General features: G+C 39.5%; 1 protein-coding gene across 1 annotated transcript; it reads right to left on the bottom strand.

Annotated features, from left to right (window-relative positions):
• Positions 1 to 13,201: 13,201 nt before the first annotated feature.
• On the bottom strand, positions 13,202 to 128,095 carry jam3b (junctional adhesion molecule 3b). The gene is made up of 10 exons (XM_041802016.1): positions 128,018 to 128,095; positions 113,043 to 113,187; positions 33,070 to 33,138; positions 32,867 to 32,980; positions 32,607 to 32,759; positions 25,754 to 25,956; positions 22,336 to 22,435; positions 22,115 to 22,244; positions 21,968 to 22,022; positions 13,202 to 17,715 (listed from the first exon to the last, which is right to left on the bottom strand). Exons 1-10 carry the CDS (start codon positions 128,093 to 128,095, stop codon positions 17,680 to 17,682), a joined length of 1,083 nt encoding a protein of 360 aa, XP_041657950.1. The 3' UTR covers positions 13,202 to 17,679.
• Positions 128,096 to 224,119: the final 96,024 nt, after the last annotated feature.

Below are 224,119 nucleotides of genomic sequence, written 5' to 3'. Positions count from 1 at the left end.
AAAAGTTTAGTGTTGAGTTTACACCGTAACTCAAGACAGAACTTACACACAGCTGGTGCAACAGGCTGCAGTTAACATGGCCCCAACCCCAGCAGAGCTTTAAGATCCCCAATCATTCATGCACTGAGTTTGTTCATTTCTACACTTTTGTGAGTGGTAATTGAAAAATATGCTTAAATGCCAGTGTTATATTTGAACACTTAGCTGCTCCAACACATGTAGTGCCTTGAATGCAAAATGCACCCACTAGGCTCTGCATGGCATTTGTTAACCCAACACGCCAATTAGACAGTTTCATATCTCGACTACATGGATGTATTTCACATTCACCTTGAAAACCTCCCATACAAAGTGTTTAAAAATGTGGTACAGTAGTACCCTGAGACTAGCTGGTGCTGCAGTTCATGAACAGTGGAGCTTGTTGGAAGATAAAACTCATGCCGAGGACTGTCTGCAGAAGTGCAAAAACATCTTCTCTGCCAAGAGTTTTCAGTGTGGTCATTTGGTCTTGTTTTAATAAAGAAATGTGGTCTGGTTCTGATAAAAAAAAAAACTCTTGCTATACTACAGGTTCACCAGCAGCTTCCACTACAACCAAACTCTGTAGATACTTTAGTCTCCTCTAAGGACGTTGATTGGTCAGGTCCATTTTCACACCTGGCACAATTATCTCAGATTGGAGCTTTGCAGGATGGGTCTGCCTGATGACAGACATGGAATCTAGAAAGTTCAGCTGTTTTGCAAGGCTAGGCCGCTGTGACATAATAACTTAAGGACAGCTTGCCGATTAAAGTTTTGCAATGTGAGCACAAAGTGAAAATGCAACAGTGAATCATTTTATCATCTAAATCCAAAGTTGGTGTGAAAGCACTAAGCAGCCTTAATTTCAGCACATGGGGTTACTGTAGCTGCATTAGTCTGAAATGAATAAACAACCCCGGAAAGCTGCAGCCTTTGTGTGAGTGAATATTAAAACCCAGCCTGAGTGTGACCACCAGGGGAAAAACAGAGAAGTGAAAATTGACGTCCAGGGGACCATTTTGAAAACAAAAACAAACAAACGACTCATCAGCGGGCCCTTTTCTGTGGAGTACAATGTGTGTTGCCTGCAGGGACCAGCCAGCGGCCCCCATGGGAGAACATGGTCCCCAGAGTGACATGTCAGGTCAGCGTCCCCACCAGGACTGGAACAAACTCACTCACACATTGATAAATCGAATAGCGTGTATCATCACAGCCGTCCTCTGGTTCAGCTCCTCATAAAGCAGTAATTATCAGCAGTGAGTTATGAAAACAGATCACAACGATCCTGGCTTCATGAACAGTTTGATGATCAGACCTGACAACAGTTTAATGACTCCCCCCGGGCTCTTCTGTTACATGAACCGAGACATAACCAGATTCTTTCATAACAATGACTCACTTTGGAGGAAAAAAAAGTCTAAAAATGTCTCTGCAGGCGTGCTGTGTCGTCTGAGCGTCGTATGGAGAGGCTCCCTCTTCTCCCTGTTTGGACAAATCAGTTCCAACTTTAACAAGCCGAGTCCTCGCAGCTGTCCTGTAAACACTCACAGCGGAGGAGGTGCAGCTGCAGCTCGCTCTGATACACACAAATATCTGTCAATGTGTCACTTCATCACATCTCACTGTGATATCGACTAAATAAGCCGCATCCTGCTGTCAAATCAGGTTTTCTCCCCTCGTTTTATACTGTCTGCTTCACGCACGCTCTGCTCTGTGGGTTCGTTCACTGCAGACAAAAACAGACAGAAAATCTATCGATAAAGTCAGTGGGTTTTATAATTAGATTCATTATCAGACAGTGCTACAGTGATGCATTAATTTAGCTTTGGATCAGGATCAGTCAGATTTATTTTGAATGCTACAACTGTTATCACTCCCATTTATTTCCTTTGAATTTGATTTAAGCTGCTCTTAGAGCCATCCTGATTCATTTCATATTTTCCTGCTTGATCACTAAACTAATACCGACAGATTTATTTTCATTTATTTAACAAGGACACGGTAACAATGGTGCTTACCCATGCACAAATCTCAGATCTCAAACTTCTAGTGTATATAGCAAAATGTGAACCTGCAACACCAGGAGTTGTAGTTTTTAAATGATTTCATTTATTTTGGGAAAAAAGCCATCCAAACCTACCCTGACCTGTGTGCAAAAGTCATCGCCCCCTAAATCTATTAACTGGTTCTTCCACCCTTGGCAGGAACAATTGCAAGAAGGTTTCTGTGAGTCTTCCACATCGCTGTGAAGGAATTTTGTCCCACTCTTCTTTGCAGAATTGTTTTATTTCAGCCGCATTGGAGGGTTTTCAAGCATGAACAGCCTGTTTAAGGTCATGCCAGCATCTTAATCAGATTTAAGTCCAGACTTTGACCACTCCAAAACCTTCATTATGTTTTTTTAAAGCCATTCAGAGGTGGACTTGCTGGTGTTTGGGATCATAGTCCTGCTGCACAACCCGAGTGTGCTTAAGCATGAGGTCATGAGCTGGTGATCGGACATTCTCCTTCAGGATTTGCTGGTAGAGAGCAGAATTCATGGTTCCATCTATTACAGCTAGTGGTCCAAGTCCTGAAGCAGCAAAGCAGCCCCAGAGCATCACACTGCCACCACCATCTTTGACTGTTGGAGTGATATTCTTTTGATGAAATGCTGTGATAGTTTGACTCCATATGGAACGGGATGCACGCTTTCTAGGAAGTAAGATGATGCCATTTTTGTCCAGTCTCTTTCTTATTATTGAGTCATGAACTCTGACCTTAACTGAGTCAGTGAGGCCTGCAGGTCTTTGGATGTTGTTCTGGGCTCTTTTAGGACCTCCTGGATGAGTCATCCATGTGATCTTGGAGTCATTTCGGTAGGCCAACCACTCCTGGGAAGGTTCACCACTGTTCTGAGTTTTTCCCATTTGTGGGAAATGGTTCTATGGAGTCCCAAAGCCTTAGTCTTTGTAACCTTTCCAGACTGATAGATGTCAGTGACTTTGCTTTGATGTGTTGGAGATCTTTAAGCCTACTTCGCTTTGTCAGACAGGTTCTATTTAAGAGTAAATTACAGACTTAACAAGTGGGCGGGGCAATGACTTCTTCACTTAGGGCCAGATAGGTTTGGATGGCTTTTTTCCCCTTTATGAATAAAATCACCCTTTAAAAATGTATTTTGTATTTACTAGGGTTATCTTAGTCTGATATTAAAATGTTTTTGATGATCTTGGATGTTTAAGTCTCCTAAAGTGAGGTGGTGGTCGGATATTCTCTATCGAGATTTTCTGGTACAGAGCAGAGGTGGGGCTTAAGGCTGGTTCATTTTCACATAGGACCAGGTAGGTTTGGATGTCTTTTTTCCACCAGTAAATAGAATCCCTATTTAAAATAACTACATTTTGTATTTACTCTGGTTATCTTCGAAAACACTGGAATTTTGTAGATGATCTAAACCAGTGGTTCTCAACTAGTCTGGCCTCAGGACCCACCAGTCTGTCTTACGACAGATCGCGACCCAAGTTTCCAAAAAATATTACAACAACACATGCTTAGGTAATTGAATATTTTGCTGCAGTTTGGAGCATGATTGGATTGAAACACCTGATAGAAAAAATGAAAAGGCACAAAACTGACAATTTTATAACCTCTTTATCCATCATTATGTGTTATTTTTGCTAATTTTCCAGAGAACTTGTGAAATCACCTCATTATCATGGGAAAAGTAGCCATTTATTGCATGAAGAGGAGACAAATTAGTTGAAATTTTGATGAGACATTTAAATTTACCCATTTCACAATAAAACAGAGTAAAATAAAAGGTTTCAATGCACATCCAGAAGGGCTTAAGGACTTTTGCCACCACTTTCTTTTTCAGACATCTAGTCGCGACCCACTGAAAACCGCTCCATGACCCAGCTTTGGTTCCAGACCCACCAGTTAAGAACCACTGATCTAAACATTTAAATGTGACAAATATGCAACTAAAGGAGAAATCAAGAGGTAGACAAACACTTTTTTAAAGCACTGTGTGTCCAATATCTATTTCAGGTCAGGTCAGGTGTGGGACCAGGTATGGGACAATGTTGGTCCTGTACTGCTCTGGTCTCCTCATGGTCATCCTCCAGGCCTGTGCCAGGCCCATGCCCCATCTGTCCAGGTATCCTCCCAGCTGACCCCTCCACAATTTCTGGACACCCAGAGCTGGAAAGTGCGCCAGCTGACCCTCCCATCCTCGCCCTCTTGAGTCCTTCAGCTTTAAAAACACAGTTTTACCAATGATACCCAAAAATGTGCCAAAGAGAAGTCATTACAAAGGAGCCAAGTTTGAGCCTCTGGCCATCAGTCGACATCCAGGCCTCACTGGAGTACAGTAAGACCGGAAGGACCAAGGACTGAACGACTCTGACTTTCGTCTGAGACACAGAGAACACTGACGCTGTTTGTAAGTGTGAGTCCAAGTCTGCAGTTGATCTCAGAGAAATTCTCATGTGTACATCACACATAAGTGATGAGGTGCTATTTTAGTAAAACTCACTAGCGTTACTACGCAATGGGTAAGTCCTTGGCCCTTGTTCGGACACCATGCACAGACTCCTGACTGTTAATCTCAACATTACGTCTCATTCTGTGGAGTTTAGCCAAGGGTCAGCCTTTGGTCAGAGTGTTATATACGTAATGCAACACCATGGACTAGAAAAGTTAACCTTTTGAATTAGGAAACCGTGGAATTTCATATGAAACAGCACAGGAAAAATCAACCATTTTAACTTCCTAATGTACTAACCCACAGTAGAAGCAAAAACAAACAGAATAATATCAAGTTAAAGCTATCTAATGTTTTTTACCATTCTCTTTTGAACTCTGGACTGTGCTCCAGAAATGCATCCAATGGGCAAGGGTGCCATTTATGTGAGCAAACCACTGTGCACACAGAGCATGGTGCAGGTGGAGTATGTGTAATTTGAGGGTGATGATTGATGCAGGTCATATTTGATTGTGCCCACTCATAAAAATGTGACACCATTATTCCACAGATCTTCTGGAGATGAAAAATAAAATGTAATCTACAAATCACTCAGAGGGCCAGAATAATTTCACTTTTCTTGATCCTCTCCTGAAGAATCTTTCAGTCCTGAGAGGTCACTAGGCTCTCTTGTGAGTTCGTTATAATGCACAGTAAAGCCTCCAGGAAATCTTTTTGTATGTTTTAAGCCGTAACTGTTGGAGTATTTGATGTTCCAGGCTGAATTTCCAGCTGGACATTCAGAGTCTGGTTTCACTGTTAGCCTTGAAAGCAGATCCTCCTGTGTCAACACGATGAAGTCTAACTGTTCTGTGGCTGACTCTTCAGACATGACAACAATAAAATATAAGTGACACTTTGTCTCGAGGGAAGATGGAGGAACAGGAACAGAGTGATGGAGTGAGAGGTGACGAAAAATCAGGAATCGTACAGGACGAGGTGACGGCTGAGGAGTGAAGTGGCAGTCATGGACTCAGAGAAAGGTCCTGGTTTCATGTTAGGAAAGGATTTTCCCCTCTGTGGTCTGTCAACAGGGTTTAAATGTGTTAAAATGGTTTATGTTGTTTATGTCGAACTGTAGATAAAACATGTGTTTATGAGATTTAAACATCACTGCATTCTGTTTTCATTTACATTTTACACAGCAGCATCCCATCTTTTTTGGAATTAGGTTGCATCAGATAAATATCTAAGTCTTATTTCCTCATAAAAACAAACTCTGCCATTTATCAGCATCATAAGAACTGTTATAGACTTGTGTGAGAGTAATTCATTAGACATGCTGTCATTTCTATAGTCTGACCCATATCCCATCTACTAACATGGAGGGGAGCATATGACCTATACAGCAGCAAGCCAGTAGAGGGAGCTCCAAATGTTTTAGCAGCAACCTCCAGTGTTGAAGCCACTGCAGAGCTGCAAAAAGCCTGCAGTTCCTTAGTTATCCACTAGAGGCTGACCACAAACACACACCATGTTAAGAGTTCTGTTTTTACAGCTGAAACAAACATGTTTACAGCCTGTTTTTTAAAAGATGTTTATGTTTTTGGATTAGTAATGTCTTTGTCATGTTATCAGTTAATGTCCAGTATTTGTTGCTGTGTTGGTTATAATAAGGATATGTTATAGATAAATGCAGGTGTGGCTAATATGGCTGTGTGCCAACGTGTTGTTGTTTGTCAGGAGACTTAACCCTCTGAGCCCTAAGCTATTTTTAAACCATTTTCTCTCTCCTGGACTTATTGTCTTAGTAGCTTATAAAACATTAACCCTGTGATGCACAGTCAAGCTCTTAACAGGACAACCTGGGCTTTAAGAATATGTCTGCTGCAGTAAGGCCACTTGAATTTTATAAAAGTTGAAGAACTTTCAGGACAAAAGAAAAAACTACATGAAAAATAAAACTCAAAGATTTTTATGTATGACACACAGTAAACAATAATGACTAAGACTTTTTTTTTTTTTTTTTTTGCACAAACCTGTTCTCCCATTTCTTTGGGACCACAAAGTGAAAAGATGAATTTTCTGTGGCAAAAAAGTCCTCGCACTTCTTTGTATTGGCTCTATTTATGCCATTATTCACAGCAGTTTCTGTCTGCAGTGACACAGAGGGCTACATCTCTGTTTCCCTTTCTCTCCATTATGAGCAGTTCAGGCCATCACCTGCATCCTCTGTTTGGCAAAACATGGCACGTTGCTCAATCTAAGGCTCAAAAAGCTGCATTAGCTACATAAACTACGTAGGTTACATAACTGTATAAGCTATGGAACTAAATTTAAGCCTAAAAAACCCACATTAGCTATATATCGTATGAAGGTTAGGTAGCTGCATAATTAACGTTGCTCAATGTAAGGCTAAAAAAAGCTACATTAGCTACACAAACTACATAGGTTATGTAGCTGCATAAATGACAGATAAATTTAAAGCAAAAAAGCTACATTAGCTACTTAAACTGCATAGGCAACACAGCTGCAAAACTGTTAGCTATATTAATTACATAAGCAATGTAGCTGCATACATAACGTAGCCTTAAATTAAAGGCTGGAAAAAAGCTGTTAGCTACATAAACTACATAGGTCAACATAGCTGCATAAATAATGTAGCCAAATCTAATTCTAAAAATGCTACATTAGCTAGTTAGATTATGCTACATCTGCTAAAACTAGACTCATTTTAGAAGTAGGTACACGATGGTGGCTTGCTGTAGCTTCATTAGCTTTAGCTAAAGCTATCATAACTACATTTGCTTATATTTGACATCTCACTAGTCCTAATGTTAAATATGTAGCCAGCGAAGCTAAGTTAGCTTCAGCTAAAGCTAATGAAACTAAAACACTGTTAGCGTACCTACTTCTTAAAAGGGTCTATGCATAATTTAATCCCAGATTAGACCTCTGACCTTTTTCCTGTCTTATTTATGAAATGTTTCTAAGTCTGTCATGTTTGTAATGTGGGTTTCATTAATATAACACCCACACTTTATGATTAAAGCTGAATTAAAAAAAAAAAACAAAACTTCTCATTCGTTGTAAAGAAGCGACCCTTCTATCTGGTCAGATATGGTGTCCCACAGTAGTGGTCTGCAAGAGAGGATGTCTGAGATCTACGGTCTGCAACCAGATCCCTCTCCCCAAAGTTGACTTCAGTAATGGGTGATGTGACCCAGACTTCATCCAGCACTTTCTACAGCTGACAGTTTGGCTTCACTTTAGGGGAGCTTTCATATCGTCCATCTTTTTAAACAATTAAATTACAACTTCAAAAAGTATCTTGCTATTATTTATTGATAAAATGTCAGCAGTAAACCTAATATCGTCTGTTTCTGATTTAAAATGGCATCATGACTCAGTTTAAGATATTTAAAGCTCCTGTGAAGAACTTTCAAAGTTGCGTGGATTTGGCGTGCTGTTTAATTTCTTGTCTGATGTCATCCTGTACAAATATAAGAATGTTGGCCAACAGCTCTGTCCTGCTGACACAGACAGGTCACCCTGTTGGTCAGGAGTGCAGAGATATCCCCTCACCTGGGCTCAGGTAATCACAGGATTACACAGAGTCAGTCTAACAGGAGGATTAACGTCGGAGTACAGATTATCAGAGACACAGTGAACTGTCTGCTCCACACTCCTGATGACGGCAGGGATCATACCTACGCAGGTGAGCTGATCACACACACAGGATGCTTTTCATTACCTTAATCTAATACTTCCTCTCTCCTCCGGACACCTGGAAGACTTCCTCCTCTGTCGTCATGGAGAAGCTTCTGATCCTTCAAACTCACCTCAGAGAGGCAAAGTGGATTAAACATTTAACGTGCATACATGAGAGCTGATCAAACAGAGCTATGCGAACAAGGCTGCAGCATTATGATACTTAAATCTTCATTTAGTTTATTCTCACACAGCTGATCTGGGTTAATCTGGCATTAATCTATTACATGTTGACTAATAGTTTGATGATAACATGATAAACACTTTCATTTCTGCATGTTCACTGGAAGACAAACTGGTGTGATTGCCCTCTCCTGACATTTCCTGTTAATATGTGCCTCACAGCTCCAGGAAAAATAAACCTATCCAAAAATGGCAACACAGATTCTGAGGAAAGCAGGAAGCAACTTTTATACGCTCTCAACAATGAATGCCAGTAAGAAGGGAAGTAATAAACACAGCCAGCATTGTACAAGCCCAGCTGCTGATCAGGGAGAGAAAGAAAAGAAATTCTTCATTATTGAAGCTTAGTTTAGCATCAAGTTGAACAGCTGTCTTAAGTTAAGTAAAATCAAATAAAAAGTAAACAATCTAAAGTAAGTGACTGCATAGATATTCAGTAGATTCACCTTTGGCTGTAATCACAGCTCTGAGTCTGTGTGGGTAGGTCTCAGTCAGGTTTGCACACCTGGACACTGAAATTTTACCTCATTCTTCTTTGTAAAACTGCTCAAGCTCTGACAGGTTGTACAGGGAACAGCACTTTTTCAAGTTCAGCCACAAATTCTCTATGGTACTGAGGGCTGTGCTTTGACTCAGCCACTCCAGAACATTCACCTTGTCGTCTTTAAAAGGTCATCTCTATCCCCGGGGCTGACCTTTGACCCCGACAGTGAGGTCCAAGCCCCTCAAAGCCCCAAAATGTCTTTAGATCAGCATATGATAGATGAAGATTTGTGTTGTTTTGCAGAAGAACGGATATTAAACTGATAATGGGCGTGCATTTTTAGTTTTATGAGTTTTAAACATAAACTAGAGATGTTAAAATATCGAGATGTTCTGGCTCTGAGTTAAGATGTTCTTCTAAAAGCCGATGAGAGAGTATTGGGTCTTTAAATCTCAGATTTAAATATTTTGCTCACTTGCCTTGCTCACTTTTAGCCAAATGAAGAAGGTCTCATATTGCTCTTTGCCTGAGGCCTCAAAACACTGAACCTCTCCAGGGCTCCTGGTTCCTCTGTTCAAATATGCGTTAATAAAACAGATGTCTTTTAAATAATCAAACCAGATGAAACACAGTTTTAAATAACCTTAGGCTGATTCTAAAGGACATGATTTGACACCACAAACACGACTGGAAAACACTCCAAACAATGAGGTGTTTTACTAGTAAATGATACCTTAAATACCCCGTTAATGTAGAGATTACAGGTTAACATCCTGACAAACATCCTCACAGATGAGCCGAGGCATAAAGAGGATGCAGAGTTAATTTAATAATGGTTGGAGATGATTCATCCTCACAGTCAGAGAGGGTTTTTTCATCCCACATAGGTGACCTGAGCTCTAATGGCTTCTTCTGTGAATTAAATACAATCGTGTCCGCTGGCCGTGCAGCACACTACAGTAATATACGATCCCTGCTGAGCTCATTGATTATAATGCTCTTTAACCAGGAGGCTGCTGCCAGTTGGCAGGGCCGACAGAGAGGAAGAAGAGAGCTGTTTTTCTCTGTAGAAAGTGGAAATGGCTTAACTCCACTAATAGATTCCGGCTTTAGATCAACAAAGATGCTGTCAGGGGGATATTTTATGGCCTTTCAGACCAAATAGGATTTCTGTGAACAGCGGGAGACTCGAGGAGGATTGAGAGAAGCAGAAATGTTATGAAATGTCAAATGACGACAGAACAGATGCAGAAGCCTAAATTTACACACAGCACCAGCAGAATTACTGCCTCTGGTGATGCGTCTGTGCAAACTGGGGAGGTTTCCTGAGACATCCATCGACGTTTCCCACAGGATGGCTGCTTAGCTTAATGAGATAGGCATCTCCAGATTTACCTGCTGACACCTGAGCTGTTTGACACGCATTTTTAGTTTCTCACACCTTTATTACATTTACAAAAAACACAATGTCTACAGATCTCCTGAAGTTCCCATTTCTGCAGGAAATACACCACTGCATCGTGTTTATAGCAGACGTTAGGCTGTGTGTAGTTTGTGCTCTCCAGTCATGAATGGTGTCAGCCACTGAGAGGAGGATGGCGGAGTCATTTTCTTATTTTGATGAAAGACCACAAGGACTTGCTTAGGGCAAGCAAAGACAAAATTTTTAACAAAAGTTCCGGATTTTTTGGGGGGGAAATATTCTTTTGCGGGATCCGCATATAATTTCCTAAAATGTAAAAGAAATGACCAACATTTTCTGTGAAATTTCTTATAAATTTAGAAAAGAAATATTCAAATATTTAATATTTTACATACCATATTTAAATATCCCATAAAAGTACCCCACAATTTCTTAAATGATTCCCCAAATGTTAAAAAAAAGAAAACTAATCATAAATCCTTTATATTCCAATACAATATTTACCCGTAATTCCTCAAAATTTCCCAGTAAATTTGATGGCAAATTCTTTTAAAATCTCTTATGAAATTCTCCAAAATGTTCAAATAAATTCCTCAAAATTCCATGAAAATTATTGAGATTTCCCAAAACATCCAATCAAATTCCCTGCATTTTATATAAATGTTCTTGATCCACACAAATCCCCAATTAAATTCCCAAATGTTACAAATAATTTCCCAAATTTCCATTAGAATTACTAATATTTAAATCAAATTCCCCCAGAAAATTGAAACCAAACACATTCCTTAATTGTCCATGAAAATGCCTGAAAATGTCCAAATCCCTCCAAACATCCAAACAGTTATCTTAATTCCCAATCTTATTCCCAAAACTATCCAAAAATTTCCCTAAAATGTCTGTGAAAATTCCTGAAAATTTAACAGAAATTACAGATAATTTCTGTGAAAATTTTGAAATATATAAATATTCAAAATACACCTGAAAATTTTGTTTTCCAAATGTCTCCTTGTGATAAGCCTGAAGATTCCAATTTCCCCCAAATTCCTTAGAAATTCCTGATTTTGATTTGATTTTTTAAATTTATCTTCAACATAAAATAAAACCACACATTCAACCTTTGGTAAGGACAATTTCAAAGTTCGAGAAGAGGCAGAAGGAAGCAGAAAGCTTGTCTAGTCCTGCCCCTACCGATAATATTACTTCACTTTTTAAGTTCCTGAAAATTTTCAAGCAAATCCCCCAAAAATTTCTTATCAAATTCCAAAGAATGTACAAATACATTTATCAAAGTTAAATGAAAGATATGGAAATTTGTCCCAAATATCCAAACAAAAAACCTGAAATTTCATTAATCTTGATATTTTTAAAAGACAATGCAACCCAATTTCTTATGAAATTCCCAAATCAAATTCCCCCAGAAAATTCTCATCAAAATCAGAATTACAAATAAATTTCCCAAATCCCCATGAAAATAAAAAAGGAAAATCAATAAGAAAATCAATAAATTCAAAGCAAACACCCCCCCAAAAAAGTGTTCAATTAACTCTCCAGACTATACAAACACGTCCTCAAATCATCATAAATATGATTTAAAATTTCTAATTAAATTTCTTAAAATATCCAAACAAACCCCTAAAATTACCATGAAAAATTCTAATTAAATTCAAGCAAATTCATCAAAAAGTTTTTAAAATCAAACTCCTAATAATAATAATGATAATAATAATAATAAATTCCCCAAATTCCATGTACTAACAGAGAAATCCGAAAACATCCAAACAAATTTCCTGATTTTTTCATGATTATCCTTGAAATGTTCAAAGGACATTCTTTCCCAAATTTCTGATCATATTTCCCCAAAATTTCCAAACAAATTTCCTTCATTTCCAGGAAAATACTTCAATTTCAAACCAAATTTCCCCAGGAGATTCTAATCTAATGAGTTAGAATAAGAATGACACAACAGAAGAGGTATTTCAAATTTCTGTCTTTTTTTCTGGTTCAATAATTTTATAGAATTAAATAAAATGTGAAAATACAATGACTTTAATATGGCCAAGCAATAATCTAAATGTGTTTGATTTTAGCTGCAAAATGTTAAACACTGAATAGAAATTTAGCATATACAGCATGTGGTAGATTTATATTTAGACACTAACTTAAAAAAATAAAAAACTATTTATGTGTGGATCAGCAGGTATAAATGTTCAAATTATGATCTTTCATTTTAGAGCACCAGGTTTTGGAATAAATGTATGATTGTAATGCAAGTATGAAATCATACTCACTTTGAAAACAAAACAGTGGTGAAAATAGGTTAAAGAATGGCATAGTTAGTTTTAAATTGCCATGAATGGGCAGAAACAGGAATAAAGTGGGTTAAAAAGTGGTAAAAATTGGTTAAAAGCAGCTTATAGGGGCAGAAGCAGAGGTGAAGATGGGCGTAAAAAGGAGCAAGAATGGGTTAAAAGTGGTAAGAACTGCTTAAAGTGTCAAAACTTGATGAAAAGTTGAAAAATGGGCATTGGTGAAAGGGGGTTGAAAAGTGCTGAATATATGTTAAACACATGAATCAATAAATCTAACAGCAGAAACCAATGATAGCTTTACACACTTGGCAGCTCCAAAATTAGGGAACCGTTAGCTGGGATGCTAGCATCAAAGCTTCTGATCCATCACACGTGCTCTGACATTATCAATAAATCACAACTAGGGAGGGTACTTGATGTTTCAGTTCAGCCCAGCCAGGCCTGTGTGTGCCTTGTTGTAATGTGTTTGCACACTGCCCTGCAGTCTCATGCCCTTGTTGCCTTGCCTTGTTGAATGAGCCCCACTGAGCTTTGTAAGAATCAAACAGACTCATGAGCAGTCATATCAGAAGTGAGTTTTATTAATCACAAATCGAGTGTCTCTAAAATGAACAAAAACAGGCCCCGCAGGCTCCAGATGGACATTCTACTGTTTCAGTTTGGTTCATGAAGTCACATGATGCACCAGACCTCAGTCTAACAGTTTCACAGAGCTGCATCAGAGGAGCGCTGCCATCTTTGATTTGAAAGACAGTGGTGAGTTAGCGTGGTTTAAAAAAAAGAAAAAAAAAAAAACAAACACTGGAAACATCTCTCTGTACCAACGCTGCTTTACAACATCAAACCAGATTACAGACGGACGTGTTCATGGCTGCCTGTGGGCTAAATGTGGGCGTCCTGCAGGATCCTCTGTGTTTGTTTGTGTCTGACACTTCGCATGAACTCTGCTTTATTAAGCGCTCACACTGCCTGAATAATCAGAGCTCCATTACAGCTGCCGACACGTCCATGGACACGGGGTCGACTCTGGGTTTGAACATTGTGTTTGTCTCTGAGAGCTGCGGCTGTTTAATCTGAAAATAAACAGCAAGGACAGATTTAGACCTGTTACAAACCAGAGCTAATGTATAAACGTCCCTGCTGTGGGTGTCCCTCTTTTCTTTTGCCTAATAGTGCTATAATGTGTCTTCTCCAAAAATAAGTCCCACTATATTTAGGCACTAATATAGTTCTATTCTCTACTTCAACATGTCTACACCATCAAATCTATGAAAAACAGCTATTTACACATTAGCAGATACGCATGTAAAGACAGGGGGTGAAGATTTGTGGTGATATCATTCCTCTCAAACGCCGTGCTTGTGGTTGAACGTGAAACCTTCGACAGTATCGTAGAAACGTCGGAGCAGGAGAGAGCATGGCCGTGGAGAGACTTTAAAGGCACTTAAGAGGAATGAATTTATACAAATGAGAGGGGAACGTATGATCTGTGTTCTGTGTGACGCATCATAAATGTACCTGAAACTTGTTCTTTCTTAGATTTGTCAGGTTTGTACTCTTTCAAATATTTTCTCTTGGTTCCTGAATTCAACACGTTGACTTAAAAAGACAGAGCAGTGTTAGTTATTTCCTGTGTGCAAATGTCGGGCAGATCGTCTCTACCATGACTGATACTCAGCGAACATTTGACCACATTTATCGCTTAAAAAAATATTTTTAACTACTAAACAAGAGCTTTACGTGACCTGTAAGGAATAAAGGAGGACATTTTGCATTCAAAACGTGAATTTTTCAGGAAATTCTCAAATTCTTAAAAGATGGGAAACTGTTAATTTACAGAGAAATACGGAGGAAAGAAAATATTTTCAGGCATGATTATTTGACCAATACCTTCATAAAATTACAGCCACCTCTTATTCCTGTTAGCAAGCTTGAATATAGAGAAAAAGCATTAATTTTAACAATATCTTAACAGTAAAAAAGCTAGCTGTCATTACTGTAAGCATCTAATAATACCATTAGCTTTATTACTGTTTGAAAGCTAACTTAACTATTACCTAGCATTTAGGCTAATATTGTTAGCTAGCTTGATTACTGTTGGCTAGCTAGTAATACAGCTAGCTACTGACAGAGTGTAAAGTTCTGTAATTGAGCTAGCTTAAAGCAGAAACGCTAACATTATTGTTTAAAATTTGAGCTAGCTAGCATAGCTATTTGATGCTGATACAGAATAGTATTAATAAAAGAACGGCATAAAAACCAAAACCTGCTAACAGTTCAGAAGCTAGCCTTTAGTAATGACGATTCCAGATACTTGAAACGAGCTCATTACTGCTAGTTTTCTTAAATTACTGTCAGCTAGCTTCGTTGTGATTAGCTAGCTGCACCGATAACAACAAGTTCTGTTTGACATTTAAGTTAACAAAGACTAGCTAGCCAACAGTGATTTGACCAGCTAATAGAAATGTTAGCCAACTAACAGTTATTTAAGTCAGGTAATAATAATGAAACAGGCTAACAAAGATTAGCTAGCCATCAATAATGTAGTTAGCTACAGTAATTTCAGCCTTTTAAGAGTTACAAATGTACATGCTAGCCAACAAACAGTACTGGTGTTAGCCAGGAGTGATAGCTGCTAACAGTTCAGTACGTATCATCTAACTGTGTCGCGTCGTTGTGGTGAAGAAGCTCTTGTTTAGAGTTAAAAAATAAAAAAATGGTAAAATGTTTTCTTTTCTCAGTCTTACAAATGGAAAGAGTTTCATGTCGCCTCAAATAGGAATTTTTTCATGTTTCACCACTTTACATAATCTTTAGAGAGAGAAAGAAAAACAAAACAAGCATCTATATACAATCAGAACAACTGTTAACCCTCCAGACCGCAGCTGTAATTATGTTTATATCACTGTTACACTGAAGATTTAGTGAAAAATCAAATAAAACAGAATAAAAAGGAAATTCAAGTTAGAAACATCAGTGAGAGTTGGGCATTAGCATGATCTTGATAGGTCATCTTGATAAAAATTTAAGTGGGTTTCATGAGTTACGCCTCTGTAAGTGGCAGGTTAAGATAAATGAAAAAAACAGTTCTTTTTACGTGAATCTGCTTGAGTCAACGTTTTTATTGTTGGCAATCTCTGCTTATACTTCTGACAAGCAGATATTAGGTTAAAGATAAACACAAAAATCAAGATTGAGGTTTGATTTAAGCATCTCAGCTCACAGCCCTCCATGTGATCATCTTCTTGATTGAGAGATAAGATATGAACAAAGTACACTGATCAAAGATTAATATGAAATTTCTGATATTTTTCATGTGTTGTTCACAACTTTTGGAATATCTAAAATTGACTTCTGAGCTTCGTTTAGTGAGGAGGGATACCTTAGCTGCCAGTTGTCCATCCCTGGAGTGGGCTTTATTTATCACATAACCACACTGCTTTGACAATGGAGTAATTTCTGCCATTTTCTGTCAGTTAATCCAAGTAATTTTCAGTTGTTAGCCTCTTTAGAAGCAAGTAGACATGAGAGTCAACACTGTAACATACACTGTGTTAAATATACTTTAATCTGACTGGTCACATAATTTAAAAACTTCATATTTTTTTACAATATTTTGGTTAGACTTGCTCTGCTAGTGAAGATAACTCCACTGTGATGCAACCAAAGAATAAAATACAACTTAAGCTGTAACTTGAATATGCACAGAATTTGTGCATGGCTGGCGCAAACGAGCTGTTTTTAAACTGGCAGCTGTTCGTCTCTGTTTTCATGATGAATCAAACCGTTGATCATCAAAGCATGAAAATACTGTGATCAAACTATTTCTCAGAATCATGTAGCACTTACACATTTATCAGCAAAGGTGGTTTGTGAAAGCAAGTCAGCAGATTTCAGCCATGATCATTAGGAGATTTTAAAATGTGATTGAAGGGGTTGAATTTACGAATTGTTTCTTTAGTGATTATAACTTTAAAACTCTTGACTAAGAAGTTCAAATAGAAAATGCACAGGTAGTAAAAATAAAATGAGAAAGTGTGACGTAATGTTCACTCAGATTTGACTCTTTACGGCCGGGTCTGGAAGGTTAACCTACAAACCCTGTTAGTCGTATTATCTTCATGATTATTTTAGTGTAATACTGAATGTATGCATGACAGCAAAACTATCCTGGAGTAAATTCAATATATACAAGATTAACAGCAAGCATAGAAGGACACTTAAAATCAAGAAAATGCAGCACTGATCGTGTACAGTGTTTCACAGCATTTGACTGGCACTCTTCAAAGACTATCTACAAACATTAACATGGAAGTCTATCACGACAGGAGCCGGGCTTTTCCCAGCGCAGAAATTAAATATGTAAGACCGCCCATCAAGAAGCACATCTGGATATGCTAAAACAAATCGTTTTTCTTTTGTTTTCTCATGATTGCGAAGGTGTAAATGCTTACAGCTCGATGCAAAGTGGTTAAAGTGTTACATATTTTTATCCACAACCAAATAAAAAAAGAAAAAACACGTTAGTACTTTACAAATATTTAAAAAAGTAAACCTTTATCTATAGGCATTTTAAAATATATTCCATCAAAAATAGTCTGACAAATTTCAACAGTAGAAAAGAAATGTTATACAAATGACAGAAGGTTTGAAGCTAATGTTGTACAGTAGAAATGTGTCATGATAGACCGACTCCTTGGGTTCTACGGCGACAAACAAAGAAATGTTTTTACTGCTCCACCTGCTTCAAAACCATGCAATAACTGTAAAGAAAATCTCCATAATTTAGTCAAATGATTTCCATGGTTGGTGATAAAAGTCGACTAATGAACCTCAGTCCTTACGTGTATGACAGTTCTAAGTTTTGTTGTCCTGTGGATTCTTGCTGTCACCTTTGGCAAACTTTGAGTGGTTGTATTTTGTCGTGCTGAGCGCTCCGAGCATGAACTGTGGCGGCTCCGTGTCAGACAGCGTGGAGTTCAGTCCCACATGTCATGTCTCTCACTCAGCACAAAGACGCTCATCCTCCTCTTCTCCTTCAGATCACAAATGATGACTTGTGTCGGAAATCCCCCTGAAAATAACACGGCAGATGGGGTTAAAAATTCATCATACTGAGCATGTAGTAGAAAAACAATATGTGGCCTTTTGAGCCAGCTATTCTAAGCTCTGTCTTAAGTTCTGCTGTTAAGTCTACACCCATGATTAAACTACTGAAGTTGTACTTAAGCGATCTCTCTGGCCCTGTACAGATTTTGATCTGTTTTGGATGTTTGGACTGCACTTTAGCACTTTCGTCCATATCATATATTTTAACAACATGCCTTCAGTGATAACCTTATGTCAGAACTCACTTGTGGCCCTCTAACCATGCTTAGTCTCCCTACATGCTGTGTGAAGAGAAGCTGCTGGAGCTCATGACGTCTTTAGCAGCTTTTCTCCCTCATCTAGTCAATAATCTGCTTTTAAAGAACACAGTAATGTAATATTTAGTCAAGAGGAGTCCTGGTTGCATTGAAATGACAACCCAATTTAAGACAATAAATTACTAGGGAGTCATGATGTGCAGTTCACAGATGATTCATTCCCAAGAGCTGGTTCTTTTTGCAGATTAATGCATTGGCTAATATTTGAGAGACTCATTTCCTTTTTTACTAATTTTGATGTTATATAGATGTGAAAATGGCTTTTCAGAAGCCGTTTGGGAGCTAAAAGTCCTGCTTTTCAAACTGAGCTGAGACAAATAATCCAGGTCTCTAAAAATAAGCACACTTCCCATCTCTGCATGGACATAAATGCAGCCATGCTTTTGTTTACTTGCAGAATATCAAATCACTTGATGGGATGGTCTTTAATGCAGACCAGCACTTGTTGTGTCTACACAACCAACCCAGAATGGACTGACCCAGACCACCTCTATGTTTAGTATGAGTGACTGGTTGCTGAACTGTTTTCAGTACACATTGAGGTGCATTCACATAAAGCATTTATAATCACCACCTGGAATCTGAATGCCCAAAACAGACATAAATCCCTGTGAAGCTTTAGTAAAAGTGGGGTAATAGTTGGGCTTCCCCACTGAGTTGTAAGGCTCATTGTAACCAAACTATTGATGCTGAAATGACATTTTAACGTTAACAAATAAGTCAAAAGCATTTTTGAAAGCAGTGTTTGTTACACAGCAGCCTCTTGTGCTGCCAACAGACTAAAGGTTGAAAATGTCTTCAAATAACCATTTTTATAAGACAAATATTGACAAAGCATGCGTAAAATATGACCAAGAGAATTTATTGAAAATGAATCATTCACTCTTGAAAAATGCTGCTGTGAAAAACAGCAATTTTGACTTTGAGTGGTGAAATGACCAACTTTTATTTTGCAGATAAAATAAGTCATAAAAGGAAAGCAAAAGTAGCAAAAGAGTCTTCTGACACTTACAGATAAAATAGAACACACTGCTGATGCCAAACAGCCGCTAGAACCCCTCTGCTCATCCTTTCAGTTATCCCCTTATTCAAACGACAATGGCAACTTTATTTTACAAAACTTTACACAGAAGCAAAGAGTGAAGTCCAGTTCAGACTAAGGATTTGGGATGAAATGGGCTGAAACTTGGAATTTTTGCAAGAGGATGCACAGTCTGAAAGTCTATCACTTAACTTTATCAAAAAATGCAAAAACATTTGAAACCAGAGGATCGAGACCAAGGTTATTATAGTTAACTGAAACTAACTAAATAACAAAAACTAAAATGTACAAATCATTTTAGTTTACTGAAACTAAATAAATCCTAAGTTTTGAAAATCAAAAACTAACCTAAACTAAATTCTGTGCTTAGAAAACTTACTAAAATAAAATATAATTAAAGACAAAGTCTCCATAGTTTTAGTCTTTGACAGCAGCATACTGACTGACATGTGTGCCTAATCCTGGAGAGAGTAAAATTCCCCGATTTGTTTGGAGAAGACTCACACAATGGTACTTGGTCTTTAGTTGTAAACAACTATCAATATTGAATAAATCAAATGAAAAGTGAAGAGCCCTGTTGGGACTTGCCCCTGACAGGTATCCGATATTGCAGAAAAAAACTAAAACTAAATTAAAACTGAACTAAAACGAAGCATTTTTGCAAAATAAAAACTAAACTAAACAACCAACCCAGAAGGAAAAACTGATTAAAACTAGACTGAGAAGTAAAAGAAAAGGCAAAAATGACATAATGATAAAAACTAATGAAAAACCTAAAACTATTATAACCTTGATCCAGACTTTGGCCATTTGATGGGGTTTCAACAAAACACTCAATTTATGCTTAGACCTTAAGGCCAGATAAATACCATGTTTTGTCCATTTTTTTTGATTAGTCCTAGATCAGTTTCTTTGTTTGGAGGAGTTGGTTGATTAACTTTTAAGGCATAGTTCATAAAGACAGGGCTATTCCTCAAACAAAATGATCTATAAACCTCTTTACTCTGTCCAAAACTCTACCATTTTTACCAGGTAACCATTTGCAAGTCTGTTACTGGCCAGCTGACTTCTTCCGTGGGCTCTGATGTGCTGATTGGCTGTTGAAACAATGATATTCTAAAACTAGATTGAAGGCAAAGCCAGCCTGATTTGAGCTATAGCATCTCAGTTTACACAGCTGCAACTGTCTAAAAAGGTCTTGTGTGTTGTCAGGAATCTTTAGTCAGGACTGGACTTAAAACTTAAGGTGTAACTTCAACCAAAACAAGTCAGCTGTTGGAAAACTCATTGGCTCTGTCTTCAGTAAGATCAACATGAAACTAGGCTACATTTGAGCTTTTACTGTTACTATCCCTCACAACAGATCAGTCTTAAATGACAGACACTTTAGAGTCAACTTTAAGCACTGAGGCAAGTTTTTAAACTCCTGTGTAGATTTAGAATACATACACTTTGTATTTCATATCGGAAAATACTGTGTACTCAAAGTTCTGTTAATAAAATCTCACTTGTTTCGAAACAGGGCCACGTCCCTAATCAGCAAATATCAGCACATCTGCTTGCTCGACAGCTTTTTGGACTCACAGAGGCGTGTGGTTAAACTGTGGTCTGCATGACTGATAGGTGTGAAAAGTTCTGGAAAGGATTCAGTAGATTGCTTCACCAGGAATGACTTCACTGTAACCTTATATCTGAAGTACACCCACTAGAAAACTCTCACAGGCTCAGGTTGAGACTGTCAGTAGCAGTACAGAATCGTACGACAGAGCTCAACTATAAAAAATAGTATAGAGATTGTTTTACTGTATGAAAAATACAGCTTTGTTTTTACTCATTACATAAATGTTCACCAATAGTAAGATGAAACTGATGTAGGGAACAAAACCTAAAGTTTAGGGTGCTTTCACACAAGACGATTGGTTTGAACCGTGCTGCAGCATCCTGCTGGCAACATCGATCCGTGCCTGCGCCCACTTGCAGATGTACTCAGTCTGAAACATAGCTGGTTTACAAACCCGCCAAGGGGGAGAAAGAAGAAGCTACTGTGGCAACCACTTGAGCCAAGACCTTTATGATTGAAGACTGTTTATGTTTAAAGCCGGCAAAGGAGTCCATCCAGCCTGTCCATCCATAGATGTTTTAAAAATAATTTTGAGACGCCAGCAACGTCCCTCTTTGTATCTACACATCTACATTTGACTCAGAGGATTAAATGGGCTCAGGCCATGCAGATACGGTGGTTTTTGAGGTGACAGGTGCTGTTTTTGCCTTTGCAGCTTGTCTTGCTGACTCAAACTTGTGGTCATCTGTAAGGTGAGTCATAAAGACCATCTGTTCACTTGATTCTGACCATTTTCACCATTTAAAATGAGAACAAACTGCTGCTGAAAATAAGTTTTGCTTTAAGGATGACGTCATATAGCTGACTCAACCCAGGCCTTGTGTCCAGGCATGATTCATTTACATTAACACTGACCAAAACAAACCAGACTTTGGGCTCAAGTGGACTCAGATCTGAGACCGGACACTAAGTGGGAAAGTGCCTTAATTTTTTTTTTTTTCACATGACGAAGAACATGCTCACAAATGTTAACTGTTTCATCTCTCCCACATTTCACCTCACACTTGTCTGATTCTACACAGAGAGCAGGTGGTGGTAGCTCTGCCTGTTTTAACCCTTTAACCATAAAGAATATAATTCATACTGTCGTTTGACTGTACATCAGTTTTAGATTTAAATTCTTAGTATGGCTTCACCTCAAATTAAACTGTTTTTGGTGGATATATGAAGAACTGATTTTTTTGTTCAAGATAATATGAGAGATTAATTTCATAAATGTTATCTGTTGTTTACAAACCTCATCATCCGTCCTGACGTAGTCCACTCCATCTCCTTTAGCTGGAACTTTGTAACTAGAAGACACAAAACAACATCATGCCTTACGGAGGACAGATCAAAGAAAAATCATGTTTGAATTGATGGTATGAGTATATTGATGTCTTACTTGTTCCCTGTCTGTTTTTGACTGGAGAAGAAGCCTCTCTTGTACGCACAGCAGATCCCCGCTGTTATACACAAGAGAACCACCACCACCACCAGCACTCCCAATATGATCCCAACCACATCAATGTCATCTGTGGGGATTACAGCAGGAATTTAGCAATCAAACATAGAGAAAGTCCAACTGACAAAATAAGACGTATATTCCTTCATGGCCACACTTACAGACTTCCATGTTTTGAGCCGGACACTCAGCGTATCCTGCATCGTTCTTTGCTCTGCAGTAGTAATCGCCTGCATCTTCTTTTCTGACTGTGACGAACTTCTGTGATGGAGAATTCACAAAGATGAACTTGATTAATGCAAAGACCAACACCTCAGGATTACTTTAAAATTACTACTGCTGAAAATTCTAAGATCATTCAGACAACAGAACACACAAAAACATTTTCCAAGACACTGAACATCCCCTGGAGTTCAATTAAATCCATAGCCAAGAAATGGAAGGAATATTGCACATGTGTAAACCTGCCTAGATCAGGCTGTACTCGCAAATGACGTAAGAAGAAGACTAGTGAGAGAAGCCTCCAAGACACCTATGACTACTCTGATGGAGTTTCAAGCTTCAGCAACTAAGATGGGAGAGACTACGGGAGAGTAGCAAAGAGAGTGGCAAAGAGAAAGATACTGTTGAAGAAAACTCAGATTCAGTCTGGACAAGAGTTCACCAAAAGGCATGTGGGAGACTCCATGGTCAAGAGGGAGAAAGTTCTTTAGTCTGATGTGACTAAAAAGGTGCTTTTTTTGCCATCAGACAAGATGCTTTGTTTGGAGGGCACCAAACACCACATATCACTACAAACACACCATCCCAACTGTGAAGCAGGGTGGTGGCAGCAACATGCTGTGGGGATGCTTCTTGGCAGCCAGCCCTGGCAGGCTTGTAAAGGCAGAAGGTAAAGTGAATGGCTTTGTATTCATGGATTGGGACACAGTTAAAATCCAAATGTGCAACATCCAACAGACTGTGTTTGGGAAGGCTGGAACCTTCAAAAAAATTGCAGGGTGATTGGGTAATAGTCTGTCATATTCATTATGGGCCAATCCGAGTGACAGAACATGTAATGTAGTAGGCATGTGCTGCTGCAGTTCATATTATAACATTAGAGAACACTGTCATAGATTATTATGGTTTTATTTCTTTTTTCTAAATGAATAAAGTCAAGAAAGGGCAAAAAGGCAGGAGAGAAGTGACATTACTGTCAGTTCATGTGGGTAAAAAAAAGAGTCACATTCACACCACATTTACATCCTTTTAGATAACTGAGAAAATGTCATTATCATGTCAGGGGAGGTTCAATATGAAAATGAAAGAGAAATGGACAGACTGCTGTCTGTGTCTGATAGAGAGAACCAGGGGATTCAGTGACAGAGCACAGGGACGGACAGTTAAACTTTACACTCTGCCTCCGTTCTGTCAGTCTGTAAGAAAACATACCAGAGACGCCTGAGGGGCTGTATGACTCCAGACTTTTAAAAAACAAAATAAACCTATTTTTATGTTCAGTATCTACCACTGTGTATGGTCCTGTTTTTATCAGAAATGTTTACAAAATGATATGTCAAATTTACACCATGGTGGGTTCTTCCTAAAGTGCAGCACTAAACACAAAGATGTTGTTATGTATGTTACATTATTTGACTCTCTGGGCAGATGATCCAGCCATTTTAACAGCATGTTCTGAAGGCTTTGTTTTATCTTTATGGTCCTACACGGCTCCTTCCAGCTGCTCTTTGTGTTTCTATAAAGCAGAACTGATGATGTACACATTATCTGTATGGCAGGAGGGGATTGTATAATACCTATGAGGAGATCTGCCTCCGCACAGTCAGCTTTTTTAAGAGAGAGCGGCTCACGCACGGAGAAAATTACCCACAATTATCAGAGACTGAGGCACAAACTGGACTGTTCAAGATTAACCTCAAATCAGAGATTAAACAACCATGTGTGAATCCATATTATCGTTTCAAATTAACCTGGCAGGCTCTTTTATAAAACCTTCTTCTTATTTCATCTGTTGTTAGACTGATTTCTCTGTTTGTATTTAAGTTGATGTTTTTTATTGAAGTGTCTTTTTGGCTTTAGATACACCTACACAGGGATTGTAGTGAAAAATATGACAAGAAATGCTTATGCATTTAGAGAAAAGTCCCTGAATGTGCTGTTTCCCTCCTACCTAATTACATTAAAGGGAAATGTTCATGTCATATATTATGGAATTTAGCAATGGTAATAACAATACTGACACTTACAGGTAAAGACACAAAATTTTGTCTCAAGTGTAGTTTAAAATGATATCATGTCTAATATATTGACATTTTTGTTAATTTTATTAAACCATAATTTTGTAGGTTTCATGTTTGTTTCCTTTTATTTTAAGAAAAAAAATTAATATGTAGTTTACCTTCATTAACAAATATAAATATAGAAATTTATACTTAGCAGCCGCTTTAACCCATTTTTGCCACTGCTCAACAATGTGGCTCTTTGGTTGAGTAACACTGAGTTAAACAATCAAATTAGAGATTTCAAATATCTAAATTTAAATTCATTCCTGCACATACAGTAGCAGAGTTAATTTTGCCAGCTAAAAATAGGACTAAAAGTATTTGTTGACAACCTTTTGGACATTAAAATGTCCAACATTTGCCTATGAAATGAGAACGGTATATCTATATTTTTATCAGTTCATTTTGAATTGATCAAAGTATTGAGAGTGCATTAATATGAGTGTTTAATATTTAAATACATTTATGAAACTAAACTATCAAACTGTGACACCAAAATGTAGACTTAACATTTTTATCTAAAGACTTAATTTAAAATAGATACTTAAACTAACACTAACAAAGCAAAGCTGACCAGAGTTTGATTTTTTGTTGGTGTAAGCATACTTAGCCAATAAGACTGATTCTGAAGCTCAAAGTCTATTCATGACATAATGTCCAAGTGAATAAGATTCCTGATTTGAAGCATGATAAACCAGTTCCATGGGTTTCAACACGTTTTACTCTTTATTTTTCATAAAGGAGGATGACATAGGAGCTGACTAGTTTCCTGGTCATACAACCTTATCTAAGCTAATTCATTCTAATTATATATTTTATAAATTCCTGTCCGTCTGCATCGTTGGTGGCCATCATTTCCTCACATGGGAGTGGCAGCAGGGAGTGATGAGTGTTTCTGTAAACGCTCTAAAAATAACCATCTAAACCAGATAAGCACAGTGGAAAAAGCTCATTACTTTGCAGCTACCACTGTAAACTTTTTCCCGTTGTTTCCCATCAGGACAAACTCTGCGGTATGTTTTGGTGCGTCACGTCTGAAAGGCGAACTGAAGGTTAACAGAGAGTGTCGGAGGCAGACCCAGGCAAGCTGGGAAGTGGGCAAGGAATTAAGGAATGTGAAAACGAGGACAGCAGATTCCCCTCGTGGCTCGAGCTCTCTCGCACCATCAACTGTCTCCCCAAAATATCCGCCCCCACCCCTGGGCGTCAGGCCACCATCCCCTGCTGCCCCGCCCTTGCTGTCCTGTGTGTCCTTGTCCAGACACATGCATGGTCACAACAGACATTCACTAACCAGAGTTCCTGTTTCTGCGTTGAGCGTGTACGAGGAGTTGAAGAATTTGAGGCTGGTCTTTGGGTCGTCTGGGATCTCCTCACGGTTCTTAAACCACTGGTACTGAGACTTGGGGAAGCCCTCCTCCTCCACACAGGTCAGCTCTGCAGACTTCCCAAAAGGCACTGACTTTGGGACGCTGCACTTTGGCACCACGGGTTTTACTGTAGAGACAAAAACACATCATTACAGCTTCTGTAGGCATCAAACAGATGGATAAACTGTCACATTCCTTCATGATGCTGCTGGATCTTTGATTAACTCTAGACCTCTAAAATAAACAATGTCACCCCGGTTCTCAGGACTGGGTACACGATTTTTGTCCCATGCCAAAAAACGCCACCAAAACATGCAGCGCTTGCTTTCTTTAGCTCTGCGATCCAGAGATGCAGTTTCAGAGGTTTCCTCTTATAGCCCAGAACACGCCTTTGCAGCTGGGCAGGTCTGGTCATAACACATCCTCGTATGTATGCCAAAGGGTTGGTGCGACCTACAACACGGTTTCATCTTACAGCATCATGAGTGTGAATCTCTCAGTGAGGTCTCATTTTAAGGGCACAATAAAGGGCGATACAGTAATAAATATAATCATGATATGGTTTTGGAATGGATCAATATCCATATTTACTTTATTAGTCATCACAGGAAATGTTAGAAGTGTCCTGATAATGAGGGAAACCTGATAATGGCAGCACAAATCAAATCATAGCAAATGTACTTGTCTCATTTCTTATAAAAAATATCTCATTGATTTACTGTAAGCCACATTTACATGACAAGTCCAGGTAAAATTCTAATTTAAAAATATATTTAAGATGTTTTTACAAAATTGAAGGCCTGAATGACTTGTTTAAAATTTTTTGAAAGTTCAACTTTTAGGCTTTTTGCCTTTATTTTAATGGAACAGAAGAGAGCGGGGGAAGACGTGCACCAAACAGCGCTGCGACTGGGAATCAACCCGGTATGCTTGGAAAAAAATTGGCAAAAAGTCTATGATGTACTTTTATTTTGAAGGGCATGCCTCTGTCTCTGCGCTCCATCACATTTTTGCCCTATTTTTCACAAGAACGTAGTTCTATTATGTAATCCCTGTTAAATAATGACAAAAAATATATAACAACATCATACCAGGCACAAATGCAAAGATGTTCGAGGAACATTTATACATTGTGTTTGGGAAGGGGTTGAAGTCCAAATATTTTGAAGGGAAGTGATTAATAAAATAAAGATTATGTGATCTATTAACACTCCATTAGAGTCTAAAATAATTCTGTTGCATTTATATCGATCAAATCTCAATTTAAAAAACAAAGAATATAAATTAATAGACTTCTCTGAACTTCAAGACAAACGGATGATAGCTTTAAACTAGAAGAATACTGTTGCACCTAATATAGGTGCTTGGATTAAAATGATGGTAAACTGTATGTTTTTGAGGAGAAAAACATACATACTGAAAAATAAATGACATGTTGCAGGACATTTGTAAACCATTTGAGGACTTTGTTAAAAACGGTGACCTAAATGAGCTTCTACATGAGAAAGTCTACGAATGAGATATTTTAAGAGTGACAGTAATAAACCACAGAAAAGGCAGAGGCAACATTTGGATCTTAAAGTTGTTGTTTATGCATTGCATACATGTCCGTGTGTTTATGCACTGTGTATTTGTAATTAAGACATAAAATGATTTATTTTCTTGGCAAATCAGTGGCTGAAAGAGAGTATCTGATGATGTCTGAAAGAAGGTGGATGGGTTTTTAATGTATTCTTTTCTTCTTAGTCAAAAACTATAATATGCTGTCAACACTGATGTGGATTATTCCACTAAAACAATAAAACATAGTTCAAAAATGTTTACGATTAAAAAATGTATGAAATGTGGGCTATAGTTTGTCATTAAGGAGGCGTTGATGGGTTCTGACTCCAGACCATTTGGGAGTCACTGCTCTAAGGATCGTTCAACACTAGTGACCATGGCCTAGATCCGAGCACACTTGACACCAAAGTCTGATTCATTTGAATCGGAGATGGGCACAAGTCCCTTATTCAAAGTCCAAGTCAAAGTGTCAAGTCTCTGAGGGACGGTCCAAGTCAAGTCTCAGGTCTCTGAGGGGTGGTCCAATTCAAGTGTCAAGTCTCTGAGGGACGGTCCCAGTCATGTCTCTTCTTGCCTTAATGAAGTAATAATAATAATTGTAAAAATGAATAACATGGATGTTACTCAGAGTAACAGAAAAACTCTACTTGCATAATTAGACATTCAATATAGTCTGCAAACATCTGAGGTGAATAATGGCACTGAATCCTAACTAATCTTTATAATGTAAATAAATATACTCTCCAACAAAAAATGATGGTAACCTTTTACCAGGTGGTAATATCACTGTTACATGATCAATAGTAAAGCTGTCACCTAAACTTGGCTCTAGCTGAAATGAATAATTAACCTGATATCTGAAATCTTAACAAACCAGTCCATCTTATTTCTAGTCAGAAAACATCTTAGTATTTAGTTTAGGCTTCATTCACCTGAAAAATCTAGATAAGCATCTAATTTTCAGATATTTAAAACAATTCCAGACTTGTCAGTGGCTTTTAACACATACAAGGATTCATTTTTGACGAGAAGTTAGTTGAACAAATTGACCAAGATTTGATATTTTTTCATTGTGGTGCTTTGATAACAGAGGTGCACACTCCTTGTTTTTTTGCTGTCAGATTAATTTAAGCTCAAGCTCAAATGAGACAGAAAGTGCTCTTTTACTGTTCAACCTTTTTATTACTGATTTGTATGGTCTCAGTCTTGTCGTGGTCTTGGCTCGTCTTGGTCTCAGTCTTGACTTGGTCTTGGTGCACCCTGGTCGCGACATGTCTTGGCCTTAGAGTGTAGTCTTGACAACAACACTACTAGTTTGAGTTAGAAGTAGTAATAGTAGTAAAATTAATAAAAGTAAATGTGTCAATGCACTTGAGCTTGTATAGTGCTTCTCAAGTTATTTCAAAATGCTTTAGGTAACACTATTACCTACCAATCACACCCATTCACTTCACATCACTACTTTAGTATTAAAGGCTTCTAGAGTGGTCACAGTATTAACTAATCCTACTGATGTGCATCCATACACCACTGAGGCATCAGAAGGAGAAATTTGGGATCATGTCTCTTGCTCAGAGACACATCAACATGTGACAACTAGGGATCGAACCCCTGACCTTTTAATTGAGAGATGATTGACTCTACCTACTAAGCCACATAGCTGTGATAATGATGATCAATCTCCTACAAGACTGTCACACATTTTCAGGTACAAGCAGTGTGCTGCTTTGAAATGTTCAACTTTTATTAACCGTTATTGTCTCTACTGCATAATTCTCTCCCCATTGCTGTCTCTCCATCTGTCTTTATCACAGGAGACATATGTGCTCCATGCAGAAGTGTATTGGCTCATCATTAAACAACAGAACCTAAAATATAAAAGAAGAAAAATGCATCATGTTGAAAATAAAAATTCACTGAAAAGTTACAGAAGATGCTGATTTATTACTCTCCTCTCTTCTTAATAATCAGAGTTCCTCCTTCTATCTGTTATTTCACCTCCTAGCTGTGACAATATGAATGGGGGAGTGAAAACAGTAAAGCAAAAAAGAACAGGAAGAAACATATATAAAACTTTATACAGTGCTTCAACAAAACAGTCTGGGTTTGAGGCAGCACCCCAGGTGATTCCCTGTATTATCTGTGCCTTGAGCTGGCCCTGTCTATAGCAGCTGCTGCTGGTGACGTACTCTCTCTCTGTCAGCTGTGGAGTGTGGCTGCTCATGCTCCAGACGTGGGTCATGCACGATGTGATGGGATGATATTGAACTTGTTCTGATAATACATTAGAAATACAAAAGAAAAGAAATGGGCACAAGTCTCAAACTATGAGTCTGAGTCGAGTCGTGTGTCTTCAGAGGCGAGCACAAGTCTCAAGTCACATCTGTGTTTGACCTAAGCATGACTCCCACCTGAGTCTCAAAGTTAAGCTCCTGTTCCTGGAGTGAAGACCAGACACAGGCATCATGCCTTAGCCTGCTTAAAGAGTTGGACTCAGGCATGGTTCATGTGTACTCATGTAAGGCCCAACTCCCACATGTACCATGCAGCTCAGAGGATAAAATTGGTCAGTGCTGCGTGGGCACAATAGCTTTTGGAAGAGGCAGGAGATGTTTAGAATTGCCTTTACAGCTCTACTCACTGATGACTACCCTGCACTTGAGCTCAGTTGTGTTCACGTCCCCTGTGCATCATACTGAGTATATATGAATCACGCTTGGGACCAGTCAGAATTTTGGCAGGTATTCTAAATTCATTCTTAGTCCTAGAAAAATCAAAAACATATAGTCCAGTTTTAGCCTCAAAATGTCCTTACATCTTAGTCATTACTTTAAATAACATTTTATTTAAAGTAATTTTATCATCTTTATTAATATAAATGTAATACACTCATATGAATACACTATAAATACTTCAAAATACATTGAAGGTAAAACTGACTTACTTGGAATGCCCTTTACCTCATCTCAGCTTGTGTTTTTACCCATTAATAGCTAATAGCTCACACAAATCTAAAATCCACAGTCTTAAAATATTAGAATATTGTGGGAAAGTCCAATTGCAAAGGTTTCCTGAGCCTTCATTCTCATTCTGGTTAAGTCTGCACAACCACAACCATGGGGAGACTGCTGACTTGACTCTTATCCAGAGGAGAATCATTGAAACCCTTCACATGGAAGGTAAGCCAAAGAGGGTCACTGCTGAAAGAACAGGCTGTTCTCAGTAGCTGTATCAAAGCATATTCATGGAAAGTCGACTGGAAGAGAAAAGTGTGATAAGAAAAGCTGCACAAGCAACAGGGATGAGCTCAGCTTTCAGAAGACTGTCAAACAAACAGACTTAAGTAATTAGGAGAGCTTCCTAAAGAGTGGACCGAGTCTGGAGTCGCTAGATTGAAAGCTGCCACACGCAGATGAGTCCAGGAAACACAATACTAAGTGCCACATTCTTCGTGCTGAGCCAAAACGGAACCATGGATGTCATAAGCATCTTACCTGGTCCAAAGTCCTGTTTTCAGATGAAGGTAAATTTTGAATTTCATTTGGGAATCAGGGTCCCAGAGTCTGGAGGAAGATCAGAGAAGCCCAGAATCCTTTAGTGCTGACGTTTAGTGATTTCAGTTTTCAAAGTCAGTGATGGTCTAGGGTGCCATGTCATCTGCTGGTTATGGTCCACTGAGCTTCATCAAGTCCAGAGTCAACACTGTCAGTTGTTGTACCAGGAGATTTTGGAGCCCTTCATGCTCCCATCTGCTAAGAAGCCTTATGGAGATACTGATTTCCTTTTCTCCTGCCCACAGTGAAACTAAAACTACTAGAAACTGCTTTACTGACCATGGTATTACTGTGTTTGACTGGTCAGCCAACTGGTCTGACCTGAACCCCATAGAGAATCTCTGGGGAAATGTTTAAAGGAAGATGAAAGACACCAGACTCAACAACACAGAAAAGCTGAAGGCTGCTATCAGAGCAACCTGGACTTCATAACACCCCAGCAGGACCACAGACGGATTGCCTCCATGACACGTAACAGAGATGCAGTCATTTGTGCAAAAGAAGCCCCAATCAAGCACTGATTGCATGAGCATAATTTTCCAAAAGGTCAACATTTGTATCATAAATCATTTTTATTGTTATTTTAATATATTAATATTTATTTATTTAATATATATTTATTTCTGTGTGTTGTAAGCTGTAATCATCAAAACTATAACAAAAATAATTTATTTTGTGTGTGATGTATCTTGAATATGGACTTTCACTTCTTTAATTAAATCACACCAAAACCAACCTTTTTCATAAAATTCCAATTTTTGAGCTGCCCCTGTACATGTGCATGAACTTGCCTTGTCTCACTATTTTGCATAAGCTCAATTATTGTATATTTCAGCTGTATTGCCTCATTTAAATGTTATGGATGCAGAAAGACTTCAACAATGTATACAGCTGTACATCCTCTCTTGTAGAACCTGCTACAAAACAAATACAGTTGTTTCAGTGAGTATTACTTAGATTTTTACATAACAAGTTGATATCAGTTGAATATTTCCACTACTTAAAAACTTTGACAAAATCAGTTTTAACAAATACTGAGTATTTGCAACTTGTACAGTTTTGCAGTGTAATCTGTTGATTTTAGCTTTTACTACTGTTTTCTTCTTTCTGTTTGAATTTTATTAAGAGGCAATATCTCATTTGAGGTTGGGTTGCTGTACTGAATATTGGCGCTGGCATTCAACTCAACATCAGTCACTCTTCAGTGATATTGCTTTGATAAGTTTCCTGCAGACAAAGCTGAAGTTTACTGAAGCTTAGCTTGTTTCTCTATCAACTTCCAGACATCGGATGTCTAAAATCCTTTAACCTGCTTAATTAGATAGTTTAACAAGACCACAAGGTCTGTAAAACGAGATCAAAGTGACTGGCAGGAAAAGTAGCTGGTTGGAAATATTTAAAGATCCAGGATGAAAGGTTAAACTGCCTACTGACTGTCTGTTGAGTTGATTCGTGCCCTGTGATAGGCTGTCTGATAGTTTAAGTGTTTAAAGGCAAAAGTTTATTTCTTATCAACAAACTTTAACAAAGTCCTTTATCATGATCAATAATCTCCTAGAGCTTCAGTATTGCATTCTTATGAATCATCTCATATCTCTGAGTACATCTAACATGAATCACACCACACAGATTAATTGATGATTGGGTTAAATCAGATTACCTCTTACAACGAGGTCGATCACAATCTCATCAAACGACTTCTGGTCATTAGCAGCCGTGACCTCACAGCGATATTTGGCTGTGTCTGATCTGGTGGCATTAGTTATCAGTAATGTGGCCGGTTCTCTGATCACCGCTCTGTTCTCCAGGGCCCCTAAGTGGACAAACATACAAACAAACAAGAAGGAAAACATGTTAAGATTAATTGTCATAAATTTCTGAACTGTAGCAGAGAAAATATGAACTTTTCTGTTTTTGTACCTGAGATTTTCCTATCGTAGTACACATAACTGGGTCCTTCACTTGTTATTTTCTTCCATTCGATTCTGGGATTAGTTGTTGAGATGGACTCAATCAAACACGATAACTCGATTCCTGCAAGACAGAAAAAAGTAGTTGTTAGTGTGTTTGGACATGTCAGGTTTTGTATTTTCTGTGAGGCTTAAATGTTCTTCATGTCTTACTGTCGAACTCATCAGTCCACGGTGAGTCGTTCACTGTTCTCAGGACCACTGCTAACACGCTGACGTAGCCTGAAAAACAAGAGAGAGCAGAGGCGATGCAACATGAGTTCCTCTGGAGCATGAATTCTCATGATACACTGATGATCTCATGCTACACGCACAACACCAGCTGATGTTCTGCGCTCGTTTTAACACTCTCCTCAGGGATGTTTGTAACACGTTCACTCATCTTAAATCCCACAATCACAATTAATTTGAATGATTTTTACACCCTGCTGCTCCGTGTGCACGCTCTGCTTCTGTCTGCCGTCCATTTTTAGTCGTATTGGTCCAACCATTGTGTGTCTGTGCTCAGGGAGGGGGTGCTGTTTCTATGCACAGTGGATAATTGCGCAGGGAGGCATGTGTCCTTTTCAGGGCAGGCTCACCATGCCAGTAGTTCAACCGCCTGACGAGCCCCCCCCTCCTTGTCTCTCGCTGCGTCTCATGCTGCTGCCCATGTGGGACTAATGGGGCAAAAGCACCCTGGAAAGATCTGTGTTGGTATGTGGTGGATGGGCGAGGGCCTTGGGAGGGGGCACTGCTGAGTCATTCTGACAGCCTTTGGTCCACAAACTAATCCACACAAAGTCACTTCCACATGAATGCTAACGGAGGAACTGGATCATAAACATGTCCACAGACTGAAAATGATGCTCTGGATCTTGGAAACAGACTCAGCTGCAAATGTACCATTTACTGACAATGCATGAGACGCTGAATAATCAGTTAGCTTTGAATAGCTTTGAATCTTCAACAAGAAATAAATTAAATGACTTTAAATTAATTCTCACATCTGATAAGGGTTAATTTTACTGAATACACACAACAGCAAGAGACTGCTTTGCTTATTATGTAGCATCTTGCTGACAGCATACAGTCTACCTCAGACCACTGCAAATCCCAGGGATCCATTTAAATACACACTGCTGGAACCTACATTTTAGCAGGTGTGTTGTCTAATTTGTGGTATTGATTACACTTATCACAAGCCACATTGGCACAAAACCCAAGATAAACATGTATCAAAATATGAAACAAAAAAAAAAAAACAAAAACTCAGTTTGCTGTACAAATGAAACATAACTTCACTTGAGCATCTTGAAATAAGACTTATAAACTAGTTTAGACTAGGGATGCGTGCAGTTAATCTGTAAAACAGTTAAAATCATTTATCAATATAGTCAGCGGGGGATTCACTAGTCGGTCAAACAAATTGCCTATAATATTGTTATGAACACGAGCCAGAAATCCCAGTCTATAATGCTCTTTTAAACTGTAATGAATCTCTTGCCACTAGAGGCCGCAGTAGCTTCAGTTAAAGGCCGCTGGCTTCCTCTCTGGTGCTTCACCAGATGATAATATAAGACTAAGCGGTGGCTTAGTGGTTAGTCTGTGGTAGGAAGACCACAGTACGACAGTTTTCTAAAGTCGTAAATGGAAATAAAGTGTCATGTAGGCTGTCGAGGGTTGAACTCACGTATAACCACTCACCCGAAGTAAAAAGAGGCCAAATATCAAAGCACGATACTAGGCTTATCTACAAAGAGGAAGGAAGGCGGGCGGCGCTAGCTTTTAGTGGTAGCCACGCTGTAGAGAGTATATCAGGCTAACATCACACACACTGGTACAATGACCCTATGAGGAATTTGACTGTTTTCTAAGGGTTTTCTCCTCTTTAAGCACTTAAGGTCACCTTACAAGAAAACAGTCAAAACAAAAAAAAATAAAATTAGTCAACAAAATATTCACAAGTTATTAAAAAGTTAAAACAATGTGTGAAACAGTGTAGGCTGGCTGAAATCAGTCAGACAGAATATACCAGTTTGAAAAGACGGGTATTGAGACAGGATTTAAAAATGGACAGACAGTTTATGAGCGTTTAGCTGAAGAGGGAAATAGATGCTTAGGAACATCCTTAGTGTGGGTAGTCAATTTTGTTTAGGAAAACTCCAGCTGAATTTGCATGACCTTATTTTTTGTGTTGAACACCTTGACATAAGATGCTTATCTTGACTTTCAATGTAAATGAAAGTAAATTTAAAGTGGGTGTAATTTGATATATTTGACTAGAATCAAGACTGGGGATGTTAAATATTGGTGTTGGCAGTAGGGCTGAACAATTTGGGAAAATAATCTGATTAAGTTTTTTTTTTCCCCTCCAGCAATTTTGTGATTAACACTTAATATCCAACTATACTTTAAGTTCCTCATCCTCTGTATTTCTTTACAAGCAAGCAATAAATCATTGTAGGTTATAAAAGACACAGTATTTAGTAGATTAAACTCAGCCTTTACAAATTGGAAAACACATCTAATTGGAGTTATTTTGATTCACTGCAAATTTGACATGAACTGCTGCACTGAAGAGATGATGATTTCATGTTTTTCTTGTTATTTAAGACAAACATATACAAAAACTGGGACAGAAAGGTTTTCTGTAAGCTATTCTAAAAGTAACACAAACCTTCCAAAAACTTTGGGGTGAGCTAGACACAAGAATTCAAATGGCTACTTATTCAGATTTTCCTGCCAGCCCCTAGAAAAATTTCCAAAGAAGACATTCATATCCTGTCTCTGAGCATGTTACAAAACTTCCTTGTTATACTTTATGATGACTGCACAAAAAAGCCCCGAATAAATGAAAGCTTCTTATACTTTACGATTGCTACTATGATCTCTGCTCTTTTGATGATACCTGAATGTCAAAGTACATGTAGCACTGGTATGAAGGCAAAAACAGTTATCGTAGCATTGGACTCTGCTGCTCAGGCTGATTTCACACTAAAGGATTTTCAGATCTTAACTGATCTTATCCCTCAGCATTGGGGATGGGGATGGGGGTGGGAGTGGGAGGGAGCCAGCATAAGTCTGCCTTTTTAGAGTCATGTTTTTATGTCTTGTCCTGCCTTTTGAGACCCCCCACACCCAATCTGAAAGGGATATGTGGAAGCGGCTTAAGAGACTAAAGATCTGGTCAGAAAGAAACCACACCAATCACAAGATGATATAGGAGAGTTGCACTGTCAGATAACAAACAATGACAAAACAATCAGATGAACTACAAAGAGTTCAATCCATTATCAATACCACTTATGTTATTTGGGGTTGCAGAGGGGCTGGAGACAATCCCAGCGGTCACAGGGTGAAACATGGGGTCTACCCTGGACTGGATGCCAGCCAGTCACAGGGTTGGCATGTACAGACAAGCATTCATGATCACAGTTATACATACAGGCAATCTAGAGGCAGCTATTAATCCAGTGAGCATGTTCTTGGACTGTGGGAGGGAGACAGAGTACACATGCACAAAGAGAACATGCAAACGCCACACAGAAAGGCCCTGGATTACAATTAAGGGATGCTTGGAAAAACAGATTAAGTATCCGGTTTGTGTCCAAGTAGCATTTAAACATGCTGAAGATCTCTGCTGTTTTAATGCACAAAAATACTAAATATAACCGGAATAAGAAAACAAGAACAACATCTAAAGGCTGAGCACAATGTAACCACAGAGATGGACCACACTAACAGTGTAGGTGTGCTGTGACACTAATTAGTGGTGAAAATGGTCCAGGACCTCACAAACTGGGATAAGCTGACCTCCACCAACTGTCCGGTGTGCAGGCTAGCGTGTGGGGTCACCTGTTCAGGCAGACAGGATAAGCTGATTAGCCCCCGCTTGCTCTCTGTGGAGACCACGACAGGACGACAGCTTGTTTTTAGCTGCTGCTGACTGCTCCAGGTCAGAAGTAGGTCACAACTAACACGTAATAAAAATAAGAAAACTGTTGCCAACTAGTGCTTGATTGGAGGTCGTGCTCAAGGACTTCATTGATATTCCTAAACTGTCAGATACATGGTGTAAAATGATGTGAAATTAATTCACTGCTAGATTTATGTCATCAGTTCTACACAGTCCTCTTATTTTTGTCTTAGGGTCAAAAAGAGTGTGGAGGTAAGTCTTTAAAGTCTGTTGAATGGTCAAGAAGAAAAAAAATGTGCTCGGTCCCCGGGGTGCTGCTCTTCATTGACCCTGTTCTCCCAGTTTTATCCAACTCCTTCTCCAGGGATCAATACCATTAGAAAATCATTGGAAGTAAGGCTGGGCATTAAAAGATGCATTGATACATTTTCAAAAGAGATGAAGGATAAGACAATCTCCATCATAAAGTGATATAGTTTGTGTTGGTAAAAAAAAAACAGATATCAGGCCTAATTCTTAGTAAAAATATAAATCATAGGGAAAACTACTAACAGTAATACCCAAATTGACAAGATTTTGTTTTTTAAATGTTTATTTTACATTGGTAATCTAAGTATCTATGTTTCATTTTATGTACTTTTATTACTAATAAAAATACAAAAAGTAAAACATGCTAAAAATCTGAACCTAAGCCTGCACAAGCTTTTACAAATCTTCAGCAACTTTTGATTTATTCCAAGATCAGCTCTGTCAACTGCAACTGGCTCTAAATGCAGAAAAAAATAAACTCATGTTCTCCACATCTTCAAGAGCAGCAAAAAGAACACTGTCCCGACTTCTTTAACTGAACTTTGTCTAGACATTGATAGGTCTTCATTTATAAAGCCATGCTTGGAACAATCTGCAGACCGGATTTAAACTGAGAACTTGGTGACTGAAGTCCCCAGCGAAAAATTGTGAATTCAAACTTTTCGACTGCCATTGTTTCAACTGATGATTTATTGTTATCATTTATTCTAACTGAACATGCCAGACAGGCTGTTCCAAAGTCTTTGGGAAAGGCAGGACTTTCAAAAACATTGTTGGAAGGTGATTGGATGAACATTCTGTCACATTGACTACAGGCCAATCAGAACAGCGAGATAAAACGAGGTAGTAGGCATGAGCAACCTTAGTGGTAACCTGAGCTCAACAGGTGGTTTATAAACAGTGGTGCCTGTTGGTGGCAAAAACACTTTTGTTGAGGCCGGTAAGGAGAAGGAGAATATCTTCTCTGCCGAGACATGGCTCTTTGCTCTGGTTTTACTAGAAAAAAGTGGCCTGGTTCTGATAAACCTGTAATATACCAAAGCAACAGTAGAGATGTAACAATATGAAAACTTGATTTCCTTAAACACATCATAATAAAATCGTCATGGGCTCTTTAAGTGAGCTAATTAATTAGCATCAGATTGGATTATTATATTCAACTAACAGGAGCTGGGTTCTTATATGAATTGATTACCCTACAGCTAACATGCTCTTTAGGCCTTCTTGTCTATACCTCTTCACTCTGATACACAGTCACAGAGAGAGAGGAAACAGGAAGGCCTCCTCCTCTCTTCGGTCGGCCCATGGATGTTTTTCCCCATTCACTTTATCAAACCTGAATCGCATGTCGTCTGGACATTATTGACCTTGCTAAGAAGGCATGGTAATCACGGTAACTATCGCAATTTCATGTCAAAGCAGGTTGGGAGAAGAGTGAAAACATCTTTTCCATCATGAAAAGCTTTCAGTCTCATTCTTTGCACATTAGTTAATAAAGAAAGGTAGTCCAGTTTAGATTAAACTGAAACTATACATCCAAGCTAATCGCTACACTGGTGTTAACTGTTGCTATTGGCTTAAACCCAGTCTGCTGCTACCGCTTCGTTCTCCCAAAATGATGTTGATTAGTCAGGTCTTTTCTCAGATTAGGCAGAAATGTCTCAGATTGGAGCTCTGCAACATGGATTTGTCTGATGATGAACAAAATCTGGACAATGCCTCTGCTTACATGTATTGCGTATTGTATGAGTTTGAGTGCACTGGCTGTTGAAACTGTGAATGCTGCCATTCTTGGTCAGGTCTCTCTTGAAAAAGAGATCTCTGATGTCAGTGGGACTAACCTGGCTAAATAAAGGTTAAATAGAAAAAAAACCCAGCTACACAGTGTCAAAACCACACAAAGATGTTCATCAAATTTGGAAAGGGCATCGAGTTTCCTTTGCTGTTTGCCAATTTCCACAACTTTTACATATTCTGCCAACATACTCGTGCAATTTTGACATTTCCTCTTTGTTTTAAAGATTTGACTTTTTAGGAGTTTGTCTGCAACTTTGGATATTAAAGAACAAAAAAATGTCTCGAAATTCTATTTTCGTTTCCTTGGGATCAATCAGGTTTCAATGTGGTTTGATTTCACTAAAATCATATTAAAGTTAATAAATCTGGTATTGTGGCTTCCATTTATTATTTCTTGGGATGCACCATATTATCAGCATTGTAACTGTCTTAGCAGATATGAAATTGTTTTCTATCTTTGCTATAGAAATCTGCCTATATTAGCCTGACCGCCCTATCACTATTCCACAAACTTTAAACAATGTGTTAAAGAGAGTTTCTGTCTAAACTTCATTTAGATATTGGGATCAGTACTAGTATTGGATAAATTGAATTTGTGAATATTGATGCATCAGATTTTGACAAAAATCCAATATCGTGAATCCCTATTTATTTCTCTGCAAAAAAGACAAAGATCATGTATCACCATTAAACTAAAAGATTATGTAGACATGATTTCTGGTCCATAACACCCAGCCCTATTCACTGGTATATTCGTTATTTTTTTGTGTTTGGGGGGGGGCAAAAAAGGGGTATAAATGGCATCCTTAATAATCCTCTGTGTTTAAGAGTCCAGAAGCAAAATGAAGCTCTGCTCCAACCCCGTCCTCCTGGTTTGATCCTACTCTTCCCTGCAGGGATCAATATTATTGTAACAGCATTGGGAGCTATGTGGGGAGAAATATCTCAACAACACAACAGCTGACAACAGCGGTTTAACTTTCTTTGCTTGAATTGTAAACTTGAATAAAAATTTAATCTGGCTCTGCCCTCAAAACATAATTTATTCTGTACTCTGTGACAAGAACAAACTTAGGTCCCAGGTGGAATAAGTTAACTCTAAACACTGAAGTTTTTGATAACCTGAAAAAGGTTTTTTTGGTTTTCTGGAAACTTTCACAAAGAATAGCAAAGGAGGAAGGATGAGAATATGTGCCTCCTTTTATGAAACCTGATAATCAAACCACCTCCAAAACCAGTGGAAGCCTGTTGTCTTTCTAGCCGTCTGTTCGCAGCGCTACATGCAGAAAAAACACACACAGCTGTGGCAGAATTAGAAATGCTTTTTGACTCGCTGTGTTTCTAAGACCTCCTTGTACTTTGTCTACATTCTTGTACGAATGTAAAGCCTCGTCTGATGAAAAGTTAATCCTTTCTTTACACTCAAAGTTAGAAATATCATACTGAGGATACCTGCTCTGAAAATGAAAAAAAATCTATTTTTACTGTTTCTGACAAAAGCTTGTGTATGTGCGACATGCCAGTGCTTACTTCTGGGTTTAAGTTTCAAATATACTGCAGTTACTGTGTAACTAAACACCAAATCTAACTAGGCCAAGTATGCCAGGAGTCCAAAATATCAGAATAGGCCGCGTTGAAACAGAATCCAGCGTAGACAATAAATTATTCTAGGTGATTAATTTAGTAGCAGGGCTTTTCATTAAAAGCAGTTTAAAGTGTGGTCATAGAGAGCTAATAGAGTGCACCCCCTGCCCCTCTGCTCCTCCTTAAATCACAGAGTATTAGAGCAGATTAGGGGCCTAAGTGAGCTTGACGTTGAGATAAAAAGCTTGAGAGGTCTGCCATGAAACAGCTGTCCAAGAAAACACAAGAGACTCCCGCTCACACAGACATAGGAGAAACATTTAAATGTATTAATGCAGTCGTACTCATCCATTCCCTCCTCAGGAGCCATACTGACTAAGAAGATGTTTGCAAGAGCTACAACAGAAAAACGTCTATTTCTTCCCTAAAAGCAGTTTAAGAATAGGGATGATAGCCCATAAAGGACTGAAAAGCATAATAATCATTGTTTTCTTTCATAGTGATACTAGTGCTGTCAGTGTTAGCGTGTTAATCTTGACGAGATGAAGGTAAGAAGTGAACGCATTCAGTGTTTATGGTTCAATCATAAGCTTCTTTGGAGTTTCAGGCGTGGTATGGGTTAAGCTACCCTAGTGGAACGGCAGCATTTCAGTTTTTACTGTTGAATTCAGCTAACATAGCTTCTTTTAAATCCATTGCAAGTTCTTTTTTTGCAGAGGTTAAGCTAATGCTAATATCAACTAGAAGTTTCTGATTTCTCTCCAAATAAAAGCAATTTTTTTCCTCAAATAGGAAGGAAGCCATTGCTTAGCTTCAGATATTACAAAATACACAGAAAAAGCACAACAAAGAACAGTTTATTGAGAAAAAACTTTTACATAACTGCTACCTTAACACACAGAGAAAGCAACTAAACGGGAACTCCTGAAAAGTCTACTGTCATGTGAACAAGTTATCATTGGACTTCAGTGAGTCTTTTTTTAACATGAACACTTGCATATTTCTTAATGTTTAACAGTGTTAAACAGTGCATTTGACAGAAAAAGAAGACATTTAAAGCTATGTCCTCCTCATGGTTTAAGACCAAGCAGGTGAAGACTAATTTAAAGAAATCTAAAAGTCAATATCACTGAATACATCTCTGACTTCATTGATCCACTAATCAACATACTGGAAAGAATAGGTTCTTTGCAGATGATGTCATGCAGCAGTGGAGGACTACCTATGGGGGGCAAGAAGCGATTTCTGCATAGAGAAACGCGACTAAACAGGTCATGTTCTTAGCTGTTTATGACTATGCCAAGCATTCAAAGTGCAAAAGTAAGAGCGTTCTTATTTCTAAAGCTTCTTTTGTATCACCAAAGTAGTGAAATAGCCTGGACAAGCATTGTCACGCAAACCTTGTGTATGGTCCATTTTCACAAAGGGGTTTCATTTGGGACAGTACAATTTTGCATTGGTTTAACAGCTCTGATCTTTCCTGCGTTTCTTCAGCTGGTGTCCGTTCAGTCTTGCTTGTTGTGATGGGAAATCCATCCCTTTTAAGAGATCCAGCTCATTTGGCTCAATTCGGAATTGTCTCCAGTGCATGTAGAAAGTTTGTGGTTCATAATAGCAGCGTACAGGCCCACTGAGTGGGGGTGTAACAATCCATACTATATTGATTGGCTGAATAATTCTTAATCAGAATGATAGAAAGTTAAAGCTCCTCAACAAACTATTAGCAGCAGCTGAGATAAAGAGGATACACTCCACTCTCAGCTTTGTGGACAAATTTCAGACAGACTACTACAGGTTGGGCCTCTTGCCTTATTTTGCCGGCTAAATCTACATTTTTCATCCGCAAACCACCGCCTTATAAGATCATTTACAGACATAAATCACTCTCACTGGCTGAAGTAGTGTGTGTGTGGTGTCTGATACAGGCTCTGTGGATAAACAGAGAGGAAAAAGTTTGCTGCTTTATGCCTCATTTGATACACTGATTGTAATTTGCCTTCTCACGTTAATCATATCATGGCAGAAAATACAAAATTGTCCAAAATATCAATATCAAATTGTATCATGGTGAAACAGGTGAATTACACCCCTACAATTTAGTTCTGCAAAGTACTAACTTTCCTCCATTCCCAGTCATTCCTAATGGCTCTTTCTGACCCCCAATGGTCATTTGTCTGTTATCAGAATCATGTGACTGCAACATTCATATAGTTACTATAGAATTATTTTTAATTTGTTCTAAATTAAAATGTAAATTGAGATGTTCAAAAAAACAGATAAATTGCTATTAATCATTAGTGATTAATCTGATTAAAAGGGATTGATAGAGACAGCCACAATTGATGCCTTTATCAATATCATTAATACTTTTCTGATGTGTACAGTGTGTTTGTGTCAGTGATTCGATTCACTGACATGTTGCACAACAGAATCTGATTAATGGTAGCATAGAAAAGTTCAACGAGTTTTATGTGCAAACAGAGCACAAGACCTGGGATCAACTGTGATTGGTTGGTTGATAAAGTTAGAGGGAGAGAATTTTTTATTCTTTTTTTATTTATTTTTATTTTTTATTTATTTCTCTTATTTTTCAGTCTCATTGTTTTATCTAATTAATAAGATTTATTTCATTGTATTGATTATTTGTGGAATTATTTAATATGCTAATTTATTTTATGTGTAAATATTTAATGCAATTTTTTTTTTTTTACACTGCTTTGGCAGTAACTGATCTGTTCATGCCAATAAAGCAAATTGAAATCGAAATTGAAAGTTCATAATAGATTGTTAAGCAATGAATCATTTCAAACCAAAGTAAAAAAATAAACTAGAAAAGCACGGAGAGTGCAGACCTCTGTCATTAGCCCAATCTCCCAATAGTGAAGAACCCTTCAAAAACTTCCTGGATCCGTCCCCATGTGCCCCCCACCACTGCATTTGCAAATGGCCCCCCCCCCCCCCCCGGTGGAAACATGGTGAGGCAAAGCAATGGCTTCGCTACGGGTGCCAACAGATGTACCCATGGTCTCACCAGACGACTGGAAGTCATGGCTGAGGGTGAATATTCCTCTATTCCTCCCAGCATTGTGAGTATTCTTGCTACAGTTTGCTGTCTTTCTCTCTGTTACGCTCCGACTCGTCTCCTCGACCAGTCCTGCATGTTTCAAACTCTATAAACTCCAAAACTTTAGATAAAAACACACGCAAAAACTAACTGCTCCAAAAACTGCTGCTGGGATCGAAGTTACTCATGTCTGCCATCTCCTGGTGTAAAGTGGTAACAGCACAGACCTCCGCCATTAGCCCTATCTCCCAATAGTACAGAATTATTTAAAAAATTCCTGGATCCAGACGGTGATCCAGGTCACTCCCAAAATCTAATCAATCCTTTCTTCTGCCATTTCCTGAAAATTTCATCAAAATCTGTCCACAACTTTTTGAGTTATGTTGCTAACAAACTAACAAATTAACAAACACACCCGATCACATAACCTCCTTGGCAGGGGTAAAAATCCAAAGAGCTGCAACCAGCCATAAAAGAGCTACATGCAGCTTTGGAGCCGCATTGGTATCGAAGTATCAATAAATAATGACATGGAAGTTTAACCAAACCTCAGGATAAAATGTTGTAAATGGGGGTGTGGGGGGGTGGTGGTGGTAAAGAGACCCATTATTTTTGATTGTTATGACTGATAAACTTTAAACACCACCTTTTAAAAATCCTCCTTTCCGACGTTTTAGGAAAAGGCACATATGTCTTGAAACAGCTTCTGTCTCTAAGATGAGCTTATTATTTTGAAAAGGTCAGTTTCTAAGAACAAAATTTCACTTTGGCTTAAAGTTTCCAGGAGGGGAGCAGAGAAAACAACATTTAAGATGACAAAGAGCATCACATCAAAAATGTCCAGAACTAACTCCGAGCCCAAACTAGACTGTGGAAAGGAGAGAAAAGTAAAAGGAACAGGGAAATAATCAACAACTCATTCTAATGTCTGCTGTTGTTTAGGAGGGAATTGAAAATCTACCATGATTTTTACTTGTCACGTCAAAGATTAAAATTCTGGTAATGCCACTCTTTGCATGTCCACCGTAACCACAGACCCAAAGTTCTGGTACTGGCAGTCACTGATAATTTCTTAAACCCCTATTAGCTACAAAACAAACTCAGCTTTTGTTGCCCTTTGGTGCTGAATTTAAACAAATCCCCTCTTGAATATTTGTGTAATAATCAAACAAATGAATCCCTTCCTGAGTATTTGAGGATAATCAATGTTTGTCTTCTTTCTGGGTCTGATTTCAGTGAAAACTGCAGCAGAGCTCTGAAAAGCTGGACGGTCCAGGGAGGTGAATGCTGACAGTGTGTTATCAGAGAGGAGTTTTCCATCTTTCCTCCAGTCTGACTGACACATTGCTCCCTCACCACACTCATCCTGTCTCCTCGTGTACCCTCACAGCTCATGATGACTGGACTCGATTTTATTTATTTTGGTGAAAATGGGACACAGCTTCCGTCTCAGCACATGACCGTGTCAGTGTGGATGAACTGTGTAATGTAGGTTATTAGCTTTTAGACTGTGCAGGTGCTCACTGACCTACATATGACACCACTTTCATCTCTCTCCTTTCTGTGTTGTTTACTTCTTGGCTGGACACAGCTGTGTGAGATCTGGCAATCTGCAAATCTGCATTAAAGTTTTTTTTTTTTAATCTTCCTTCCCGCCCCCGTGTAGGGCGCAGAGTTTTCTCTGTAATCTTAGTGTAATGCCCTCATAAACCCCTCAGGTTTTCATCACTGAATAATACAATAGGCACAGAGGAGCAGGGTATTTCCTGATGCTGCACTGTGTAATGAATCCCTCCTCTTTGCTGTTATCCCCCCTGGGGAAACATCGCTTGTTTCCTGTTTCCACCGCTGCTCACTGAATCCAGAGAGGTGAGGCCGCTATCATAAATAGAAAGGTTCAATTAAGCAACCGAGTGATATTCCCTATGGAGAATCTCCGCCCCGTGCCTGTTGAGAATATTCCCACGCCCCCTTTGGAGCTCAGACATCAAAGTACACACACCCAGTTTCACTTACGATCAACCAGTGTCTGTTTGGAAACTCGTCACGTATTTTAATGCTACTTGAGATGCATGAAACGTCTCAGTAAGGAGCTGTTGATAGGAGATACCACTGTGCTGGAGATTTTCTTCTATGGTATTCTTTTTAATAGCTATCATAGAAAACAATCTCAGTATGGGCTTATGTTAACGTTAATGTCTAATGAATGCAAAATGTGAAAATTCTCACTTAATTTTGATCATTCAGATGTCTGTCACACATCAGAAACAGCAAAAAAACAAAAACAAAAACAAACAAACAAAAAAACAACAATTATAGACTACTTTAGAGTAGACATCTTTATGGTCTTCATGGTGGCAGAAAAAAATTGGAAGCAAGCCGAGAGAATTAGGAAGAAGCAGAAATGATTTCAGGGGAAAAAAAAATCCTATTGAGCCATAGGATGCCAAAATAAACGCTGCCAATGATCCCCTCTGAAACAAAACACAGACAGACATTCATGTCGGCATATATGGACATAGTAACTACATTTGAGCTCAAGTGCTTTTCTAGTCGTCTATTACTTTAGCTAAGTCTGCTTTAGAGAATGTTCATCAGTATTAATTAATCCCATTCATACACGTTTACACACCACTGAAGCAGCAGTGGGAGCAAACTAGGGTCAAGTGTCTTGCCCAAGGACACATCAACATGTGACTGCAGGAGCTGGGGATTGAACCCCAACCCTTCCAGTTGATAACAAACTTTACCTTCTATCCCACTGTCACCCCAAGTAGGCACTTAGAGTGATTTACCTTGTTCTAACACACATAGCAGATAATTAGCATTTAGTAGACGCAATACAAATCCAGCCATTGGAGTGTAACTGGCTGTCAGTATATTTGTTTGCCTTGTTTATGATAGCTCATGTCTTGTATACTTGTGTTTATGTGTTTGATGCTGACTCTGCTGGATGTTAGTCTTTAATGCACAGAAAACTACTGACAGATCTCACTATTGAATGTCCTCATAGTGATGACAAAGTCCTAAATTGTTTACATCATTGGAGTCAAATGCCTTGAGTTCTTATTTAGAATAGAAAAATGGGTTCCTTACAAGGTACATGAGGATGTACATCTACTGAAACTAACTTTGGCTGTTTAGTTTGATCATTGATCTACTGATCCGACAGTGAGTTTGGTGAGGAATCCCGATCCCGTCGCTTGGGTGTAACTTGTAGCTGTAAGACAACTTGTCCTGATGACAAACTGTTAAAATGATTGGAGAAGGTGTGACCAGATGGCGTCCAGATGGTCCAAAACTTTCTGATGTGTGCTGACCATAAGCTGCCTCACTTTCTGCCACCAGTTTGCCTTCGCCCACTCAACACATTATCTCTGTGTACAATCAGGAAAATGCTCTTTCCCACAGTCATTATTTAAACAGTCAGAACACAGCAGAATATTTTGGTAAAGATAAGATAAGATATTCCTTTTTATTCCTAAAGACTGTGATATCTCCTGTAAAACAGCAAAAGGAGAGACATCAAAGGGTACGACAGTGAAAGTGAACATATCTTTTAAAGATGAGATGATGAAGAGTTTTCCTGTATTTTTACAGCTCTGTTTAAAGGCTTTAATGCCTTTGCTCGGATAGAACAGTGAAGAGAATTTGGAACTGGGGAGAAAGAGACAGTGAGGGATTACGTTCAGGAAAGGGAAAGGGAAACCTGTGTGCCGGCTTTGAGGACAAGGCTGTTGTCTTTAAAGCAGGCACACACACATATCTACTACCAGCAACCCAAGTGTACCACTGCTGAGAAATAAAAACATAACAGGATGTCAGTTATGCTGTCAACAGCAGCCTCTTCACTGGTTAAAAAAAAAAAAAAAAAAGATCTCCAGATTGAGAGACACTGGAAGTGTTGTGGTTTGACACTGACTTTTAAGATGAATCTGCTTTATTCTTTAAACTGATTTTTTTTAACTACTAAAAAGTGTCTTAAAACATGAGAGACAACATTGCTGGTATATTTCTTTTTTTCTTTGGTCTAATTGGGCCTGGATGATATGGCCTAAATATCATTTGGCAGTATTTTTCTTGGCCTTTACGGTATCGTTACTATAGTGCGGTAATACAAATTTAATATGGATAACACATATAAACTCATATTCATGTGCTACAGACCCTCCTCCCCTTTAATAAACCCATAATGGCATACTTTGACTTTAAGATCTCTGTTTTCATTTCTTTGTAGCTGCTTCAGTGCTATGGTTTCACTCCTGTGGTGCTGAGGTGCCTTTGACTTTACTATATTTCCTGATGGGGGCCTACAATAAAAGCACTCAAGAAATAATAACAACTACGGTCTTATACTGAGAAGGAGTTGATTAAAGTAGCGTGTTTGTTGTTAATTGAACTTTGCTGCTACACCAGTGCTGGTGACTTTACGTGGCTGCAGTGTTTACAGCTGTATCTCTGACCTCATTTAATGCCACAGTTCAATTCTTAGATTCAACATGGACTCACACCATGAGAGTTGTAAGTTTAAACACCCCTTTAAAGAATTGTTTAAACTGAATCACAGCAGTGCTGGGCTAAAAACGAACTGAGACGACCCAGCTCGTGTTAGCGCTCCAGACAGACTGACAGATGTGCTCTGCATAGTCGCTGTGTTTCTGTTATTACAAATGTCAAACATGGAGAGGTTTTACCTGTTTACTGTCTTGCATGTTGAATACAGACTGAGTGACAGTTAGCTACCCGGCTGCTTGTAATGTTGGAGCAAAACATGCTGCTGACTGGACTCAGACTGAGCTGTTTTCTGTGACTTTGCTTCGCTAGTGGTCACATCCGTTATGACTCCAGTGTGCGATACATCACAATGCACACATTCAAACCGGTGATGACTGTGTTGCAAAAATCCATTCTGTGGCAGAAATTCTACCGGTTCTACTGAAAGAGTTGATACTGATAAAATTTTTGCATCGGCTAATGAACTTTCTGCTTGCTCCAGACATTCATCATTATCAGGATACTAGATACAACAGTATAGTCAAACTTGCTTTCTGCATCAAAATATTGTAATAGTACATTTTTGTCATGCTTCCCAGCCCTCTTTCCTCATTATTAAAGCCATTCTGAATTACAGGATTGAAATCATTATTGCAACTAAACATATTTATTCTGGGCTCAGATTTTCCTTCAAACCTGTTTTTGTGCTCAAAACTGACTTTTGTGCTTGGATTTTCTCTGTTTATGCTCAAAAAGAATGCTTCCTCCCAAATCTATAGGTGCTTGCTCAAATTCTATGCACTCATGCTCAAACCAATCTCTTCTCATTCAGGTTGCTCCTGCACAGTTTTGTTAAACTTCTGCTTTCTGGCTTTTCTTTGGCAGCTTACGAAAACTTTCCCTGTGCGCTCAAAATGCATTTCTGCTCTTCGTTTTTTTGGTAAACCAACCACAAGAAACCAGTACAGAGTACTGTTTCGTACGCACTTAGGTAAAGTTTGGAGAGTACACAAGGAAAGTTTCGTATGCACTTAGGTAAAGTTTGGAGAGTACACAAGGAAGTTTCGTACTCACTTAGGTAAAGTTTGGAGAGTACACAAGGAAAGTTTCGTACGCACTTAGAAAAAATTTGGAGAGTACACAAGGAAGGTTTTGTATGCACTTAGGTAAAATTTGGAGAGTACACAAGGAAGTTTCGTACTCACTTAGGTAAAGTTTGGAGAGTACACAAGGAAGGTTTTGTATGCACTTAGGTAAAATTTGGAGAGTACACAAGGAAGCTTTCGTATGCACTTAGGTAAAATTTGGAGAGTACACAAGAAAGGTTTTGTACGCACTTAGGTAAAATTTGGAGAGTACACAAGGAAGCTTTCGTATGCACTTAGGTAAAATTTGGAGAGTACACAAGGAAGGTTTTGTACGCACTTAGGTAAAATTTGGAGAGTACACAAGGAAAGTTTCGTACGCACTTAGGTAAAATTTGGAGAGTACACAAGGAAGGTTTTGTATGCACTTAGGTAAAATTTGGAGAGTACACAAGGAAGGTTTTGTATGCACTTAGGTAAAATTTGGAGAGTACACAAGGAAAGTTTCGTACGCACTTAGGTAAAATTCGGAGAGTACACAAGGAAGGTTTTGTATGCACTTAGGTAAAATTTGGAGAATACCAAAGGAAGGTTTTGTATGCACTTAGGTAAAGTTTAGAGAATACACAAGGAAGGTTTGTACGCGTGCAGAGAAAGTTTCATATATGTGCACAAAGGAATAAATACAGGTGTGCTTTCACAAGCAAGCAACCCCTTAAAGAGAAGAATGGTTTGAGCACAGGCGCAGGAAATTTGAGCAAGCAATTAAAGATATTAAGAGCACCTAGAAAATTCTGAGAAAATCTAAGCAAAAAGGCATTTGTAAACACAAAGACAGCTGAAAAATCTGAGCTAAAATCAATAAGTCATGCTCTCAAAATGTTAAAAATGTGCACTTGATTTTTGCAACAACAATGACTTCACTCAGGATTAACTTAATTCAAACAGGAGGAATGTTGCCTGTTCAATAAATGTGGATAGAGCAGTAGCGCTCCTCTCCAGTCTAACAGAAAAGAGTGACAATCTCAATAAAACCCTCTCCAGCTGCTCTCATCAACCTCTGACATCTCCAAGGCCGTGTCCTCCAAATCATCCATCTTTTAACAGTTTATAAAAATGACAGCCTGACAGAATATACTGTTTGTGTCACACATTTTCTTGGCAACATTAAGGCCATTTCACCATACAGGCATGTGCATCCAACTACACGTGTAGACTAGAGCCAGCTTCATGGATATGAGAATGTACATGCTAGGCTATATATTCACTGTGTGCAGCTTGTGTTACATGAATAACATGGCCTAGATACCCCTGATACATATTCAGCACCATGTTTCCAATTTCAACACAGGTAAACAAGCTAACCAAGGAAGCAAACAACAACAATAAAGGTGCTGAGGAGGAAGAGCTTTATCTCTGTGATGGAGAAATGAATAATGTTAATGTGGGTGCATACTCAGTGCTTCATCATTAATCAACACAACGCCCCGTGCTGATTGTGTGTCGATACAACGCATGAATAAAGCAACAAGCAGGAAATTCATCATCGCATCAAAGCTGACCAACTGCATCACAAGAAAGCAACAAGCAGGATATTACCCATGTAAATATGCTTATAGATTAAAGGGAGATCAGCTAAAGCTCAGTTCACATCAAAGATTTACAGTTGTTACAGCTGTGTGAACTGAGCCATTGTAGCTGTAAGCAGGCTGACGGATGGCGTTGTCAACAGCTGGTTTCAGAACAATGCATGCAGATATGAAATGGGAAATATATCTTCTTTAAAGGCTAAAGGCTAGCAAATATTTCTTTGGAGCTGTTCAGCAGATATCTTAGTTATAAAAAGACTGATGTAGAACAGCATTCGTGTGTTTACACGTGTTGTAGCAAATATAAATGTACTGCTACCATAGGCTGGAGAAAGCATTAAACAAAGCCTGAGTGACCTCAGCTATTAGTAACTGAAGGAGGCTTTTGAGCCCATCCATGGTGTATTCCATATGGAAAGGCTCTCCTAAAATAAACAGACAGGTCTTAAGAATGCTGACAAACAGCTATAATGAGCTGGCTTATAGTTAAACCTGCCACCCAACTAATAATAAAGCATTCAGTGTAAAATCAATTCAGATGAGACTTCTGCTGCTTCTGCAGACAGCCGCAAGTGGATGCTTTAGACCAGGGGAAACTGGTGGCTCGGGGGCCACATGCGGCCCTACAGCTCACTGTATGCAGCCCCCAAAACAGTTTCAAATACCAATAAATTATAAATTATAAGAAAACAGGGGGGGAAAACTGCAATGAAAGCACAACAACAGAAACATTTCTCTTATGATCTTTTACTATCCGTATGTTATGGTTAATTCTTTAATTCATTTTTTAAACTCAATTTAAAAAGTTTAATTCATGTTTCTTTCATTTCTTTTGATTTCTTTTTATTTGTATTTATTTTCATATTTCAAAATCTATTTTTACTAATGTATTTTTAGTTTTTATTAAAGGTGTCACATTTGACCCTTTTAAGAAATGTTTATTTCATTGTTCAATTTTTTAAAATTCATATTATTTAAATGTTCATTTTATTTTATTTCATTTTAACTTAGTTTTAGTTTTTTTTCTATTTTTTATTTAGTCTTTGGGCTTAATTCGTTCTTTTCTTTTTTCTTTTTAGTAGAATTTAAGGAGTCAATGTGTTTCTGTAAAACTTTCTTATACGCATCACTAAATGCACTTGTAAAAAAATAAATATGCAAGTGAAATAACAAGTTACTATCATGTTCACTTCATTGAAAAAGCAGCTTGAAATAAATGTAAATCTGTGTGTATCTCATTAAATTAACTTTCTATTTGCACTTGAATTTAAAATCTACATGTTGGTATAATATATGATCATGAAAGCAATGTATTTGTCCTTCCATATAGTTATGACAAATCCCGGTCACTATTTGGCCCTTTGGCATTGACAATAAAATTATTTTAAAACCTGAATAAAACCTGCATAATATCAGCTGATAAGACTTATTACAGCAACATGATGTGACTCTTCTGAGGATGTCTGCAGGGATTTAGCTATCCAAACATGTCAAGGTAACACAAAACTTAACTCTAAAATGTGCCACTTTATATCTTATTTGAAAATATATGACTGTTTCTTAAAGTCTCAGTCTTATTGTGTGGCGTGCTTGTTGCTCATGGTCCTGTAAGAAGAGCTATTGGATTACAACCCACCCTGCTGTGTAAGGAGATTGCATGTCTGCCATCCTTTTATATAAAGAGTCTCTGCTGGAATTTCTTAACTAAAGCACACACAACATCTTTTAAAGGATGTAAATGTTATTGTTCTCACATAAAGTAGGTTAGAGGTTTTGGCAGCTGCACACATGACTGCTGAGTTTGTGGTCACGGTGCTGAAAAGTTCACTGTGAGCCCCGAGCACCATGCAGCTGAGCAATGAGAGGGTGGGTTTAAAGTGTGGGGAAGGGAAAGTTAGAGAAGAAAAAGAAATTGTTGTTTTGTTGTTTTGTGAGATTTGGAATATTATTTTATGAGGATGCAAATTGAGGACAGCTAAATTAAAAGTGAAAAAGCATACCAAAGCAACGGCAACATGAACAGAAACAATACTGGGCTTTATCAGTGGTCCAAAGAAGGATTTTTGTTGCCTAAATGAGTACTGTCGAAACAAGCAAAACACAGCCACCCCTGTCAAAGATCATTAAATTCAGAGAGAAAGAGAAGCTTCTGTATCTTCTTACAGAATTATATTTAACAAAGGTCTTCTCAGACCCCCATTCCTGATAATCTCTCCTTCTCTCCCTGTTGTGTTCCAGTGTTGGGACTCAGTCTCAGTGATTGACTGACTCAGTCAATCATTACTGCCCTAAATCACGACCAAGATTATGTTAGTTTTAAATAGAGAAGACCTGGCTGATAGGGAAACTGTCATTATCAGCCAGTTTTCACTAACAATATGTCCGTGATTTTTGGTTCCTCGGGTAACACTGCATTAAAAACAGCCATTCTGGTCTGGAAATCATCACAGAGTCTTAGGAACACTTCCAGAAATCACTGTTTATCAACACAGTATGCCTTGCTGTCCACAAATGCAAGTTAAAGCTTTATCATGCAACAGCCATCTTCTCTGGGTCAAAGCCCATCTGAAATGAACTGAGCTAAAATGGAAAACTGTTCTGTGGTCAGATAAATCAAAATGTAGCATTTTTTTGGAAACCTCGGTCGCTGTGTCCTGCGGACTAAAGAGGAGAGGGACCATCTGGCTTGTTTTCAGCACACAGTTCAAAAGCCTGTATCTCTGATGGTATGGGGTTGCATTAGTGCCTACAGCAGCTTACACATCTGGAAAGGGTTGATCAATGCTGAGAAGTAGATAGAGGTTTTAAAGCAAAATATGGTCTCATCCAGAGAACGTCTCTGTCAGGGAAGGCATCTATAATTCAGCAGGGCAATGCACACAACAGCATGACTCCACAGATTTCGGACCCAAAAAACGCATCAGAAAACGGTGGACTCAGTGTGCAAAGATCTTTAAGCTTACATCAGACTAGAATAGGACAACATTCCTCTCCCAAAACTACAGCAACTAGTCTCCCTTCCCAGACATTTACAGACTGTTGTTAAAAGAATATGGGATGCTACATGATGGAAAACATGGCCCTGTCCCTACAACTTTGAGATGTGTCGCTGCAATCAAACTTAAAAGGAGCAAATATTTTCCATGAAGTCATTAAATGGCTCAGTTTTAAAAATCTTATATACTGTTTATGTTCTACTGTGAATAAAATATGGGTTTGTGAGATTTGATAATCACTGCATCCTTTTTTTTAATACTACTATTAGTGGCCCAACTTTTTTGAAATAGGGCTGTATATTTCAAGAAGTTTTTTTAAGTGACGTGATTTCTGGGTTCATTTAAAAACCTCAGTGTCAGCGTGAGCCGAAACAGTTGCTGAAAAAATAATGAATTGTTTTCACTACATCTATACAATGGGCGGGGCAATTAATCGAAAATTAGATTAAATCGCAATATGGCCTGCGGCAATTTTCAAATCGCAGAAGTTGCAATATTTTTTTAACCTGAAGTTTGTGTCAAAATACCACTTTTAAACTTTTTTTTTTTTTTTGCAGCAGACTTATTATGCATTACATGTCATGCTTAATTTTTGTACATTTCCTTATCATATATGGGAATGACGAAAAAATAATCACTCCCCTCAATGCAACAATTCATATCCAATTTGCAATACGAGTCAAAATCATCATGATTACATATTTTTTTCAAAATACTTAAGCCCTAATTTAGTCTAGTATTGTGTTGGTTACAATATAAAATAATTTATTGCTTGTGTTTGTTGGAAAATACATAAGATGAGGAACTTAAGGAATAACTGCATATCAAATCGCAATCGCAATATTGGGGAAAAATATCGCAATAAGGTTATTTTCCCAAATCGTTCAGCCCTGCTATACAATCATGAGAGCCTAAACAGCGTCAGAGCAAGAGGACACTGGAGAATTAAATGTGGTTAAGAAATCTTGACTTTTATGGGACCTAAACATTGTGCTCTCAAAGGCCCAGAGTATAAGATTAAAACTTATCTGAGACAAGAGACCGTCATTAGACTTGTGTTGTCGTCAGAGATGAAGTTTTTGTTGTAATGAGTCAAAAGGAGCCCTGGTTACTTTGAGGAAAGATAAAAAAAAAAAACATTAAGGTGATGAAAAGAGAAGAAATATGGTGGAAGAAAGGCGAGTTTTCCCCATATTTAAATGGACTGTCACACCAAGTTAAAATAATATGATCTGATTATGAATCATTAGTGAAATGTCCCTTTAATTATACATATTTCAACCTTTCATCGTAACCCTAAGATGCTGACTGGAGGCATACAAAAAAGTTGAACAGCACATTACTGGAGCACTCTCGTGCCTCACATGCTTTACCCCGAGGAGACGCTAATTTTCTATTCGATAAAAGTCTGTGATGTCAGCTGGGACACAAAGCCTGACAAATTAATTCATAAGAGCATCACATATTACCATAAGCTTCTTTCTGAGAGACGATTACAGCTAGATCCTAGACAAAAAGCGCTCTGCTGCTCTAGTTCCCATAGCAATGTTGCTCATATTTCCATAGTAACTGGATCTTTTTCACTGTCGTACATGCTGTTTCCCATCCTCCTCCCACCAGTGACCAGTGATCAACAGGAGCCCACCTGTTCTAGGAGCTGTGGGGGGAAAGTGTTAAAAACAGACCTCAAGCTCTTCTTCTTTGAAAACAGCAATCTAGTGACACCATGGCAGTGCGGGGGAGGTTTTAGGGCCAAGCTGACAGAATGACCCCAAGCTGTCACAGCTGTGGTCATCCGCTAGTGTCGAACTCTTCCTTTGTGTATCGTCAACTTTCTTCTCCCACTCACACCTACTTTTACCTCAGTGGAGTCAATGCATTGTTACAGCTCTGTAGAGGACAGTTTAGAAAACCACAGCCAAAAGAGCTCATGAGAGAATAGAAGACATTAAAGTTTTAGGTCTGCGTAATCTTTTTGTGATCGACTGGGGAAATCCTTCTCTATTGGTTAACAAAACAATTCATTTTAAATCGCGTACTTAAGCTTTCACTATCTGACTTTTGTTCCATTGAGCTTAAGCTGAACGACAAAATTCTCTAAGGCTCAAGCAAAAGTCAGAAGGTTAAACCCTTTAAAATGCAAATGTACCAAGCTTCTGATAAAAAAAGTTGGACTGTTCTTTAAAGTGTTGGATGTTGCTTCAGCTGCTGAGAAAATGTCACCATGTTTGAGTGCACAAGAGTCGCTGACGGCCACAGCAGCCATCTTCAAGTGTATGTAAAACACGCGGCTATATTAAACCTGTGTATAAATGTATCACATGCTGATCAGGGGAGGAGCAGGCTGACTTATTCATGGTTCACCACCTATTTAGGTCATAGTCTGATTTCCTTTGAGGATGGAAGAGAAAGAAAACTCTTTTTCTGGCTGTCACTTCTTTGACTTTTTGATGCAGAAGGTTATTTGACACAAGACAATTGTGTTCGAATGAAAAAAAAGTGCACATTTAAGGGATCCTTAAACCCAATTATGCCTTTTTAATTGGCCACCAAAATTCAACCTTGTAGATCAATGGAAAACAAAAGCCAGCACTCCACCGGGGTGTAATATATCAAATAGATCAAATCAAAAGTTTCCACACTTGCATCTCAACTGGGGTTCAGATTGTCTAAACTTATTAAATAAGACATAACATGCAGCTTAATGGGCTTTAGAGGCACTGTTAAGAAGATTATATTACTCTGCACAAAGGTTGCCCCCTAAACATTGGCAAGTAGGATCATCAGTTCATAAAAGCCTGAGTTTTAAGTCTAAATTCAGCCAGTGTGTTCAAATGTAAAGCCAAGCTATGGTTGGAAAATCAGAAGGGAAAATCTATTCATCTGCAATGCTTTGCTATGGTAGGTGTTTTGCAATACATATGGCACTATGCCACCTTTCAGCTTGTAACTCTCAGACTTGGGCTGAATCAAATCTTCCCCTTAACCCTCAATCTTACCCTCAAGCTAAACCCTCAGTCTTCACTCGCCCCTCAAAACTGAGTGTAAGGGCCATCTTGTGACTGTGAAGTCTGTCGATTCAGAGGAAGAAGAAGAACGAGACAGCATGGTTACCAGCTTATGATCATAAAAGTAGAAGTAAATGTTATGCTACAAAAAGACAGATAATCCGTAAAGTAACATTAAACTAAGATACTGGTTGGATATTGGTGGTTTTCGTGATTTTTAGATCTTTATTAACAAAGAAATGCTTACATTTGTACCTCGATTTCTTCCCTGCATTTGCCGCCATCTTTCTTTGAGTGATAACCCTCAACACCAAGGGAGCTCCAGGAACATCTCAAAATTGAGGGAGATAAAGCCCTCAGACTCACCCCTCAACTCAACTATCAGGAGAATCGGGAAAGCCCTCGCACTTTGCGGGAATACACATTTTGAGGCTGAGGGTTAAGATTGAGGGTTAAGGGGAGAATTGGGATTCAGACTTATTCTGGTTGACTAGCCTAGATGTATAGCCAATGGTTGACACAGTACTCTTTGCTTTACTTTTGATAAAAATGAAATGCACACTATCCTGCATGATGTAGTAAATAAACTAATATACAAGAAACCAGAGTGAAAACTGTGGTTGAATAACCCCAGTTTACAGGAATGTGTCTTCAAAGTCCAGCTGATAATGATGATCTAATGATTTTGGGCTAACATCACAGGGGGCTCTTTACTGATCAGTCTGAGTAAGAAAACTCATTTGATCAGGCTATCAGCTGCAGTATCTGAGCAAGAAAAACAGCTTTATCTTGAAATGTGATCTTTCCATCTCTTCCATGTGATTGTTTATTTCTGACCATAGAATTTTAGAAATTTTAAGTTTTGGTTCAGGTGAATGTAGGTCTTTAAAAGTGTCATATGCCGTCATAATGAATAGTTTATACATGGATCTTTTTGGGGGGGAGGGCTTAGCTTAGATACAAGTGGGGGGCTGCTGTAGATAACAGCAAAAGTTAGAGGCCAGCTCACTGAGGAGCACACCAGAGGTGCTGCCATACTTAACATTCAGTCCCAGGGCACACTGACAGGCAGGATGTGTACTGGGTGCAGTAAATCTGCTTCAGCACACTCTAGTCTTCAACTGAACCTCTCAGAGCATGAATGGCTGAGCTCCTCCCTGCTCATGACTTGAAAATTTATCAGTTAGGCTTATTATACACTGTAATTACAAAGTAACTCAGGTACAAAACCATCAATAATTCCCTCTGTCCTCCATGTCATCTTTGTTGTTTTGATTAAAAGCTCTGGGTGTTTAAGAGCACCTAAAACCCTTCACATGTAAGAGAAGTGGTTGTCAAAAAAGATTTAATCATCTGATCAACAGCTGTCACTGATAGTAAACTCTGTAAGTGACTGATTGATGTGTTAGACGCTTAATAACAAGTGTCTAATGTGAAACCACATGACAGAATATATCAGTGAAATGTGTGGGGCTGAGCCGTTATTCACTGTTTAGACTATAGTTCATATAGCCTACATATAGACTATAGTTCTTATAGCCTGTATATAGACTATAGTTCATATAGCCTACATATAGACTATGGTTCTTATAGCCTGTATATAGACTATAGTTCATATAGCCTACATATAGACTATGGTTCTTATAGCCTGTATATAGACTATAGTTCATATAGCCTACATATAGACTATAGTTCATATAGCCTACATATAGACTATAGTTCATATAGCCTACATATAGACTATGGTTCTTATAGCCTGTATATAGACTATAGTTCATATAGCCTACATATAGACTATAGTTCATATAGCCTACATATAGACTATAGTTCATATAGCCTACATATAGACTATAGTTCATATAGCCTACATATAGACTATAGTTCATATAGCCTACATATAGACTATGGTTCTTATAGCCTGTATATAGACTATAGTTCATATAGCCTACATATAGACTATGGTTCTTATAGCCTGTATATAGACTATAGTTCATATATCCTACATATAGACTATAGTTCATATAGCCTACATATAGACTATAGTTCATATAGCCTACATATAGACTATAGTTCATATAGCCTACATATAGACTATAGTTCATATAGCCTACATATAGACTATAGTTCATATAGCCTGTATATAGACCATAGTTCATATAGCCTATATAGGCTATATGTGTTAATATGATGTATAACTATTTAGCAAAGAAATATCAAGAAATAATTTTCAGCTCATATCACCCAGCCCTAGGACTGAATCATTAAGTCGGTGTTAAATTCTATTTAGAGCAAAGATTTGTGACATAGCTCTGCTCTCTGAAACACTGTCAATCCACACTGCTGCATCTGGAACAAACGACATGTTGTTTTCACAACAATGACTCTCACAGTGAGTCGTTTAAAGTGGTTTATTTTTGAAGTTTCTGTGCAATTAAGGCTGTCTTTACCAGAAGGGCAGAACTGCACAGTCAAGGACCCATCTGAAATGTTTGGTCTGCATCAGTGTTACTCAACCCCGCTTAACCAAAGAGCCAAATAGTTAAAAAATGCCTTTGCAAGAGCCACAGTGTAAGTGGTTAAAAGGGTTAAAATGTCATAAAAAATACCTTTATGGTGGAAAAAATGGTTGAAAATGGGGAAAAGTAGACATAAGATGGCAAAAAATGGGTAAAAAGTGAAAAATAGGGAGGGAAACGTGGCAAAAAGTGTTAAAACAAAACAAAACAAAACAGGAAAAAATAAGTGTGAAAGTGACTTAAATGGGCAAAGAGGTAGGAAAAATGGGAAAAGGAGAAAGAGTAGAAAAGTGGGGAACAGAGTTGCATTTCATGGTAATTCAGCTTAAATGGGTGAAAAGTGGAAAATGGCAAAAAAAAAAGAAAGAAAAACTGCAAATAGCAAAATAAAAGAGGCAAAAAACTGGTGAAAAAGTGGCAAATACAGAATAAAAGTGGTACAAATGGACAAAAAGTGGCAAAAAGAAGTGGCAAAAGCAGACTTAAAACAGTGAAAATGGATTAAAAGTGGCAAAAATTGCAAATAAGGGGAATGGAAATATACAGACAAAGAAATTAAGGTTGGCTATTAAAGCCAAATGTATAAGTGTGTGAAACAAACTGATTAATGAGACTTGCAACAGATAATTTCTGAGGTCAAAGTTTCCCTTTGTTAAGGTTTTCTAGGGGAATAATATTTCAAATTGAGGCACAAAAGAGCCAAAAATCATCACAGAAGAGCCAGGCGTTGAGTATCACTGGTCTTTCACTTGTATCACTTATAAGGAGCATTTTTGTGAAGCTTTATATCACAATCACAAATGGGTAGTGTATTTTTGTATTTTTATTATTTTTTATTACCAAGCTGACATTGTGCTGCTGGCTGGTGTTTAAAGTGCCGTTGTGACATTTGGCATTTAGCCCACTGGGATTTGACTTCTGACCTATGTCTTTGTCTCAAGGACATTTGCATAATATTTGGGATACACATATTTGTAATTATTTCTATCAGGCTTTTTGATCCCGAACTTGTAGGACAGACTTACTGTAAAAAGACAACATTTCTGACTCTTGATAAAAGTGCCTGTGTGACCCTTGGCATTCGGCCCATGTGGATTCTACCCACAACTGACCTGTATTTTGTTGTTTTACAGAAAACATCAAAAATAAATAAGAATACTGAGAAACAACTGTTGGTCAGTAAAGCCTTGACCTTACCTGGGCAGTATAATCAACTGAGCTAGGCTGTACAGACGTTTACATATGACATCATTGTCACCTCATGTAACCCTTATCCAGACAGAAAATAAGCTTATCTTACAAAATGTCCAACTCTTCCTTATACTGAGTGGGTAGCATCAACCCAGGAACATCTCATCTTCCTGTGGCCAGGAAGACTGCAGCCAAAAACAACAGTGTGACCACTGTGACTGCTGTGTTCAGAAGCATGTGATTACCTTAAAGAATACAGACAAAAAGAAAACCTCAAGATCAAAACCTGGGGGAGTTACAGGAGATCATACATCTGCAAATATGCATAACAATACCAGTGAAGACCAGTGAAGGCTCAGCTCACCTCACATGTGGTCTTTTTCTGCCTCTGTTGGATTAGCTCTTTCTGTGTGAGTCAAAGTTTTATCCTGGTATCACGACTTCATTCAAATGCATGCTATCTTTTCCAGGTGTGTTGAACATAGCTCAGCTTTCCCCACAAGGCCTCCTTGTGTATTCATTTATTCTGCATTTACATATGAAGCTGCTGCAGGCCTTGATCTGTGAGCGCAGAGAGGCCGGGGCAGCCCATGTGCCATGCTGCTGGTGAGGCCTCTGATCCAGGCCGGGTCAAAGACTCGGCCGGAGCCAATGAGAGGAAGGAGAGGGGGCAGGGGAGGAGTCGATGGTGTCACTGAATGCCTGGGAACCTGTCACTATGCGTCAGTGTTAGCGTCTGCATCTGGCCTGCTCTCACTTTGACCTGGAGCTAAGTACGACTGGCTCACAGGACTGGACCACAGAATAGAAAAAAAGATACTTTTTCTCTGGCACCTTACGTGCAGCGCCTTTAACTTGTCACCATGCCCGTCACTGTGTTAAACCATCACTTCACATCAGGCACTCACAGACTCAACACTCACTAAATAGCTGTTAAGGAAATGATGGCTGGCCTAAAAATACGCTGAACATTTCTTAGTCCTCTCTTCTGGGTCTCCTAAAGAACGTTAAAATGAACTTTCTGCTGTACAGGCCTGTTTTTAAATTGCAGCAGGATATTTGATTGGCTAGTAAGAGTAGGAAGTGTGGTTTGAAAACCTTTAAGAGCCACATCTTGAACACCATTACACTCATGCCTGCTGTTGCTTTCACATTGGGTTAATTACACAGTCTTGTGTCTAAATGGCATAAACGCACAAAAACAACTTTGTTTTTGCCACTTAGGGTGTTTTCAAGTTAGGGACTCTGGCTTGGATCCGTGTATAGGGAAGCCCAAAGTCCAGCTCCACTTGATCATTGTGATCAAAAGCATATTGCACTTAGGCCACAGGCTCAAATCCCGTTGAAGAGGTGGTGTCAGGCTTGGTACACTGGAGACATGACTGCAGCTCACCGAGTACTGTGTACCTGTAGAGCTGTCAAGGTGATTTTAAATGTCTGCTGTCTCATTGGCCCATTTCATCCTTTGAGTAGCATAGCAGATGTAGAAATAGGAAGAAGGTCGTTATTGGTGTCTTAAAATTAATAAAAAATAACATAGTAGCAGGATGGATTCTATTGTTCAAATGGAGCATAAACAAATGTCGACCTCAGTGGTTGCCATGTTTGCTTCTTCTTATTTCTTCTTGGTGGATTTTCAAACCAACTTTACTCACACTTCCACCTACTATGACGGACTGTGTAAACATGCAAGTGAGGCGAAAGATGCGTGGATTGTAGGGATCCCCCAGTCCTCCAATCTAACAGGAAGCTGATCAGCAGTCTGAAGAAGGGATCTGGTTCGAAGACTTTGAATAGAGTGTGGAAATGGCTCTGGAGCTGGAGGATCTATGGCATGATGAGAGGAAATACAAAAACTTCATGGACAACAGCATGCGCTTTGGACAGGAGAACAGGATTTGTAGAATCAGGCTGTAACAGAGGCGGAGACGTGGAGGGAGCAGCAGGCGCAGTTCAAGGATCAACAGGCAAGAACAGGGCCAAGCAGGAGGTGGAGGCTGAAGTCGAACGTTACAGGCATGGTATGAAACAGTTCTGACTTTATGAAAAAACCCTTAAATTGTTTACTATTTGCTGGACAACATTAATGTAAGGATTGCGACCTTTTGTTGACACAAGTTTCCTTTCCTTTTACCTAACTGAACACTGGAGTTGCTACCTTCCATTACATCTCATGTTAAATTTGGATGTTTTTTTTCTGTTGTTTTAAAAGTGGATGATTTGAGTCCATTCAAACGTCTGTGTAACTGGCTCAAGCAAACACTTTTATTACAGTGTATTCATTTTAAAAGAATTCACTTATCTCATGAGATATGCAAAGCCAAAAAACAGCAAAATCTCACTATTGGGATGTAATGATCACTTAGGGGACTTTTTCTGGACCGAACCGGCTTAGATATAAAAGAGACAATATTTACCTGTTCGCATATTCACAAAACACCACCATGAAATATCCTAAGCATCTGCTGCAGTCAAGAAAATCTAGGAAACTTAAGAATCTTGCAGTTATTTTCTTCCTCTTTGACAGTTTTGGCAGTGAATCCTGGTGCACTGTTGCTGATACAGCGCCACCACAATGGTATAATACTGCAACTGCAGTTTAAAACGGCATCCATCTAGTGCAATGCATGTCAGAAAATGACAGTTTTCATGACGTAAGAGCTTTGAGAGCTGGGGTCTGCACAAAATTTGCTGAAGGTGGCTGCCTCAGGAAAAACCCTGGCATCATGGTGTAATGCTGGGAGTGAGAGGAACAGCACATAAGTGCACAGCATGAGTTTCATCACACATGCTCAAGCCCCATTAAAACGATTTCAGCTGAAACAGTCACCCTTTGTAGCGTACTGCAGCTCATTTACAGTACAGTGGTGTTTCTGGTGTCCCAAACACCAAAATTTCAAGAGTGCAAGCTTTTGAGAATGGGACCACTTGTGCCATATGTTGGAAATATGCAGTCCCTCTAAAGCAGGGGTGTCAAACTCAAGGCCTGGGGTCCAAAATCGGCCTGTGGTACAGTAATACCCGGCTCGTAAGGTCATGTCATATTTTAATTATAACTGGCTCACCCGTATGAGGTCTGCAGATTTCCTCCTGTATAAAAACATAAATTTTACCTTGTTGGTTTGAAATATCCTTAAGTCATCCAAATTTGAAAAAGGAAAGAGAAAAATGATTAGCTAAAAAGCCAAGAAGGTGGGAAAATAAAATGAACTTTTGTTTTCACGTCAAATTTTAAATTTTGCATCTCAAAATTAGAACTGAAACTTATGATTTTGGCTTTTAATTTCATATTTTGAGCATTAAGAATGACATTTTAAAATTTCAGGTGACCTTTTCAACTCATGATTTTGAATTTCATCCCACATTTTGGCCTTTTCAACTCCTAGCCTAGACTTGTAATTCCATATTTTTCTGTCTTTAAAATTAAAATCTAAAATTTTAAACCCATGATTTGAATTTTATCTCATATTTTTACATTTAAAACGTATTGTTTAGGTTTTAATCTTTTTCCTTTTAAACTCACGATTTCAACTATTTATCTTATATGTTTACCTCTAAACTCAGAATTTTGTTTCTTTATATCATATTTTGACCTAACTGATTATTTTGACTTCTAGTATTATTATTTTTACCTTTGAAACTTATGATTTCAAATTCTATTTTGTATTTTGATGTTTAGAACTTGGGTTTTTTTTTATTTTATCTCATATTTTGACCTATAAAACTTGTGATTTCAAATTTCTATTTAATATTTTTGCCTTTTAAAAACTTAATTTTGAATTTTAATTTCATGCTTTGACCTTTTTAACTAATACGTTTGTCTTTTTATCTCAGATTTTGAGTCTTTAAATGTATAATTTTGACTTTTTAAATGTGAAAATCATCTATCATCAGTTCTTTCTTCCATATTTCATTAGTGGTGAAAATTATGCTGACAGTTTCTGGTTAAATGTTGACCCTGGTAGGCCCTCAGGTTGGACTTAGATTCAGAATGCTGTGATCGAGTTTGACACCCCTGCTCTAAAGGCAGAGATTTTTCATACATGCCTGTTGCACAGGCAGCCATGAGTGAAGAGGAGAAATACAACAGCAATGCTAGACTTCTGAGTTCTGTTTGTGATGTTCACTCCACCTCATCGCTGTTAATATAAATGCTCATTTGTGTTCTCATCCTTCCACCGCTCTGTCAGGATGCGTTCTGTTCATTACAGACTCACACTACCAACTCCAGGCATGTATACTACAGCTTTTTGTTACAGTTGCGGAAATATTTGCACAGCAGCTGGTTATGAATCTTTGCCGTCTGTATGCTGAACTTTTTACAAACACAAACAAAAGGACTCAGTCTACAGTCTATTGTTTCCTTAGAAATGCAGCCTCAGGCATGGGAATACACGTGTTGTTCTATCTCACCAGCTCATTAGCAGCTTCTTCACCTTCTTTGTGCCTCTGTCACTACCTCTGATTGCTGATCAGGGAAGTAACGATCTCCATTCAAACTCTGTGTATTATAAACTGCATGTGACTGGTACCAGAGACATCTTCAAAAGACATTATTTTCAAAAGAAACATAAAAACAAGCAATTTAGGAGGATGTAATCTGTTGCAGCACATTAGCCATTGAAGAATACGCTGCTGTCTTTCCTCTGCTACAGTTGTTTGAAACATTAAGCCATTTAGGAGAACTGCAATTCTCCGAATAATCTTCAATGATAAAATCAGTCATTCATGTAGTCATGTGAAACACTTTTGGCCTCAAGACAATCAGATTCTGGTTGTTGTACTAAAATAGTACTTTTGTTTGGTGTCACAGTGCCTCCTCACATGGCCCCAGTAGCCATGCATGCCAATGGAGACCTTTGTTGTGTGACACAGTTTCAGGCAGTAGGAGTGAATGAATGCTCAATTAAGCAGAACAATGGTCAAAGGGTATTGTGACTGAAGATACAATAACCTTGAACCACATACATGGAGGATGCAGATCTAAATCAAAGGTTTGACATTTACCACGACCTGAAATGTCAGTCAATGCAACTCTGCATTCAACAAAGACAGCCAGTACTACAGCTCTGTACGTGACTATTAAAGGAGCTTTAAAAAGAGTTATAGATCAGGTCTCACAGTGAGTGAACACCTCAACACTTGTGGAAGAAAAATCTGTTCAATCTGTGATGAGTTCATGTTATTAGAGGTTTCAAGAACATAGAGTGAACTAAACCAACCACCAAATAAACCTTGTGTTTTCAAAGAATTTGGCTTTTCTATTAAAAACATGGTTATCATATTTTTAAAAAAAAATCATTACAATAGTGTATTTTTCTTTACTGAGGTGTCAGGCCTTCTAGGTGAGTGTCTTTAAAGCAAAAATATGTAGGAATTTGCTATGGGACACTGCAAAGGTCAATGAGTGCAACTGCACTGTTGTAAAACACTGCCACTGAGGTGCACCGCTACAGAGGAGTAAACTCCATAGAGAACTGCATAACAGGAACCAAGGCGACTGTTGACATGTCAGTACATGACTTTGAAAAGAAAATGCTGTTCTCTGTTCTTCTTTTACAAAGAAATGTTGTACAGTTCTGATTAAACTGGCGCTTGGTCCTGTCACTTTCTAACCGGGCCTAAACTGTTCAGACGGGAGCTTTGCAAGATGGATTTGCCAGTGAGAAACACAGAAACAGGCGAATCCATCTGCTTTGCAAGGTTAGATCTACTGGCATCTTCACGCGAAACCATCTCTAGGGTTACAGAGAATGTTCTAAAAAAAAGGCAAAATATCCAGTAAGCAACAGTTGTGTAGATGAAACTGTTTTGTTGATGTCAGAGGAGAATGGGCAGATTGGTTCGAGATGATAGAACGGACACAGCAGCTCACATAACCACATGTTACGCACAACATGACAAACCTTGAAGAAGATGGACCACAGCAGCAGAGGAGCACCTTTCACTAATGATCTCAGCAGCAAGTAGCTGATGAAATTGTTGAAACAGTTGCATACAATGCTTCATTTTAAACATGAGAGTTGGCACCTAAGTTGGTCATTTATGAGAGGGAAGTACAAGTTGATGTCTCTTTAGCATTTGTAGAAATACAAATTAGTAAAGGAAAACCAAAGAAGTGATTGTAAATTACACTTGGTAAGCCCATCCAAGTACTGCCTATAGGAAACACTACAGGGGGCTGCAGGGATGATGTATTTTATAAGCCAAAACAGATGTGAGAGTCGCATGTGTCCCATGGACAAAAAGCCTAGGGGTTTTTTTTCCACTGGTTTCAGGATTATTATAGAAAACGACCTTTGTGGAGAGAGAAGTTTTACCGTAGCACTTCTTATTCAATAATCTCTACAAATGAACAATCATAAATCATAATTTCATAAATTTTAAAGTGTAAATGCAACAAGAAAAAGTGAAGCTTACTTTAGGCTGTCAGGGAACTACACCATGGTCAAGTCCTTCACCAAGTGACCAACAACTTGAAAAGCTTGAGTCACTTTTTGCTCGAAACACACGCTGGATGAAAGATGAACTTTTGGATAAGTTTACATCTTTGGCATTATGACAATCTCTGGTCAGCCACTTTTGTTTAACTTCCTTTCGTAAGACACGAAAACCCTTAAAAATTCAACATTTGTGCACTTCCAGATGTATTTTATTTCAGAGGAAAAAGGCATTAATATCGCCTGAGCTGGTGTTAACCACAGGCCTTATTTTGGGCATCTGACTGAAGACCCATCCACACATACCACAGACTTTGAGTAGATAGCAGCAGTGCTAAAATTACATTTCCAGGTCTTAGGACTCATTACTGCAGCACTCTATGCAGTGTAACTAAAGTATTGCACTCTCTGCTGAAACTCTGTGCCCCCTCCTCTCACTGTCTGAAAACATGAATTATTAACAGCATGACTGTCACTCACCTGTGCAACAGTATGAATTATTTCATTTGTCAAAAATGTCAGCGTCTAAAAGAAAAGGGAAAATCTTCTCCACTTTCCTTGACAAACGCCTGCTATGTAATTTATATCTTTTAAATATTGAATAGGGAAATAATTAGTACTTTTAAAGTTGTGAAATAAGCACTAGTTAATGGAGCAGAAGCTTCCTTATAAATTCATGCATTTTAAAGATGCACAGAGCTGAGCAGTGAGAGTTTGTTGCAGATGCAAAAGACAGTAGCAGTAATAAAAACAGTCCAGCTAACAATACAGGCACAGAACTGATTCAGTGTTAATTTTAGCAATGATTCAAGGGTTGATTGAATAAGATGTTTCAGTAAGGCTGAGATTGGGTGTCCAATCCAAGTGCCAAACTGACTTCAATGTGTCACCAACCCTTAAATGAGCTGGAGGAAATAAAAAAGGCCAGTAAGGCACTGACACATGATGGGTTTGTGTCAGTCCTGAAACTTAATTTAATGACCACTGCAGGTAATATCCTCCAGTCAGGAGCTGTTCCTCGCCACAGCGAGAACAGGTTAACATTCAAATGGCCAGGCTCTATTTATGGAGGCTGTCAGCACCGTCCAGAGCTCCAACAGTCTGCTAATTGGGATCCCTCCCAGGTAAGAAGGGCGAGCAGCGGTCTCTCTCCCTGCCTTTCACACTCACCCGGGGACACCGTGACCATACTTCATCATGAAATAATTGGCCGCTCATTTTTATCTGGCCCAGGTCAGCCTCTTGAGGGAGACAGTGAGAACGCCTTGTCAAAACAGATCGAAACACAAGGCCAAGAGGGTGAGCGGGCCTCCCCTGGCGCAGCATCTCTGTTATGCGAACAATCTGACATGCCACACATGTTGGATGTCCGAATGAATTGGGGAGCTCCATGGCGTCAGCTTAAAGGAGATTTAACAAGAGAGGGGTGGGGGCTAATTCAGCTCACCGCAACAGATTTTTGGGCTGCAGTCAGAGTCAAATCCCATGCTTGATTTGGAGCTGCTACCACAGAAATCTGTGTTAAATCGCACCACACTCAGTGCCAGAATTAGCTCCTCACCACTCATTGCACAGATGGCATCAGCGGCGCTCATTGCAAATGCTTCACATTCTAGTCCAGGCTGCCTGACCCCTTCCTTAATCCTAATTAGGAATGCAATTTCCACACAGCCTTTTTTTTTAAAGCGTGATGAAAATAAACATTTGTGTGCCCATGCAGCTGTAGCTTATGGGTCGGATCACTTTATGATTTCAGGAGTCCCATGATTGTGACGCCATTTTAAAGAGATCACCGGAGCATGGTTTTATATGACTACTGCCACTGTGTGCTAACCTATATCCTCCATGTAAGTCTACAATGTACTGGTCAGATAATAATACACGGTGGTAAATCCCTGGATAACATTCAGCCGCCTGACAAACCAAAACCTCCCCCACCCGGTGTACTTAACCTCACACACAACGTTTGATCTGCCATAGAAATATTCACTCTTTCTCTAAAGCTGTCCATCAGCACGTCACTGCGGATTAACCAATAATTCCTCTGCAGCATATAAAGACCTGGAAACATCCACATCTGCAGATATCAGGCTAATCTGGATATTATCATGGATCTTTTTTTTTTCTTTTTTTGACCAGCCAGCAGTTCCTCTACCTGATAATGCTTATTTGGCCTGGACTCGGACAGAGAGATGTGCGGGGGCAGCTGAGCCACTCGGTCCTGGCCTGCAGAGATAAGCGTTCATTGTTGAGAGCATGGATGGAGAGCGTATCCGACCACGATGAGCTCAGGCTCGACTGACAACTGAACAATAATACAACAGCACACAGCAGAGACATGTTGACTTAGCAGGTCCAAAAGGTTTAATCTGCCTCACTTCCTGCTTGCTCCAAGGATGGACGCTGTAAAGAGCTGAATTGAAAGGGTGCTGTTTGTGATGTAGCCTTTAGGGATACACTTGCATCTGATACAACTCTGCCCTATTTTATTCTGCTACAACCTTCAAGTATGGATGAGAAATGTTAAAAAAGGGATACATTCCCCTAAATTATCCCCTAGTTCATCTTTCATATCCGGTTATGCCACAAATTTAAAAGTTAGCTGTAAAATTGTCATGATCATAGTAAAATTCTAATCTTGTTGATACCTGTTTTGAATGAAACAACAATTTAAGTCCAGTGGAACCTGATATTAGGTAATTTATTTTTCTGATGTTAAATTCTTCTCCAAAATCACATTTTTATTTCCTGTGACTATTTCCTATATGGTGAGCAGTCTATAGTAGCCTACACAGTACACTCAGCATGATTTAAAAATTATTTTAGACACTCCCACCATGACATCAATGCTGTCTCACAATATGAATATGTAGGAACAACGCTTATAGATATCCATAACCAAAAAATGAGATTACACTCAATAAGTTTTCACAAAAAATAAACAAAGATAATGATAATGAATTGTCTCACGGATAGTGTCTGTAATCATCACAAGCGAAAAATGTCTCTTCCTTATAAAAATGTAGCACTTCAATGTAACATGCAAAGTACTTTGCAGAACTTTTCAGCATGTTTGGGTCAAAAACTGAGGCTGAAGTAAGGCATGTAATGGTGAGTAAGTGTGCCTGAGGGCACCATTGTGCAGGCAGGAGGATTAACACAACCCAGGTCGTGCTCTAGATGCCCTTTCATAATACCTGCATGGGCATGGGGGAATAATCTGTTGTAAAAGTAACAATAACCACACATTCAGGGGGGGAGTAAGGGGTGGATGTGGCACGTAGGCACAGCCTCGGGCAGTGGTTCTCAACTGGTGGGTCGGGACCCAAAAGTGGGTCACGGAACCCTTTTCAGTGGGTCGTGAACTTGTTCCTGGGAAGAATATATGCTTCGAAAATATCAACAAAACTCTTTCAAAACAAGCTTTTTAGCCTCTCATCCAGTGTTAATTTTGTCAACTAAAACTATGAAAAATGTCCGTCGACAACCTTTTATTCCATGATAAAAACTACACTTAGACTAACAAAAATAGATCTGTGATCACTAAAACTGACAAAAAGTCAGTTTAGTTTTCATCAAGATGACTAAAACTAGACTAAAATGTAACGTAATGCAGTTTTTGTCTGACATTTACAATCCGTCATATTTCTCCACTGTGGGTAAATCTGTCAATAAACAATGCAGCTTAGCTATTCTGCCTCTCAGATGTAGAAAGCAGGGACCCCACGTTTGTCAGGGTGCATTGAACACACTACCAAAACTTGGAACCTGATTTAGGCAAGGGAATAACTGTTTGAACATAAAGTAAAGGGTAAACTTAATGGAGTAAAACTAGACTAAAATGTTTTCGAGTTTTTGTCGACTAAACCTAGACTAACACTAAAAAGGGTAGAAATGACTAAAATGTGACTAAAACTAAAAGACATTTCATCTAAAGACTAAAACTAAGACTTAAATTAAAAATAGATGCCAAAATTAACACTGCTCTCATTTTTAATTTGTGGCATGTTTGGCATTTTTGAGGTTCAACCTGGGATAATTTTCATTGGATAAACCTGATTAGTCAAAAAAGATCAGAAATTAGGGTCGAAGTTCTCAATGAGAAGTTGATGGTGGGCCGTGGGGCTCGACCAGTTGAGATCCACCGGTGTAGGGTATTGTCCAGACAGGTGGTAGGGCTGTCACATGGCGGTGACTGCAGGCTGGAGTCATCTCTACCACAATGAAACAGCTTTAGTTGTGACTCGATGTTGCCCGCTCTGGCCCAAGGAACACACCGACTCATGTCCTCTAACTTCTCTAACTTCACGTTTGACTATGGAGTCACCAGTAATCAGAGTTTTATGCTCAGCAGCTGTGTCGCTGCATGGGAAAAATCTATTTGATGTGTGAAGGGGTTGGTGGTGAATGAGTCATCGTCTTTCGGCTATGCTTTCCCCTGCTCACCCCAGCTACAGGGGGCTGGCTAAGCTGAGAAGAAGAGTTTCCAATTCAGTGGTGTGGAGCCACGTTTCCAGTGAGTTATCTTGTCCTCCAAAGCTACAATAAACTACATTTAATAAACATACCATTATCAGTAAAGGGCACTGAGGAAAAGCTAAACTTCTGGTCCGACGGGCAAGAGGAAGCAGGAGAGGGAGCGGTAGACGGAGAAGCCACTGCTATGCTAGGTGCTAAACATAAGCTAGGCTAAGTTGTTGTAAAAGAGGAAAAGGAGGCTAGGAAAAAAGCCGCTAAACAGTGAGGGTGTTTGCTAACTTTATCTACGTCTTAATGCACAACAGCGTATAAGTAACTTTAGCTTTATCAATGCTACAAGAAGCACAGTAACAAAGCAACTGTACAAACAGTTAGTGATGGCATTTGCTCACGTACGAAAGCACGTCAGGAAAGCAGCACACCCGAGAATCAAGCTCAACATGTATTGAGGTTGATTCTGGTTTTTAAAATCATTAGAACTCAAACAGTGAAATGAAATGATCTGATGCTCGTCTTTGGACAGGACGCTGAGATGAGCTGTGAACATGCTGCAGCTATAAAAACACTTGCCAGGCCTTTGAAATGTTGTTTCATAAGCTGTGAAGAAAAAGTTTAATTTTTGAATGTTTCTTTGTGTGTTTTTTTGCTTTAGGGGCCGGGATCTCAGAAGGGTCTGTGAGCCAAGCTGCAAATGACAACAAACCGAGCTGATCATTAAAACCCATTAAACAATGAATAATGGGGTGAGACAAAATATTGATGCAGCAGTATATCGTCACCCTCACTCCACTGATACAGTTATTGGAGTGCTGTTGCCAAATATCGATATATTAATTAAAAATAAAGTGTGTCGAACATTTTCCTGTCAATTGAACTCATTAAATCACCACTTGATGATTCCTTGCTGTGAAACCTGTGTCAGCAGTGAGGTTTACATGATCACAAAGAAACTGGACAAAGGAAAATGTTGGCAAAGTCCTTATGAGATCAAGGTAAAAACGTCAGACTACTGATGTTAGTATATGACTGTTTAATTCTAACATTATATACAAAATCTTTCATCAACATGAATTTTATCTGTTTTGCAATGAGACCTTTTTAAACCCCATCCCTACAGCACAGACAGGAATCTCTGAACAAGTGAGTCATCTTGGCTCATTTTAACTAAATGACACAAACTAACGACGCATGAGTGCCGACAGACAATTGTCGCCGTGCATTAAACCCACACACAACAAGAGAGTAGCCAAATGCACTTGTGTCTTGTGCTGTGTGGCTGCACATTTGTGGCACTCAGGAGCATAATGTGTGAGATGGCAGCGTGAAGCTTATAAAGTCTTCATTATGAGGCCTCCCAGCAGCATTCAGCACACTCATCAAGATGCTATCAGCTCTGAAACAGCAGGATGGGGACACACACACCAGTGTAAGCCTGCTCTTACAACATTGGCTCCTTACATCCCGCAACAGTAACCAGCCTTTGTCTTCACTCTGAAAACAAAAGATGTGCTGTGTGCTGTGAGGCATGGTGGGTAAACTGACATGATCGATGTCTGATCCTCTTCCCTTTTTCTCTCTTTTTAAGTTTTGCTCATGTTAAGATCAGCTTGAACTTCTTTCAGAGCACTAAGTATGATTTATTAACAGCTGAGTTACAACTCTTTCACTAACTTTACAATTTTCTGTGAAACACAAGTCCTCCAGCCCATGAGCTCACATGATAGCTAATAATAGCAACAGGGGTTTTACTAAATTAGCACCACAGCATGTCTTAATCTACCCATTTATATGTGCAAAACGCTGCAGTCCTGTTGGTAAGGTTGTCACACAAGCAAGTTTTTAAACTTAAATACACTTCCACTATGAATCAATTCATACTGATACCTAATTCAATACTGAATGAACAATAATTCAAGGCCTAGACACTCACATTGGGTATATTTCCTTTTAAATCATCATAAATTGCTAGCCTGCACACCTTTGAACAGTAAAAATACATTGGAAACATTTCAATACCAAAAGTCTTTGTACAATTAAGACAGTTTGAAGGAATGCCACCAATTTTAAATGAAGACAGTCTTGTCCTTCGCACTTGTCCTATGGAATAAATGAATTACCAGCCATGAAAATTATGGGGATTGTATCGCATAACTATCATATATTGAAAAGTGTCAAAGTATGTGAACATCTTGACAACCTTAGAAGTCAGTTTAAGGTCGTTTTAACACCTGATAGTCCAGGGGACTATTTCCTTTGTTTTGGTTTGCATTCATACTGCTCTTTGTCAAACGGACCACACCGTCTGGACACCTACAACATCTGCCCGATAGGGGCGCTGTAGTCACAAACAAATGGCGACCAAGAAGAAAAGCTGGCGTAGAAGAAGACAAAACAGGGAACTCTGGCTCCTTCCATTCCTTTCCACATAAACAATGAAAAAAACTGGGCATAAGGAGCAGTCAGCGAGGCGGTGAGCTATCCAACAAGCTGTTCTTTACACGAGACGAATAACTCAGCACGGACTACAACGTGTTGCCATGGCTACACAGATGCCAAGCGAGGTACCGACATGTATTTGAGTGTATTAAATCACATATAAAACCTTATATCGTTACGCTTTATGCCACGTCCTGTCTTTGGTTCACAAGTTGGTCCGCTTGGTCCACACGAGTTGGGCTCGTTTGGAAGCGGACTGAGACCCCCTGTTTTCAGGCTGACCAGAGTCCGCTTGTTTGGTCCGCACCAGAGTTCGTGTGAGCTTTCACACCACTCCAAACGAACCGAACTATCCAGGAAAACGGACCAGAGTTCGTTTAAAGCGGACCAAACAGCTCTGGTGTGAATGCGCCCTAAGGCACCAAAACTGTAGGCTAATTACTTTTAGGAAAATTATTCAATGTTTGCTAATATAGAAGAATGTTGCTTATATATGTGATGCTTTTGAATGATGTAATGCTGTTTAAATTGCATGTGTTATATAAAATATGTGACCAAGTATGTGGCACTTGGAAAATACATAATATAATGTATTGAACATGGAATAATCAATTGAAAATTTTTATTTACAAAAACAAAAGATAGCATCCTGGGTGAGAGTCGTGCATCATCGAGTACATCACAAACTAGGGAAGCACCAAAGTATGGGTATGATATTGAAATCAGCAGATATGAACATTTCTGTTGATATTTAAAAGCAATACATTGACTGTACATATCAGTTCTTTGTAGTCACATGACTGATGATAAGTCAATGTTTCGTTTGAGGTATGAAAGTGGCGAACAGCCAAGAGGTATGAATAGAAATGGAGGAAGTTAGTACTTCAAGGCTCTAAATGGACCTCTACAATGAGTAAAATCCCTACATTTTACAAAAAGTGATTTTTTTTCCCTCAGTTGAACCAATATATCTGTGGTGGAGGTGATCAATACCACTGAACTAAGAGGCTTGCCCCTTTAACATAATACAAAGGCCTCATTTTGTCACAAATATGCTTTTAAGAGGGCCAGTTTAATTTTACTAGCTTTTCAATCCCATTTAAAAAGCCAAGCTGGTACCAAATGAAGAGCTGTTTGGACCCACACAACCAGCTCTACTGAGCTGAGTCAGATGATCTGGATCTCCTAAAAGACACAAATTTCTCACAATGAGCGAGGCCAGCAGCTCATCAGCTGAAGAAACACAGGTAAAATACAAGTTTAATGTGCTGTCGGATGGCAACTGTACTGAACCAAAGCGGACCACTTGGTGAAAATGGACCATACAGAGTGAGATGTGACGCCACTCTTCCAGGCATTAGACCCTGGCTTTTTACATTTTTTCCTGCTGCCTTTTCACTGTGTTTTGTTTTTATTCTTAATTTAAATTTGCTCAAGTATTTCATTACTTTCAGGACAGAGCCTGACCGCTAAAATGCAGGGAAACTCATTAACACCTCATTTAAAATATCTTTTTAATCTTTTTAACAGTGTTAATAAAAATGAATATACCGACTGATCTGCAGCCGTTAATGATCGCCTATATTAATTAAGAATACATGACTGAAAATATGAGTCACTAAGCCGACCACCTGGTTCAGCTGCTGATGCTGCTGCCTGGTCATCTGTGTTATAATCCTTCAACCTTTAAGACACTTTACCTAAAAATATTGTTCCCCTGTTGAAATCTGTGTAAAAATCCTTGTTTAAACACAATTTAACAGTTTAATAAGTTGATACTTATACCACAATAGCCAATGGTCATGATTTATTTAGAAAAAACAGGCAAGTCTAAAAAAATTTCACATTTACCACCCCTATCCCTGTTTCATTAGCATAAACAAAGAGACAGGCATTCAAATGAGGCTCTTTCAAGTTGCTACATAATAGACTATTAGGGGTCGCCCCTTATCAGAGCCATTAACATGTCCTTTGTTTAAATGTTTCCCATAATTCTTAATCACAGATCAGAAAAACAGTGTGGATCACTAAAAGCTCATGAAGCGTGTAACTACTCTTCATCATGAGTGAGGCGTCTAAATGATAAATCAATCCCTGCTAACAGATTCCAGCCACTGCTGTGGGAAAAAAACAAAACAAAGCAGAGATTCAGCGGAGTGTGCTAAGCAGCTGATTGTTGCTTGCATTTTAATATTTACAGTCCCAGACAGAACGGCGAGACTGCTGAGTCTGCAGGGAAAAAAAAAAATCAGCCCGAGTCAATCAGCACAGGGGAGCAAAGAGTCAGAGGTCAAACACGTTACTGCTGCAAAGATTTACTCTTTGACAAAGATTTCCTTTAAAGCAGCCACTCGCAAAAACTAACAACTGGGCCTGTATGCTGTATAATGCTGTGGGAAGCACTTCTGACTGTTTCAGTGTCCCTTAGTAAGCACTAATGCTGGGAGCATGAAGAGGAGTGCAGCATGTGAGGTCGCCTAAAGTGTGTGACCGCATGGGGACGACTGGTCACAGGTGAACCCTGCTTTGACAGGCAGGACCGATGAGGGGGACTGGGGTCACTTAATGGCCCCCCTCACCCCCCCTGTATTTTAAACACAAGCCTTAAAAAGGAGAAAGTAATGACACCAAGGCGCAATCATTTCGAGGGAGAAAAATAACTCTCTCCTTGTGTTTGTTTTGGGAAATCTATTTTTGACTGTTACACAGAATTTGGTCCACGTTTTTATGATCATTAGAAAGCTTACATTGGAGAGTTAAAACGATTACTCAGCGTTTAGAAAGTAAATAGCTTGACACATATTTCTAGCCCCTTGCAGAGCTAGTTGTCCCTGTGGGATTCATCCATGTTTAACACAGTTAAATCTAGGGAAGGATAGGAAGTACCTACTACCTCTAATAACACTTAATCATTCACACACAGCACAGCCTTTGTTTTAGGCTACAATAGTTCATCTCACTGACATGTGTGGATCTCTCTGGCTAGTCTCAGTTAAAGTATTTGTCAAACAGTACACAGATGAACAACTTCTGTAACCATGGCTTTGTCTTTATTTGCACAGTGAGCCTGATAACTATGCAGAGGCACTTTACTCTAAAGGTATTTCACAAACAGATCAGTCTTTGAAACAAGCAGGAAATCAGCTGTCAGCAGGAAAAGTGATGTCTGGAAACACTTTGACGAAAAGATGGTGACGTGGATATAGGCCTGGCCAATATGCACTAAATATTTTATCACTATTTTTCCTGCCCTTTACAGTAACAGTATTAAATCAGGAATCTGCTTGCTATTGTGCTACAGAGTAGCATAGAGCTCTTTGAGTTTATCGCTGGTCAACAGTATGGTACTGAGTGTGGGGGACTTTTATTTTGAAGGTGATGGCTGAACAGATTTTGGATGTTCTTATTCAAACAACCCATGATGTTCTCCCTGTAGTTAAGCTGCAAACAGTTACCCTCTATTACACTACTGTCACCTGTCCACTCAGACCTGTGATTTAAAGTACTGGTGAACAGCACACCTCAGAAAACATAGTGAGCCACCAGCAGGCCTGTGTTTGATTTACATATAGGGTTACACAGATGCATCGTTTTGGTCTTGGCTCTTTAAACAGGCATCAGCCATTGGCCATATGATGTGGCATGAACAGGTACCAGTTACCAATGATTATCTGTTGTGTCCAACCAATTCTAAACTGGTATGTGGTCTATCTAGATGCTACGTCAATTAAGAATTTTTACAGTACAGAAGAAGTGACCTGTTGGACAAACAGATCTGTTTTTATCATGGTTATTATCAGAAACAAGAATAGAAACAAATATTTGTATTGGCATTGGAAAAATTGGTATGTTTAACATCTGTATTGTTATCAGCCCTGACTGACAATCAGTGCATCTCTATGTATTTATTTAATTTTACAGTAAAAGCATATCAGGTAGGGATGCACCGATACCACATTTTTCCAGAACAAGTATGAGTACAAGTTCTTACAGTGCTTAACAATTTTATTAGACCACCACTCAAAGTAAGGTTTATGCCACAGCTGCCCTAAATTAACAGCATTGGTAATTACCAAAATCATTTTTTAATGTTTCTGCAATGATTAATACACCAATATGTAGAAGCTCTTTAACCCACATGATATTTTTAATGCTAAAATATAATTATTATTGTTATCCATGAATTTTCAAATTCACTGATTTACAAAAAAACTGAACAAAGAGTAAAGCACATTAATATTTCTTGATTCGTATGTCAAATTATATTTACTTACTTGCATTCCTGAACAGAAAAATTAGTTTGTGGTTGAATGTTATGCTTGATTAATTTCTGACTTCTCAGAGAAGTCCAGTGAGCCGGCTCAAATTTGGGTGAATTCAGTTTGAAATTCCTCATTCCTATTCAAAGTGGTAGAAAGTGGAGAGCTAACTGAAAATGAAAGAGTCCGCATTAAAGCACTTCATGATGCTGGATGGTCTCTGAGACAGATATGACAGGTGGTCTAATAAATTTGTTAAGTACTGTATATTATTATCAGGTAGGGATGCACCCTATTTTTCCAGAACAAGTACAAGTACTTATATTTGGGTACTCACCAATACCAAGTACAAATATGAGTACTTAATATTACCATAACTGTTCTTAAAATAATTTTGGCATCCTTTTTATTCTCATTAGATGTTCTTCATCCCTTCTTTGACATTTTATCTGTGAATAGTTTTCGTTCTCCTCTCTGTAATTCTCATTTAATTTAAAATATCTCCAAACTGCAGAAACAGCTCCAACTACATACTCTCATAATGAGGAACTAACATCATGCTTTATAGAGTTAATCTGATTCAAATACCAGTATCAAAATACGTCTGATACTGCTTAAAATGCAGGTATTGGTATCAGCGAGTACACGGGGTTATGCAGCGATTGGATACTGTTTGGTTTAGCTTTATATTTCGCTTTGTTTAGCCATGCTAAATGTTAGTGCTAAAAAACGGAAATCAAAAAAAATAATATCTGACCATCTATAATGTTTAACAGTGATAGTGAAAACAGTATCTGGAATGTTTTAGGAGTATGACTACTTAAGTTTGGTATTGATAGCTGATACTGGTATCAGTGCATCCCTATAGGTGGGTACGAAAGGATCTGTTCAGTTAAGATCTGATTTCAATATCACATTTTGCCTGCTGTAATTGTACATTTTTTTGTTAGAATGTTATAAATGAGAAAGAATTCTTTAAAAAAAAACTGAAAAAATGAAACATCAGCAAAATTCAAGGGGATAAATACTAGTGCAAAGCAGTGTACACAGACATAGTGTCTAAAGTGTTTTGTAATGTGTTTATTCCAGTCTGAAATTACTCTAATTAAAAGGGTGGAGACATGTTGTCTCATGGAGCCACATGCTGGAGACAGATTTCCAAATTCCATTTAGCAAAACTCATAAATAGGAATAAATCACAACTGTTGCTCACATAAAGTGACAGTTGTTTACGAACGCCATGTGCCTTCCATGACAAAACAACTAAAATAAAATTGAGACATCAAAGTGTGTGATTTCCCAAGCAGGAATTTGCCAACGAGCAGCCCCCTCAGACGACAAATGTGCATGAAGGCATCCTCTAGACTCAAATAGTTTGCACAGGCTGGCTGAGCAGCAGGACAGGGAATGTTGCTTCTACACAACAGCTGGGGAGGGAAACCATCTAAGGCTCCTACTGCTGACCCACCAACCCCCTCTCCTCACCCCTCCCCTCCGCCTGCCTCCACCCCAACTGGAGCCACACTTCCATCACCTGCTCAGGGAGGAATCCTTGATGGGTTTCCGTGGGAAATACCAGAGCAAAGGCATCAGACAGCTCATTTCATGCCTCCCATTCTGCTTCCTACGTACGCCATGCCACCCTGCTGTCACACAGGAAGTAAAGGTGTGCTGTTCACTTTCAGAACAAACTATGCCAACGTTCCAGTTAGCTTGAATGGTAAAAACAGAGGACAGCTGCTGTCTCTGTGATTATCTCTGTGAGCATGGCATACATGTGCTGGCATTCCTTTACCATTAAACACCATGGAAGACAAACATTAAGGCTGCACACAAACACAAAAGTTATAAAAAACAAACAATTTCCAATTGAATATTTTTTTCCCTCCTTTAGCTAAGAATACAGGAATATTCCACTAAGCAGATTATGATGCACTTTCTAGTGTTTACGTGCAAATTCCCAAACAAAACCTGCACACATCTGGCGCTTGATTCAGTAGGGAAATCCAAACCGATGGGAGTTTATCGCTGCTTTACTTCTGACTGCCTAAGTCATACAGATTTCTCTGCTTTATATAAGGCATCGGCGTGGAGGGATTCAGCTGTGAGAAGGAAAACAAAACCTTAACCCTTAAAGCTCTTCAACAGAGATAGGCTCTGGAGACTACATTGGTATTTTACATGGTATGGCATCATTTTGTGTAGTATTTTCAAAGCTTCAGACTCTGATCATCTATAAAAGCTAAACTTGAATATAAAGTAGGGAAAAAACAAGAGCTGCTGATTTAAGCGATCATATTAGGCTGTTACAAACACAAACAGTGGATGTGATTTCTCATAGTTTTGCTGAATTAGCACAGAGAACATACTGAATATAAAAATACAAACATTTTTTCATTACATACAGAAGTAATTGGAGCTCTTCATTAGGGATGCACTATATTGGATTTTTTCTGATATCAAATAAGCCAATATTTACCTCCACCAAGGAGGGTATGTGATCAGGTGGGTTTGTTCGTTGGTTAGTTTGTTGGCAACACAACTCAAAAGTTGTGGACGAATTTTGATGAAATTTTCAGGAAATGCCAGAAATGGCATTAGGAAGAACTGATTTGGGACTGATCCAGATCACAGTCTGGATCCAGGAAATTTTTAAAGGATTCTTTATTGGGAGATAGGGCTAATAGTGGAGGTCTGTGCTCTCTGAGTGCTTTTCTAGTTACAGATTCATTTTAGCTGATACTGATATTTAAATATGCTTCTCAGACAAGAAATCTCAGTCCTTCTGGACACACTGAGTTTGAGGATGACCAAGGAAACAAACTTTAGTCCTTGAAAAAACTTTAAAGTTTAAGGAATGAAGATAAATAAAGAAAAAGACCTCAACTGACACAGTTCTGTTGGTTCAGCCTGAAATTCCGTTACTTTATTAGTATATATGGACAAAATTTACAGTTGATATATGCTGAAATACACAGGCAAAACATTGGATGGCAGTATCAGCTGAAATTTTGATATCTGCCGACACCGATACCAGGCCAATAATATCGTACTCTTCATGTTAAGTATTTTGAGCTGAGCTCGTTGTAATGAGCAAACTGACATGCACTTTGACCGTATAAGTCAGCTGCAATAGAAATACATAACCTACATCAGTGTTTCTGCTAACTATAATAATCTTGTTCTATCTCTGCATAATCAATATCACTACCTATTTCCACACACGGACTCCTGAACTGTACAGAAAACTATAGGAGCTCTGTGCTCCTTTAAATTTCCTTTGTTTCTTGTTAATACTGTTTTGTCACAGCAGTAAGTTTTTTTTTGCCGGTTAAAGCAGGACTGGGGGAGGGGAAACAGCAGGGGGCTGGCAGGAAAAAGTCTGGGTGTTTGCATTCACACACGCAGTTCACCCAGAGAGATCAGGAAGTTTTCTGGATGTGTGAAACCAAATTGTTAAGTTAGTTATGCACAAAGTTATGTGGCTGAAGATTACAAAGACTAAACAGAATCATCCATACAAAGAGTTCCTGCTGCCAGTCAAAGCTGCTTGCTGGTTTTCACCACAGGTAGCCGTCACACATCTTGAAAGGAATGCAAACATAATGACAAGAAAACAGGAAGTATTTGCTTTCTTTGCAAAATACAAACTGATACTTAAAGATACAGCATGTAGACTTTTTGCATGTATGTCAGTTTTAAAAAGTGACATTTCCTATATTTTATATGTTTTAATTGGGGCCTGGACAGTATCCCCAATATTTCCTTGAGTTTTCAAGGGCAGAGAAATTTTTAATTCCAATAATTTAAAGGGCTGTGTCTTATTATGGAGACTGACATCAGCTAGGAGTTCAATCACCCAAACTCACCTCTGTAACAGCACCAAAACTTGCCGCATTTCCACTGTAAGTTTATTTCAATTAGCATTTAAAGTCAAATAAAAGGCAGATTTACCTTCAACACAAATGTACTACAATGAGGGATTGAGCTATTTGAATAGGTGTAGGCCATGGGTCATCAACTGTACAGTTTGTACAAGGGCCAGTTTTTACTTAGAAGACACTGAAGGGGCCGGACGTCCCAAAAACTAAATTTAACTAAATATCTTGGCCCACTTAACATAATTATCAAGTTCTTTTTGTTCCTTCAAAAATGTTATGTTTTTGCCCTGCATCTCTGGGTTTGATGCTAAAATGTCGTGTTGTGATTGGTGGGGAAACTGTTAGAAATTCAGTCTATTGTGGTGGCTCTCTGGCAGGAAAATAAAACTCTCATAGTACCTAAAGTGGAAAGTTGGCCTGGGAGACAGCTGCTTGAATCAGAAATGAATTCATGACTATGTTTTTATCATGCATCATATTCACTGACAATTATTGATAGGTGGATTTATGTAAAATGGATCAATCAAACATTAAGCCAACATTTAAAGGCTTTTGGTATCCTTTTTAAACTAAAACCCCAAATACCACAACATTTTTTTGCACATTGTCTGATCTTTTAGGGGCAGTGGAAGCTGTGGCGGGCCTGATGTGGACCCCGGGCCACCAGTTGATGATCACTGGTGTAGGCTAAAGCCCGTGCTTATTATGCCTACTCCTACAAAACCACTTCAGCAAGGCAACTCGCAAACTAAATAGTCAGAGTTACATCAAACTGCTTCAGAACAAACTGCATGTGCAAGTGCATGCATGTCCTAGGATCTCACAGCAATTGTGTATTCTTGGACAGGAAGTTTATTTCTTCTTCAGCATGATAAATTTATTACTGAAGAAAAAATCAGTTTTCTGTTTATAAAAACACTTTATGATGAGAGATATTGAACATAGGCCTTTATCTAAAACAAGAAGTAAACAGCAGAGATGGGCAGATCTAAGCAGTGCTGGTCTGTACTCATCATATTGTGTTATTGTTTTGACTGAGAGCCCCTCAGAGGATTTTCACATATTGTGCGTGTAAGGGGTGACAGCATCAGTATCTCACAATTCAATTCAGAATTTATTTCCAGTTGAGAGAAATTCACATTTTTTTATTTATGTTTTCTCTTATGGTGATGCCATTTCTTGTTTCAGCAAGCTAAATTCACAAAAAATAACCATCTGGAGATATAACCTAGAGCAGCAGATTCTCATCTGGTCTAGCCTCAGGACCCACCACCACCTCTTTAAGGAGAAATTGTGACCCAAATTAAAAAAAATGTTAAACCACACAAATTTATTAAATAAAATGTTGCAGTTCCCACCTTAGAAGGAGTCAATTATATGATTAAATGAAGAGAAAAGAAAAAACAAACATAATTACACACCACATCATTACAAAAGCCTTGGTAGGACATGCATGCATATGATCTGTTTACCCATCTCCAACAGTAAAATGAAAGTGAAAGTTGTTTCATAAGATCTTGTGAAATTAGCTCAGTAAATCATCATCACAGCAAAACAGAGTCATACATGTATCCACTTGGGGCTTCCATACATGGAACAGTTTCACAACCCACATTTGGGTCCAAACCCACAAGTTGAGAACCACTGAGGGAACATAAGCTCTGTATGTTCTCCTCCAACTGCTGTGGTTTTAATTTGAGATCCATTCAAAAACAACTATGAGCAGCACTCATGTCGGTTTACTGCTCAGTTTTCACAGTATTTTACAGAAACATGCCACAGAGGAAAAATCATGCTGATAGGAAAGGATGTTTTAGCTTTCCCTGCAGAAGAATGAAAATCTACCTTTCATAGATTTTAACTGATCATTCCAAACAGGATAACGCAAATAAAGAACTCTATACCTGTGCAGCTGCCTGCTGTGGTTTTTATATGGTTAGAAACTGAGATAACAAGAGAAGACTGGTCTTAACCTGCACAACATGTGAACAGAAACTTGGGTCTGCCTTTTGCCCTGAATAAAACACATCAGGGCTGCACAGCAGGCTCTGTAATTATAAGATATGACTACCAGTGATGGGCAAATTGCCAGCTCTATCTGCTTAAATGTATCGCTGTGACACTGATGTACAACAGTATAACAAACAGTCGAGAGTGTTTAAGTCTTTTTCATGAGACTGTTGTGGTCTGATGTGACTGGGACCTTTATGTTGGATACCAGCACATCACAGCAGAGCTAATCCCTGACTGCAGAGCCCAGCTCCTCACTGAACCACGCTAACAACTGCCCCAAAGGAAGCCGCCCACAGATGTGAACACTGATGATCTTCTGGAGTGCTGATGATCTGAGACAAAACTGTACAGTCGCTCAGTTCTGCATGAGTGCTCCTTGGCGAGGGAAGGGAAGGACGGAGGGGGGTGTATGTGGGGGATTCATTACACTGAGCACTGGCTTGGACGGAGGCTGTGCAGAGACGCTCATCAGCACAGAGATAAAGATTCCCTCTGAATGTGTGGTCATGAAACCATAAGATCATTGTTCTAGCTCAAACCAGATCGAGCCAGAATCGATGTTTGCAAGAGAGCTCAACTTTAGGGTGGAGTAGGGTGGGTGCAGGGGTTGGTGGTCTTTGTATGTTTCTGTATTTGTTCATGACCCACGCACACATATGCACACCGTAAACTGTCCTCCTGCTGACTAAATGGCTTTTGTTCTCGTGTTTTCTGCTGTTGTTTTATTTTCTTAATAAATTATTTGTTGGCTCTTTGCTTTTGTATGTTGAATATTTTAGAAAGCACACAGCTGTGCACTCTGTAATCTCCGCTTCTAGAGCAGAACTTTAAAAAGCCTTGTTTTGATAGATGAGGAAGACAAGAAGTCGACTGTTAATAGTCATAAAACTAGTCAAGCACCTTTTAAAAGTGGATTCACTTCTCTCTTAGGAAATGTGATGTTTTCTGTGAGGTACAACTCTCACTAAAACATATCCACCCTGGTAACTCAGCTGTTTTCAGTTAGATTTCTATGATTCATGGTTATGTCCTAAATGTTTGGATTTAATTACAGTCCATTTGGATTTTTTCTGTGAAAACTCAGCTTGGATGAATTAGCCACAAGTGTCTCCTCTACTTCCAAATAATCAGCATGAGTGATGATCAAATCAAAGAATTTCTGCAATTCAACCAATGCCTCTGAGACAGAAGAGTCTGTGAGCTGAGCAGCAGCTAACCCTATTTAAGGCAGTGTTACTCAACCCTGCACAACCAAAGAGCCTAGTTGTTGAAAAATACCTTTGCAAGAGCCATAAACAAGGTGAAAAGTGGCAAAAACAGCATGAAGTAGCAATAGAAATAAGTTAAAGGTGGCAAAAATGGTTGGAATTTGGGAGAAAATGTGAAAAAATGATCAGAAAGTAGCAAAAATGGGTGAGAAGTGACAAAAAAAGTTACAGGTGGCAAAAAACGGTCCAAAAGTCGCAAAAACGTGGCAAAAAAAAAAGAGCGAAAAGTGACTTAAATGGGCAAAAACAGGCAAAAAAATAGAAAACAAGTGGTATGTAATGGCAAAAGGTATCTTAAATGGGCCAAAAAAAGGCAAAAATGGGGAAAAAGTGTCAAAAAGAAGTTAAAAAAATGGGCAAAAAATAAGAAAGAGGGGTATGTAATCGCACAAGGTAGCCTAAATGGACAAAAACGTGACAAAAAAGCTGAAAAAGGGCAAAAATTGGCAAAAAAAAATCAGCAAAAATCTGGGAAAAAGGGAAACAAGTGGTATTTAATGGCAAAAGGTAGCTTATTTGGACAAAAAGTGGCAAAAAATGGTTAAGGGGGGGGGGGGGGCCAAAAATGGGATAAAAGTGGAAAAAATGTGGAAAAGGTGCAAAATGGCCAAAAAATAGGAAAAAGAGGTGTTTGATGGCAAAAGATAGCTTAAATGGGAGAAAGGTGGCAAAAATGGTGAAAATGGCTCCAGAGCCACAGTTGAGTATCACTGATTTAAGGTATGCTGCTAGTTGTTTGGATTGAATATGAGTTCTTTCAGGAGAATACTTTTTAGTTGGCCAAATTATTGCTAAAGGACAACTCATTTCCAACATAATTAAACTCTGATGAAACCCTGGTATGCAGACAAAATAGTCAATCATAACCACCCTAGTTAATCAGAACCAGTATAACAAGCTGGCTAAACCAAATCCAGATACTTTTATATGAAGCCACTTGCGCCACTGCAGACCAGTCACCTATCTTTAGTTGATGCTGGAGCTGTAGACTGGGCACAACCCTGGCAAGTGGGTCTTCTTTTTTGGCTCTACTGCCCAGGTGAAAACAAGCACAGTAAAGTGAGTAAGGCTTCTTTACAGATGATGACAGTTCATAGAACAGGCTTGTTTGTGAACAGCATATCTGTACTGGCACTTACCCACAGGCCCCCACATTTCAAGAACAAGCATGCTTGTGACAAAACAAGCATTTTCTTATATGTTAAAGGGGTTCAGCTGGACTCTCTGCTCCTCAAGACTCTAGTCTCCCTTCATCTGTCTAGATGATTCCTGATGCTAGGAGGTCTAAAGGACTGGGTAAATTGCGATACTGATCATCTCCAGGGGAATCTGGCATGGAAAAAAATCTTTTTGTAAAGTGTAGGGATCATGCAAGTGCCCTTTGGACAGGTCTGGGTGTATGTCACTTCTATTGTTTGTTACTGATACAACACGGTCTTGCAGCACCTTCTGTAAACAGGTTCAGTAAAACAGTAGATTCACCATCAGCACTGGCATCCTTAGGAAGAGACCCCGGGGAGACTTCAGTTTTCTTGTTTAAGCTTTTACATCTAGTTGGCTGTAAAAATATCTGTGACTCAATTACTGGCTTAAGTTTTCCCATTTGTTTAAGACAAGACTACTTTAAAGACACTGAAAATCCTATATAATAATGCTTTGTGATTAGTTTGGCTCCCTGAAGAATCTTCATGTTCCTGATGGCTTCTCTTAAAGTAACCTTTTAAGCTCCAGTAATGACCGCTGTATAAATATATTAATCTGACTGTGAAAGTGGGGCAGGCTGGTGAAAGGAAATGGCAGAATAGATAACATGCTCATTTTGGGAATGACTGTGCTTTACGGGATATGAGGTTTAATGCTGAACAACTGACTATTTAGTTTAATTACAATCTTAACAGGAAATCCCTTGACACAAATGGGCACTGTATTATTCACCAGCTCATCCTCTGTTCCTCTGTAATTCCTTCCACTTCTCTTGATTTCCACCGTTTAGCCCAGTTCTTAACAGAAAGGATGTCCTGATCCTCTTCTTCTGCTACCAAATGCCTTTAATCGATGAGTGCTTCTCTCAGCTGCAGACACCAAGTATCAACCATTGATTGATCGGTGACTACAAGTCAAGATCTAGAGCAGGGGTGTCAAACTCAAGGCCTGGGGGCCAAATTTGGCCCGTAGTTGAGTTGTATCTGGCCCGCGAGATCATAAGATCTTTCTATTATAACTGGCCCACCAGTATGAGGTCTGCAGGTTGCATCCAGTATAAACATGTAAACTTTATCTTGATGATTTTAAATATCCTTGTTAAACTATAAAAATATGAAAAATTAAAGGGTAAAAATAATTAGATGATGGAAAAGACATTAATGTTGTCATTTCATATTTTCAATTTTGTATCTCACAATTCTGACTTAATTATGTTTTTGACTTTTTTCATGTTTTGACTTTTTCATATCATATTCTAAGCTTCAAGATTCACAACGTAAAATTCTAAGTCGTATTTTTACATTTTAAACTTGTGATTTTGACTTTCTATCTCAAATATTTGCCTTTCAAAAACAGCACTTTGCCTTTAAATTTTGTGTTTTGACCTTTTAAACTAATAAGTTTGACTTTTTATCTCAGACTTTGAGCCTTTAAACTTACCATCTTGACTTTTTTCATCTCAGAATGACTTATCAGTTTTATATATGTTGTTTTTTTCATGTTTTACTAATGGTGAAAATGAGGTTGATGGTTTATGGTTAAATGTTGACCTTGGTAGGCTCTTAGGTTAGGCCTAAATTCAGAATCTGTGATTGACTTTGACAATCCTGGGATAAACAGTCCGGCCCTCAGGACGTCTCATTGGAGCAAATCTGACCCCGGACTCAATATGAGTTTGACACCTGTGATCTAGAGATTTTTTTAAAGAATATTGGCTGATAATGATTGGTTCTCTATCAACTGAGACAAACTAGACAGAGTTCATTAATTCCATCTGACCCTTTAAACCTGACTGTGCTGCTGTTGCTGCTTGTTGTCAGGTCAAGTATTTAGATTTCTTCATTAGTGTAAATGTGTATCCAAAAGTTTGGGAGCAAATGTTATCTATTTGCCATCGCAGGAAAAAAAAAAAAAAAAAAAAAAACTTTTTATGTTTTACCAGAAAACATACAGATACTTTCAATCACAACAGTCCTGAATCAAAGAAGACAAATATCATTTGTTTTCTCTGATGGTAAACTGTTCTATTATACTGAATAGAAATACACGGCCTATTTTCGTATTTGGCTCATTGTGATATAATTTCTTGGAATATCTTAAAATGCTTTATATCCCTTAAATCTGTACAATCTAAATGTTATGTAATCTGTGTTTTGGCTATTATGGATTATTTCAGATCAATTATGCTGGGATTAGGCCAAAAACGATCTCCTTTGGCAAGATTGCGTTGTCACCATGTTTTAGACTGCATGTTACGTAACGTTATCAGTTCAACACAAACGTATAAATTGATGACATGAAAGACAGAAGCCTTTATTTCCGTTCTACATTGGATTACTTCTGGTTTACCTTTTTCTCTTATGGCTAAGGATTATGCTAACAGAATTGTGTTTTCATGGAGTAAATACAGAGTCCATGGATTTGGCGGATGTTGAAAGTGTCAGCGATTTGTTCCTGTGGCTAAAATTAAAGAACAGTCTATATTAATACTCCAGTCAGTGACCAGCTTTAATGCTGTGGCCTGAACATTTTTGATGACCTGTTACCATGATGACAAATGCCTGACAAACCACTGAGTCACACTGAAATCCACCCAAATTGCTGCCCTCCCCTCTCCCCTGCATTCGCTTTCTATGACACAGAAACCAACATGCAGATCCCCCGTCTTGCTGCAGCTCAGACAGTGGCCAGCAACCCTGTTACAAACTCGCCGCGTATGTCTGGCATGCTGACAAATATCTGAAGCACTTGCTTAGCCACAGTATGCCCTCACACACATGTGGCAACAGCACCATGTGCGCAGAGCTTCCACCTTGTATGATTCCCAGCTGAGCCTGAAAAGCATGGACGATACGGGACATTTGTAATCTTTTCTGACAGAATAAAGAAATTCCATTAAGATTAGATTTCAACCATTTCAGCTCTCTTTAAGTATTTATTCCTCTTCCATCCAGCAACACATGAAACCAGGATGATTTATTCACACATACCAGCGGATGCATGGAGAGAGGAACATGTACATGATCATCTTGTTTGGACTTTCTCACCTTTTGACTGACAGTAAAAGCCACTAGTGTTGAAGATCAATAATTCAGATCAATCCTTAGTCGATTGCTTTCAACCAAAAGATATTTTGGCAGACTCTGAAACAGCATAACAGCACTATCACTTCCAGTTCAATCTCAACATTTCTGCCACTAAGTAGCCCAGAAGGGATATCCCTCACACCATATGGTCTGATGGTCTGGTTACAATCTGTCAGCACTATCTGTCCACTCAGCTGAATGCACTCCGACAGTGCTGGTGGGCTTTTAACAACAACACGGCTATTGATCAGGCCACAATAAGCTTTTAGATTAAGCACACAAAAATCAGAGCTACATGTCAGATACCTGTCACTCACTGCTTCAAGGAATACTCTGACTTAGTTGGGGAAATATGATCATTTACTTTCAGGATGAGAGTAGGCTTAATCTACAGCTAGCAGATTAGCTTAGCTTAAAGTTTGGAAACTGAACTTTAAACCATGACTGATTCAAATCTAGACATAGACATGAGTACCCCCCTGATCAAGTACATGCTGCAGATGTTTCTATTTGGGCTGGGCAATTAATTGCAAATTAGATTAAATCACAATACGGCTTGCTGCAATTTTTTAATCATTCAATCAATTAATATGAGTCAAAATCATCACAGTGTGATATTTTTCAAGATTGTTCAGCCCTGGTTTAATTGTCTATGATGTTGGTTGTATCAGTGGTTCTCCACCTTTTAAAAATAAAGATGCCACAGACCGGGGACCCCCACTGTACCTGAAGGTGGTTGAACCTTCAAGAATAGTCATGTTCAGACAAGGCCACCCATAACGCATTTAACCTGAAAAATAACCACTCTTATCAAAGAAACAAATACTGTTTTTAATCATTTTATAGCCTTCTTAAAAATGTAAATCCCCTTCATTAAAAAAATAATTCAAATGGGTTAAAAATCGCAAAAAAAAAAAAGGCAAAAAATGGTGGAAAAGGAGGTGAAATTGGATTTTAAAAGCAGAAGAAATGGGTTAAAAGTGGCAAAACTGAGATTAAAATGGGCAAAAATGGGCATAAATAGCAGTAAAAGGGAGTTAAAAAGTAGCTGAAAAGGCTCCAAATGGGCAAAGATGGGTGGGAATTTGGTGAAATGGGATGAAAAATTGATAGAAACTGGCAAAAAAGAAAAAGGAAGGAAGGAAAAGAAAAAAGGCAGATATTGGCAGAAATTAGTTAAACTGGCAAAAACGGGAATATGAGATAGTGAAATGTGGTTGAAATGGAAAAAAATTGTGTGTAAAAAGTGGTAAAGGGGTAAAAGGGTGTTAAAAGTATCAATAATGGGTCAACAGAGGCAACATTTGGTTTATGTGGCAAGAATTGATTTAGAAGTGGCAAAAACAGGAAGGAAAAAGTGGTGGGAAGAGTTTAACGTGGGCAAAAATAGGAGCTACCCTGCAAAAATGTGTTAAAATTGGTGGGAAAAAATGATGAAAAAGGGTTAAAAGTTGGCTAAATCTGTGTAAAGTGGCAACAGTGTAATTGAAAAAAAATTCACAGTTTTTTTGTAGGGAATCTGGAGACCCCCTCTTTGTGTCTTGCGACCCTAAAGGGGGTCCCGACCCCAAGGTTGAGAACCACGGGGTTATAGTATAGATTGACTTATGCTTGTATTTGCTGGAAAATATGTAAGATGAAGAGTTTAAGAAATAACTGCATATTAAATCACAAACACAATATTGGGGAAAAAATCACAATTCGATCATTTTCCCAAATTGTTCAGTCCTAGTCTCTATTCAGGTAATGTTTCCATACTCACACACTGGACAGAGTAATGGTTTTCAGCTTCCACAGTCTGACTCATCTAACATTACATATGTGAACCAAACTCTCTGGGTTGGTCTAACTTGACGTGTTGATGTGTTTGTCTTTGTTTTTGGCTGCACAGAAAGCTGGATTACAGCAACAACAACTGCTCTCATGGGACAGATTACTTAAAAAGGTTACCAACACACCAGTCTGCTACGCATGCACCATGTCTGCAAGAAAAAAGTCATGTAGTACTGTGACTTAAAGAAAATGTGCATATCAGTGAAAGTTCAAGACTTAACCACATGAGTAGAAACCCACAGAGGCAGACAAAAGCTGATGTAACATCATGTCACTGTCTAACCTCAGATGATCTGGTAGATTTTCCAATACACCAGCCACTGTGGCAGCTAGGTGAAAAAAAAGGGGATAATCTTTCTTGAATAATCTATTTTATGTCTGGTTAACAGTATTGTATCTAGGAGACTTTTATTTTGAAGGGTGAAAACAGAAGAGCTTGGCTGTTGTTCTGTTGAGGAGTTGACAGGAGTGGCTGAATAAGTTTGCTCTGTCCTGTTCATAATACCCACGTAGTCGTTTTCATTACAATAATCTGTTCCCATTTTGTTTAACCAGGAAAACCTTGTTGAGATTAAAAATCTCTTCTTCAAGAGTGCCCTGCAAGACAGGCAGCAGTACAGTTCACAAGGTCATAAATAATAATAAGCAGCTATACGTAAATGAATAAATTATACAGTTTTGCTGCAGCTAATAACCCCAATAATACATCATCTTCTACTGACATTTCATTCAGAACAAGGACCAATGAGCAACTTACTACAATGGCCACCAGTTTGTTTGTATCCCATCTATGCAGGTTGTCTAACCTGACACGTCAAACGGGTTTGTTTCACACATCCATCTGGGACAGCTTCAACAGGAAACATTTGAGAAAAGGCAGAGGCTTTGAAAAAACAAACATGGCAAAAAGTGGCACAGTTTATCTAAAGTTAAATAACTTTCATCCTGAAGCTAGCCGTTGTGTCATCCCACTGACGCTATTGATGCCTTTGAATCCCTTGCAGCAGCATTTTCAGCGAGCCTGGAACTTGTGTGACTTTCGGGGGCTTGAATGATTACATCCACACCAGTGAACCCGATATTGAATGTCTTTTTATCTATTTTAATTGAATTACGATCATATATTACTGCTAGCCCGAATGCTAACTCGAATGCTAATGACCAGATCTGTTTGGGTCTGTTAGCCAGTTGCAGGCTGTTCCATAATCACGTCATAGAGCCTGAGTAGAGCATAAAAGAGTGAGAGAGAGAGAGCCTGTGATGCAGCCCCCTGTATTATTATTTTAATATTTAGCGGTAAAACTCAATAATCAGCAGAAAAACATCTTTAGGGTCACTGAGATGCTGTACATTATGGTTCTATTTGTTGAGCCATGTTCTGAGTCAAATATTGGTCTAAAATAATTTGCTAGTCTGCACAGTCAGTCCAGAAAGTTCATGCTGGTACTGGATCTGCACTCTGTATCAGCTAACACCTTGGTATTGGTATCGTATCGGGATGGAAAAAATGGTATCAGAACATCCCTACCAAAAACACAGTGGGCTAAAGGCAGGTCTGCATTATTAGGGCTTTATTTAGGATTATGGTTACTGTACTGTCATTAAGTACTGAGTAGTGGGGTATTCATTCATAAGGTAGTGAAGGACAGAAATTACTATGAAACAGTGTTAATTTCTTTGACAAAATTAAAACTGACTAAAAATGCTTGGTGACTACCTTTTTGATGAGAAAGACGGGACAAAGACTAGTTTAAAAATAAATCTTTGATGAAAGTAAGTTAAGTTGTGTTTAAAAGGTAAGTCAGTATTTTCATTTGTGTATTTTAAACCAGTTATGGTAGTGAAGTAGTATGATTGTTTTAGATTTTCACTAATTTTACAATTTGGCTGATCAACTCAGTTTAAAGAAAGAGAAACATCTGGAACTGACGCCTGGTGAAATCTGCTCAGTACACCGACAGATTCAGCTGTGACTGCATTGCAATAAAACCTAAGAATATCCTAACTGAAAGGTTTTTTTTGGACAAAACATAACAATGCTTTTTCATCCATGTTGTAAAAACAGGACTTTCATGGTAGATTGCCTCGCCTGGCTCAAATTCATGTCTACTCTAGTTTTTCTTCTTAAATTGACTTGAGAATACCTTTGGGCAGTTGCGAACTAATTGGAAGCAAAATCTAATTTGTGATTTATTTTTAGTCAGCGGTGTCCCACAGTATTTAAAGATGAACGTGGCATGGTGTTAAGAATCACAGCAGATGCTGTGCTTTTCACTACACCTTCGTGATCTCACTGACTCGATAAAACTGCAAAGACAATTTAAGGGCAGAAAGACGCTTTTTACAAAGAAATCTGAAGCATTGCCATTTTTTTCTTACACATGCACACACATAACCCACACTTGCACACAGTTAATCATCACTAACTCATTTGGATGAGCACCAAGATTTGTGTGTCATGTCTCACCCCGAGCACTCTAAAATCCACTCTTTCTCTCTCTCTTTCTGCAGACTGGCCTGCTGAGTACTGAGTTCCTCTTTAAGGGGATGAAGACTCAAATCAATCTCTGACATAGATTCTATATGCTAAGAACATGATGTGTTTGTCTTTTTCAGTTACAAAGATTGTAAGAGGAACTTGGTTGTCACTCCTCAGCGACAGTGAGTGCCTGCAGAGTCTGAAAATACCTGGCCTGCCGGTACGTAATAAATAATTTCCTCATTTTATTTATTTTTAAGTTGAGAACATCAAGGTCCAGGTCTTGCTCACTGACCAAACCCCATCAATCATTTCTATGGTGGGCTGTTTTAAGCACATTTTGTACGTTTCCCAGAGGATGTCTCTAAGTCACATCAGGTCCTCTGCGTGACATTTACTGTCTCTTCTAAACTGGCTGCATGGACCCCAACGTCAGCATGACAGTGAATAAAACTGTGTTGTTTCAAATATAAACACCCCAGCATGTATCTACAACTATTTCAGTTTATTTAACCTAATTTTATCAGTTCAAATAAATTAAGATTTTCTAAATCAGCTCCCAAACGAACCCTTGAGTGTCCTACCCATAGGAGTTTTTTTTTAGTTTTCTGTGAACGCCTGCTTTTAGCTGGACATTCAAAAATTCCAGTTGACTAGTATCTTCCTTGTGTCGAGTCACATTATCATTATTTTTATTTGTGTAATTTAAAAAGATGGAAAATCACAGTCAGCTATTGAGCTAATGTTTGTGACAGCTTTGCTCAAAGCCCCAGAATTTCCACTGAAGATTCTCAGAGAAACTGAGTGGGAACGTAAGATGTGGATTTCGAGGAAAACTTTGATTGGAATGTCACTGGCGGTTAATCAAAGAAAATTGGAATTTCTCACAGATGGACCTGTGTGTACATCTCAGAATGCACCAACACATACTGGACGTTGCTTTTAACAGAAAAACAGATTCAGCATGAACAAATAAAAACTTTGATTTCCATTAATACTCTTAAAATCACTGCCCATCTCTATGTGAGACTACTTATGTAATTGTTTTCACCTGATTAATTCACTTGTCTGTTTTTCATAGACGTAAACCTCCAGAGATAATTCATCTCCTAGTGTAAACCTTGTGATAATGGTGGAATCTTAAACTAAGACAGTATAATAAATGCTGGCCGCTCACAGCCCCTCCTTGTTCATCTCTGATCTGCAGGGAAAAAATGTTTAAAGAAAGACTGTGAATTTCACATCCTGCAATGCTCTGTGTAAAGCAATGAAGCCAAACACACAAGACAACTACATCCACATCTTTTAGGTAGAAGCCTTTCATTATTATTATTCTTTTATACTTTTATAAGCACACATGCTGCAGGTGCATCTCTACTGTCTCCACAGTAGCATTTAGCGTGCCTGAAGTGAACCTGAGGTGGTGGATGGAGGTGTGGAAACTCACTAATTAAAGCCACCAGATGTGCGAAATGGAAGTGAGCTTGAAACACAACTGCTCCTGATTAACAGAGGGAGTTCCTGTGTTAATAACAACTCATGATATAACAATCTTTTTTTAGCATTGCGCAAGTAAACAGAGACCTCCATCCACAGCATGCTCCAGAGAAAGTTCTACAGAAACCGTTATCTGAAACCACACCATCAGTATGACGTGGAAAAAAATCCACACTGACAACCGTTTAAAGTCAGGTTCTTCAACTTAAACCAGCAGTGTTGACAGTGTATGCAGAGGTCTTGTTTCCTAGGTAACATATCCACATAAACATCTATGTTTGTGATCACACCCTGAAACATCTCCTCATTATCATAACCATGTGGCAAATAAACAAACTTCACATCTAAATCCTGCTAAACAAGCCATAAAAATTGCATTCCTGTTGCCTTAACTGTAGTTATATCTCCTCATGTCAAGAATATTTTTAAAGTTGTTTCCATTCTCTGTATCGTGAGGTCTCCCTACTTTATTTCTTCTTTTACTGAAACTCTGTCGAACTTTAAAGCCTTTCTGCTGTGCCTGAACCACTCCAAATGCTGCAGCAAAGCTTTTAGCCCTACACTGGCTTCCTAAAAAGCTGATTTTAATATTTTAGTGTGATATTAAGGTTCACCTGCAGCTGCTCTCTTCCTGTATTAGTCCTTCAAAATCTCCATGTGCCCTAACATCATCATGCTGAGCTGTGATGTTACTGTACTTCCATTGTCAATCCTTAAAATCAGCAATAGAAAAGATCCAATGTTACTGTCTCACTGGTACTTTTAGCTCTTTTAGATGAGATTTCTTATTTGGATTTTTTAAAAAATGGATGGATATTAATATTTTGATGTAGTTACATTTTTTGCATCTTTAAATCAGCTGTATCTTAAGACTCATCAATATAAGGGTTATGCACAACTCCAGTTTCAAAAATTTGAGGCGCTGTGTAAAAGATGAATTAAACAGAATGAAATGATTGCAAATCTCACAAACCCACATTTCATTAACAATGGAACATAAACAACAGATCAGATGTTGAAAGACATTTGACCATTTCATGAAAATTTATTTTTCATTTTGAATTTAATGGAAGCAATACATCTAAAAAGAAGCTGGGAAAGCACAACAAAAAGCTGGAAAAATAAGTGGTTCTCATTGAAAAACAGCTGCAGGAGCATTTAGCAACTGATTAGGTTAACTGGCAACATGTCAGTAACATGACTCACTATAAAGAAGCACTTTAGAGAGGCAGAGTCTCTCAGGAGTAAAGATGGGCCAACCTGTGAAAACTCCTCATGAAATAACTCATCATCTACACCTACTATTATCATCAAAAGATTCAGAGAATCTGCAGAAATCCACAAATCAATATTGGGTGCTTGTCGCCTTCAGGCAGTACTGCATAGTTAAAGCTGTTACCATGCAAAGAAGAACATGATCCAAAAACGCAGCTATTTTCACTGTGCCAAAACTCACAAACAGTGAACTGAGGCAAAATGGAAAACTGTTCTGTGGTCATGTGAATCAGAAGTTCAAATTCTTTTTGTGGAGCAAAAGAGGGATCATCTAAGTTTTTATCAGCACACAGTACAAAAGCCTGCATCTCTGATGGTATGGGGTAGTGATTAATGGGCAAAACGGTTAAAATTGTTTCTCAAATTAGCCAGCGGGGGATTTACTAGTCGGTTAAACTAATTACCTACCATTTTTTATGAACACGGGCTGGAAATCCCAGTCTATAATGCTCTTTTAAACTGAACCTCCTGCCACCAAAAGCCACTGTAGCTTCAGTTAATGGTCGCTGCCTCCCTCTCTGGCACCTCACCAGATATAAACATAAGAAGTTCTTGGTGGCTAAGCTGCTAGCGTGTAGTAGGAAGACCGCAGTACGACAGTTTTCTAAAGTAGTAAATGGAAATAAAGTGGTATGTGGGCTGTCGAGGGTTAAGCTCACATTAAGTGAAAAGAAGCCGAATATCAAAGCACGATATTAATCTGCAAAGAGGAACAAAGGCAGGCGGTGCTAGCTTTTAATGCTAGCCATGCTGTAGAGAGTATATCAGGCTAACCTCACACCCACTGACTCATTGACCCTGTGAGGAATATGACTGTTTATTTTAGGGGTTTTCTCCTATTTAGACTATTCGGTTAAACAAAATGTAAATAAGCATTTAGCTGGAGTATATAGAGGTTTACTAAAGAGTATATAGAGGTTTACTGTAGAGTATATAGAGGTTTACTGTAGAGTAAATAGAGGTTTACTAAAGAGTATATAGAGGTTTACTGCAGAGTATATAGAGGTTTACTTTAGAGTATATAGAGGTTTACTTTAGAGTATATAGAGGTTTACTGTAGAGTATATAGAGGTTTACTAAAGAGTATATAGAGGTTTACTTTAGAGTATATAGAGGTTTACTAAAGAGTATATAGAGGTTTACTAAAGAGTATATAGAGGTTTACTAAAGAGTATATAGAGGTTTACTGTAGAGTATATAGAGGTTTACTGTAGAGTATATAGAGGTTTACTGTAGAGTATATAGAGGTTTACTGTAGAGTATATAGAGGTTTACTAAAGAGTATATAGAGGTTTACTTTAGAGTATATAGAGGTTTACTAAAGAGTATATAGAGGTTTACTAAAGAGTATATAGAGGTTTACTAAAGAGTATATAGAGGTTTACTGTAGAGTATATAGAGGTTTACTGTAGAGTATATAGAGGTTTACTGTAGAGTATATAGAGGTTTACTGTAGAGTATATAGAGGTTTACTGTAGAGTATATAGAGGTTTACTGAAGAGTATATAGAGGTTTACTAAAGAGTATATAGAGGTTTACTAAAGAGTATATAGAGGTTTACTGTAGAGTATATAGAGGTTTACTGTAGAGTATATAGAGGTTTACTGTAGAGTATATAGAGGTTTACTAAAGAGTATATAGAGGTTTACTGTAGAGTATATAGAGGTTTACTAAAGAGTATATAGAGGTTTACTGTAGAGTATATAGAGGTTTACTGTAGAGTATATAGAGGTTTACTGTAGAGTATATAGAGGTTTACTAAAGAGTATATAGAGGTTTACTAAAGAGTATATAGAGGTTTACTAAAGAGTATACAGAGGTTTACTAAAGAGTATATAGAGGTTTACTAAAGAGTATATAGAGGTTTACTAAAGAGTATATAGAGGTTTACTGTAGAGTATATAGAGGTTTACTGTAGAGAATATAGAGGTTTACTAAAGAGTATATAGAGGTTTACTAAACAGTATATAGAGGTTTACTAAAGAGTATATAGAGGTTTACTAAAGAGTATATAGAGGTTTACTAAACAGTATATAGAGGTTTACTAAAGAGTATATAGAGGTTTACTAAAGAGTATATAGAGGTTTACTAAAGAGTATATAGAGGTTTACTGTAGAGTATATAGAGGTTTACTGAAGAGTATAAAGAGGTTTACTGTAGAGTATATAGAGGTTTACTGTAGAGTATATAGAGGTTTACTGAAGAGTATAAAGAGGTTTACTGAAGAGTATATAGAGGTTAACTGTAGAGTATATAGAGGTTAACTGTAGAGTATATAGAATTTAACTGTAGAGTATATAGAGGTTAACTGTAGAGTATATGGAAGTTAACTGTAGAGTATATAGAAGTTAACTGTAGAGTATATAGAGGTTTACTGTAGAGTATATAGAGGTTAACTGCAGAGTATATAGAGGTTAACTGCAGAGTATATAGAGGTTAACTGCAGAGTATATAGAAGTTAACTGTAGAGTATATAGAGGTTTACTGAAGAGTATAAAGAGATTTACTGAAGAGTATATAGAGGTTAACTGTAGAGTATAAAGAGGTTTACTGTAGAGTATATAGAGGTTAACTGTAGAGTATATAGAGGTTAACTGTAGAGTATATAGAGGTTAACTGCAGAGTATATAGAGGTTAACTGTAGAGTATATAGAAGTTAACTGTAGAGTATATAGAGGTTAACTGTAGAGTATATAGAAGTTTACTGTAGAGTATATAGAAGTTAACTGTAGAGTATATAGAGGTTTACTGTAGAGTATATAGAGGTTTACTAAAGAGTATATAGAGGTTTACTGAAGAGTATATAGAGGTTTACTTTAGAGTATATAGAGGTTTACTTTAGAGTATATAGAGGTTTACTGTAGAGTATATAGAGGTTTACTTTAGAGTATATAGAGGTTTACTTTAGAGTATATAGAGGTTTACTAAAGAGTATATAGAGGTTTACTAAAGAGTATATAGAGGTTTACTAAAGAGTATATAGAGGTTTACTGTAGAGTATATAGAGGTTTACTGTAGAGTATATAGAGGTTTACTTTAGAGTATATAGAGGTTTACTAAAGAGTATATAGAGGTTTACTAAAGAGTATATAGAGGTTTACTGTAGAGTATATAGAGGTTTACTGTAGAGTATATAGAGGTTTACTTTAGAGTATATAGAGGTTTACTAAAGAGTATATAGAGGTTTACTAAAGAGTATATAGAGGTTTACTGTAGAGTATATAGAGGTTTACTGAAGAGTATATAGAGGTTTACTAAAGAGTATATAGAGGTTTACTGAAGAGTATATAGAGGTTTACTAAAGAGTATATAGAGGTTTACTGTAGAGTATATAGAGGTTTACTGTAGAGTATATAGAGGTTTACTGTAGAGTATATAGAGGTTTACTAAAGAGTATATAGAGGTTTACTAAAGAGTATATAGAGGTTTACTAAAGAGTATACAGAGGTTTACTAAAGAGTATATAGAGGTTTACTAAAGAGTATATAGAGGTTTACTAAAGAGTATATAGAGGTTTACTAAAGAGTATATAGAGGTTTACTAAAGAGTATATAGAGGTTTACTAAAGAGTATATAGAGGTTTACTAAAGAGTATATAGAGGTTTACTAAAGAGTATATAGAGGTTTACTAAAGAGTATATAGAGGTTTACTAAAGAGTATATAGAGGTTTACTGTAGAGTATATAGAGGTTTACTGAAGAGTATAAAGAGGTTTACTGTAGAGTATATAGAGGTTTACTGTAGAGTATATAGAGGTTTACTGAAGAGTATAAAGAGGTTTACTGAAGAGTATATAGAGGTTAACTGTAGAGTATATAGAGGTTAACTGTAGAGTATATAGAAGTTAACTGTAGAGTATATAGAGGTAAACTGTAGAGTATATAGAAGTTAACTGTAGAGTATATAGAGGTTTACTGTAGAGTATATAGAGGTTAACTGCAGAGTATATAGAGGTTAACTGCAGAGTATATAGAGGTTAACTGCAGAGTATATAGAAGTTAACTGTAGAGTATATAGAGGTTTACTGAAGAGTATAAAGAGATTTACTGAAGAGTATATAGAGGTTAACTGTAGAGTATAAAGAGGTTTACTGTAGAGTATATAGAGGTTAACTGTAGAGTATATAGAGGTTAACTGTAGAGTATATAGAGGTTAACTGCAGAGTATATAGAGGTTAACTGTAGAGTATATAGAAGTTAACTGTAGAGTATATAGAGGTTAACTGTAGAGTATATAGAGGTTAACTGTAGAGTATATAGAAGTTAACTGTAGAGTATATAGAAGTTAACTGTAGAGTATATAGAGGTTAACTGTAGAGTATATAGAAGTTAACTGTAGAGTATATAGAAGTTAACTGTAGAGTATATAGAGGTTAACTGTAGAGTATATAGAAGTTAACTGTAGAGTATATAGAGGTTAACTGTAGAGTATATAGAGGTTAACTGTAGAGTATATAGAAGTTAACTGTAGAGTATATAGAGGTTAACTGTAGAGTATATAGAGATTAACTGTAGAGTATATAGAAGTTAACTGTAGAGTATATAGAGGTTAACTGTAGAGTATATAGATTTAACTGTAGAGTATATAGAGGTTAACTGTAGAGTATATAGAAGTTAACTCTAGAGTATATAGAGGTTTACTGTAGAGTATATAGAAGTTTACTGTAGAGTATATAGAGGTTTACTGTAGAGTATATGGAAGTTTACTGTAGAGTATATAGAGGTTAACTGTAGAGTATATAGAGGTTAACTGTAGAGTATATAGAGATTAACTGTAGAGTATATAGAAGTTAACTGTAGAGTATATAGAGGTTAACTGTAGAGTATATAGAATTTAACTGTAGAGTATATAGAGGTTAACTGTAGAGTATATAGAAGTTAACTGTAGAGTATATAGAGGTTTACTGTAGAGTATATAGAAGTTTACTGTAGAGTATATAGAGGTTAACTGTAGAGTATATAGAAGTTAACTGTAGAGTATATAGAGGTTAACTGTAGAGTATATAGAAGTTAACTGTAGAGTATATAGAGGTTAACTGTAGAGTATATAGAGGTTAACTGTAGAGTATATAGAGGTTAACTGTAGAGTATATAGAAGTTAACTGTAGAGTATATAGAGGTTAACTGTAGAGTATATAGAATTTAACTGTAGAGTATATAGAGGTTAACTGTAGAGTATATAGAAGTTAACTGTAGAGTATATAGAGGTTTACTGTAGAGTATATAGAAGTTTACTGTAGAGTATATAGAGGTTTACTGTAGAGTATATAGAAGTTTACTGTAGAGTATATAGAGGTTTACTGTAGAGTATATAGAGGTTTACTGTAGAGTATATAGAGGTTTACTGTAGAGTATATAGAAGTTAACTGTAGAGTATATAGAGGTTTACTGTAGAGTATATAGAGGTTTACTGTAGAGTATATAGAGGTTTACTGTAGAGTATATTGAAGTTAACTGTAGAGTATATAGAGGTTTACTGTAGAGTATATAGAAGTTTACTGTAGAGTATATAGAAGTTAACTGTAGAGTATATAGAGGTTTACTGTAGAGTATATAGAAGTTTACTGTAGAGTATATAGAGGTTTACTGTAGAGTATATAGAAGTTTACTGTAGAGTATATAGAAGTTAACTGTAGAGTATATAGAGGTTTACTGTAGAGTATATAGAAGTTAACTGTAGAGTATATAGAGGTTTACTGTAGAGTATATAGAAGTTTACTGTAGAGTATATAGAAGTTAACTGTAGAGTATATAGAGGTTTACTGTAGAGTATATAGAAGTTTACTGTAGAGTATATAGAAGTTAACTGTAGAGTATATAGAGGTTTACTGTAGAGTATATAGAAGTTTACTGTAGAGTATATAGAGGTTTACTGTAGAGTATATAGAGGTTTACTGTAGAGTATATAGAAGTTAACTGTAGAGTATATAGAGGTTTACTGTAGAGTATATAGAAGTTTACTGTAGAGTATATAGAGGTTTACTGTAGAGTATATAGAAGTTTACTGTAGAGTATATAGAGGTTTACTAAAGAGTATATAGAGGTTTATTGTAGAGTTTATAGAGGTTTACTGTAGAGTATATAGAGGTTTACTGTAGAGTATATAGACGTTTACTGTAGAGTATATAGAGGTTTACTGTAGAGTATATAGAGGTTTACTGTAGAGTTTATAGAGGTTTACTGAAGAGTGCATGAGGTGTCGGCACAACATATGCTCCCATCCAGACAACGTATCTTTCTGGGAAAGCCTTGCATATTTCAGCAAGACAATGCTAAAACACATTCCGCATCTGTCACAACAGCATGATTTCACAGTAGAAGAGTCCAGGTGCTGAACTGGTCTGCCTCTAATCCAGACCTTTCGCCAAGAGAAATCTTTTATCACATCCCAAAACTAAATAAAAAAATCCAGCAAAGACTCCGGACTGTTGTCCTCTCCCAGAACTACAGCGCCTAGACGATTGTTGTTAAAAGGAGAGGGGATACTTTTCATTGGTAAACACTAACCTGTCCCAACCTTTTTGAGATGTGTTGCTGCTAACAAATTCAAAATCAACAAATACTTTTCATAAAATGGTAAAATGTCTCACTTTCAACATCTGATATGTCATCGGTATTCTGTTGTGAATAAAATTTGGGTTTATGAGATTTAAAAATGAAATCAATTTATTTTTTATTTTTATTTACATTTTACACAACATCCCAACATTTTTGGAATTGGGGTTGTGAGTTTTACAATTCAAGTCCTGATGATTTTCATTTTAGATCAATCTATACAGCATTGTACAAGTACTCATAGAAAGCAGTGAGCCAGATTTTGGCAGCCCACACTTTCAGCTGAACATCATTTACTTTAATGACGTAAAAGCCGACAAACAGCTAACCAACACTGAAGATTAAAGCTGCCTGGTGCAGAAAGCACTGGAACTATTATGGTTTTTGGTCTGGATCAATCTGAACAGAACTGTACACACAACTGTCTCCCCCAGCTGTCTTTGATTTAATAGTGTTATTATTTCAATAAAACATATCCTGGAGCTGCAAAATAACACAAGAAACAGAGGAATGAGATGCTGTTTGGCCTCTGAATATATGTTTTTTCCACAGTGATGATCACAATGCATGTTATTAATGAAGGGCCTGATGGTTTAGAATGAGCTGTGATCAAACACCTGAGGTCGTCAGATGAATCTGCCTTGTGGATATTTTTAGACGGTAATTGCCCTTTTGTTACAGCCTGGTAAACAAAAGATGAATCCGGAGCGATTATCTGGTTATGACTCTCAGTGGGAGCACAGCCTCCAGCTCTTTCCTTTCAGAGCGACAGCGACTCAGCCACATGTAGCTCACTGCCTGTGCTGTGACGTTAATGAAACCCCTCATTATTTCACTAAGCTGACAGCATCCCAATGTCTGATCGATGGCAGTCTCTTTTGACCTATTGATGCACTCCGTCAGTATCCAGTGAACACACACGAGCCGGAGCGCTGCTTCCCTTCCCTCCAGGGAGCATGTGACCACAGATAAAGATCATCAAACAGGAAACCTCTCCTGTGCTGCCCTTCTGCTGCTCAGGCGGCCGGCACACAGGCGTCTTGAGATTATCCTGTTGAACTAGAGGAGCCTAAACATCCAATAATAATGTCTTGTCAAAACAAATACTTAGCCATCATTTCCTAAAGCTCATTTAACCAAACAGGACGACAATTAACCTTGTTTTCTCATGAATCCTCCTCTTGTCCGAGCCTCAGATTGAACATGTGATAAAAGGTTTCAGCAGAAACTAGGGATGCACCAATGCATCCGTTTAACATTGGCAAAAAATGCAGCATGGACAGACATTTGTCTGCTGTGTCAAATCAAGTCAATGCTGACATCTAGTAAAGCCAGCTGCTCAATCAAACAAGAGCTTTATACTGGGCAGCAGAAGTCATCTGTGAGACTGTTGTCAATGCCAAAAGCAAGAGAAAATTTTGGCATTGTGTTACACCAAAAGAAGTGCTGTACAAAATAAATAATGGCACGGCAATGGGCTGAATTGTTTTTTAAACATCTGTATCAGCCCTGATTTTCACAATGCAATGATGAAGGTGTGAAGCAGTTTGCAGTAGAGCCAATAAACCAAACTTCATAAAGCAGCACATCTTTCAAATCAAAACAAGCAAGGATGAGAGACTGCATCACCTGCAAAACAGCAGCAAAGATTAGGGGCACACTTTTACCATGAAGTTAACATGCAAGCTAAGGAAATCAACAGGACAAAATAATGCAACTAACCCTAACCCTGACATAGCTAACTTAAATTGCATGCGACAAGTTGCTAGCAACAACACCTGGGCTCGCTACATAAGGCCAGTGTGCTGTCCCAGCGAACACCTTTAAGTCTACATTTTCTTCAACTTCAGCAGACTCAGCAGTATGCACAGACACCTTTATGCTGTATTTGAAAAGACATGCTCCCATACAGCATATTGATAACGAAGGCTTCAGGAATCTGCTTACTGAGTGTGAGCTGCAGTATTTAACACTAACCCTTCTCATCCATTAACCAAGGAAACAGTGCAGTCCAAGTTAAATGCAGAGGAAAAGGGCATTCTTGTGAATACAAGTGGGCTCATGGTCAACATGGGATGCATGATATTGGATTATGCCAATATCTGATATGCCCATATTTCTGATATGGGCAAACTGATTTAGCCATCGTTTTATGTCTACAATAATAAAACAACTTATTCAGACCTAAAACTTCAGTCCTTAGAACACTCTTCAAAGAAAAAAACATTACGAACAGCAGAACTGTTGGTCCAGCCTAACACGTAACAAATTTATTTGTACAAATTTATAGCCAATATAAGCCATATAAGGTTGATATAAGCCAATATTTACAGTTTTTAAACACCAATATTTACAGCTGATATAAGCCAAAAAATTGTTGATACAAGCCAACATTTATCGCTGAAATTAGCCAATATTTACAGCTGATTTATAGTTTGTACATTTCAGCAGAAATGTTCATGTCTGCCGATGCCAAGAACTTACTTTTATGCTACTGTCTGCAATTACTGACATCTTGCTGATATAATTGTGCAACCTGACAAAATAATAATGTTGTAGCCAAAAAAAAAAAAAAAAAAAAAAAAGCAACAACAGAGAGGGATATTTTAGGTTTAAAGAACAGCTGTTGAAGTGAATTCTGCATAGGTCATAACTATTAACCAAAATAAATTCATACCCTGATAACAGAGATGCACCGATTCCAAAACACCAAGGCTGGTGCCGATACTGGTGTTAAAAAACAACATTTTAGTCTTTGGCCGATGCTGATGCTGCTGATGCTGCCAACGTTTTCTCTTGTATTTAAACATGAAAACAGATCACAGTTTAGCCAACAGATCTCTTGCCAAATTTGAATTCCTTCTCAATCAACAAGAAGATGTGCTTGATGCCAGCATAAATTAGTATGACACAACATCTTTTCATGCCCAAGCAACTTGTCAATAGTTGATTTTTGTCAAAAGGGCTGATATTGATCAATACCAAGGTTAAAGCGATCCATCTGTGCTTCTCTACCCAATACTTATCGTGGCTTCTGCATCATATCACAGGGTTGTGGGATAAACCCAGCCCTAAGAGAGCCAATTATGTTTTCATGTGAAGATTTTGGCAAATATGTGCCGCCTAGATGGGCTGGCTCTATTTCATGTCTGAGGCTTCTTTCACATGCAAGTCTCATTGACATTTGAAGCACGCACATGCCATAGCCCTTTAAGAGCATGAGCATGTTATTGTTTGCCTTTTCGACCTCTGCAAAAGGAAAAAATGAGCCTGAATGCTCCACTGTGCCAAGTTGAAATGGATTTGTGTCTCAGGAGATGCCTGTCACACCCAGCTCGTGTTGTGAACACTGCTGAGCCGTCTTCACAACTCCCCCCTTTTCTGCTCTGACCTCCGCCAGCTCATCCACAGGGTTCTCTTTTATCTGTTCGGGGAAACAGGTGGTTCTGATTGTTAGTCAGTGCACATATGAGGAGAAGCCTCCATGTGTTTTCTGTTAGGAATGCTGCATTTGCTAACACGCACACTCAGGTTTGGGAGGGACTCAGTAGATATTTCTGGTTACGCCTGCGACGCGGCTCAAAACACCACCACCCACCCACGCCTGCTCAGCTGTTTCAGGTCATTCCACAGTGAGGGCCATGTGCTGCTTTGACTTTATCCCGTGGAGGGGCTGTTCTGGCACACATATATCCACATGGCTGACTCCAGTGATTACAAAAACGATTACAACATTATTCTGAAGTACAAACAAACCCAACGTAACTGCAGAATTCCTTCTGGCTTTTACATCCAAATTGGCAGCTCAGTTAGATGTGTTTCACAGATGATGCCTCTCACTCCGCAGCGTCTAAAGAGTAGAACCTTTGACTTCCAACAAAAACACTTCTTCCTATTTGTCCACTCCTGTTTTCCTCTGCCATTTACTGTCTCTGTAGTAAAATGTCAGACTGTATGCCGCTTGCCCATGGGGGCTGAACATGCCATTCAGAGAGTGCTCCAAACATTTGCTCACAAGCTTTGGGTGTGTAGGGAAACATCTGACAACATGCTCCTCCTAGGGGAGCCACTATATGCAGTTATCTTGGGAGACCGATGACTCCTGCATGCCAAACGCAGAGAAAAGTGCCGACACTTGGCTCTGCTTTAGACAAATGTTTGGAGAGTCTGCTGGGTAGCGTCATCCCGTGAGCAGTCCAGTGATGTGTGGGTTAACAACGGATGTTTAAAGCTCTCTGGATGATGCAACGGCTTATCAGCGGAGAGAACACAGGGGAGGCGCAACAGCCATCTAGCGGACAGCTTCCTCTCTTATCTTATCCTTTCGGATAGAGACAAAGCTTGATTAGATTAGGCTGACAGCCATGAGTGAAAAGAAAGATAATGTCAAGTCATAAAAATGTCAGTTGCCCAGTTAAAGGGATTGATTTCAACACTTGAGCATGTGTGAAAGCTGATGAATAGAGTCTGAAACATATTTGAATTATTTGCAGCTCCTTTCACATATTTATTGAAAACGATGGGCCTGTTCTCACTCTGGCATCTGAAAAAAACAAGCTCAGGCATTAAAATGCTGCTATTCCTCTGCTAACACTGGTGGATGCTCATATGTACAGCAGCTGACTATTGCATTAGGATCTTCATTTTAAGTGACATTACTGTTCAAAGTGCTCAGTAGTCGTTGACTCTGGGACCCGTTTTCAAAAAGTATCGTTTGCAGTCACCCAAAATGCCGTTTCTGTGTGGATGAAACACCAATCCGACAAAACACTTTTGCTTACACCTGAATTCATTTCCGTGTGGACGGGGCCTAAGTCTGAAGGTGTGTATCAGAAAGCACAGGACTGTCCTTGAAGAGACTAGAGACCAATTTACATGCACATACTGATACCAGTATCAGGTACCGTTGCCGATACCAAGCCTGATTACTCACACTGGTCATTCTAGACTACTCTAACTGAGCTCTGTATCATCTTAAAGCATGTTAGCCTCTCATTATATGAGTATTCAGTCAAAACAGATTAATGTCTGCAGCTTTGAGATATTATAATAGAACCAAGGATGACAAAAGTAGAGGAGAAAGAAAACTATACACTAATAAATTATCAACAGGAAGGTTAAAGAACATTTGATGGAAATAAAATGAACTTTAGAAGTAATCTGTTCAGTCATGGTACTATTAAACACTTTTATTTTAACTAGGTATTAGTGAGTACATAAATGCAAGTGCTTGTACTCATAGTTGGTCTGGAAAAACGTGGTGTCAGTTAGGGCTGGGTGATTACGGCAAAAGTCAAAATCACGATTAATAGGGCTTTTTACCTCGATTACTATTAATGAACGATTATTCCAACCCCAACCTCCAACTCCGTTTGTTCTGCAAATATTTGTATAATTTCAAAAGGCATAACTGAAAGAAACATGCAGAGATTAAAAAAATCATGGTTATTTATTGAGACAACTGAAATCAAAATACACAGCTGAAATGAAACTACCTGGCTGCCTTTCACTTGACCACACTACACAGCTAGTAGTTTGTTTTTAAGGGGGTGGTGCGTTAGTAGAGAGAGATATTACAAGGGAAAAAATTGAAATAATTGACATAGCAGGTTTTCTTCGGTTATAGGCTGTAAATTTCGGTTTAGTATCAGTGCATCTCTAGTATCAAATGGAGCTGGTAAAATCAGAAGTCATGTTGTGAAGTTGTGTACAGAAAAAGCTTGAGCTATAGTAGTAACTGTAGGGGAACGCCGTTGCCAGGCCTAAGCAATACTGACACCAAAATATTGCTTCTTCTCAAATACTTACAACACACACACCATAAAGGTGATGACCTGGTTAAAAAAAAAAAAAAAAAACACTTGCTAAAGAATCTTTCCTGTCCACGGCCAAAAGCTTTTATCCATGGGTTCTGTTATTTTGGAAAACATACAACAAATCACAACTTGATAACTCAAAGCTTTCAGATCAATTCAACTTACTATGTTGTGAATACCATAAGTGGGGGAACTGATGTGGTCTCTTCCTGTTAACATGGTAAACAAAACCTAATTTGAAGGCACTTTACTAGCCAGTGATGAGCCCTGTAATGAAGATAGGTCCATTTAGTCTTTCTTAACCTATATTATAATCTTATTTCTATGCGTAACTAGGCAGTTTATGTGCCTATTCAACCAAGTAGTTTTGATCCAAAGGTTTTGTTTTTGTAAAGGATTAAAGCAGCTGCTCTTGCTCCACACAATTTCAAAAATGCAGGATCATAGGGTGTGTACAGGCTGCACATCCACAGGTGTTTCTTGTAAGAGTCAAAGCAGTGATCTCAAGTTTATATTTGCTCCATACTAATCCACTTTGAGCATCTTCCAGCCTCCCACATATCTTGGCCACACTCTTGGCAGGAGGGATCTGGCAGATGTCCCCTGAAAGTGCGTACCTCTTTCTGGAATATTTTATGAGGAATGGCTCAGGTGAAGCCAACAATGGAAAATGTTAATGCATTCCATTAGATCAGGATGGAAAGTCTGCTGTGAGCATGTGTACTTAAAATAACAAAGGCCCTCGTCTCTGGCTCTGCTGACAGACGACCGGGCTGATATTTGCAGCTCTGTTCAGCCGGGCTGGGTTCAGCCTTTAGTTGGAAGCGGCTGGGGTTTGCGTGGCCATTAGGATGATAGCTACCCGAAGAATGTCATGCATATGAAATAACAAGCACACAGCATAGAGTGTGACCCATGAAACAAGAAGCAAACAACATCCTCATTCCTTTCTGAATTTCTTAATCGCTAAGTAAAACGTGAGAGATTTGCAGCAGAGATTTTCAAAAATACAAGAAGCAGTCTAATTAAAGTCAGTAGCTATCAGAAGAAAGTAGTACCATAACACAGCTTGCGGCCAGCTTTAGTCTAGCCAGATTTGTCCCGTGTCTAAAGACAGTGGAGATGCTGGCTGTGAGCCAGTTGACCACATGGTTAAGCCTTGTCCAGCAACACAAAAGAAATTCTTAAATCTTCCACAGCTCACCACCCCCCACCCACACAAAATGTCAATAGCCCCGCTATCATGGCCTGTCAAAGATGTACTCAGGAGAGCATCATTAAAAGGACTGACTTTGAAAAGTGTTGCTTGAATAAAATAATCAGCACACAGCCTGGAGAAAAGTCAAAGAGAGACCGTGTTGATAGTGCAGCAACAGATTTGAAACAAGCTCTACTTCTATTCCTAATGAAGGCAGAGAGAATAAGCCAATTCACACACATGAGAGATCACACGGCGTTCTTATGTCTGTGCCTCACTTTGATCTGGAAGTCTGTCCTCTCACACACCTTGCTTAATTCAAAGAGGAAAAAGAGAAATAAAAGCAAAAATTCAATGTCAAACTCCGTGGAGAAATTATAACCAAGGCAGAGTTACTCATACTGGAAGAGAAAATTTAAAAAACGGGGTCAAACCAGCAGCTTCAAATGCCCTAATGATAGTTTCAACCAGTGGTTCTCAACCGGTCTAGCCTCAGGACCCACCACGACCTCCTAAATGGAAAGCCCTGACCCAAATTTCCAACAAATTTTCCAGCACTGAAATTTATTTAAAGACACGCTGCAGCTCGGACCTTCAGTGGAACAAAACATATGACTGAACAGAGGGAACAAAACAAACATGTTTAAAAAGCACATTATTACAGAAGCTCTGGAAGACCAAGCAGACATACACTTCTTTACACAGTTTCTTATGATTAACCTATGTGCATTTTGGTTGCTTTTCTTAAGATCTGAAGAAATTCTGGCATGCATTATTATGGATTTCTTCCAATTTCAGATATGCTGATACAAATTATTTTTAGCTGAAACAGATATTTAAATTCACACCAGAATAAAACTTCAGCATTTAAAACACACCATTTAAAGTTTGAGGATGAACAAATGAACAAATTTCAATCCTCAAAGACTCTCTAAAGTTTAAGGAATGATGATGAATAATGAAAGACTCAGACTGATGTAGGTCTGTTGGTCCAGACTATAACTGCATTAAGTTATTTGTTGGGAAAGCCAGTATTTGCTGCTGTTAATGACAATCTTTTACAGCCAAATATCACTTGTAAACATCAGAAGAAATTTCCAAGGTGCTATCTGCCAAAACTGATATTATGCAGATAATATCATGCATCCCTAAGGAAATTAACACTGTGGCGCCAGTTTAACTCCGTTAAGTAGAGCAGGCACCCATAAACAGATGCTGTGGTCCTTGATGCACTGGCTGGGGAATCAGGTTTGGTGCAGGTCTTTCCCCTCTCTCTCTCTGTTCATATTTCCTGTCTCTCTTTAGCTGTCCTATCCAAGTAATGGCAAAAGCCCAAAACAGACATTGAGAATACAACCAGAATAAACAGAATTACAGCTTCCATACGTCACAAACTTCTCACCATATTTTTTCCAGGCACACTTTTAAGACCCAATGAAAACAGCTCTATGCCCCTCTTTTTGGCCTTGACCCACAAGTTGAGAACCAATCATCTACACCAATTTTATTAAACATATCCTGTATAAAAGCAGGAACTCTGGTCGTTGACATGTATATTCCATCTTCAAAATTCATCAAAACCCTTCAGCTGAACTTTGAGCAGCCTAACCAATTCGTGTTAAAAATTTGTCTAAATAAGCAGCCTGTTAAGTTTTACATTGAACAGGTGCTTTTACAAAAAAGTTAAGCTAACAGTTTCAGGCTGGAAGCAAAGAAGCAGTGCACTTGACTTAAAAAATGGCGACATAGCAAAGCAACAAGTGGCTTTTCTACAACACCACAACTGATAAAAAACCTTTGGGGTAAATAATTTTTAATTAATCACACAAAGATAACCAACGACAATGATTTAACTTCTGTTTTACTATTAATTTCGCTAAAATATGAAGATAAAGAACAAAGAATCCAGCTGGACTCTTCGCTCGCGCGAGGATGGAATTTTTAAACTAACGGCTCACCAACGGCTGCGCTTGTGCCTGTGTAACTGCTAATGGTAAAGACAGCTAAAGTGGATAAATGGAGTCTAAAAAGGCGCTGCTTTGAAACGAATTGATTTTCCAGCGACTGATTCTGTTTGTTTGTTGCGGTCTGAAGGGGTACAGCAGCAGCGGGAGGAGGATGAGGAAGAGGGGGCTGGTAAAGGGACGCTCGCAGCCTGCCTGTCTGCCTGGCCTGGCTGGCTCCTCCCGCGGACAGCCTGCTTTATTCCGCCGCAGGAGAAAAAACCGTTATCTCGCATCACTACTTTCCAGCATCTCAGCCACCATCACGACTCCAAAACCGACATTAAATAGTTAACATTGTGGGTTTCGGAACGGCAGTAATTCATAATTTATTCACAAAGTCCTTCTCCAAAGTTGGGAAACTTTTTTTTTTTGGAGTGGGGACAAAAACGTGGTGGCTCAGCGTAGCTCTGAAAATGTGCTGATGATTACACCACTTCACTTGCTAGCATACGTGGTCGGCTTGTTTAATATGTATGTAGAAAAGAACATTTATCCTTTTAAATTCAATGGCAGATCTCCTACTTTAACAGAGAGGGACCACAGCGATGAATTTGAGGATCACCATCACAAGAGCGAGTCGTATAAACAGTAATTTGAAACAAAAATGGCGACTATTTTTTGGATTTGCCAAGAGAATTATCCACTATAGTTACTTATTATCGGAGAGGCACGTCTTACAGTTAGTAAGCCTCGAGTTTAACGTTAGTTGCATCCAGATAGGGTTACTTCTCAGCCGGAGTCTATTTTTTGCCCAACGCCGGGCTGAAATCACGACCAAACAGATGTAGAAGTAAATATCTTCTGACGGTCACGCAACTCGGGGAGGGAAAACACAGGAATAAAAGCCACTTGAGATGATTTTTTGTACTTACAGTGAGTTGTGAGGAGAGTCAGGAGGCAAGCCAGACGTGTTATCGCCATCTTGGAATCGATGCAATGCTCTGTTAGACTGGCCGTACATGCGCAAAGTAGCCTAAAGAGCTTTGGTGTGGATGGAGAGAGGGAGAGAGACGTTGACTAACACTGAGAGAGAGGGAGAGGGAGGGAGAGAGAGAGGAAGGGGGAGTGTATTATATTAGGTTTCCATAGCTACTGAAAGCATCACTCACAGAAACAAGAATTTATAGTTGACACGTTGTGGGAGGCTTTTTTACTACTGTGGCTTTATACAGTAGGTAGGCAGCAGCTGTGAGCTCAGATAGGAAAACACCACCAGCCTCCAGTCCTATTATGTGCTGTGAGACTGAAAACGGAGCAGCAGCACATTTAAAGGAACCACCTTTATTTAGTAAAAGTCAAGGTAGGAAAAGTATCAGAGAGCAACATCACAGCTGTTATACACTTGATTGTAGTTCAAGAACAGGCCAAGATACTGTAATAGTTTAGTAAAAATAATCACCAGCTGTTATATTTGGGGTTCCTTCCTTAGTCTACATTACAAACGTAACATTATCACTAAATAGACTGACAGGGTACTGTTGCTACATTATATTATATTTTTTCATTTTTGCGTAGGCTAAACGTTTCAGGTCATAACGTGATAACATCGTTCAAAAATACACAAATACAAAATAATATGGAAGAATACTGTTACAAAACAGTGTGCATAAATGATAACTTAAATCATCATAACATAAACAAAAACATGATTTCTGATATTCTAAAAACATGGATCTTATATCATACCATGATTACAGACCTGTAAAAACAAAGCTTGTATTATATCAGGATAACTAAGATTGCTAGACCATAAAATTTTCATGATATGAAATAATCATTATACCATAACATCGATCATATTAAAACATAACTGACTGCTATGACATAAATTTAGCATATAGTAAAATAGATATGACATTGTTATAAAATGAAACATATCATATTATAACATAATAACTTACATTGTCAGGAAATGAAATTGAACCTATTTTACTTTCTTTTTTTTTTTTTTTTACAAAATAATAACATATTGTCTAATGTGGTGCTAACTTGAATAATTGTAACAGGATTTTTTTACATATTAATGGCATTTTTATGAAAAAACATATTATGAAATAGCATCATAACTTATGTAAATAGATTAAACACATCTGACTTAACACAAAAAGAATTCTTACATATAACACTTCTTGTAATAAAACAACTTTAATCATTACAACACAATATTTCCATAATATTGCATGAAATATGGCAGTGTTATAACTTATAATCTGTCCTTTTATACCAAAATAACTTTAACTGTTACAACACAAAATTGATCATAATGCAACATGACTACTGACATTGCTTTAACATGAAACTGATGCTATAATAACATGATCATTTATCTGTTTTTACACAAAATTGATAGCATTGAAATTTCTTTCACTAAAACTGTTCTGCCCTACTATCTGTAATGTCATGCAGCTTGTCATGTCATAAACCATTACTGTAGTCATTATAACAATTGTCTTTACATAATGTGAAATTTTATTGCTGTAACAGTAAAATGATCATTTTATAACATGGCAGCTCACCTTGCTGTAACATGAATTGATCGCACACTGCTGTATTACTTAATTGTTATGACATAAAATGTCATATTATGAAATGATAAATTCAATCGTAATAACATGTATTCATGTACTCATTTCACCAGTAATAAAATATGAAAAAAACTTAGCACTGATGAATGATTTTGATATTTGACAAAAGTTAAAAAGATAAGCTTAAAGGCTCACAATCTGAGAGAAGTAAATTTATTATTTTGAAAAGGTCAAAACATGAAATTGAAATAAAAAATAATGTTTTTTAAAGGCAAATGTATTAGAAAGAAAGTCAAAATCACAAGTTTAAAGGGTCTAAATATGAAATAAAATGTATGATCATGAAATTAAAAGTCAAAATGTGATTCAAATTAGAAATTGTGAGTCTAAAAGGTCAAACTATGTCTGAAGTTGAAATTCTGAGAAAAAATATAAAATGATTGGTTAAAAGGTCAAAATATGAATTAAAAATGTAGAATTATGAATCCTAAAGCTCAAAATTTTACGTGAGAAGTCAAAATTATGAGTTGAAATGCTCAAAGTACGAAATAAAAGATTTAAATCCTAAATTTGAGTCGATTGTGAGATGCAAAATTTAAAATATGAGATTAAAATGCAAATGAATTTTTTTCCCACATTCCTGACTTCCTATTTAAATATTTTTTACTCCTTTTTCAGGTTTTGTGACCTAACAAGGATATCTTAAATCATCAAGGATATGTTCACATATTTATACTTGAGGAAATCTGCAGACCTCAGACTGACGGGCCAGTTAGGACAGAAATATGAGATCATCTTGCAGGCCAGACTTAACTGTTCCACGGGCCGGATTTGGCCCCCGGGCCTTGAGTTTGACACCCTTGATTTACACTGTTACAATGTAAAAGTTGTCATGTGATAAAACTATCACTTCAATACTTATAAAATGTACCATATCATAAAATGATTACTGACATGGTTATAACATAAAATTTTATAACATGAGAAATGGCATTAACTCATTATAACATAAAACTTTTTCCTGGAGGGTCAACTATAGCTACGGATGGAGGTGGAACTTCTGTTACAGGAGAAAAAAAAAAGGTCTCCCAATGCCGTGCTAAAGTGTCTTAGGTCCAATGGCAATTGTTTGAAATATATAAATATTCATTTAAGTGAGTCCTGCTTGATTTTCTTAAATCAGGTATCAGCTAAATGTTATCAGGAGCTGAAAGTTACAAGTGATATTATCTGTAACAGCTGGTATTTGTTTCTTTGTTTGTGGTACTGATAACTGAACAAAGATGAATTTGTGTCTCTAACAACAGTGTTTTTGAAAAGCTGTTCACTGTCTGAATGAACAGGGATGTAATTCTTTTAGTACTCATTTATTATTAATTCTAGACCTACTGAAGTGAAGAGTCTACCATGGATATCAATTAAGTTTACACATTTAAAGAGGGAATAGTTGGTAAAATAAGAAGTTCAGAAACTAAAGAGTGGATTATGAAAGCTCTAACTGGGCTCTACAGCTTCTTTGAAACATTTTTAAATTTGTTTGAGCACAGTCGATGCTTCTCTGAGTTTGTTTACTTAAGTATTTTTGTGGAAACTTTACCATTACTGTCTTTACATTTGATGGACAAATATTGCTTTTTGGACTTAATGATCATTCTTGTTACTCACTACTGTTGCTCTGAAGTCAGATGATTAATTTTCTTTATTTTTCCCAAAAATCCAAACCAAACTTCTCTGTGTTCACTCTGCACACTGTGAACTATGCTCATGTAGCTCTGTGTGTGGTTTATCTAAGTGGTGCTGTTGTACCCGTACGTTTAAGGAAGTTTGTTTAGTGGTGGGGATGAAGACTGCAGCTGAGAAGGAAAGCTATGACCCAGGGATTTGACAGATCACCTTTTACCCTCAGAGTGATATTTGACCAGGAGTTACTGCTTGATTCAAGTCATGAAACTGTTTACTCTGTCCAACACTGCCAAAACTGACTGAAGTCATTCAGTGAAATATACAAATGAATCTGATGCATTCTGAGTTCCTGTTACATATGCGAACAAAAGATCTGAATTTAAGTTCTGCAAAACATCACTTCAGGACTGCACGGCTGGGCAGGGGTTAGCGTAAGAAGGTTCCTGGTTCGCTTCCTGGTCAGGGCCTTTCTGTGCAGAGCATGTTCTCCCCGTGCACGTGTGGATTCACCCCAGGTACTCCTGCTTCCTCCCACCACCAAAAACATGCTCATTAGGTTGACTGGTCACTCTAACTTGGCTGTAGGTGTGAATGTGAGCGTGCCTGGTAGTCTGTCTCTATATGTCAGCCCTGCGATTGACTGGCAACCAGTCCAGGGTGGACCCCTCCTCTTGCCCAGTGACAGCTGGGGCTCCAGCCCCCTGCAACCCCCAACTGTACAGCAAAATGGATGGATGGAAAACATGATTTCAGACACCTGTAGTTTAATCTGGTTCTCAGACACAAACAAAAAAATAAACGTGGCTATAAAAACAAACATTCTCATGTTCTGAATCCAGTTAATTCAATGACAATGGTGACAGTGATGAGCACAGATTATACATTGTTGTCTGTACTAAACATCACATACATTCATAATGATTTGGTCATTTATAAGATGGAAACAAGAAGGACAACAAGGAGAAAATTCTGCCTTTGATGAGGAAGAAGAATAAAGTTAATCTCTCATAGGGAAATTCATTTTGACTTCCTGTTGTTGAGCATGCCACATTAAAATGCAGGCACATGCACACGCAGAGTTCTGTGGTCGTCCACTCAGAGTGAGGGGCTGCTGCCCATGAAGGAGCGCTGCCTGAGCTGTTAGGGGATTTGGTGCCTTGCAGACATCTCTGCAGTACTCAGGATGTGAATAAGCACCTCTCCAGCCATTTTGGCACCCCAGGTAAGACTTTGATTTGATGCCCCCCATCACCTCATCATCTTCACAGAGAAGGGTTAAATTATACTCACTAATGTTGGGGTGGCAGTAGTCAGGGTATCATCTCTCACATGAAGCATGGTAAAATGCAAAGCAGAGTTAAAATGTCAGTGTGTTCTCTAGAAGTTAAACTTTTTTGTATGTTCATCTCTGTGAGGACATCAGTGGTCCAGACTCAGCCTCAGTGGGGTTTGGGTGTGCTCTGTGTTGATGTGTTTATGCACCCTGGGAACTTTTTATAATCAAAGTTAATGCTGAAAATGTTTAATGTGTACCTCTTATCCAATTTAAAGCTGTGACCATTAAAGATTTTGTTCAAAACATAAAATAATGAGATTGTTTATGTAAACAGACAAGTATGGGGTTGAACCTGTAATTTTCCAGTACAGTGTGACTCACTATGACATAATGCATGATTTACTGTAGTGTTGTGTTGTAATTTAATGTTGCATATCAATGCTAATGATGTCACTGTATGACTTGGACAGCTTTAAAGCCCAAACTGCTGTTTCATGCAGATTTCTGAAACCAGCTCTTTGGTATAAGCAGCTGTAATCTTCCAACAGAGGGTGCTTTTGAGGAAAATATTTTTCTCAATGGGATTATTTTCTTGTGTAACAAAATAAAATCAGCAGTGCATTAGAAACGATAAAACAGTTTCTATGAAGGCTTTTCCAGACAAGACACCAATGTAAAGTATTATGAGCTCTGTGGTTTGTTATTTTAATCCTGTAGTATTGCCTTTAGTTCATGTTTTCTATGTTTTTGGTAATGAAATAAAAACAATGAAGTTATTAACGTGACAAAAGATCCATTCAACATGATCAGCACTACTAAATTATTTTGTCTAACACTTTTTCAAAGTTAATTTTCTATTTTGTAAAGAAACTTCAACAAAATTTGCTTATTGGGCAAATATATATATATATATATATATATATATATATATATATATATATATATATAAAAATATTTTGTTCAAAGTGCCTGATTAGAAAAAGCTGGCCCTTGTGCAAGAGTAGTTGAAGGCCTCTGCCCTACAGCCTATGCTGCAACCAGCCACAAGGAAGCAACTGAGATATTCTAGCTCCATATTTCTGGTGTTTCTCTGTTGTCCATCTGTGTGTTTGACACTATTATGCTGTGTCCTGATTAGTGAGAAAAAAACAGCATAGGGATACGATTTTTATTTTAAATCGCAGAGAAAACGGCACTCTCTAAGAGCCTGAAGTGGGAAGTTGACACTAAAAACAGTTGAACTTGAAAGATGAGTAGAACATAAAGAGGAGTGTGTGTTTATCATCCATCATATTTACCAATGATGGCTGACAATGGATCTCTGTAAAAATTGGTCAAACCTCAGTTTAAAACTGATTCAATATTGATCCTTTTTAGGGTTCTTCAGTAGCTACAGGGATATAAAGACCAAAGACTCCCTGAAAAACAGGTTTTCTGAATTTGATAGTCTTTAAGGGGCTGGATGGGGAGCTTTTGGGAGGCCTGATGTGGCCCCAAGGTCACCGGTTGATGATCACTGCCATATATCAATGGCATCCAGATTTCTCTGGACCTGAGCTCCAGGACTGCCATAGATGTGGCTGGGTCCCTGAAAATCTCAGAGAAAGGTGTGTGTGTGGGATCAGTGGCATTGGTGCTGGCGTCCAGGCTAACAGGCTTTCTGATATTGGAATTTCTCGTCATGTTACTTTTAACACCTTTTCGTCACTTTTTAAAGCTCATCTTTGCAACAAATTTTTCCACTTTCATCTTATTTTACTGTCTGTTGCATTTTTTGCTGCTATTTTGCCACTTTTTTTGCCTGTTTTCAACTTTCTTGGCCATTTTATCCCATTTTTGCCATTTTTTTTTCCAATTTTTCAAAGTGTAAAGTGTGCTGTGGTCTGTTTACATTAAAAGGGGGCGGAGCCTTGACTGGCCTACATGCTTTGAAAATAAACGGCACATTTTGAAGGGCAAGCTATTTACCCATACCACTGAGCAAGTTAGGATGTAGATGAAGCAGGAATGGGGAGGAATTCCACTTTCAAACTCTTGTTATATTTTTTGGGGAACATTTTATCAGGCATCAAATTCAGAACGTGTTAATATTTCTAGTTTATAAGACACTCATCCATATGTGCGACATTTTCCCTTGCTTTTATTTATAGTAGAATGTTATTAATGGAAAACTAGGAGTTGCAGAGGATATTCATGCAGTATACGGCCTTTAAAAGGAGGCAACATGCCTCTAATATGCATGCTTAGTGCTGCCATTTTTATTTATATATGCACTTTTCCAAACAAAGTTGTCAGATGCATACATTTACAGAAAAAAACATGAACACAAATAACTTCTGTAACTGAAATCAAGCTGTGGGTATCAATTATTGCATGGAGTCATCAACATTTCTAATTTAATGATGTATTACACATACATTAATCACATAAAGCCAGAGTGACATGTTCATTTGTTTATAGAGGGCAGCATGGATTTATGATAAATCTTGCTGTGGCTCATGTATTAAATCATCATAAATCAAACCTTACTTAAACATAATTTCACCATGCATTTCCCTAAACTGTGAACTGTTTGAGTAAAAGCATGTATGTTTAATGATGGCACATGATCTCTGAGCTTAGAAACCTCCAGCATGTTCAAATTTGAGTGTGGCAGGCTGTCAGTTGTGTGACTGATGTCATACAGCAGGGTCTGTATAAAATATTCACTGGCTGTAAATCAGAGCGTGCTGTGTGGAGGGCTGAAGGTCCGCTCGTATGTCGGACACAGCAGTGACAGGCACACGGCCATGTCAGCCCAGAGCTCTTTGATTCTGCACACATGAGAGAAAAACCCCGATCCTGTAAGGTCTTGTCTCTGTCACTCTCGATATGAAGCCGATGGCCTCCAGATACAGAAACGTGCGTTGATAACATCCAGCAGTTTTCTCCCCATGAGCTTCTGCAGTGACGGCTGATTTAAGACATGCCTGTGACATGTAAGCGTACAGGGCCGGCCTCTTCAAGCTGATCCACAACAGGCCCATTATACACACGTCTATCTGTGATACAGGAACACCGAATATCTATGACTGTGTGATAGCAGTTAGGGATATCATTACTCCATTTGTATGAATCAAATCTGAGAAGATAGCAGTATTCAGAGCAGATTTCATTACTGCAGTAATTATGACTAAATATAGAAGTAGGTCTAATTATGCTAGCATGCATGAAAATTGTATTACATAACTCCTGTGTTGAACCAGGTGTATTTATTTTAACCACACTGTTGCCTTCAGGCTCTGCTCTCTAGGTTTGTATTTCAGGTCCATATGGAGCTGTCACCTTGCTGATATGTGGTTTAAATAAAAAACTATAGAGCAACATGAAGGAGTGTAAAAACAATAAATCATAATAAAGACAGACCAGAAAAGGGAAAGCTGCATTTTCCACAGGATCCATAATCATGCCATGGTGCGTACCCTCACCTTCTGGGTTAAAAAAATCATTTCACTGTAGCTTTACTACACTTTCACCACACCAGCTAACATCCATCCATTTTCTATACCGCTTATCCCTTTGGGGGTCGCAGGGGGGTGGGGGGGCTGGAGCCTATCCCAGCTGTCATGGGGCAGAGGACGGGGTACACCGTGAACTGGTCACCAGTCAGTTGCAGGGCTGACATGGGGTGCTTTCACATTAGGCCCAGTTGTTTTGAGCCGTGCCCCGGCGCGAAAAGAAAAGAAAACAACTCACTGCTGTTCTTTGTTCTTCTTTTAAAGAAGAATTGTTGTCAAGTTCTGATAAAACTGGCTCTTTGGCAGCATCCACGCTAATCTCTTTCGCCATAACTGCACCGGCCTCTTGTTGCTTCTTGCTAACATCACGACTCCGCTGCACCTGAAAGTACCTCGTCGCTGATTAGTCCTGTCACTTTCTAACCAGGCCCAAACGGTTCAGATGGGAGCTTTGGAAAATGGATTCGCCAGTGAGAAACAAGGAATGGCCGTATCCATCTGCTTTGCAAGGTTAATATATAGACAGACAACCAGGCATGCTCACACTCACACCTACAGCCAATTTAGAGTGACCAGTTAACTAACGGGCATGTTTTTGGTGGTGGGAGGAAGCCAGAGGACCTGGAGAGAACCCACACATGCACAGGGAGAACATGCAAACTCCACACAGAAAGGCCCTGACCGGAAAGCGAAACAGGGACCTTCTTACTGTGAGGCAACAAAGCTAACCCCTGCCACCAGCTAACTTACTCGTCATTATTGGCCTGCTGGCATGGGACAGTCAGATGGAACATGACTAAAAGTGGTAAGTTGCAGTATTTACAGGAGTCAGTATAGAAATATACTGAAAGTTGGTCACAGTTTGTCAAAAGTTAACACAAAATGATCCAAATGCAGTTTAAATGATTTATTTAAACAAAGGATCAAAACTCTTCTGAAGAAGATTGTAAAGCTTGAAAAACATAGGCTGAAACATAAGCCTGAATAAAAAGGTTTTTATATGTTCACGTGGAAAGTTACTTTGATAAACAGCGTGTATTAATCATAAATGTTAAAGCAGGGTTTAACCTCAGCTGCTCTACTTTAAAGCATGAAGCTGATTTCTGCTCTTGACTTATTCATTTACTGAAAGCCTAGTCCTGGTCCTTACAACAACATTTGAAATAATCATGTCGTTCACTCATTAAACATTCATATTAGTTACTATAACATTGTTTTAGTATCATTATAAACCTGTAACATGAGCATACGGTACGATAAACATCTTCTCTCACACCTTTAATTCACTCCAACATGACATTAAAAGACAAACGTGTGGATATGTGATAAATGTTAAATTAAAAAAGTAAAAAATAATATTGGGTTTATGTATCAAAGAAGTCCTTAAAGATTTAAATGCAATAAAACAGTTGCATAAAAGTATTTATAGTTCTGTTCGGTGAAAGCACGTTTCTGATTGTTCAAACATTTATTATGGCAGCATAACATTTGTTTGGCATCAGGCTCCGACTTCATCTCTCCTCACAGATTTATTTTACCTGCAGAAACAAAAGGAATGATGAGACAACCTCTCAAACCCCTGTCAGAGCCTTCAGGTGGATGCTGGGGTGGAGGAGGGTTGAAAGCGAGAGTGCAGTACTAATTCAGGGCACAGCTGTCAAGGAAGAGACCAGGACTCTGGCATCTCCCACCCTATGTTAACCCCATGAGATTTTATGATGTAAATCTAATGCTATGTGTAACCTTCAGTTTCCACATACACCAGTGTGTGGAATTGCTCTGACCAAACATGAAGCATGTCTGGAGCACCAGACCAGAGCAGTGTGACATAATAGGGCACAAGGTTGCAGAAGAACTACGAGTTAGATAATCCACAGTATGTCAACAGATTGTTTTACCTTTTTGTGATTGGTTTGTCCATGATTCCATAATTTTATTGCTTCCTCCATGGGTGAGTGCATTAGGAAGTTAAATGTTTGCTGCAGAGGGTGTGTGCTTTTCCACCTTAAAAGTTAACTTCTCCTCCTCAGTGGTGCCATCTATCTCTGTGACCCACTGACCTTCTATCGACCTATAGCTTGTGCCGCAGGTTGAGACATAATGATATAGTGATGAATTTCCATTAGGGTCTGTGCATTGTATTATATTTTGAGTTGACAGGATGCTTTGCACATTTTCAGGCTGCTTGGATCGATCTGAGCGGACTGACAGGGTCCGGTGCTGAAAATAGACCTGGTGTGTAATTCTTGGAGAGTAGCAGAGGGTCAGCAGTGATTTGGAGGGCAGTGTTGAACACTTTAGCTAACAGTTTAAGCCCAAAGAAGACTCATTTGAAATGTGAAATATTAATCATGATAGCTCACCTGCTGTCTCCTTAGGATAGAACAGCCCAGCAGAGGCAGGATAGAGCAGCAGTGAAGGATGCCATGCCATCTATAATAAACACCTCTGAAAGGCTCAGTCGTTCCCGGTCATCACATGGTTCCACAAATAGTGAGGGACTGTGTGAGCAAATTGTCCAACAGTTTATGACAGTTCTGTTCATGTGTTTTATGTTCATCACATGTTCCACATCCCTTCTCATGACAATTTATCAGTGCATAGTTTTCATCCTCTACTGTTGTCAGCTTCAGGAATTTGAAGACCGATGAGCGGAGACACATGACAGCAGGCTCCAGGAACTCTTTTTACTGAAAGAGACGCCCCCTTCTTGGATTTCACTCTGATTGGATGCTGCTACCAAGCGGCAACCTCCTGTCCTGAAAAACGTGTCTTATTTTCTATTGTCTTCAAGTCCACACACTGTAAGGGGGGTGAATTTTATTTTATTTTTTTACCACAAACATTTCAATTATATATAAGGAAAAACCTCACTGCATACTGATTGGTGCGTTTCACTTGATTGACAGATGGCTTGATAAACAGACGCTTCCTCCAGAAGGCCGGCTTTAGTGATAGCTGACAGGAAGTTGAGTTCAGTGGGCGGAGTCTTGTCTGTCGCCAGGCTGATCCAAACTTTGGTTGAGAAAGCGAGTTCATGATGGAGGCCGTCACGGATTGGCTTCAAAATTTGTCTGAGTCCGCCTTCTGTAATCAAACAGCTGGTGTCACACAGGCTTTGTCCAATTCGTTCTACTGTCTTTGGCTGCGACACATTCGACATCAATAAAATTTCACATCAACAGAATAATTAGGCTAATAAGTGATTTAATAATAAAGTATTTGCTGGGAGAAAGAGTCTGCATGTTTTTGATATACTGCAGGTTTCTCTTCATGCAGGTGTTTGTGATCCCACGCTGAGACCAAATACTGTAAATATATAGGTATAGTACAAGTTTATGCAGACACAATCAGGTGTTTATGAATCCTGACAGCTGATTGATGATCAGCCGGCACCTTCATCATAAACTGACGCCGCTGTACATGATGCTGCAGAGGGAAAGACGTCTCATGGGCCGTTAAACATCTGACTTTTGGCTTCAGTCCTCCGCTTCGATTCCTCCAGTCTCTCCGTGAGTCTCTGGTGGGACGGACTAAGACCCGAGGAAAAGACTCAAGCCAGAGACCCAAGCCATATAAAAGTAGAAGTGGGACCCAGCCTGGGATGGTCTGACCTAAAGTGGAAATGTGTGATGTTGGCTTATGAGTCCTCATGTCTGTCAACTCCTCCAGACCAAAGAGGAAAAGGACCATCCAGCCAGCATCTGTGATGGTGTCTGGGTGTATCAGTGCTCATGGCATGGGTCACTTGCACATCTGTGAAGTCATTTTAGATACGGAGAAGAACATATAAATGTTCGACCAACCAATGGTTGCATCTGATGTCTTTAATAATGTTTTTGGAAATGGAGTTTGAAGATGGAGCTCAGGTGTTTGGTTACCCTTGCATAGAAATGAAATACGTTGGATTATACTCTTTGTCATTGCACATGCCATTGATGCACAGTTGTACTGACTATTTAAAGTAAATGCATCACACTGTTTATCGGGTAGCTTGTTATTTCACAGACAGCGCTGTTTTTTTAGCTAGAAGTTTTCTTTAGTGTCATGAAAAAACTTCCTCCCAGACTGAGGTCTACCACCAACTCTGAACTCTCCTTGTTCCTGATAAACTCGTCGACTTGTTCACATCTCGAGTCTGAAACCCGGAGGAAAATAACTGTGTGTGATCACAGAAGCGTTTTCTTGTTGAGGCAAACAGAATTAGACCAAAGGGCTTTGGCTGGCTCTGCTCTCACAGCCTGTAGGGAAATGATGAATCTCTGTGTTTGCCACTTTAAACTGATTATGAGGGCAGATTCAATAAAACCTGTTTATTCTTCTGCAGTTTCAATCTATTTCAGCTCGTTTCCTGCTGACATGCTGTTGCACTTCTGCTCCTATAATGACTTCTGACTTCACATTTACCACTGAGTGACTCTGCTCACTTTCTGCTCATGAATATTTCTGTGAATAAGCCAAATGTGTACAGCTTTTTTTCTCAGCAGGATTAATCTGCCACAAAATAATATATTATAAACCCAAAGGAAGGGATTTTTATGCAGTAGTTGTATTTTTACCTTTTAAATCTTTTTCACTTTGTTAGTTTGAGAGCAGGAAAAACATATCTGTCAGATTTTGTAGATGTTTTACTTGAAAAGGCTGTAAGACGGTTCAGTTTTATAATTGTGATTAACTATTGAATATCAGTGAGCTATTGTGTTTAATTACATGTTCATACTTTCTTAAAGGGGACATATTTTACCCTTTTATGATAAGTTAATATTGGTCTCAGAGGTTCCCAAAACATGCCTGTGAAGTCTGTTGCTGAAAAAACACTCCAGTATTGGATATTTTTACGTCTAAACCCCCCTCTGTTTCAGCCCTGCTCAGAACGAGCTGTTTCTGTGTCTGTGGCTTTAAATGTTGATAAGCTGTCTGACTCCGCCCCTGACTCCACCCCTCTCAGGAAATGGATGTGGCTCTCCTCAGCAGATAAGGGCGGAACTTTCTTCCTAGTGGGAGGGGTCAACTGAACCTGTGGGTGGGGCTAACTCCCCACATGACATAATGAGGGGAAATCTGAGACCGGCTTGTTTTAGCCCACATTTTCTGAAAGGCGGAGCAATAGAGGGAGGGAGGGAATGGATTTTTCTGGTACTTGGGGGGGATTGTGGACAGGCCAGGCCTGAAAAAGTGATTTTTGCATAATATATCCCCTTTAAATTTGATTATTGAGCCTTTCAAGGCAAATTTTAAATCCTTGTTGACAATGTGAGGAAATTCTTTACACTGTGTTGATTTTTGAATTAATTTCAGTTTCAAAAAAGTATTATCTGATCTGGACTTTTAGACTGCTCAGCTACACCAGAGTGGTCTGAAACCACGACTCAGAGCCAGGAGACATTTTGAAAGAGCTTATCCCTGCAATTATGTTTTAACACTGTTGGACTTGCATTTACACATCAGTAAATATGCAGTATTAGGGTGCGGGTAACGTAGAGGTAATCCCTGTGTGCCCTGGGGTCAGAGGTTGTTCTTGTCGAAGTGGGTGGCCATGTTCAAAAGGCCCCTTCCCTGCAACCACTCACACTAGCGAACCGGATCATCCAAGACCCCTCACACACTCTGGACCCAGCTTTTGAGTAGCTCAAGAAACTGCCTCTGCTGCAGGACACTGAGGAAAAGAGCCCCCTTCTGCCAGCCCTGGACTCTTTAAGCTGTGAACTCTTCATTGTATAAGTTGTTTTTTAATTGAACTGAATTAAAAAGTCAAGATAAGAATCTTACAATAACAGAATTGTGCAGGGGTGCATGTACAAAATGACTCACTGACATCCAGTGATCCCAGTAAGTCTGACTGAATTTATGCTTTCATGTTTGCTTGTGTTCTCTGTTGAAGTGACTGTACGCAGTGATAGCTAACGTAAGGCTGCTGTCTTGTTGTTTTGTTTTGGTATTTATGTGGGAAATTAAAAATGGGTTCAAGCTGTACTGAGATGTCATTTGGCTGTCTGACAGTCTTAAACACACCATGACTGAAGTGGGCGTGAAGCAGATTAAGCCTTTTATTGACCTCACAAAAAAGAGACACACGGCCATCACTGACAAGACGAGAGCATGCTCTCCCTCAGTTTTGAAGACTGAAGAGCCAACCCTCATCCACAAACTTGAATAAACGAAATTTGCTGTTATATTTTTGGTAAAATCCAACCAAACAAGCCGGAGCTTTGTAAGATAGATCTGCCTGATGTCAGACACGGAATCTGGACAATCCAGCAGCTTTGCCAGGTTAGACAGAGTGATAAGGCTAAAACCTCTTGATTAAAAATGATAAAATAAATGCATTGTTGAATAAAATTTCATTAAAATAAGTGCATTGATCGCAGCAATGCATCATATTTATGATTTTTAAAGTGTGCCGTGACACTGTAACATATTTGAGCGTAAACAGCCGGTGTAGTGGTCATCACTGCTGTGCAAGTTTAGAACCCCAGACCAACTCATGTAAACACAGACAGGGATAACGTAATGGATCCTGAGCAGAGCACCCAAATACATGATTTGCAGCATTTTTTTTTCCAAATATGCACCTAAAGGCTTTAAATTTGTTAGCACTTGTAATGTCCACTGTGCTTTCACATCCAGCTTTTTAAATCGGCTCAGAGATGTTGAAGGAGGGAGAAGAAGCTGTTGGGTCCTGGAACTGTCCTCGTCCACACAGAGACAAAACATATCTTTCTGTTTAGTTTTGAAAAAATTTTCCGTAAAAACAGGATCATTCCAAGAAATGCCAGGCATGTAAGTGGTGCTGTAACGATGCCACAGAGATGTTCTAGAAACAGAGAAGAAGTTTGTAAAATGAGCGCACCAAAACATATTCTTACCCAAAACTTTCTCCTGGCTGCCCCTCTGGTTGCACTCGGCAAAGGATCCAAGGACATGTGGCGAATGCTGTTCTCCATGACCACTTGTTGATCACAGTGGTTGTCAAGGAGCAGAAGAAACAAACACAATCCTGTAAAATGCCTTTATTGTTGTTGCTGGCTGGGCTCGCTCATGCAGGTTAAATGGGCTGATGTTATCGTTTCAGGAAGGATGTGTTTGGCTGTACACACAGAGACCAAACAGTTGTTGCATAGCGATGTTCGCTGCTGGACCTGGTTTCAAAAAGTAGCTATTTCAGGCTTCCAAACCGACAGTTCCGTGTGGATGAAATGCGATAAAATACTTTAGCGGATACTCCTAAACTCGTCTCTGTGTTGACGGCCCTTAAATCTAACTTTTCTTCTCTGCGTGTTTCGTTGCGCCTGCTTCTGCCTCTTCTTTGGTTGTTGCTTCAAAGCAGTTAGCAAACTCTTTTGAGCAATACTGCCACCTAGGTTGGTAGGTAAATACTGCCTGTGTGATGGCCTTTTTTTTTTCCCATTCGGACATATTCAACATGTGACTACATCCACCAAACTGTGAGCCTCTAACTGTGATAGTTTGGAATGAACACAAATACCATTACCCTCCTAATGCCCAGACTTTATAGTTCAGCATAACAATTACGCTAACATGTTTTCTCAATAAACTGTTAAGTCTTTGTGTTGTGTCTTAAGCTAAGAGTTTTGGATAAAGCTGCTTTTACTTTGAAAGAAAACATGGTATTCATCAGTCCTGTAGAGCCTTATTTAAATGATCAAATATCACCCTAAAGTTAGACTTACAGCCTTAAACACAGAGGGAACTGCTAGCTGTCTGCCTACTGTCTCCTCAGCTTACTCCTGTCCTGAACTCGACCTGCTGTCTGGAGATTTTTTTTCCATATTGACTAATCTTATGTGACATTTATGGTAACACCTTTTTCACATTGCCTAATTATGGTATGCTTGTTTATTCATATGTTTGTTTAATTCAGCCTCCAGGCCGTTAACAATATAACTGACCTCTGACCTCTTACTCTGTATAATGACTCATCCAGCGATGCCATGAGGAAAACCGATGTTTTTATTTGTGTAGATATTTTTAAATGATATGCCTGCAGATATTAAAGACATTTAAACTTCTTCACATGCTCAGTGTGAGTGCACCTGCAGAAAGCCTGGTGTCTCCCTCCTGCAGCTCTTAACTTTGACTCCCTATGGAATAAGATTTTACCTACAGGCGGTCCAAGAAGTCCAAGCTCCAGGTTTTTATTCTAGCATGAAAAAGAACCATTTGAGTTTTTTCCCACAAATTATTAGGGGTTATATACATTCTTTCTGAGAATCTCTCTAGTATTGTACCTTCAAGCTTGTGTAGGTTCAGCCATCAGATCACATGATTCTTTTAAATGAACCTCACCTGTGTCTGTGTCTTGTTCACGCCCTGATGAAGACCCTGTGTGGTCAAAACTGGTCAGCTTTCTTTGTGATTTTATTGTTTTATTAAATATGCCCGGAACCATTAAAGACTTTTTAACCTAATCCTTGAGTCGAGCGAGTGCGCCTGAAGATTGCCCTGGTGGCTTCTTCCTTTATTTGACAATTTACGCATCATTCTTCAAGAGCACCTGGCTTTTACCTGGAGTTTACCACACAACGAGAGCACACGGTACATCTCTCCTTTTTGCTGAAAATATGTAACAATTTGGACCTTGAATATGTAGTAATTTGGACATTGTAACAAAACATAACTCAACAAAGAGACAAGACAAAAATGTTTGAAATGCACATTGTTGCAGAAGAGCATACATGCTTCTATTATATTTCCTTTAATTTTCCCTGAATTGCAGGTAAATTTTGGAAATTTCACAAGAAATAACCTCATTATCTTGGGAAAACCACTTTTGGAAACCTAAGAAATGGATATAAATTTAAAATCCTGCGAAAAGAACCAGAATTTACTCATTATTACGGAAAAATTAGAAACCTGAAAAGTATGGAAGCTTGTCCACGTGTGCTGCCACATCAGAGACTTTCTGCCACATTTTTCTTTCAAGGCATACATCCAAGACCCACTGGAGACAGCTTTGAGACCCACTTTTGGGTCCTGACCCACCAGTTGAGAACCACTGATTCAACCCGTCCACTGGTATCAATGCTCTATCGTTGAAATCTATATGTGGATGAATAACATTGGTTACATTTATGTACTTTGCATCTATTGGATTATTTTTTCATCTCATCCAACTTTATTTAAATGATGTCTGCATTATGTTTCTGAATGACCCTGATGAAGGCTACAAGCTGAAACATGTTGCTGCTGGAGCTTTCTGTTTCCTTCATTGAATGCAGACTTCACAGGTGAGAGCAGATATGCTGTTTGTAGAAATGATCTTAAAGTGAAGATTCCTCACAAGATCTCAAAGAAATGTGCGCCATCAAACATAAAAAGCAAATGCTGCGTCCACAGCTTGTTGTCCTAAAGTGTGTAAGATTTGTAGTGAAAATCAAAAAATGATTTTTCACCCCTTGAATGGGTTAGAAAAGTAGCCGCCCTGTCTTTATAAGCTCACATAGTTCTTGCGTTATTAGTTAAGATGTTAATTTAGAAAAAGCAAGACGGGCTTAGACTTAACAGAAGAAACAGAAGCATGCAATTTAATTTCTGTTGAAGGTGTTTTTTTTTTTTTGACAGATCCATCAATCTATTAACAGATTGTGTGATGGACAATGTTGAAAGTATGAAATGAAAAGCTGAAATGAGTGGATCCACTCAGGCCGAGTGGCTTAAAACGGTTTCTTCTGGTGCATAAATGAACAAATCTAAGAAAAGGCATTGCTGTGAAAAAAGTTCAGGATACTCTCTATGTGAAAATGCCTATTCAAATAAAAATTGAATTACAAAAAAAAAATCAAAAAAGAGGAAAAGAGTTGTTATGTTTGTGAGCTGTAAAAGAGTGTACCACCTAGCTGGCGATGTGACCCTGTCAGCTTGCTCTGATTGGTTGGTATCTGTATTCCATTTGAGGCAGTTTGACCTCAAATTGAAAATTTACCATGTTTTGTAGTTGTGTTTTGAGGTTAGGGAGGCTCAGAAAAACAGTTGTACTGACATAACACACTAGAGAATTATTTGAGCATATAATTTTTTGTGATGAGCCTCTAATTGAGACAGCCCCTTGATCATTGGTGGGCGGCTAATTTGGCCAGAAGTCAGGCTAAATTGTCTGCTGATTTAGCTGGACTGGTAAATAACTAAACTACTTCCATCACAAATATTGAAATGTTATTCCTCCTCTGTATTTCCTGCATCTTACCTAAAAATGGTTGCTTCCTATACAAAACACCAAAGTGATTCCAGCTGTTATTCAAGTCTTCAAACCCAAACGTTGGTGCCATGACAGAATGTCCACTCCCTACACCGTTCATAATGCATGCTCTTTATTTTTAGACTGTTCTTTTTAGCTGGCTTTGACAGGGTTCATCCACTTTACCTTTACCTGTATTATGTGAACTTATTCTTTCTTAGTGACATTTAGAATTAAATCGGCAGTCATGTTTTATGTAGCAGTGTCATTACTTTATACCGTAACAGCTATGGATGATATCAGCCTGTAACAATATCACCTCTATGATCTCATGAAGGTATTTTACTCCTGTGTTGTTCATGTTTTATAGCGACAGTCATCCATAGATCAACCATCCTGGCACTAACATGTGATGGTAAGTCAGTCTTCTATTGATATAATGCCAAGTTAATACTACAACATGAGCAGGGCGTTCTCATATGAGCACATTACAGTTCACACACGTCCTCCCTCCCATCTCATCAAATACAGCAGCTTCGTCCATGACCTTTAGCTTCAAAATGTGATGCATAAGTATGCCTTTACAGGCAGGTTGGCATGTGCAGGGCTCTGCATTCAGATTAGCTGAAATACATATGCAACATCCTGTTTGACAGACCTGTCACATGCTGGGTCTGTGAGACATACGGGTATCATTAACACGTTTAAATTTAAGTTCATGATCAGTTCCTTATTTCCTTCAAAATAAAAGCAGGTCATTATCCAAACAGGAAGTCAATTACCTTTAGTATAAGACAGCTCTGAATGCAAAATTGTGAAAATCCAAAATGCAGCAAAGGGTTAAGATTCATTGTGATAAAGTGCAGAGATTCTGGGATTAATCACAAATCAAAATTTACACGAGAGATCATCTCTCTGGTCTGATCTCCATCTAGTTGTATTTTTGTGCAAATGTAAGAGGCTAAAAGTCAAGAGACTTTGTACAGACTCCAGACCGGCTGCTATCAACACAGCTGGAATCACAGCAGGTCAGACTGTTATTTGGCTGAGTGTGCTGCAGGAGCATGCTTGTCTGTCAGTGAGGGGTGACTGTTCTCATACTGAGATCTTGTTTTGGATGCATCATGAGTCAGGTAGTTGGTCAGTAAGATTATCACCATTTACTGTGAGGTAAGCGTGTACTGTAGATCATGACCATTAACGGATTGGCATCAAATATTGAAGGGATTATATCAGATGTAACAAATCAATGCTGTGACATCAAACTGTTGAACTATTGAATTTAAGGCCTGGTCCGCATGGAACAAGACTAGGATAAAACCTAGTATATGGCCGACTGCAATTATCTGGGATGCCTGCTGAAATACCTGACTGAATCGTGTGTTCTGGCAGAGTGATTCGTTTTTGGGGTGTATAATTGTGCTGTCCCTAATCTCTGTAGGTTGAGAATTGAAGGATCACAAAAGTTTAAAACATAAAGCCAGGAAACAGCTAACCTGACACACCAAATATATTTCACACTCATCTGGGAAAGCTCCCATAGAAAGCATTTGGGAAGGGCAGGGCTTTTCTGAAAGTCTTCAGAAGGTGAATGGAGGAACGATCTGTCCGTCACACTTATGAGAAGCTATCAGAGCGGCAAATGATGTAGAGCGTATGCGCTAATCTTGTGCAAGCCACCCCTGCCTGGTGGAGCTTCATGTAAAATTGATGCCAAGGCCCTACAGGAGACGAGCAAAAACAACTTCTGTGCCAAGACAAGCTTTCGCTGTCCCTCTTTGGGCTTGTTTTAAAAAGAAATGCGGTCCAGTTCAGATTAAACTGCCGTTTTCCGACAGCTACATACATTCAAGCTAATGGCTACCGCGGCAGTAGCCCCTGGATACACCAGAAACCCCCACCCTAGTGATCGCAAACCTGTGCTGAAACAGAGCAGGAGAAGAGCGAAAATGTGGTGGTTTTCGTTCCTCTTGTTTTATTTTGACATTTCCGTTTCCTGTTGGGTGGTGATTTGCATTAATTTCACTGTGGGCTGTGTCTGAAACCACTCACTCATTCCCTACTTCCTATCCACTCTACAGTGAGCAGCATGTAGTGGACTATATAGTGGACTCAACTGCAAAACACAAAAACGATTTCAGCCACTACTCCGGTTACGAGCAATGACGTCATCACCGTCTCACAATTCAAACGTTTAGCAACAATGGCTCGTAGATTTCGATGACAATGGCTGAGGATCGAAATTAATAGTAGAATTTCAATGAAAATTGACACTAAATGTGATGTATTTTCCCCCCAAAATTAAAAATAATAATAGATAAAAAAGCTTCTGTCTTTAGTGGCAAAATAGTGTACATTTTTGTGTGGTCTCATGTCTTGTAATCCTCAGAATAACTCCATTTTAAATCCTTGACAGTTTCTCACAGATTTGGTTAAAACCAATAAACAAAAAAGTATTAAATAAAGTTTTTATATATGTTTCTGTGCTCCTCTCGTTCGTCCGTAATGTTTGAGAGCAGCAACAGCTATGTATGATGGTAAATATTGCTGGGCTAGAGACCATCAGTTGTTCACTACTTTTCAAAATGCATTGTGGGATAGAATGAGTGTACTAAATAGTGAATAACAATGCTCACTCAGACACCACTAAAAAATGGCGGATTGACTATATAGTGAATGGGGGTGATTTCGGATACAGTGTTAGTTTCCTCTGAGGCTGATCCTTTCCACCTGTGGCTCCTTACAATCTCTGCATTACAATCAAGCTCCCTTGAAGAAGGCTGCAGAGACTCACCTCAGCGCCAGAGAATTTCCAGCTACTTCTCAGTGGTAACCTAGGCTCTCAGGCTCTCGGATCTCCAGTGATCTTTTTGTGCATGATTGACTCCAGTGCTTTTTGTGACCTTGCCACTAACTCTGCCTTGTCCTCTTTTTTCCAGTGCCTCACTCCGTGCCTCACCACAGCCCAGCCTCAGCACTCTCACTCCGGAGCCCTCACTACCCCCCACACCTGGAGCCCCCTCCCTGCACACTGTTAACCAATAAATCTGTTAAACTTCTGCAAACTGGTTTGCATTTTGGGTCCACCACCACAACTACACTGCAGAAAACATGTTTTCGGTTACAGAAAGCTTTCAGTGTTGCTTTCAGTGTTTCTTTTCAAAATAAATGTTGCTTAGTTCTAGCCAAAGTGCTGCTGTGGCTAATTCTGAGCTAACTCCACTAGCAGGCCTTGTATACAAGCATTCACACAACTGACCCTTTCCCTGTAATTATCACAAGCTCATGGCAAAGCAGGTCAGGAGAAGAGGAAAAACATGTTTCACAACATAAAAAGCTTTTAGGGTTGTATTCTTTATTTCATACAGAAACGTGGCCCAGTTGTAGTAAAAGGGATGCGGTACTAAAGCTACAGCAGAGATATTTCCAGCGGTGGAGGCAGCCATGACTGACGACTTCGGTACAATGAAACCCCGTCTATAGCTCAACTCTGCATGTATGACTCTGAAAGTAGAGTCAGTCAGTCAGTCACATACAGACCCATGTGTAGGTCTGACCTCAGCAGTCTACCAAAAACCATAACAGTGGTCAATATTTAAGACATCCCAGTTTAACAACTGGCAATTAGAATTGCTAAACAACAAAAACAGAAACTACTTTTAAGTAAATGTCAGAGCCAAACTAAGTATGTTGAAAGTATGTTATCCTGTAGACTGTTGGACATGGAGCCAACAGGAAACATAACAGCACATGTTCTTCTTACAGTTCACTTCTCTCTGAGAACAATGATGTCCCAGCCAGCGTAGACAGATACAACAGCCATCAATTATGCACCGAATGCATCAAGCTTTCCACTGTGAGGTGGATGAAGAAGTAGAAACCTAGGCCTATGACTGCAGACTCTACACTGCCTCTTTTGTTTTCTTTGTGCTCCCTGTGTCTCCTGAATAATACAAGTGGCTGGAGACTTATTGAATCCTCAGATTTACTTCCAGCACTTAGAACAACACTGCCCTTCTCTTCATTCACTCCGACTCCAGCTGCTGGCGCTGAGCCTGCATTGTTTCTGCAAATCTTTTTTTTTCCCTCAACATAGGCTAACACCTGAAAGAATCTGAAGAGAATCGAACAGTCAGCAGGAGTCAGAGATGTAGAGAGATGTCTAAATCTATAGAACAGCACTGAGAGAACATGAGGAGCTTCTCCTGATTCTTTCTGATCAAACGTTCAAACATGTTTTCTTTCCTTACATTATAAAGTAGAACTACTGCCTGGCTCTTACATGCCTCTGTGAATAATTCAAACACCAGACAATAAAAGAACAATGTTAGGTCAGGGAGATGTAGGTCCTATGAAGATACAATGTGGTACAAGGTTACTCTGATCTTGCTGCGACCTTTGACCTCCAAAAATATAGATGTCCACCCTCATAAGAATTTACAGGCTTGTGCTCAAGGTTTAACAAATAAAATAGTAACACATAACAACTACACTAACAACTTTAAAGCATGAATAAGGCAGCATTACAAAGCAATGTTATTTAATTCTAGTCATCTATAAACTAAGCTATAAATGCTTTATTTATACATTTGTAACCATAAACAACTCAAAAACATAACTGTCTGGAGGTCAAAGGTCAAGATCACTGGGCCTCATGTTCAGCCCTTGCTTAGACATTTGTAATTCTCCTCGACCCACCATTGAGTTTTCACTGTCTGGTAATTACAGGCATGGAGAGGCTTCCTGGTGGGCCGGGCTGGTTGTTTTTGGTCCGATAGAGCAGGGGTTCCCAAACTTTTCAGCCCATGACCCCCAAAATAACAGTGACGAAGACCGGGGACCTCCACTGTCCCGAAGGTCGGTGTGGCATAGTCGAAAACAGCCATGCACATTCAAGAATCGTCATGTGCGGGACTTTTAAACATTGCTTTGATTTCAGCATAAATTTCAACAAATTACCATATTTTCATTTCCGTTGGACCATTTTATGCATATATTTGTACAGAAATGCTTAAAAATATACAATTTAAAATCATTAACAAATACTCTCTGTTTCTTGTAAGGCATCTCGTGAACCCCCAGGGGGTCCCGACCCCCACTTAGGGAACCACTGCGATAGAGTCTGGTATAGAGTGACATTAGATAGATAGATAGATAGATAGATAGACAGACAGACAGACAGACAGACAGACAGACAGAAAGATAGATAAAAGCTGCCCTCGTGAGGGTTGAACTCGAGCAGGACTCATACGAGTTTTCCCGACACAGCTACCATCCCTCTTTTGCATCCTGCATCCCCTCTCTCTGCATCTTGCATCTCAGTCCATTAGCTAGCCCAGCGTTACTCAAGGCGTGGCTCTTGAGCCACATGTGGCTCTTTTGTGATGATTTTGGCTCTTTTCTATCTTAATTCGAAAAATTATTCCCCCAGAAAGCTGTAAAAAAGGGAAAATTTGACTTTAGAAGTTGTCTATTGCTAGTCAAAAGTCAGTTTATTTCCCTCACTTATACAGTATGCTTTAATTGTCAAACTTCATTGTCAACTTTTATTTTTTCTGTATATTTTCATTGCCCTCTTTTGCACCTTTTGCCCCTTTTGTCCCTTCATTTGCCGCTTTTTATCCATTTTTGCAACTTTTCCCCATTCCTGCCACTTGTATTCAGTTTTTGCTGCTTTTTGCTCTCCTTTTTATTTGCATTTTTTCCCCTTTTTGCCATCTCCTGCCACTTTTCACCCATTCAAACTGCCTTCTGAAATCAAATGCCATATTTAACAATTTTTCCTAACATTTTGCTGTTTTTTTGGCTCATTTTAGTCACTTTTCACTAATTTTACTGTGAAGTTTTTCCTGCTTTCTGACAATTCTTGCCACCTGTAACTTACTTTATTATCATTTCTCACCCATTTTTGCCACTTTCTGCCCTTTTTGCCACTTTTTCCCCTTTTTACCAAATTGTAGCCATTTTATGCCTATTTTGCCCCTTTATGGCCATTTTGCCACCTTAAACTTGATTGTATTGCCACTTTAACCCTCTTTTTGCCACTTTTCCCCACCTAGATTGTGGCTTTTGCAAAGGAAATTTCCAACAATTTGCCTCTTTGGTTGAGTAACACTGATGCAGCCCAACCTGTGCACTTGGTGAGGGAAGACCGTCACCAAGTCTGTCTGACTGCCAACATTACCGTAGCATATTTCCACATGTGCCTTTTCAATGGTTATCCCTCAAACCTAAGAGAGTCACAGGGATAATCCAGAGAAAAAGTTAAATAATAACCAGAGCAAAGCTGGAGAAAAAGTTAGATTTAAAAACAGAAAGCCTTAGAGGCTGATACACTGCAAAGTGTGCAGAACTTTTTTAATTTCAAGCCCAGAGCTTGATGTAAAGGTGGAGATGAGATAGGTAAGCAAGCAGTGCCAGATATTTAACAAAAAAAAAGACACATCTTGCTACCTGCCTTAAATCAATAGCTGGGCATACAGAGTGAGCATTCAAGCGTTTTCTCACCTGATGATTTTGAAGTTTGAGGTGCGTAGTTTGTGAGGACACAAAGACCGACCTTAAAGGGGACATATTACGCAAAATCACTTTTTAAGGCCTTTCTTAAAAAAATATGTGCCCCTGGCCTGTCCACAATCTTCTCAAGTACCAGAACCCCCCCTCCACATTAAAAAAAAATGTGTGCTAAAACAAACCATTCCCAGATTTTCTCCTAATGAGGTCATGTGGGGATTTAGCCCCGCCCCCAGGCTCAGTTGGCCCTCCCCACTAGAAAGAAAGTTCTGCCCTCCTCTCCTGATCTTCCTCTCAGATCAGGAGAGCCACATCCATTTCCTGAGAGGGGCGGAGTCAGGGGCGGAGTCAGACAGCTCAGTAAGATTTAAAGCCACAGACACAGAAACAGCTCGTCCTGAGCAGGGCTGAAACAGAGGAGTTTTTAGACATGCAAAAATCCAATACTGGAGTGTTTTTTCAGTAAGAGACTTCACTTCATATAAACTTGTCTTAAAAGGGTAAAATATATCCTCTTTAATTAGCAGAGCCATGAGCAGATTCCAAAATGTCAGGGCATTTTTCGCATGTATAAACTTCTCCCAGCTGATCGTCAGATGATCCATGGGGGACAAAGAGAGGGCTACATGAGGAGAAACTCAAGACTCAACAGGTAAAAGCCTGAAAACTTCTTCTACTGGGTTACCTTTTTTTCCTTGTAACACAACAAAAACTGACAAAACAAAGAAGGAAAAGGCAGGAGTTAAGGCTGAATGTTCCTGGCTGATCTGATTGTTTTTATGTTGTCTTAAGGCAAAAATCAAACTGTCTAATCTCAGACTGATATAATCTTTTCCCACTGACTCTCTCTCTCTCTTTTTCTCTTCCTCTGAGATCAAAACAAATAATGATTCATGCTTATCATCAAAAAGAGAGTTTTTCCTTCAGTGAAGTCAAAGATCTGTCTTCTGATGACTGATTTATTGGACTTTGGGATAGCAGAAAATGAAGGCAATCATATCTTTACCAGCATAAAATGAATGACTCGTTAGTTGTTGTGTAAACAAAAGGCTGTCTCTACCTAAAGCTAAATGTTTGAAACATCCCCAGCATTTTATTTAAGATAAGACGGGGAAATGGTTTAAACTTCAGGTATTAATAGCCCCAGACAAAGTTGTAATCCTTGGGCTGACCCTGGTCCACCCTGATTTCACTCGTCAGTATGAGAACTCGGGGTGTGTGCGACGATGGGGGTGCAGTGTGAGCACATAAATATTGGATTTTGGTTGTTTGTCATCAATGTTTCACACTGAATGCTGAGATCAGACCACAGAGTAGGATGCATTCAGTCCAAAGCAAAGGCAGGGACACACCCATGGGTGAAAAATGAGTGGTTTCATTTGCTAGGAACGTGTGTGTATGTCTGAAATATAACAACAGTGTCAGGTGGAAAATAGCAAAGACATCTGTGCTGCATGTGAAAGTACTTTGAACAAGCATACATCGTCATCACTCTCACAAAATCTTAAGCACAAAAACACTTTTCTCTGCATCCTCTGACTGTCTGCTTTGTTTCTTGGTGACCTTGTGTTGCTCCATGCTCTGTAAACACAGTCTGTGGCTGTGTGTGTGTCTTTGTTACAGTCATAACCAGCAGACGACACAGCCTTCTGCTGCTTCCTCACCCCAGGACAAACATTTGTTTCTCCTCTCTCTCTGCCCTGAAGCTCCTGTCTGCTCTCAGAGGTCCTCTCGGTGATCAAACCTGCTGAAGCTCTACGATCAGAAGCTCCATGTGCAGCTTTTTAAATACCAGACGGACACACTGGCACACTTTAAGAAGAACAAGAGAAATCTTTTCAGCCTGTTTGGGCTGAATAAAGTAAACACTGAGCAGCTCTGTTTGGATCAGCTGCAAATATTTATGCTTCAAGAGGATCAGGGAGGTTTAGGGCAACCTCCAGTGTTGGTAGAGTCTTTATCTGCATGTTTCATTGTGTCTTAAACATACGACACATGTAAATACTCAGTAAAACAGAGTGATATACAGTATGCACTCCAAATATAACCTGACTGAGAGTTTATTATAGCTCACATAGCCTTGTTTTTTGACTCAGAGGTGAAACAGAAGCTCTGTCTACACTTTAACTTAAACTAACATTGTGGGTTCAAGCATGTTTTTCTCTGATTTTCAGACAGGAATCTGCTCACCACGTTTTACTGTAAAGAAGATCTGGTGAATGTGAGGCTGTCATATTAGAAACAGACAGAGTAATGATATATAGAGGTAAGAGCTGTCCTCATGTGGAGGGCACATCTGAAGTCCAGTAACATCACAAGGTGCAGCTGATTTTTAAAGCTCCTTTGAATACAGTTAGCAAACAGGCCTTTCCTTCAGCAGCTAGATTCAACCGAGAGATGTACTGTTGATTTCATGGAACCATGGTGACAGACGTGTCTCAGTACCATCATAGACGTGACGGTGTCAAACAGTAGGCCTTCAGAGCAAAAAGTGATGTTTTTTCAGTGGAGCAGAGCAAAGAGAAACAGGAACAACAGTTACCAAGCCCTTGCGTACCCATCATCCTTTGCGCTCCACTAGCTGATCAAACAGTGCGAGAATGGCGGATGCTTCAAGTTGCGAGACAGAACAGAGGGACAAATGCTGCGAGTCGGTAACTTGGGCGCTACGATCTTTTGCGTCAAGTTAAGGGCACATTTGTGATGACTTATCCACTTCAGAACCCGGATTTACGAGTAAAGATCCTTACACATCAGATGCAATTTTTACAGGAGAATAATTCGCACAAAGTCCTTTTTTTTTTTTTTTTTTTTTTTTAACCTGTAGCAAGTCAATGCAAGCTTCCACACCAGTAATGTCATTTTGCAGAGTGTGACGGATATTTTTTTTCAACCATGGTTGATTTTTTTTCAGTTTTTTTTTCACACCTGACAGGCACACATCTGTCCTATCAAAACACTTGCTGGTGCAGATTTTTTTTCCCTCTAATTTTGGGCTTTTTGGTGCCTTTATTTGACAGAGGAGGACAGTGGATAGAGTCAGAAGTGGGACGAGAGTGGGAGGAGACATGCGGCAAAGGACCACAGGCCAGATTCGAAGCAGGGCCGCCCATGTACATGGGTCATGTCTTTGACCGCTGGGCCCATGGGTGTATCAGGGGAGAAAAAGGATACTGATTATCTGGGTCCACAGACGGGCCCTTAAGAAGTCTGCAATGAAAAGTGTTTTTAATTTATTTTTTCTTAGTTTTTCTGTCATCATTGAATCAAAAGCAACTAAATGGATCAGCCAACAAACTTAAATTTGTATCCAATAGAATAAATAGAATGCAGGGTGGCCCTGCTCCTCATGAAAGATGTCCAAATGGTGTAGTCCAGCGCTACAAAATAATGCAAGTAAATTTGATATAACCATAGTAAAAACTGCGGCTCATAAATAGAGAAATTATGGTTCAAAAATACAATAAAATGCATTTATATTTGTAAAAATTATGCAAAATGTGTTGCTTAGCTAGCCAGTAAAGGGGGCCCTGTGTAATAATCTTGCTGGGGGCCCAAAAGCCCTAGCTACGCCCCTGGCTAGACCATCTGCATGCCTGGTGCCAAGTTTTAAGGCAGACAGAGGAGCAAAAACGTCTGCCTCTCCAACACCACATGATGTTTGTCGTGCTCTCATATCTGTCTGCAGCCTGTGCTTGTGGTTTTCGCCTTATGTAGCCCGGTAGAGAAGGAGACAGGCAGCCTGACATGTCCATGTGATCATGGAAGCACAACTCACACAGCTGGAGCTGTTTCCAAACTAACGAGACTTTAGTCCAGTGAAATATTCAACAACACAGTCTCCACATGCAGCGTATAAATGCAATCAGCTCACTGAAATGACTCCTCTAATGATTCTAAGATGATGATGAGTGGTCAGACCTGTCCAGGTCTGGGACAAATGGTGCAGTGTGGAGCTTTACAAAATGGGTTTGCCTGATGACAGACATGGTGAGTTCATCAGCCTTGCAAGATTAGCATACAGGAATAGAACATGCAGAGATATACAAGTGCATCTATAAACATAGAATACCATGTAAAAAGGAAAATTTTATTAAATGATGATGAATATGAACTATTTCATAATATTTCTCTTTAGATGCACCTGTATATCTCTGAATGTTGTAGTGTGTAATGTTTGGTTTTGTTTAGTTTTCATTCAAGAGATTCAAATGAGAATCCAATGAGGTGAACATGACTTAACAGGGTTCTTTTAAAGATGAGGATGAAAACAAATTTTAAATGTCACAGTTTTGAATGATGTTTGGTTTGATCTTCTCTGACGTGTTTCAGGTAGTGAGAGAATCTAACTGCAGATCGTCTTTGTTCACAGCGCCATTTTTAAATGTTTGATCTATAACTGATTCTTTGATGCAGAGATCTGTCTAAAGAGACAAACGCATCATAAGAATACCAACGATGGAGCTGGTTTGTCAGCACGGATAAATTCAGTGTAAAGAGTTTCACCTGTAAACACTAAATCATACTGACATGTGATTGGTCAACACAGCTTGGACCATTTAGCTTTACTAACGACAAGACTTGGTGAAAGTCACGACTCCTGTGTGACCCGTTTAAAGTGACTGACCTAACTCAACAGAGGTCCAACTGGTGCTAGTAGTCTCACAGTTAGTGAAAGGGAGAACACCTGAGTGCAGTCAATGTGTTTTAAATGACTGTAATATAAAGACACCTGTGTCTGGAAGGTTAATCCTGGCTACCATTGCACCATGAAGACAAAAGAACACATTTCAAGAAACTCAGAGAAAAGGTTATTGAAAAGTATGAGTCAGGGGATGGATGCAGAAACATTTCCAAAGCTCTGAACATCCCCAGAGTTCAGTTAAACCCATCATCAAGAAATAAAAGAAATATGGCACATGTAAATCAGACTGTCCTCACAAACTGAGAGACTGTACAAGAAGGAGACTAGTGAGAGAGGCCACCAAGACACCTATGACTACTCCGAAGGAGCTCCAAGCATCAGCAGCTGAGATGGAGAGACTCTGCAGACATCAACTGTTGGCTGGGTTCTTCACCTTCAAAGCTTCTTCAAAGCTTTATGAGAGAGTGGCAAAGAGAACGCCACGGTTGAAGAAAACTCAGATTAAATCTGGACTAGGGTTCACTGAAAAGCATGTGGGAGACTCCATGGTCAAGTGGGAGAAAGATCTTTGGTCTGACGAGACCTAAATGGTGCATTTCTGTGCAGAAATGGTTTAAAGATGACAAGAGGAATGTTCTGGAGTGGCAGAGTCAAAGCCCAAGCACCACTGAAGCCAGACTTACTGCTTTGTGTGTGCATCCTGTCTGTCAACACGTCCCGTACTGGTCTGATTCTCTCCTCCTGTCATTTATGGTAGGAAGGTTGTGAAGCACCTGGTCTGACGTGCGCAGAGAAGATGATGTTCAGTCCACGCCTGTAAATCTCCACTTGCTTTCATCTGAAACACATCTGGCACTGATGATAAATTTTTGACCTATATAAGTTCATCCACATGTTTATCAAAGAACCACAGAGAGAGGCCGAATCAGTAGAAAATAAAAAGGTTGTTTTTTGAGGATACAAAGCTCCACATGATGGATTATTCTCCATTGTACCATCATCATTGTTTCAATCTTCTGTAAGATTTAGAGACAAAAGCACTTTGGTTCAATCTCCTCTGAGGAGTTTTAACGGTTATGAAATAGTCCTGAATGTACTGATGCCTCTAAATGACCTATAAAAGCACACAGAAAGAAGATTTTCCATTTATTTATACGTATTTATTTTTAATACCTAACATTATGTCATAGGGCTGGATTCTGCTGATGTGATTTACTGCACAGACCAAAGAGCTTATTTCTAAACATTAGCCCAAAATAAAACAGTTACAGTACGGCACATGTGAGCTGGAGGCAAGGAGACAGGAGGAATCCTGCCCACATGTAGAGAAAGGGAACAAGACACCAAGAGACAAAAGCAGAGACTTAAGTACAAAAGCAGATTAAGTTTTAAAGTACAGGATGGAAACATGAGTCAGCCTTTTGTGTCTTTTACCATTTAAAGAAAATTCTGGAATGACTGAACAGCTTTTTGATCTCTCTCTTTTACAGACAAGTATTTCAGCTTTATTTACAGCATGGCATGTGGCTACGAATACTCAATATAGGCTTTATAGATTACCAAAGTAATTCTACTGATAATCAGGTATGTGAAATAAAGAAGTCTCCAATCTCATTCTCTCATGATTTCCACTCATTTATGTAATTTTCTTGTGATAACAAAGCTGTTTTTTTTTCCAAGATAACAAGGTAAATCCTCAAGAATTTACTAAAGGTGCATGCTGTTCAGGAAAAAGGGAGTAAAAATAAAATGTATGCATCCATACTTTTTGTATCTATGCACTTTTCAACAGTTGTCCTTTCTCTTTGTTCAGTCATGTTTTGTTCTGTTTAAGGTCCAGACTGCAACATTTTTCATAAATAAATTGAAGAAATTGAACATTTTAAAACATTTGAGTTGTGATTTCTGATAAGGGGGTAGTGGTGGGTCCTGTTTAAGGTCTGTGAGGTAAAACAGCTGATCAGCTCGTCATCAGTACCGGAAACATTCAGACTGACTCAGTATATAATAGAACTGGGATTTTCTAATGGAGACCCACATTTTCTATTTTTAACCAGTCAGATTTATTTAATAAGACTGGCACAGACTGGACCTCAGATGACACAAAGCATGACAGAATAACAGATAAAGTCACACATTTAAAAACAAACCTCTGAGACTCCTGTTGTGGAAAGTTTTCTGTTTTTTTTTTTGTCAGGTACAAATTCAGGTTGTTTCCACCGAGGGGTCTGGTTCAGTGTGGTACAGCATTTATCCTGGTTCCTTTTTCAAAAGTTGGAAAGGGTCCAAAATAAGTGACACGTATGGTCCTACATTTTTGGCACCCTTCATTAAGGGTGGCACGCTTAGCTTTCCTTCCTGAAAAGGGTGGAACCAAACACAACAGAGGAATGAGTGAAAACAGGCAAAAACAGACTGATGTCAACTTCAATTAGGGATATTTAGACTCAGCACAGATCCATGCTATTTCCTGGAAGGTGGACATTAGTATGTGGCCACAAATCAAGTTTCCTGACGTTTATGTGGACCAGGTTTTAAGTACATGAAGCAGAGCATGAAGGTCTGAAAGTAGCAAATATTAGAAAAGAGTGGCAAAAAAACTGGCAAAAATTGGTAAGAGTGGCATTAAAGTGATGAAAGGGGTTAAACGTGGCAATCTTGGCTTCAAAGTGTCAGAAATTGTCTTAAAAGGTGGTGAAATAGGATTCAAAAGTGGGAAAAATGGTTTAAACTGGGTTAACTAAGGCATAAAAATGGGAAGAAATATGTTAAACTGGCCAAAATGGACATAAAGAGTAAAATGTGGTTAAAGTGGCAACAACAGGTTATATAAAGTGGTAAAAAAAAGGGGTTAATAGTGGCAATAGGTGGGCAATGGAGGCAACAATAAGAGGAACGTGGCAAGAATTGGTTTAGAAGAGGCAACGACGAAAGAGACAAGAAGAGACAAGAATGGCTTTAAAGGGGAATAAAGGTGTAGAAAGGGAAGGGAAAGTGGATGAAAGTGGCAGAAATTGGTGGGAGAAGGGGATGAAAATTGGTTAAAATCAGGCAAAATTGGTAGGGATGTAACAGTAACATTTTTTCCTTCCCGATATGATACCAATACCAAGGTGTTGGGCATCGGCCGATACTGAGTACTGATCCAGTACCAGCATGAACTTTCTGGACTGACTGTGCAGACTAGCAAATTATTTTAGACCTGTATTTGACTCAGAACATGGCTCAACAAATAGAATCTCAATGTACAGCATCTCTGTGACCCTAAAGTTGTTTTTCTGCTGATTATTGAGTTTTACTGCTAAATATTAAAATAATAATACAGGGGGCTGCATCACAGGCTCTCTCTCTCTCTACGCTCTACTCAGGCACCGTGAGCCTGCAACTGGCTGACAGACCCAAACAAATATGGCGGTTAGCATTCAAGTTAGCATTCAGGCTAGCAGTAGTAAATGATTGTAATTTGATAAAAGTTGATAAAAAGACGTTTAATATCAGGTTTACTGGTGTTGATTTAATCATTCGAGTCCCCAAAAGTCACGTGAGTTCCAGGCTCGCTAAAAATGCTGCCACAACGATTCAAAGGCATCATCAGAGTCAATGGGATGACACAACAGCTAGCTTCAGGATGAAAAACAAGTAAGAGGCAGTGATGTATGCTTCAAAAGTTATTTAACTTTACATAAACTGTGTAACTTTTTTGTCACGTATGACAGCGCCGGTCTGGAAGGTGTTTAAATGATCACGTTTAGAGGAAAACTGTCACACAGCCACTAATCTTTCCTGCTGCAGTGGGTCCTTTGGTTCTTCTTCACTGCTCTGAAAACGGTAGCTCGAGCATGACGTGCTTTCTGGCAGCAAAGAAGAATTAATTCTGGTTTAGCGCTAACATTTAGCATGGCTAAACGAAGCAAATTACAGTGATGTGAAAAAGTATTCATCACTGTGGAGGAATTTTGACCCACTCTTCTTCACAGAATTGTTTTAACTCAGCCATAGTGGAGGGTTTTTCAGCATGAACTTCTGTTTAAGGTGACACCACAGCATCTCAGTTGGATTTAAGTCCAGACCCTGACTGGGCCACTCCAAAACCTTAATTTAGTTTTTCTTGAGCCATTCAGAGGTGGACTTGCTGGTGTATTTCGGGTCGTTGTCCTGCTGCATAACCCAAGAGCGCTTGAGCTTGAGGGCACATACTGATGGCCAGACATTGGCCTTCAGGATTTTCTGGTAGACAGCAGAATTCATGGTTCCATCAGTCACAGCAAGTGGTCTAGATCCTGGAGCAGCAAAGCAGCCCCAGACCATCACACTGCCACCACCATGTTTGACTGTTGGCATGATGTTCTTTTTATCAAATGCTGTGTTATTTTTACGCCTGATGTAACGGGACTCAAACCTTTCAAAAAGTTCAACTTTCATCTCGTCAGTCCACAGAATATTTCTCCAGAAGTCTTGGGGATCATCAGGATGTTTCTTGGAAAATGTGAGACGAGCCTTTGTGCTCTTTTTTGTCAGCAGCGGTTTTTGGGCTTGGAACTCTCCCATGATGCCGTTGTTGCCCAGTGTCTTTCTTATGGTTAAATCATGAACTCTGACCTTAACTGAGGCCAGTGAGGCCTACAGGTCTTTGGATGTCGTTCTAGGTTCCTTTGTGACCTCCTGGATGAGTTGTGTTTGAACTGTCAGAGTGATTTTGGTTGGCCGACCACTCCTGGGAAGGTTCACCACTGTTCCTTGTTTTCTCCATTTGTGGATAATGGCTCTGACTGTGGTTCGCTGGAGTCCCAAAGTCTTGGAAATGGCTTTGTAACCTTTTCCAGGCTGATAGATTTCAATCACTTTGTTTTTTCATTTGTTCTTGAATTTCTTTGGATCGTGGCATGATGCGTTTCTTTTTGAGATCTTGTAGCCTACTTCACTTTGTCTGACAGTTTCTATTTAAGTGATTTTTTGATTCAACAAATCTGGCGGTAATCAGGCCTGGGTGTGGCCAGTGAAATAGAACTCAGCTTTCCAAAAACTGTGGTTAATCACAGTTAACTCATGATTTAACAAGGGGGACAGTTACTTTTTCACACAGGGCCAGAGAGGTTTGGATTTTTTCCCCCTTAAAAATTTAGATAATCATTCAAACACTGCATTTTTTATTTACTTCGGTTGTCTCTGTGAAATATAAAAATTGGCTTGATGATTTGAATTATTTAAGTGTGATAAATCAGCAAAAAAAACTCAGGAATCAGAAAGGGGGCAAATACTTTTTCACACCACTGTATAAAGCTAAACCAAACAGTATCGGATCAGTGCATAAACTTGTGTACTCGCTGATACCAATAGCTGCATTTTAAGCAGTATCGACGTATTTCCGATACTGGTATCAGAATTGGAACAACTCTAAAAATTGGTGTAGATGGGAAAAATTGATAAAAAGAGGCAAAAATTGTGTCAAAATTGCATAAAAGTGATGAAAAATGGCAAATTACAGAGGCGTAATTGTGTGGGAAGTCTGTGAGCAGACTAATTTTGTATGGATTGTTTTGATTTTAGCATAAATCCCACTTTGACTATTTGTACCATTTAAAATCCTTTAGAAAAATACTTTTCATTTTTTTAAAGGCATCTGGTGACCCCGTCTCAGTGTCACCAAGGGGGATCCTGACCCTCACGTTGAAAACCTGCAGAAAACAAAGACTAGTTGAGTCCAGTCTGCCTGCCTGGCTCTGCTCTCCTCAAACCTAGGCTGATGTGTGAAACATCCCACACCATGGTTAAACGGTCTGCCAGGTTAGCGTTGGTTGATCCTGGGACCAGACCTGCTGAGAATCCCTGCACTAGAATAAAAGATGCAGCCAAGTTTAGATGAAGAAATGGGTCTTAAAAGTGGTCTGGATTTTACGGTCAGAAATATGAGACTGATGAAGGACTTGGAGAAGAGGCTGAGACAGTAAAGATGCTTCTAAACTTTTATTGATCTGCTGTGAGGACACTTCTCTCTCCTCTCAGCCTGAGAGCGTTTGATTGATCCAGTCGTATGTTAACTCAGACTGACATGCTGTTTCCCATGATGCAGTTTGGCTCCGTCTCTCCTCTGAGCTTCACTGTGTGACGTGAACTCTGGAGTCCGACGCTGAATGAACCAGCGAAGTAATTTATGTTGTAAATGTTGGGCTCTGTGCTCCACACAGCCATTTCTGCACCGCACATTAATACTGCAGGTGTTTTTGCACCCAGCAAGCATTTTTGAGTGAAAAATGAAACCTTTCTTCAGCCTGAGGGGGAGAAATCATCCACGTGTATGTCTGCCAGATCTCAATTTCATTTCATTTATTGCTTCTCTTGTGGTTTGTTGCAGCTTGAGTTGCAGCTGGTATTAAAAAATTGATGGCTGAACATATCATAAAGAGTCTTTTTCTCCTCCTTGTGTTGTGTCATGATGTTTTGGAGTAATTTGAGTCAGGGCAGACTCGCACAGGCACATAATGCAACAAAGGGAGCCTCTTAAGTGGTTTCACCTCACAAGACAGCAGAGAGAGAGCCCCGACAAGTGGAAACATTTAGCTGTGTGCATGAAATGAGCTTGAGTGGGCAGCTTTGGTGATGTTGAACCTGCCCTGTGGACCACCATGACATGCCAACCGGAAGCATGAAACGCTGTAATAAGGTGTCCACGCAGAGAAAGGAAAACACGGCGTTTCACCCGCGGGTGCTGCCTTACGTCTTGTGTCACACAGAGTTTTGTGTGCCTCTTTTCTTCTGCTCTAACTGGGTCATCTCAGCACTTTTTGGGTAAAACAGCAGAACTCAAAATAAAGAAAAATGTTTTTCCTGCAACATTAAAACAACAGGAGAGCTCACGCTTACTTCAAACAGACAGGTTCTTATTGTTTGGGTTCATTAATGCACAGATATGGACTCAGTTTTTTGCTCTTAATGTTTCTAGTGCAGGGTTACTTTTACCCTGAGGTCGGCATAATTGATCAAAAACTTACACAGTTCACCCTGGACTGTTACGTGTCCTTCTCCTCATTATTTACATATTATCTATAAAGTCTTTATTCTTGTGATGTGAGTAGGCTAAAAGATCTCAAAAAGCAACATCATCATCATGGCGCCATCTAAAGAAATTCAAGAACAGATTACCATGGTCAGAGCCATTATCCACAAATGAGGAAAACTTGCAACAGTGGTGAACGTTCCCAGCAGTGAGCGGCCCAACAAAATGACTCCAAGAGCGAATCAAGGACTCATCCAGGAGGTCACAGAAGAACCCAGAACTACATCTAAAGACCTGCAAGTTTCACTTGACTTAGTTAAGGTCAGAGTTCATGACTCAACTGTAAGAAAGAGTCTGGGTAAAAATGGCATCATGGGAGAGTTCAAAGGCCAAAACCACTGCTGACCAAACAGAAAACAAAGGCTCATCTCACATTTGATTAAAAACATCCTGTTGATCCCCAAGACCTTTGGAAAAATATTCTGGGGACCAAAGAGACAAAAAGCTGAACTTTCTGGAAGGTGTGTTACATCTGGAGTAAAACTAACACAGCATTTCATCAGAAGAATATCAGACCAGCAGTCAAACGTGGTGGTGGTGGTGTGACGGTCTGGGGCTGCTTTGCTTGGACCACTTGGTGATGGAGCCATGAATTTTGTTCTCTACCAGTAAAATCCTGAAGGTGAATATCCAGTCATTGGTTCATGACCTTGAGCTTAAGCACACTTGGATTATGCAGCAGGACTATAATCAGACACACACTGGCTAGTCCACCCTTAAGTAGCTTAAAAATCAAAATGAAAGTTTTGGAGTGGTCTAGTCAAAGTCTGGACTGAAATACCACTGAGATGCTGTGCCATGACTCTAAACAGGCCATATATGCTGGCAAACCTTCCAGTATGGCTGAGTTAAAACAACTCTATAAAGAAGAGAAGGTGAAAATTCCTCCACAGCGATGTGAAAGACTCATTGCCAGTCAAACTCGTGCTTGCAGTTGTTGCCGCCAATGATGGAAGAACCCGTTATTAGGTGTAGGGGAATTTTTCACGAAGACTGCAGGGCAGTGTGCAAACACAGAGATCATACGGTGACGAATTCAGGCGTATACGCAAAAGCTTTTGTTGTAAAGCTGTGTCATCCACATAGAAACGGCGTTTTGGGTGACTGTAAACAATACTTTTTGTAAACGGGTCCCAGAGTGCATAAATCTGTAAATGACTTGGACGGCTACCCACATCTTTCTTGAAACGATTACGTCACACACAGCGTAGCTCCCTCAAGGCTCGGGTCCGGCCAAAACATCAATAGCAGATTACACAGTTGTGTTCGTGCTGCAGAAGCTACTGAGCTTGTTCAGGCTTTTACAGAAAAATCTGATGCTCCTTTACCACCACCGCGAAATGCACACATCATATGTTCTTAAATCCAACGTGGAGAACAGCCAGAAGGGCAGCTAGAAGAAAGTTTGTGTCAGTTTTCTGTGATGATCTTCTTCTCTCTTTTGGTGCATTTCGGTGGCAGCAACACAGCGCCACGTACAGGCTTGGCATATGCACTACAGTGTTTTCAGTGGTTCTGTGCTTATGCGGATATTTCCTGAAACGATCCCGTCTTTATGGAAAACTTCCACTTCACACAGATATAAAATGGATGCTTCAAATGAAGGGGGAATTTTTTTGGTACATTAAAATGAATATTTAATCTTAAACATGACGCTATAAAATGATGGAACAACATTAAACACATCTGTGTATTACTTACTGTATCTTGTGTTTCTTTTGTTGTTTCATCTGTCATCTGCAGTCTTCCTGACCGCTGTGGTGTGTCCTCATGTGCTGTTCATCCCAGGCGTGGTCAGCCTGATGGACCTGACAGGCCTGTTAGGTTCGTCAGGCTGACCACATCCCCCACCGTCGTCTCTGGAGGAGAGGGTCCCAGGTGTGGGAGAGCATGACTGCCCCCTTGTCCCGGGTGATGGTGTCTTTTCCCTGCTTCCTGATTTCAATGGCCTCTCTAATACAGGGATCCAGGGGGCGTGGTCAGCCAGACAGTCAAACCAGTCAGATTCCCCTGAAATCTGACCGGCCTCCCCAAAATCCTTAAATTGATGGGCTATTTGCCTTGTCAACCACTAACTAGCCACTCAATCACTAAGATATCACCTAATATCTTAATCTTCATCAGACTGTTTTTATAATTTTAATATCCTTAAGATAGGTAAATTAAAGTGCCCCCCCATCCTTAAATATTTCAATATGTGGCCCTCAGTAACCCTGCTCTATGGAGACTGAAGACTGCTCTGTCTACCAGTGTATATCCTGGACTCCACCGCTGGTTACCATTATTTTAGCTGCTCATCTTGTCCTGACTCACTCATTACCTAAGCCTCTTTAAAAACATAAACAAAGCACAACTGCTCTGAATTCAGCTCAGATTTGTCTTTGTGTCAATCAATCGTGGCGTTGTTGTTGTGAAGGCTGCAGCTAGCCTATGAGTCATAACCTGTCAGGATGCTAACGGTTAGCTGTCACGCTGTGGAGGAAATTTGTCTTTCCAGAGAGCTTCAGGAGGATTATTCTGTCGTTATAAAAGACGACAAAAATACTGTGGAACAGGCGAAAGGTCAGTGTGGGCTGAAATAATTACCCCCAGCTGGCATGAAGGAGCTTTAATGTGAGGGTGCTAAAGGTGCTGGAGGGTCAGGGTTGAATTCTGGTTTTAAATTGGGCTCCTAAACACAAAGTACTTTTTGAAAATCAGCCCTTTCTGACTTTTCTATATTTTCCTTCATACTTCCTAAGGAGCTTTCATTTTGGGTTTTTTTGTGGCCTCCTGTGGATAAAGCAGTGAAACTTCAGTCTTTCATGTTCCTGTAAAACTACTGCTTTCAAAAATTCTCTTCTGCCTTCTTTTACTGCCAAACTGATCACAGACTGTAAATCTGTAAATCTAAACAGAGGCTTTAATTCTGCATGTTGCACCTCATCTGACATCGACTCTGTGGTCGAGCTCCCAGGCATTGAAAACACTATCGACAATAAATCAATATTCTTCCTGGCTGTTGTGTTTGTAGGTCAAAAAATGCATCAGTATTAACTCTAGTCTGTTTATAAACCTGCTAAATCTTCACACATTATCTTTATTTTTACACTTTACAATAATGTACACAACAGTGGCATAGTTAGAGGAAGAATGAGTCCATAACTGCCGTTTAGTCTAAAATGGTGTAGTCACTCAGTGGTGGATGAGTTACTCAAGGTGAGAAGTCCCTGGAAAGGTCTAGAACAGAGGTTTTCAAAGTGTGTGAGAGTGAGCCTCCCCTAAGAGAAAATTATTCATTCGGTCAACCCCCATACACATAAAGATTCAGATTTTTTTTTAAAACTTAACCATATTTTCAAATATTAATGTCTAATTTTAAATATTTTTAACATTTTTATATCTTTGATATTTTGGTCTGCAAATGTTCTGAAACATCCGTCTTCACCAGGTAATCAGTTATTTGGTTTCAGTAGTGAATTTATTGCCAATACTACCTGATTATTCTGCTCTGATAATCCTTAAAGCAGCGTTATTCAACCAAAGAGCCAAACTGTTGAAAATACCCTTGCAGGAGCCACAATCTAAGTGGTGGAGAGTGGCAATAACAGCTTACATAAGTAAAAGATGGCAAAAATGGTCAAAAAGCAGCAAGAAATGGGTGAAAATGGGCAAAAATGGGGATAAAAAGTGAAAAAAAGATGCTTGAGAAGTGACAAAATAAAAAGAGTTACAGGTGGCGAAAAAAAAAAAGGTCCAAAGGTGGCAAAAACAAGGCAAAAAAATGGGTAAAAAAAGGAGTCAAGAGTGGCAAAAATGGGAAAAAAAATAGGAAAAAAAGTATTTAATGACAGAAGGATGCTTAAACTGGCGAAAAAAGGCAAAAAAAAAAAAAAAAAAAAACGTGAAAAGGGCAGAAATTGAAAAAAGTGGCAAAAAGAAGTGGCAAAAATGGGCAAAATGTAGGAAAAAAAAAGGTATTTAATGACAAAAAGATCCTTAAATGGGTGAAAAATGGCAAAAAAAAACACAGTGAAATAGGACAAAAATTGGAAAAAAGTGGCAAAAAGAAGTGGCAAAAATGGGTAAAAAGTAGGAAAAAAGTGATGTTTAATGACAAAAGGATGCTTAAACTGGTGAAAAATGGCAAAAAGAAAAAATGGTATAAAGGGGCAAAAAAGTTTTCCTTTTTTAAGGATTTCTGGGGGAACAATATTTAAAATGAAGACATCAAAGAGCCACTCAAGAGCCTTAAAGTCACTGTAAGTCTATTCATTTTGCTCCATGCACAGCAGAAGTTAGCAAAGCAAATCACTTTTTTTCTGGTTTATGGTTCCACGCCTCCCCTGAAGTTCTGTGGCGCCCCCCAGGGGAGGCCCGCCTCACACTTTGAAAACCACTGGTCTAGAAACTATCTGGTAGTTAATCTGCATTAAAGTTGGCCTGTTACTAGGCTATAAATGGGAAACTTCCTGTTGGTCAGCTAGAGCAGTGATTCTCCGATGGTGTGGCAGGGCTCACCAGTGTGCCTTGTGGTAAGTCTAGGTGTGCCTTGGGAATTTGAACAACCATACGTTATAACTACAACTTTATGGCAAGTACTGTAACCAGGCCTGTGCACAGATCTGGCTGGGCCCCTGAACAAAAACAAAACAAAACAAACAAACAAACAAACAAACAAAAAAACATAAACAGAGAATGGGCCCCTCCCCAGGTGTGATTTACTAATATCAGTGCATGTGTGTTGGATCAGCAGCATTTTTGACAATTTTTTCATCACTTTTGACCTCTTTCAACCAATTGTTTGCAACTTTCAATCATTTTTTACCACTTTTATGCTACTTTAAATCCATTTTTGATACATTGTGCCAATTTTCACACATTTTTTGCCTTTGTTTGTGACTTTTTGGCCCTGTTTTCCTTACTTTTAACCCATTTTTAAAAACGTTTTTGCCACTGGTTACCCATTATTGCCACCTTTTTGAGATTTTCACTGGTTTTTGCCACTCTTAACCCATTGTCTTGCCACTTTTTTTTGTACATTTTGCTGTAGTTGGGCCATTTTTTTTGCCAGATTTTTCAGCACTTTTAATTCCTTTTAACCACCTTTTTGCAACTTTGAACCCATTATTGCAACATTGTGCCGATTTAATCTGTTTTCGCCTTTGTTTCACCACTTTCCCCCCATTTTTTTCCCCATTTTTTCATCACATTTTTACTACCTTTGCCAAGTCTTTTTACCATATTGACACATTTTTGCCACCGTTAACCCATTGTTTGGCCACTTTTTGCCAAACTTGCCCATTTTTTACTTTATTTCACCACTTTTTGCCCATTTTTGCCATTTTTTGCATCACTTTTAACAATGTGAATGTGGTGCACCTTCAGATGATGGCTTAACCTTTGGTGTGCCTCGGGCAAAAATTTTTTAAAAACCACTGAGCTAGAGAACAAATAGGAGTGTAATGTTGGGTTCAGCCATGTAGACAACAAAGACTCAGGTCTAGCAACTATTGCAGACGTCTGTTTTTGTTGTGTGGAGAAAATTTTCAAACAAAGATCCAGGAGGAGCTCATCTTCTAAATAGAAGAGTAGAATAAAGAAGCCCTTACAGCACTTCACACCAAGGTGTGAAAAGGGCAAATCCCCCTCTCTGATTGGAGGAAGCTTGTGTTGCTTTGTTTTCCCAGGTTCAGTTAAAGTTTTAGTTCAGTCAGAAATGACCTGGTTGAGCACTGAGACTTTTCTTCCTGCCAAAATAAAACGATCATAATTCTCAAGCAAATTTTGTGTCCTGAAAGAAGTGAAATATTCAGATGAAGAAAAACTAAGTTAAGTTTACATTTTTATACTGGAGGAAATCTGCAGACCTTATATTTTAGGGCCAGTTATAATAAGAATCTGATATGATCTTGTGGGCTGGGCATAACTGTACCACGTGCCGGATTTGGCCCCCGGGCCTTGAGTTTGACAGCCTTGCTCTAGAAGGTCTAAAGGACTGAGTATTGATCACAACCATAAAAGGTAATCAGTTAAACCATGGGAAAAATACTTTTTTGAAATGTTTAGGGATCCTAGTCAGTGTATGTGGAAATAATCTAATGACAAGAGCAGCACAGAGGACAATTTAGAGCTTTGAAGTACTAACTTTCCTTAAATCCCATTCATTTTTATGGCTGTCCCCCACTTCCTGACACCCAACAGACATTCAGGATCACAGAGTAGATTAAGATATTTTCTGCTTTTTCCCCTAATTTTCTGCTTTCTAACATTTTGCTCTAAAATCTCCCACAGGTGTTCAGAGACTGGAATATTCCATATGTCTTGATATGAATCCCAGCCTGTATGAAAGCTTCCATATTTAGTCTTTAACCCACGCACGTACCTCTTTGTTAATCTGCCGCCTGTCTCTATGTGAGTTACATGCAGTAAACATCATGTTCACCTGTTTTTGTAGGTGTGCTGATGTTCTCTCTGAAGGTGAACAGACATCAGACATCCCACCTGCTGACATTCAGACTCCTACAGTCAGATTAGTGAGGTTTTCTCTGACACCAGGGTTGACTGATGGGTTTAGTTCAGCTTCACAAAGTAAACATGGGAATAACTTTGCCAACTTTTGCCAACTTTTACAAAGATGATGCTTAACTTTGAAAAATGGGTAAAAAGAAGAAAAACGTCTCTGCAGCCTGAATCTGAGAGTGCAAACTGCTCAGTGAGTAATACTGTCCCCCCGGTGTTGACAGATGAGTTATTTGTGTGCCGTCTTTCCCCCTCAGGCCTCAGGTGTTTGATCTGGGTCAGTGCATCAGTGTGCAGCTCACTTTGTCTGCTTACACAGCCGAGACGTTTGTTTGACCAGCAAACTGGACACGCAGAGCCTGAACCCAACAGCTCAGAGCTGCAAGGTCACATCTCAGCCTCGGAGGACTCATTCCTGTAATCAATCAATTGAATGGTTAAGTGCAGCGAGCCGGCCTGACGTCTTACAGATCCATCGTGCCGTCTCAGCTTGTGGAGAAGAAGGCAAGCCTAATGGAAGAAAATTCCCAATCTGTCCCGTTAGTGGTCTTCCTCATTTGCCAATTTGAGAATGATGAAGGCTTCGGCTATTTCAGGGTCCTTATCAGCGTCTGAAGCACTCGCACGGACCTCCGGCCTCCATGAGGGGCCGCGGGAGGCAGGCGGTGTGCAATCAGAGCGACCACGTGAGGGGAGACGGGCGAAGGATGGGGACAAGGGTATCCAGGCGGTGTATTTATATCCCTCATGTCTCACGTCTTACAAAGTGATAGACAGGCGAACTGAGAGCTTCTGTCACACAAAATTCTCCATGGCAGCATCTCGCCCCCTTTAAGAGGAAAACAGAGAAATAATCTGCAGCACAGAGGGCCGACTGTTGAGTCTTATGGGTTAATAATAGTTTTCCTGCAGTCTTAGTAATTCCCACTCAGGCCTGTAAAGTCAGGCTCCGGGGAATCAAACAGGCTGGAAAATAAATAGAAAGTATAGAATAAATTCACAGCAGACGGGGGGGGGGGGGGGGGCTGTCTCTCAGGGGGACACAATGTGTCTGAAGTAATCACTCCTCTTTCTTTGAAAATCCGTCACAGAAGCATGGAGTCTGATTCTGCCATGCAGTTATCATACAGTAGCTTAACTACTGTATTTATACTACCACCAGCCCCGGGCTAAACCCCGATCCTGAGGGGGAGAAGACAAGTCAAGGCTAAAATTAGATCTGCAAAGCGAGTGTGAAGCAGGAGACCTTAAGACAACAACAGGCCGGCATTGTGTAAAGGTTATTTTCATGCTGCAGTGAAGCTGCGCCCACAAACGCGGCATAGCACAGTAATTAGGGCTGGAGATGTATAACAAATAAGACAAGGGAGGTTTTTTTCTGATTTATCACTGAGGAGTGATCCTTTAATCTTAGTTTGGTACGCTTTGATGCCCATCAAAGGTCTCTGAGTGTGTCTGCACGGTCAGAAGACACACACGGGGGTTTTACTGCACCCTTATAGACAGCATGGATTACATAAGAAACAGAGGGGTTGAAGATGTGAGAAGAAGAAGAATCATGTTGACAGACTAGGCTCTGTGATATTCGTAGTTTTTGTGTACGCTGGACTCTGCTAGAGTCTACAGCCCGTTGTTGGTTGTTTACATGTGGGGTATGTTTATTTCAATGAATTAAAGTTTAACAATAATTTGTTTTACAAATTTCAGCAAAAGAGAAATGTGCAGTCATTTCATCGTGATGACTTTCTGTACCTGAAGGGGAATGAAGCAAACAGCTGGAATAGGATCCCCCTATGCCAGTGATACTGTAGAGCCACATGTGGCTCATTTGTGATGATTTGTGGCTCTTTTATGTCTTAGTTTGAAACATTATCCCCCCAGAAAACCTTAAAAAGGAAAATTTACCCCAGAAATTATCCATGACAAGTAACATTGATCAGTTTGTTTCCCACACTTAAACAGTAGGCTGTAATTTCAAACTTAATTGTCAACCTCTATTTTTGTCTGCATATTTCCATTGCCCTTATTTGTAATTTTTTGCTACTTTAATCCCATTTCTACTGCTTTTAGCCCATTTTTGACACTTTTAGCCAGATTTTTGCAACTTTTTGCCCTTTTTGTGTCTTTTTTTTGCCACTTTTTGCCCATATGAACTGCCTTTTGCAATTTAATGCCACTTTAATTTTAAATGAGTTGTTATTTATATTAGGGGCGCTTTTAAGTGTTCAGAAATTGAATTTTAAGATGATGTTTCTGTTGAATGTTTAAGACTACATGTGTATTTATCCCCACAGATGTGGATCTGCATTTTAGTTCTGTATAATCCCCCATGTGTGACATCGCCTTTTATGATAAATTAGAAAAAAATACTAAAAAATGTTTCCCACAAAACAGAAGTGCCCACCCGAATAACAAAAACTACCCAGCCCCAGATTGATCTAATATTTTCTAACTGGGAAGAGCGAACTGTGAAGACATACAGTCTCATAACAGGATTATCAGATCACTACATGACCCTAGCTGTGAGAAAATTAACAAAGAAATGTTTTGCAAACTGCTGTTTACCAAAACCAAATAAACTTGTGATACCTAAAGAATATCTACCACAGTTAGAAGGTGAATTTACTGAAATGGCATGGAACAGTGTCCTACAAAGTAATGATCCAAATACTTGCTGCAAAGCACTGATGGATGAAACTGAAAGAATTATTATGAAATTCCTCAGAAAACCCAAAAATTCAAAGAGGAAGAGATCCTTCCATGGGTAAACACACCAATTAGACAACTAGTGAAAGAGAGAGATCGTGCACTTAAAACCTTCCTAAAGAGCTGGACCGACACGGACATGGCCACATACAAAGAGCTACGTAACAGAGTAACCAAAGAGCTGCGTGATGCTACAACAACATACTTTACTAACATAATAGCAGAGGTCAAAGGTAACAATTCAGCAATTTGGAAAAACATAAATAATTTGATAAAACCGCAGGAGAAATCCAAAACTACAGTAAATGAACTTTAAATTGGAAACCTCGTTATAACTGACGGTGAACAAATTGCACAGACATTTAATGATTATTTTATCAAGTCAGTTGGAGAACTTGCAAGTAATTTTAAACACACTATTAGGACATGAAAACATGCTCCAGATGTAGACAGAGATAATTTGTTGAACTTGAAAACAGTCACCAGAGAGCAAGTACCTGAGATAATAGATCACATGACCATGACTCACTCCAAAGATCTCTATAATGTGGACACTGCACTCCTGAAAGGAAATTGTGCTGCATTGGCTGAACCACTAACACATCTAATCAATACCTCCATAGCCTGTGGGATTTTTCCAGAAGCATGGAAAAATGCAAGAATGACACTGATCTTCAAATCAGGAGCAAAAAATCAAGTAAACAATTACTGGCCAATCAGCATCCTCCCTGTGTTTTCTAAGGTTCTGGAAAGGGTTGTAGCAAAACAAATGACCGACTATCTAGAAGTAAACAACTATCTGCACCCCTTACAATTTGGTTTCAGATCTAAGTTTTCCATGGAAAGTGCAAGTTGTTACCTTCTAGAAAAATTTAAATCATATATGGACAAAGGAAATTTGGTGGGAGCAGTCTTTCTTGACTTTCTAAAAGCATTCGACACAGTTAACCATGACATTCTTGTTTCCAAAATTTCAAAATACAGTTTCTCAGAAAAATCTGTGGCATGGTTTGAATCATATCTTTCAAATTGGCAACAATGTATTGTAATAAACATGTAATAAACAGGGATCAATCCTTGGCCCAATTCTCTTCAGCCTTTACATTAAGGATCTCCCAGATTCATGCCAAGGGGCTGATCTACAAATGTATGCAGACGACACAGTCATATATGCCTATGGAAAAACAGCAGATGTGGTCTCTGACCAACTGTCAACCCACCTGAATTCAATATCCCGCTGGTTTGAAAACTCATGCCTGACACTAAATGTCAACAAAACAGTTTGCATTTGCATAAGCGGCCCAGATCGACTACGTTAGATGTAAAAATTAATGGTCAGTCAATAAATCAAGTCTCTGAAGTCAAATATCTAGGTCTGATGTTGGATTCTCAACTGAAATTCAACAACACACATCAAGAAAATTTGTGGAATTATTAAAGTAAATCTGTACACCTTCAGACTTATCGGAGACTGCCTAACATTTGATGCAGCCAAAACTTTCTTGCATGCTATGATTCTCTCACACCTCAGTTGCCTCACCTCGCGGTCACAGGCAAGTCTCTCAGTGACTAAACCCTTAGAAAGGCTATATAATCGTGCATTAAAAATATTAAACAAACAGCCCACAAGATCTCACCACTGCCATGCTCCGAGTAATCTAAATATGCTAGGTTTTGACAGCTACATCCTATTTGGAAATGCCAGTCTCATCCACAAATGTTTACATGGTCAAGCCCACAGGCCCTGTGTGACATGGTGCAACCTTTACAGGCAGTTGGATCCTTAACCAGGAATACAGCTGCAAGGAAATGTAAAGTACCATTTCGAAGTACCTCCTTAGGTCAGACTTCCTTTGCTATTAAGGGAGTTAACATATGGATTACACTCCCTACAACCTCAAAGTAAACCAAAGTCACCGAAACTTCAAATTACAACTAAAGAAATTTTAAAAGTAAGTCAGTCATGTAGTCATGAAGAGATATGGTGGTACCAGAGATGGTGTTTTTATCCTGGAGGTATCTTAGATGTTTATAAATATATTTTTAAATAGTGATTTTTTCTTCTTCATTTTTATATGTATGTGTGAATGTATGTTTGTATATCTGTGATTATAGAACTTTGCACAAGATATGTATTGTACAATTGCAAGTCTTGAATATATGGAGTAAATTGTACATAGAGCATTGAATGAATAATGTAGTTATGTTATCTGTATGTTTTATATGATTCCCCTCTCAGGGACAGGCATCGGAAATTAGCATTAGCTACAAATGCTGTGGTGTAATACATGGAAAATTGTTGTTCAGTTCTCTATGTTTACTGCATCTGTCCCTGTCAAATAAACCAATAGATAAATGAATAAATAAATTTCCCACTTTGCCACTCTTCCATGCTTTTTGCCCATTTCCCACCTTTTTTCTGATTTTTGCCCATTTTAGTCACTTTTCACTCATTTTTCTCCACTTTTTTGCAATTTTTGGTCCATTTTTGCCACCTGTAACTAATTTTTTTGTCGCTTTTCACCCATTTTTGCCACCTTCTGCCCTTTTTTTTGCCACAGTTTGGTACATGTGGAGCTTTTTTGAGATGTGTTGCTGCCACCAAATTCAAAATGAGCTAATTTCAGCATCTGATATGTTGTTTATGTTCTATTGTGAATGGAATATGGGTTTATGAGACTGAACAATTCATGCAATTCTAATATTTTGTACAGAGATCCAACTTTTTAGGAACTGGGGTTGTAAAAGCCAGGGGGGAATATTTTAAACTTATTCATGTAGACACAGAGAGATGCATTTGCAACAAAAACATGATTCTTAACATAGAGAGTATTCAATAAAAAGTAGACATCATTATGACATTTTACTTTTTGCAGTGATGGGTGAAAGTTAATGATACCTTCATCATAGCTACAAAAATACTTAAAGTAATTCAAAATAATAATGAAAATAAAATAAAACATGACCAAATGATATTCTATACCTTTAAACAGTCATGTCCTTCATGTGTGTATACTTATGTCTATATGTTGAAGCTATTCTGAACATATAAATAAATAATAACAGGGCCATCTGTGAGTGGATTTTTCCCACTTTGTGTTGTCCTGTCAAAATAAACCCTCATATGAATAAACAGCGTGGTGAGAAAGTGCCCAGGTTTGACGCTGAGATAAAAGGTGAGATCAATAAATCATGACCTGGTGGTGTTTACATGTATAATACTGGAGAGCTGGGCTCGCTCCGCTGCACACAGGAAGAGTCACGCATTCACTCCAAAATAAACAAGCAGCCGGGCTCCGAGTCAGGGCCTCCGCCATGTGAAAAAGGGAGCCAGATGGCTGAGTGTGAGGTGGTCAGTGAGGATGAGGCGGCTGAAGCCCCTCAGTCAGCTTACGTGAGATCATCCATGCGCACTCATATTTACCCTCTCGCACAAGACGAGTCATTAGCACAGAGGAAGAAGAGAGAGGGCGAGAGAGGCACAGCTGCATTTTCAGGAAACCATGAGTGTTTACATTCAAGTCTGAAATACGGTTTTTAACACAGAAGAGCTCTTTTTAAAAACTAAACCACAGCGATGATAGAGGGTAGTCCATCAGAAACCAGCTGCTGAGACTGACTGTATTAAAGAATTGATTATTTTAGGAGGACTGTTCTAAGATAGTGTAGCATGTTCACTTCCATGTGTTCAATCCTCCAGATCAGCTCCAATCAGAACCAGATAAATCAAAGATGAACATTTCTGAGGCATTATCAGTGGCATGATAGGGAAATATATTTAACTTCAGATTTTTCAGATTGATACTTTACATCCTTCAAAATAAACGATTAAGAGGAATTTTCAGACTGTGAAATGTAAAAATCTGCTGGTATGTGTGTTCCTCTGTAACTATTATTACAGGGGTGCTGAGATGATACTCAGGTGTGCTTCAGGGGCCTAAAAATGTGCTGAAATCGCCCAAAGGCTGTCCTGAGGCTGGAGGCTGAGACTCCTCTGATGCAGGGCTGAACGCAGACTCCTGAAACCGTGAAGATGAAAGAGACGTATATGTGATTCTTGTCCTTCAGTCTGACCATCCAACTGTCCTGCCATTCTTTAATTTTCACCTATCAACGATCTGCCCATTCATTTATCCATCCATTGAGTAGTAAATGATCCATCCATCCATCCATCCATCCATCAATCCATCCATCCATCCATCCATCCATCCATCCATCCATCATCCATCAATCCATCCATCCATCCATCCATCCATCCATGCATCCATCCTCTTGCCCTGGCCATGTTTCCTATCTAGAACTTTTCCACCTCCTTCATTTTGATTCAGGCCTGATGGGATTTCTGATTCCTCCATTGTGCTCTGGTCTTCTTCTTTGTCTCTTCTCTGTTGGACAGAGCTTTAGACTTCAGAAAGAAAACACCCAGCAGGCACCCTTAACAGGTGCTGTTCCCACCTTGTCTGGCTCTTTTTGATGTGAAGGAGAGGCCTCTCTACTCTGAACATCTCACTTGTCTTCATTTCTCAGAGACAAGGTGACTGTGACTGAGCCACAGAGGTAGAGAGGTGAAAGAAGGTCATTTCCAGCCCTGGTCTGATGTGGTAAAGCCTCATTTAATGAGGAGAAACTAATAGATTAGTTCACCACTCTTTACAAGCCCCCTGTCAAACCCAGTACATCCTGCCTCACTCAGTCCATGTATGAATCACTAAAAAAACCCATAACCATGGAAACTGAACAGAGATAAATTTGACACGTGTGAGTGTATGGACAGATTGAAGGGGATGAATATTTTACTTGCTTTCTCTGAGAATACACTTGCAGCGTCACGAACAAGCTGTGAGTGTTCACGACACGCTGAGTTCACATTAACACATCGTGTGTTTGAAGTGCTGCTCTTACTTTGAGCTCCAAACCAAACAGTGAGAGTCCAGGCTTCATTATTCTGACATGGGGCTCGCTCTGACTCAGACCTCAGGTAACGGCGAGCTGCTGCTGTTTCCACAGGCTCCTACCGTCCACATTACAGTGATAACCAGTGAGAAAATGGAAACCGGTGGAAGGCCTGTGGATAAATAGATTTCTCTGACAGAAAGCAGAGGTGGAGAGAGCGCTCTAAAAATAACCTGAACAAGTGGAAGAACTCTGCTCAAGTTTAACCCACTTATTTTCACCAACAGTTTTTAAATGAACCACAGCACACATCATTAAAGCACAAAAGGTAGCAAGTAAGTATTTTTAATGGCTTGTCTGCATGGTAAATGCTCCTGATAACAGTATTCACCATGAAAACATAGGCATGCAATGGAAAAACTATTTTGTAATGTCAACAATCCTAATGCAAAGAGCTTAAATCTTTCTTGCTGATATAGTGACAATAGGATATATACATATTAGGGCTTAAGTGTGCCAGCATTAATGCTTTAATTTGGATGAGATTAAAGTCTGAAATTAAAACCTTTTTTAATTGAGCTTTATTCATAAATAAAGTCTGCCGGTAACATTTATGAAATAACGTCAAATATAAAACAAAAAAAAGCCCAGCGATCTAATCCAGGATCAATTAATATAGAGACACATTAAAGAAATACATAAACCATGGCTAACTAGGTTTGTTAGCTTCTATCTTAAGCTAACATAGCTACGCTAGCTACATCATTAACTACGTAAACCAATACCGCGAAGTTAGCTTTAGCAACATGAGCTGTCACAAACTTAGCTAAAGCTAATGTTGCTACATAGATAATGTATCTGGGTAACTACTAAGTGAGCGTAGCTTCAGCTAGGGCGCTACTGTAGCGCCGTAGCTTTGCTATCTATAGCTATGTTGGCTTAAGCTTAAGCTAACATAGCTACACTAGATACATAATTAACGACGTAAGCCAATAGCACTAAAATAGCTTTAGCAACATGAGCTTTAGCAAACTTAGCTATATCTGATGTCATTACATGTATCTGGGTACCTATTTTGTGAGCTCAGCTTCAGTTATGTAGCTACAGTAGCTCCGTAGCACCGCTATCTAACATAGCTACACTAGCTACATAATTAAAAACATAAGCCAATAGCACTAAGATAGCTTTAGCAACATGATCCTTAGCAAACTTAAAAAAAAAAATTGTTTTGTTTTGTTTTTATTTTATTGTAAAGATGACAGAGCTACTGTAGCTATGAAGCTGAGGCTAAGCTCACAAAGTAGGTACCCAGATACACAATCTATGTAGTGACATTAGCTTTAGCTAAGTTTGTTAAAGCTCAAAAAAAAAAAAAAAAAAGAAGAGCTTTAGCAAACTTAGCTAAAGCTAATGTCACTACATAGATTATGTATCTGGGTACCTACTTTTTGAGCTTAGCTTCAGCTACATAGCTACAGTAGCTCTGTCATCTATGGTTTTGTTAGCTTTGGCAGTATGGATGGATTTTCATGACATTTTTAGGAAATGTCAGAAATGGCATAAGGTAGAACTGATTAGATTTTGGGAGTGATCCGGTTCACCGTCTGGATCCGGGTATTTTTTAAAGGATTCTGTACTATTGGGAGATAGGGCTAATGGCGGAGGTCTGCGCTGTTACCACTTTACACCAGGAGATGGCGGACATGAGTAACTTCAATCCCAGCAGCATGCTTTTGATGTGTTTCTATTCAAAGTTTGGGAGTTTATAGACATTGAAAGATGCACGCCCGGTCGAGGAGACGAGTCAGAGCGTAACAGAGAGAAAGACAGCGAACTGTAGCCAGAATACAATGCTGGGAGGAATAGGGGAATATTCACCCTCTACCATGACTTCCAGCCATCTGTTGAGACCATGGGTGCTTCCGCCATGACAGTCCACACGGAGCAGGCCAATGCTTTGCCTCACCGTGTCTCTACCCCAGAGGGAGTAATCAGCGAATTGGATTTTGGGAGTTATCCGGATCATTGTCTGGATCCAGGAATGTTTTTAAAGGATTCTTCACTATTGGGAGATAGGGCTAATGGCGGAGGTCTGCGCTCTCTGAGTGTTTTTCTAGTTATATGTTTTGTTATCAGGTTTTGCGGTCAGGCTTTTGACTTTTAACCTTTGGGATTCTAACTCGTACCTTTACCCTAATCCTAAAGCTAAACAGAAATATAATTGTGTTTTATTTTGAAAGTTTTAGCATGTATGCTCTGAAATAGACTGGGTCTCAGATGAATGGTTTCAAGTCAGGCTGTCTGGTCCCAGCTCTGAACAAAGTTACAGTAGATAATAGTGTAACCAAGGGCTGTTAACTGTATTAATTAAAGAAAACATCAACATGGAGCTCTGAATGAGTCGGCCAAAATGTCATTCAACCATTCTCTCTCCACAAACTTAATGTGATCTTATCTCCTGTCACCAGTATTGTTATTAGCAGGCTAATCTCTGCTCTGGTATCATTACATCAGTGCAAGCTACCCAGTGAGTGTGCCCTCTGGAGGAATCATCCAGTGACATGCATCATGTAAAGGGTAATATATTGAGAAGATTGCTCTGAGGGCAGCCAGATGCAAACCTCGAATGAAACAGCAAGTACATCTCGGGCCTAAGAGGAGATTAACCTTTGTGGTCTAACTGGATTGTTAAAGAGTAGGTGGTTTAAGGTAGATGATAGAAGGTGATAATTAGGTCTAAATGAGGGGGAAAACATTTAAAAATCAATCCTGAAATGGGCAGAAGGCCAGGCCAAGGACCAGTCAGAGTAGGGGTAAAGCTGACGGGTTGTTGTCACAGTTAGCAGTTACTTAAAATCATTATGCTGTAGAGATGAAGTTGAACAAGAGGTCAGGCCAGGATGTGAACAAAGCATGGATTATTTTCTCAGAGTCATCTGGACAGAGATTCTGATTTAACAAAAAGAAATGTGGGTGTTTATGCAGAAGGGTTTTATCATATCACTGCTGAGGCTTTCACTTTCCTTAGACAAAACAATAGAGGGCATCAGCATGATCCGTTCATACATTACTACACCGAGATTTTCCTTTGCACATCATCTGGAGTAAAATTAATCTTGCATGATGCCTGCAACAAAGACTAGTTTTTCACACACAAAAAGGAGCAGTAACTTCCTGTTTTAAAGCTAAAGGAGACAGATTTCTCCTTCTCTAAACAGTAATACTTTTGTCCTGCTGACTTACTCTGATGTATGTGAGTGTCTCTGCCCAGATTTCAAATGTACTATCTGGACAGATTAGTCCAAAAACGATGGCGCTGCTGTGCAGAATGGGATTTCTTCAGCTTTCTGAGGGCCGCAGTGAGAACCATTCAGCCTTTTGTGTCAGATAAATTACGCCTCATCACAGAGGGGCCGCACATTTGTTCTCAGTGAAATGGAAGTCAGATATGTGCCGTCCCTCTCCACTCTGTCAGGATATCAGTCTCTGGACTGAAGGCCATTCAGCGTTCAGGCCCGGCTGTAAATCTCACTGAAGCTGCCCCACATTACATCGCTTCAGTTAAGAACTATTTTAGGCTCTTTTATGATGAGAGAAACAGTTCCACAGAAACCCCAGGATACAGAGAAATTAAAGTGTGGCCTTTAACAGGACCAATGTTAGATTTTTAAGAGGACAAAGCCTTCTGATTAGATTTCCCTGCATTGATTTTATATCTCTGGCCAAGGTCAGAGGTGTTATGTTTACAGGATGCCCTTCCCTCTGTGCAGACAATTTTTGTGAATGGGAATTCTCAAGAATGCTTTAAAGGAAACTCTTTAGACATTTCACAAATATCAGCTCTGAAGGTCAAAGGTCAAGGTCATCATTACAAGTGATTACAAATGACGTTTGTTGTCTTCTTCAGTTATAAGAAATCTTTTTCCACGTGTGATCACCGGTTACTGAAAAGTGTTTATTAGAGGGGGCCACCTTTGCTATTATAAAACACAGACTTTTGGTCACAGACTCAGTGTGTCATGACTTGATCTCTATTGTGGCATGCATGCTAACAATCCTTTGTAACCGCTGCATGTCACTCGCCTGGTTAGCACGTCTCATGCTGAGAATCCAGAGAATAGAGGCCTCGCCCATGTTTACCTCAGGTGTGGATTTCTCTGCTGAAACAATAGACATATCTATCTTGTTTTAGCAAATGCATTTGTCCACACAGGTAGAATACGCCATAAGCAAGACTGTCAGCATGGTTACACTTCTGTGCTTTTCAAAATTATTCTCAGTTTGGCATTCATGTTGAGAACCTCACTCATAAATGCTCACTCAAAAATGGGGCTCTAATATACAGTGAATCCTGTGGTGTTTATTTTGTATTGAATATTTTACTTTGTGGTACTTCCGGTTTCCGGAGCTGGTTGCTGGCTGTTAACTTGACTCTGTTTCTCCTGAGGCGTTCACCCTGCCCCCCTGGTGCTGTGGAGAGGCACACCTGCAGCGAATCCTCTAATCACACCTGCTATTTAAGACTGGCTGCAGCTCTCTACAGCGCCTGAGTCTTGTCTACATTACCTCACGGTAAACGTCGTCTCCGGGCTCCTTCTCGTGATCCTTCAGAGAAGTTCTTTGTGCTTTTGATGATTCCAGTGATCTCTAGTGTTTGCATTTTGTGTACATTGTCGCTAACGTGCCTCTCCTCCTTTTTTCCAGTGCCTCCTGCTCAATTCACCACAGCCAGCTCCAGCACTCCCTCACTCCCTCCTGGACTCTTGGAATCCCCTTCCCTGGTGCACTTATCCTCACAATAAAACTGTTAAAACTGCTTCCGTCTCCGCACCTGAGTTCAACCCTTACACAAAACATCACAGAAGACTCAGGCCAGAAATGGACTCAGCGGAATCAGACACCCTCAAAACGGCCATCACCCACCAAGGACAACGCCTAGGACATCACGAGTCCATGTTAAAAGGTATCATGCAATCTCTTCAGACTCTCAACACCCAGGTCTCCAGCATATCCGAGCAGTTACTCTCAGTCACTCAGCCTCACCACCCCACTCCTGAGCCTCCACCTGTCAGTGTTCAGCCACCCGCAGTAGATCCCTCACCTTCTCCTCCCCTCCCCCACTATAGAGAGCCTCATGTACCTCACCCTGATTTCTTCTCAGGAGAAATAGGTAGCGCTAGTGGGTTTTTGTTAAGATGTTCCCTTGTGTTTGACCAGCAGCCCCTGAGTTACCCCACGGACAGGGCCCTGAGCGCTTGTGTAATTAATTTGTTACGTGGGAAAGCCTCCCGCTGGGCGACTTCGGTTTGGGAGTGAGACTCCCCAGTGTTAGCTTCTTACTCGTTATTTTCTAGTGAACTATGTCGGATTTTTGATCATCCTCCAGGGCCAAGAAGCAGCCAAACGTTTATTTTCCTCTACCAAGGTAACCAATCAGTAGCTGATTTCTCCATTGATTTTCGTATTGTAGCCTCTGAGAGCGGGTGGGGGGAGACCGAGCTCAAAGGGGTTTTTCTTAAGAGTCTTTCTAGTGAGCTTAAGGATGAACTCGCTTCCCGGGATGAACCTGACTCCCTTGAGGGTTTAATTTCACTAGCCATTCGCATTGACAACCGTTTGAGAGAAAGACGCAGAGAGAGGAGTCAGCAAAGGCCCTCCAGCTCCGTCCCGTAGCTCCCCCCTCTGGTCAGTCTGCTCTTCAGTCTCCTGAACACACTAGGTCTTCCCGTGACTTTTCCCCCACTCCTGTTGATGAACCCATGCAGTTAGGCCGCACCCGACTAACCCCCAGTGAGCGCCAAAGACGCTTTAACCTTAGACTGTGTATCTACTGTGGTCAGACAGGTCACTTTCTCGCTACTTGTCCCCAGACGCCAAAAGACAGGGCTCACCCGTGAACGAGGGCACTCGGGTGAGCCAGACCTCTTCCTCCTCTAGCCCTCCCCTGCGCATAGCCGTTCCCGCTAGTGTCCTCTGGGGGCGCGATTCAGTGCCCATTAGTGCGCTTGTTGACTCCGGAGCTGACGACAACTTTATTCAGGACACGTTAGCTCAACAGCTCCAACTCCCCCTTGAACCCTTACCGACTCCTAAGAACGTCACGGCCTTAGACGGCAGGTTGCTTGCTAAGGTTACTCACCGGACAGCCCCCATAACCCTCATTATCTCGGGTAATCACAGTGAAAAAATTCAGCTGTTTGTTATTCCGTCCCCTCACGCTCCCGTTGTTTTAGGTCTCCCCTGGCTCCAATTACATAATCCTCAGATCAATTGGAAAACCACTACCATAACCAATTGGAGCGTACACTGCCACTCTCACTGCTTGCGTTCAGCCAATCCACCGGTCAGTCGCCCTTCCGTCACTCCACCTCCTGATTTATCCAATGTCACTCAGGAATAACATGATTTATCCCCGGTATTCAGCAAGGACCTATCAGTCTCTCTCCCTCCTAACCGACCCTATGACTGTGCGATCGATTTGCTCCTGGCGCGTCCCTGCCCAGTAGTCGCTTATACAACCTCTCCGCCCGGAGAGGAGGCCATGGAGACTTACATCCATGATTCGTTAGCCACAGGTCTCATCCGTCCCTCCTCGTCTCCTCTAGGAGCTGGTTTCTTTTTTGTCAAAAAGAAAGACTCCACACTCCGCCCCTGTATCGATTTCAGAGGACTTAATGACATCACGGTAAAAAACAAATACTCACTTCCCCTCATTGACCCCTCTTTCGAGCCTCTCTGTTCAGCCCAGGTCTTCTCCAAGCTAGATTTAAGAAATGCCTATCACCTCATCAGAGTTAAAGAGGGAGACGAATGGAAAACAGCCTTTAAGACCCCTATTGGCCACTTCGAATACCAGGTCATGCCTTTTGGTCTCACTAACGCCCCTGCAGTTTTTCAGGCTCTCATTAATGATGTGCTCAGGGACATGCTCAATCGCTTCGTGTTCGTATATCTTGATGATATACTTATCTTCTCCAGGTCACTCCAGGAACACCAGCAACATGTTCGTTTAGTCCTCCAGAGGCTACTAGAGAACAGACTTTATGTCAAACCCGAGAAATGTGAGTTTCACACCCCATCAGTCAGTTTTCTAGGTTTTATCATTGCCCAGGGCCAATTACAACCCGATCCTGCTAAGATCAGAGCAGTCACTGATTGGCCCGTCCCAGGTAACCGTAAGGAACTCCAGCGATTTCTAGGCTTCGCAAACTTTTATAGAAGGTTCATTAGAGATTACAGTAGGGTGGCTGCTCCCCTCACTAGGCTCACCTCCCCTAGTTCCCCTACCGGTGGTCACCTGAGGCTGCTGAGGCATTCACCAGGCTCAAGACTCTGTTCACGTCAGCTCCGTCCTCAAGCACCCTGACTCCTCCTCCAATTCGTGGTGGAGGTGGACGCCTCGGAGACCGGAGCCGGGCTGTTCTGTCGCAAAGAGACCCGTACGAAGAAGCTTCACCCTTGTGCCTTCTTCTCTCGTCGTTTGTCCCCGTCGGAGAGCAATTACGACGTGGGAAACCGAGAGCTGCTGGCTGTGGTGTGGGCACTACAAGAATGGAGGCACTGGCTGGAGGGCACGCGACAGCCCTTCATCATTTGGACTGACCACAAGAACCTCGCCTATCTGCGCACGGCGCGCAGACTCAACTCCCGTCAAGCCCGGTGGGCTCTTTTTCTCAGTCGTTTCCACTTCACCCTCTCCTACAGGCCAGGCTCCAGAAACACTAAACCTGATGCCCTTTCTCGGTTGGACTCCCCTTCTCGTGAGAGTGTTGAGCCGGACCTGATTCTTCCCCCTCCTGTATCGCCGGTGCTGCCACATGGGACATCATCCAGGCAGTCAAAGACGCCCAGAAAGCCCAACCGGACCCCGAACTGGACCCCAGACCGTCTCTTCGTCCCGGACTCAGCTCGCTCTCCAGTGCTCCATTGGGCTCACGCATCAAAACTCACCTGCCACCCCGGTTTCCAGAGGACCCTCGGGTTCCTACAGCAGAGTTTCTGGTGGCCGGGCATGACCAGAGACACCCGTGAATTCGTGGCTGCTTGCTCCACCTGTGCCAGAGGAAAATCCTCTCATCGACCCCCTGCTGGCCTTCTGCGTCCCCTGTCCACTCCTGGTCATCCCTGGTCGCACATAGCCTTGGACTTCATCACCGGACTCCCACCTTCTGAGGGAAACACAGTCATCCTGACTATAGTGGACCGGTTCTCCAAAGGCGTCCATTACGTCCCTCTCCCCAAGCTCCCCTCTGCCTTGGAGACGGCTCACCTGTTGGTCCTCCATGTCTTCCGTATCCATGGAATTCCTAGCGACCTCGTGTCGGACCGCGACCCCAGTTTGTATCACGTGTATGGAAAGAGTTCTGCAAGGAGCTGGGGCCACAGTCAGCCTATCCTCGGGTACCACCCACAGAGCAACGGCCAGACTGACAGGGCCAATCAGAGTCTGGAGGCGGCCTTACGTTGTGTTGCTGCCCATCATCCCTCTACCTGGAGCTCTCACGTCCCCTGGATTGAATATGCCCACAACTCTCTCACCTGCGCTGCTACCGGCATGTCTCCGTTCATGTGTTGCCTCGGTATCAACCCCTGTTTCCCGAACAGGAGATCTCGGTCTCCGTCCCTTCCGTGCAGCACCATCTCCAGCGCCAGAGAGGTGTGGCGGACAGCCAAGGCGGCACTCTCGCGCACGGCCGAGCGCAATAAAAGACTGGCTGACGCCCACCGCACTCCTGCCCCGGAATATCTCCCTGGCCAGAAGGTCTGGCTCTCCTCCAGAGATCTACCCCTCGAGACAGAATCCAAGAAATTGACCCCCCGCTACGTTGGACCTTTTGAGATCACCAAAATCATCAACCCTCGGCAGTACAGCTCAAACTTCCTGAATCCATGAAGATCCATCCCACCTTTCATGTGTCACTACTCAAGCCGGTCTCCTCCAGTGATCTGAGCCCTCCTACCGTCGCCCCTCCTCCCCCCCGGATCATCGATGACCATCCCGCCTTCACCGTTTCCAAGATCCTGGACGTTAGACCTCGAGGCCGGGGTTACCAGTTTCTGGTAGATTGGGAGGGGTACGGCCCGGAGGAGCGCTCCTGGATTTCCAGAAAACTTATTTTAGACGAAAACCTTCATCGGGATTTCTAAAAGGCGAACCCGGACAAGCCTGGCAGGACGCAAGGAGGCGTCCTTTGAGAGGGGGGTCCTGAGGTGTTTATTTTGTATTGAATAATTTACTTTGTGGTACATCCGGTTTCCTGAGCTGGTTGCTGGCTGTTAACTTGACTCTGTTTCTCCTGAGGCGTTCACCCTGCCCCCCTGGTGCTGTGGAGAGGCACACCTGCAGCGAATCCTCTAATCACACCTGCTATTTAAGACTGGCTGCAGCTCTCTACAGCGCCTGAGTCTTGTCTACATTACCTCACGGTAAACGTCGTCTCCGGGCTCCTTCTCGTGATCCTTCAGAGAAGTTCTTTGTGCTTTTGATGATTCCAGTGATCTCTAGTGTTTGCATTTTGTGTACATTGTCGCTAACGTGCCTCTCCTCCTTTTTTCCAGTGCCTCCTGCTCAATTCACCACAGCCAGCTCCAGCACTCCCTCACTCCCTCCTGGACTCTTGGAATCCCCTTCCCTGGTGCACTTATCCTCACAATAAAACTGTTAAAACTGCTTCCGTCTCCGCACCTGAGTTCAACCCTTACACAAAACATCACAGAATCCAGTCATTTGATGGGAGATTTAATGGAGTAAATCTGCAGATATGCGGCCACCTTGTAGCCCTTGTGATATCAACATTTTTAAAACTTAGATTCTTTTTGATGCCATTCGCTGGAGTAGAATATCCATTAACTGATAGTGCCAAAGTCTGAATAAAAAAACAGATACACATTTGTAATTCAACCAGGACTGTCTAAATTATAACATGTCAAATGTATTTTAACGTCTTTTTATGTTGCATGATTAATGCATTGCGCATCCAGTTTGACTCGACTTATCCCGTAGTTTGTGAGTGATGTAAGGAAGTGAGCAGAGATGGATAAAGGACAGAGACTTTTGAATAGCAACCCCCAACCAAAGTCAGGCCATGCTGGATCATTTACAAGATGGAAGGAGATGCTCAGACAACATGAAGGGTGAGGATCTGCTGGAAATAATTTGCATCCAACGGCTGCACCTATGAACTTGACCTCTCCCAGGCATCCGTAGTATAATTCTCTAACTGTATTTATTATCTCTTTTTTGTATCGCCCTGTTTTGAGCCCGCTTGGTGTAAAGGGATGTTTCTGTGTGCCTTTATTTCCTCTATGTGAGGCTGAAATTCCCTGCTTTAAGTGTGAAGGATCAGGAATGATCACTAAGTGATTTAAACTTAACAGACCGTGTTCTTCATGTACGTGTGTGATGAATGAATCCGTTGTTCTGTGTGTTTGGACTTCTAGAAGTCTAAACAGCATTGTTGTATTATTCAGTAATCTTACATTAAGGTCAGTATCTCAGTCTGTTATCCTTGTTGGGCTTGAGTTTACCATTTTATGCTCCCAGCATGATTTTGGAACTTTCCGTATCTTTGAGCTTCATCTAGTCATAGTTTTGGATTGCTGCCATGAACAAACATTTGCACATTTTTTTCCACTCATGTTGTTAAGAGTTTTTAAATCTTGAAAAGTATTCCTGTTACATTTAGAACAGAAAAAAAATTAGTGTGATTAATTTGAAGTTTATCTTGAGTTAACCATAGAAGATGTGAGATTTATGGGGAATAAAAACTGTAATCCCTTGGCCGCACCAATTTTACCCAAAGATACTATGAGAGGAGAGAGAGGCACCACTCAGTAATGGGCGATCAAATGAGAGCCAGAGAGTCCCATGCTATGGAGAGATGATGTTTAGTTTCAGAAGTGAGAAATGCCCAAACCTGAGCAGAGACATGGAGGAAGATTCAGTCCTTAGTTTGACTGATGCTGAAGATGTGCCATCCTACCTCACAGCCTCTGTCCTCACTGACTGTTAAGTTAACTGGCTGGTAAACACATTTGATTAAAGCTATAATATGTAGTGCTTTTAAACCAAAAATGAATTAATTGTAGTTTTTCTCCAAACATTCTTTTTTGGGATGCTTTGCAGACAGAAACAAAATTATTTCAGGGTCTAAATGAAGGTTGTCCATGATGCTTATAGTCGTTTGTGTCTCATCTGTGCTGGATAACAGTCTGCAGTCATCTGTTGTAGTTTTAGTCTCAGCCCATTCGTCTTTGGCCAATCTCCCAAGCTCCTCCAGATGTGATGGTCTTCTGGCATGGACCTTGGTAGTGTTGCATAGAAATTCAGAAGTCTGACTCTATCCAGCACATACACAGGCCTGGTATGACAGCTGTGAAGGCGTGAGGTGGAGCTGACAGCAAACACACACACACACAGTCTGAGGCATGCATTACACTAAAGAACCATCAGTGATCAACACTTTGAAGAAAAAGAGACATCCATGCTAACACTGCATGTGTAAAAAATTAATAAAGCTCTGGCCCCGACCACACAGAGACAAAAACGATTTATTGCCGTTTCGTTTTGAAAAAGCTTTCCGTAAAGACAGGATCGTATTACTGCCACAGTAATGCACCAAAAGAGAGAAGAAGATCACAGAAAACTGATGCAAACTTTCTTCTAGCTGCCCTTCTGGTTGTTCTCTGTGTTGGATTTAAGAACATCTGGTGTATGCATGGTGATAAAGGAGCATCAGATTGTGCTGTAAAAGCCAAAACAAGCTCAGTAGCTTCTGCAGCACAAACACAACCCTGTAATCATCCATTGTTGTTTTGGCCGGATCCGCACAGGCGTCTTAAGAGAGCTACCCTATGTGTGACTTAATTGTTTCAAGAAAGATGCTGTTGGCTGTCCACATGGAGACAAAACAGTAATTATTTATGGATTTTCAAAAAGTTTTGGAAAAGTATCATTTACAGTCACCCAAAACACCGTTTCTGTGTGGATGAAACGCCGATATGACAAAAAACTTTTGCGCATACTCCTGAATTCATTTCCATGTGAACAAGGCCTTAGTGTTAGTTCGTGCAGGACTCAGATGTTATATGCTCAGCTGTGATCAGCTGACTCTACTTTTGCCTCCCAGCTCCCACAGCCAATCACAGCTCTTCCTCTCAACACAGTGGTCCATTTAAATATGAAGTACTTCTCACTAATCGCTGCTTGCATTAATGCTGATGCACAATGCTGCTTCACCTCCTCCACCCCAGCCTCCTCCTTCATAGCATGAAACTTGTTGCACATTCATATTGCTTTTAAACTAACTTTATTGTATTCAGTACACATTTTCATAAATGTATCTATCCATATGGAGCCTTCTAGCTATGCACTCCCTGGAAAGTGAAGCATGTTGCTTGACTAGCCCAAGGAGCATCTTTCGAACAGAGCCTTCTCCACCGAGTAAAACTGTATATCTATTTTGCACAAAAATAGTAAAATGCACGCCAAGAGCGCTCCTAGATAAACTATGACGTCAAAATATTCTGACTCACCATTCAGTAAAAAATCAAAAGTATCTTTCTTAGAGATCTTCTTTTTCCTCTTTACTCTCTGGCTACTGAAACATTTAAGAGCTGCGCTTCCTGAGATTTCTCATTTTCTGGCTGTGCCGATGAGTGAGCCAGAAGTCAATCAAAATTTGATCAGACACACCCACAGTCTGGAGAAACAGCTGAAACACCAAATTCTGTCGTTTTTACCCAGGATTTTACTAGACATGAGCATTTATCTTCATGTACATTTTTGTGAAAGCTTGATGAGGCTCATCTATGAAATCAAACAAACATTAGATCCCAAATTTCCCGCTGTTTTAAAGCAGCCATAAACTGAATAAAATGGACAAACCAAAGAGTGGGACACTCTTATCTCGTACAGTTAAGTCTCCTTTTGTTTCAGAGCTCTTGTCTCTTCCAGAGCTGTCCTAAACACTTTAAATTTGGGTCATTTTCTCGTAGTTTCTCCGCTGACTTAATAGAAATTAATGAGCCATAATCCTTGTGAAGCGACAGCCTGCTCATATTTCCTCCTACAGATGAAAGAATCATTCGTGCTAAGCTTTTGTGAAGAGAAAACCGCCATCAATTATGACGACTGCAGCTTTTCTTCAGGCCTGATGTTTGAGGACCTCATCATGACCAACCGAAGCTGCAGAAACATCACCCTGGATGCTGGACGTGGATATAAAGGTCATAGTGGCTGACAGATCAGGAGTTTGAAGAGGAGTAGCTGCCGTGAAGATGAAGCTACTGTAGCATGACAGATCTCATAAATTAAACAGAGCTCTTATTAGCAGTAGTGAACCACAGGAGTGCCCTTCCTGCAGATCTGCTCGGTGCCATCTCTCATTTTATTTAGTAAACCAGTGTTTGACCACATATCACAGTGGAGAGGTCGGCTCTCCCAGCAGGACAGCACAGATAAGACTCCTCGTTTGTAGGACGGGGCGGAGGTGGGGGGGGGGGGGGGGGGGGGTTTCTTAACAAGGAGTGCAATGCAGACGAAAACGCAAGCCAGATGCATCTCAATTCCAATTAGGTAATGGGAGCTGACAGCAGGCATGAGCGAGCCACACGTGGACTCAGAGTCGGAGCAGAGAGAGGGATGGCTCTTTACAGGCTGTATTTCAAAGAATCCCTGACCTGGGGTCCCTGTGAGATGAGGGCAGGTGGTTACGCCATAATCAAAAATTAATACTGGGAGGAAACCAGCGGGAATGAGGATGTACTGGAATTAAAAATACAAAAATAAGGTCGTATCTGGGGTAGGAACATGACATTTTTAAAATAAATGATATCCAGTGATAGAATTTTCTTTAGAAATATCTTTAAACCAGTAAGACTGTACCTTTAAAACCCCCATCCAGATACACAGCCTAAAAAAACAATACACTCACTGTTCACTTTATTAGGTATACCTTTTAACTGCACATAAATGTAAATATCAAACTAGCCAATCACATGGCAGCAGCCGGTTTATTCAGGCATGGTCAAGACGACATGCTGAGACCCAAAACAGGCATCAGAAAAGGGAACTGCATGAATTTGAATATGATAATTGTGGAAATAATTCATGTTTTATTATGGAAAGACTTCATCCCCAGTTCCAAAAAAGTTGGGGCACTGTATAAAATGTAAATAACAACAGAATACAATGTTTTGCAAATTGCACAAACCCGTATTTTAGTCACAATAGAACATAAACAACAGATCAGATGTTGAAACTGAGGCATTTTACCGTTTCAGTAAAAACATTTAATCAGTTTGAATTTGATCGCAGCAACACATCTCAAAAAAGAAGGGACAGGGCCATGTTTACCACTGTGTAGCATCTCCTCTTCTTTTAACAACAGTCTGTAAACCTCTGGAAAGTAAGGAGACCATTTGATGGGGTTTTGGGAGAGGAATGTTGTCCCATTCTTGTCTAATGTAGGATTCTAGCTGCACAACAGTCCTGTGTCTATGTTTACTCTGACTCTTATACTGTGAAGCCATGATGTTGTGATGGATGTGGTGTGTGGTTTAGTATTGTCTTGCTGAGATAGTCAAGGCCCTCCCTGATAGAGACGTGGTCTGGATGGGAGCATATGTTTCTCTAAAACCTCTCTCTACTTTTCAGCACTGATAGTTCCTTTCTAGGTGTGTAAGCTGCCCATGCCATAGGCTCTAATGCAACCCCATACCATCAGAGATGCAGGCTTTAGAACTGAGCCAGGATAACAAGCTGGACGGTCCCTCTCCTCTTCAGTACACAGGACAATGCATCCATAATTTCCAAAAAGAAATTCAGACTTTGAATCACATGACCACAGAACAGTTTTCCATTTTGCCTGTTACAGACATGATGCTAGACCAAAGCTCTTGTGTGTTTTTGTGTGTTTTTGTGCTGTTAAATTCAGGTTATTATGGAGGAAATTATGTGCACATCTATTTCTTCAGACAGCTGGTCGGAGGTTAAAGTCCAGCAGAAAATTGTAGGAAACTCCTACACTCTGTTTTACTTGTGAGAAGTGTGACTTATTTGCAAAATTTAGATATTAGACCTTCATCAGGAGAACAGTGTGTTAAACTGGACAGGACATTTTATACGGTAGTAGTAAATGGACTTCAGTTTGAGCGTGATTTTCTAGTAATCTGACTACTCAAAGCACTTTTCCACGACAGGTCACACCATTCACTCCACATTCACACTCTGATTAGTGTGTAGAATGGGCTATCAGTATTAACTAATCCCATTCAAACACATCCATACTCATTTACATGCCACTGATTATCAAATCAGGGTTAAGTGTCTTGCCCCAATCATTATGAGGCTGTAGGACTGGGGGATTGAACCAAAGACCTTCTGAGACAACCAACTCTACCCACTGAGCCACAGCAGTAGTTGACTATCGTTGTTGTTATTGTTGATGTTGTTATTGTTGAAGTAAACCTTGTCCATAGGCTGGTGTTTTCCACTACTAGACATTTTTTGATACACATGCACATCAACACTCAGGATGAGTAACACACAAACTAAAACAGAATGCAGTGATTTGCAGATCTTACAAATCCATATTTTATTCACAATAGAACATAATAAACATACCAGATGTTGAAACTGTGACATTTTACCATTGCATGAAAAATTGTTGCTCATTCTGAATTTGATGGCAGCAACACATCTCAAAAAGTAGGGACAGGGCAAAAAATGGCTGGAAAAGTAAATGGTACCAATGAAAAACAGCCGAAGGAGCAACTAATCAGGTTAACTGACAACAGGTCGGTGAGATGACTGGGTATAAAAGGAGCATTTTAGAGAGGCAGAGTCTCTCAGAAGTAAAGATGGGCAGAGGTTCAACGCTCTGCTAAAAATGAACTTAAAAATTGTGGAACAATTTCAGAATGTAAAATTTCAGAGACTTTAAATATCACACCATCTACTGCAGGGGTTCCTGAACTTTTAAGCCTACGACCCCCAAAATAACTGCATCAGAGATCAGGGACCCCCACCTTCCTGTGAGGGGGATAAAGTGCACAATGTTGCACAAAGCTTCATGTACAAAACTTGCATTTTAGGTAGTTTTCATAACTTTTACTGACATTTAAGCACAAATATCACTTGATAGCTACGTCTTTTATTTTATGAACTCATTTCAACAATCATTTTTATAATAAATAATAAAATTCATGATTTTAAATCCTATAAAACTTCTTGTTATTTTTTGGAAAGCATCCTGGGACCCCTCTTGACTGTCTTGCGACCCCCACTTTGGGAACCACTGATCTACAGTACACGATATCATCAACAGAGTCAGAGAATCTGAGAAATCTCTGTGAGAAAGGGATGCAACCAAAGGCCAGTACTGGAAACAAATACAAGTTAAAGCTGGATTATGCAAAGAAAAAGCCATATGTGAACAGGATCCAGAAAAGCACCGTCTTCTCTGCTCATTTAAAATGGACTGAGGAAAATGAAAACTGTTCTGTGGTCAGGCTGGGGTCACATGTCTTTGTCTAAATGCAACACCAGTCAAAGTCAGTAGAAACCCACTCTGACAGTAAATGTGCATCAGAGCTGTGACTCTGTTATTCCAGCTTGTTTGATTACACAGAAAGCACGACTGGACCTTCAAAATGACTGAGAAGTTATTCTATCTATCTGTATTTATGCTGCTAAAACAAACATGATGGGAAATGTGATCAGCTGTTCATGATACATGAAGGCTCACAGACACCAGGTGGTAGTTCAAGTGATTGATCAGGTAAGAAAGGAGTTTTGAAGACAGAAAACTGCACTAATGTGGGGAGATTAGTTTGACTAGTATGAGGAAAGGCTGCAGTGGAGGTGGAGGATGACGGAGCTTCCTGCAGAAGGATCTGAAGATGAAAACGTCACTGACAGCAGAAGCTCTGATCATGAAGGTGTCAGCATGACACCTGCTATAAATAGACTGTTATATTTTTAATATTTAGCGTGATAGATCAATGTGAGTCATCCTGTTGAACCAGACTGTTGACAGATTCTCCTCCTCTCACACATACACATATCTATATCCCTGATCTGACCGACTGACTGAACCTCTCTAATCTGCTCATAATTTAAGTCATCCCAGCTGATATCTGCACATCTGTCACATCTGCTTCTCCTACAATCTGTTTACATGAAGCTGCTTTATTGTTACTACTCCTCTGTTCTCCAACGCTCACCATATACACTGTAAAAACAAACACAGCATGTCCTCCTCTAGTGTTTCCTGCACTGACAGCTCATCAGCTTATCTTAGTCATAACTGTCATCATTATCACCAAGGCCAAGGCATGAAACAGCCATGCAGGCGGTAAATCACATGGTTGAATCTTCAAAGATATTTTTATTGTGTAAATCAATTTGACCCAGCCTGCCTTTTTCTCACCTCTTTCTCTTGTTTAGTATTAAAGCCCTGTTCACCCTTACAGGGTTTAAAACTCCTAATATAGTGAAAATATCAGAGACGTCACTTCCTCTGTAGAAGCTTAAGCAGATATCTAAGCTAGAACAAGACTGAGCATTTTTGTGTTTTGCTGCTACAATGGTGAGGACATTAGGTTCGTGATGAGCAGGAATCAAACAGCCAAATATTATTTTTCATTTTTTTATTTCAGCCAGACAAAAACTAAATTACATTTTAGTCTAGTTTTAGTCATCTTGATGAAAAACTAAGCTTACTTTTTGTCAGTTTTAGTCATCAAAGATCCATTTTTGTTAGTCTTAGTTTAGTTTTCATCATGGAACAAAAGACTGCCGACGAACATTTTTAGTCATAGATTTAAAAATTTACACTGCATCTATGCAATGAGACAGTTCATGAAATATCATCCCTGCTGGATACTCCACAGTCAACTGTAAGGGAAATTATTAGAAAGTGGAAGCATTTAGGAACAGCAGAAACTTAACCACAAAGTGGAGGACCAGGTAAAATCACAGAGCTGGGTTCTGATCTTCCACCGACGTTAATGTTAGCACAAAAACTATGCAGTGGGAGCTTCGTGAATGGGTTTCCATTGCCAAACAGCTGCATGCAAGTCTCACATCACCAAGTCATCAGATGGAGCGCTGTAAAGCACACCGGCTCTGGACTGTGTGGCAGCAGAAACGTGTTGAATGAATCAGGCTTCTCTGTTCAGCAGTCACATGGATGAGCCCGAATGTTACCTACCAGACTGAACTGTGCCAGCTGTGAAGTTTTGTGAAGGAGGGATAATGGTATAGGGCTGTTTATAAGTGTTTGGCCTAGGCCCCTTATCTCCAGTGAAGGCCAGTCTTAATGCTTCAGCATGCCAAAGACATTCTGGACAATGTTATGCTTCCAACTTTGTGGCAACAGTTTAAGGAAGGCCCTTTTCTTTTCAAACATGACTGTACCCCAGTGCACAAAGCAAAGACTATAAAGACATGGTTTGATGAGTTCAACCCTGACCTCAACTCCATCGAGCACCTTTGGGATGAACTGGAACGGAGATCAAGAGTGAGGCCTTTTGGTCCAACATCAGTGCATGACCTCATAAATGCTCATAGAATGAATGGGCAAACATTCCCACAGAAACACTCCAAAATCCTGTGGACAGCCTTTCAAGAAGTGGAGATTGTTATAGCTACAAAAGGGGGACCAACTTCATATCAAAGTACAGGTATTTAAATACAATGTCATAACAGTCCCTCTATAACTAAGACTAATTTTACCCTTTAAAGTTCTTTCTAATCCTGTACTCCTGTGCTGTGATTGGCTGATGAATCTAGCTTTACAGTTTCCCTCCTTTACGCCTGTCCTGGTCTTACTATACCTGTCTGGCTGATTGTGATGAATTGTGACTTTAATGATCATGCCATTCAGCGATATTTTCAAATTTGATTAATGATGAATATCGACCAGTTCTTCTGACAGATCAATTTCCAGTGAAACCATTGTCCAGAATATATCACATTTTATATTTAGAAAACCAGCTATAAATAATTTCAGTGACATACCCCGGGATTTTCAGAGGATCTGGATCACGTTCATGGAAACCTCTTATTAGTGAACTACAGAGGCAGGTTGTGTTTAATGAGAGAGAAAATGTTTAATTAATGTAGATACAGTGAAGATTATGAAGACTAATTGTTTCTGAACCTTTCTGATGATGAAGCCTGCACCCTGAGGGTTTAGAGAAAAGGAAATGGATTCATTAAATTCTGATGATTTACTGCTCAAGGTCAGAATGAATCATGTGCAGCAGATCTGAATCATCTCCTTTGTTATTCTTGCTTTAGATACATGAAGTTTAAATGTACCTGAACATCTAATCAGCCAATCAAACATCAGTAACCGGAGCATTAAGGCCTGTAGATGTGGTCAAGATAATGACTGAGTACAGAATGGAGAAGAGAATTGATGCCGTGGTTGTTGGTCTGAATATTTCCCAAACTGAATGACGGCATGGATCTGTCCTGGTTTTTATTAAACAGGCTGCTGTGTTGTAATAGACTGGGATTTTTTCTTGGCACTTTGGGCTCCTCAGTCCCAACAGATCATTTTTAAATGCCACAGCCTACCTAAAGACTGTTGCTGACCATGTCAGACTACAATGTCAGCGATGGTTACTTTCAGAAGGACAACGTGTCACCGTGTCAACGATCTTCTCAAACTGGTTTCCTGAAAATGAAAATAAGTTTACTGTGCTCACATGACCTCCACAGTCACCAGATCTCAGTCTCAGCTGCAGTGATGCTTGCCCTCCTGAACTTTGTCCCATCTCCACACAGGATCCCAGGAGCTCAGTCAGAGTGACCATCAGGTTCTTGGTCACTTCTCTTACTAAAGCCCTCCTCCCTGCAACATAACACAACTGAGAAAAGTGAAGGTGGTCTGAATACTTTCTGAATGAACTGTAGCTCAAAGAGTTGTTTTACTCATTGACAGATTAGCAGGTAAAACTATGGTTAAACAAGACTAGGTTAAAACCTATTATATGGCCGACCGCAACTCTGGGATGTCGGTTGTAATGCCAGATAGGGGAGAGAAGTAGCTCCACCTACTCCGTTAAACAAGGTATCCACAGCGCTATAGACAGAGCATTAACCTGACACAGCAGATTCTACATCTACAATGCATGAATATATTACACATTAAACTGGGGAAGCTTCCATGGAAAGCGTTTGGGAAGGGCAGGATTTCTTGGAAGTGATTGGAGGAACATTCTGTCACAACCAGAGCGATAAGACCAAATAACATCCTGCACATGCGCTAGTCTGGAGCTGACATGCTACCACCATCGTAGATTGTTGATGGTGGAGCTTCTCGGTGAGTAAAGTTGATGCCAAAGCTTTTCAGGACATTAGCATAAATGTCTTCTCTGCCAAGATGCCAAGACAAGCTTTCAGTCTGGCTTTCTGTTCTTGTTTCAAACTGAAATGTAGTCCAGTTCCAATGAAACTGTTGCTTTCCCTCAGATACATCTGAGCTAACAGCTACCACAGATCACTCCGCTAGCAACCATTGTACACAGCCACTCACACAGCTATCCCTTTCCCCTGTAACTATCATAAACTTATACTGAAGCAGGTCAGCAGAAAAGCAAAAACATTTTTAACGTTGTGGAAAGCTTTTAGTGTCGTTTTTATAGCTACTTTATTTATACAGAAACATGGTTGAGTTCTAGTAAAACTGAAGTTATGCTAAAGCTACATCCGAGGTAATCAACCCAGTAAAGGCAGCCATAAAAATCAACTTTAAGTACAACTAAACTCCGTCCATTGGGTAACTGGGCTTTGATTGGCTCTGAAGTCATTCAGTCACATACAGACCCATGTATAGGGCTGACCTCAGTAGTCAGCCACAAATGCACACTTAGAAATTCTCCAATTAAAAAAAAAAAAAAAAGTTTATTTTCAATATGTGATCGCTCTGTTCATAGATGTGTGGTGTTTGAGGCTCTTTTAGCTCACATAATGTGCTGCAGCATTTGCACACTGTTGCTCAGCAGGTGTGGATGTGTTTGTTCAGTCTTCTTACTGATTAATTATTTCTAGTTATAGTTATAACTAGAAAAGCACTTTGAGAGCATAGACCTCCACCATTAGCCCTATCTCCCAATAGTACAGAATCATAAAAAAAATTCTATTAATATGGCCAACTTTAAACCACTCTTTAGCAACTTTGAGTTTACACTTTTCATGTTTTATGCACTTTTTTTTCAGTTTGCCTTCTCTTGTTCATTGACAGTCCCCATCCAGCCTGACTGAATGCTTTGCAGATCCAAAACTAGAAAAGCACTCAGAGAGTGCAGACCTCTGCCATTAGCCCTATCTCCCAATAGTGAAGAATCCTTCAAAAAAATTCCTGGATCCGTCCCCACGGCATTCGCAGATTACTCCCTCCCCGGTGGCGTGGAGACACGGTGAGGCAAAGCATTGGCTTCGCTACGTGCGCCATCAGATGCACCCATGGTCTCACTGGACGACTGGAAGTCATGGCAGAGGGTGAATGTTCCTCTATTCGTCCCAGCATTGTGAGTATTCTTGCTACAATTCGCTGTCTTTCTCTCTGTTATGCTCCAACTCGTCTCCTCGACCGGGCGTGCGTCTTTAAAACTCTGTAAACTCCAAAAGTTTGAATAGAAACACACCAAAAAAACTGCTGCTGGGATTGAAGCTACTCATGTCCGCCATCTCCTGGTGTAAAGTGGTAACAGTGCAGACCTCCACCATTAGCCCTATCTCCCAATAGTACAGAATCCTTTGAAAAATTCCTGGATCCAGATGGTGATCCGGATCAGTCCCAAAATCTAATCAGTTCTTTCTTATGCCATTTCTGCCATTTCCTGAAAATTTCATCAAAATCCGTCCACAACTTATTGAGTTATGTTGCTAACAAACTAACAAACTAACAAACAAACGAACTAACAAACCCTGCTGACCACATAACCTCCTTGGCGGAGGTAATAATGTATGGTTGTTCAGATTCCCATGACACACCTGGACTTGCCTCAGCGCCTCACCACACCACCTGAGAACCACTGCCATAGAACAGGGGTTTTTACACTTTTCTGCCTGCGACCCCCAAAATAAAGGAGCCAGAGATCAGGGACCCCCTCTGTACCTGAGGATGCTTGAACTTTGATTGAACACAGTTGTGCACATTTTAAAAAAGTTGTGTGTAGACAAGGAATATATACGGATTTTTCATACATTTTTTTCATTTCGACATGAACCTCACCAAATGACTGTGCTTTTATTTTACATTTAACCCTTTAAAGCCTGAATACACAAATTATAGCCAGAAAATTATCATTTTTTGGGACTGAAATGTTCCTTTTACTTTCTACTTAAATCCAAAAATATCCACATTTTCATGAAATTGAACACACATACACATACACACACACCCACACATATATATTTATCTCATTTGATACATTAGGTGTTTTTGGTAACTGATATTCTATTTGAGGGCATTTTTATCATTTATCAGATTGTATTTATATATATTTATATATTTGAGTAATTTATTGACCATATTGATTAGATAGAGGTATCATAAAAGTATGTATCAAATACGATACAACAGGCTTTAAGGGATTAACTAATTTTACACATTTTTAAAATCTTTTTTTTTTTTTAATCTTCTTTGTTTTTTGGGAGGCATCTGGCGACCCCTTTCAGTGTCTCATGCCCCCCCAGGGGGTCCTGACCCCTACGTTGAGAACCACTGCCATAGAGCACCTTTAGGATGATTCTCCTCATAGATGTGCAAACCAGAAATGAATGTTCAGCACTTTTGTGAAGCTTCCATGCCGATATGAGGAATCTGAGGAATGCTCCCAGCACATGTCTGAAGCTATAGTCCACATATAGGTGGGTATTTCTGTTACAGAGTTTTATTGTTTTTGTGTAAACATGAAAACGGCGACTCAGGTCACTGCAAACACACCTTTTGGAAAGTCCTTCCACTCTGTTTGCAGCGTTTGTGTAAAGATGTTTTTTAAGGCTCCATTTTCTTGTTGGACTTCATCCCAGTTTCTTTATATTCCCTTATTCAGGGATTATATGTATTCAAATGTTTAAGTGGATTTATTTAATCCTGAGTTGTTGTTTTAGCTCATTTTCCCGCTCCTGCAGTGTAAATAATTAAACAGTGAAAGACTGGAGGGCTGGGCTTGACTATAAACTGTGTCGTGTATCGTGTGTCCTGATTGTCCAGTGTTTTTCTGCTGCATTTACTCTTTTCAGGCATCAACATACAGCCTGCCGGGGTCATGTGCTGGATTTCTGCATTATGATGATAATATGAGGCTTTGGCTGACTCACCCCCCCTGCACGCATGCACGACTCAATCGGATGAGCCGTGCTCCACCTGTCCCGCCTCTCCAGTTGCCAAGACTGGCCGACTGTCTCTGCCGGCTGCCCACAGCTGTCACAAATCCCAGCATGCCTGGCATGCAAGGCACACAACACCATGAGGCCAGCACATTGCCCGCTCGGTTAGGTCGTAGGGAGCACGTTTCAGCGACAGAGTGCTCCCCTGGCACCTTTAATGTGGCTGCGGGCCAGGATCAGGAGCGGTTTGGTCCCTGACTTGTGCTGCTGACCTCACTTATGAGTGTGTAACGTGCCAACATCTGCACAAAGACATGAGTCAGCTTCAGACGCAGAGAGGCGACTGGCTCTGTGCCGTCCCTCCAGATGCTCTGCTTCATCACAGTGTGCTCCTCTGCTACAGCTGACCCCCCCCCCATGTACAACCCCCCACCCATTCCCTGTTAACCCCCCTCTGTTTACCCGTGATGAGGCGAGGCGCTCGCTGAGCTGAGGCTAATTAACATGGACCGACACTCCGCTGCATCTGTCCTGCTCCGCTTTCCCTGATTTTATGAAGTCGAGCTCACCTTCTCAAGGTGATCTGAACACTTAATACTTTCAGCTTTTATTCATTTCTGCAGATATCTTATCATCAACACGTTTTAATCAGCGGCACTGATTAGGATCTACAATATCTCCCCACTTTAAGCACAGGCACTCTTCAAAATTTTTAGAAATTCTTAGACAGAATGTCCCCTGATTAGTGGTGTGTGTGTGTGTGTGTGTGGGGGGGGGGGGTCGCCTTGTGGCCCAATTGTTGAAAAATGCACGCTAAATTGTCCTCTTGGGAGGCAAAATGTGTGTTAAAGTGCCCTCAAGAGCCAAAAAACATGCTAAAGTGGCCTCTATGGAGACAAAACGTGCTAAAGTGCCCTCTATGGAGACAAAACGTGCTAAAGTGCCCTCCTGGTTGCCCTTTTTTTCTTTTAGCCCCTGCCCTTGAAAAAGTCCGTGCACGCCACTGCCCCTGAAACCTTTATGAGGTGCCTGGTCATAAATCTACCACACAGCAGAGGACTATCACACAAACTCTCTTTACATTCTCTAATCCCAGTTCCAGAAAAGCTGGGGCGCTGTGTAAAATGTAAATCAAAGCAGAATGCAATGATTTTAAAATCTGATAAACTCAGGCTGTATTTTACATTTCATGAAAAATATTTGCTCATTTTGAATTTAATGGCAGTAACACATCTCAAAAAAGTAGGGACAGGGCAACAAAAGGCTGGAAAAATAGCTAGTAATAATGAAAAACAGCCAAAGGAGCTCTGTGCAACTAATTAGGTTAATTGCAACAAGTCAGTAACATAACTGGGTATAAAAGGAGCATCTTAGAGAGGCAGAGTCTCTCAGAAATAAAGACTGGCAGAAATTCTAATCTGTGAAAAACTGCATCTAAAAATGTTGGAAAAATTGTAGAAAAATGTATCTTGTCATAAAACTGCAAAGACTTTGAATATCCCACCATCTACAGTCCATAATATTATCAAAAGATTCAGAGAGTCTGGAGAAATCTCTGAGTGAAAGGGACAAGGCTGAAGGTCAGTATAGGATATAGGAGATCTTTGGGCCCAAGGAGGCCACTGCCTTAAAAACAGGCATGATTCTGTACTGAAATCACCGCATGGGCTCAGGAATTCTTCCACAAATCGTTGTCCACACATTTCACCTTACCAGCTACAAAATGCAAGCTAAAGCTGTATCAGGCAAAGAAGAAGCAACATGTGAACAAGATCATGAAATGTTGCCGTCCTCTCTGGGCGAGAGCTTGTTTAAAATGGACTGAAGCAAAATGGAAAAGTGTTCTGTGGTCAGATGAATCAAAATTTGAAATTCTCTTTAGAAACCACGGATGCTGTATCCCGCAGACTAAAGAGGAGAGGTTGTTCTCCTGGCTCAGTTCTAAAGCCTGCATCTCTGATGGTATGGGGTTGCATTAGTGCCTATGGCGTGGACAGCTTACACATCTGGAAGTAACTATCAATGCTGGAAAGAAGATGGAGGTTTTAGAGCAACACATTCTCCCATCCAGACAACATCTCTTTCAGGGAAGGCCTTGACTGCTCCAGCAAGTCAGTGCTAAACATACCACATCCATCACAACAGCATGGCTTCACAGTAGAAGAGTCCAGGTGCTGCACTGGTCTGTCTGTAGTCCAGACCTTTCACCAATAGAAATCATTCATTGACTCATTAAAGGAAAATTCTAGCGGAGGACCCAGGGCTGTTGTGCACATATAATCATACATCAGACAAGAATGAGACAACATTCCTCTCCCAAAACTCCAGATTTTGAGTGGCCAGTGAAGGAGAAATGATATTGACAGCGTGTAGCTGCGCCAACAGTTAATCTGTTTACCTAGAAGTGCTGTTAGCATCGGGACATAAACATAAACTGAGAGAATTTTTGATGCCTTTCTCAGAAAGCAATAAGTAAAATAAGAAGTATGACAGAAGTATCAGAGGAAGCAACAGAGTCCAATGAAGTGATGAGATTTTTTTGCCTTTATACCAAGTTTATGTAAAGCAGAACAAAATCCCAGTTACACACTGGAGAGGAAGGAGAAGAAAACACTGGAGAACACAAAACATAGTGAAGAAGTTTCATAATGTGCGCAGAGATTTCACCGTTTACATAGAGTCTATGGTTGCAGACTGCAGAATATAGCATGTTTCCAGAGAGGTTTTCCTGGTTATTCTCATTAAAAATGTCCCACATGTTGATTTTAAAACATGCAGCCCTGATGTAGACTTGATGGTTCTCCTTGTAGCTGCTTCTCTGAGGCCAAGCAGTCTTTGACAGACTGGTACCTGAACCACAAACACTCCTCATCCTCTCCTCCTCCCAGGGGAGCATCAGCTCTAATAGCAGCACCTGTTTAGAAGAGGCAGATGTTAGCACCACATGTGGCCTCAGTGAGGCCGGGGTAGCCTGGTCTGGGAACGTGAGCTGCCTTCTCTGTCTGCTGGGTTCTTGGCAAAGTTTCTGACCTCAAATGCCAGCCTGACCAGTCTGAACATTTTATTAGATAATAGAGGAGCTGGAATGTTTTTGAAAGATAGCGACGTGCTGTTTTTGGACTTCTGCAAAGAGGTGGATTAAAGACATGCCTGCATGCTCATAGAAATGCAGAGAAAAATAAATCCTCTTAGAGAAGTTAGAAAAGAAACAAAGAGGACATACTGAAGACTGAAATAAAGGCAGAAAATGTAAACAAAGAAGAAAATAAACAAGTTTTTAGACTAAATGCTGAAGAAACAGCAGCATGTAACCAGGTCTGCCCACAGAGCTGGCTGGTCCCCTGAAAACCCAGAGAACAGGATCCTGTTGTTATTTATTGATGGTATCTGTGCCTGTGTTTGATCAGCAGTATGGTGCTAGCATCCAGGCTAACAGTTGCTATCATTTTGGAGCAGAAAAGTGTGTAAAGCTATGATTGGGCCCTGATATTCATATGATTTATTTGTGCCACTTTTTAACCTCTTTTCATCCTTGTTTTCCACCTATCATTCCTTATTTGTTTTCACATTAAACTAATTTTGCCATTTCAGCCAATTTGTGCTATTTTTAACCTCTTTTCACTACTTTTCGCTCACATTTTCACCCCATTTGTGATTTTTACCCATTTGTGCCTCCTGTAACACATTTGTGCAACTTTTAACGTCTTTTCCCCATTTTTCTGCCAATTTTGCTTTTTTCCATTTCTTAATCCATCTTTGCAACACTCCAATCCAATTTTAGCTTATCAACTTGACAACAATTTTAACTCCTTTTCACTACCTAAATTGCTGATTTTGCACTTTTTGGCCACTTCAGATCCATTTTTGCCACTTTTTAACTGCTTTTCACCATTTTCTGTCCATTTTTGCCTTTCTTGACCCATACTTTCCACTTTTATCCCCCTTTTTCCCTCTTTTTGCCCTTTTAACCCATTTTCCCACTCTTAAAACATTTCACCACTTATCTTTCCCATTTTTTGCCTTCTCAAACCAACTTTTGCCACTCTTTAACCCCTTTTCCCTTCTTTAATTTTATTTATTTAATTTTATTTAACCAGGAAAACTTCATTGAGATCAGTACTCTCATTTACAAGAGAGTACTGGCCAAGACAGGCAGCAGCACAATTAACAGAGTTACAGACATGAAGTCTAACAGTTATAAACAGATCAAACAAATCCTGAATCTCAGAGCACAAAGTCATTGGTCAAAACATCTACAACTTGAAGCATCATCCTCCAATACCTTTAATCTGCTTTTAAAAATATTTAAAGAGAACAGCTCCACAGATGAAGAGTGTCCTACGGTAGATTTCAGGCTGCAGGAGCAGCGTACCTGAAACTCCTTTTACCTGTTTCAAGACGGACTTTGGGAACAGAGAACAAAAATACGTCTTGTGACTGAGACACAGAGTGAAGACTGTAGCTTCCAGAACTTTTCACATGAATAAGATCACACAAGTGATGGAAGCAGATTTAGTATGGCCTTATAAATAAGGATAAGCCAATGATGTAGCCGACGCTTTAATAAAGAAGGCCAACCAACTCGATCATAGTACAAAGATGAGACTTAAAGCACTGAGACGATGCATGCATGTACAGAACATCAACATAATTACTTAAAGGCGTAAAAGTGGCAGCAACAAGCCTTTTCTATAATTGTCCATTTTGCCATGTATAACTTTTTTTTTTTCATTTTTTAACTGCTTTTCACCATTTCCTGTTCAGTTTTGCCTTTCATAACCCATACTTGCCACTTTTACCCCCCCTTTTTTTTTTTTTACCACTTTCTTAGTTTTCCATTTCATCACTTTTGACATTTTTACCCATTTTCACACCCTTTGACCACTTTTCACCAATTTTTTTCTGCCATTCCCAATTTTCATCTTCATTTTGCAAATATCCACTTATTTCAGTTCCTTCTACTTTATTCTGCTGTATCATGACTTGTGCTTTTGTGCGTACATCCACAGTTATTAACATTACCAACAAAGGTAACACTGATTTAAGAGAAAGGGTTTACATTTTTAAAGGCTATAATATACTATCACATAAACGAATACATGAAATTAATTTCTGCTGCTTTGATAAGTGTTACTATTCCTAAGTACAAATTGATATCACAGCTTGACATGGACCATGATATTCCATGACCTCCACGAATTTTGTCCCACTCTTCTTTGCAGAATTGTTTTTTATTCAGCCACATTGGAGATGTTGTTCTGCGCTCATCTGTGACTTCCTGGATGAGTCGTTGATGCGCTCTTGGAGTCATTTTTTTTGAAGGCCAGCTACTCCTGGAAAGATTCGTCACTGTCCCAAGTTTTCTCCCCTTGTGGATAATGGCTCTCACCATGGTTCACTGGAGTCACATCATAGAAATTTCTTTGTAACCCTTTCCAGACAGATGTCAATGACTTTGATTCTCATCTGTTCTTGACTTTCTTAAGATGGCGGGATGATGTGTAGCTTTAGTTATGATTGAATTATTAGTTTGTGGTTAGGGAGGTGGTGGTTGGCCCTGACATTATAAAAACTGATCTAGAGGATTATATCTCAAGTGCTAGGCTATTAAAGAATAATAAATTTGAAAAGTTTTTAAAAATTTCAAGTGATAAAAGTTCCATTGTTGCTACCCCAGGCCAGCCTTCCTCTCTGAGTCCGTAGTCACATTAATGTGTAACTCTAATGAAACAAGGATTTATTATTCATGAAAAATCTGACGTCGTTTTAAAGAAACTGAAGTGCATCTGTGTAGCTCACAATGTTTTCCAAAGATGCAAATTCACACTTGCCCCTGTGTAAAGACAAATAAATAAATAAAATCAAGCAGCAGGAGTAATTAGCAGCCTAATTAAAAGTCACAGGCATGTTTGAAATGCTCAGAGTGAAATCAGACTGTGTTTCCGTCTGTATGAGTGTGTTCATGTTTCATTAAGCCTCCACACTGACGGCCCGTGTGCAGATGCACTGTGATGAAAGTACATATTTAATGAAGCTACATGGGACTGAACCTGCTCATTAGCATATCACCTTACACATGTTCTCTACAGCTTTAGATATTGTGACAGCAGCATGAACGGTGTATAAAAGCACGAGTTTTTACACCCATATAAAGCTAACGTGGTGTCACATTCGCTCTCTGCAGACGGACTATTAATGCGATGTGAACATTTTCTTTAATTCACCCTTCAGGGTTTTTCTCTCTGTGTTCTGAACACCATCTGCTGGCTTCTAAATGAATATGAGCTCCATCATATGGTTCAGACATGAGTGTGAAATGTCACATTAGCATTACATTAACCCTGTATTTTAAAGTAAAAGTCAATGCTTCTTTGTAGAACATCAGCATGACCTTCAAAGCTGTGTGTTTGATTTCAGCGGCACAGCCAGGATTACATTTCACAAAACACACCAGAGCCATAACAGTGCATGAGGAAACACTTTAATCTTACAGGTTACCATAAGAGCATCAGAATAACTGAGGCAGCAGAAGAGACAGACTAATGTTAATGTCATTATGAATCTCTGACAGAGGCCTGGACAGTGTAACAGCGAGGCAAAACTACAGAACAGATTTCACAAGCAATAAAAAAAGCTAGAGGAGCAGGTTGCAACAAATCAGGTTAACTGCAACAGGTCAGTGACAGGACTGGGTATAAAAGGAACATTTTAGAGAGGCAGAGTCTCTGAGAAGTAAAGATGGGCACCAATCTGCAAACAACACAAGGTAAAACTTAGCATATGGCTGATGAAAACTATCTGGGGTGCCTGTTGTAATGCTGGACAGAGGAGAGGAGTAGCTCCAACTACTCCCCAGAACAAAGTATCCTTGTATGAAAAAGTGTGAAAAAAAACTCCAGAGACAAAATCTGAGAGTAGGAGATGCACTCCAGAAATCCAAAAACGCCCCCATCTTCTCCTGAGTTCGCTTGAACTTTTCAAACCCCTCCTGGCAGAGAGCATTCGGGTTCAACTTGAAAGGACTATTACTTTAATTTCATTTTATCTTTAAATCACTGCTATTCTGTTATTTCTGTTCCCACAGTGTTGTTCTAAATGTTTATTGATGCTGGAAAAGGATTCCATTTTCAAATATTCAAACTAACATGCCTCCTTTGTTGGCTCAGACACTGTGCTTCCTTTTGGGCCTGGATAGATGCCTAATGTATCATCCACTCCATCAGATTAGAAGCAGAGATGCTACAACACTGAAGCCCCAACTGCCAAAAATGGACCGATATGTCTTGTCACTAACCTGACATGTTCTACAAACCTTCCATAGATGGTGTTTGGGAAAGAGAAGAGCCTTTGAAAAAGAAACTGGGAGGTTGATTGGATGAACATTTTTTCCTTGTCACATCTTTACCATCAAATCAAAGCAGCAAAACACGTGATGTAGCCGCTACCGAAGGAGTAAACCATGGCGACTGAAGACATGTCGGTACACCACTTTTGTCGTTTTTGAAAAGAAAACAACTCACTGCTGTTCTTTACTCTTCTTTAAACAAAGAAATGTCATCAAGTTCTGTTAAAAGTGACCCTTTACAGCATCCACGCTAATGTCTTCCACCATAATTGCACCCGCCTCTTGTTCCTGCTCGTTTACGTTACGACTCTGCCACGCCTGAGAGTTCTGCCCTCATCACTGATTGGTCCTATCACTTTCTGACCGGGCCCAAACTGTTCAGACGGGAGCTTGCAAGATGGATTCACCAGTGAAAAACAAGGAAATGGGCGTATCCTTATCTGCTTGTAAGGTTATCTTCACAAACGATAGCTGCGTGATTAATTCACCTTTACTGTTTCAAAGGGAGACTGTAATTCAGATGCTGAATAGAATTTAAATATTAAACATGAATTGAAAGTACAACCCCAATGCTAAAAAAGTTGGGGCACTGAGTTTGTTAACAACAGTCTGTAAACGTCTGGGAAGTGAGGAGACCAGTTGCCAGTGTTTTGGGTGAGGAATGTTGTCTCATTCTAGCTGCCTAACAGTCCTGGGTCTTTTTGCCTGATTTTTCCTTTATGCTGCTCCTGTTTTCTATAGGTCAAAGATACGGACTGTAGTCCATTCTAAATTAGTTTTGGTCTAGAGAAGACAGCAGCTTTCTTGGATCCTGTTCACATAAGGCTTCTTCTGTGCACTAGTCAGCTTTAACTGTCATTTGGGGATGGCAGACAGTGATTTCTGGAACTATTCCTGAGCCCATGCAGTGATCTCCAGCACAAAATCACGCCTGTTTTTTAAGCAGTGCCACCTCAGGGGCCAAAAGATCACAAGCCCCTAATACTGACCTTTGCCCTTGATCCTTGCTCATAGAAATTTCTTCAGATTCTCTGAATCTTTTGATGATATTATGGACTGTAGAAGGTCAGATGTTCAGTTTTTCAACTGATGTTGGGGAAAACTGTTCTGAAATGATTCCTCAACATTTATTGCATTCTTTTTGCAGATTGGTTAACTTCTGAGTGACTCAGGCTCTCTAAAATGCTTCTTTTATACCCTGTCATGTTACTGACCTGTTGCCTATTAATAGTTGCAAAATGCTCCTCCAACTGTTTTTCATTATTACCACTTACTTTTCCAGCCTTTTGTTGCCCTGTTCCAATTTTTTTGACACGTGCTGCTCTCATCAAATTCAAAAAGAGCTGATAGTTTTTCAAGAAATTATCAAATGTCTCAGTTTCAGCGTCTGATATGTTGTTTATGTTCAGTTGTGAATAAAATGTGGGTTTATGAGGTTTTTAAATCATTGCATTGCTTTTATTTACCTTTTACACAGCGCCCCAACTTTTTTGGAACTGGGGTTGTATAAGCAAGGAAAGTTTATTATCTCACAATCATTAAGGGTAGGCTGATTTGACAGGTGGTTAGGCCTAGGCCCATAAGGTCCACCATAAGACATACACGATAAACTTATTCTAAAATCGTCAGCTTCACAGTTTAGCAGCAGGAATGTTCCGGTGTGATTGTCCTCGCAACTCTGCACCAATGATATGCCTTCAAATGCATCTGTCATTAGGCTGTTGAGTGGATGCAGCAGAACAGAAACAAGGACAGAAATGAAAAGAATGCACAGGATCAGCTGTAATCACAGTTTAGTTTTATTCTCATAAATAAATGCACTAACAAGTCATGTCAAGTCCAGTCAGTATAAAGTTGTTCTTTCTGCTTTCTTTACTTTGATGAAGATGTACGATGAAGAGATCTGATGCCACTGCCAGTTTAAATCTTAAATGTTTAGACAAAAATGTGACTTATTCTGCTGTGAACCCATGCAGCTTTTAAAGAGGGTTCTAATTAAAACCGCTGCTTACATAAGCTGATTTATTACTACCACTCCACCATTATTACAGGAGCTCCTTACAGATAAGCATGCTGGGTAAAATGTCTCCTCTGGGAGTGTGTTTTCTGTCCAAACACATGTACGTCTCTGAAATGTGACATGAAACAAATCGCCTCCACTTCACTAAAGACCTAATGAGCCTGGCTCGGCGTCACCTCCAGCTCATTTGCATCCTAATTACAAAAGGACAGATAATAAGAGATTAGGTTGTGCTGACTGTTGTTATTGTCAGTAAGAATACAAGTTATATTAATTCATTAAAGATTCCCCGTGGATTTCATGGAGAACGCTACCTGTCATTTGTTTGTTAGGTGAGAACGCTCAGACGTAATGAGCTTACTGCTGAGGTGAGAATGTTTTTCAGGTTAGTCTGGTTTGGTCTGCTTTTGCAGAGCTAAAGTTAAGTTTAATGCCTCTGAGCTGGCGTTAGCCGAGGTTGGAGGCATTCAGGCTGTCTGTCCAGGCCATTCTTATCAGGCCCACCCACAGATTAGCAGGTCCCCTGACAAACGGGCCGAGAATGGACCCCACCCAGCTGTGATTTATAAATCAGTGCATGTGAGTTAGATCAGTAGCATCGGTGCTAGCATCCATGCTAACAGTTTGGAGTTTGGTAACAATTTGGAGCTGAAAGGTGTGTCAAGCTTGGATCTGACATTCCACTTAATAATATGGGCTTCTTTTAAGCAACTTTTGGTTGACACTTTTCATCTGTTTTATGCACTTTTTATTCAACTTGCCTCCTCTTGTTCTTCAACGGTCCCCATCCAGCCTGACTGAATGCTCCGCGTATCCAAAATGATTTCAGCCCAGTCTTCTTCTGATGGAGGTGCTGCTACGTTGTTTACTTGCTGCAAAAAGAGCCTGCACCAGTTTCGTATCACTCCTTTTTCAGACACAGAATAACAGAATTATCATGAGTTATCCAGAGGAAGCGTAAGCCGTGATTAAGTTTGGTCATGTACGGTGCTGTTGTTTGTGTAGAGGTGTGAAGCTGTCATCAGTCTGCAGGTCAGGATGTACAGTAAAACTTTTATGAACCAGGAGACATCACTGCCTCTCCTCTGCTCTCTGTCTTTAAGACACTACCTTAATGTGTACATCTTTATGCTAAAGAGGTTTAATTAAATGTTTTTGCCAACCGGTAAATTAAACCAGGAACTGTGACAGCAGGTGGAGCAGAAATAATCACGTCTTCTGCATTAATCAGACTAAACCTCCTTCTCTGAAGTGTTGGTGTGTGTGGAGGCTTTTGTTGCAAACTCAAGCATCTATTTTAATGTTTTGCGAGCATGACTGACAGATTTTGAGCTCAGCTGTTTCATTAAAACTGCCTCCTTATGCTGAGAGAGTCTCTGCTCAAAATGTCTGCTTGCTCTCAAGACTCTAAAACCATTCTCCTCTCATTCAGGTTGCTTCTGCTTGCTTGTAACCTCGCAAAGTAGACGGACTGGCCAGACTCCATGCCTGTCATCCGGCTGATCCATCTCTCAAAGATCTAATCAGACACAGTCATGTCAGTTCTGAGATTTGACCTGGCGAATCAGAGTCATTTAAAGAGAACAAGGTGGTAGCTACAGGCGGGGCCCGCCCACAGGATTGGCTGGACCCCTGAAAAACTGAGAGAGCAGGCCCTCCCCAGTGGTTATTTATTAATGATAGCAATACATTTGTGCTGGATCAATATCATTGGTTCCAGAATTTCTTCATTTTGGAGCTGACAAGTGTGTTGAGCTATTGTGGGTTCTGATGATGGAATTATTCATTTGTGCTATTTATTACCTGTTTCACCACTTTCTCCATCCATTATTGCCAGGCCCGGAGTGGTTAATCTGGAGAAATGGGAGAGTTCCCGGTCAGCTGGTCTGCTTTGAGGGCCGGTAGGGCTGCCGTACATTAAACAGGTCGAGCAGAGCAGACCGCCCATGTCTGTCTGACTGGAAACAAAACCGTAACACTGGATCCAAGTTTGCCATATCAGTGACTGATCCCTCCGATCTAAGACAGTCAAAGTGACAATGAAGAGAGAAAGATGGAAGCTCACACAGCTCAATGTAAACACGCCAGGTGGAGATGAAACTGGTAAGTAGCAGAACCAGATGTCCAACACATAAGAGCATGAACTGTGCAAACTACTGTCTAAGTTTATGAATCAGATCAACTGATTGTTTAATTTTATAGCCAATACAATACAGTACAATAACTTTGTTTATCCCTGAAGGGAAATTTATTTGTCTGGAGTCTCATCTGTTTATTTTAATATTTATATTTAATATCATTATTATTATTTAGATTTAATATTTATTTATTATTACATACCATACAACAAAGTATAAGTACACAACATAAATAAGCTCTATGTCAGTGATACTCAATGTGGGGCTTTTTTTGTGATTATTTGTGGCTCCTTTGTCTTAATTTGAAATATTACTCCCCCAGAAAACCTTAAAAAAGGGAAACTTTGACCTCAGAAATGATCCATTACAAGCCACATTAATCTGTTTGAATGCCCACATTATTACAGCTGGCTTTAATTTTCAACCTTTATTTTTCATCTGTTTATTTCCATTTTTTTCAGTTGTTTTTGCCAGTTTTAACCTATTTTTACTACTTTAAGCCCACCTTTGCATTTCTTTTTGCCACTTTTTACTACTTCTATCCAATTTTTGCCACCAGTTTTTTGCCTCTTTTATCCTGCTTTTTGCTATTTGCAATTTTATTCCCTTTTTTCCCACTCTTTGCTGCTTTTAGACAATTTTCCCCACATTTTTGCCAATTTTAGTCACTTTTACACTCATTTTTAGGGATGTTTTTGACTATTTTTTTGCCACTTTTCCCTGTTTTTTCCACTTTTTGCCGTTCTATGCCTACTTTACCCCTTTTTGCCACTCTTTGACCATTATTTGCCACCTATTACTTATTTTTATTGCCGCTTTAATCAGTTTTTGCCACTTTTCACCATTTACATTGTGGCTCTAAAGGCATTTTTCAACAATTGAGCGGGGTTGAGTAACGCTGCTCTATGTAAACAGCATCTGTGTTACAGGAAGTAAGTGTTAACATCACCTCTGCAGCAGCTGCAGCCCCTCCACCAGTCTGCTGCTGAAAGAAGAGCCTTCACACTACTAAGAACAAGCCACAAGAATAGAAAAGTAGGATTTAGTCAACAATATGGTAAAAAAAGAGTTCAGTACTAACATAATATGTAAATAAAACTAACTTGACAAACAAATGACTGGAAATAAAGGGAAGAGCTTTAAAACAACCAACTCTAGACTGTTCAACTATAAAACCTGTACTTGTGGCTTAGAAGATCATCATAATGAAACGGTGAAAATTATGAAATAAAAATATAGATTTTTATTCTTTTAATGGTGTGGGAACTTTCATTGACCAGACTTTAAAACACTTTAAAACCTAATTTTTGTATCGGCAGCAGTAGCAGGCCCCAGTATTGAGCTCAGTGTGATCGTTGCTGTCAGTAACACTCAAGGCCCAGACTAGCTGCTGTCCTACAGCGTTAACAATTAAACACAGGTAACTGGTTCAAGAATATCTCTACCTGAACACTCAAAGTAACCATTAATGCTTTTAAAAAATATATAAATTGCCTAATTGAACATTAATATAATTATTTACTTAATCTGAAATTGAAATACTTTAGTAAAAGGTTTGAACTAAAGAGTGCTGGTCTGAGTCTGAGCCATGACACTCCAGGGCTGGAAACTAATCCCACTCCTGTCCTGATTATTGCCATATTTCGTTGCCCCATTTCACCCAACTTTTGGAGCTTTTTGCCCTCTACTTAGAATTATCTGGCCTTGTCTTACCTTTTTGCCCTTGTTGTTCACTTGTTTATTATTTTGGATTTATTTGGGGAATTTTATGCCTTAGAGGAGGAAAGTGGACAGAATGGGAAACAGGGATGAGAGAGTCATGCAGGAAAGTGTCACAGGACAGATATGCACCTGGGCTAACTGTGTATGTGAGGCGCACCTTAAGCCACTGGGCCACCTTTACCCTACATTTGTCACTTCTTACAGATTTTTTTTCTGTTTTTTTGGCCACTTTTTTTGCACATTTGCCTCACTATGCCATGTTATAACCAATTTTTGCCACTTTTTGCCCTTTATTGCATATTCTTGTCACCCCTTTTTGCCCTATTTTGTTGGTTTTGGCCACTTGTCAGCATTTTTTTGCCAATCTTTTCCACTTTTAACCATCTTTTTTTTTCACTTTTCAGCCATTTTACTTTTGTTTTTACCACTATTTACACACTTCTGCCATTTTTTGCCCATTTATTTATCTTTTTTTTTCACCAATTTTAGCCCAGTCTTTTTAACCATTACTTTGCTCTAAAAAAAGAAAAAAAAAAAAAAAAAAAGAAAAAAAAAAGAGTTATCTCAGTGTCTTCTACAAAATTTTCTGGTGTCCTGACATCTGTGTATATTACTGTAAAACAAACAAAATAAACAAAAAAAAAAAGAAAAACCAAAAAAAGGAAAAAAAACCTTTTTTGGGTGGAAAGAATGTACCAGAAAAGTTTGTGTCAGTTATGAATTTTAGCGATGAAAAATGCATGTAAAATAATAAAAATCAGAGCTGTGATCATTATAATCTCACAGGTCAGATTCTGACAGTTGCTGACTCCTGTCCTACCTCAGAAATATCTTCTCCTCTTGAACTGAACCACACGGTGAATACTAAGACTGTTACCTGCTCTGATCAAACATCAGCTCACCCTGAATTCATGCTGATTTTTTATTTGAATTCTGGCTGATCAGACCGGCTCCTTTGGGTTCACACACACCTGAATAACCAGAAATGTTTGGGCATGTTGTGTTTGTGCGAGCGGGCCGGTCATTCACTGAGGCTGAGTTAGTAACAGGAGCTAAGTCCAACACTTTCCTGTCAGCAGACTAGAGATTATTCCAGAAAAACAGAACTTTTCTGTCGTGTAAATAAAATGTCGTGTAAATCACTCCTGAAGCTTTAGCAGCAGCAGCTTCAGAGCTCTGAGGATCGTCACATCATGCTTTAATTTATTAAAAAATAAATCCATCAGTGTGAACTCTGTTTAACACTGTGACAGGTATAAACGTTGTTTTTCACTGATATCAGATCCTGTTTGTTAAAAACTTCCCTGAAGGCTTTTCCTCTAAACACCGGCCTCTCCCCTCATTCCTTTCTATTTCTGTCCGCTGATATCGGCTCTCTCCACATGACAGCGAACTCCCTGATCACTCTCCTATAAATCTGTCTGAGTATCAAACATTTAGAAAACTCTGGTTGGATAGAGCAGCAGGAGCAGCGAGCGACCTCTGTGTTTTTATTCTATCAGATCTAAGAGCAGAGGATGGAGAGGTTTGGAGAGAGCTGATGGTGAACACATGTCCAGGGCGTGTGCCGACGCTCCAGATTATGGAGGAATGCCGGCGGTCCAGGCCAGTCTCCATCGTGGATCTTTGGAGGATTTTCTGCACAATTTTTAGCTCCAGACGACTCGGACCGAGGCTCCACAATCGACACACAACTTAACATTTATGATTGCTTCTTCTCTTTGAAGCAGGGCCATGAGGTACCAGTGAAATCCTGTTATTTACATATTTTAAAGGTAATTTATTCAGAGCTTACAGGAATTACTGTCACTACTGGTCATAGGTTTTAGTTTACGTTCTCATAAAGAAAAGAGTCACTTTAAAATATGACCTTCAACTTCAAAATGACATGCAGCAGAATTATTTTAGTTCCCATCATTTGTTTTTAAGGTCATAGCAGAAAATAATGTTAGATTTGAACCAAAAACACCAGCTTGAACACACATAAGCTCCTATCATTATGAACAAATGAGCCTCTGAATTTCATTGACAGGTTAGTCTTTCTCTTTAAACCAATAAAAATCAAATTTATTCACAAATCATACAAGAAAAGTTTCCTTAATTTTTAAAGGTAAATCATAACACATAATGTTACGCTAATTTACTTTGTAGAGGATTTTTCTGGAAGCAGATTTTACCTCATCAATCTTAACACAGAGGTAAAGGACGGGATAAATTAGTTAACATTATAAAATACGTGAAAATTACACTGAAGAGGCTTCAGTGACTAATAGAAACACTGGTGTGTGATTTTTTTCTGAATAGTTCGCTCCAGCTATTGATAAACGTTTATTTCTAAAGAAAGTTTTTCAGTCAGGAGGAATATTTACACACCTTACTAGAAATGAATCCACTGTCTGTGTCTGCCATCAAAGTTTATCATTCATAAGTTTCAGAAAATTATTTTACTCTAAATTTATCAACACAAAAGGCAGAGAGTTAAAATTTGTTTTCCTTTTTCCCATTAAAAACCAAATGAAATCTCTTTCAGTGTGTGCTTTGGCTCTTCTGTGCAGTTGTAAAACATTTAAATGTTTTCATTTTTAATGGAGAAAAGTAAATTGAATAAGGGTATTTTTTATTTCATGTCTTGGATGTTTCTAGATTTCTGTGAATTGTTTTGTGTGGTATGAGACTGGATTACCGTCTCTTTTCTCAAATTCAACAATTCTGGGGCTTTTTTTTACCTCATTTATTTTATCTGTTGATGACATTTCATACTGAGAGTAAAGTGTTGTTGAAGATAATATTACAATAAAGAGATAAGACATGGACACAGTACAGATTATATTTAATCTCTAACAAACCAAGTCTCAGACTGATGATATGATCTGAAATAATGTACGCCCATGTTGTCACATATTCATTGTGTGTAGGGATGACAAGAGACAAATTTTTAAAATCATGATTAATCTCTGAATTTCAGCCCTTAACCACATCCTTTTATTGCATTTTAAAATTCCATTATTTTGGATTTTAAACTGTTTTGTGTCTTTTTTGGGTCTTCATCTAAGTGTTAGACCCAAAACCTACTGACATGATCCCAGACCGGAGCGTCAGGTCATTAGACACGCTTTGATTGCCATCCTTAACTCTTAAATTCCACCAGATACGTGTTCGGTCTTCGCTCCAGCACGGTGACGGGGCAGATAGGTTTCAGCTTCAGTCAGCTGTACTGCATCTCTGCTCCGGCAGAGCCCCAGCAGTCTGGAGCCCTCCACAGCAGCTATGCTGGACTTCTATTTCTGTTGGATGCCAGAGACCAACCCGTAAATTCAGCACAGAGCAGATCGAATGGAGCAGCAAGTGTCGCTGAAACCAAATTAAAATATCCAGGTAAAATTTCACAATGAAATACTGGTGTTGACGCCAGACTGTATTTCCTTTAACTGCATCGACAAAATGTCATAATGGGGTGTAGCAGAGCCAGTAGTCAACAGGTCAGAGGAGTATAAAGTAGGCACGTTTATTTATAAAGGGTTATTGACCCATGGTAAAAAACAAAAACCCACATGACAGGACAAAACAGAGACAAATCCAAGCAAGTTCATCCTACTCCTGCAGTTCAGAAGCTAGTGTTTGTTATGTTTTAGAGCACGTCAGTAGTTTCTACTCACATGGCCAGGTGGGATTCTCTGACTGGTCTGTAACCGTGAAAGTCTTGCAGGTCTAGCAGTCCAGCGGTGCATGCAGTCAAACTGCAGCACAGCTGTGATGGACTGCAGATACGGATTCAGAGGAGGTCCGGGGTAACACACACTGACAGCAGTGCTGCTAAAATCTCTACCAGCCACTGTGTGGTCAGGTGTTCAATACCTGATAAAAGCCGTGTTGTGCCTTTTGTGTTAAAAATGTATGAGCATTATTTTTGCATGACTAATTTGCTGTCCCTTTACATTTTCAAAATGAATGGAAAATTTCACTTCTTACCCAGCTATGTTTAGGCGAATTGCATTTACCATTAAAAAAAAAAAAAAAAAAAAAAGGATGTATAGTGTTTATACCGATGATATTAGGAGTTTTAGGTTGAATATTGACTAAAAGAATCCAGACTAGTTCAGACTGGTAAACCAAGAATTTATTCTGGAAATTTGTTTTGATTCTAAAATGTTAACTTCAGTTTAAAAAATGAAGCCTTTTCATCACATTTTCTTCTTTTTTTCTGGCTCTAATTCACCCCTGTAGCTCTGTGAAGTCGGCACAACTCAGTCCTCGAATCCTGACATGATTTATTCAGGAATAATCACTCAGTAAAGAATCAGTCAGATTTCTAGCAGTTTCCGTGTGATCAGAACATATCTATAGGATCCCTGGATTATCTGCTGTCACGTGCCTGCAGATTTACATCTCACTGCTGAATTAAATATAGACTAAAGATCAAGAAGAGCAGCAGAGTGACGGAGAGGAGCGGCTCCTACAGAGACACTCGGCTGACACGTAACTCTCCGTAGATCACTCGTGGCTTTATGCTGTAAGGTTTACTGATAGGAAGGTTTACTGATAGAAAGGTTTGCTCACCTCTGGAGCTTGAGTGGTGCAAGGACACCAGGACTGTGAGGGTCTAAGGTTTCTTTTATGGAGAAAAATTAGATTTATTTCCTGGAGGTTCACAATTCTACCACTTAAATCACCTGCCAGAACATAATCTCGACTAACTCTACCTGCAGAAGCCCTATGAAGACACGTGTCCATACATTTCACTTTACTCTGTTCCTCTTTGATGATCGCTGTCATTCTTCCTAAGACGGATTATTTCGTGAAATGGAGTAAATAGAAGGCAACCAAGTGATCCCCAATGTCCTTCTGGGGGTCAGTCGGGGACAGACGAAGGAATGAAAGAGAACAGTTTAAAGTTGTAAATAAACCTGTTTGCTGCAGTTATCATTCTACATACACTGAATACCATCCCTACACTTTAGAAATCAGTGATTTTTACCACAGTTTAATCGATTACCTGGTGTGGAAGTGGTCAATCTCACACTTTTTTCAGTCCTGCAAACCTCCTGGCGTCTTGCGTCGTCCAGCATGATGAAGGGTCTTTAGGAGTCTTGGACTGAGCTGAACATCGATCTAAACGTCACCTTTAAGCTACGCTTTTATTTTGAAAATACTCCCATATCTTTTTTTTTTGTTGTCAAAAGAGATCATTTCTTTTATTGAATTCAGAAACATTTTTGTAATTACAATGCCAAGACTATGTTTCGCTATCATTGTTCCAATTATGACTTCTACTGTATTGTTATTAAAGATGTGATTAACACCCAAACTTAGCTAAGAGGGTAGCTGAGCCTCAGTAACATATAAAAAAAATCCTTATTTTGTCACAAACATGCTTTAAATTAGAGTCATTCTGATTCCAATTCCAGTATCAGAAATACGTCCGACACGGCTTAAAATGCAGGTATTGGTATCTGCCAGTACACAAGTTTATGCACCGATCTGATACCATTTGGTTTAACTTTATATTTTGCTTTGTTTAGCCATGCTAACTGTTAGCGTTATAAACCAGAAATCAATTCTTCTTCACTGCCAGAAAGCATGTCATGCTGCCATTTTTACCACAGTGAAGAAGAACCAAAGGACCCACTGCAGCAGCAGAGAATAGAGGCTGCATGACAGTTTATTTCTGAATGTGATCGCTAAAATACCGGTGCCATCGTACACGACAAGAAGTGGCCCAGTTTATCAAAAGTCAAATAACTTTTGAACCATCTTGTTTTTTTCTCTTGAAGCTAGCCGTTGTGCCGTCCCGTTGATGCTATTGATGCCTTTGAATCCCTTGCAGCAGCATTTTCAGCAAGCCTGGAACTCCAGCCAGTGTCTTTTTATCAATTTTAATCCAAATATGATCGTTTATTACCGCTAGCTTAATGGTAACCTTCATATCATTTACCCTTTGTGAGAGTCTGTCAGCCAATGGCAGGCTGTTCTGTAATCTGTCACGCTGCCTAAATAGAGCATAGTGGAGACAGAGAGAGCCTGTGATGCCGGCCTCTGTATTATTGTTATTTTAATATTTAGCAGTAAAACTCAATAATCAGCAGGAAAACATCTTTAGGGTCACAGAGATGCTGTACATTGTGATTTATTTGTTGAGTCCTGTTCTGAGTTAAGTATCGGTGTAAAATAATTTGCTAGTCTGCACAGTCAGTCCAGAAAGTTCACACCGGTATCGGATCAGTACTCGGTATCGGCCGATACCCAGCACCTTGGTATCAGAATATCTCTACTTAAATTGAAATGGAGATACATTATCAACAGAGTAAACTTTGTGGGGTAAGAGATCAGATGAAGATGTGCTACGAAGCGACTCTTCAGTGTGGGGTACTGTAGGTAGCCCCCATTTGAGTACCAGTGTCCTTTCCTCCCCCTTTGTCATCATTTAATCCATATTTAAAAAGCCAAACTGGTACCAAATGAAGACCCAAAGAACCAGCTCCACTGAGTGGATTGAGTGGATGGATTTCCTGTCATGAGTGAGACTGGATGGATATCAGCGGAGGAAATATGGGGAAGAGCTTAATGTGCTAAACTGTGAAAAAGCTGTGGTGAACTAAACCGTATTGTTTGGTGAAGATGGACCATATTCGAGTGTTCTGTGACACCGCTCCTCTAGGCTTAGACAGACGGTTTTTAAATTCCTGCCAGCTGCTGTTTCTTCGAGTCTTTTTAAACTTTATTTCTGAATATTTCACGACTTTCAAGACAAAAAAGTAGCGTAAAATTTTTTTTTATTTTGCTGTTTTAACACCTGGCAAACAGCTCCTATCATCTCCCAAGGGAAGTTCTAGTGCTGTGTGGCGTCATCTGCAAAGAACCTAAACCATTCTGAGCTATCAGCAGGTTTTCAGAACATATTTAAGTGCATTCACACAGAGCGTTAAAGGATTGGTATCTGTGTGCACAAAACTGGTGCAAAGCCCTGTTAAACAGGGTTAAACTGGTAAAAAGTAGAGAATATGATGACAAATAATGAAATAAAATCAATAGCACTGCCACATATCTAGTTAGCGTGTATTTTATTGGTTTTGTAACACCCCACACTTATTTTTAGCCTTAAACTTTTGTAAAATATTTAAAAAAAAACCTCAAAGAATCCTACGTCATTATTCCTGCCCTGATTTTTCTGATATTTATCCTCTGTAACCTTAAATCCATTCATTTTTCTAAAATCTAATCTTGGTCTTTATTGTTCAAACAGGCTTTAACAAGAACGTCCGATTGGAGCAGAGCAAACATTTTCTTTTAAGCAGGCTTTAATGTGCGTCAACAGAGCCGTCCTCCTCTGCTGATAATTCAGCCGCCATGTCAAACATTATTTTTATATTTAAAGGAAAACACTACTGTAGGGCATGGCTATATTTTCAGAAAAATCCCATCAGCAAGGCCGTGACCCTTCTTTTAATCCAGTGTGTTCAGCCACTCGCAGCCTGAATGCCAGAGAGCAGAGCCTCCCCCTCTCCTCCTCTGCCTGCAGAGTATACACTCTCTCCTCCTGCTAAATGATCAAATGACAGTCCTAGCCGAGGGGGGCATGCAGAAAAAACACCCCGTGAGAGTGATTTAATTGCCCTGTCAGGTCGGGAGAGGCTCACAGGCTACCTGTTTCACCTGCCCACAGCTGAACCAGCAGCAGCGAGGCCTGCGCGATGGGAAACGGGGGCAGCGGGGGTCCGTGTAAATTGGCTCTGACAGTGAGAAGAATCATTGAAGAAAAGAGCCAGGCTGCACTTCACTGGCAGCCAGCGCTCCACACCGTGTAATATCCCTCCAGATTTACTGCCTGGCCCGCTTCTTGGTGCCTCTCAGTGGTGTTGTTGCTGCTGAAGCACAGCCAGGCGTTAAAGCTGCAGGTAGGTTTCATTAACACGTCCCGCCGAGGTCATGTGTTCCTGTTTAGGAAGGACAAACATGATGAGCTCTTCATAAGATCTGACACTTCAGATCAGGGGCTGCTTGCTTTGTTTTTATTTAATTGCCCCTCACAGGGTCACATCCTTACTAATTATTAAACAATACCTACATTTGACAAAAGGCCTTCCCACATTTCACAGTGCAACAAACACAATATTCACTCGACATCAGTGATGAATGATTACGGGAAAAAAATCAAATTTGGGATCACAACCCCAATTCCAAAAATGGGATGCTGTGTAAAATGCAAATAAAAACAGAATTCCATGATTTTCAAATCTCATAAACACATATTTTATTCACAAAAGAACATAAACAACATTTCAGACGTTGACACTGAGACGTTTTAACATTTCATGAAAAATTTAGCTCAGTTTAAATTTGATGTCAGCAACACATCTCAAAAAAGTAGGGACAATGTTTACCGTTGTGTAGCATCCCCTCTTTTTTAACAACAGTCCAGTTTCTGGAGTCTCTGGAGAGGAATGCTGTCCCATTCTTGTCTGAGGTAAGGCTGAAGCTGCTCAACAGTCCTGGGTCTACGTTTTCTATTGGTGAAAGGCCTGGACCAGTGTTAATTTCGTTGACTAAAACTATTCTTCGACAGCCTTTTTTTCCATGACAAAAACTAGACTAAGACTGACAAAAATAGATCTGTGATGACTAAAACTAACCAAATGTAAGTTTAGTTTTTTGTCAAGATGACTAAAACTAGACTTAAGTGTAATGTAGTTTTCATCAGACATTCAGAATCCGTGATATTTCTCTACTGGTGGTAAATCTGTCAAAAAATAATGCATCTGTAACTCTTTTGTCTTTTAGCTGTAGAAAGCAGGGACCCCAGGTCTGGCAGAGAGCAGAGAGTACACTGCCATGATTTGATGCCAGATTTAGGCAAGAAAATAAATGCTTGGACTAAAAGTAAAGACTAAAATGTGAGGACTTTTTATGGAGTAAAACTAGACTAAAATGTTTTGAGTTTTTGTCGACTAAAACTAGACTACAACTAGAAAGGGTAGAAATGACTAAAATGGGACTAAAACTAAAAGACATTTTTTCAAAAGACTTAGGCTAAAATTAAAAATAGCTGCCAAAATTAACACTGGCCTGGACTGCAGGAAGGCCAGTTTAGCACCTGGACTCTACTATCGTGAAGCTGTTGTGATGGATGTGGTTTAGCACTGTCTTGCTGAAATAGCCAAGACCTTCCCTGACATCTTTATGGGAGCATATGTTGCTCTAAACCCTCAATCTACCTTCCAGCATTGATAGTTCCTTTCCAGATGTGTAAGCTGCCCATGCCATAGGCACTAATGCGAACCCATACCATCAGAGATGCAGGCTTTAGACTGTCAGCTGATTACAAGCTGGATGGTCCTTCTCTTTAGTCCATAGACACAGCACCAGTGGTTTCCAAAAAGAATTTCAAATTTTGTTTCATGTGACCACAGAACAATTTTCCATTTTGCCTCAGTCCATGTAAATGAGCTTCTTTGCATGATACAGCTTTAAAGGGGACATATTATGCAAAAATCACTTTTCCAGGCTTTTCTAACACAAATATGTGCCCCTGGCCTGTCCACAATCCCCTCAAGTACCAGAAAAATCCATTCCCTTCCCCCCCTCTTTCTCCACCTTTCAGAAAATGTGTGCTGAAAACAAGCTGTTCTCAGATTTTCCCCTCATGATGTCATGTGGGGAGTTAGCCCCACCCCCAGGTTCAGTTTTCCCTCCCCACTTGGAGGAAAGTTCTTCCTCTCAGCTGCCAGATAGCTCAGTGGGTTACCTGCTGACTTTGGTCTGGGAAATTGATGGTTCAAATCCCAGTCAGGTCCTAAACTCTGGATAAAAGTGTCTGTAACATCAGGAGTGCTGCATCCATTTCCTAAGGGGTGGAGTCAGACTGCTAATTAACATTTAAAGCCACAGACACAGAAATAGGACTGAAACAGAGAGATTTTTAGACATGCAAAAATCCTATAAAGGAGAGTTTTTTTCAGCAACAAACTTCACAGGCATGTTTTGGGGACCTATAAGGACAATATAAACTATAAACTATAAACTAAAATATGTTCCCTTTAACTTGCATTGGGGACAGCAGGGCCAACGGTGTTGACAGTCATTCCTGGAAGTGTTCTGAGCCCATGCAGTGAAACTCATGTCGTTTTTTAACACTCATGATCTTTGGCCTGAGGGTCTGTAGATCACGACCTTTGGCTCTGTCCTTTCTGCACAGAGATTTTTCCAGTTTCTCTGAATCGATGTGAACAATGTCCATAACACTGAAAACAACGTAAACTCCAACTCTCATTATAAACAATCTTACAGGACGCTGGTGGTCAGCCTGGGTCCTTGCCTGAGTATCATTCAGACTCTATCCATTCATAATCATAGTCATTAAAATCTCAGCAAAAAAATATTTTAATAGGGACAAGTATGAGGCAAGGAAATTGTTGCCTAACATTACACCAGCTATAGCCAGAGATATTCTGCAATGCCTGCCTCTAGCTGGGTCTCAAAAATACATAAAACTCAACAAGAATTCCTGATAAAACAGTCTCAACGTTAAAAATACAAAACACAGCATACATAAAGTAGATAATCACACAGTGACACAAAGAAAGAGAGGACGCATAAGATCATCTATGACTGCAGACTGACTATAATAAACACCTTTGATGCTCCTGGAACACTCCACAGAGTTTATAACAGAGCTGCAGTCTGCAGCGACACCTACTGACCACAAAAAATGACACTAAATGAATCTAAATGATCCAATAATATACCCCAACTTTTAGATTTAGGTGCTCTGCTTCCTTCAGGACTAACATGCTGTGATTAAATAGAATTCAGGCCACAGTCTGATATTTTTAAACATCATTATCATGGTTTTGTTTTATACTGTTATAGCTGTTTGTCTCTTAAATGTTTACAAGAACTTTTTAGAGACGCATCTCCACCTAGAATGTGTTAACAGGCTCAAGCGGATTCCTTTTATGGTTAAATGCTGCCCTCTTGTGGCCGGCTGCAGCAACACCAACATCCAAACTACAGGAGGAATGGGCTGAAGACTGTAGGTGACCCAGAATACTCAAAAATGTAACAATTTATATGAAAGAGGCTCAGTGAACTGCCAGATTCACTAACTTCTGACTATGAATCAGGGGTCATTTCATTCCAGCTGCATAGGAGCAATAAATGAAAAAAAAAAACACATTTTGCTGTTTTCTCCTAATAAACCAAGGCCAATTTTAGCGCAAATATCAGCTTAATAATACGTTTAATGCTATTCTGAAAAAACTCATGTGCTTCTAATCAATCTTCCTTTCAAAATAAGATAAAAACCACGTAGTTAAACTCAATTATTCAACTTAACTCATGATGTCTCCTTTCAGTCAGTTTTGTTCTTGTTTGGTGTTTTTTCCATTTCATGTTGTAGTTGCTCCACACTTTATGAAATAAAAATAATAATAATTTGAAGGAATTCCATTACTCACAATGTTTAGCGCACAACTCCATATTAAAAGCATCAAGGGATTCACTTTAACTTTAAGAGACTGAAATCTGTAGTGATGGGAATTTAGGCTCTTTTCAGTGATCTGGATCATTTGGTTCGGCTCTGCAAGAAGAGCCGGCTCTTTCGGCTCCTCATTCAGGTACCAGTGATGTTCATTTAACCTGCCAGATTTAGCAATATCATGACATATGACTGATATTTGTGCTAATAATTTAGTCCAACTATGTTCAATTTTTTTGAATTGATGAAAATATCATGCTATTACTGTTTAAATGTACTGCCCCTCCTCAAAACACCTTGCAGGTCAAATGACGTCTGCACACTGGCTGGGCTGTTTGACAAACCTGATATAGAAAATAAATGTTATACCATCAAGCATGTGTCCCAAATGCAAGATGTGCCTGTGGAAGTGTATGTAGAAAAGATCATTCCTGCTAATCAGTCACATAACACCCAAACAACATACAAATAAATAATAAAGGAATAGTAACAATGATATAAAACGGCTCTCAAACGGGATCCGACTCTTCTTGTACACATACAAGAGCCAGCTCTTTGAACCGGATCGTTCACGAATGACCCGTCACTAGAAATCTGAGGCATGTGTAAGCCTGTTTCTAAAACTCTTATTTTAAAATGTTTTTTGGCAACAGCTGATAGTTAGCCAGCTAAAGGCCAATCAGATTTAATGCAGTTGAATTCAGAAAACTTTATTCGTCCTCAGGGAGTGAAACAAAGCACTCAGAGCAGCAGCATTACAAAAAGCAAAGAGCAGAAACAGCCAGTAGACAGTGCAATATAAACAGTCTGTCAAAAATCAAGTATAATATACGAATGTATAAAAAAGAAAAGAAAAAAGAAAGAAAAAATATACAGTTCATTTATTTAGTTACGTACAAAATGTATTGAGGACCAGAAAAACACCAATAATAAATAAACAGGTAAGTGAAATAGACTGGATAATTACTGTATTAAAGTAAGGACAAAAGTATATAAAATATTAAACAGGTGATAATAAAGTAGTAACAATAATACTTATATTAAACCTTAGTCAGTGATGCTTCTTTAGACTATGTCCTTAATTGTTGCATCTGTCTTCCTCTATAATGTAAATAAAGCTGTCAGAGGTGTTTCTACTCACTGATCTGTACAGGCTTCAGCCTTTTGGTGGTAAACACTGCCCTCTTGTGGTCTTACCTGCAGCTGCATCGACATCCAAACTACAAGAGAAATGAACTACTCTGGATTTATTTAAGCAGCTTTCATAAAGAAATACATCCCAAAGAGCTTAAAAAGGTTGGTACAGCAGGTTAATGCTGAATGGAATACAGGTAAGACTGCTTTTTAATTCTCCCTTATTGAAAAATATGACAATAGAAAATGAAGTAAAAGATTGAAAACAAAAGCCTTGAGGGGGAAAAAGTCTCAGTTTAGAGTTCCTCAGAATTATGAACCCAGCTGAGTAAATCAAAGTAAACAATATCCACTTCATAGTGACTGTAAAAGCAAATGTTGAGTTGGGAAGAGCAGGAGAGTTGTTATTTTCACAGAGATAGTTCTCTTTGGTCAAATCAAGAGAAAGGTAAACTGTAGTCATAAGTTTGTGTGGTATTTTATAATTTAAAGAGGTCATGCAACTTCACACTCTAAAGTTCAGATGTTTGAATAAATACTTAGGAGATTTAATTCGACTAGCCTGGGTTCACAAACATCATGAAATACAATAAACCAGTCATAAGGCCATTCATTACAATTCAGTGATGGTCATATTTGGGCATATATAGGTCTGGGAGCAGGAACTTTAAAGGAGAATGTTAACAAAGCAATAGTACTCGAGGCATCTAAGTCCTTGGTTGTGTCCTAACTGCAATAATCTCACTCTACTCATGCTGAATGTGACGGCACACTGAATATTCATAATTTAGAGCATAGGTTCTCAAAGTGCGGCCCGCGAGCCAATGGCGGCCCACAGAAACATTTCATGTTCATCACATGTTGGCAGATTTACATGAGATAGATTAGATCAATCAAGATTATTTATATTTATGCAAACATGCATTTGAAGCTTTCTTAAAGTATTAGAGCTGCAGTAAAGCTGTAAGAGACAATGTGGGATAATTCAGCAGGATATTTTATATTAAAGGGGCTTTATGTAAGATGTTTGCTTTAAAACTTCCCACTTTTGAGTATATAATGGTGCGCACTTTATCCCGATGTGAAGAATGAGGCTCTTTATGTCTTCCTTGTTTGTACGGAAGAGTATTAGGGCCACTGAAAAAAAAAATTTTGAGACGAATTTTTTTTTTCACTTGTGAGAAAAAAGTCAGAATTCTGAGATTAAAGTCAGAATTCTGAGAAAAAAAGGTCAGAATTCTGACTTTATTCTTCAAATGAAAAAAAGTCTCAAATTTTTTTTTTATCAGAATTCTGACTTTAATCTCAGAATTCTGACTTTAATCTCAGAATTCTGACTTTTTTTTTCAGAATTCTGACTTTAGCCAGGATAAATACATATCCAGAGATGGCCGTCTTTCTGTGGAAAAGGTAAAGCATCACTCTGGACCATGAAATATAATGTAGTGTTTTATGTTGTATAAACCATATGCTACATCACGTTAGCTTGCTTACAAAGATGCTATCCAAACAACGAGAATGTCACGTTACTCATTTAGTGTTTTCTGGATAATATTTCATCTTTTTCTTGCTTCCTGGCACTGGACTCAACTTACTGAGTTTATGTTTTGATACTTAGTTCGTAAAATATCTTCAACACATAATGTCAGCTATCTGATATCCGTGGTCGAGGCACCATTATCAGAGCTAAGCAACGTTAGCCCTGTTGCTTCTGCTCTAAAACGCGTTCCATTCAATACACATCACACATTACACATGTAAAAAGACAATAAAGCTGGTCAATGCTGCACCAAGTCCCTAAGTTGTTCATTCATAGAAATGGTTGCAAAAATATCGTCCTGTTTTTATAGCCTTTGTGCCGTGTCCGCACTAGAGGTTCAAATATGCTTTATTCATTTTCATTTTTAGTTTGTGGAACTTTTAAGTGTTACTTCACTTACCTCCTCTGTATACACGATGCCGGTAAATCACCTTGGTCTGCGTGTGTATCAGCTGATAAACCGGAGGCTTGTTCATGAACAAGGAGCGTGCCATCATGGACGAGCAACACTATGTTGATGTAGTTCGCCTAATGGCTGGCGGTGTCGCTACACTGATATTTTTCTAAATCTTGCATAGAGCCCCTTTAAGGAGGAATAAGGTGCTTATTAAATAAGACTTCTCTTGTTTGGCACTCTGTGACTGTTGAGTGGCCAAACAACATATGAGATGTTTAAATTTAAACATTTTATCATTTCATCAAAAATATCAGCTCCTTTGAATTTGATGGCAGCAACACATCTCAAAAAAGTAGGGACATGGAAACAAAAGTTCTACTAATGAAAACAGCTAGAGGAGCATTTTACAACCAACTAATGGCAAGTTAGGGTTAATGGCAACAGGTCAGTAACATGACTTGGTATAAAAGGAGCATTTTAGAGAGGTAGGGTTCCTCAAAGGTAAAGATGAGCAGAGGTTTACCTATCTGTGAAAAACTGTGTCTTAGATGTTGTTTATATTTCATTGTTTATATTTCTTAAAGAACAAAAGCTTTTTTTTAACTTGATAAAGTAACTGATGAGGAGACAAGCTGGGGTTATAAATCTACAGAACTCCAACAGAGAAAGAAAATCTAGAGGGGAGCAAAAAGCAGAACAGTGTTGATAGACCTTTTAAACTAAAATTACAGGAGCAGAACACTGACTGATAGCTGACAGCGATCCTCATTATATTACATAACAAAAACTAGCTAATGTCTGCTAATAAGCACTCGCCGACACTTAAATGATAACGAATGTCTTTCCCTCGCTCATAGAGTTGTATACTCTAATCCCAGCAGACTGAGGAGAAGGACTCTTCACTACTGTCAGTATTTCAGTGTTTAAACACTACTGAAGATGAAACGTTTCTGTGGGTAGTGAGGAGGTGCTGTATAAGCGTCTAAAGTGACAACTTACAGTTTCAATAATATCCCAGTTATTCCTCGATTATCAGACGATGTAAACATGCATCCTTGTGAAGCGATGGAGAATACAACGCTGGTGCTACAGCATCATGATTAATCATGATTAATCATGATTAATCACAGATTTGTTTTAATAATTTAAGTATATTTTTATGTTTTAAGATTTTTAAAGGTTGTTATTGTCAAGTGTTTTATTTTTATTCTTTTAATTCTATCTACAGCACATTAAAGTGCTGATCTGAGTCCTTATCAATACCACTATCGATACTTTCTTTCGTTTGGTGGAAAGACAAAATAAGGGCAAATATTTAAACTACAAGTGGTCTGAGCTGAGTAGTGCTTGAGTTAAAAAGCTGTGATTCAGTCTGTCATGTCTGTTGTATATCCCTCAAATATAAACACATTTTCACACCGTATTCATTGAAGTTTCTTATCAAAAACCACATTTTCCCATTTTATGTGACATTTGAACACATCATAACATAGCATACAGTCATCTAATTTACTGAGGTTACCTGAACGCATCTTATTTTCTGTCTTCAACTCATAACGTTTGCTAATTAGCTTCAATTTTGTCAATTCAAATGTGAATTTCTACACTAGATTAATATTGTAAACAAACAGGACTTGCTCAAAGTTTTTTTTTAAGATTTATTTTTGGGCATTTTTGTTCCTTTATTTGATAGAGGAGGATAGGGGATAGAGTTGGAAACAGGGACGAGAGCGGGGGAGAGACATGCGGTAAAGGGCTTCAGGCCAAATTCGAACCCGGGCCGTCCGCGTACATTGGGTGCGCCTTAACCACTTGGCCACCTGCGCCCCTTGCTCAAAGTTTTGAAGCACTCTTCAGCATTTATCTGAGCAGCTGAAGAAGAAAACTGTCTTGAAGCAGCTGAAGAGATTGCTATGACCATGGCCCGTGTTGACATTAGCGTCTTTGCTAACATTAGCAAAGATGTGCTTTGCCTGATGGTGGAACTTAGGACTCGTACTTTGGTGTAAAGACAGTTCATCACCGCAGCATGTACCTACAGCTTTGGTTTTATCTTAACTACCGTTCTCCAGCTTTTTAAAAAGAAAATAGCCGTTAAGCAGACCTGGGTCTGTCTCCTCACTCATCACTGCTGGCTGTGTCTGACCTCTCACCTCCTCACCCCCAGGCACGTAAACATCTGCGCTGGAGGACTACGGGGCAAATTGTGGTCAAACTTAGTCATATGATTAATTTGCAGTAATTTTTTAACACATGAAGGTTTCAAGATTAATCACAAGCATTAACACGTTAACAGTCCTAGTTTAAAGTTTAAACAGTGGCCTCTTGTGAAACAGCACAGTTCTGCTACACTGGTGGATGGTGTTTCATTCCTGACAGGCTGTTTTGATTGCCACGTTTCTGCCTGGATAACATCAGTTTTATTAGACAGTTTTGTTTCTTTGTATTCTGTAGGTCAGCCACAGTGATGATTGGTTCATGAAAGCCTGATACACAGCACTGTGGGAGGTTTGGGAGATGAAAAGTGAGACTCTCATCCCCCATTTAAACTCATTTGTTCGTCTTTGTGCTCGGCTGCTGATTTAATTTGAGTCTCTTTGCTTCAGGCAGCTCACACTGCTTTATGATTTTGAGTATTTGATCTAATTTCATACTGACTAAAATTTTCCAAAGTCAGCGATAATTTCCAAGTTATTTCTGAACCTGAAGTATTTATAAAAAATAAGGGTGTACATATTATGACAAAATGAAATCAGATAAGTTCAGAGGGTGTGTAAATAAAAAGATCCCCTCCTCTTTGGCTAGCTGAACATCAAATATGGATTGTTTCAATAAATCATCCGCAGCTCTGCTGATAGAAACCTAATGAAATAAGCATTGCCTAAGCAGACTGTTGTGAAATATTCATCAGTCTGAGCCAGACGGTTTTCTTTATTCATGGTGTAGATCTTTAGGAAAAAGTCAAAAGAGATGGGAGAAACTTAAAAAGTAAAATTAATCTCAGAGTTTTTATTCTCTTTTGAAGGACTTGCATTTCAGAGAGCAAGACATTTTGTACCTAACTACAACAGTCTCCTCTTTTACAAACTCAATCAGGCAAATATGTAACAACATCTCTGTCCAACAGATAGTTCCCCATAAATCTCTGCTCCCCAATTGAGGGGGGCTTTCACACCTACATTGTTTGGTCCAGACCTCTCAGTTTAATCTGAACCAAAATGATAGGTGTGAAAACCCCCTGACCATGGTCTGAGCCAAACAGCTGGATCTTGGTCTGCCCAGAAGAGGCATCTCAGTCTGGACCTAACTGAACCATGGTCCAGACCAAGACCAGTGTGAAAGCATTATTTTGAAAGGTCTGGACCTTTGTATAAATGAGAGGAAATTGACATGGAGAAGAGCGTCACCTGGAGATAGAGAAACTGCAGCAGCAGTCATACTAACGGTGCGTGATGAACTGAGAAGAAGCGGTGCTTCCATTATTAAAAAGGACAAGTAGCCAAAGAGGCAAGGCTCCCAGTTTACCCGTCGATCTACCTCCCAACCCTCACCTATGGTCATGAACTCTGGGTAATGACCGCAAGAATGAGGTCACGGATACAAGCGGCCTAAATGAGTTTTCTCTGGAGGGTGGCTGGGCTCAGCCTTAGAAATAGGGGGAGGAGTTCGGACATCGGAGGGAGCTAGGAGTAGAGTTGCTGCTCCTTCGCATCGAAACGAGCCAGTTGAGGTGGTTCAGGCATCTGATCAGGATGCCTCCTAGTTGCCTCCCTGTGGAGGTATTCCGGGCAAATCCAGGTGGGGGAGAAGACCTCGGGTAAGACCCACTATGTGCTGGAGGGATAACGTATCCTGTCTGGTCTAGGAATGCCTCCGACTATTCTGGGGGCTGGGGTAAGGGACGTCTAGATGGACTTGCTTAGCCTGCTGCCCGGCCTGGCCCCGGATAAGCAGAGGACGATGGATGGATGGATGTTCCCCTTCTTTGAGGACCTTGACAGCATTTTGGGCACTTGCCAGACGAACTCCCCAGTTAATGTTGTGGAATCTGCAGCAGCTGATACCGGCGAGCCGGAGCTAGCGTCTGGCGATTTTTCCTTTTCCAATGAAAACAGCATGAAGAGTGGTGAGCAGTTAAAGGTAACTCCTCTTCATGTTACGTTGATGATGTCATGTGACTTTGATTGACTCTTCAGTAAGGGTACTGGATGTAGCAATGCTAGAGGGATGACATGGGACCCTTTTTGGGAGGCATTGGACATAGATGTCATTACTGTTTTCCATTGGTTGTTTTATGTCAATGGGATAGGTCACTGCAGTTGCAACAAGACATTACTGATGAGTAAAGTTTGTCAGCTCTTGGGTGTCCCAGTGGCCTGGGCCCCAAGCACTTGCCTGCCTTGCCTGTTGACCAGTTGCACCTCTGAATTCACCATAACTGTTTAATTTCACAGGAGAAGATGCAGCTATGAGCACTGATGAGGAGAAAGGGCTTGCCCCAGAGTCTGTTTGACACTGCAAGAAGAGAAAGGCCAAGAATGTTGGAAGAACTGAAGAACACAAAAGAAGAGGTAAACCGTGCAGCAGACAGGAGAGGGAGGATGCAGCTTTTGAGAAGTGGATGAAGATACAGCAGGAGATGGAAGAGAGCCAATCCCATTTCTACCCCTTAACCCTTCATCTAGCCCTTCCCCTTGAAGCAGAGAGGTAAGGGGTAGGAGTGAAAACCTTGCATTGAGAAATGAGACGCCACTTGATTGCTGTTCACCATCAAACATCGCCGATAGACAGTGCATCATCAGAGGTGACAATAAAGCTTTGACCATCTTGTTCATCCTATGGATCTCCATGTTGATCTTATTCATATATTTATACAGTTAATAGCTCTGGTTTACACGTGTGTGTACCAAAAATACAATAAACTCCCATGATTGAATATATGAGAATACACGACTGTTATGCTTTCTATAATAATTATGCTGAAAATATTTCTACATTTATGCGCCTCCTTTGTAGTCTGTTGCACCATTTTCCATGGTGGAAAATTCATCATACCCCTTGGATTCTAGTGTGGTCCTGGAAAATCTTCCTTTCAAGAGCTATGTAGCCCTCAGCCCTAGCCCTCAATTCATAGGAGAAACGGGACACTCCTTCACCTAACGTGAACGCGCAAACCAAGGGGAAGGGATAAGATAAGAGCTAAGGGGTAGAAATGGGACTGACCCTAAATCTCTATGAGCAGATGCCATGAAGAGGTGAACAGAGCAATGAGAAGCAGGATTTTTGACAGTTGTGATTTCTCCCTCTGAACAGAGGCCAATTAAACGAGGCAAGTCCAAGCTTAGTTTAACAGACAGGGCTGCAAGAGCTGGGCGAATTTCTGTTTGTCCTCAGTCTGCCAAAAGTTGTGGCAGAAGTTGACATAATTTATAAAGTCGTGTTTGGAGCAGAAACACAAATAAGTCAGTTCAGCAGAGCGTGTCTAAAAGAAGAGCAGTGGTCATTTCTGTTAGTTTATCCTAAACTGTTCTTCAGTCTGCCGTATGTTTTGGTACAAGATGATGTGATTAAAATAAATTACATGAATAATACAATGCAGTGGTTTATGACACATTAGATCTGTTTATTTGTTTTAACAGTACAGGGACATTTTTGTGGTGACAATACTAAAAGTACAAAAAAAAGAAACAATATGACGACCTTGTTAGACAAGGCAATTTTGTAATTAATCAAAATTATCCGAACATATCTCAGATATAATCAGTCTGGTATTTTAAAGCAGCCTAGATGTGAACTTTTTAAAAGAACTTTTCACTGTCTTCATCTTTACCTTTGTTCATCTTTGTTTTTGTTTGTTGAATATGATCTTTTCTTACTGTACAATAACTACAGTTGTATAACCAGGTTTAATACAGTGTGGTGTGACTGTACAGAAAACATAAAAAATAGTTACTTTCTAACCTTGGTAAATGTCACAAAGCTCCAGCAAAATATCACCAAAACCCCAGGGAACACTGCCAATTCATCAGATTCAGCCTCGAATTTTAAGTTGCACATCTCAACTTGAAGTCAGACCAACTCTCAGTCAGATCGTAGTTTTTAATGCTGTGTACAGCTCAGAGATCAGGGTTGCCAGGTCTGGGTGACAAATCTTGCCCAATGGTTGATAAAAACTAGCCCAAAACCAAGCCCAATACTGAAATTGAACATGAGCCAGTAAAACATCTGCCCCACCACATACATATTTCTTGTGTGTGTGCAGGTGTGCTGCTTCTGTGTGTTGTGTGTATGTCTATGTACCAGTGTGGCAGATCTTTGGTTGTGTGCCATATTCTACATTTTCCTGCCTCTCTGCTGGTTGATTTAGTGATATTTCAGGGTTAAAAGGTAGTTCATTCTGCTTTGGATATTACATACACATCAAAAATGGGTTCGCTCAACCCTCGGATCTAAAATTCTACCCTGCGGGAGTACATCAAAAGTAGCCCAATTCTGCTGAAAAAATGCAGACCTGGCAACCCTGAGGGGGATACAACGGTCAACCATGACCCACATACAACCTGACCAGCTGCTTCCTACTGGTCAGATGGATTTCTGACTTGTTTGACATTTTGGTTGACTAGAAGCGGCAACCTCCGGTCCTGAAAAATGAAGTCAATGTGGAAGTGCTAAAAATTGCAATACCGCGAGTGTCCACTTGAGGCTGGCTGCAGGAACACCGGAAGTCCGGTCCGGACACCTGTTAAACAACTGGTTTTTACACTAGAAATTAACTGGTTCAAAAAACCAAGCGTGTCTCATTAGCTAATGTCTTCATGTGCTCTCACTTTACGGGGGGTGAATTTTTTTGTACCACAGTGGTTTAGATTATACTGAGGACAAAACCTCACTGCGGACTGATTGGTGCATCTCATTTGATTGACAGATAGCTCGACAGGCAGAGGCTACATTTCTGTCAACTAGAATGCTAGCTAACTAGCTGACAGGAAGTCGAGCTCAGTGGGCAGGTTAGGTTGATACATAGTTAAGTTGAGGCCACGATTTCAATATGGAAGCCGCCGTGGATTGGCTTTAAGAGCTGTTTGAGTCCACCTATTGTAAGCGGACGGCTGACGTCACACAGGATTTGTCGAATTCTTTCTACAGTCTACGGTTAACACGCCCACAGTCAGAGCAGAACCATGAGCAGAACCCTCAACTTTGGGGTATTTTTCCCTTTGTAAACTGTCAGACAACATCAAAAAACAGCAGGAATATCTTTCTAATGCTCCCCCTTCCCTGCTATTGTAAAGGAAATAAACAAGCAGAAAATATTCCTACCTGCGGACCTGAAGCTGACGCAGATGGTGATGCTGTTTGTGTGTGTGTGATAGAGGGAGGTAGCGGGAGAGAGAGAGAGAAACAGGATGTGACTGGAAACAACTTCAACCTCAGTGTGTGAGACTTTTTCAAAGGAAACTGCAGATTTTTGTCACAGTCTGTCCCAACTTCACTCGTACAGTGTGAGCACTCAAGCCATGCAGGACCATCGAACTGTATAATGTGAGCACATACATTGTGTGTGATGATCCTGCATCGCAAGCGATTCTGTTGAACAGTATGAGCTGACATTCTGCCACGGCTGTTACTGAGTCGGCCTGAAATCGCGCTGTGTAAGCCCAGCTTAATACAAATTATTAAATATTTCTTGTATGCTTCATTGACAAAGTAGCGTTGGTCACTGTGTGACTCTCTTGAAACATCGTTACAGCTCTGCTCTACGAAGCCCAGTGTATACTGCAGAGCTGAAAAACGAGCGCACAGTGCATTCATAATAATTTCCCCACTCTCACCAACAACCGACAATCTGCAGGGTCTGGCCTTTGATCATACACATCATTTTCATTGCAAATGTATTCCTTCTTATGACTCTCAAAAATGATGGAGGATACAGCAGGCCAAGATTATGCCACTGACGAGATGACATCGATGTCACAGGGCATCTCCATCGTGCTTTCAAGCGTTCAAAAGCTGTCTCCACCGTCATTCTAGCTTGACTTAAGCAGGGATTGAATGCCGTCTGCTACGGGGTTATCCCGGTGCCCTCTGACTAAAGGCCTCTGCACGCCGAGTCTGTTATTTTTGGACGCATTTTTTCTGATCCATAATCCGAAACAATGCCAAACTTGCACCTTGCACACCAAGTCTGTGGTCTTTTATTTGTTTTACTGAGAATTCACATAATGAGGCAAATTGTTTCATACTGCAACAAAAATAAGAAGAGAAGATGAGCCTGTGGCTCTGTCACTCATTAAAAATCACTCTGGATCCATCCATCCTGACAGAGATTTTCATACAACACCAGCTAATGCATCACAGATCTGGGCCAAGTTGGAGTGATGGAGAAAAGTGCTGCGTTCCATTTACCTTGGAGGTCGAAAGTTGGAACTGGGAATGACATCACATTCGTCTGCAAAAATGGGTTTCCCAGTTGTTTGCGTTCCATTTATCATAACGACGGGTTGGGGAAAGAATTAGTGTCTCCATAGTCGCTTGTTTTGGTTGGATGTAGAGCAACTCTATAATGTACAAACCTGCTCCAAAGTTCGGTTAAAAGAAAACGATATATATTTTATTATGGCAATGGGAATGGAAATTGCCAAAAGCTTCATATTTTGAATTTACTTGTATTTTTTGATAAATATTATATCCATAAGTGTAAATGGACTCAAAAGTTAACAAAGATACAACAATTTAAAATGGAAATAGCCAGTTATTTGATTGACTACATGGAATCAAACACACAAATAAAGAAAACTCTGGACACTTGTGAATCCTTAAATATGTTTATTTAATTTGTAAATACCCCATGTATATATGTAAATAGTGTATTAATTCATATATAGACAGGTGAATCGTTTAGATAATGTTTGTGAGTATGCATGTATGTGCTTCACACATATCAATAAAAAAAAATAGGAAAAATGACGGATGCCATTCTTGCATTAGCCTGTCATTGTTTTTAGCATCATTGATCTGTCCCCATTCATACAGGCATGAGTTTGAGAAGACACAGGCATCATGAACCCTCCCAGGCCAGCCGTTGCAGGCTTTCAGTCTGTGACTGAAAAATGAAAAACGATGCTGCCTTCACCTGAAAGTCTGACAAAAAGTAAAGCAGACTTTCTGATAAAGTCACAAAAAACTACCTCTTTTTAAGGAACATCAAAGGAATTTTGGCCACATTTATAAACATGTCCATTTATGTTAAAGGTAGTAAATCTAAGCTATGTATTTAAATTACTGATCAATATTGACTGGGGAAGCTAAATGTCCAGACTGTTTTATTAAACCACCCTTGTTTTC

Source organism: Cheilinus undulatus, linkage group 12 (genome assembly GCF_018320785.1).
Source record: "Cheilinus undulatus linkage group 12, ASM1832078v1, whole genome shotgun sequence".
NCBI classification, from domain to species: domain Eukaryota; kingdom Metazoa; phylum Chordata; class Actinopteri; order Labriformes; family Labridae; genus Cheilinus; species Cheilinus undulatus.
Note: the sequence above shows the minus strand (reverse complement) of the source record. Positions and strands in the feature narration are given on the sequence as shown.

Bases quoted from the DNA above. Each gene is read 5' to 3' on its own strand.
- jam3b (XM_041802016.1), bottom strand. From the start codon at position 128,095: ATGGAGAACAGCATTCGCCACATGTCCTTGGATCCTTTGCCGAGTGCA. The intron at 113,188-128,017 runs GTAAGAATATGT...TCTCAGTGTTAG, and splicing joins CAGCCAGGAGAAAGTTTTGG to TCAACGTCTCTCTCCCTCTC. The intron at 22,436-25,753 runs GTTAGTGAATGT...TCTCCATCACAG, and splicing joins ACGCAGAAACAGGAACTCTG to AAGTTCGTCACAGTCAGAAA.